This window comes from Falco punctatus, assembly GCF_963210335.1.
Source record: "Falco punctatus genome assembly, chromosome: 8".
NCBI lineage: Eukaryota > Metazoa > Chordata > Aves > Falconiformes > Falconidae > Falco > Falco punctatus.
Genome location: NC_137588.1, coordinates 54,965,499 through 55,209,291, shown reverse-complemented (window position 1 = coordinate 55,209,291; position 243,793 = coordinate 54,965,499). Strand labels below are relative to the sequence as shown.

The following is a 243,793-nucleotide window of genomic DNA, read 5'->3' as shown; positions in this document are numbered from 1 at the left end:
TTCGGGATCCCCGGGGCGGGAGGTGGTTTGGGGTGCGGGGCCGGAGCCCAGCCCGGGGTGCGGGTCCCCAGGCTGCAGGATCCCGGGGGCGAGCAGTGTGCGGGGGCAGCCCGGGGCGGGGCGATGCTGCCCGCACCCCAGGGGGCCCGGCCGGGTGCTGCCGGCGGGGTGCCCCGGGGGCGCCCCGGGGGCGCGGCGGGGGCGGGGGCCGGGCTGGGGGGGCGGAGGGGGGGGGGGGGGGGGGCCGCCGTTCGCGGCGCTAGGACCGGGCGCGGCGGCGGGCGGAGCCTCCCCGCCGCTCGCCCCTCCGCCCGGCCGCTGCGGCAGTGTCTCGGAGGCGGGCAGGCGGCCGGTCCCTCCGGTCCCCCCGGCAGCATCCCGGCCCCGCCATGGCTGGCGTCGGCTTCGCGGCGCACCGCCTGGAGCTGCTCGCCTCCTACCAGGACGTGATCGGCGAGGACAGCCCCACGGACTGGTGAGCGCGCCCGCCGCCGCCCCTTTGTCCCCGCCGCCGCCGCCGCCGCCCTTTGTGCACGGAGCCGCCCGGTAACACCGGCCGCGCCCCGCGCTGCGCCTCCCGCCGCCCCGGGCCCGCGGTGCCGGGAGCCCCGGCACACAAAGGCGGGCGGGGCGGCAGGGGTGTGTGTGTGTGTGTGCCCGGGCCGCCGTCCCCGGTGCCCGCACCTGCCCGCCGCCGCCGCACCGGGCCGGGGCGCGGTCCCCGCTTTGTCTGCGCCGGGCCGGCACGTGCGAGCGCCGGGACCCGCCGCCCCCGGGAGCCCCCGGCACGGCCCGACCCCCCTGCTGGGCAGCGAGCGCGGGGAGCGGGGGGTTCGCGCACGGCGGGGAGGGCCTGGGGGGGCCCCCCAGTGCTGGGCCCGGCCCCGGGTCCCTCGCCATTGTCTGGAGCCGGAGCCGCGGGCAGGGGCGCCCCGGTGTGTGTGTGTGTGGTGGGGGGAGGCGAATGGGGGCACCCCCAGCCCGCCCCGCTCCCGGCCGGCCCCTCTGCCCGACGGAGCGAGGCCTGCGGCCGCGGGGGCACCGGGCATCCCCCCTTCACCCCGGCCCTGCTGTCCGCAGCCCCCCGGGCTTATGGGGTGCCCCATCCCCGGGGGGCCGCGGTGTGTTGGTCTGGGCCCGCCCCGCCGGGCTGGGGGTGCCGCGGGCTCGGGGCGGGGGGTGGCCTCCCCCGGCGGGACCCCCCGGGCTGCCCGTCCCTGCCTGCGCCCCCCGTGCGGGGCAGCCGGGGCTGTGGCCGCCAGGGCCCGGCCCGGTCCAGGCCCCGCTGCAGCCGGCGCAGCATCCCGCAGGGAGCATCTCCCCAGTGCCCACCCGCATCTCCCAGCCCCGCCTGGATGCTGGGGGGCTGGCTGGGGCCGTCTGCACCGGGACCCCCTCCTTGCCCCCCTGGGTGCCTGCGCCACGCGTGGGGGGGGTGCTGCTGGCACCCTGGGGTGCAGGTCGCTGGGCCAGAGCTGGGGTGCTGGGCAGCGTTTGGTGCTGGGTACGTGCTGTGCATGCTGCTCTCTGGCAGGGGTGCCTGCTGTGCACCCAGCGCCCAGCCGGGGAGCACCCAGCGCCCAGCCGGGGAGCACCCAGCGCCCAGCCGGGGGCTACCCCACTCTAGCTGGGTCCCTGCTCGTGGGACAGGGCTGGGAGCCCCCTGGGCTGTGTGGGCCTGGGCAGATCCCCGTCCCTGCCAGCCCTGGCTCTCCCAGGAGCCCCGCGGTCCCGCTGCCAGCCCGAGGGTGCCGTGGGCGAGCGCGGTGCATGTTGCCGGCCAGGAGGCAGCTGTCAGCCCTGGGTACATCTCACTTCCCGGCATCCGCTGCAAAGGAGCCTTCCCTGCCAAAGCTGCTGAGAGCAGCAGAAACGGTTCCCGGGAAGGTGAGTGCTGGGGCTGCCTCCCCCCCCCCCCGCTACCTCCAGCACTGAGCCCCCAGCCAGGCAGCAAGCCCCCACCATACCCATCCTCGGGGCTGAGGTCACCCCATCATCCCCAGCCCCTCCATCTCATAGTCATCGGGGATGCCCACCACTTGGTGCCAGTGGAAACAGCATCATCGCTGCAGGGCCCAGGGCCTGGGTGCAGGATGAGGGGTGATGCTGGGGAGGGGCTCCATTGTGCAGGGTGATGGGGACCAACCCCCAGTGGTGGCCTGGCCCGGCGGAGCCAGGGGCTGTAAGGACACTGCGCCAGAGCCCAGCCCTGGGCTGGTGCCAGGGGATGCCGTGCTCTTGCCTAGCCGGGATCCCTGTGTTTAGTCTGGGATTCCCACCGCCCCGGGCCCCCCCCACTTCAACCCGGTCCTGGAGGGTCGGAGCATCCCCTCCCCCTGCCCGGCCCCGCAGAGGCTGCTGGGGCCCATTACTCGATCAGAAAGGAATTTGGTGCTGCTTTCTGAGCACGCCGACTCCCTGGAGCTCCCAGCCACATTGGAAACACATGTGCCCAGGCTGGGGCGGGTGGGCTGCAATGCTCCCCCTCCCTGGCCATGATGTGGGGGCCAGGCAGCTGTGGGTGACCCGGATGCTGGCACCCACAGGCACTGCTCCGCCTGCTCTGGTGAGCAGTGGGGCCATGTGAGGGCAGCTGGGCCAGTGTCCCCTCGGTGGGGTGATGGGGGATCCTCGCTGGAGTCCTCCGGCTGTGGGCAGCCCTCCTCCCTGGGCTGCACAGGGCACCTCCACCCACGGGTGACACACATGCCCAGAGCCCAGGGAGTGGGAAGGGGCTGTATTTGTTGGGTAGAAGGATTAAAGCCCATGGAAGCAGGTAAAGCGATGCATGACGCTGCCTGCACCCACTGTGGCACTGCTGGTCCCTGCTGTCAGGGCTCGTGGTAATGCTGTTGGGGTCCCTGGGGGCACCCCTGGGAATGCTGCTGGCCTCTGGACTGGAAACCTCTGGATCCTCCATCCTGTCTTGGGGTCAGGTCATGTTGGGCCGAGCTTGGGGCAGGGCTCTGTTTCTGTGGCAACCCCCAGCTGCCCTGCATCCTGCATCCTGCATCCAGATACAGCCTGCATGGTGGGGTCCTGGAGGGGAGGGCAGGCAGTGGGTGCCCCCAGCACCCACAGGGCTCCTGAGGCAGCGACGCTGTGTCTCTGCCCTATGCAGCCAGCTGTGTCCCACGCTATGATCCCCCAACCCCTGCTCGTGGTCCTGGGCTCCCCCAAACTGCTGCTGTCCTCCCCCCATTCCTGGGGGATCACAGCAGGTTTCCTGGGCCGGGGCTGCGGTTGCAGGCGGGGGCTGCGTTTGCTGCCCTTCCTGGCGCAGGCATCGCAGACAGCGCTTTGCAGCTGCTTTGCCGGCTTCAGGCCGGGAGCTGGTGACGGCTGGGGCAGCCGATTAGCGGGATCGGGATGTGCGGATTAAAGTCAATCTTGTTGGTGCAATTATCTGCGGCTCGCTGCCAGGGGCTCAGGGGGTGGGGGGTGCCAGGGGTTGGAGGGAGGCCCCCTCTGTGTTAGGCACCCGCCTGCCTCCCCCTTGTTTTTCGGCTCTGGGGGTCCAGCTGTGGCCTTGGTTTGGGGGTGGCTCTGCTTGTAGGGACCTCCCCCGATTCCTGTCCCCCAGGCTCTGGCTGGAAGCTGTGGGCTCGGGCGAGAATGGATCTGCCTGGCACCGCGGGGATTTTGGCTCTCCAGCGAGCACCGCACGGGCGCCGCCAACCGAATGCCGATCGGCAGAGCTGCGTGCCCGCCCCAGTGCAGGGACTGGGGGGGGGGGGGAGTCCAGCACGGGCGGCCCCGGCTTTCCGGGTGCAGCGCGTGACGGTGGCAGGCAGGTTTGGGTGCCTGCCAGGCCCCGGCAGGTCCCTGCAGCCTGCCTGCCTCCCCCGCTCCCCTCCACTAATCACCTCGTCATCGGGGCGAGCTGCATCCCAGCTGGGATGGGGGGGGGGTGTTGCCATGGCGATGGAGGATGCTGGTTGCCTAGCAACATCCATCCCCTCGCCCACCTGCCCTGGACTGATTTGGTATGCGTCCTTCCCCCCCTCAGCTGGCTGCACACCCCTGAGTAGGTGCGGGCTGGTGGGGGTCCCCGCGGAGCCCCGAGGGGGCTGGCTGGGGCGCGGTGGGAGCGAGAGGGGGTTTCCCATCCGCTGGGAACGGTTTCCAAGGAACAGTCTCCATGACGGCCCCATCACACCCAGGCGGCACATTGATTTGCTGCTGCTGGTGCTCTGGCATCCTCCCCCGGCCTGGTGCCTGCCGGGCCAGCGGCTCACGCAGCTTGGCACGTGAGCGGCCCCGAGTCCCCTGCCGGTGCCTGGGGCTGTCCCCAAAGCTGGTCAGTAACTGCCAGGGTTGGGGGAGATAGGGACAGTGTACAAGAAGCTGTGGTAGCGTGGCTTGTGGCATGGCACAGCAGCCAGCTGGTCCCTGTGCCCAGGTGACCTTTCTGTCCCAGACCTTGGGACCCTGCCCCACGGCTGCCAGCCAGCAGGGTGGGCTAATAGGTCCTGTCCAGTCCCACATGCCCTGACTGGCAGTCCGGCCCTTCGTGATGGTGATGGACAAGGGTCTGAGAGTGGCTGTGTGGCAGCTTGGGGACACCTGGCCAGTCCCCCAGGAGCTGCCCTGACAATGTTAGCAGGATGGGGGGGCCTGTCCCATGCTCCCCCCGGCTATTGCTCACCCACGCTGTCTCCCCAGGGCCCTCTACACATATGAGGATGGCTCCGATGACCTGAAGCTGGCAGCATCAGGAGGTAAGTCCTCTGTCCCCACAGCTGGCTCAGCTCTGCCAGCGTTATCCTTGGCACCCATCCTGGTGCTGGGTGGACGTCGGCTGACGGTGCCGTGCCAGGTGGAGGTTTGCTGGAGCTCTCTGGCCACTTTGAGATCCAGAAGGTGATGTATGGCTTCTGCAGCGTCAAGGACCCCCAGGCAGTGCTCCCCAAATATGTCCTCGTCAACTGGGTGAGTGGGGGGGGCTGTGCCTGGGGGGACTGTACTGTTCCCCCTGTGTTCTCAGGGGCACGGCTGGGTGCGAGGGAGGAGCCTGTGGTGGCTGAGGGCATGTGGGTCCTGCTGCCCCGTGGTGGTCAGCTGGGTGGGGGTCACCCTGCCACCCCTCTCCAGCTCAACCCCTTCCCGGCTGCCATAGGTAGGTGAGGATGTGCCGGATGCCCGCAAATGCGCCTGTGCCAGCCATGTGGCCAAGATCGCTGAGTTCTTCCAGGTGGGTGATGTCGGGGCAGGTGAGGATGCTGCCAGGGCACTGACCCCAGTCCCTGACGGCTGCTTGCCCCCTCACAGGGTGTGGACGTCATTGTCAACGCCAGCAGTGTGGAGGACATTGACCCGGGGGCCATCGGGCAGCGGCTCTCCAACGGGCTGGCCCGTGTCTCCAGCCCTGTGCTGCACCGCCTGCGGCTGCGGGAGGACGAGAACGCTGAGCCCGTGGTAATGTCCCCGTGGTGGTGATGGCGATGATGATGGCGATGGCAGCGGGTGCGGGGCATCCCTCCCGCTCGGGGCTCCTGTCTGCCACAGCCCGTCACCCCGTGTGCCACTTACTGTTATTCCCCCTCGCTGATCCCAGCCCCTCCGCCCCCCCTGCCTCTCCTCCGTCCCAGGGCACCACTTACCAGAAAACCGATGCCACCGTGGAGATGAAGCGGCTCAACCGGGAGCAGTTCTGGGAACAGGCCAAGGTGGGGTACAGGGGGGGCAGGTGATAGCCCCTGGGCAGCGGGATGAGCCACTGGAGGGCTGATGGGCAGCCCTGTCCTTCATCCCCCTGACACCAGAAAGAGGAGGAATTGCGTAAGGAGGAGGAGCGGAAAAAGGCCCTGGATGCCCGGCTGCGGTTTGAGCAGGAGCGGATGGAGCAGGAGCGGATGGAGCAGGAGGAGCGGGAGCGGCGTTACCGGGAGCGTGAGGAGCAGATCGAGGAGCACAGGCACGGCAGGGGCCAGGGAGGATGTGCATGGAGGGGATGGCTGTGCGCGTGCTGTGAGCGTCTGGGTGGGCACATGGGTGTTCATTCATGGGGTGGGGTTGGGGCAGGGACTGGCAGGAGCCGGTGCCCAGCTTCTCTCCCGTACCCCATTGCAGGCGGAAGCAACAGAGCATGGAGGCGGAGGAGGCCCGGCAGCGCCTGAAGGAGCAGTCCATCTTTGTAAGTGCCGTGGCAGGCGTGAGTGGCAGGCATGGGGCCGGCATCAGAGCCTGGTATTGCCCCCGGGGAAGGGCTTTTCCCAGCCAGGTCCCCAGGGCATCCCAGAGCTGCGGGGTCACACTGTGTCTCTTCCCAGGTGGACCAACAAGACGAGGACGACAGGCAGCAGCTCAGGAAATCTGAGTCAGAGGTGGAGGTTAGTGTGGCGGCAGCCATGCCCAGTGCCAGTCCTCGCTGTCCAGCCAGCGGTGCCCATGGCTGGAAGGGGACCCAGCCGGAAGATGCATGGGGGGTGGTCCTGCAGCCCCATGCCACTGGGGCGGTGCGTCTTAACCTCCTCTGTCCCCACAGGAGGCTGCTGCCATCATTGCTCAGCGGCCTGACAACCCCCGGGACTTCTTCAAGCAGCAGGAGCGGGTGGCATCGGGCAGCAGTGACGCCATCTCACCGGGCAGCCACAGGACAGGTGAGGGGCTGGGGTGGCTGCGGGCACCAGGATGGGGGGGCACAGAGATGCCAGGGGAGGCTGTGGGCTGCGGAGCAGGTGAGTGTGGTACCACTGGGGCTCCCTGCAGCTCAGTGGGTCACGGCAGGATCTGGGGGGACCAGGGATGTAAAGTCAGGAGGAGGTGTCCTCTCTGCCATCCCCATCGTCACGGCTGTGGGTGCTGGGGGCACGAGGACAGCAGGGAGTTGTCCTGCTCTGCTGCGCCACCATCACTCTCGCTGACATCGTACCTCATGTGGCCCCTGCGGCTGGGGCAGCTTGGCGGGGCTGGATGCCAGGGTGACTTGAGCAGGATTGCTCCTTGCTGGGTGTTGTCCCCTCACCTGTCATGGCACCACACTGGCAGACAGGTTGGCAGTGTGGTTGGTGCGGCACGGTTGTGTAGCTGGAGGTCCGGGGGGGCTTGGCAAGGAAACTCATCCCACGGGGGCAGCTAAAAGGGGGCAGGAGTGTGTGGGGCAGGCGTGGGGTACCTGGCGTGCTCCTGGCTGGCAGGGGATGCCCCGTGGGCAGCCCCACAGTCTGGGGTCCAGCCCTGGGACTCTTTTTGGCTCTAGGGCAGGGGCTGGCTGTCCTGGTGGGTGCCTCTGGCCGTGGGGCTGTGTGTGGGTCGTCCTGGGGTGCTGTGCTGTAGGGGCTGTGCAGGGGGGAGCCTGTGATGTCTGTTCTTGCTGTGGGACCGTGCCATGGGCTGTGCCGTGGGGCTGTGCTGTGGGGCTGTGCCATGGGTCGTGCTGTGGGCTGTGTGTTGTGGCCGTGCCGCGGGGTTGTGCCGTGGGTTCGTGCTGTGGGGGCCGTGCTGTGCCTGAGCAGATAATTGGTCCCATGGCTATGTCCTGGCCTCTCTCTCCACCTGGCCATGCAGCACTGCCTCCCATCCTTCTGTCCTGCTGTCTTTCCATCCTCTTTTCCTGCCATCCACCCACCCCAATGTCAGTGCTGCTTCCCTCCCTGCCATCCTCCCATCCTGGTGCCCTGGTGCCCCGGCCCCACCGTGGCTGCGCTGAGCAGGGACTGACCCATCTCTTTGCTCTCTCTCTCTCTCTCTGTCTCTCTCTTCCGTCTGTCTGTCTGTCTTTCTCTTGGCAGGTCGTCTGCACTGTCCTTTCATAAAGACAGCTGACAGTGGGCCACCTTCTTCCTCCTCCTCCTCCTCCTCCCCCCCACGGACCCCCTTCCCCTATATCACCTGCCACCGCACCCCAAATCTCTCCTCTTTCTTCCCATGTAGGTAGCTGGGAGCCCCTGGGTGCACAGCTCCGGGGGGCTGAGACACGGGCAGCTGCCCCACAGCCCACCTCAGCCCCACGGCACAGCGGACCGACAACAGAGGCAGCGCCCCTCCACGGGCACCCCGAGGGGGACGGGTACCCCAGCAGGGGCTGCACCCGCACCCATGGGCACCCTGCATGCCTGAGCTGGGGCTGGCCCCACAGTGGGTGCTGTGCCCCTGGGGCGGGGGGATGCGACAGCCTGTGCCCATGGGGCCGGTTGTGCCTGCGGTACAAGGATGGAGTGCTGGGCAGGCTGCGCCTATGGGACAGTTGGGGATGGCGCAGAGCTGTGCCCGGGGAGGTGATGCTCTGCCATGGGATGGAGCAGGCTGTGCCCATGGGATAGAGGGGGCACCGGGCAGGCTCTGCTCGCAGGGCAGAGGCAGATGGGGCAGGCTGTGCCCATGGGGCAGGAGGAACTGGGGCAGGCTGTGCCCTTGACCATGAAGGACTGTGCCCAGGGGGCAGCGTGAGATGGAAAAGGTTGTGCCCAGGATTGTGTGGGGCTGTGCCCATGGGGCAGAAGGGGCCAGATGGTGCCTGGGGCCATGTGGGGCTGTGCCTCTCCCTGGTTAGGGGTAGCAGAGCACAGCTGTGCCTGCAGAGGCAAGGCTGTGCCAGGGCCCAGCTGGGCAACGTGTGGCCAGGGCCAGCATGCACCATGGCAGGTATGGGGCTGCCTGTCCCCAGACTTGGCAGATGCTGCAGCTGCAGTGGGGGTGCCTGGAGCGGGGCATGGTGGTTGCTGCACCCATGGGTGCCTCTACCCTGCCATTGCAGGAGGGGGCGACGCAGTAGCAGGTACATGGTGACTTGCATTTGACAGCTCATGGCCAGGTTGGCGTGGGGCAGGAGCAGGGGCAGCGCTGGGGTACTGGTCTCCCCCATTGTGGGCAGCCCCCCCACATCACCCCGTCTCCCTTGTCCACAGGCAGCCAGTCGGACGCCTACCGCAAGTCCTCGGCAGTGGGCTGCAGCCCCTGCGAGTCCAGCCCGGCTGCCACGCCGCTGGGCGAGCCAGGCACCCGTGCGTCGGGTGACGAGACGCCAGCAACGCCCAAAGGTGGGCGCAGGGCTGGTGCTGCCTGCCCCTGCATGCAGCTGCCTGGGCATACCCCCGTGGTTCCCCACAGCATGCCCCCTGCTGCAGCCCCCTTGACTCCTCTGCATCCCCCACTGCAGCCCCGATGCTGCAACCCTGCCATCCTCCCTTGCATCGCTCAGTGCATCCATGCTGTCCCGTCTGCATCTCTCGGTATATCCCCCGCCGTCTCTGCTGTGTCCCCTAGCACATCCCCGCCGTACCCACTGCTCCGTGCCGGTGCATCCCCGCCGTCTGCTGCATTCCCCCAGTGCAGCTCCACTGTCATTGCTGCATCCCTGCCGTTGCCAGTGCATTTTCTAACAGTGCATCCCTGCTGTCTCTGCTGCACCCTCCACCATGTATCCCCCAGCCATCTCCAGCACATTGCCCCAGCCGGTGCACCTCCACCATCACCAGTGCATTCCCCTGGCTCTGTATGTGCCTGCCATCTCTGCAGCATCACCCCAATGCAGCCCTGCTGCCTCTGCTGCATCCCCTGATGCAACTCTGCCTTATTTGCGCCATCCCCCCGTATGTCCTTGCCAGTGTTGCTGCTTCCCCCCACGCAGCCCCACTGTCCTGCTGCATCCCCAGTGCAGCGCAGCCAGCTCTGTTGCCATCCCCATGTGTCCTCACTGCGTCCCTACTGGGCCCTTTGCATCCTCTGGTGCATCCCAGCTTGCGCTTCTGCATCTTCCCAGTGCACCTCTCCCCATCCCCTCCACATCCCTGTGCCTGCCAGCTACTCTTCCCCCACCCCAGCAGGGCCCAGACACCCACGAGGGGATCACCTTGCCTCACATCCTCTCCCACCACGTCCCCGTGGTGCCCAGTCCCCTGGTGCGTGCCAGGACCGTGCCATCGGTCCCCTTCCTGCCCAGCTGCAGCCCTCACCTTGGGTGTCCCCCAGCCCTGGACGATGGGGGGGCCTGTCCCCACTGACTGCTGTCATCCCCCCCCTTGCAGATTCCCCCAGCCCCAGCACCCAGGAGGCCAGGCCAGCCACCCCCGAGCAGCACTGGCCCTTCCTGGGGCCTGAGGACAAGGCCACCGAGCCCCCTGGGGACGAGCCCAGCCCCCGGCCAGTGTGGACAGCGGGGGATGAAGCCCTGGGGGACCTGGTGACCCTGGAGCCCACCGAGCCCTCCCTGCCACCCGTGGCTGCTGAGCCCCAGCCCGGGGGGACCCCCAACCCCGAGAGCCTCATCGACCTGTGGCAGAGCGACGAGGCGAGTCCCCCGGCTGCCTGGCCCCTGCCTGCTGCCCCTGTCCCCGAGGGTCCCCCAGCCACGCTGCCTGACGAGGGGGCCCTGCTGAGCCTGGACGAGCTGCCCGAGCCCCCCGCCACCTTCTGCGATGCAGAGCAGGAAGAGGAACCGGTCGGCGAGGGGGACTCCCAGCCCCAGGGGCTCGACTGCCAGCGAGCCCCCCAGGAGGACACCCCCGGCCGAGAGACACCCCCCATCACCAATGGGGAGATGGCCCCCAAGGACGGGACGCCGGGTCGTGGGGAGCAGGTGAGCATTGCTGGGGTGGGTGGGGGGGAGGGTGATGGGGTGGCTGGGGAGGGGTCCTGACTGCCTGTTTTGCCCCCCCCTGCTGCTTGCCCCAGGCCAGTGAGGGCTACTTCAGCCAGTCCCAGGAGGAGGAGGTGCCCCCCCCGGAGGAGCTGTCAGCCAAAGCCCCCCAGCCCATCTTCTACAACAAGCCCCCAGGTGAGTGGGGACAGTGGCGGGGGGGTTGGGGGGCCTTACGGTGTTACTCTCTGTGGGGCACCTGCACCACCCTGACATGAATGCCCCCACCCCACAGAGATCGACATCACGTGCTGGGATGCTGACCCCCTGCCCGATGAGGAGGAGAGCTTTGGGGGGGCCCTGTAAGCCCGGGCCCTGCTGCCGGCACAGGCAGCCCGCCCCGGCCGGCGCGGGGCATGAGGGGGCTGCAGCTGGGGGCCGGGCCCCCCCCTCACCCCGCCGGGGCCCCGCAGGATGAGGCCTCTGGGTGGGGGCCACCTCGCTGTGCCCCTGCCCCGGGGCACCTTTTACAGCCCCGCCCCCCCCCATCTCCTCTCTTTTTTAAGTTGTCAGTAGGAGCTGTGTCAGTCCCCCAGCCCCCCTTAGCAGTCCCTCCCTGCTGCCCCAGCGCCCCTTTGGGGGGGGGACGACACATGCTCGCATCCCCTGCCTGGCTGTGGGACAGGGTCCTCATTCTTTTCGTGCCCGCCCCCCCCCCTCCAGGAGCCCCCCAGTACTTTGCACGATTTCAAAAAAAAAAGAAAAAGGATAATAATAATAATAATAAATGAATATGGCAATAAAGTGACCCAACCGAGGCGAGGCTGCGGCCGGCGGCGCCCCCCCCCCCCCCCCCAATCCCGGCAGGGAGCTGGTGTGGGGCTTTTACTCTCCCCCAACTCCTTCCTTGCTGGGAGTCCCGTCCCGTCCCCCCCGCTTGGCCCCCGCTTGGCCCCTCTTCCCCCCCTCTACGGTAACTGTTTTTGGAAAGCACAAGTTCTGTACCGGAGGTGTGCTCATGTCTGTTAATAAATAAAGCGACTCCCACAGGGGCTGTAGCCTGCTGGGGGGGGGGGCAGGGAGGTCTGGGGCAGGGGGCTGCTGGGCGGAGGGTTTCATGATGCCAGCCTGCCGGGAGGCAAACCCGAGCCACAAACTTTTATTCTTAAACTGTAACAAACAAAAAATTTAAGAAACAGAGCAAAGTCCAGGTCCCCAGCGCCCCCAGCCATGGGGGGGCCAGCGGGGGCCAGATGGGGAACCAGCCCCTTCCACGCCGGCGGTGATGGCCCGCGCCGGGGCGGGTGTCCCCAGGGTGACATGGGCAACCGAACCCACCCCCCCATCCCCACCGGAGGGGCACCCATGGCAAGGCCCGGGGGTCCCCCGGGGCCGCTGTTAGACAGCGGTAGTCCTGCCAAAGAGGGGCATGGAGACCGGGAGGTGCCAGGGTCCCGGCTCGTAGGTGTCCCTGCTGCTGAGCTCCGAGTCCGTCCAGCTGGGAAACATGCGGGGGGAGCACTCTGCCTGCAGGTAGAGGTCCGGGCAGGCAGGGCCGGGGCTGGCTGAGCGGGGCAGGTGCAGTGCCGAACCGTAGCCGGCATCCAGGAAAAGGGGTTTGTAGCTGGGGGGCTGCTCCTGCTTCTCCAGCCGCTCGTGGCTCAGGAAGGGGGCGTTGATTTTGCGGTAGAGCCCCCGCGTGTCCATCAGCACCTCGCTGTACGGCGGGGGGGGCTCTGCCATCAGCAGCGCCTCCTCGTAACACGGCGGCTTCGACAAGTCTGACTCTGCAAGGCAAAGCCCCCCCCCCGGACCCCCGCTGCCGTCAGCGCTGCGCCCTGGCTCTCGTGCTGTGTCCCCCCAAAAAAAGGGGGAGGTGCGTGCTCCGAGGATGCCGGGAGCCCCTCCCTGCTCCTTACCGTGCCGGCAGCTCCAGGGCCGTGGGGGTGGGACATGGTGGGGGTGATGATGGTGGGGATCGAGGCGGAGGCGGTGGGGAATGGCGATGCCAGGGGGGCTGCCCCCGTAACCCTCGTAGTGCAGCGGCTCCAGCTCCAGCGCACGCAGGCTCTGCTCCCGCAGCCGCTCCTCCTGCTGCCGCTTCACCCGCCGCCGCAGGTAGCTGCAGAAGCAGCACAGCAGCACGATGAGCCCCCAGATGAGCCAGAAGCCCGCGAAGCAGGTGAGGAAAGTGTAGGTGCCCTGGGACATCACCATCTTGGCTGCCGGCCCTGGGGGGAGGCCCCTGCCTCTCCCTGCCCTCGCGGTGGGGGACGGGATGCTCAGGGCGGCAGCAGGGCCAGGGCAGGACCCGATGCTGTCGGGACCGCTGAGGGCATCTCCCCGGGCTGTGCCCGGTGGTGTCTCCTCTGGCCCGTGGGCGCCCGCCGTCAGGGGTCCGTCCTCGCCATGGAGCCGGGGGGGGCTGGAGCGGGTGGGTCAGGCCTGGGTGCACTGGGCGGGCGGCGGGGCTGGGGGCCGGCAGGGCGGGCGGCGGGGGGCTGGTGGGGTCCCGCTGCCCATCGCTGGGAGGGGGCCGCCGGGGAGGGGGCCCTGCAACGAGACAGACGTGAGCATGAGCGTGGCAGGACGCGGCCGCCCGTTCCCATGGTGACTCGCTCCACATGCGCAGCGGCACCGCAGCTGGGGGGGGGTAGCCATACTGGCCCCACACGACACCACCACCACCCCACCCCCCCCCCCCCCCCGCTGCAAACCTGCACCCCACCCCAGCACCCCGCCGTGGCACTGCTGTGCACCCCAGGCCAGGAGGCAGATGCTGCAGCCCCACGGCATTGACGCCTTTGAGATCATGGGGCATCCGTGGGCATCTCTGCCTGCCGCCCACCCGGCACACCCCAAATCGGCCACAGAGCCCTGGCAGCTTGCCCCCCCTCACTGTCCCACAGCAGGGAGCCCCGGGAGGGGGGGCCCGGGGAGGAGGAGGAGGGACGTGTGGAGCCGCCAGCTGCCTGCGGCATGTTGCGCTCATGGGAGCACGTGCGCAGTGGCTGCTGCTGGCCTCGCAGCCACTGAGGGGGCTCAAGGGACGGTGGCACCCCGACCCGGCGACACAGGGCAAGGGGATGGCCGTGATCGGAACGTCACCCCTGCCAGGTGCCTGCCTTTAGGCAGGGTGACAGCTCGGTCACATCCAGCCGAGCACCGGGTGGGGATGGTGTGTGCTGGGGGGGCAGCTGTGCGCATCAGCGAGCGAGGAGCAGCACCCATGGGTGCTGGCAGGCAGGCGCGTAAGGACCTGTCAGGATCATTATTATCGCACTGTGGGAGAGCAGGGGCCGGCCGGCGGGGCAGAGGGCAAGCACCAGAGTGGCCGAGGTCTGGGCGACCATCGCTCCCATGTTGCCTCTGCCAGGCAAAGGGGTACGGGGTCCCTGGCCACCCCACGGGACAGGGCCACGCTGCTGGCGAGGGGACCACGGCCGGGCCACCGGGTGCCCGGGGAGCTGGGGGGGGCAGCGGGGCCGAGCCCAGTCGGAAGGAAAGCGGGATGGGGGAAGGAAGGGGCCGGGGAGCCCCGGTCACGCTCCGGCGGGCGGACAGCGGGGGCCGCTCCATCACGCAGACAAAAGCGGAGGCAGGGGCAGCGCCGGGCCGTGGGTCCTTGTGGCGGGGGTGTCCCTCCCCAGGGCGCCCCACGCCGCCGCCGCCGCTGTCCGGCCGAGGCCAGCTCGGTGCGGGTGCAGCTCGCCGGCCGCGACTGCAACAGGGTCCCCGCCAGCAGCCTGGGTATCCCCGGGGGGGGCCCGTGCGGAGAGGGCCGCGGATCGAGCACCGGGGTAACGGCCGGGGGGACAACGGGAACCTGGGCAGGGCGGGCTGGCGGCGCCTGGGGACCGGGGGCGTTTGCAGCTGGGGCGGGCGGGGGACGCGGGGCTGCCGGGACCGGGGACGTGCGGGCTGGGGGAGGCGCGGGGCCGGGCTGGGAGACACCCACGCCGGGCGGGGTACGGACCGGCCGCCGGGCCGGGAGCGAGCCGCCGAGCCGGGCCCCGCCGGTGCCCCTGGGCTGCCCCCGGCCGCGGCCTGGGCCCCGCTGTCCGCGTCGCATCCCCGCCCGATGCCTCCGGCGGGGACGTCCCGGCTCCCGGTGCCGAGCGCGGCCAGCCCTCTCCTCCTCCTCCCTCCTCCTCTCCAGGGGCGCGCGCCCGCCGGCGACGGACCGGACACGCGCGCGCCCCGGTCCGTGCCGCGCGCCTCCGCTCCGGCCCCCGGCTGTCGGTGGCGGCGGCTCCGCGCGCCCCCTCCCCGGCCCCGCTGCCCCCGCGCCGCGCAACAGGCGGAGGCGCCGCGCCCTCTCCCTCCGCGGCTCCCGTTACCGGCGGCGGCAGCGCACGTGGCTCAGGCGGCGGGCGGCGGCTCCATAGGGCGGCGGCGGCGGCGGGGGGGAGGGGGGCCCGGTGCGCGCCCGGTGCGCGGCGCCGCCGCCGCCTCCCGGCGCTGCCTTTGTCTCCGGTGAGCGCTCCCGCGCCGCCGCCGCGCGCCGCCCCGCCCGGGCTCCCGCCCCGCCGCTCCGCCCCGCCCTCGGCTCGGGGAGGGACCCGGGAGCCGCGGGCCCCCCGCACCCCCACCCCGGGAGCCGCCGCGGAGCGGGGGCTACCGGCGCGGCTCCGCACGGGGCGGGGGGAACCGGCGCTGCCCCGGGAATCCCCCCCTCCCCCCGCCCCTTCCGGGGAACGGCCGCGGGATGCCGGTGGCGTGAGGGCCGTGGCATCCCCGGGGGTGGCCGCGGGAGCCCCACGGGGCGGGGATCCGGGATCCTCGGGTGATGGCCCCGCGGCCCTGGTGGGGTGATGCCACGGGCTCCCCCGTTCGGTAGCCTTGCACTCGCCCGGGGGGGGTCGAGGGGGGGGCCAGTCGCAGCCTCCTTGGCGGAGGGGGGGGCAGCCACGGGCTCCCCCCGCCAGCGCAGCGCTAAGACGGCGGCAGGGCGGCAGCTCAGCCCGAGCGAGACCCTAACGGCCCCGGCCCGACGGGCACGGCCGCGGGACGCGTGGCTAAGGGCAGGGATGGCAGCCTGGCGCCGAGGGACAGAGGTGGCCCCACGGACACCTCGCTGGCCTGGCCAGGCACTTGCCCCCTGTGCTAGCGCTCCCCAGCTGTTTGCCGTCGGGGGGGGGGCATCACCAGCTCTGCTCTGCTGTGCCCGAGGCCGGTGGTCATGGCCATCGTGGGAGACCCCTCCAGGGTCCTTGTACCCAGCATGGGGGCACCCGCTGTCCCTTCGCCACACCCTGGGGCTGTGCCAGGAGCCTGGTTACAAGGCACGGGCCGGCCCTGTGCCAGGGCCAGAGGCTGGGGGGCTGCCCAGGGGCGGGTGCCCCTCGCGGGCCGTGACCCCGCCGCCACTTCCTCCCCGTGGGCAGGGTGGTGGGCACCCACCGCAGCCGCACACACAGCACATTGTTCTGCCGGGCCTGGCCGGAAGGATTTCCTCCCTCTTGGCCAGGGAATGACCCCGTGAAGCTGCCCACTCCTGCCACGGCCCCGCAGAGCATCCCCGGCAGCCAGCCAAGCCCTGCCACCTTGCCCCGGAGCAGGGCCATGGTGGCCGTGCCTCCCCCAGCCTCCTCGGCTCTGGCCCCGACTCACCTTGCTGGAACTGGTCTCCTGCGCTCGGACCTCACAGCGTGGCCGCGGCCGCCCAGCAGTGCCGGCTTGAGGGGTGTGGGGGTGCCTGAGCAGCACCCGCGGTGGGCAGGGGGCTGCGGCCATGCAGGGGGGTTGGGGTGCTCCCTCGGGGCAGGGGTAAGGCAGAGGCTGGGGGTATGGCAGGGCCCACAGGCATCATCAGGCCAGGGTGAGGGCGGACGGGGGGAGCCAGGCCTCCGGCCCCGCCAGTGCCGGGGGCCGGGAGCTGCCTTCCCCTTCCCCACGGCGGCGGGGGGGGGAGGCAGGCGGGGGAGCGCTCCCCGAGCCACATGGTGGGCTGGAGGAGGAGCCGTTGCCCAGGCAACAGCTGAGAGCATCTTTCACCCCTGAAAATCGTGTGCTGGCGCTGCCACCACAGCCCCACAGCTCAGGGCAGGACCCCCAGCACCCCAGGGCCCAACCAGAACTCTCCCAGGGCCTGCCATGTCCGTGGGTCCCAGACCCGTCGGTTGGTTCCCACTCTGGCCATACAGCAGCACCCCGTCACACTGCTCCCCCCCAAGGGCATGGATGGGGACGAGGCACCCCCCCAAATGCCAGGGCTGGGGCACTGCTGGGCGGGGGGCAGCTGGGGACTGGCAGAGCCCCCTCCATGCCCTGCTGAGGGCTCAGCCATGGGCTGCCCGCACCCCCGCCCTGCCTGCAGAGCCATGGTCAGCCTGGCTGATGGTGTACCAGACACCACCAACACGCTGGTGACCCCAGGACCTCGATGCCAGGGTGGCACAGCCCAGGTAGCGCCGACAGGGCGGCACAAGCATTCCCGGCCCGTGTGATGGGAGCAGCAATCCCCAGGCAGTCCCCATCCCCCCACCCTGCCTTCTTTGCATGGCTGCAGAAAATTCCTGGATTTTACCCCAAGATGCCCCCTCTGAGTGTGAGAACTCCTCCTCGGCCTGCTCCCATAGCAACTGTTCCCTAGCTACCCAGCCGCACTTGCTATTCTCATCCCTGTGCAGCTGTGTGCGGCCCCCCTGCGCTGCGCACAAGGCTGCTGGTGCTGCCGCCGGCCCCGGAGCCCTGGACCCCAAACCCACCCAGCACCCACCCTGGCCAGGCTGCCCCCTTGCACGCTCCCCCCAGGCGACTGTCATGATCCTAACCCTGCTCACACCGTGCCCTTGCTTCCAGGGGCTGTCCCTTGGGCTAAGGAGACAGCGCTCTGTGCTGGCACATGGTCCCCCTCTGCACGGTTGTCCGCCCCCCTGAAGCAGCAATGCACAGCACCCAAAGGGAAGCAGGACTCTGCCCCTGGCCCCACAGCACGCCCCTGACAGCCCGAGGGGCTGTGCCAAGGGCAGGCAGGGGAGTGAGGGGACATGCCCTGAAGGGGACCACAGGAGACATGAACACCCCAACAGCCCAAGGCCTTGTACTTGTCATGCCCCTACACTGACCCAAACGACCCAGCAGAAGCCACCAAGGGCCTCCCATGGTCCCTGGGCTTCAGCCCCAGCCCCTCCCTGCAGGACAGGAGTGCCAGCAGAGCCCATGGCAGCCCAGGAACTGGGGTCCTGGCTCCTCTCCTTACAGTCACCAACCCTGTATGGCCCAGAGCAGGCCCCCCTTATGACAGTGATACAAGGCACAGCAAATCTTATGCTTAACAAAAGGTTAAAAATTTAAATACTGTCCAACTTTAGTGCAAGGCAAGCAAATGATACCACAGGACCAAGTTGGTGGTCAGCCCCCCCGGGGGGCCTGGCTCAGAATGAGCACGAGGCAGCAGCACGCACCCGTGCACGCACGCACACATATGTGTGCACACACAGACAAAGACACAGACGACAAATTATTGCTCAGGACACAGCTGGGACAAGTGTGCACAAGACGGGACAGGACAAGCAGGATGAAGAGGTGGGCTGAGCCCCATGCTGCTCTCCAGGGACACGCTGGGCTCCAGCCCCCCACCATGCCCTTGGGCACAGGAGCTGTGCTGGCTCCCCAGGACCCCCAGGGACGCACGCTAGGCTGGTAAGGTGGGCAGGCTGGTCCCGGCCCCGCTCACTCTTTGGGGCACAGCTCACAGGATGACCCCAGGAAGGAACATTCCCTTTACCATGGCTTTGTTCCCTGAGAGCAGAGTCCCTTACGTGCCTGCTCCTCCAACAAGCTGGGCCTGGGGACTGAGCACCCCCAGCGTGCACAGATGGCTGGTCCAGAGCTGGTGGAACTGCGCTAGGGCCACCCTGCACCATGCCAGGGATCACACCGACCTTTGGGACCCAACAGCAGGTACCACCTGAGCAGGTGCCATGGGAGCGGCTGTGTCCCGCTGTGCTGCAGGCAGCCTGCCAGCGGTCTGGAGAGGGGGCCGGGATCAGCTCGTGGGAGCTGGCAGCATGTGCAAGACGAGGCAGGAGGAAGCAGGCTCCGGCAGACAGGGAAGCGAGGATGAGGCAGTGACGCTCTGCTGCCAGGATGCAATGGCAGACGCTTTGGCACAGTGCTTTCCTGCGCCTCGGGGCTGAGCAATGGACTCCGCTGGAGCCAGGGATGCCTCAGCACTGCCAGAAAGGTCCAGGAAAGATGCTTTAGACACCTCAAGGCACAGAAAGCCTCTGCCCAGGACTCCCTGGTACAAAGCTGGGGCTGTCACTCCCCCCATAGGAGGACATTTGTGCCTATGACAGGGTGAGGGCAGTGCAGGCCCCCCACCTATAGATTAAAAACCGACATGTGATATGTACAGACTAACATATATAAATATACACCAAACCTGCAGTGCTGCTTCAGCACCGTGGAATGTGTCAGCAGAGCTGCTCCAGTCTGGCCTTGGCCCACGCCGGCGCAATCCCTCCCTCCCACCCTGGGCCAGGGAGGGGAGCGGCAGCTGGTGGGCGGCAGCAGCACAATCCCAAGCAGCAGATTCAGAAGCGTCCAGGTCTATCTCAGGGATGAGGGCTTGCCCACAGTCAGAGGCACCTCAGCCTGAGCTGCGTGCTGCTGCCAGCCCTGGAGCCATCCTCAGAGTCTTCAGATAGATGTGTAAAGCTGTAAACAAATCCACTTTGCAGGACTGCTGCTACCTTGTCCTTCAGGCTGGGCTGTTGTTCTGCTGGGCACCTGGAGAGGCAAGGGGGTCCCAGGGCCTGGAGAACAAGCTGTGCTCTACAGCCGGGTGGGCTCTTCCTCACTGTCGCTGCAGTTTCCACAACAGTCCTGAAGTCAAGGGCAAGGAGAGGGAGGAGGGAGAGAGAGGAGCACAGCAAGCAGAGGGTGAGCACGGTCACACAACCCAGCTTACAGCTGCCCTCTGGCAAGGAAGGGCCAGGCCCCCTCCGGCCTGTGCATGGGAGAGCTACATGGAGGCAAGGGGCTGGAGGGCACCCCCAGTCGGCAGAGAAACAGTCAGGCTGCATCTGGGGTTCAGCTCCTGGCAGACAGACTGGTGAGCACGCGGCTGACTAGCTCAGAAGCTGGGAGGAAGACGGGCTCCATGGGCTACAGCCACCCAGGGAGACAGCTCGGTGCCAGCACAGACGATCTGCCCCGCTTGGGGCTCTGGCCGCAGAAGCAGCTGAAGCCCTTTTTGCTGGAACGAAAGTCTGAGCATGGGGCAATGCCAAACCCTTCATGGTTTCTCAACCCTTCTATGTGTCCCGGACATCCGAAGAGAGGAGTGAAGGGAGCTTCCCACAGCCCCCTGGGAGCAGAGCTCCCAGCAGCGGCTGTGCAGGGGCAGCTCCGGCTCAAGCTGAGGGCAAGGCCTCCCCCAGGAAGGCAGCGAGAGCAGGGAAGCGAGATTAGTGGCTCAGGGGACAGTTAGAACAACAAGCAGCTTGTGCTCTGCTGGGGGAAGGGAATAGTCACTGAAGGACAACACTCTTTCCCAGATCTTGCCATGTCCGCGGGCCACCAGGTATTTCCCTGAGCAGAGCAGCCAGGAGAGACTGCTCACCTCTGGAAAGAGAAAACACGTGGCAAGTCACAGCTCAGCCCCTGCTACAGGCAGATGCCCATCCTCTGGCAGGTCCTGCCTGCCTCGGGAAGGGCTGGGTATTCCAGCCCAGAGCTGGCTCTGGCTAGGGCAGCCCCCTGAACAGTGAAGCACAACTTGGAGCTCAGTGGGGAAAAAGGAATCAGCACTGGGTGGCTGAGAGTGGGTCCGGAGCCAACCACGCTTGAGTGCCACAGCTGCAAGCAGCTGTTGAGAGCCCTGACTTTGCCAGTCCTGGAAAGAAGGCAAAGACTGTTCAGGGCAGAGGAGACAGGCAGGCAAGCAAGTCCACAGCAGCTGCAAGACATTTCTGTTCTCCTTATCCCTCAAAAGAGCTGCTCTCGCTGCCTGGCTCAAGGTCTGGCAGAAATGGTCTGGGGAGCCCAGACAACCCATTCCAAGAGCAAGGTCTTCTTCAGGGAATGTATTATTTGTGTAGGAAGGGAGAAGACTTGCTATTTTAGTGCCTTTGATACCTCTCTGCCTGTGTGACTCCAGCATGTTTAGCCAGGATGATCCATCCCAGCCCCCTCGACTACCTCGGCACGGAGAGTGCCAGCCAGGTGAGGGCTGGCTCCCTGCAGCCTTGCACGGGTGTCCCCGAGAGCCCTGGGGTCCCACCACCCAGCAGTAGGGGAGGCTCTGCCTGCTTCCCTCTTGCGCCCACCTCCCTGCCAGACCTGCCTGGCACAGGCAGGAGCAGGCTCATTGCTGCCAGAGGACTCACTGGGGAGGAAACGCTGCGCACTCTTACCTGTCTGCTGAATAAGCGTTGGAGTAACCCTTTTTTGGGCTGTGGAGAAGGCTGCCCTTTCCAGTCCAGGTCTGGGGGCACCGTGCCGTCTGTGTTAAAGACATTCAGCTCCTTAAAACACTCCGTCTCAATCATCTGGAAGAGGGCAAAGATGGCTGCAGCAAGTGCCGCACAAAGCCTGCCACCGAGAGCCCAGCAGAGAGCAAAAGCAGCAGGGACAGCGCAAACCCTGTGGGACACTGCACTTGGCCATGGCAGGCACAAGCAGGAGCAAAAATCTGTCCTCCAAACCTACCTCATTCTGCCAAGGAATGGGCACGCTTCCCGTGGCAAACTTCTGGTAGAAGTCATTGTCTGTGGGCTCCAGCTCCACCCCTTTCACTGTGGAGAACTGTTCAATGTCCAGAACATCCTTGCAGTAGATGGCCTGGGGCTAAAAAGGACAAAGATTGCTCTAATGCCAGCTCCACAATGACAACATCACCTCCAACAACCCTGGCTCCTGGCCAAGCCCAGGCCCCCTCCTCCTGCAGCCCAGAGCTTGCTTGACCCCTGTTCTACCAGGCTTCAGAAACAAGAGGGAAGGGGATGGGCCCCATCTCTTCAGGTGAGCCCCCCCAGGGCTCTTGTTTCCCTCGATGGCACCAGTGACTGAAAAGGTCAGCCTACAGATGGGTACTTACATCTGGCTTGAAGGGGGGGTCCAGCATGCCTGCTTCCAGCCTCCTAAAGTTGAGGTGCTTGAAGAGAGGGTGCTCCTTCACTTCCTTGGCCCCAGCTCCTCGGCACCCCAGGCGCTCCAGAGGGTCTTTGCACAGGAGCTGCAACACAAAGGAAATCAGTGCCGCAGGCGGAGGGCGCTTCGGGCAGGAGCAGCCCTGAGGTCAGCTGGGCTCCTGCAGTAGGTCTCTAGGGACAGCACAGGCAGCTTGGAGAGTGAGGGATTACGGCACCCGCTCTGGACCCCCCTGCACTGCCTTATTGCAGACAAGGGAACCTGGCTGCCACCAGCACCTCTGCAGGTGAGCAGCCTCCATGTTCTGCTGCTGCATGCAGAGGCAGTGGGGGGCGAAGGGACAGGGATGCACACTCGTACCATGGTACAGAGAGAGCGGGCGCAGGGTGAGAACTTCTCCGAGTACTCCTCCTGCACTTCCTTCACCAACCGCTCCACCTCCTCCCGCTTGATCTTCTTCTTGCGCTGCTGGAAGGGGGACTGTCCCTCGATCATCTCGTATAGGAGGCAGCCCAGAGCCCACCAGTCTGGGCTGAATGTGTAGCGCTCGTTCTTCACCACCTCTGGAGCTACATAGGAGCAGGAGTGAGGGACATGTAATGGGTAGGGAGAGCACACGTGCAGTCAAGAGACCACTTTTTGATTATACCAGGGCCACTTACCCATGTAGCCAACTGTCCCCACCCGGCCCTTGATTGTTTGGCCCTCTGGCACATGCACAGCTAGCCCCAGGTCTGAGATACGGATGTGACCTGCACAGAGGAGGGGTCAAGTTAACAGGACAACATCAAGGGGCAATGTTTGAAGCTACCAAGAACACAGAGTAACCCTGATTCAAGCAGAGGAAGAGAGGACTCAGGCTCAGGGCTCCTCTTGACTCTGCACTCACCGTGGTCATCCAGCAATATGTTTTCTGGCTTCAGGTCCCTAGGAAGGAAGGGACTTGATTAGCAAGAACCCTGCTGTCAAGGCAAAGGACAAAAGCAACAGTGACATCTCAAGAAGAAACAGATAAGCAGCTGAGGGATGCAATGCTCCTGCCTTGGTCACACAGATAACCTTCCCCTCACCCTCTAGCCCAGAGTTAGCTCTGCAAGCTCTCCCCTCCTGGGCAGAGAGGCAGGATATGAGAACCTTCAACCCTCCAGAAGGAAGCAGTGTGCCTGTGGCTGATTCCTTCTTTGCAGATGCAGAACTCATTATGGGGCAGGTCATGCAAGAGAAAAGGACTAGAGGCTCCTTCTGCTTGTCCTGTCCCAGGGGCAAGGCACAGGGTAGGACCAGAAGGGACTTTCCAGCCCTGTGTTTAGCCACGCTATCCCTAACACTGCATCACACAACCCGATGAGTACAGTCATACAATCAGCTTGCTCTGCCTCCTGCCCAGCTCTCAGTCTTGAGCGCACTGGGGCAGCCTAGCCTCGTTTGTTCTAGTGTCAATACTGCCACGAGTTAAGCGCCCAAGTGACTGCCCCGAGGTATTCGGAGCATGATCACATCCTGCTCTTGGCGATCATTTACCAGCATGAGGAAGCCAAGCTAAACTCTTCCATTTCTCCTACGATATCAGCTTTCTGTTCCTAATCCCCTCTCACTCAGCTCTGTGCTGCTTTCAAGCCTGTGCTTATTTTCCTGAGCAAACAGACCCACTGGGCTAGTAAGAGCAGCAGGAACCCACTTGCTTCTGCAGCCCATACAAGGTCTCCCAGCAGGGACCAGGCAGCACGCACCTGTACACTATCCTCTCCTGGTGCAAGTCCTCAAGGCCACAGCAGATCTCGGCAGCGTAGAAAGCTGCCCGGGGCTCCTCAAAGCCAGCCTCTCCCATGTGGTAGATATGGAACTTGAGGTCCCCTCCATTCATGAGGGTCAGCACTAGGCAGAGAGCATCTTTAGTTTCATATGCATAGGCTAAGCTCACCTGCAATTCAGGGCAGAAAGGCTGTTAGAAGACACAGCTGAAAGAGGGAGATGCCTACACTGACGGGCACTTTGTCACCCAAGCAGCCACTCACAGGCAGCAGGACTGCGCCTTTGCCAGCAGAGGAGGCAGAGGGGGAACTGTGCAAACCCAGGGAGGACACGGAAGTGCCCAGCAGTCCCAGCACACCCCAGCTTTCCTTAGACAGGGAGGACACTATTTCCCTGAGCCAGAACTGCTTCCATCTGGGGGGCAAGCAGCACCCGACAGCAACCCTGGGGCAGCATCTGACGAATCCTCCATAAAGGGAGGTTTCAAGCTGTCCACACCTCAGTGCAGCCAGAGAAAGAACTCCCCATCACACAGCTCAGGGCTAGGCTTCTGCCCACTTGGCTGTCTGGAGAGGCAGTGTGCCTGGAGAGACAGTTATCGCTGCTTTCATGTGCCCCAGAGGTTAAGAAGGTGCCAGTGGGATCAGATTGGTGTTCAGGCCTGACTTTGGGGGCATTTACAGCATCTTGTGGAGACAGTAGGAGCTCCTGCCAGACCCCAGCCTCGTGAGAGATCTACAGCCACCAGGACCCTACCCAATGGGCAGGGCCTGCTCCTGCCTCTCCACACCGGGTGAGGAGCACCAGAGGTGCTGGGCTGGCTGATTGGAGGAAGAATCAAGCACCGCAGCAAAGTGAGAGCAACTCCTATGTACTTACTACAAACCTACTGTTCACTTTTTCCAGGATCTGTTTCTCATTCAAGGCCATGGCCTCTCCCTTCCGCTTTTTGATCCGTTTCTTCTCCAGCTTCTTGCAGGCGTACATCTTCCCTGTGGCACGCACTTGGCAGGCACAAACCTGGAGGGGGGACGTGGCTCAGCACCCTTCTGCTGCCGTTTCCAGGGTGGGGTTCTAGGTTCTGCTCTCAGAAAGAGGCACGGGAAGGCAAAGGTGTCCCTGTCCCCATCTCAGTCCGAGGTCAGCGAAAAGCCCATTGTCAAAGCAAGGACACAGGGAGCAGTGACATCTCCAGATGTCACAGATAAGCAACAGAGAGCTGCGACGCCCCTGCTGCCTGTAGCAGCACCATGGCTGGTGCCTGGGAAGATAGAAGGCCAATCCAGAAACAGAAAGAAGCTTGACAGTGACAGTTTTCAGGAGTCAGTGTCTCCTGCCAAGATACTGGGAACAAACCTGACTCTGCCCAGGTGGCAGTACACAGCACAGGGCATGTGCTACCTACCCTGTGCAACACCCACACCTCCAGTGCCTGGCGAGAGGTGAGCTCCTGCCCCTCAGAGGGGAACGGACAGATCACGCAGTGCCCAGAGCGCAGCAGCGCCCACCACAGTGCTCCCAGTGCCCACCACAGTGCTCCCAGTGCCCACCCAGCCACCAGCACCTAGAGCAGCTTGTGGTGCCCCGATGGCCAACCCAGACCTGCACCTGGCAACTGGCAATGGTAGCTGCCCGTTACCCTGAGTACAGAGGAAATCGTGGTCACTCACCTCCCCAAAACCGCCCTTGCCCAGCACGCGGTACTGGCGGAAAGTGTTTTTGGTCACCGGCTGCCTGTGAGGGAAAGGAAACTGGAGTGAGATGGGAGCTGGGAGAGAGCAGGGACTGAAGCCCAAACCACCCCCATGCTCTGGCCTGAGACTGTGGCTCACCCCAAAACCCCTGCTCAAGCAGACCTTGCTTCCCTGCGAGGCAAGCAAGGCTGGGGCTGCTGATGGTGCCAATAAAGGGCCCTGAAGGAGAACAAGAGCAGACACGGGCCAGGCCCTTGGCTCCTGCCAGTGGCCAGCATGGGAAGGAGCCTGAGGGACCCCTCAGGCCGTCTGTGTGAGGAGGGTGCAGGTCTCCCACAGATGCCGGGAAGCGTTACCGTTCCAGCCATTTCCACTGCAGGAAGCGGTTGAAGTACAAGCTGTCGAGGTAGTCGGCAAAGGGAGCCACACTCAGGTAGTCATGGATAAGCCTAGGAGAGAGCAGAGCCAGCAAGGTTCCTGAGAACTGATGAGAGCTGTGGAAAAAGCCAGGGGTTCAAGCAAAGAGGAGCTGAGCAGCCCTGAGAGCCCGTTTACATTGCCATCCCCTCACCCAGCCTGGTGCAGAATCACCCACGTAGCCCCGGCTCAGAAAGCCCCCCTCCATGCTAGGCCTGATGCAAAAGGAAGGTGCGCTGGACGCGCCACTGTGATGAACACAGCACCCTAGGACCAGGCTAGCACTGCTAATTGTGGCCTCTCAGCACCAGCCCGGGCTGTGGGACAAACGGGGACAATGGGGCTCTTTGCAATTACCCCCTCTGCTCACAGGGCAAATGTGCACACAAGGCTGTAATCAGCTGCCGAAAGCTGCTAGCAACGTTCAGCACCAGGCATTGAGTTGTTCGCTTTCAGATGAATACCCAGTACAAAAGGCCACAGGAGATCCTGCTCAAGAGAGCTAACTGCCTCGGAGACCAGTGCCAGGGCTCCCCAGCAGAGTAAAGAGCCTTAGACATCGTGTCTAGACTGGAGACATGCATCAAGGAGAAACGGATGGGCTCTTCCCCTTTCAGAGCTTGCCAAGAGCAGGCAGGGCCCAGCCCGGAGGCTCTGCATTCAGACAGCGACACTCGTTACCACACACAGAGCTAACGCTCCCCAGAAGACTGCAGCAAATCCATTGCCACAGCCCTGCACCCAATTAAGCAATGTGCTCCAGCTACTGTTCAGGGAGGGGGGGGGGGCGGCGCGTAAGCCCGGTTTGCCTAACGGCTTCCGCTTTGCACCCAGAGCCAGGACCTCAGCCACTGCTTCTGCGATGGGAACAGCGGTGACCTTAGATCCCTGCAGCAACAGCCAGCATAATCTAACCACAGCGGCCACACCTGCAGCCAGCGGGAGAGGACAGGTGGCACTGGGACTGGCAGCTGGCAGCACGCTTTACAGGTGTCTACAAGTGCCTGGCACAAGACTAGGAACAGCATGGCCAGATGCTGAGGCTCACTGAAACAGGGTCTTTCCAAACAGCAACTCAGACCCAGAGGAGACTGAGACAAGCAACAGAGGTTTCTGCAGCAGCTTGTGGCTCCCACAGCGCACAGGAGCTCCTTGCACTTGCTTTCCTGTAGCTGTGCTGCAAACTGCTAGCCCGAAATTCCCCAGGCCCCAGCCTTAGCACCAGCCCTCGCTCTCCTGGAGGATGGGAACACGACGGATGAGATGAGTTAGCTGCAGCGTCAACCCTGTGCCATGATGCGACCTGCCCTCCAACTTACTTAGTGGATTCCTTGAAAAGCTCCTTGGAAGGTTCCTGCTCCAGCCTCTCACAACAGGCATCCACCAGCTGCGACGGAACTTCAGGCACATGGTCCTCACTCTGGGGACAAAAGGATGGAGTCAGACAATAGGGAGCAGAGCCCAAGGGTCCTGCCAGGAAGGAGAAGCCCAGGAACAGCCCACAGGTGCCCGTCTACTTTAGGGCCAGTGGGAAAAGCAGCACGGTTGCTTGTGAGGTGGCGGGGTGGCTCTGTACTCTGCCCTCGCTGTCCTGCCCAGCACATTTGCTGTGGCAGGACATGGGTAATGACAGCTGCCAGCCTTCCGACTGCTCTACTGTTGCAGGCAGCAAACACAACCCTCTTACTCACGTTTGGCTTCAAGTACTTTTCAATCAGGTGCTGCCCGCATTCCTTCCGCTTCTCATCTGGAGCCACTTCATACCCTGCCTGCACAGAGCAAACAGTGTGAGGAGCAGGTCCAGCCAGGAACCAAGCCTTGCTACCAGCCAACAGCTGCAGAGCAGCAACACCCTCTGCCCAAGGTTTCCCATGCTTTCCTGGAAAACCAGATCTCCAGCAAACAGCTCCCTAAGCAAAGGCCCAGCCCTGTCTTGGGGAAACGGCAACACACAGGTTTTTCCTTCAGGAAACCTCCGTACCCAGAAGTACCTGGGCAACTGCCAGAGCACCCAGGGCCAATTGGTCCATGCCCAGGGGTGCCAAGAACATCCCTGCCTCCCCCAGTGAAGCCTGATGGGCTTTGCTCTTTGCTCTTACCACGGCATCCAGGAACTTGACGCAGCGTGACAGCTCAGGTCGTGTCTCGCAGAACTGCCGAAAGAGCATGTGCCCAATGGGCTGCTTCTCGCACAGGCTGTGGTAGTCCCGCTCTGCAAATGCGGAGAAGATCATTCACTGCCAAGCCCCAAAGGAGCAGCCACAGCCCACTGCCCTGGCCACAGGCAGCGGTGGAGGGGCCTGCGACTCATCAGCTGGCTGCGCACAGGTCCCACCAGCCTGAGACTCCCAGGAGAGTGCAATGTACCCAACAGGGAGGAGAGGCATGACTGAGCTTTTATGTTCCCCTATGGAAGATCTTCTTCCTGAAAGAGGTTTGACCTGCTGTTCTGTACAGCCTGCCTTCTAGTAAGGGACTCCAGCAAATCTCCTGTTTGCCTAGAGGTTCTTTTCCCAATCCTCTTCTCAAGGAGATCGACTGACTACTCCAGACACACAACTTCCCTTGGAACATGAGGAACACACTGGGCTTATTTCGAGGCAGATCTTCCATGCCAAGAGTTGCTCTGATGACTCCTACAAACCACTCATATTCCCAAAGGCCCGGCTGGAAGCAGAATCATCAAAAACGAAGGCATCATTTCCACAGATGCCCTGTTAACGCGGCACACACTCCACGGGACAGCCACTGACTTGTACATCAACTCCTACTGCCAACAAAGTACAACTGCACAACAAAGATGAAGTTCAGTGCTGGAAAATGTGTCGTGACACCCACAGGAAGGGTGGCTGCAGGCAGAGGACTAACATGAGCTGAGGGGAAGCTCTGTCGAGGGCACACAAGTCAAGGAAGCAGACAGGGGTTTGGATGGCCAAGATGGGAGCTGCAAGACGGGAGCTTGGCTTCCCTGCCAATTCCTCCTATGCCTCTCTGAAGTCTGGCAGTCCAGGCACAAACCCCTTTGACTATCCAGAGCAGTTCCAGTTCTCTGCTTTTCTTCCTCCCCTTCCACTCAGAAGACACTGTCTGATCATGGGCCAGCACAGATTCGTGTCACAGCCATTGCCACTGAGGGCTGCGGGCTGCCTGGGGTGCAGACGTGCAGCTTCCCACTGGTGCACAGGGGATCTTCCAGCACTCCCCAGCGCTGGGTACTGCCAGCCTTCCCCTCCCCGCACAGCAGTTTCTCCCGAGGAAGCTGCAGCTTCCTGAGGGTGCACGAGAGCGCAGGGATGGCCGGGCTGTGGTGGGGGAGGAGGCCACCTCACCACTCCGCTGCACGGGCGGTTTCCTTGTGGCTGCAGGGGAAGGAGTTCCCTTCAGCTGGGGTGGACGAGTTCGCTGCCTGCGAGATCAGAAGCTTTTGGCTGCCCTCACCGCTGCCCAGGCTCACACAAGGTTACCCCCTGTGGTCAGGGCATACAAAGCTTAAATCTGCAGTGGGCAACCAGCCCACCGTGCCCATGGTCCTGCCAAGCTTCTGGAATAGGAAATAAAATGCTTTCTGAGCAGCCTGCGAGGGGAAAACGAAGCCACTCCAGCCAAAAAGTGACCCAAGCACGAGGAACAGGGTCATCACTCCCACGGGGAAACTAAGCCAGGCAGCTGTCACCTGGGCCAGAAGCACTTCTCGCATGCCTCCCCAGGGAGAAGTGGGGACACAGGCGGTGACAGCCAGTGGCTGGGAGGGACTTGCCTCCCAAAGCTTCACAAGGTCACTGTCCCGGACAGTGGGACAGCAGAGACAGACAGAGCACCAGCACTCACCACTGGCAAATGGACAGCACAACAAAAATGAAGTTCAGTGCTGGAAAACGTGTCGTGACACCCACAGGAAGGGTGGCTGCAGGCAGAGGACTAACATGAGCTGAGGGGAAGCTCTGTCGAGGGCACACAAGTCAAGGAAGCAGACAGGGGTTTGGATGGCCAAGATGGGAGCTGCAAGAGCAGCCCAGGCCAGAGCTCTGTTCAGTGCTCAAAACTTGCTCCAGAGAAGTGGTCTGCAGCAAAACCAAGGTAAGAGTCTCCATTTGACTACACTCAGCTGCAAAGCTGGCCCCAGGAGGTTGCACATGGTGTGCACAGCAGCAGGGAGGTGGTGCACGGTGTGCACTGGGCTGTTGTGAGCTTGGAGGTTACAGTGTGGATGACGGAGGTTGAGTTAGTCCGAGTGCTATAGTCCCATGTGCCCTCAAAGGGAGCCACCCTTCTCCTTCGTGCTGCCAGGACCTGGAAAACCTGGGCAGGGCAGAACTGGGGACTGGAATTGCTCCCAAACCCACTCAGCCCAGTGACACCTACTCTGAAACAAGGCCAGTGCTGTGCCACTCTCCAGCTGGCAGTTGAATCTGGAGTGACAACTTAAACAAGCTCTCCCCTTCCCAGGAAGCAGAGCGCTCCCACTCTCTGTGCCCCAAAACAATTTCACATGATCTCAGGACCAAGCCTACTGGACAAACAACATTAGAACCATGAGGAGTACAAAGTGCAGTATTAAAATTACAGGCCGAGCCCTACCCAACTCTACAATTCTCATCCATACCACACAGCAAGAACCCAGTTTTGCCTGAGGAAAGGTGCTGCATTAGCGTTAGAAGCTGAGGTCTGCAGAGAGGGCTAAATTCCAGAGGATGTTAGCAGGACCTTTTTTATTTATGCAAAGGGACCCCAGAGCAACACTCCAAAACTGCAACACTGAGCATGTCTATTTGCACATAGAAGGTGGTGTACCTCTAGTGAAGGTGTGTGGATACATCAACAGGTACTATCCAGCAAGCGCCGTGCAGTTGTGACTTACCTACCCATCGTTTCTTCCTTACATCCTGAGCTCCAAGTGATCCTGGCTGGGATTTGGCCAATACATGCCCTGTTACATGTCCCTGACCCTCACGGGATTCAGCTTTGGGTGCACAACACACACGCACACACTCACCCACCAGCACCACCCTGGAGCGGAGCCTGGGTGCTGCTCAGTCCCGCCAGCCGCTGCATCTCACCAAGGGTTTGTCGAAGGTCCTCGCAGAGGCTGATGTGGGGGAACTGCAGCATCTGCCGCCATTTCTTACTCTTGCCTTTCCGGTTTCCACCACCACCTGCAGGGCACACAAAATTGATACCATGAGTTATGAAGCAAGGACATCCAATTGCAGCCTAGCCTCGCCAGGAGCCGAGAGAGGAGACACCCTCTGTCCATTTACACAAGCAAGCCCAGGCAAGGAAAACAAGACCGAAGTGGTACCACCGTCTCCTGGCTGGTAGAACAAAAGTGTTAGAGCATCTGACTGCCAGAGGAAGCAGACGGACCAACCACTCTGGCTGCTGAACAAAGGTCCCGACCAAGAACACAAAGACCTTTCACCTGGACATCTCAGTGACTCGTATTTATATGGTAGGAGGATCACAGCAGGAACAGGAGTGCCCAAAGCCACAGGCTACTCTATGCCTGCACAAGAGTTCTTGGCTCCCAGGCCTGTCCTCAGGACCTCTGCATAACTAATGCACCTCTGGAGGCCAAGCCTTGCCCGGTGTGTAGCTCTTCCTGCCGTAGTAATGATGTTCCTGCCACCTACTCATTCCAGACTGATTGCTTTACTCCAGGGAGGGGCTCTCAGAGGGAGGACATGAAGCTGGGAGACAGGAATTCCTGCTCTAATCCCAGCTCCACAGACAACTCACTGCATTGCCTGGGGCTCATCACTTCAGTTTCCCACCTGTGAAGTGGGGACACTCCCCTTTCTCCAGAGATAAGCCGGCCTCAGAAAAGTGAGATTCAAGAATCAGATATTATTCCAACTTCGGTTGCTCGAGTAAATGCCCAGTGCTGTAGGACGGGGTGGGAAGCTTCTAGATAGACCAAAAAATTTACATCATAGCAAGTATTAAGTACTGAAATACTGATGGCTGGGATCAGCCAGCCTTTAGGGACTGCCTTTCCCCTGCCTGGTGCCAACACACACAATCTCCCACCTCCCTTGGAAAATACATTAACCACCCTGCCGAGCTGGGCCAAAGGCACGACCTTCTGAAATCAGGGGAGGCTGAAAACGCATTTATCAGCTCTTGAGAAACACTTTCATAACACTTTCCTCCATTGCGGACACAATTCAGCCCCAAATTCTAGACACAGTCGCTGAGCACCCAGCTCCCCACACTGCAGGAGGGGCTGGTTGGACAGGCGGGTGGGACAGGGCCATCACAGCCACCTTCCACAGGGGCAGCCCCGGGTCTGAGCCCCTGGCGTGCTGCAGGTCGCTGTGCTACATCTGCCCTGCACCAGCAGCTGGGCTGCACGATTGTACAAACTCAGGAAGGAAGTGACTCAAGGGTAAGCAGGGGTGGAAGAAACCAGCAGCACACACACCACCTTGTCAGCCACAGCTTGCGGCAATGAAATGGATGGGGACAACTAAGTGAGGGCACGGGAGGACAAGCCATCCTCACCCAAAGAGTGCTCAAGGAAAGGCAGAGCAATGCCCCACAGCACCTGCAGGATGAGGACTGGCAGCTTGCGTTTCCTCGAGTTGATTGCTTTGAAAGGAAGCTCCAGCACCCTTCATGCACGGTTCTCCCCCGCACTCCCAGTGCCGCATCAAACAGCCCAGCAGGGAACTGGCCTCCTGCACATGAACCTCTCAGCACCCCCATTTTGGGGATGGGGCATAGGGTGGGCCACCTTCACCCAGAGCTCACCAGAGGGGAGCTTCCAGGCTTGCTGATAGCCCAGAGCCGATCTGTTGTACCTCTGCCAGAGGCCAGCAGGCAAGTGGGACAATGGGGGAAGGATCTTGTCCTTCCCAGGGCCAAACCCTCCCAGAAGAGTTTGAAGGAAACTGAGAGCATGGCCACCGTATGCAGTGACTAAAGATAACGGTCAGCAAACCCCCCACACATCCAGGGCGATCTCAGCCCTGCACTCTCACACCAGACCAGAAGGCTCCCAAAAAGGCTGGCCTGGGGCAAAGCACCCCGTGCTGCCAGACCTGGCCGGCAAAGCGGCTCCGTCCTGTCACACAGGCTGCCCAAGCAGCTACCACAGCCACCCAGCCATGGGTGGGACAGCCACGGACAGGCAGCACTGCCACCCACAGCTCTCGCAGGCCAGGAACCGTTTGACACAAGCGTGCCAGTGGATCGTGTCCGCCTGCAGCCAAACTGCCCAACGCCTGCGGAGGGAGAGGCACCGGAGGAGCACGGCAACTACTGCAGCAGCCATCCGATGCCTTGCTCTGCATTGCGACCAAGCTCTGCTCTGCCGAAGGCCCAACAGGAGCCAATCTCCTTGGTCAACTCACTCCGGATGAAGCAGGGTCTCGTGTCTAGAGGTCACAAATGCCACTGTTCGGTTTTGTCTGGATTTGGCAAATCCAGACCTTGCCACTATGAACCATCATGTCATGGTCCACCATGGTCACCGTGCCTGAAGTACCTACAGTAAGCCTGGTTTCCAAGCTAAAATGTTTCCGCCCATGTAAATTTAATATCGCTGCTCTTCCCTCCCACAAATCTAATCTCCAAAGCCCTCTAACTGGATTTCAGTGAGCCCCTCAGGCTCCAGAATGACTTGGCCTGGCCAGCAGCACACCATGGGCCAGGAGGGACTGTACTTCTCCGCCACTTTACATGATCTAATGAATTCCCTGATTCCTGGCTGGAACTTCCTTCTCTACAAAGGACCAGGCTCCTGTGTGGCAGACTTCCCAGCTCTCTCCTTAAGCCATCCTGAGGCTTCTCTGCACAGCCAGAGGATGGATGAGGCTCGGAGCACCCTGCCCTGGTGGAAGGTGTCCCTGCCCGTGGCAAGGGGTTGGAGCTGGATGATCTTTAAGGTCCCTCCCAACCCAAACTGCTCTGTGCTTCCATGGCAGCCCCGCTGCCGGCCGGCTGCATCCCACCCAGAGACCCTGGAATCCAGCTGCGACCCCTGAAGCAGCGGGAGGGTTGTGGCCCACAGCACGGCTGGTGGCAGCGGCACAGGGTCGGTGTGGGGGTGACAGAGGGTCGGTGTGGGGGTGACAGAGGGCCGGTGTGGGGGTGACAGAGGGCCGGTGTGGGGGTGACAGAGGGCCAGGGGCTCACCACCACAGTTTTGGGATCAGGCCTGGGTGGGAAGCAGCGTTTTACGAGCCTGAAAGCAGCTTTTTTCTCCCAGGGCACCGGACGGGCCTCTCCCCTTGGCCGAGGGGCGAGAGCCACCCCCCGAAGGGTGAAGGGCGGCAGCGCCGGGAGAGCAGGCAGGGGCTACCGGGCGTTGGCAGCCGGTGGGGCGGCGGGCGGGCTCTCCCCCGCCGGGGGCGGCACACGGTGGGTGCGGAGCTGCCCCGGCCGCCCGCAGCAGCGCCCAGCGCCGGGGCTGCATGCAGAGCCCAGCGCTTCGGGAGGCATGTGCCCACCCCGCGCCGTTACCCCGCTCCCAGGGCGCCGCGGGCGGCCGACGCCGAGACCCGCCAGGAGAGAGAGCCCGAGGCCGAGTCCCGGGGCCAGGCACGGCCGGAGCCTGCAGCCTGCAGCCCGGGGAGGCGGGCACCGCTCCCAGAGGCGGCTCGGCGGGCTCCCGGCTCAGGCCACCGGCCGGCCGGCACGTCCCGGGCCCTGGGCTCGCTCCGCGGCCGGCCCGCCCCGGGCCCGCCTGCCCCACCGCCGCCCCGGGCCTGCCGCCTCCCCGCGGCCCCCCGCCCAGCTCCGGACACCGGCGGCCGCCCAGCGCTGCCGCTCACCTTCGCGGGCCTTGAGGAGGACGGTGTTGGCGACAATGTTCTCCAGCTCCATGGGCCCCGGCGGCGCGGCCGCCTCCCGCCCGGCTCCGCGCCGCTCCCCGCCGCTCAGCTCGCGCCCCGCCGCCGCCGCCGCCGCCACCGCCCCCCGCCGCCGCCGCGCCTCGCCCACCCGCGCCCAGCCCGCCAATGCCTGCCCACGCTCCTCCCGCGCCGCCCTCCTATTGGCTCAGCCCCCTAGGAAGCCTCGCCCCCTCCGCCGCGCCGCTGCCCTCCCGTTGGCCCCGAGGCGGGCGGGGGTGTGGGAGGGCGGGGCGGGCAGCGAGAAGCGCGCGTCATTCGGCGGTCATTGGCGAAGCCCTGCCGGGAAGAGGGAGCAGGTGCTGATTGGAGGACGAGATGTCACTCTCAGAGAGAGCACACACCTCACCGGGAACAGATTGGGCGAGCGTCTACGGTGCCTAAGGCAGGAAGAGTCCCGCCTCCTTTAGCATGTGATTGGGTAAAAAGCTGCCACTCCGCTGCACAGTGGGTCGTGATAGGGACGTTCCACAGGGGGCGGGCCGAGCCTCTCTTTATAACGGAGCGCTTGCGCCGGGATGCTTTAGAGTGCGGGGGCGGGTAGCGGTGGAGCGGGGTGTGTAGTGGTTGGGCGAGGGTGGGCGGCGTCTCGGCGCTGTCGTGCTCTTGTTAGCAGCGTTTATATGTTTCGGGGGGGTATTTCCCCCTCGTTGTAGCCTGGCCCTGTGTTCGTGATGGCCTCAGTAAAATCTTCCAAGCGCTGGCGTGTCCGGTGTTGGTCAATCCCTGTGTTGCAGGGTGGGTGATGCAAGCTCTGGTGCTGTGCCCAGGCTCCCTGGTCACTGCTGCCATGGAGGTTTGAGGCTTCCTCACCCCCTGGTGCCCTTGGCAGGGGGGTGCAGTGTCACCAGCCTTGTCCTTCTGGGGCTGAGCCTGGTGGCTGCTCATGTGCTGTTTGGGTATTTGAGCTCTTGAGTGAGTGCTGACAGTCCCGCAGCCTTCTTCCCTCTGATGCTTTGCTCCTTTTTTTACTGATACTCTTAATTAGCCATGCCCTTACCCTGTCTGAAGACAGGCTGTGGTGTGGGAACCTCTCCCTGCCTGCTCTGCAGCAAGTCAGTCCTTGATTTCTCTGCAGAGCTCTCAAGCATCCCTTGATTTATCAGCCCTGCCAATGACCTGCCTGGCTTAATGCTTCTGTGTGTGAAATCAGTCATTAACCCTCTTACCTGTCAGCAAGTTGTGCCTGCCCTGCTTTCTGCTCCTTGTGGCTTTTGGACGTGGGTGTCGCCTCTGCCTACTGATGGCTTCCATCTCTCACCCCAACCCATGGGTGATGCCTCCCTCGTGTGTGGTGGCTACTGGCAGTGAGCTGCCCTGGGTGTGAGGTTGGTGGTGGCCAGGGCATGGAGGAGTATGTGGTGATGGGCAGGTCCCTCCACCAGCCTCTGTCAGTGGGGACCATCCTGAGCCCCCAAGCACTCCTTGGCTGAGCTGTACTAGTGAGCAGGAGGGGAGGGCTTCATGTCCTTAGGCTGTAGCGATGCTGGTAATAACACAAATTATTTCAGGCACTCATTGTTCATGCATTTGGTACTGGCTGTTGTCTGCTGTGCCCTTCAGCATCTGCTGGAGATCAGGTGTTGTGTCTTCTGGTTACAAATCCACAGTGATAATACGGAGGAGGATGCTTTGCCCTGCCATACCTCAGAGGTGATCTCCCGTGTCACTTTGCCATGAGGCATGAGCTCACACTGTCAGCTTTCTTCTTTTAGACCTGCTTTCCTTTTAAAGGTGGCACATGTTTATTTTAAGCTTCAAATGCAATGAATTTGTTTCTGTGCATTTGCACACTTAACCCTTAGGTTGCTACTTTCTGTTTTCTCCCAGCTGATGTTTTGTAGCACCATTCCCCCCACCAGCAAGCCATTGGCCACAAGGGGCTACCAGAGCAGCACAAGTGTCCAGGAGGGGTACTGGCATCCCCAACAGAGCTGGTGGCACCCCAGGAGGTGGAACTTGCACTTTGATTTTTAGGTCTGCAAGGGGGAACATGGCTGGAGAGGGCTCCAAACCCAAGCCTATCAGGGGAATAAATCAAAATAATGTTGAGAAATTGAAGAAACGGCCTGAAAATGCAGGATGCGATTCCAGGCAGACAGGCGCAGGTGCTGCAATTGGGCAGGAGTAATCACTTCAAGGGGAGCTGCTTTCCCGGTGGTACTGCAGTCACAGCTGCTCGCAAGCAGGGCAGGAATAAGGATAAAGCTGTGGCAGATAAAACAGACTTTGTACAAACTTGGAATGGAAATGGCTGCTGTGGAGATATGGAGTGACCTGCTCGACCCATCTACTGTGGAAAGGGCGATGTGCTGGATAGCGATGCAGCAGGAGGTGCTCGGTGGGGGAGCTCTCACTGGAGCACCACAGCCCCCCAGTAGTGCCTGTGGCAAAGAGTGCTCTCAGACTCTGTCCAGCCCTTGGGATTTGATGTTTTGGACATCAGCCTGAAGCTCCCTTTGGTGGTTCAGATGTTGCCCTAATGCCAGCACAGACTGGATGCATCGACAGCTACTTGCCCAAGCAGGGGGGTCCCTGCATGCCCTGACTCCAGCTGGTTCCTGGCCCCTCCTGTCCTGCAGCATCCTGGAGCTGCACACTCATGCTCAGGAGGAGGGATGGTGCCTGATCCCCAGGTCGGCTCCAGCCGTGCTGGGCAAGGGTGAGGGCAGGGTGTGTAAGCCAGGGCACTGCAGGTCCCCAAGGGGCTGGTGCCCCTCGGGGAGAGCTCCTCTCCCTGGCTGAGTCCCCGTCGGGTGCCCTCATCTCCCTGGGTATTTTTAGGAGCAAAGTGCTGTTTAATGGTGAAAAGGAGAAAAGCAGCCGTGGGAGAGGAAGCCAGGCAGCAGCGATAGGGCAGCTCCTTCCGCAGATGGTGCCAGGGTGGCTCCAGCTGCCAGGTCAGCTGCCTCCGGGGGGGTGAGCACCAGGTCCCTGTCCTGGCAGAATTCCACTGGGAGCCTCTGCTGGCCCCGAAGCTCATGCCATGAGCGTCCATGCACAGGGCCAGCAGGCGTGGGGTCGGCCTGGGGACCCTCACCACAGTGAGTACCCGAATCCCTTACAGCCCCCTGCCCCTATGGCCAAGCTGCACCCACCCTGGAAGGGGCTGCTGAGGGACAGCGGAGCACAGCATTCCTTGGGCTCCAGCTCCTAGGCGCCAGCGGCTGTTTTTAGCCAAGTGAAAGTCCGATGTTTTGAGATTTTCTATTTTGAGAAGCAAAGCTGGAGAAGTGGAGCAGCCCCTGACCCTTGGGTGTCTGTGCAGAGCCGGGCAGGGAGGCGGGCAGGGCGGGTACAGGGCAGCTGCTGCCCTCGGAGGGATGTGGTTGCCCCTGGGTCTTCACCCCATGGTTGCCCCTGTGGCCCCTCGCACCTCAGGCTGTGCTGGAGCCTGGTCCCATGAGGTCCCATCCCCCACACTCTCACAGGGGAGAACAGCCTTTCCAGCACCGGGATGCCATTCCTCCTTTCCCTCCTGCAACAAGATCCTGGTGGAGCCTCAGAGCAGGACATGGGGTATCCCACCCTAGCCCAGCACCCTTGTACCCCTCCGTGGGGTGTGCACATGCCCCCTCAGAGCCCCCGTGGCGTGGCACAGCTATGTGCTGGTGGGCAGCCATAGGGGCCAGCCCCAGCAGAGGGGCACAGGGCTCAGACTGACTGGGCTGTTACAGGGGCATGGTCAGCTCAGCCCGGTGCCGGTAATGCTGCCACATGGGGGGCTTTGTCACCCCCACAGCAGCTGTGGGCTCTGTCCCCCACACAAGGAGATGCTGAGGTCTGCCTGGCAGCAGGGAGGATCGGTGCTTGCTGGAGCTGCCACGGTGAGTTGTCACCACCAGCAGATCACCCGTATTTTGAGGGTGCTGGGCGATGGGTGCTGCTTGCTGGGCTCCCCAGAGGCAGACGCCAGCCTGGGGCACAGGCTTTGGCCTCATTTTATTCAACCCCACGTTTCCAAAGGTACCTCGAGATGCACACTGGCACTGCAGTCCAGGGTCCATGCCAGGCTGGGGGCCATGTCCCCAGTGTCACAGTGGGGCCCTAGGTGCGGTGCCAGCGGGGGACAGCCAGAAGCCGGCGGAAAGCAGCGCGGAAGTCCCGGTTGAAGAGGGTGTAGATGAGGGGGTTGAGGCTGCTGTTGCAGTAACCGATCCAGAAGAAGAAGCTGAAGAGAGGCTTGGAGACACGGCAGCCCTCCCCACAGACAGCGCCCAGGCTGTAGGTGAAGAAGAAGGGGAACCAGCAGAGCACAAAGGCCCCCATCACCACGGCCAGCACGACGGTGAAGCGCCGCTCCTGTGCCTGCACCAGCCGCCGGCGGCACAGCAACACGCTCTGGTGCTGGCTCTGGCGCCGCCAGCCCGGCATCCTGAGCCCTGTCCCCTTCTTGCCGGTGCCAGCGGGGCGTGGGGAATGGATGGCAAGGAGGGCTGCCGTCCGCTGGGCGGTCAGGTGGTAGATGCGGCAGTAGACGGTGACCATAACAAGGCAGGGGGCGAAGAAGGAGGCGGCGCAGGAGGCCAGCACGTACCATGTCTCCTGGCTCAGCTGGCACTTCTGGCCCCCCGGCCGGGCCTGCAGGAGCGGTGGCAATGCCACCAGGGCTGCTGCTGCCCAGACTGCCCCGATCATCCCCTTCACCCGCCCGGGGCTGCGGCGCAGGTTAAGCCGGGCTGCCCGGGTGACAGCCCAGTAGCGGTCGAGGCTGATGGCGCAGAGGTGCCCGATGGAAGCGGTGCAGAGCAGCACGTCCAGCGCCAGGTACAGGCTGCACCACAGGCCACCAAAGTACCAGTAGCCCATCACCTCGTTGGCCAGCGAGAAGGGCAGGACAAGGACAGCCACCAGGATGTCCGCCGAGGCCAGGGACACCAGGAAAAGGTTCTGCGGAGCCCGCAGAGCCCGGCTGGTGGAGATGGCCACCACCACCAGCGCGTTGCCCACCAGCATGGCCAGCAGGATGGCCAGGGCAGCCAGCAGGATGAGCCCTGTGGCTGCAGGCGAGTGCGGGGCACTGCTGGTGTCGCTGCTGTTACCAGAGGCATTGGGGAAGGCGCTGGCTGGCTCCATGCTGGCCTGGCACCTCAGGCGGACAAAGCCCCATGGGGCTGCCCCCCGCCGCACGCGCCCCGCTCACCGGCCTCGTTGCATCTCCTGGCACAGCCCCAGCTCTGCTGAGTCCCAGGGGGGTGTCCTGGCCACCACCGCTCCCATACTGACCCAGTCCGGTGGCAAGGCAGAGCTCGTCCTGGCCCAGCAGCCGCCCGGCCAGGCACACAGGGCGGTGGCGGCGCTGGGAACCCCGCCGCGGCTCCCACAGCCTGCTGGCTCTGCTGGTCCCAGCCCAGGAGGAGGGTGGGCAGGAAGGAGGGAGGGAGGGACAGGCTGATATCGCTGGCAGGAGCCCAAGCATCTGTGGGCAGTGGGAGAAGCAGTTCTTCCCAACACTTAAAGGGCTCCTGCCAGGGTCACCATGGTGGGTGGGCTCCTGCCATGGGTGTCAGGGTGCCCAGTGGGCCAGGGGCACTGGCTAGCTGTGCTGAGTTGACATCCGTGAGCCACAGCCTGGCAGCACAGCAGCACCCCGCCGGCTGCCCCATGCTGTTCCCTGCTCACTGGCACGCTGCTGTGGCACACGGTCGTGCAGCGCAGACCCTGCCAGCTCAGCCCTGTGGGGAAAAGGCAGGTGGAAGAAGCTGTTGCCCGCAACACCTTGGTACGAGCTGGCTGCAAACTGCAGGTGCAGGGTTTAGCTGTAGCATCATCAGTGCGTGCTCCCGTGGCACCAGCAGTGCGTTTGCTGCATCCCCAGCACAGGGTACCCGTACAGGGCTGGGCTGGGCTGTGCAGTGGTAGTGTACGGACACGGGGAGGGCAGTGGGTGTCTGGCAGCTCTGGCAGGGTTTGCAGAGGCAGGAGACCAAGAAACACACACCCAGTGCGCAGGTGCTCGGTGTTTATTAGACACCAGCTGAGCAGGAACAGCAGAAACTGGGCAGCCATGGGAGCAGCGGCCAGGGTGTCTGGTGCTGGCTAGAGCCGGGTAGCACCGTGCGGGAGTGGTCGGGGTGAGCCCACCCGAACGGCAGGGTTGGGAACCTCCTCGGGGTAGGAGAGCACGGGGTTGTCCAGCCCCAGCCGGACCTTGTCACGGGGAGGGCCCTCACGCTCATCCCAGCCCTCGGGGCTGCGGCAGCGATCGGTGCAGCAGAGGGTGGCCCGGGTGATGAGTCGGTCCAGGGGCTGCAGCGAGTGCATCCAGGCGGGAAGGAAGTCCCAGGTCTGCAGCCATTTGGGCAGGCGGCCAGGGCTGTGTGCCTGCAGAGCATTCACCAGCCCCACAAAGAAGAAGAGGCCGAGGAAAGGTGTGCCCACCCCCACCAGCGCCCGCCAGCCCGCCATGGAGATGCCAAAGATGAGGGAGGGCAGCAGGAGGAAGCAGATGATGAGGTACAGCACAGCAAACCAGCGGTACTTGGCCGTGCGCTCGCCCAGCGCCTTGGCCATGCGGATGGGCAGGCGGGTGAAGGGCAGCGGGTACCACAGCAGGATGCCGGAGATGTTGAAGAAGAAGTGGCAAAGGGCAATCTGTAGGGACAGCATCCCTGTCGGGCCGGGCACGCAGGCTTCCCCCAGCCTCTGCCTTGCCTGGTGGCCCCTGCCCACCCAACCATGGGCCCAGGCTGCCCATACCTGGAAGGAACTGGCCAGCTTGTCCCCCGGGCTAGCCAGGGCGGCCAGGATGGCAGTGGTGGTGGTGCCGATGTTGGAGCCCAGGGTCAGCGGGTAGGCACGCTCAATGCTGATCACCCCTAGGCCTGCAGAAGAGGCACCCTATCCCATCCCATCGCTCCTCGCCAGTGACATTCCCATGCTCTCCCAAGGAGGCATGGCTCCTCCTGTCCCTCTGAGCACTCTAGCACCCATGGGCCATCGTGGGGGAGACCACCACGTGGCAGGGGACCAGGCATGGCTGGGACTCACCGATCAGGGGTGTGATGGCCGAGGTGAAGACAGAGCTGCTCTGCACCACGAAGGTCATCCCAGCACCCACCACCATGGCGAAGTACCCCGTGAGCCAGCTAAGCGGGTGCGGGAGGTCTGCCACAGCATGGCCATGAGCACAGGCATGGACACAAGCATGGACATGGGCATGGACACATCAGCCAGGAGTGGCCTGGAACTCCTATATGGTGCTGGGGAGCGGGGGGGGGGGGGGGGGGGAGCTGTGGGGCCAGGCTCTGGGTATGGGCTCAGGCTGTGGGTATGGGGCCAGCCTGGTGGCCAGGATGGCTGGGCAAAGAGGACGTGGACACTAGGAGGCCACGAGAGCCATAAGCAAAGTGGGGATCAGGGGCAGGCAGGGGCTGTGGGGGTCAGGCAGGGATGGGGGTTAGGGGCAGCTAGGGATGGCTCTGAGGATGGCAGGTGGGTATGGGTATGGGTGACTAGGGCAGACAGGGTCCCATCCCACTCACCCCATAGCTGTCTCCGTCCCACTCACCAGTGTTGATGACCTTCTGGATGGCTTTGGCCACCTGCCCCTTGAGCAGGGAGTTGAGGAGTTTGACCAGGAGGATGAGGCAGGTGCAGAGCACAACAAGGGACCCGGCAAGCAGCACCAGCCCCACGGCCAGGTCGGGCAGCGGCGTGTCGGTGAAGAGGTGCTCGCCTGCCCCACAGCACGGCTGGGCAAGGGGCTGGGGCCAGCCCAGCCCCACTCACAAACCTGCTCCCCCAAGACAGCCCCACACCTGGACCAGCCCCAATATCTTCCAGCCCTGCCCCACATCATGACTCCAGCCCCATGCCCAGAATCTCTCCATCCCACATACAGCTCCCCCAGCCCCACCTGCACCTCTCCAGCCCTACGCCCCATACCCCCCAGCCCTGACCAAGCCCCCTGTACCCACTCACACTTCTGCCTGGTGACATTGTGGAGGCTTTCAATGCCCTTAGTGCTGCAGTGGCTGGGGGCTGTGCAGTTCAGAGGGGGGCCAAGCCCCACAGCAGCCATCTGCAGGGAGAAGGTGGGCTGCAGCTGGTTCCACAGCATCCTCGGCCAGCCTCTGCCCACCACCCACCCTTGGTGGGATTGTTTGATGTCCCCAGAAAGGCCACGGGCCCCTCACCTGTGGGGGTGCAGGGCCACACCAGACTCGGATGAGGCTCCGATTGCGCAGGCTCTCGTCCCCCATTGCGATGCCTGTGATCACCGACTTGTCCAGCTGCAAAAACACACATATTGGAGAGGGCCCTTGGGGACTGACAGCACCCACAGCTTGGAGACATCTTCACTGGGATGGGGACACCACTGCCAGCCTGGGGACACTTGCATATAACCACCATTGAAGGGAAAACAGTGCTGGGGACCAGCACTGGGACAGCAATGCTGGGGGACAACCACCAGTCTGGTGACACCACTGCCAGCCTAGAGACACGTGGGTATGACCACCACCAAAGGAACACCAGCACTGGGGACATCACCACCAGCATGCTGGACACCAGTGCTGGGAGACCACCACCAGCCTGGGGACACCACGGCTGATAAGACCTGGATGATGAGCTTGGTAAAGGGCTCTGTGATGATCTTCAGCAGGTCAGGAGCATCCTTCCCACTGCGGATGTTGAAGGTGGCCACGACCAGGCGGGTGATGTGGTGCAGGTACCCGCTCACCACCTCCAGTGGCAGCAGGACCAGCACTGAAAGCCAGTTGAAGCAGTCGTGCACTGTGGCACCAGCGAAGGCCCTGTGTGGAGGAGCCCGTTGGCATGGTGTGGCCCCCAACACCCAAGTCCTCTCTGTCCTGACAAGCTCTCACCGTTTGAACTCACTGCGGTCTCCAGCCTGCATGAGGGCCACAATGGTGTTGGTGACAGAGGTGCCGATGTTGGAGCCCATGATGATAGGGATGGCAGAGCGCACCTCCAGCACTGAGGACAGAGAGACCTGTCAGCCCCGCATGGCCCAGCTCAGGGTGACCACATCCAGCCACCCTGTCCCCAGGAGCCCCACGGGCACACTCACACCCCGAGGAGACCATGCTGACAATGATGGAGGTGGAGGTGGAGGAGCTCTGTACCAGCACGGTCACCAGGATGCCCACCACCAGCCCAGCCACTGGGTTGGAGAGGATAGCATTGTCCTTGAAGATGTCCCCGGCCACCTTGCCTGCAAGAGAGTGAGTGGCAGGGTGCCGGCATGGTGGGTGCCACCAGCCGCCCAGGTGTCCCCACCACCCTACCTCCAGCCAACTGGAAGGCAGAGCTGAGCACGTCTAGGGAGCACACGAAGAGGTACAGGAACCCGAACATCAAGGGCACCTTGAGAAGGGAGACACAGATGGACTGGACCCTGGCCCAGCACCCCAGCTCTGCGCAAGACAAGAGAGAGTGTTAAATGCCAGTCATGGCACCGCCCCGGCTCCCTGGACTTCCACAGCCCTACACCGTCCTCCCATGCCGCCAGTGGGATGGGGCTCACGTCCCCCTCTGTGCCACCACTCCTGGGGTTCCCTCCATCTCCTCCCACTCTGGAGTGCCCTGTGCCAGCCGCCCCTGTTGCCCCTCAGCTCTGCCCCCAGCACCCCGGGGAGCTGAGGGTCTCCCTGGCAGCCTGCCACACTGAGGGTCTGGCTGGGGTGCCAGCACGAGGACTGGCACCGCGGGGCAGCAGGGAGGAATTGCTGCTAGTCCCAGGGACAAAGCTGAGCCTCTGCCAGCACCCCACAATCCTGGCACCCTGAGGCCCCCCTGGGTGCCTCTAGCAGGTCTCTGGGGTGCTTCCCAACCCGGGTACTGTGTGCCCACCGCCCAGGGGTCTCACCTGGCTTCTGTAGCTCATCCAAGCCCAGCCGGGTCCCCTGCCAGGGCAGCGCATCCAGCTCGTACCGCTCCCTGCCCTCGCCCAGGCGCCCCGGGGAGCCGGGGCAGGGGAAGCCATGGTCAGGGCAAGCACCGACAGCAAAGGGGCAGGTGTGGGCGCCCGGCAGCCGGTGCAGAGCTGGGGAGAGGGGGCACCCACGTTATGGCCCCAGCATCGTGGGGACCCCTCTGCAGAGGGGAGCTGGGCACCGCCTGGGCTGGTGAGCTGGCCCTGCTGAGCCCAGCAGGGTGAGGAAGAGGAGGAGCTGGAGGGCTGGGGGCACCTACCTTGGGGGCTGGGGCAGTAGGCGAACTGGGGCCCGTGCATCACCCTTCCTCCCCGCACCGGGCAGCGGGGCAGGGCCGGGCTCTCCCTCCGGTAGGGCAGCATCACTTCTGCTGAGGCTGAGCAGAGGTGGCCATGCGTCACTACAGCTGTCCCACACCAGCTGCCACCAGCCCCCAAATCCCTGCGGTGCTGGCACCGCTGAGGAGCACCATCCCATTACCCGGTGGTCCCCTGGCCACTGGCTACTGCTGTGCCACCCCAGCGAGCTCCTGCAAGGGCAGGCAGGGGACACAGGGAGGGGACCCCTCCTGCCCAGGGCCCTGCTCACCTGGGGCTGGCCAGGCACTCACGGCAGCACCATGTCCACATGCCACATCCACGCGTTCCTCCAGTCAAGTGGCCCGTGGGGCACCACAACCCTTTATATCCACGCCAAGAGCAAAGTCTAAGTAGCCCCATGTTGCCCCTCGCCTCTGCTTGCTGCTCACCTCCTCCCCAGAAATTCCTCCAGTTAATGGGTAACCCTGCAGCATCCCGCGTCAGCTGCAGCGCCAGGGTGGGATGGGGCACTCGCCCCCGGGGTACCGTGTGACCGGCACACCCCGCCTCACCTGGCCCAGGCTCGGCATCACCCCGGGGTGAGTGGCAGCCAGTGCTGTGGGAAGTGAAGCTGGGGCAGTGCTGGAGCCCAGTGCCTGAGGAGCGATGCTGGAACAGCCTCAGCTCTCCATCACTTGGTGCCAGGTGCTTCATCCCCTGCATGAGTGGAGGAGGAGGAGGAGGAAGGGCTCGGTGTTCATGCTGTTGGTGTGTCCCAAACCAGAGGTGGGGCCACATACATATCCACCATCCTTGGACCCATCTGAGCATCAGTCACAATGGATCCCGCTCTGCCCCGGGCACACACTGTCCTTGCCGCCAGGGCATTGGCGGTGGGTTACATCAGCACCAGTGTGGTCCCCGTGTCCTGTCACTGGTGGTGACAGTGGCACATAGCCTTGCTCAACCCGTGCTGGTGGCTCAGTATGGAGCAGCTGGCAGCACTGTGAGGGCTGTGTGGGGCAGAGCCTGCATCTTCCCAGCAGACACGATGCTAGGGTGGGCAGGAGCAGAGCTATGTCAGCATTGCTGTCACCACCTCCTTGGTGCCATTTATCATTACCTGCTGTTTACGCACCTCCTGCCAAGTTTCCATCCACCCACCAGGCACCCACACCGCTCGTGTCCACGTCTGCCTGGGGGAGAGCCAGGGGGCAAAGGCCTTTCCAGCCTTGGCGCCTGTGGGGAGCGGGCACAGAGGGGCTGCACAGCTGCTACATCCCTGTTCCTCCAGGATCGGGCATTCCCAGGACCCATCACCATGGACACACCAGCTGCGATTGTATGGGGGGAGCAAGGGGAGATCCCTCGGATACCCCAGGGTACTTAGGGGCAGCCTGGGGACATCCCTGCCGCTGCTGGAGCATCACCAAGCCTCCACCAAATCACAAAGTGATGGAGCTGAATGTGCAAGAGGTGCCACAGCAGGGGACATGTCCTGCCTCTGCAGGGCCTGGAGATGCTTCTGGCTGGGGGGGAGCAGACAGTGGCACCTGCAGAGCCCTGTGCCAGGCTGTGGCAGGCAGGAGACCAGTATCTCTGCTTGTCCCATGCCCGGGGGCTCTTGGCCAGCTGCCCCCACAATCATTAACCCAGTGAGGCCCTGGCAGCTCCAGCTGTCACTCATTGACAGGGTTGGGGCTGAAGTCCTTGGTCATGATGGCCCCACAGCTTCCCCTACACCATCAGCAGTGCTGGGAAAACAAGCTCCTCTCACTGCCCCTTGCTGCCGGGCAGGGTGGCACCAGAGCTGAGGGCTGGCTCCAGCCCTGCCCTGGCCGGGGGGGGCTGCATGAGGTATAGGGGAGCTGGGGGACACTACTGCCAGCAAAAGCACGGTCTGGCCTCAGTGGCGGAGGAAGGAGAGGGATGCATGTCCAGGCAATGCTCTTTATTTTCCCCAGTTTCACACCACAGACGGTACTGAGCAGCACCACGGAGACACGGGGGGACTCTGAGGCTGTGGGGCTGCAGCTGGCTGCAGCAGCGTGGGGCTGGGTAGCCATGCCCCCGTCCCTGGGTGAGCCCTGGGGCTGCCCTGGGCCACCCCTCTGCCTCTGGCAGGCAGTGGTGACAGAGTGGTGACCGAGGACACAGCCAGGAAGGACCCCAGCACGCACGGGCAAAGCAGAGGTCTCCTGGCTGCTGGCAGGGGGCTGTGTCCATTTCAGACTACTGTGTCTGGGACCTCTGGGGACATGGAGCTGCTGAGGATGGGGACCCACCGGGCACAGCCGCGTCCGGCAGAGCCAGGCTCAAGGTTACCACCCAGTACAGCTGCCTGCAGAGGTGACAGGCTGGGCACATGCTGGGTACCCACACACCAGGCTGAGATGCTCAGCACCCAGGGGTGCTGCATTCCTCTGGCACCAGGCAGGTCTGCCCCAAGGGCCACGCACCAGCAGCCCAAGCCAGGCCAGGGCAGGGGACCTACAGTGATTTGCTCCTGCGGGTCGCTTCAGCAGCTGCCCACGCAGGGTCTCCCTGCAGGGAGGAGGAAAGCTTCTTTGGCACAACCTGCTGACTGCCTCTGCTTGGGGCATGAACCAGGTGCCCTGCTCCACAACAGCAGTGCTATCATGGCAGGATCAGACCCAGCCACGCTCACGCAAGGCAGACAGTAACAACCTGCCCCGGCCACCGGCCGGCAGGGCCATGCTCACCCTCCCGGGGAAGGGTAGACCTGCACATCAACAACGAGGGAAGCCCTGTTCCAGCAGGGTCAGCGACCAGATCCAGCCCTCAGCTCCAGACACGTGTTCTCCTGACCCTGCCAGCCCACAGCACTGGGGTTCAGGGCTGGAGCCTGCCTTGCCACCCCACCCACCCCTCTATCCTGCACACCTTTCAGTTGGAAGGGTGCTTTCCCCACCTGAACATGGCACAGGCAGGATTTGCTGGATGGGCAGCTCTGCCACAGGCAGAGCAGGCAGAGGCACTGGGCAGGACAGTGCCAGGAATGTGTGGCCTGTTGCAAATTGCTTTGCAACAGGGGTTCAACCTATGTACAGGACCCCCTTGACGTGCACCAGGATGCGACCCCACCAAGGGGCATGGCAGCTGCTCAATCACTCACAGCGACACGACACAACAGTTCAGGACAGGAGGTGGATGAATCTGCGGTCCAGGCAGTGTCAGTGGTGCAAGGCAGGGGCTGGTCAGCCCCACGTTGAACCCCGGCGTGGCCCAGGGGTACCACGCACCGGGTGCAGACGTGCAGCAGGACTCATCGGCGCTCATGGTCAACCGGAGGCTGAGCCGGCGTGGGCTCTGCAGGCTGAGGATGGCCGCTTCCTTCAGAGCCTGGGTAAGAGGTTTGGGGCTGATCCGACTGCTTGCAGGCACTGTCATCCTGTCCAGACAGCTGGAGAAAGTCAGGCAGGACCAGGTCCTCCTTGGAGAGCAGCCCACGCTGGTCATTGGCCCGACAACTCTGGGCACGGTTCAGCAGCTCCACCAGCCCTGGGGGAAATGCAGGTCATGCACCTGAGCCCAGCACTCGCGCTCCTGTCCTTATACCTCGGCTGCCCTCTCCAGCTGACGTCACCCTGAATGTGTCCCAGGCACAGCACTTGCAGCTCCCTCGTGCTCCACGCCAGCACCTATGGGACACTGCACCTATCCCCAGCAGACTAGGGGCCCTGCATCCCTCACCCGTTTTGCCCCAGCCCCTCAGGTTTCAGACATGCCAAGTCTCACCTTCCAGGTCATACGTGCGACGGTTCAGGTTTGTGGCAGCTGAAGACCGGGGCCGTGAGAAGGAGGAGGACATCTCCCAGAGCGTGCCGGGCTCTGCTCCTGTTGGGCTTCCCTCCTGTCATGAGCAGCCCAGGCATCAGTGATGGGGCAAGGAGGCAGCGCTCCCTCAGACCGTGTCCCCATCACCCTCCCACAGCCTGGCTCCTGCCTTGGCACCCACTGCCCAGCCTCGTGGCATGTGCTGGGGTCGCAGCAGGTCACACCTTCCCCAGGGACCATGGCAGCAGCCGTGGGGACATCTCTGACTGGGACGGTGGGATCTTGAGCTCACCTCGCTCCGGAGTGGGGAGGGGGCAGCTGCAGCCTCAGCACCGTCTGTCACTCGCATGTCTGCAAGGTAAGGGATGCTCAGCGCCCTGGCCCTGGCCCAGCTGGTGACAGGATGGAGCCCACCCCAGGGAGCAGCTGCCAAGGCCAGCAGAAAGCAGCCTGGCCCTGTGAGCGCTCTGTGTGGCCACATGGCTTCGGGTAGGGGGGGAGCACAGCTTGGGGAGGAGGACACTCTACCTGCTGGTGTTTCCAGGACAAGCTTCTGAGCAGCCACGGTACTGACCAGCTTCTCCAGGTCCAGGGCAGCTGGCTCGCCTGGCTGTAACGGGAAGAGCCATCTGGTGTCACGCTTGCTGCAGCACAGCAAAGGCAGGCAGGCTGAGCTCCCTGGCCCAATCCTGCCAGGTCATGGGCTGCACAGCATGGAGCACACCCACCAGCCCCTCACAGCCCACAGTGGGGTGCCACAGCCCACCTCAAATACCGGTGACCCACAGGCTGCCCCCAGCATGGACTGCTGCTCCCCACCACCTGGTCACTGCCAGCAGCCCTGGGCCCGAGCCCCAAACCCAGGGACACCCACCCACCGAGCCCCAAACCCAGGGACACCCACCCACCGAGCCCCAAACCCAGGCCCCACCCCACCACAGCATCCCAGCCGCAGGAGAATTGGGGTCGTGCCCGCCGAGGCTGAGCCCTCACCCGCCGCAGCAGCGCCAGCTCCATGCTCACGCCGTACTTCCCCAGCACAGGCTGCAGCGCTTCCCGGATGCGCTTGGTTGACTTCGCTGTGATGCGGATGGTCTTATTGAGGGAGGAGATTTCCAGGCTGTGGAGGGGGAGAAGAGGCTGTCAGCAGGCAAACACGGACAGGCAGGACAAGCAGGGGCAGAGCCGGGGTGTTCAGGACTGCCTGGGGTCTTGGGTGGGTGGCCAAGTGCGATGTGGGCTAGACATTGTGGGCAACAGCATCAGTCCCAAAGCTCCCACTCACTCAAAGCTTATCCTGTTCTCCAGCTTCACCTCCTGGTCCGCCAACACGGAGCACTCCTGGTCCAGCACCAGTGCTTTCTGCAAGAGACGAACCATCAGGAGAGAGCAGGCGGAGCGGCATGTTGTCCCAGACCAGAGACAGTCCGGCTGGCAGGAGCCCCCTCTCCCCCCTGCTGCCCTACCTGCTCGTTCCCCACCAGGTAGACCTTGATGTCGGGGAGGCTGAAGCCGCGCTTCTCGCATATCCCCGCCAGCATGTCACGGATGGAGTGGCCGGGCCGGACAGAGGCCAGCGAGGCTGTGCCATCAGGCAGGTACACGCAGCAGTACTTCATGGGCTTGGCCGGCAGCTCCGCCTCGCTGCCTCCCAGGCTCTTCCGATGGCTCTGCGGGAGAGATGCAGCAGGATGAGCCTGGCCGGTGGCAGCGTGATGCTGTGGGGCCAGTGCAGAGATGACTCACCTCCGTCCAGGGGCTGGCAGCTGTGCTGGCCGAGGACAGAAAGCCCAGGTCCAGGCTGGCCGAAGAGTTGAGTGAGCCCTGGGACTCCCGCCATAGCGTGGCACTTCCACCGCCTTCTCCCCCCTCTGGGACAGACAGGGGGATGGTGGTGGGGATGACGGGCAAACTTCAGGGGTGGGATGGTCCCTCTGCCCGACTCAGCACAGCACCTACCTGCCCAGGAGGGCTCCCGCCGCTCTCCCTTCCTGAAGGACCGGCGGGGGCTGCGGTTGGCACCACTGCCTGCCATCTCCACACCCACGGGCAGGGACTTGCCCAGCTTCAGCTTCGACTTCTGGGGCAAATGGAGAAGCATCTCAGCATGGGGACATCTGAGGCTGCCCCTTCCCTTTCCCTGGTCCCCTGGCTGCTTGTCCATCCTCAGCCTGGGGCTGGGTTTGCTCCAAGCAGCGGGGAAGGGACACAGCACCATTTTCTCAGGCAAATGGACAGGTCCCCAGCCCCTCCTTCCCACCTTGCTCACCTTGCTGAGGTCAGGTGGGGGGCTGCTGCTGCGGGAGTGGGGCCGCAGGTCGGGCAGGGGCTGCCCCTGGCTCTCTGCCCGCAGGCAGGCCTGGTAGAGCGGGGATTTCACGAAGCGCGTGTAGCTGTCAAATTTCATCAGGTTAAAGATCTGCAAAGGGAGAGAGCGAGCGCTTAGGACCCCTGCCCACCTACAGATTGCTCCGGCCACTGTCCCATGGCATGGCCCCATGGCAACAGCAGCGACGCTGGGTGATGTGTGGGGTGGTCCTGTGGACCCCATTTGCAGGTGGGGTGGAGCACAGGTGCTGCTCATACCTGGAGCTGCTGGATGCGAAACATGTCTGGGGATGGGGTGGCCAGCACATCCTCCCCAATCCAGGCCTGCTTGTCGATGTTCACGGGACTGACCGAGTGGCTGGAGAGGAACTCATCATAGATCCGCCGTGCTTCCTGGGCCAGCTGGGGGAGCAAGGGGTCAGGCTGAGACCAGGAGCCCCCTCCTCACTACCACCCTGCAGGGAGCCCCTGGCTCACCCCGTGGAGCCACTTGAGCCCTGAGGGGCCAAGTCGCCCCTGGGATCAGCTCAGTACTGGGGCTTCGGGATGGGCACTGGAGCTGGCCACCCCCACTCAGCGCCAGACTCAGGGTGCAATATGCTGGTTTCTCCACAGAGGTACAGCCTGAGGTAGGAACCGACCCCCCCAGCTGTATGGCTCTGTCCCCACGATTCCCAGTCTAGTTCTCTGCCCTTGGTCTCTTTTGTCTTCCCAGCAGCATTCTCCACCCAATGGATGCCTTGGGCTGGAAAAGCGTGCTTGCTCTGTGGGGTGGGCGGTCCTGGCTGTGGCTTTTCAGATGCATATCACATCCATCTCCTTATTCCCCCCAGCAAGAGCCTCCATCCAGCCTGCTCAGACTCCCAGAGCAGGGGTCTGCTGGGACCCTGGGACATGCATGCACGACAGCTGTCTCTGCCTGTGCCCATCTCCCTCCCAGCAGCTCTGTGGCCCAGGATCAGCTGCGCTGTGGCTGTGCAGTGGACAGTACCTGCTGCGTGTCGCTGGCCGGGATCTGCTGGAAGCGCTCGCATGCCTGCCAGAAGTAGACGTTTTCGGCACTGAACTCCTTCTTGAGGAACTCCTGTGGGGCAGAGAGAGCTGTTGGCCTGGCTGGCGCTGCACTGTGGGACAGCCGGTTGCCAGTGGCGGATGGGAGCAGGGACCAAGGTCTGGGTGGCAGCGCTCACAGTGAAGTAGGTGACGGCCACGCGGTCCTGCAGCAGCGTCTCAAAGGATTCGGCCCAGCTGACCACAGACCCCTGTGTGGAGCCGCAGGTGGCCGGTGGTCCTGGCAGGCTGTTCACACTGTGGTTGCTGCCACGGGCCCTGGAGGCGTTTAACTCTGAGAGAGAAAAACAGTCAGAGGGACGCTGCCTGGGTGTCCCCCAGTGTCACTCCCTGTCACCAGCAGTGCTCTGTATCTGCAGCAAGTTCATCCACCCCATTCTGACCGGAGCTGGTGAGCCCTCAGGTAGGGAACATGAGGGGCATCACAGTGGCATCCTCGGTGGATTGAGTGTCATGATGCCACAGCCGGCACTTTCTGGCATGACAGCCCTCCCTGCCAGCACTGGCTGTCCTCCCCTCCCCAGGGTGTCACTGTGACTCCACCTGTGACTCATCTCCCAGAGGAACAGAGCTGATGAGTGGGGAAGGCACGCAGACAGGGAGGGAAAGCGGGGTGGAAGGGGACACAGGGCTCACACAGCATGGAAGGAAGCTTGGAGGATGGGTAGGCGTGCCTGAACTTACCTCCTCCATTCCTCTGGCCATGGCAAAGAACAAACTCAGTGAGAACAGGGCACAGAAAGTCTCATCCCCTCCTCCGGGGAAACCCAAGGTGACCGTGCATTCAAATGGATTCCCTCCTCTAAAAGGTGGAAGTTCCCAGGGGCAACCCCAGCTTTTGAACTGGTTTGGCTGGTGAGCAGCTGGGAGCAGAGGGTCATTTGCAAGAGGAGGTAAGGGTATGGAGGTAGGGCTCTCCCATCAAAGCTGGCAGGCACAGCGGAGGCAGCAGGCTGCTGCTTTGCCAGGCTCCCCACCCTCCTCCTCCTGCCCAAAACACGGGGTAACTGCACCCACCATGTGTGCAGGTGGGAACACCAGCCACTGGCACCCTGCGCTGGAAGGATCCTGCAGCAGGGCTGAGAGAGGTGAGTGGGCACCCGAGATATTCAGTGCACAGTAAGAGACATAGAGGCAGGCAGACTCCCTCAGGGAACCCAGGGCTGGCTGGTACCCAGGTTCTACCTGCCCTGGGAACCCCCTCAGGCCCCAGCACCCAAGGCTGCCAGCTGAGCAGCAGAGGGGAGGGGCAGGCACAATGGGGCCGTGTGGGAGGGATGGGGGGGTACGGCAAGTCCCTGGCAGAGGGCTCAGCCTGGCATTGCGGGGGCCCAGCCATGCACCCGCCGATGTCACAGACTGTGCTCACACAGGATCTGGCTCTCTGCTGGCTCCTTGCCCCTGGCACCAGGCTGGCTGTGGGCTTCCCCCTCCCCTGGAAATGATGCCAGCCTCCCATCCCAGAGCAAAGAGCAGCCTTACCTCCATCTGACACAGCTGGGCCCTGTGGGGGTGGAGAGAAAAGAGGTGAGAGGGGCCACACGGCATCTGCCAGCCCGGTAGAGCAGTACCCGGGGAGCTGGCAGCATCAAGGCAAGCCCAGTCTGAACCCAGGAGCAAGGGACGTGGGCTGCCAGCAAACACCGCTCTGGTGTTAGCTGCAACCAGGACCGCTGCCCCATGGCAGAAGCGGAACACAGGGCTCCCAACTGTGGGCAGTGAGTAGGGGTGGGGTGTTACAAGGGGTGTGCAGCTTTCCTCTCACCTCCCATGCATCTACTACCCTGTGGCCAGGCCAGCTATTGGGAAAGGGCAGATGCTATCAGATGTAACCCCGCCACTGCTTGCTGCCTGCTGCCCGGGGAGGAGAGAAGCAGCCTCCACAGCACAGGAAGAGGAGGGGAGAAGGGGAGGGAAGGAAGGACAACCACAGCCCTAGGCAGGCAAGCTGCCTGCTCCCTTCTTCCTCGGGGCCTGGGGCTACTGGAGGACAGATGCCCAAAACCAGGGACTGGGTGCTGCCAGCCCAGGGTGCAGCAGGACAAGGTGCCCTGCAGCACCTGCCGGGCTGCCCCAGATGCCAGCTGCAGGGATGTGGTACTCCAGGACCCACAGAAAGCAGTGAGATGGGCAGAGCCTTCACAGTCAAAGCCCAGCCAAGCACACCCTGCGTGGCACTGCTTCTCATTGCCTGCCTGGGGCCACACAGAAGTGGTGTCCTTGACCTGGCCAGCCAATGCCCCCACCATGCCAGCCCCACACACCCCAGAGTACTCTGCACAGCCCCAGCCTGTCCCCATCCCAGCCCCACATACCCCAGTCCCACTATCCCACCCCTGCCTGTCTCTGCTACCCCACCCCACAGGCCACTGCCATGCCCCTTACCCCAGCCCCACACATCCCAGCCCTGCCCGCCCATTACCCCAGCCCCACATACCTCTATCCTGCCAGCTCGTTGCTCTTCCCCATCCATCCCTGCTGCCCACACCCACATATCTCTGCCCTGCCTGTGCCACTCAGCCTCACACATACCAGCACTGCTGACCCCTGTTATCCCATCCCCATATGTCACTGCTTGGCCATTACCCCAGTGCCATACATCCCCACTTATATCACTGTCTCAGCCTCATAACCCCCTGCCTGCTTGTTACCCCAGCCCCATACGTCCTTGCCTGCCTGCTACCGAGCCCCATATACTGCTGCCATCCCTAACACCCCTCTACATCTCTGCCTGCTTTGGATACCCAAGCCCCACTCTTCCCTGCCTGCCCAATACTCAGCCCCACAGCCCCTGCCTGCCTGTTATATACCCCACACCCCTCTGCCTGCCCAGGACCCAGCTGCACAGCACCCTGCCTGCCTGTAATCCAGCCCCACACCTCCTGCCTGCCTGTTATCCTCTCCACATCCTTCTGCCTGCTTGGTACCTGGCCCCATACATCCCATACATCCCTCTGCCTGCCCATTGCCCCCTCCACAGTCCCCTGCCTGCCTGCTACCCAGCCCCACAGCCCCTGCCTGCCCAGTACCCGGCCCCACACAGCCCCTACCTGCCTGGTACCTAGCCCCATACATCCCTCTGCCTGCCTGTTATCCCTTCCACAACCCCCTGCCTGCCCAGTACCTGGCCCCACAAAGCTCCTGACTGCCTGCTACCCAATCCCACAGCCCCTGCCTGCCTGGTACCCAGCCCCATATATCCCTCTGCCTGCCCGTTATCCCCTCCACACCCCCTGCCTGCCCGGTACCCGGCCCCATACATCCCTCTGCCTGCCCGTTATCCCCTCCACATCCCCTGCCTGCCCGGTACCCAGCCCAAAGCCCCTGCCTGCCCGGTACCCGGCCTCGCGCCGTGCCGCCGGGCGGGGCAGCCCCGAAGGATGGAGACCGGCGCGCCGGGCCGGGACTCACCATGCGGCCGTTGTGGACCAGCAGCAGCTTGGCCTTGCCCTGCATGCCTGGCACCGCCCGGCCGAGCGCGCTACCGGCGCGGCCCGCGGCCCCGCAGCATCCCCGGCCGGCGGCGCGGCGCGGCTCTCCCGGCCCGGCCCGGCCCGGCCCGGCGCTCCCCGGCACTACCGCTTTCGGCAGCCACAGGAAGTGTCGCCATGGCAACCGAGACCGCAGCGGGGGGAGCGGAGCCGCCCTCCCGCCCCGCTGCCGCTGCCGCCACCGCCACCGGCCCCGGCACCGCCCCGCTGGGCACTGGCTCCAGCTCCGGGCCAGGAGGCGCCGCGGCCCCGCCGCACCCCGGTCCCCATCCCGGTCTTTGTCTCCATCTGCATCCGCATCCGTGACCCCATTCCCACCAGCATCCCCGTTCCCATCCGCAGCTACATCCCCCTCCGAATCCCCATCCCCATCCCCCTCCGAATCCCCAACCCCATCCCCCTCAGCGCCCATCCAGCACGGCCTGTGCCACCTCGGGGTCACCGCACCATCACCACGGCTCCCGGGAGCCCGGGCAGCCCAGGGGGGCTCCTCCTGGGTGTCACATCACCCCGGGGAGGTGGGATGCAGGGGCAGGTGGGCATCAACACCCCCAACACACCCTGCCACCAGCCTGGTGCTGCTTGCCCTAGTCACACCCGGCCGGGCGCACAGCTGCCCCCCAGCCCTGCGCCACGCAGTGGGTCTGGGGGTGCCCCAGGCGTTTGGGGGGAGCTGCCTGTGCCACAGATGCCGGCGGAGCCTGGCAGGGAGGAGCGGTGGACGTGCAGCTTGGAGTCACCAAACTGATGCCTAAGCAGTTTTGCCCATTTCCTAAGGTTGGGGTTCCATCTTGATCAGCAACCACAAACCAGTTGAGGATATTTTAGGATATTTGTTAGGAAATGTAAGTAACTAACAGTTACAGGATAAACCGCACAGCACCATGGCAACCCACTCATGGAAATGCTAATAACTGGGACGTAAGGTGGGTGATTAACCTATCAAAAGCAGAACCCTAACATTAAGTTGGGTGCAGATCTATGCAGAGAAAAATGAAGTGTTCCCACCGTGAACATGCACAAAAGTGGTGTGGCATTAGCAGCCCTGGCAGGGTCTCAGGGCAGGGGGTAGTGGAGGGTGGCCCCCGCTGCTGCCCCTCTGCCCCCCACTGCAGCACGGAGCAGCAGTGGGGCGGGGGGCAATCGTGCTTCTCCCCTTCCCTTTGTCGGAGCATAGCTGTGTTGTTTGGCTTGGCTTTGCAACAGGAGTTATAAATAAAAATGTCTCACCAAGAGTGCGTGACTCATGGTCCTCACCACAAGGATAACCTCTCTGCTAGGAAACCTGATCCAAGGACTGAACTGCTGCATGCAAGAATCAAAGATTGCTTAATTAATATATTTAATCCAAATGGCGAACAGATGAATCCCTCACCCCACCTGGGCTGGAGTGGGCTGCTGGGCAAGGTGCCTGTGCCCCTCTGGACCCCTGTCCTATGCCATCCCCGATCCCTGGCTGCTGATGGCCCAGTCCTTGACCTGCTCCAGGGCTGGGTGGTTTCCCTCCGATGGCAGCAGGGAGCTGTGGCAGTGGCTGACGTGGCCTCGAGCTGCTCCAGCCTCAGCGTTACCTCCTGCCACCCCCCGAGGGGGCAGCTGGTGGGTGCTGGCGTTGCCTCACCCTGCTTGGGTGGGATGTGGGGATGTGCAGAGGCATGACCTCTTGCTCCGGAGGCTGTGTCAGCCCTGTACACCAGGACACAGCCATGCCTTGGCCTGCCTCCACTGCCTGGGCAGCGTGCAGCGTCCCCCTTTGGAGGCTGCAGTGCCTCTCCCGGGATCACATGCTGGCTGCACGGCTCCAGCCCACTGCCACGCTGTGCCTGCCATGATGCCAGTGGTGCCCGGGTACCGCAACCTCCTGCAGTGCTGCCATCCCCGGGCCGGATCCTGGCCCCATGGGGAGAGGGATGCCCTGTGCCCCAGTGCCCCAGCCAGGTGGAACCCGGTTTATCCTGGGGGTAGGTGATGGCGGGGTGACAGTGGGGTGACAGCTGGCTGGGGGATTTGCCGAGGGCATTATTTAATGCTGTGGGTAAATGGAGAAACAGCAGCTAATTCTGGAGCCCGTAATCCTCTTCCTCCCCCGGGGATGGGGAGTGTGCCAGTCACGCAGCCGCCGGCAGGCCCCGGGGACAAGCCCCTGGCAGCTCCCCAGGCGTGCCGCAGGCTGGAGTGACTCCCTAGACCATGGGTGATGTGCAGAAGGTAAGTGGGGTCTGGTGACATTTTGCCTGTGCCAGGATGGGTGGTGTGCCAGCACCAGCTCCCAAGCTGTGGTGCTGGGTGGGCTGGCAGAGCAGGACCAGGGCTTTACCCTGGGCATGTCCCCACAGAGCGCCCAGGAGCTGGCAGGGCTCCCAGGGCAGGGACAGCACACCTGGGGCGGAGATTGGGGTTGGGCGGATCGGCTATGGGTCACCCCGACCCTGGACACCTTGGGAACCAAGCCCTGGCGCTCGCTCAGGCCATAGGCACAGGGTACCCATGGCCGACAGTGCACCCAGCTCTCCTCCCCAAAACGATGGTGCTCGGCAGCACCCCAGCACCCTGCAGGGCTCCTCCAGCACCCCGCACCCCCAGGGGCTGCTCTCCGTCATCCAGAAGTTGAAGGGTTCCCCGGAGCAGGAGCTCCGCATCGTCCTGCTGGGGCTGGACAATGCGGGGAAGACCACGCTGCTGAAACGCCTGGCGTCTGAGGAGGTCAGCACCATCACGCCCACCCAGGTAGGTGCTGCTGGGGGCCACGGGCAGTGGGAGGGCGGCAGGTCCTACCCTTCCCTTGGGTGATGCTGGTGTTTGTGTCCCCGCACAGGGCTTCAACATAAAGAGCGTTCATTCACATGGCTTCAAGCTAAACGTCTGGGACATTGGGGGGCAGCGCTCCATCCGCCCATACTGGAGGAAGTATCTGGGCAGCACAGATCTGCTGGTGAGTGGGGCAGCTGCCCCCAGCCCCCCCCAGCCCCATGTGTGGAAAGCTGTGCCCTTTGTGCGGGGCCCTGTACCCCAGCGCATGCATGCGGCCCCTGCAGAAGGCAGGGGGCTGTGCAGCCAGGCGAGGAGGAGCCGCTGACTGTCCCTTTTGTCCCCATGGCAGATTTATGTCATTGACAGCGCAGACCAGAAGCGTTTTGAGGAGACAGGGCAGGTATGAGGGGCCCAGTGGAGGGTGGCTGTGGGGTCCTGGGGCTTGGGTCCATCTGGCACCAGTTCTTTGAGGATAGGGAGCAATGCTGCTGTGGAGGCCAAGCTGTCCCCGGAGCTATGTGGGAAGGGCTCATGATCAGAGTCTTGGCACGCGGAGTCACCCCCCTCTATAGCAATCAGTGCCCAGCAGCTCTCCCCAAGCCGGGTGCCAAGCACCAGGGGTACCCAGCACAGGGGCGACTGTCCTGGTGAGAGCGACCCCTCAGCAGCCAGCCCTCCTGCCACCTTGTCAGCACCAGGTTTGCAATATGACCAAGCTAAGGTTTGCAAGTAGTGAAATCAGAGTTATAAACCCTAGGAATGAAGCTGAAGAGGGGAAAGTGAGACTCTGAGTGCCAGTCTCGGCAGCTGTATCGGCACCAGACGGCGGTGTGGGTGCGCCAGACAGCACAGGGCTAGCAGCAGCCTCCCGTAGCTGCCCTTTGCCCAAGGCTTTCAGTGCTGGGAGCACTTCAGCCCTCAGGTAGTCCTGCGTGTGGCTCCCAGGCTCTCTTCAGGGCACATGTAGCTTCAGGGGTGCATGTCTGTGTCTCAGGATGCTGAGACCTCACAGCCGCTTTGGCTACAGTAAGAACACCAGAGAGAGGAAAGTGAGGTGCTTTGGGGGACAGAGGTGCACCAGCCTGCCCCGGTCAGCTCAGGCAAGTGGCCCAGCAGCTTGATGGAGGAGCGCAGCAGTGAGCAGCAGCACTGGGAGATGGCTTTCTCTTGGCAGGAGCTGGCAGAGCTCACCGAGGATGAGTCCCTCATGGGGGTCCCGCTGCTGGTGTTTGCCAACAAGCAGGACCTAGTGACTGCAGCACCTGCAGCTGAAATCGCAGAAGGGCTGAGCCTCCACACCTACCGGGACCGGGAATGGCAGATCCAGGCCTGCTCAGCCTTGTCTGGGGAAGGAGTGCAGGTAGAGATGGGGGCCTGCAGGCTCTGCAGAGGTGGGAGAGGAGCTAGGGATCTGTCATGTTCTTGGGGCTATGCTCACGTATCTCCTTTCCCTCCAGGATGGGATGAACTGGATTTCCAGCCAGATCATGAACAGGAAGAAGTGAGAGCTGCAAAGTGCCAGACAGGACTGAGCTGCAGGTCCCTGAGCCATGGCCAACCCCCTGGTCCCTAGACTCCCCCAAAAGGCTCGGCCAGGCCTTGAGACTCAGACTGCCATGCTCAGGTGGGCTTCCCATCCAGTCTTTCGCTAATCAGTCAGCTTCCCCTCTCCCTGCCTCCTGGGCTTCCATGGGCTCCTCACACCCCCTGACCCTCCTGCAGTCCCGGTATTGTTGGAGGGAAGCACATGTCCCACTGTGTCTAGGGCTTGCACATCTCCAAAATGAGAACCTGCTTGGGACTCATCCATCCACACTGCTGATACACCCTGCAGAGGCTGCTGCAACAAACACACTGCCCAGGGCACGCTGAGCTCCCCACCACAAGCACCAGCTACACCCTCAGACACGGCACATACAGCCCACTGAATGGTGTGTGTTCCCCTTCGCTCATGTACGATGTGACTGGTGCTGCCCCAGTCATGGCAGATGGCTCAGGAAAGCCTCAGCTCAGCATCTTCCGCTGGCCAGAGGAGCTCCCACGTGTGCACAGGACCCGGGACAAGCACAAAGACTCAGAGAGGACCCAGCTGGGCAGTTGCCAATCAAGGGGTTTCACTGCCTGGTGCCAGCCCTGGCTGCAGCCACATGCACATGCCTCTGAGAGGGGCTGATCTGCAAGAGCTGCTGGGAAGTGTGTGGCCCATATGCACCGGGGCTGGCGCTCCTATTGCCCTGCTGAAGACGCCCCTTCCGAGGGCTGGAAGATGCAGCTCCCTGGCCACCACAACTGCAGTGGCCAGGTGCCCGCGCCGCTGGGGATGGGTGGGAGACAAGCCAGAGCGGGGCGGGGGACCTTCTGCTGGGCCAGGCCCCAAGCCGCAGCCCTGCCTGCCCGTAGGCCGCACTGCCCGCAGACAGGCAGCCCTGCGGCCCTCAATAAAGCCGCCCATGACCTCCACGCTGCCTCGGCCAGTCCTTCCCGCGGCACTGGGACGGCGCTGCCCTCTGTCTCGCCGCGCTGCGGCCCGGCGAGGCCTGCGGGGACCGCGGCCGTGCCCCGACCCCAGCGCCTGGCGCCATCTTGCGTAGCGTTGCCATGGCGACGGGCTGCCGACGCGCGTCACGTGTCCCGTGGACGACGCCGCGTCGCGCACGTGACCGGCACTGGGCGGGAAAGCGGACTACAGCTCCCGGCGTGCACTGCGCAGGCGCGCGGCACGCAGCATGCCGGGAGGCGCTCTGCCGCGCCTCCTCCCTCCCACCCGCCCGCTCAAAGCACGGCGGGAGATGCGCACCGCCCCGGCCCCGCCCCCTCCCCTGCCATAGGCGGGCAGGAGTGACGAGCGCTCGCGGAGGCGGGAACGCGGAGGTGTGGAGGTTTCTGATTGGCGCTGCGGGCGACCGTTCCTGGGCGGGGCCAGGGGCGGGGTCGGTGCGCCGGAAGGCGGAAGCGGAGGATGGCGGCGGGTGCGGGCGGGCTGCTGGTGGCCGCGGCGCTGCTGCTGTTGGCGGTGGCCGGGCCGCGCCCGGCCCCCGCCGAGCTCACAGATGGCAACAGCGAACATCTGAAACGGGAGCACTCGCTGATGAAGCCGTATCAGGGTAAGCGCGGGGCCGGGCGGGCGGGCCGGCCGTCCCGCAGCGGCCCGGGTTGAACCGCGCTCTCCCTGCCCCTTCTCAGGCGCGGGCTCCGCCGCGATGCCGCTGTGGGACTTCCAGGGCAGCACCATGGTCACCAGCCAGTACGTCCGCCTGACGCCCGACGAGCGCAGCCGCGAGGGCTCCATCTGGAACCGCGTGGTGAGAGCCTGGGCAGAGGCCAGCGGGGCGGCGGGGGCACGGGGCGAGACCGCCGGGGGCCCGGGGCGGCCCCAGTGCCTCTCTCGGCTCTTGCCCTGACGCTGCTGGGCCGTCTCTCCACATAGCCCTGCTTCCTCAAGGACTGGGAGCTCCACGTCCACTTCAAGATCCACGGAGCCGGCAAGAAGAACCTGCACGGGGACGGCCTGGCGCTATGGTACACGCAGGAGCGCCTGGTGCCAGGTACGGTGTGCAGCCAGGGGCCGCCTGGCCGGGCTGAGGCCTTGTCAGCGCTCACAGGTGCCCTGGGGCAGCCCAGGGAGTTGCCCCTGTCCTGGTTTCTCACCAGGGAGGGCGTTTGAGCTTGCCTCTGCTGGTTTCACTGGATTGGGGTGGTGTGTCCTGCTTGTTCATCCCAGGGAACAGGTGTCCCTCAGTCATCTGCCTGGCAATAAACGTCTCTTACAGCTCTTTTCAATAGAAGTCTCTGAGCACAAATTCTGTCTGAGAACCTTCTGTTTCCAATGTTCTGCCCTGTTCCAGGTCCTGTCTTTGGCAGCAAGGACAATTTTCATGGACTGGCTATTTTCCTGGATACGTATCCCAACGATGAAGCAGCAGAGGTGAGTAGTTCAGGGAGCTCATTCGGTGCTGAGAAGGGTGTTTCTTCACGGCTTCACACTCCAAGTGCTTCACGCTCAAACCAAGGAAAAGTCTCTCTTTACATGGGAGTGCACTGCTCTTCCTGTCGTTGGAGGTGGTAAAGGGAAGAGTTTGTATGTGCATTAACGGAGATAGAATGTCCCTGCTCCATCTTCTGCTGTTGCTGACTACGCAGATGTTTCCCGGGCCTCTTCCCTGCTGCTTAAGAGGGTGGCACAGGCCTGGTGTAAATTGTGCACAATCTATGAAGTAAAGTTAGAGGAATCGGCCTAAGAGTATATGCATCCTGAGTGTCATTTCCTGAGCTTCTCTGTGTTTTGGTTGCTCTTCCCATGTTGTTTCTGGCCTTATTATCTTTGCAATCTGGGGGTCTCTAAAAGAGAAACTCCTGGGCTGGCTTTTTGTTCCAGAATTCCCTGTGGCCAAAATACAGATCAGTCCCATGGGGGCTGGTGGTCATTTTCTTCTGTCCTCCTCTGTGTTTGTGGATCTCGTTATGGCGCAGTCAGCAAACTTCTAGTGAGATCTACTGCATGAGAAACTTGATGCTTAAGTCATAAAGCACCTGGACATGACCCGTCTCCCTGTTGTCTTGATGCTGACTGGGAGGTGAATTCTTGCCTCCCAGTTGGCCTCTCCTGGTGTACATAATCTACTGACTACAAAGCCCTGAGTGTGGTTATGCTGCTGTCGTGGTTTTGTCTGGGATAGGGTTAATTTTCTTCTGGCTTAATTGAGATTTCTTCCTGTTCTGGGTCTTGTGCTCTGTTCTTGCACTTCTTGCCTGGGCTTATGAAGGGGGATTGATACAGAAGGTCAGAAGTGGTTGCTCTGCTTTAGCCAGAGCAAGGTCTTGCTCAGTTTAGAAGCAGCTTTATGTAGAAAAGGAGCTTCGATTTCACTGTTCTGCCCTCCATCCCTGAGCGTGCAGCAAAGCATGTGGCTCTGTTTTCATGCCTTGCTGAGATACTGTTCTTGCTGAGATTTCTGACCAGGCAGGGGAAGGTGGCTCTTGGTCTGCAGCTCAAAGGTGCCTGCAGCCTGAAAGCAACAGCGCTTTCCTCACTGCAGCATGTGTTCCCGTATATCTCTGCAATGGTTAATAATGGCTCCCTGACGTACGACCACAGTAAGGATGGGCGCTGGACGGAGCTGGCGGGGTGCACCGCTGACCTTCGGAACCAGAACCATGACACTTTCCTGGCAATTCGGTACTCCCGAGGTCGCCTGACGGTGAGATATGGTGGACACCTTCTGCAGGATCTCTCATGCACGTTAGATGGGGCAGTGCTGAGGGGTGGGTGTTGCTGTATCAGTCAGTAGGTGACCTGGAGATGGTTTTCCAGGCTTGACCACCTGCCCCTCCTGCATGTCTGGCTCCAAAAGAGCTGCAGGTGAGCAAGTAGTGGCATGGGTTCCTGGCGTGACGCTCCCCTGGTCTTGCAGGTGATGACTGATGTGGAAGACAAGAACGAATGGAAGAACTGCATTGACATTGCAGGGGTGCAGCTGCCGACCGGCTACTTCTTTGGTGCTTCTGCTGGCACTGGAGATTTGTCTGGTGAGAGGGGGCTTTGCTTACAGGAACACATGCTGCTTGAGCCTGGACTGTAACACTGTGGATGCACTGGATGGCTTTGATGGCTTCCTTTTGCCAAATTGTACACCAGGCTCTTGAAACCCTCTTGGGCAGGGACCTGTGGCCTGGGAAAGGAGGCACCTGAAAAGCTAAGGAACATCTCAAATTGCAGGGTGGTACCTGGGGTGTGAGGGTGGCTTGAGAGGGAGGGAGACCTACACCTGGCAGAGCACAGTCCTAGACGTGCTCTGAGTGCCTGGACAACTCTCTGAGCTTCTGATGGTGCTTGGTGCTGATGGTTGTTTCCTAGACAATCACGACATTATCTCGATGAAGCTATTCCAGCTCATGGTAGAGCACCCTCTAGAAGATGAGACCGTTGACTGGACCAAGATTGAGCCCAGTGTCAGCCTCCTTAAATCGCCCAAAGGTGAGTCTCTGGGCCTTGGAAACCTTTTGGTGTGGAGAACTGGGATGTCAGGGCTGCCCTCTTAAAGGCCCGCTGAAAGGCGTCAGAGCTGTGACATCCTGTGAGACTGCAGGAACTGAGGCTGGGTTGGTCTCTGTAGCTGTTCTTTTCCTTGCAGACAACGTGGATGACCCAACGGGGAATTTCCGAAGTGGGCCTCTGACAGGCTGGAAGGTGTTCCTGCTCCTGCTCTGCGCGCTGCTGGGCATCATTGTCTGCGCCGTGGTGGGAGCTGTGGTCTTCCAGAAACGCCAGGAGCGGAACAAACGTTTCTACTAGTGGAAGACCTGGGCTGTGCCCTGTGCCCAAACCCATCTTTTCTATGGGGAGCTGTAAAAACTGTGGTTTCTAAAAGCTGTTTCTGAGAAATATCAGAAGTATTTTCTTATCTGTCTGTTTGGCTGTAACCCCTGCCCGGTCCTTGGTGTCCGGTAGGTTGGACTGAGGTGGGTGATGCCCCCTGGGCCCCCCCCGCCCCCAGGGCTGTGGCAAAGGTGTCTGGAGGTTGCTCCCCTCTTTTTCCAGCGCTCCCCCTGCCAGACAGGACCTGCGGGGGGTGAGCAGCGGCGGCTGTGACCGGGAGGGGGCTGCGAGTGGGGCATTAAAGGACTGACACCACCTGCGGCTCTGGTTGTTTGTGGGAGGGGGGTTAGGACGGCCCGGGAGGGGGGCTGAGAGAGAGCTGGGGGGGGGGTGGTGGGGGGGGCTGAGAGAGAGCTGGAGGGGGGGGATGGAGGTAGGACGCCCTAGGAGGCGGGGGCTGAGGGAGAGCTGGGGGGAAGTGAGAGAGGGCTGGGGGGTTGCGGAGGATGCCCCGGGAGCGGGGCGTGGGGGGGGCTGAGGATGCCCCGGGAGGGGGGCGTGGGGGGGGGTTGGGACTGAGGATGCCCCGGGAGGGGGGCGTGGGGGGGGGTTGGGACTGAGGATGCCCCGGGAGGGGGGCGTGGGGGGGGGTTGGGACTGAGGATGCCCCGGGAGGGGGGCTGAGAGAGCTGGGGGGTGGTGATGGAGGTAGGACGCCCCGGGAGGGGAGCGCTGAGAGACCGGGAGGGGGTGGGGGTGTAGGGCGCCCCGGGAGGGGGGGCGGGTCTGAGAGACCTGGGGGTTGCCCCCCGGGCAGGTCGCAGCTTGGCGGGGGCTGTCGGGCGGTGGGGGTGTGTGGGGGTGTTGCCCCCCCCCGGCGGGGGGGGTGTCCGGGGGTCGCCGGCGGAGCTGGGGCGGGGGGCTGCGGCCGTGCATTGTGTGCCGGGCCCGCCCCCGGCCCGCCCCCCCGCGGCGGAAGGCAGCGGGGCGGACCGGCCGTTTCCGGGGCGGGGGGCAGCGGCGGGGCGCAGCCAGCGTGTCCCCGGCGGCGGCGGGGCCGGCGGAGCGCGGCCATGGGCCCGGCCCGCCGCAGGGCCGCGCTCCGCCTGCGCGGCGGCGGGTGAGCGGGGCGGGGGGGTCCCGGCGGGGGTGGGGGTGCCGGTGCCGGTGTCGCCCCGCTGACCCCCGCGCTGTGCCGCAGGTCCCCGCCGCTGCTGGGCCTGCTGCCCGGCCGGGGCTCCGTCTTCCCGCTCTTCTTCCTGGCGCTGCTCCTGGGCTTCGCCTCGCTGCTCTGGCTCCAGCTCAGCTGCTCGGGCGAGGGGCCGCTGCCGGGCGAGGGGCAGAGCCGGGGGTCCCCCCGCCAGCCCTGCCCGCCCCAGCCCCCCCCCGCCCCGCCGCCGGAGGACGAGCCGTCGTGGGGTCCCCACCGCCTGGCGCTGCTCGTCCCCTTCCGCGAGCGCTTCGAGGAGCTGCTGGCCTTCGTGCCCTACATGCACCGCTTCCTGAGCAAGAAGAGGATCCGCCATCACATCTTCATCCTCAACCAGGTGGACCACTTCAGGTAGCGTCTCCCCTCGCCACGGCAAGCGAGGGGACCCGGGGGCCCGTGCCCAAGACCCGGTTCCTGGTGTCAGCACTGGGCAGCTGAGGGTCAGGGCTGGGGCGCAATGCTCCCCCCGGATTTGCTCAATTCTAGCACTTACAGAAGGACAAAGTGGTATTTCGCTTCTCTTCCTGAGCGAGAAAACTCACGTATTTCAGCTTTGTCCCCAGTGTTGCAGGTCTGTGGCAGCAAACATCTGGTGATGCTGAAATCCAAAGAAATTCCATGGGGGGTTTGGAAATGCTGTCGCTTCCCCCCTTGCTCGCTGTCCGGCACCTGCCTGCAGCCCCGCAGGCACTGTGGGGACCCAGCTGGCCTCGGGGAGCTGGGAGCCCCTGGGGGTCTGCAGCGGCCGAGCCCCTGCGTGGCGCCCTCCAGCTCAGCGTGTGCTGCCTGTGTAGGGAGAAGCCGGGGTGCGGGTTCAGGATGGACAGCTGTGGCACCCCGCGCTGTGGTGGCAGGGGATGCCATGTCTGTGTGTCCCTATCTGGGGACCGGTCAAACATTTAGCCCTGAGGACCATGGGGGAGGGACGTGAAGGGATGGTGGCAGCTGCGTGGGGTGCTGAGTCCTCGGTCCCGCGGCAGGTTTAACAGGGCATCCCTGATCAATGTGGGCTTTCTGGAAAGCGGCAACGACACCGACTACATTGCAATGCACGACGTCGATCTCCTGCCCCTCAATGAGCAGCTGGACTATGGCTTCCCAGAGGCAGGGCCCTTCCACGTGGCATCTCCGGAGCTGCACCCGCTCTACCACTATAAGACCTATGTGGGTGGCATCCTGCTGCTCACCAAGCAGCACTATGAGATGGTGAGCGTGTGGATGGGATGGCCTGGCCAGTTTGGGACAGGGGCTATGACGTCTTGGTGACTTGTTGGACATTTTGTGCTCCATGCTTGGGAAGAGGGGAAAGGAACCAAAATGGTTTGGGGACAGAGCCCGTGGTGGGAGCTGGTGGGAGGTGGGAGAGGGAAGGCTGTGCTGGTGCTCAGGGCTTGTGATGCTGGTCTGCTCCTCTGAGGCGTGTGGAGTTGTGTTGGACCGGACCTCAGCCGGTACGGTGCCCCTCTCATTCCAGTGCAACGGCATGTCCAACCGCTTCTGGGGCTGGGGACGGGAGGACGATGAGTTTTATCGACGTATCAAAGGAGCCGGTCTCCAGGTAAGGAAGGGATGCTCCATGGCCTCCTAGGTTGGAATTGCCCTTCTCCTTGTCTCCCCGCCTGGTCCTGGGCTGTAGCTGCCCAGGCTGGGACCTGGGGAAGGCAGCCCTTCTGCACTCCCCACTCCAGCACCAGGTGCAACAAGTTTTCCAGTAGCTTTAACAGAAGCTTTGCTCTCCTTCCAGGTTCGCCGTCCCTCTGGAATCACGACTGGATATGAGACTTTCCAGCACCTGCACGACCCAGCCTGGAGAAAGAGAGACCAGAAGCGCATCGCTGCACAGAAGCAGGTGAGACCTCTGTCTGGTCAAGGGAACCACAGGAGATTCAGGTTGTGATCACCACATGCTCTGAGCCGTCCTTGCCTCTGTCCTCCCCTGCCACCTCTGCGTTCCCTCCCCGCGCACTGGGTGGGTGCTTCCCCCTCCGCTGAAAGCCAGCGTGGGCTGCATGGTCTTTCTCTTCCTCAGGAACAGTTTAAGGTGGATCGGGAGGGAGGTCTGAACAACGTGAGGTACCGAATCGAGTCACAGACAACTCTGAGTGTGGCAGGAGCCCCTTGCACCGTCCTTAATATCTTGCTGGACTGTGACACAAGTGAGACCCCGTGGTGCACGTTTGGCTGAGCCCATCTCCCATGTGCCAGTCGTGTGCGCTGTGCTTGTGCTGAGACACTGGGGCTGCCACCGGGCTGCTTGGAGCAGGCAGGATTTTTGCAGCGGACGAGCATGGCAGTTCTGGTGAGATGCAGAGGAATAGAAAAGGCCAAGAACCAGGTTTTTCTGGGACCAACAGAAAAGGCTGAGAGTGGGACTTGGTGGCGTCGCTGCAGATGCTGGTGCTGCCTCCCAGGGCAGGTGCAGGAGGCAGTTTTCCTGCGCTGGACATGACTGAGCTGCCACTCAGCTCAGAGGACAATAAAGAACTATCAGGGCACCTGTGAGTTGTGAATTCTGTGGGCTGCACTGTGCCACTCCTTTATCCTGCTCCCTTCACCTTACTGACTTCAGTGCACCCGTTTCTGGCTTGGTCCTGGCTACGCTCTGTCTGGACTGGCGAGCTGCTCTGGTTCGGAGGCCAAGCCAGTCTGAAACGGGCTCTGAGTGAGATGGTGCCTGTGTTTCAGCTGCCAGGTACCCCCAGGGCTGTGCTGTGGTTGCCTCATTGCGGGAAGTGGTTGTGGTTGAGCTGTGCCCCGAGCCCCAGCATCTGCAGCTCTGCTGGATGTCAGCAGCTGAGGTAGCCCAGGACTTCTCTCTGTGGAGTAAGGTGTAGAGTTCTGGCTGAGCTGCTCCCTCTCTTGGCTGCCTTCCATGGCACGTGCTGCCTTGGCCTTTTTTGGGGGGGCTGGAGAACCTGATGTTCCCCTAGAGGTGCTGAGGGGAACTGGGATCTGCTCTGGCCTTGTATGAGGTGATCTGGGAAGGACTGGCTGTACCACGGTGTTGTTGGAGCCAGGGTGATGGTGTGGAGAAGTGCAGGAATTAGGATGGTTGCCCCTAACCCACCTGAGCCGAGAGGAACATGAGCTTCCCTGGGTGAGACAGGGGCTGGGATGCTGCCCTCGGAGGTGGGAACGGGGAGGGGGGGCTGGGTTGGTGAGGGAGAGGCAAGGCTGTGTGGGACCGAGGCTGCAGACCTCACCTGCTCGCTCTAGCTGCCTGGCCCTGCCTCGTCACCAGGCTGGTTTCTCCCATATTGTGATGGGACAAGTGTCCAGGCTGCCCCTTCCAGCAGGGCAGGGGGGTGTTCACTTGCTGAGGGTATCACAGTGCCGGTCCCCCACCGCCGGCCGGGCCTGCGAGGGCTCTGCTGTGGGCTCAACCCCCCCACTGCGGATGTGGCTTGTCTGGGTCAGTGAACGGCTCGGGAAAGGTGCCCAGGCAAGCGGCGCTGTCAGCCTTGGGGTGCTGGTGACCAGGAGGTACCGGGGCAGGCACACCCTGCAAACGCTGGGTCCCCAGCAGCCCAGCCCGTGTGCGGTGACTGAGGGACCTGCTGCTGTCAGAGCAAGAGCAGCCGATGGGTGGTGGCAGGAGCACTGATGCTGTGTGGTCAGGAGACAGCAAGGAGGAGGAGGTGAATGATGTCTGGCTACTGGGAATGTGCCTGGGTGCTCTGCAGTGCTGGAGCAAGGAGGTGGGGGAAGCTGGGAAGGTCCCGGCGGATGAGGAAGGACACTGGGCACTGCCAGTTGTTTGGATTTGGTAGGCATCGGCCACATCAGCACCTTTTGCTGGGAAGTGGGATGTGTAGAGCTGGGCCGGAGGGGCAGGGGTGTTGCATGCCCTGCTCTGGACCCAGCTCCGGACCCAGGCAGGAGCAGTGCCCGCGGAGCAGTGCCTGGTCCGTGTCTGCTTGTGTGTGGGGCGAACAGGCGCTGTGACCTCCGGGATGCTGTCACTCACCCTCATCTGCCAAGGGGTGGCAGAAATGCCCACCGGCTTTCAAGGGACACCTGTGCCAGTGCCAGGCTCCTTTGCCCACTTGGCCTGCTGGGTGAACTGGTGCAGTGCTGCTCTGGAGCAGGGGGTGCTTGGGCTGGCTCACAGGTTGTGCCATGCGTGGGGCTGCACTGCGCTGGCTCTGGAGTCTTGGCACGCGTTTTGGGTGCTGCTGCCTCCTCAAGCTGGGCAGACCCAGCCGAGCAGCCGGTACCCCTCTGTTCAGCCCTGTCACCAGTGCTGACAGCAGGCCCTTTGCGTTTCCTGGCCCCTTTCTGTCCCTGTCCCCTGCCTGCTGTTTCCCAGAGTGGTCATTTTGCTGGGTGCCTGCAGACGTTCCCAGACAGAAGCTGTCCCCATCTCGGGAAGACGAGCAGCCCTGACGATGTGGCACCTCCGGGGAGGAGCGTGAGGGAGGCAAAAGCATCAGAGCCAAGCGTGGAGGTTGTGTAATGTGTAGGGGCAGCAGGACAAGATGTCTGGAGAGAACTGATGCCATCTTCTCTCTGCTGCTCTGGAGCTGGGTGAGGAGTCCAGAGCCCTGCAGATTGGTATGTGAGGGGGGCTGCCTCCTGAGGAAGGGGTTGAGGTGGTGGTGCCGGGCAGTGAGGATCAGGCCATGCCGCTTTGCATCATTTTGGCACAGGAAGGCCAGCTGCGGGGGGGCTGTCCTCACCCCAGGGCAACATGGGGATGCAATGCCCCAGAGCTCCCAGTGGCCTCCCCAGCCCAGTGGCCCCGAAGCAGCACTGCTGTCTGGCATGAAGATTGCAGGGGGGCTTGGATACATGGTGCACTACTCCAGAGGTGTTCCCAGGACCCATCGCATCCCTTGCTGTGGTCGGCTGGAGGGACGTTTTAGCCCAGCAGCCCCGCTCCCATCTCCATTGCACAGGTTTTGGGATCGGCCACCTGTACGCCAGCTGCTTACCGGTGCCCGAACCGCAGCCAGGGCTGGCGGAGGGAGATCAAAGTATTGCTCTGCGCTGTTCAAAATAGATGACACAGTTTTGGGCAGGTTTCATGAAGACGTAGATGTGCAGAAACAGAGAGCATATGTGCACCTCGCACTTCGCTCAGCGCTAAAGGCTCCTCTCCCGCTGCCTGGCAGCTATTTCTCAGCTCTGCTCGCAGCCCCCTCATCCTCTGGTTGCTTTTGTGGAAGAGGCGCCGTGCTGGAGACCCAGCTTCCTTTTATAGCCCTGAATGTAACTCGGAGGTCGCTCAGCTCCGTTCTGCCCCCACGCACTTCGTTATTAGCAATGGCCCAGCGGGAGGGGATGAGGTTTTTCCCCCATCGCCTTTCTGCAGATGGATAACACCGTGCCTGCTGTCCCAGGAGCCCTGTGGAGCCAAGCTGGAGGCCTCCCAGCGTTCCCGTGCTCGCAGCAACCCTGAGGAGGGGATCGGGATGCTTGAGGGCAGAGAGAGCCCATGGGGTCCCAGCCCTGCCCCTCTGTGTACCCCCCTTCTGGGGCCCAAATTGCTGTCAGCAAGGCTGTGCGGGGGCTGCTGCGGGAGCAGCGATCGGCTGGCTTTCAGTGCTGGGTTGTTTTAAACCAGGTGGCTCCCAGCACGGTGTGCTGGTGACCACATGAAATTGCTGTAGCATCGTGATGTGGGGGGGACTGGGGGGATGAGGTGAGCAGAGAGAGGGGGCTGGGGAAAACCGAGGGGAGGCAGGGGCAGGTCTGAGCTCTGGGGCACTGCAGAGGCTGGCACCCCAGGGAGATGTGCTCGGGAGGGCGCAGCCCACGGTGGAGATGTGGCAGCAGGAAACAGGGCAGACGGGGCGGAGGGGTGCAGCTGTGACCAGCATCCATTGAAGTCAGCGTGGCATCACCACAACCCGCCTGGTCCAGGGCCCCGGCAGGATGCTGTTACTGCCTGCCTCTGCGGGCATGTGCCTGCCCCCATGGGGTGCTGGGGGTGCCCCACTTGCGCTGAGCCGACGGGGGGCTGGGGCATCACGGACGCATCCCTGGTGCCAGCCGGATGGGAAATGGCACCGTTACGATGGGCCCCCTGTTCAGAGGCCACACGTCCTGCTGCTGGACGGTGAAAAGGAGCTGCAAGGGAACAGGGAGGCCGGGGATGAAGGGAGCGGTTGTGTGCCTTGGCAGCACGCTGAGGATGTTGCGAACAGGCGAGCCTGGCAAGCAGGGACCGGGGACAGTGTGTGTGTGTGGGTGAGCACTGGCAGCACAGTTTGAGGACTCTGGTGCGCGGCGGGGGGAGCTGGCAGCGAGCAGGGCCCCGCTGTGCGAGCACGCCGGATGCCTGTGTCCCCGAGCCCAGGCTGGGGATGGCGCGGGCACGATCCAGGGACAGGCACCGTGTGCTGGCTGCAGGGATGGAGCCGGGCCACTGCAGGCATCCTGCTCCCCGAGGAGGCCGGGATGCCCGGTGACCGACCGGGTCTGCCCTGTGCCGGGATCCCCACTCCCCATGTCTGGCACACTGCAGGGGTGGCGAGGGACAAAACCGGCTCTCGGCCAGGACACGACTGGGCTGGTTCAGAGGGACGAAGTGTGTCGTGTCTCACCGGTGCCAGGCCAGGCGGCAGCCCCACGGGGGGTACGCCATGCCCCCGCGGTGTGCCACGGCCCCTGGGGTGAGCTGTGACAGCACGGGCGGCTCCTGCCCACCCGTGGGTGCTGGGGCGGGGGACACGCGGGGCTGAACCGCCGGAGGAGGGCGCAGAGTGTCCCACGGAGCCGAAACCCCGCGCCCCCCCCTGCAGGGGGCTGGTGCAGCCGACGAGGCTGAGCAAAACGCATCTCCTGCCCCGGGCCGGGGGTGGGCGGTGTGGCCCGCTGCCACCAGACCCCCGCCACCATGACGGCCACCGGGGGCTGGCTGGAGCCGCCGGCGGCGGTCCCGGGGCCGTAACCCAGGGGATTGCGGGCGCAGGCGGGTATCTCCTCCGCGCTGGGGATTTGCGCAAGGGGCGCTCGGCGCTGCGCGCACCCGGCCCGCCCCGGGCCCCGCCCCTCCCCGCCGGGGGGCACGGCCGGGCCGCCCCCTTCCGGCTCCTCCCCCCGCCCCGCCCTCCCCGCGCCGCCGCCGCCGCCCGCCTCCGCGCCGCGATTTGCCGGTGCCGGCTCCGCCCGCTGCCCGCGCCGCCGCGGCCGAGGGGCGCGTTCAAACACGGCGAGGGAAGGAGCGGGGAGAGGAGCCGGGCGGGAGCGCAGCGCCGCCGGCATGGTGAGTGCGGGCCCGGTGCGCCTCCCGGGGAGCCCCGGTGCGTTTCCCGGTGCGCTTCCCGGGGAACTCCGATGCGCCTCCCGGTGCGCCCCGGTGCAGCACTTCCCTCCCCTCCCTCCCTCCCTCCCTCCCCTCCCCGCCCCCGGTGCTCTCCGCCGCGCGGTGCTTTGTCCCGGGCTGCAGCGCGCTCGGCCGGGCCCGGCCCCGGCGACCGACCTCCCCCTCCGCCCGCTCCGCGCCGGAAATTCCGGCCGGGCTCGGTGGGGTGCGCAGGGGGTGCAGGCGGGTCCCCCGCGACCGCCGCCCCCCGGTTCGCGCCCGGGGGGACGGGGCTGGGTCTGTGGCCGTGTCCTGGCCGGGCAGGGCTCGGAGGGGGCACGGCCGGGGCTGGGACCAGATCGCGGCCGCCACCCCGGGAAGGAGCCGGGCTGGCCAGACCGGTGTTTTGCCGCCGCGGGGGTGACACCTCCCCGCCGCAGGCAGGACACCTCCGGGCTCCCGCGGCGTTTCCCAGACCTCCCCCAGCCTGACCTACTTCCTCGGCCGCCAGCGCCGGGAGGAGCCGCTGCGGGGCTCGGCCGAGCTGCTCCCGGCGGACGCCCCGGTGCCGGGGGCTGGATGCCGTGAGCTTCCCCCTATGGGGAGCATCCGTGTCCCACATCCCCGCGCGCGCCCGGTGGCACCTCAGGCAGCCCGCACCCTCCCAGAGGGTCCATCCCTGCTGCCCTTCGCGGGGTGCCGATGCCTGGAGCAGGTGCTGGGCTTGCGGAGGGAGGTGACAGCGCAGGCCGGGAGCTGTCAGACAGGTTTGTGCGTGGCAGCAATTAAAAGCGGGTGTTTGTTTACCCGGTGCGCGGTGCTGAGAACCAGGGCAGCTTCCTGGGTGTAACCCGGGCCGGGAGCCGCAGCGGGGGCTCTACCTCCCCCCTGCCACGCTCGCCCTGTCCCCTCCACCGGAGCGGCCTCTGAAGGTCATCGTCCCCTTCCCCAGCTCTGGGCAGCCGGAGCTGAGGCCGAAGGCATCCATCCTCACACGTCCTTCCTCCCGCGGCCACCTGCGCAGGAAGCTGCATTGTCCTGTCCGCATCCTGCCCCTTCCAGCCGTGTCCGGCGACGGCATCCCCCACACGCACACAGTGGCGGGGCTGCGGCCGCCTCGTCCCTGCCTGGTGCCGGGCTGGGAGCGCCCGCGGAGGGAGCGGGACCGTGAGGGGGGCTGGGGAGCTCACCCTGCGTGGGGTGGGAGCCTGTGCCATGTGGGAAGCGTCCCCGTGGGGCTGGAGGGGTGCCTGGCCCCTGCGCACCCTGGGGAGGCCGAACCGATGAGCCTGGCGCTGGGCACCCCCAGGGTCGCTTTGGGGAGGTTTCCAGAGGGTGCCCAGAGCCCGAGGTCCCGGTGGGCTGGCTCCGTGCTGCTGGGCCGGGGCTGGCGCCAGGCCCGGGCAGGTGCTGCCGGCTCCCGAACTCGCCCAGCCGGGCGGCAGGTGCCTGTTTCGGTGGTGGCAGCCCCGGCCGCGGGCGGGAGGTGGGGCTGGGTGTGGGAGGGAGCTCTGCCATGGGGGGGGTGGCAGGGGGGAGCCCCGGCTCGCTTTGCTCCCAAATCCCCTGGGCGGCTGCCTGGGACCTGCCAGGTGTCTCCCGGCGCCACGAGCCCAGGTCAGCCTTCGGGGCTGGCTGGGAAAGGGGGTGCTGGGGTGCTCGAAGTCCCGGCTGCCTGGCGTCGCTGACTTTGTCTCTCCTTCAGCAGTGCTGGTACTGGGCTTTTCTCTAATCCTCCATGGCAGCAGCACAGGGTCCTGTGACCTGTGAGCCTGACACCCGCATCCTCAGCACCTACCTCTCCTCAGAGCCCATCGGCGTTGTTGGCAGCATGGGCAGCGTGGGCAGCCTGGTGGAGAAGCAGGATCTGTCCCCCCTGGAGCTGCGGGCCCCGCTGGGGGGCTCGCGGGGGCTTCGGCAGCCTGACGGTTTGCTGCGGAAGGGGCCGAGCCAGCGGGAGCTCTTTGGTTACCTGCATGGGGCCAAGAAGGAGACGCGGTCGGAGCGGAAGCACCAGGCGTCGGGTGCCTGCTACAAGCGGGACTATGAGAGTGACCGTGAGAACCGGTCCCCTGAGCGCTGCTCCCGGGAGCATCACCGCGGGGCCGACTTCTCCAAGAGCTCTCTGCCCGAGAGGGGCCGCTTCGACAAGGTGAGGCTGTGGGCTCCATGCCGGCCCCGATATACATCCCGCTCTGTGAGAGGGTGGAGCTAGAGCGTAACAGTCTGTGGCCTGGGATGGGATGTGGGGATTTGAGGATGCCCAGGGGTATGGGGCTGGGAGCAAGTGGGTTCTCCCTGGCTCTAGGTGCTGGTGTGTGCTGGTGGGGCTGTTGAGCTCATCCTGACCCTGCTCTTTTCAGTGCCGCATCAGGCCTTCAGCCTTCAAGGCAGTGGCTGGGAAGGGGCTGGTCTCCATGCAGGGCCTGTCCTCCTCCAAGGGGCAGAAGCTGTCCAAGAGCAATGGGAGCCTGCACACGCTGCTGTCACAGAGCAGCACAGCAGCTTCGCAGCATGGCCCACTGCGCACCCACCTGCTCCATGCCATCAGCCTGGATGAGGCCTCCGACTCCAGCCACAACTCCATCCAGAGCTTCCCTTCCTATGGCTCCCGCCTCAAGCCTGCCCAGAGTCAGTTCAGCGCCTCTATGGGCCACATCAACCACATTGGGGGCTCCTTGGATAGGGTTTCCCGGAGCCCCAGGGACACCCTGGCCCCAGAGAAGGTGCCCCTGTCCTGCAAAAGCATGGCCACGCTGAGCCGGCTGCAGAGCCCCGGTGAGCCACCGCCACCCTACGAGTTCACCTACTCACTGGAGGATGCGGTGAAGCAGCTGGAGGACCGGCTGCAGGAGACGGGAGGAGAGCTGCGGCAGCTCAAGAGGAGCCTTAGCGAGACCGAAGACCCCTTTACACAGGTGAGCGGTGGGGCTGGAGCTCTGCTGGGTGCCTCAGGCAAGGGGTGTAGGGCAGCGGTGCCTGGGTGGAAGGAGCAACGAAGGAGGTGGTGTCCTGCTATGGTGGGTGGTGGGCTGGGAATGTCCAAGTGTAGAAGGACTCAACATCACGAGACCTTTTGGGATCCCTCCCTGGGGCTGCCCCGTACAGAGGCAGGCTACAGACCCTCACCAGCGTTCACCTGTGCTGGCAGGTGTTTGAGGACAAGCAGCGGCTATGGCTGGATGAGCTGGAGGATCTGAAGCAGATGTACATGGCCCGGCTGCAGCAGGTGACGCAGCAGGCACAGCGCGGGCAGCGGGCACTGCAGCTGCAGCTCTACAAGGCGCAGCAGGAGAAGAAGCGGCTGCAGGAGGAGCTGAGCATGCAGCAGTGCCAGTGTGAGGATCCCAAGCTCCGGCAGCCCCAGGGTGAGCGTGTCAGCCCCAAGTTGGAGGACACCAAGTGGGAGGTGAGTCTCCTTCCTGCCCTCCCTGTTGCCACCCTCCTGGCCATGAAGCCAGGACGGGGGCAGCGGTTCCCTGCTCTGGTGTCACTTGTGGCCAGAGGACAGGCAGGGGTGAGCCGGGTGTGATGCTCATGGTTTCCCCAGGGTGCTGTGGTGACCTTCTGGGGTGCTGCCACCCCTGGGGTCCTGTTCCCCCAGCCCTTCCTCAGTGCTTGCCTGTGCCCTGCAGGTGTGCCAGAAGGCAGCGGAGATCTCCCTGCTGAAGCAGCAGCTCCGGGACACCCAGGAGGAGATGGCTCAGAAGCTGAGTGAGATCTTCAGCCTGAAGACGCAGCTGCGGGAGGCCAAGGCGGAGGTCCAGGCCAGGGACTCCCAGCTGGCACAACTGGCAGACTCCTTCCAGAGTCCCCCGGAGCCTGGTGCCTCGCTGCCGCTGGGCGATGACCCCATGCCGGCATGCCAGGATTTCCCCGGCTGCGAAACTGATGACTCCAAGTGCCGGGGCCTTCACAGCGACACGGCAGAGCCCCTGGAACGGCAGGTGGAGTGGCTGTGGGCAGAGCTGCTGCGGGAGCGGCGCCAGGGCCAGCTGCAGGCTGTGAACTTTGAGCTGGAGAGGAAAACCTGGCAGGAGGAGAAGGAGAAGGTGCTGCGGTATCAGCGGGAGCTCCAGGCCAGCTACATGGAGATGTACCACAGGAGCCAGGCGCTGGAGCGGGAGCTGCGGCAGCTGCGATCGGAGCCCAGGGATGTCGGGGCCGACTCGCCATGGATCGAGCGGGTGGAATCCTCAAAGATCTGACCGGTGGGACTGTGAAGGGGGAAGGTCTCTTGCTGCTGCAACAGGACGATCTCAGGGTCTGCACAAGGACCGGCCGCTGGGCGCTGCCCTGGGGTGAGGGACTGGTTGCGACAAGGGAGCTTTTCCTTCTTGCAGTGTTTCAGGCCCTTCTGGGGGGGGAGAGTGTCCGAGGGGGAGGGTCATCCGTGCCAGGGTCGGGGTCTTGCATGTGCCCTGTACTCTGACTCCAGGAGCGTTTGCCCTGTGATTCCTTCTGCCTCGGGGGCAGAAACCAAGCGCCCTGTCAGACATTCCCTGTCCCTCCTGCTCTGCCTCCCTGTTCCCTACAACCAGTAACTTAATGTCTTGCTAAGGAGAGGCCCAAGCCCTGTCCCCAGCCCCACTGCCTTGCTGGGGAGCTTCCAGCTGCTGCAGTGCCAGCAGGGTCCCCGACCTGCAGTGCCCTGTGCCTGCACTGGTTCGTGTTGGTGCCACTGGGAAGGCAGAGGAGGAAAGCCTGGCAAGTGCTGGGACTGCTGAGGGGAGCAGCTGTCCCAGCACCTCTGGTGGCTTTCTGTGTCACCCACCAGCGCTGGGGCTGTGCTGCAGCAGAGGGCGGTTAACGCAGCTTCCCTGGGGGGAGCGAGTGGGGGGCGAGTGCCTTGTGTGAGGGACGGGAACCCGGTGCCCTGCCATGCTGGGAGGCCTGCGGGGGAGGGGTGAGGTGGGGGCATGCAGGCAGGGATGCTCCCCAGTCTGGGCAGGGGCTGGGGTATCCCCACATGCCCTCTCCTAGGATGCAATAAACCCGCATTTCGTTCTTCCGGCCTCAGCCTTCGCTTTCCTCCAGCGGGCGGGGGGTGCCGGCGGCCCCCAGCCAGGCCAGGCGGGTGTGCGGGCCCGGCCCGGCGGAACAACCGGCTGGGGCGTTGCAGCGGGCTGAGTCACGGCAGGGCCGGGCCCCGCGGGGGCGGACGGACCGGCTCCTGGGGCGCTGCCGTGGGGATGGGCCGTGGCCCCCCCGCCATGATTTCACCAAGGGAGACACACCCCCCACCACCACCCCCTCCGCCGCGCGTGGTCCGCCCAGGCCCGTCTGTGCACCCCCCCCGCGGCAGGAGTGGTCTCTCCCGGCCCCCCCCACGTGGCGCTGCGCCCCCTGGCGGCGCGACGTCCCCCCCACCACACAGCACCGGGACCGCGTTTTCAACCCCCACAAACGCCTTTATTCGCCCCACAGCGCCCCCCGCCATCGTCCCGCGGGCCACGGCCCGTTCCCGGCTCTTCACAGCGGCAGGGGAAGGGCCTCCACCTCCTCCAGGCACTCATCGTAGGTCTCCTGGTACTCCTCGTGGGGCTTGATCATGATAACGCAGGTTGGGCGCTTCGAGCCAGCTGCGGCTCCCAGGTCCTGTGGGAACAGTCCAAGGCCATGGGGGAGGCTGGGGGATGCCATATCCCCCCCGAGGTGAGAAGCTGGACACTCAGCCAACACACCTCATGCCCTGGCCTCGTGCAGGGAAGATGACTCTGCCAGCCCTTCAAACCCAAGCCCTCCAGATTTATGTTGGATTTAAGAACCCTTCTCCCAGCTCAGCTCCTACATCCCAGAAGCAAAGTGCTGCGGTGGCACATGCCAGGAGGGGCTGGCGCTAGTCTCACACACCATTCTCCTTCCTCACAGTGGGCAGCCAGGCTCTGCAGAGCCACCTGTGTCTGGGATTTAGTCCCAAAGACACACCCCTACCCCCAACTTCCAGTCTACGAAGGGGAGTATGCCCCACCAACCCCACACTTTGGCTAGTGTCTCATTGCTGCAAGCAGCCAGGTCCCAATGCAGAGCCAAGGGGGGGAAACCACACTTTGGTTCTGTCCCAGAGAGCTCCCATCCCCAGGTGTGGCTGGGACTCGATTACAGCAAACAGTTCTGTGGTCCCATAGTGCAACACTCCTACATCTGTGCCATGACCGTTTATCCCTCTCGGGCCCTGGCCACAGACAAGCACCGGGTGCTTTGCTCAGGCACTGGATTTGCACCTCCCCAGGAAGGCTCCAGGCACTGCCTGGACCGGGCGCTGCCACCGGGCTCCCACTCACTGGGGCTGGCTCCTCCCGGCTGTGCAGCCGCAGCCCCTTACCGATTTGGAAGGGACGTACGCGTAGGGCATGCTCCTGTCCTCGCACATGATGGGGATGTGGCAGTACACATCGATAGGCAGCGTGTCGCCGGCCAGCACTGTGATCCTGAAGGGGAAAGCCCGTGTCAGCAGCAGGGCCAGGCCGGGCTGAGCTGGGGCAGTGGGGCCAGGGCAGCGCTTACCCCTTCTCGCCCTTGTTGATGAACTTCTGGACCTCCTTCACACCGCGGCGGATCTTCTTGTGCTTGGCCGCTGCAAGAGAACCACACTGTGAGGGGGCTGCTCCGCCGCGGCCCAGCCCCCGCCATGCCCCGGTCCCGCTACCGACCACACCTTTCCTGATACACTTGTAGAGCTTGCGCGTCAGCTTGCGGGAGGCGAGCGGCCGGGCGATGGGGTTCAGGAAATCCAGCTGCTCCTGATACGAACGCTCAGGCGTTCTCTCCGCCTCCGCTGCCGCCTCTGGGTGCTTCTCCCGCGCCATGGCCGCGCCGCCACTTCCGTTTCCGGGGCATGTGCAGCCCGCCAGGCGGGACCGACAGCTCCCGGCTCTTCGCCAGCCAATCGGCAACGCCCCGGGCACTGCCGGCCCCCGGCGCCGGCCAATAGCGAGCAGCACACCCCAGCCCTCGGACCGCCCCCGCCCCCTCCGGCCACCGTCACACACGTGGGACAAGGAGCCAGCAGGGGCCGTCGCCGCGGGGCGGGCAGCGGGGTCAGCCGCAGCCTGGGTGCGCACAGCCGGGCTCCGGCTCGCCCCAGCTGGTCACAGACGGTGGCGTTAACCCCTTTCCTTCATCCCATGGGCCTTCCCGCACGTCAGGGCTGCGCCGCGGCCTTCCCAGGGAAGCGAGGAGGTTTCTCTCCTGGTGGCCCTCCCAGGAACCGCCGTGTTCCTCATCCCATCCGCCTAGCAGGCACCACCGAGGGACAACCAGCTCTGCCAAGGGCCATGGCTGCAGTGCCCGCACACCCCCTGCGCCCCAGCAGGCGCCTGAGCCAGGGAGACAACACTGCTCCGAAAGAGCCAGGCCTCAGGTGTGGTGTATTATCTCCTCCCCAGCCCCAGCCTGCCCCTGGAGCACAGGAGGGCTTCACACAACATCTGCAGTTGCTCCAAGACCTCTTGCTGCATCTCCACGGCCATGTGGTGCACGTGGTGGTTGAAGCTGTTGTACATCATCGCGTTCTGGAACATGAGCATGAGGTCACGCTGGAACTGTATCACAGACTTAATGTGTCCCTTTGACAGTCTTCTCTTTATGCTGGTTAAATCCATGGGTCTAAAAAAGACGGAAAGGAGGAGAATCAAATTGCAGCCCTGGGCCAGGCATTCTTCAGGCTCTGCAGGAATGTGCTTGCACTTGTTCCAGCATGGCCCTGAAAGCATAGCTATTTTCAATCAATGTTATTGTTCAGGACAAAGAAGGGGAGTGAGAAATGTTTTTATTCTAAGTCAGACAAAAGTAAGTTTAGCCAATGCAGCACTTGCTATCCAATCAACTTGGCAGGTCATTAGCAGTCACCTCTAAAAGAAATTTGATGTTGAGCTCCAGAGAAGGCAAGCAGAGCAGTTCTAGTTATTCATGAAGTCAGTCCAGGTCTTAGTGGAGAAAGAAAAGTTACTAAAATAGGTATCTATTAAAACCCCTTAAAATCAAATGGTGCCACTAGCAAAAATAGCAGTGCTGATAAGGGGAACATGACGGACAATAAATATTACTTCCCTTATTTTGACAGAATGAGAAAATGAATGACTGCAGAGAGCACAACTGTGACCAGAATAGAGTATGATTCAGCTCTCAAAAATGCCCTTAATCTCTCTGGGAAATATGACCCACTTCGCCACTGAGAGTAAAACATTTGGGCAGCAAGCGGTGGATGAGGAGAGGGTATCGACTTAGGCACACGCTTCCAAGATGGGGAGAAGAGGCTGTTCAGCTGCAGAAGCTGAATCCGCTGCTCAGACAGGCCTTACAGCTGTGCCTGGAGAAAGTCAGCCATACAATGCTGGCTAAGGGCAGGCATAATTCCCGTCAGCTCCAGAGTCAGTGCAAGCTTCCAGGTTCTAATCACCTGGAAGGGAGTTTTAACACATCAATGGGAGATGCTGGTGACAGCCAGACTTGGGAAAGGGAACAAGGAAACCATCCCACTGGTCCTTTGGAAACCAGGGAAGACAGAAAAAATGGAGAGAAATCAACTAGCGAGCGCTTCCTCCACAAACTCACCTCTTTACCACATCCCTGTATCCAGGGGCCTGTTTCTCTGATACCGCCTTCAGGAATGGGCCACTGTACCTACAGGAACAAGCACAAGGAATGACATCTGTCCACCTCTCCACCAAAGCCAGCACTGCAACATGGAGCAGTGCCTACCTCTCCCCGCTCGCTGAGAGGGCCACGGCTGATTAGCAACAGCCGGTATTTGGTGGCTGGCGTGACTCAGCATGGGAGGGGGCTGAGCCCCTCACTGAAGCTGGCTGTACCGGCTGTGTAGGAAGCAACACTTGGGCTCTGCCATGTTAAGCAGAGGAAATAAATATGCAGTATTCTCTCCAGCTCTGCAGCGTGCAGCTGTTCTTGCTGCAAGGACAGCCAGAAGCAAAGCCATGGAGAGACAAGCCAGCTTGTGGCAGCTGTTGTGGAGGGGAGGACAAGGCCTGGTGACACAGGAGCTGGAACTCAGGGCAATGTGTTCAGGAGCCATGTCAATCCAACACTTTGCCCCCATATACCTGTGACTGGCTATCATCTTCCAAATGGACAGGAAAGTTCTTTTGAAGAGCAAATGCTGCACAGGGTTATCCCAATTCAGCTGCACCCTGTGGAGGGAATATATTGCCAGATCATCACACATGAGACAAAGTAGGAGGTGGCAGTGCTGCTGGGATGCAGCAATGCTGGGATGGTGGAAGCTTTCTGCATCTGAATGCACAACTAAACATCCAGAATGCAGGAAGATGCAGGGCAACAGGTAGAAACAAGAGCTGAGCAGCTCTAAAGGGCTGGATCAAATTGGATAGAAAAACTCACGCTACTCTGAAGTTTAGAACTTTACTAAGGTGGTTTTTATTCAGTTTCTCATTCCAACCCCCCCCCAGTTTTTCTTTGGAAGGCAGCCCAGGTGATCACACATATGGCAGAGGCTGCATGTGATTGACATGTTTGCATCTGCCTAAAGGGGGCTGGTAATGCCTCTCCTAGGAGCTGGACTGGACATAGCTTGACAAAGCACGATGCCCAGCTCACACAAGGCCTAGCTGCCTTGAGGAAACATGTATTTTCTATTTAATCTCTACTCTTCTCACTTACTAGGATCAATGCCCAAAAATGCTGGCAGATTCACAGAAATAGCACAAATTACCTCCCCCTCTCCTGATCTCCTTGCCTATCTCACCTTCCTGGAAGTGACTTGTGCCATACACTTGTTCTCATGTGAGACAAGGGCAACAACTTTGTTCTGCTGTGCCTGCAAGAGAGTAGAAGGAACTACTTACAGCTGCATGTTGGCAGGGCTTGGAGAGGCCTGCACGGGGGCTGCAGAGGTGCTATCACTGTCATCTTGATCATGGGCCTGATTACTCATCTCCTGTGGATGCAGCTCACCTAAAGCTTGTTCTCTGGGAGTCTCTTGAGTCTTGTCCTGAAGAACACAGAGGAAAAGGAAGATTTGTCTAAAATGGCAGCCCATTGCCTGAATCCTTTACGTAGAAGCCAGCTTGCTGCACATCCCTTCGCTGCATCCAGTCTCAGCTGGGAGCTAGCTCGCTCTCTTGTTATTCTGAAGGATGTTGTCTGACCATATTCAGACCTTCGCTGTGCTGCCCACCACTTCGGTAGCAGCTGGCTCTGATCTTTTGGATCATAACCACCTCTGGCTAATACAGACACTGTGGAGCTGGCTGGTGCCCAGTGTTGTGTCTGCTTTTCTGGGAAAAGCCATGGATGTAGAGAGGGCTCTGAGGAGCTGAGATAAGACTGCCTCAGGCTTGTTAAAGCTCAAGACACAGATAGTGGTATTCCCTAGAGTGCAACAAGGTTGTTTCCTTACAAACTCCCACATGATTATGACAGAGAACATACTCAGCCAGGAAGGAGAGTGTTGCTATTGTTGTAGTGATTTGCTAATAAAATGCAGAGTGACAGGTGCAGGGAGAGAGGCTTTCTGGAGTCCAGAAGTGGGATTATGTGCAGAGGCACCTGAGAATCCTCAACAGATCTGAAGCATGGAGCAGACTCCGGAAGAAAGTGGACACTGTGCTGTGTCTTGGCTTTGACCACTCGGAGAACCACAAGGGAACTGCTGCGAATAACACCATCCTGGCTGAACTGGGGAAATGCAAGAACCCTTAAAGTTATTTCTGTCTCCAGCGTCTAAGTTTGCAAGGGAACAAATGTGAGTGTGGAAAAATGGCACTGTTCTTCCACTGCTGTGTTACCTGCTCCAGCAACACCTTGCAGGCTGGTGGGAACCCACAGCCCCCTAGACACAGAACTGATGCAAACCAGGCTAGACAGTGCCTGCTTCCAAGACGTGATGGTCTCTAGGGGCAGATGGTTATTGCTATCACAGCCACGTGGGCCTGAAACCAGCCAAGCTGCGTGCTGTATAACACAGCAATTAGAACAAGGCAAGTATTCCAGTCTTGCCTTAAACCTGAGAGCAGACTGCCAGCTCTCATGAGTCACCTTTACACTGCCAAGGAGCAATTCCTCCAACTCGCAACCGAGGGTTTGATCTGTAACCAGCTTCCTGTTCATAAAGATACATATCCATACATTAAAAAAAAATCCTTTGCCTCATACATTTCTTTTGCATTCCCCTCCCAGCTGTCTCCTCCATGTCCTTGTCTCCCCACTCAGAACCTGGGATTTCCCCATCTCTCCTAGATCAGATTTTCTGCATTCTCTTGTCTCTCATCCCAGACCAGAGGCTCTCTTATGACCACCTCTCCCCTACCTCTCTTTCCAGGAAGTGTTCTTTCTCATCTTTTGCCAGGATGTGTAGTTGACTTGCTTTTGCTCCTGTGGCTGATATTCCTGTGGTCTTTTCCTGGCACCTCACATCTTCCCCATCACCCCGCTTCCCAGAGCCACAATAATCTCGCGGAGTTTGTGGTGACTCTGTGCTGCTGATGCGGAGAGGCTCCATCATTTGGGTTACCTGCAACACAGAGATTTATTGCTTCAGACTGTGAAGGGAGCAGAAATAAACAGCACAGATGCTATTTTTGCATTCACTCACGAATGCCTTTCCATTTTTAGGAATCCCTGCAAAATCTTCTGATGAAGCCCTGTGTTATTATTACGGTGTCAGTACACTGACATCTCTGTGCTTTAGGGTGAGCTGTGTTTTGGCAAAGCAGCTGCCAGATTGCAATGCCAGCTTTAAATGGGAGGAAGGACTAGGCTTGGGACAGGGAGCAAATGAACTCAAGGCATCTGCTCCTCCCCCAGACTGTTTGTGTGTGTAGGGATGGTGGAGGCCCTGAAAACCTAATGTTTCAGGAGGGCCTGACCTATGCCACCCACCTTCCTGTCATCCAAACAGCCCTACCTCTGAGAAGAACTGGAGCAGACTGTTGTCTTCACATGGCCTCTCCTCCTTTTGGTAGTCTTCACCATCATCCTCCCAAAGAGGCTCACTGAACTCCAGCTCACAGTCTGCTTCTTGGCCGCTCTCCTCTAGGTTCCCCATGGCCACCTCTTCAGTATTCCTCCAGCTGCCCAGATCCAGATCCAAGCTTGAATTCCAGCTGAGAAGAGACTGGAAGTCACTGTTCTCTGACTCGCTGGGAGACTCCGTCTCAGGCTCCCACCACACAGAGGCACGGTCCACCTGCAAATAAACATAAAGAGAGAGACAGAAATTTCTTTGTACCCTGATCCAGGACTGCAAAGCTCAGCTTGCTTCCTGACATGCTCGGAGAGCAAAAACACGGGAAGACTCTGTGAGGTGAGCAGCCTACACCTGAGCCCACACTGTGTGGCAGGGCTGCAGCTTTGCAACACAAACTGCCATTTCAGAGCAACTGAATTTCAGGTTTTCTGGTGCTTTTGCTGTGCTCTCCCCTTGCACAGGGGTTGGTTGGTTACTGTGCTTAGGGGATGCAGAGCTGGTAGGAGCATGTGGCTTTGCCAGCTGCTACATGTTTAAGGAGCCAAAGGCATCCAGCAGCGAGCTCAAACCAAGTCATGCTGGGACTCCTGAGCTGCTGACAGTTATGCATGAGTGACTCCAAGGACAAGTCACTGCAATTCCCTTTGCTGCCCCCTGAGAACTTTTTATACTGTAACTTACTACAAACCTTACAGACACTTTGTTTTGAAAGTGACAGATGTGATTTAGCTGGCTGTATAACCACACACAGTCACACGCTGACAGGGGACAGCTCTCCACACTTCAGAAAATATAAGTTAGCATTCTTGTAAGAAGGAAGAAACCATTCAATTAATCTCTGTTCATTAGTCCATGCCTAAGTGTCTTCTACTGCACAAGTCCACTATGATTTCTCCAAGCCTGGGGAATTGCTTGCAGAGCCACAGTAACAACAGTAAAGGCTGTTAGAAAAATCTGTATCTTGCCATTGAACTCAGCTACCTGGATGCTGTACCTATGGAGAATTCTATGCATTAGTTAGCAGTGTCTTTAGAGTTCTCAGTTAATTATGTACAACCTAATTTTTCCAAAGGTTTGAACAAGGACCTTTCTCACTGATTTTGCATTCTCAGGACTGCTAGCACAGCTACAAATACAGCTTATGGTGCATAACTGGGAGAAATAATGAATCCATTGGGTTTGGGGTGAGAAAGCTTGTTTGCTTATTTTATGAACTTACAAGCAGAGCTAGGATTCGAAAGGCTGTCCTTCTGAAACCTCTTTCAAAACAGATAAAATTTGATGAGGTAAAGGGTAACATTACCTGCTCTCAGCTTCCAGCTGAAGGAGCTGGGCAAACTGTGATTTCATCTGCAGAGTAACCCCATGCCATACGCGCTTTCCTGCACCATCAGCAGAGCTGGCTGCAGATGCAGAACCAGCCACCACAGCTCAGCTGAAGACCAGAGAAGCCGTAGCCTAGAGTAATCCAATTACTTGTGATCATCTTTCTGTACTCCAGTTGAGAGGGATAAGCATTTTAAAATCAGGAAGCCCAGGGAACTTGGGCATAAGCATCGATTAAAAAGATCTTCGGCCTTATGTTCGGTTTTATTAAATCTTGGAAGACTCAAGATGCCGGAGAGCTGAACAGCTGCATTAGCACAAGACAAGTGGGATGAGTGAAATTAGACTGCTTAGTTCCACACCAAATCTGTACAAAAAATAAAGGACAAAATTATACAGACTTCAACTTTTAATTAAGAACTGCCTGACAGTTCTTAATTATGTTGGCTCCATAAGTCACCAGCAAGGAATCATTATCAAATTAGAAAGTTTTAGTTCACTTTGCAGAGATCAGACACTGCGCAAACCTTGCAGGTACCAGAAAAAGCTGTTAGAAATAAAAAGACAGCCTTTAAAAGGAACTTACATGTCAAAACAAGAAAAATGATAAAAGCCTGAACTCTAGTAAATGAAATGTAGAATCTGCAATAAAGTAGGCAGAAAAAAAAAAGAAGGAAAAATAGAGAACAATTTGCTAAAGACATAAAAGCAAATAACAACAACAAACCTCATCAAAAACATCAGAGAGCTGCCAGATGATCAGTGGGGATGACGCATGATCAGTGCCAAACATTTCAGTGGAAAATAGGGCCAGTTGGAAAACCAAATTAATCATCATTATCAGCAGTTGCCACAGAAATCACACGAGACTTTCTCTTGGGATGGGTCTGAGACTGTTTCTAATTAAAATGTCAACAGGGAAGGTTTTACACCAGTTTGAGAGAGGGAGCAAACCTTAGAACCCGTTGGGATTCACTACTGAATCCTAAATAATCTTACATATAATGTGACCAAACCTAGGCTGTGTAACCTGTCATTTGAGTTAGCCACAGCACAAGAACAGCAAGAGGCGATTGTTATAAAAGAAGGGATGTCAGGAGATGCAGCACACTAAGCCTTAGCTCTGTACTAGACAGATTAAAACAAAGTACTAGGAAGAACAGAATTAGTAGTCAGAGCATAAGCTGATGACCTGGGAAAGAGGCAACGGAGCTCTGTAGAGAAAACTGTAGCTTAGATTTTTAAAGATCTTAAACATCATTAAAGGCTATTAAAGTGTCATGGGACAAGAGGAAAGGCTCATTTAGAGAAAAAAACAAGGGTAGCAACAAACAGCGATGCTTTCCATAATGAAAGGAAGTTACTGGTGGGCATAATAAAGGTCCTCCCACGTGCTGCAATGTTGGTTATTCAACATGAACAAAGACAGGGCAGAGGAGACAGAGCCAGACTCTTCTCAGCGGCCAACAGTGAAAGGAGAAGGGGCAGCGATGACAAGTTACACCAAAGGAAATTCAGATGGATATATGTTCACTCCATGAGGGTAGGTAAGCACTGAAACAAGTTGTCCAGAGGTGTTAGGGAATCTCCATCCTTGGAGATTTTTCAAAACTTGACTAGATAAGGCTCCCAGCAACCCAGTCTACTTTGGAAGCTGGCTCTGCTTTGAGCAGCAGGTTGGACTAGACGAACGGACAAATGAGTCATAGAATCACAGAATTATTTGGGTTGGTAGGGACCTTTGAAGGTCATCTAGTCCAACCCCCCTGCAATAAGCAGGGACATCTTTAAGTAGACCAGTTGCTCAGAGCCCTGTCGCACCTAATCTTGGATGTTTCCAGGGATGGGGCATCTACCACCTCTCTGGGCAACCTGTTCCATTGTTTCACCACCCTCATAGTAAAAATGTCTTCCCTATATCTAGTCTGAATCTACCCTACCCTCTTTTAGCTTAGAACAATCATCCCTTGTCCTATCACAACAGGCCCTACTAAAAAGTTTATCCTCGACTTAAATTATTCCATAAAATACATGAAAGCCAAAGAACTTTTTGAACGATGAAATTAACAACCTGTCATCTCTGGAACCTTGAGGACATCAAAATTCAAATCAGGAATCTGTTCCTGGTTTTAGTAGTGAAGGACAGTTAACCAGTAAGCAAACCAAAGGATTCTACATTTCTAGCATCAGTAGAGTGACTCTTGGTGGAAATACACCCCAGCCGTACATGGGACTCAACAGCAGGCACAACCAGCTTCAACACAAAGCTTGTGAAAATCAGGAGTTCTGGTCTTAATCCCTCTGGTCTTAATCCCAGTGACTCAGTCTCCTGCAATTTGTGTGTCAGAAAGCTGCACCCTGTACCTGCTGCACAGAAGTGCAAACCACTCCCAGCTACTACAAGCATCAGGAAGGACAGTGGGTTTGGTTGTGGGTTTTTTTTTTTTTTTTTCCCCTGGAAGGTCATAGGGGCAGAAGATAATGCAAGTTTCATCTCACAGGTCATCCGAGCAGAAAATAAGGTGCCTTGAAAATTGTCACAGACAACTTACACCTCAGTTAAGCATCCACGTTGCTCAGGAAAAGACCTGTAATTTCCAGCAGAGAAACAGTTCACAAGCTCAGATGTGACACCAGGTACTGGCATGCCTTACAGCTGCTGGAATCACAGATTTTCACTCAGACTACTGTACCCTTGACAAATCTCTGGGGAAAGAATGTAAAGTACATTTCAATACATCGGTGTCTTAGGAAAAGCTCCAACAAGACGGTAACATTTAACTTCTCACAGTTAGATCTCCTGTTTCATCACAACAGTGCCGCAATCTCACACGCTCAAGCAGGGCATCTTCCTCTCCATCCAAGCACCATGCAACATTCCCATGATTAATCGATTATCTCTAATGTCAAAGTTCTGCGACGCTTGCCTGCTCTATGGATGACTGGAAGAGAGTTGTATTTGCAGATATTCAAGGCAGGTGTGCACACCTGTGCAAAACCAGGGTTCCTCACTGCCGAGAGCTGTGATGCTCAGGACACTGCACACCGTACGCTGGATTTCTTCCCAGACTTTAATATACATACACATTTACACATCACTAGTAAAAATCTGTACACTTCACATTACAGTACATACAAGCCACCAGTTGCTAGCTAACACCAGAACACTGATGAAGCCCAAGACGACTGCCCTAAAACAGGCAGGGGGGCTAGTCTTCCCCTCCGAGGAAGTTTCTTTGGGTTACACATTCCAACAAGACACTGCTTTCTGGAAGGGCAAGCGGAGAAGGTGGGCCAGTCCCAGAAATGGATCCGCACCTTTTCTTCCTCCTCCAACAGCGGTTAACAGCATCTTGCTCACACTCCAGCTCTGGATGCCAGGTGCTGGGATTTTCTTTCTGCCTGCAGCATCATTTCTTCATCTTCATGTCCGCCTCGATGGCACAGCGACGCCCTCTGGTGCCTCCATCCTAGTCGCAAGGCAAACAGAAAGGGAGTTACGCAACCCTGAACACAAAATGCTTCCTCCAGCACTCGGAGGTGAGGAGTTGTGCATCTGGTAACAACTTTTCCTGCCTTCCAAACAGGAGAAAGGGAAGGTGCCCTACAAAGGCTTGGGAAGGCCTGCAGACCTACCTAAAATTCACTCTGGGCACAGCACAGGTGCTGGGATTTGCAGCATCTTTGCGCACTGCTGGCAGCCAGGGCAGAGAGAGGCAACAAGGCTCTCACCCAGGCAGATGCTTTTGGAGCCTGACAGGGCAGGCTTTTCCTAAGCGGCAGATTCTAGCTCGGCTCTTAAGATGGGAAGAGGAAACTGCTGACTAACCTACCTTATCAGCTGCTGATCCCTACGGGAAGTGCTCCTCCAGTTGAGTGACCCTGGCACTAGCTCCCTAGTTTCTCCGCACAGCTCCTTTCCATGAGCAGAAGGCGAGCTGAGAGCTTCCTTTGATCCGCTGCCCTCTCCCTCTGGCTGACATGCTGACTCTCCCGGAGTACTCCTCTGTCTTTAGATATACGTGAGAGAAAAAAACAACTCTCCATCTTCCTCCCCTCTCTCCTCCCCACAACTCAGAGACTTGCGGTTTCCCAGAGGGAATATTTTTCCAAACACTTCCAGATCAACACAGGCACAGAGCAAGGTATTTCTGCGGAGTATCTTATTTGCTTTCTGGACCATGAGTGATAAAGGAGTACACAGCTGACTCCTCACTTTCCCAAGACCTTTTTGAACTGTCTTGAACGTGTGCAAGGGGCAGCTGTATAAGCATGTAGGATAAGATGTAGGAACTACAGCACTGCACCGCTTGGTCTGTCTTCCCACTTACATGGAAAGAAAGCAGGAGAGAAGTTGTGGAAAAAAGCAAAGGCAGATGACAAAATGAGAACACTTGGAACCAGAAGAAAAGACTGAAGCCCCTCCCACTCACCCACACTGAGAATAAGGGACTGAGATGTTTCTTCTCTAATGATCACGGTTGCATAGCCCCTAAGTTAAACACACACCACTGCAATGCTGAGGATGCTGTGACAGTGCAGTGATCACCCAGACAAGAGGCAGAGCACACTGCCAGCAGTACTGCAGTACCGGCTGGAGCCTTTCAATACTTACAAAGAGAGAGAGAAGGAAGGCAGGAGAGCCCATTGGGACACTGTCCTGTTAAAAGGCCAAACAGAAGGACTTATCAGGTATCAGATACGGAAATGCACACACCACACAGAAGCACTGAGTCCACACATGAGCATAGAGAAACATGTGCCCCACTCCCCTTCCCGCGTGGCATCAGTCTTACGCAGCAGGAACATAAAAACGGACAAAAGAGGGATACTGCGAGAGTCAGAATGCTAGGAAAGCGATACTCTCTCCTCAGCCATGGCAAGGTCTGTTCTACCAAACAATTTCTGCACTGTGCAGTTGCCACCAGAACTAAGCAGGCAGTCCTTGCTGTCACAATGTTGTGTGCATCAGCTGAGAACACTTGAGACCACAATCAAGTCTGGATGTGTTTTTACAGAACAAAAACCCCAAGCAAACCTACACCACTGCTATTAGTGTAATGAGTGCAGAAGTCAAAGGTTCTCTGGTGTGTTTTACACAGCAGACCAGACTGGAGTGATGCCCTGGTTCTAAAAATGTGACTAGGAAGTGAAGGACACAGCAGAGGCTAGTCTTCCAATTCTCTACACCTTCACCTTCCTGCCACATCATGCCTCTTCTAATACTCTCTTCATTTTCCTACATTTTTCATCACCTGTTTTTAAAAACAGGGAATAGAACAATTGGGATTACAGCAAACACTCAGGAGACCTGCCTCTGGGATGATGTACAGCTCCAGAGCTGACATCTAATCAATAGATACATTTAAAGAAAAAATTGTTCACATGAAGATGCTGGAGTCCTTGCAATGTCAAAAAAAATATCTTTTTGGTCTGAGAACTTCATGCAATATCTTGGGATTCTTCAAAAGGTATGAAGTGCCCTTCCACAGGGTGCAGCATTCTCACCTTCTCCGAAGCATCTTGCTTGCGAGTGGAGTCTCGCCCACGCAGGCTCTTTGCACTGATCCCTGACTCTGATGTTTGCATGATCAGTTGTGTGGCCAGAAATTGCTGCAAGAAAACCACTCTGTTAAGATTCTCATGCAAAACAAGCCCAATTAGTATGTGTCAGTTAACAATCACAAACCACAGGTTGGGAATGATTGGGTCAGAGGCAGTTTCAGTTCCTTGTCTGCTGCTCAGAGTAAGTTCCCGCATTTTACCTCAGAAGCCACAAGTCCTGAGGAACTGTAAAACCCCAGTTCAAACTCTGTTAGACCTGCCAGTTGGGATATTCACATGACATTTTAAATGTTCACAGGACACAGTTTCATGTACAATTTATACCAGCATAAACCAGCAGAGCCAACAAAATAAGCAACTGCATCCCATGTCATTCAACATGCTTGTTGCTTGTTTCTGCTCCTGAACCACACCCTGGTTCTTGCTGGCCTAAGCATTTCCCTGAAGGAAATTAAATTCAAAATTGGTCTGAGCTGAACCTAAGAAATTTTTTCCTGTATTGGTTTTAACTTATCCACAATCTAATTCACCACAAACACCTGAGCTAGTACAAGAGAGACGCAGGGAAAGATGGAACTGCTTCATTCAAAGACACTGTGAATGAAACTGTTGTCTTTCCCATAGCCGTGGACCAAGGCAGATGCTCTGTCCTGCACTGGCCTCAGCTCAGTACTTTACCTGGATCTGCTCCAGGACATCTCGCTGCATCTCCACAGCCATGTGGTACACATCATGGTCAGAGCTGTTGTACATAACTGCATTTTGAAACATCAGCATAATATCACGCTGGAACTCAGCTGTGGTTCGTATCAGCCCATTCTCAATGTTCTTTTTGATGGTAGATAAATCCATTGGCCTATGAAAGAAGTGTGGTCAAAATAGCAACAGAAATATTCAATTCTTTCCCCACTCTTTTGCATACAGCCCTGGGTCTGTAACATATCTAGTTAGACCACCTATTTCATTTAGCCCAATAGGCCCTCCGCCACACAGGCTGTGCCCCTAGTACCAAGGCCACAGGCTGGAAGACACAAGCTTTTTACCACGTTATGGTAAAGCATGTTACCATGCAGTTACCATGAATGGTACCAGTGGCATGACAGATGCCTCAGAAGAAGCATTTGTCTTTTCCAGGCATCACTGAAGGAGACAATAAAGAGCTAGAGCTGCAGCTACTGCACTGTTTAGGAGAGATTTTGGGGGCTAGCAGGGGATTCTGGTAGTTTTTCCAGAAGAGTCCACCATCTGGGACAGTAAAAGATGCTGACTGAAGATGACAGGTCTTTGGAATGTCAAAGATTACATCCTACGCTTGGACAGAAACTGGGAGAAGCAGATCAGTCACATACCACCTTATTGATAAAAAAAAAAAAGTGTTCTGTATAAGTCAGCATACTTCATTCAAAGACAGGGCTGTGTAAGGACATATATCTATTACCGAAGACAATCCTTTTCTTGGAGAAACCTGTTTCTGACTGAATCATGGCAGAAAAAAAATAATTTTCCAAGTTTTGCAGCCTGCATGGTAGCCAAAAACTACACTGTTCCTGCCAGAAATCCCTACACCAATGTGCAAATATACAGAGTTCTAATGACAGAAGACTGCCGAGACTCACCTCTGCACAATACTGTGGTAGCCTGGTGCTATATCATCAGTTACAGGCTGGAGGAAGACATTAGCGTACCTGCAGAGAGAAAGAGTCCACTTAGTGTCCCGTCCTTGCTGGTAAATATTTTGTATCATGCTCTCACGTTTATTTGTCTGCTACCAGTAACAGTATGATTCATCACCTCCCAGTACCAAGGCAGACGAGCCTCTGAGACGGGACAGCGGAGACTTCTCTAGGATTAGTCACATCTCAAGAAACCCAACTCACCGGTGATTAGCTGCTGCTCTCCAAACTAGCATGATGGCTTTCTTCCAGATCTTCTGAGCCTGTATTGCTTCCTGATCCTCACTGCACACTGAGCTGGGAAGAAAAGAGTGGGACTTCCTTCAGGAGCCTGCATACTGCCTCAGAGCAGAAACTTTATAGTTTATTTTGCCTTTGACATGCCTATGCTAATCCATGCCAAAGACAGTAAGAAAAAAATGGGACCTGGTACTATGGCACTATCTGCGCATGTGCACTTGTAAGCAAGGGGAACCAGACAAATCATCAACAAATTCCCACTTTGGACCCACTCAGTCAGCAAAACAGAAATGAGAATCCTACACTCCCTCCACAAAATAACATGGATTTGCACCCCCATGCCCAAGAGTTTCACTGATACTCACAACTGTGAGGAGGCTGGGCTGCTGGGAATGGAGTCAGCTAGTGTGTGAGACTGTAAAGGTGCATTATGGACACTGAAGCCATCATCGCTCTCGCTAACGGGGGGTTCGTTATCCATCTCTGATAGATATCCCTCACCCTGATCTTCTTCTTTGGGTTCCTCCAAACTGGCAGCCTCACTGGCACCATCCTCATCATCCTCTTCCCCCTGCCCATCCTGAAACACAGAGTTTGTGAGTCCGCACAGCCAGCTAGAGCAGCACATCAGAGCCTCCAAAGCAACTACGGTTCAGCAAGCAAGGCAATTTTCTTGCCACACTGCTGACAACTGTACAGGCACTTTCACAAAATTCCAGTCACTCTATCCTGCCCTGCCTCCCCCTGCAGACACAGAAACATACAGACATACACAGCTTTATAGTGCCTGAAGCAATCTCCCCTTTAGCTCCGACTGTGGGCTGCCCACTTCTCAGTGCAGAAAGCTGAGTGCAAGCTTTGCTCCTCAGCAGGTGGGAGCCAGGAAGCAGCAGCAGCGAGATGTTACTAATAAACTCAAAATGACTAAAACTAACTGAGAATTACCTTCATCTGACTCCTAAACAGGGCTTGGGCCTCCTCCTTCATTGACTCTGCGAAAAAGAAAAGCAGAAAGGTTGATTCTCCAAAGCAGTCTTTCCTACAAAAGCTCCTGCACCAATGCCTACTGCCCTGCAGTAATTACAACTGTTCCTACACATATCTTCTCTCCCTCCTCCCCAAAAAAACTGAACCAGATCACTGACAACTATCCAGCTAATAATGTTGCACGTAAAAGATTTCCTAGCTCAATTAAGTTACCTGACAGCTCAAATTTGTGCTGAACATCAGCCTGTGAGGAGTCTTCACTCACATTTGGGACTTGTGGAGGGGATGAATCATCATCAGGTGGGGTCTGGAGGGAAGAGAAATGCACAAATCTAGATGTTTGTGTCAGCTTACTTCAGTGAAGGTGTGGGCACATCTCACTCACCCTAACCTAACTCGAGGCAATGAAGTTCACTGAGCACCTTCCCAACAGCAATTCTGCACATGGGCTGGGGGAGATAACACAAAGGTACTGCCTAAAGCAGAGAGCTTCTCTGCAGATCTAACAGATCAGCAGTGTGACTACCAAGAAAACAGTCAATCACATTCATTGAAGGGTCACCTTCAACCCAGCAGTCATCCTTCCTCTAAACTTCTCTCCTACCTGCCACAACTGCTCCTTTCCTTCCCCACACCAGTTCCAGATAGTCTCTCTGCTCACATACCTCTGTCTTCACTGTATTGTGCACTGCGTCTTCTCCCTTGGCCGATTCTATCTCGATTTCAGAAGTCTCTCCTGCTGTTACAGTTGCTCTTTGATCCTCTTCTATCTCTTGACTTCTGAGCTCTGGTGTTTCCGTCACTCTTGCAGTTACTGGTATGGTTTCCTCAGGGCCCAGCGGATTCTGCTCCTGCTCTGCAGGTTCTGTCTTTATTTCTGATCCCAGCTCACCAATGCCCATTAGGTCTCGAATTCCCTTTGCCTCTGGTTCTTCACACTCCAGTCTCTCCTGCTTTACAGTCACAGACACTTGGGGTATCTGGGCCTGTTTCTCATGCTCCTGACGAATTGAGTGTTCCCATGGGCCAGGCAGGGTCTGAGGGTCATCAGTATCTTCGCAGAAAGAAGACAGAGCAGCTTCAACAACTGCTGCATCCAGGACTTCAGGGTGGTCATCTACCTTTATTGCCAAAACAAACACACAGCAGTGCAGGCCAAGGTCAGAACGAGGGATTAAAGAGAAGTTCATGTTATTTGGTAATGAGACAATTGTGGAAAACCTGGTGTACTGGGTTTACAAAGTTGCCTTTCACAGCCAGACCTGTATCACTCCCTGCAGTCTCCCATAGAGCTTCAACTTCAGAAATACAGCACTCCTTGAAAGCATGCTCCAAGCAGCACTCATTTGCTGGCTAGAGGTGTGACCAAACCCTACCCAACACAAGGAAGAAAGAAATTTCTTTCTGCACTCTGAAGAGGAGCACCAGGCTAAACGTGGCAGACCAGCTGCAGTGGTGTCATGAGGCCATTTCCTATTGGTCTGGACAATGATGGTAAGAATGTGCATTTTGGAATAGTCAGCTATCATTTGAGATTAACCTGACTGGATGTGGAGCAAAAGGCATTGGCACTCTGTTCTGCCCATTTACCTTGTCCTCAATGATGGCTATAATATTTCCAACAGTATCGAAGTCCAGCTCTTCCCCCGTATAGGACACTGCGATATCCATTTTCTCAGCCAAATCCAGGTCTTCTTTCCCATCCATGCAGTGATCTTTGGAAGACCCTGCAGCACTGCCAGCCCCAGAACCCAGGCACTCTTTCTTGATGGAATCAATGATCATGGATATTTCACTGCTGTCCATGGACACTGTCACGGTATGGGAATCAGACACTGCCTCCATGGAAACACAGGCTTCTGGCTGGCTCACTGCGCAAGGATGAGAACGATAATCAGAGACCAATCCGGAGAAGTCAAGCCCACGTAAATAACTACCGCAGTGGGTAAGACCAAGCACCAACCACAAGTATCCCCAGGTCCACCCACAAGAGCACAACTTTGAAAAATAAAGGACAAATGTAGGTTTGGTTTCCCACAGTAAAGACAAAGTGAGATTCCAGCCCTCGAACCACAATCCAGCAACAGACCATTAGCACCCCCACCCAGTAAACCATGTTTAAAACCACGTTTTATTCCAGAACTCAGCCATCACCATCCTTTCAGCAAGGATGGCAAGTCTGAGGTGATAGAAAGCCAGCGGAGAGCTTGCTGGGTGCTGATCCCAAAGGAAGTTCTGCTTTCCAGCAGTGCATGACCTACAACTGCGTAGTTCAGGAACGCACCTGTGGCTACGCTTTCTGGAGCTGCAGCTGGTGGCACAACGGATGGTGCTGACAGCGTGGGCATCATGACAATGGTTGCCTGGGACACAGGCTCTACGGGGGTTGGCAGGAGCTTAGCTGGAGGTTCACTGGCAACAGCGGAGAAGGAAGCAAGAGGTGAGGTGAACTGTGCAGGACCAGCTTCTAGAAGCCGGGAAAGCGTAGGAGCACCTAACAGAGAGTAGAAGGGAAAAGCACATGAGCAAGAAGCAGCCACCACTGAAGTCCACAAAGCCACCACTGGGGTCTTCACTGTCTGGTGGCTTCTTCTGGGAAAAAGACACTGAGAGGTACCTACAAACAGTCCCAAAAGCTGTATGGAGAACCTGCACCAAAAATGCACGACTATTCTGTGTGTGTGCAGTCTGAAACAAGATCATGCAGACTATGGGATACTGTGATCAATGTAAGGGCTGACAGGCTAAGCCACACAAGCAGAGAGATGCCCTTCCACATACCAATACAATTACAGGAAATCTGAAAAACAGTGCTGAGCGCCACACAAGGTAAGCAAAGACAGTCATCACAGGAGCTGGAAGGGAGCAGAGGGGATCTCTTTGCAGGCCTTTCCTGAAGAATTCCTCTTCTATCAAAGGTTGTTACTCATACTATCTGTAACTTCCAGTTTGAATTTACTGAATTATCTGGACCAAATTAACAGGTCTTAAAGAACAGATGTAGATAAGGAAAGTGAGATTACTCATATGGAACTATATATGAAAGAATGGCGTAAATCCTCAGTTGCAGACAGTGTGATTAAGCCACTGGTTATCATGAGCTAAGAAGAAAATTCACTTTAAGCAGGTTGTTCTGAAAAGGGCCAATGCAAAGAATTGCACCGTCCCTCTCACCCCCCACTCTGTCAAAATTGCTCTGGAGCTCACAGACCGCTGTGGCCTAATCCTCAACAGACCTCTAAGCTTCCAGATTCACAGTGAGCTGCAGTTTGACACATCGGCAATCAGATACTAGACCATTTTTTCCCCCCAACTCCCTGTCAACTAACCCTTTCTTTCTACACTGAAATGCCTGGTATTAGCCAGTGTCAAAACTAGAGACCTAGACTGCATGGACCAGGATTGAATCAAGTCTAATTGTTTCAGTCACTTTAGACCAAGGCACTCCTTTTTTCTGTAAGGATCAGTCTTAAAAAAGGTAAGGATGAGAGGGACAGGGGTAAAGAAATAGGAAAACAACTCATAAAGAAGCCCCCAAACCAGCCAGGCTAAAGGCCCTTCATTTCCAAAAAGAATTCACAGAACAGTCTGAAGGTGCATCTGAAAGGAGAACTGTATAGGGAGAATCCCAAGTTACCTGAGGCAGCAGGAGATGCAGGGACAGCACCAGGTGCCGACTGCATTTCCCCACTGTGCAGCACTGGAAGGACGCTTCCTACCTCCAGCAGGACTCCTGAGCTGTTCATGTGACCAGAAGCCACTGCCATTTCGTTTTCACCAACCTGCCGAAGGGGGACACAACTGAAATTCCTGGAGATACCATGACATCAGTGGTTTTTTGCCAGATATGCACCTCCATGAATATGTCAATTGTTTTCTGTCTCAGCATTTCTTCTGCACTTTTTGTCCAGTCTAGTCCCTGCCTGAGGCCCCTTACACAAGTGCACAACGTGACAGTTAGAAAGTACTTGTTCTTCAGCTACAATACAGCTACAGTGCCACCTTCCTTTGAAGTCAGGCCAAATAAATCATTTGCTCCACTTTACTTCCTCTGTTCAAGGACCTCACAATCATTTACAGATACCAGTCTCTCTACCCCAAGATGGCATGGAATTATCCCCAATTTTGAGTTGAGGCAAATTGAAGCACCAAGATGGAAAGTAACTCTTATCAAGGTCACACAGTAAACCTAAGATGGACCTTGACGCTGATGTAGAACAGCCCTATTGATACTAAGAAAACCCAGTCTTCCACTGCCATTACCCTTCCTTTCTCCACCCTATGTTACGCTGCATCCTGCAAACAGACCCTGTGGGACATTTACACAAGCTAACAAATAGAAAAGACCCCAAATCTGACAACTAAAAAAAAGAAAGTCAACAGCAATACACCTGCTCCATCACACAAGCCCTAACACAGGGAATCTGTGCCATATGCAGGCTTACAGCTACTATGTTCAGACTGGGCTCTGAACAGTGTCAGCAACGGTCGCCCTCCTCAGACTTCCAGAGTCACCAACACCAGAAGTGGGTTGTCATCACAGTGATCTTACTGTCTGTCTATAATTAATGGAAAACTGAAGCACTTCAATACTGCTCATAAAGGACTAGCTACCCCTGTGCTAAGATCCATTACAAATTGAAACTCAACTTCCTGCCAAGATGTAAAAAACTGTGAGCCCAAAGTAGAAGTCATCAGGAACAGCTCCACAGAGGCTGACTGGGATGGTGCTGACTAGCATACTCCCTTCCCCTGGGGAAAACTATTTTCTCTAGTAAGGCTGCAACTCCAACTCCTTAACGACTGAGAGGAGATAGCCAGTCCTATGGGCCTGAATGATTCCTGCAGTCCTGCACCCACAGTACTGCCAGGAAAAGGTCCCACCTCTGTGCCTCATAGGGGTAATTACATCTCTCAGAATTACTTCTGTTGGGACTCGCACAAAACCTACATTTTTAAAAAGCTTTTGCAGCTCCCCCTTTTTCAGTGGGGAGTCTGGAGCAAATTGTTTGTGTGCTTGCATATATGAGCAGAGAGCTCCATACCAGCCTGGGGCTTGTGGGCAGGAGACTGCCCTTCTTCAGCAGCTCTGAGAGCAGAGGGGAAGGAGGCGGAGTTGCTTTTTGTCCTAGCATCTTTTTCTGGGGTGAATCATCAGTGACTGGGGTCATGGGGGCATCCAGGGGAGCAGAGCCTGGAGGGGTGTCAGGGATTCCAATGAAGGAGGCAACTGGGGTGCTGGGCAATGTCCCTGGAGTGACCTGAGAAAGAGAAAAACCACACTGTTCAAAGCCACACTCCACCACACGGACTAGCCCCACTTGCTCCTTCCCCCAAGAGCACTGATCCAGCACACCACAGACACCTACTCCATTCACTCGCTACACCTACTCCAGGCATATGCTTTCATCCTTTCCCTGTCCTGTAGTGCCACTTCCCAGGCACACACAGCAGACTGCCTGGCCAACCCACTGATGCCCCTACGTAGCCTTTGATCCAGGCACCTGATCACCACAGACATTGAAGAGGACATGTATCTTGAGCAGCACTGTACATCAACCACACTACAACACTACCACAGCAAAAAGTCTGCAAAACAAGGCAAGGGCTTCTCCCCAGGCTCCTTTTCCATGATGGACGCAGAGCCCCATGTCCCAGGCTGGTCCTTTCCTCTTACCATGAGAAGGATCCTTACCCCTGGACTGGCCTCATCCACAGCAGGCTGAGACAGATCTCCCAGAGCATAGTCTCCCCCTGGGGAGGTTGAGCCTGCAGGGGAGCGAACCATCACACCCGTTAAGCGTCGTGGTGGATTCTTAATGGCCTGACGAGCTGGAAGAAAACAGGAAAAAAAAAGGGGAGATTCTATGACTCCATCTTCAACAGTCCCTGAGAGTCACCTCTGACTTTACCCTAAAGAACCAGAAGAAAACAATTTAAATTGTAGGAATTTCCTGGACCACGCTAGGCTAAGTTCACAAATGCTACTAGCATTGGGTAACGCACTTTAATTGCAGATTTCCCAAGCAGTTGGCTATTCATAACCTATGACCACTGACAGGTTAGTTCACTGAATTGCCCCAAGAATTATAAATTAATGAAACATTCAGAACAAGTCTCTCTCCCTTGTATCTTCAGACAATAGTAAAACTATAGGGAAAACTAAAGTGGTGACATTCTAATAGAGCTCCTTGCTAATCCTGCTTCCTCTTAGATATATCTTTTCTACAGAATTTGCTCCTTTCTCAGAAGTCTTTGCATTTTGCCCAGTTACAAATATAGTGCTGCAAAGAGAATACAACCATTCTCTCCAACTCTAGGGTCAAGGAATTCCTCCTGAACAGGTAGGTGTTAAGAAGACTTACATATTTTCCAAATGTTCTTATAAATATATGCCCCTCTCTACAGGGACAAGTAAGGAAGCTCATTTCAGCTTACCCTGATAAGCAGCATCTGTAGCCTTCCTCTTGACTTCTGCCTCCTCCTCCTCCATTTTTTTCTTTCTGTATACAGAACCAAAACCTACTGTCACAGAATGTCCCATTTCCTCTTAGTTCCTCCTCCACAATCAGTTTACTGACCCCAAAGCCCATTATCTCCAGACAACAATTAACTGCCTCTGCAGACTCAGGCTCAATACCTCGGAGGAGGGAAGCAAAGCCAGAAGCCAGTCAGAGAACAACACACTTGGCAGGAAATTTCACTTCCAGATGATTATCAAAGCACATGACACAAGCATGATATTGCAAGCCATCACGAAGCTCTTTACTGAGAAACTCTAAACAATGCTGCACACAAACTGGTGTCCACCAACCTAAACTTAGTCCACCCTCAGAGGCCAAAGCAGCATCTGTCTAGCTGCCTCATTTTTCTTATCCCTGTACATGGAGCAAGAGATGTCTGACAAACACTGAGTGTCAGGGAACTACAATCGCAGAAGCAAGCATGACATGGATATAATGAAGTGAAATAACCCACATCATAATCTCATTGCACAGCTCCTCCAGTCTGTTATCCATGTGTCCAGCCTGGATCAGCTCCACATCCTTCTTGAGTTGCCTGTAATCAGAAAATCTTCTTATCACTGAACAATATACACCCTAAGTAGCATTTTCACCCCAAGCACTATCCCACTTAGCTGACTCTTCCAAAACAGAGCTCTCAGGTGCACTACAGCTTAATAGCTCTGCTATATACCTGTATTTTTCCTGTGTTTCTTTAATAATTTTCTTCAACTCCTCAACTCGTTCTGCAGTCAGTTTCCGCACAATAACATCTTCCACAGTTTCCACAACTTCTCCCTTCTCACCACGTTTTCTCCTATAGAATAAGAGAGAACCAAAACCAGTTCAGACATAAAATGCAGAAAACCCCTGTTCTTGTCTCACATATGGCTGCCGTCTGTCATTCCTGACACACACATGCCCCCCCCCAAATCAACCTCTTCCAATTTCCCTTAAATGATATTGGACAGAACAACGTTCAAACAATCTCTTCTGAAAAATTTATTTAATTCTTAAATGCATCCAATGTTAAAGACTTCAGGAGTAGATCAAAGATGCAAGCCCACTGCAAATTCTCACCCTGAGAAAAATCAGTCATTCCACTTCAGAGAAGATTCTTACCATCCAAGAATAAACATCTATTTTTTTTCCCCCTCAATAACTTTACTAAGTCTTCTGTCTTTGCAACTCTAGAGCTGAAGATCATTTAGCACTATCACAAACAAATACTTTTCAACATCCTGCCTTTAATTTTTTTAACCCCCAATTTAATGTTTAATTAAAAAAAAAAAAATTTAATTTAACCCCCAATTTAATGGGATGTGAAGTCCCAAAACAAACTGCTTGGAGTTAGGAGTGAGAAATATCCGAGACCACAAAGCTGTAGCAATAACATTGATAAGAAAACGGTAAGAAACCAGTGCAAAATAGAGAAAAATATAAAACGTTCCCCGTTCTCACTTCTGCTGTCTTTTCTACCCCTATTCTGAATGATAATTTTATGTGTAAAGCTTCTGATTAGTAATACTAACGTGGTGTTTTATTCCAGCCAAATATGTTTCTTTTTGCTGCATTAAGTCTCCAAATGCACGCTGCAACTCTTACAAATGGAGCTGTGGCAAGGAGGCACCACCTACCCTGCCATGTATTGTAACAACAGTAGGGGCATATGGAAAACACTAACAAGTACACAATGACCAGTTTTCGAACCATGTAATACCAAAATACTTCAGTCTTCTGAAAAAAAAAAAAAAAAAAAAAAAAAAGAGACAAGAACAAGAAATATGGGAAGCATGTTCTAAGTTATACCTTGGGCTTGCCAGTCTCCCCCATCTGCCATACCCTGATGTCTCTGTCCACTCACGCCAGCTATCACAACTGAATTTCCTCATTCCAGTATGCTCCTTCTGGGAGGAGCACTATCAAATGCTTCACTGTAAGAACTGACAAATCCACCCCAAACTGCTGCAGACTGCACTCGCGTCTGACTTTGTACTCACTTAGGAGTCTCTGTAGTCTCCAGGAGCTCCGAATACTGAGAAGCACAGTGCTAAGAAGAAACAAAGAAAGTCAGAGCACACCAAAGAGTCAGCTTTGGCAAACACCTATCAACAAAGCTTACAGGGCACTTACTCCTACTTTTTCAGAGGTCTTAACACTTCGTGAACATATCTGACAGTCTTCTCCAGTTCTCCCCATGGCTGTAATTTAGTGTAACTCAAAGCAAGGAACCATATTCACTTTTTTACTACAGCACAGCCTAGGCTGATCTTCAAAACAAAGCTAAATAACAGACACTCTCAACTAACCATTAGGAAAACCGTAGCTGTAACATCTCTGCCTGTGAACATGAACCAAAAATATTTCAATGCAGAAGGCAAAATAGCATTATATGAAGGACAGTTTTGTAGCTGAACAGAAAGAGCAAAGCAACATAAACCCCTCAACTTCTCCTCCTTTAATTATCTTAATCTCTTTCTGTCCCTTATACAACAAAAATCTCAGGTGCCTGCCCAAACAGTAGGACATACAAAATACAGGGGCAACCACAAATTCCTGGGGTAAGGAATTCCACAGCTCAATTACATGCCTGGTGAGGAACAATCTCTTTAGTTTGCTTTGAACTTGTCTCCTGTTAGTCTTACTTAATAGCCTCTAAACATTGTACTGGACAAAGCAATGAACAATTAATCCTTATTCATCCTCAACCGTGCTGACATCTGTTGTATTCCTGTTATCTCTTCTTTATGTTATGGGTTTTACCTGACTTAGCTGTCCCTTACAAGTAAGCTGTTACATGTCTTTTATCGTTCTTGTCTTTTCCATAACTTTATCCAACTGCACTGTAAGCTCACATTTAATTTCAGAAACAGGAAGAATTATATCTGACTTCAATAAAATTGATTTTTAAAAAATAAATGTTGCTATCATTTTTTAAATCAAGAAATAAATTCCTTTAGGCAGCTGTCTTACATATACCACACAGAACTCATTTTTTCCAAGATTCAAGTATCAGTATCTCACCTTTTGGGAAAACCAGTCAGGTGGGCGTCCCGGCTCTGCAAAAGGTTTGATAGCTCTGCTGACTGAGACCCTACAGGAGAGAAATGGGAAGTCACCGCCAACTTACTCCCTTCCCCAATCCACATGCAGAGAAAAGGTGCTGATCTGTCTCCAAGTTCAGCAGTGAATAGCCCCCATGAACACAACGAACTTGCCAAGGAGTTCTTATGTTTGGGAATTACTCAAATACAGCCTTTGACCTCAAAAATATTTGTCTGCTTCTCACATACAACAGCTTCACTCCGTTGATCTGAAAACCAAATTTCTAGCTTCTGATGACACCGTTACGTTTCCACAAAAGCTTTACTTTGGTGAGAGGAAAAAGGGAGCAAAACAGACTCAAGTTCAGAAGCAGCACACAGCAATCTGTTATCAAACACCTTTCCTGACCACAACTCACCCCTTCCCATTCACCAACGTGTCATTCTTTGATCTGATTAACACACTTCTGTTTTTACACAGCAGTTCCAAAACAAAAAAGACCTTTAACACCTCCATCTTCGTTTTGAACAAAAAGCTGAAGGGTTGATGCCTAGCTGCTGCACAAGTGGCACGGCAGAAGGTCGTACCCCAGGCCACGCACAGCCGCAGGGCAGCCGGTGCCTGAAGGACAGAGAGGCCCGGCCCAGCTCGGCCCCGCCAGGGCCCGGCCCGCTCCCTTACCAGTTCTGGTCTCCGCTCCGCATGACGGACGAGGCCAGGCAGAGTTTCTCGCGGATGGACCACGGCTCCGTAGGGCCGGCGCTCAGCAGCTTGTGCTCTGCGGGCAGAGAGGAAGGAGTGCGCGGCGCCGCCCGGGCCCAGCCCCGGCCCCACCCCGGCCCGCTGGGCCCGCCCCCCTCACACCACGCCCGCCCTTCGGAACCGCTCGATTCTCCCCGGGCCTTTCCCCCACCGCCATCCCGCGCCAGCCCCGCCACCCGTGGGCCACCACCGCCTCCCCCATCCGCCGCCGCTCCCAACAGGCCCCGCACTCACTGCCCGGTCCCGCCGCCATCTTCCCCGCCAGGCCCGAGGGAGAGGGGGGGCGGAGCCACGCGCAAAGCCCGCCGGGAGAGAGGCACGCGCACTGCACCACCCCAACCGCCGTCCACCGCGGGCACGTGCAGCCCAGCCTTCTATTCCCGCCCCCGCTGCCCCACGGCGGGCGCTGATTGGTGGCTGCGAGGACGCGGGTCCCCATTGGCTGAGCGGGCGGGGGCGACGTTTGAAACCCAACAGTAGGTGCGCGTGGCCATCGAGTAGCAACGCCAAAACTGGAGCTGGAGTTGGGCAGTGCGGTGCGCTCGGGAGCGGCGGCCTCGGGAGAGGCGGCGTCGGTGTGAGAGGTGGGCCGCCGTTGCGGGGCGGTCGGCGGGGGTGAGAGGTGGGCCGCCGTTGCGGGGCGGTCGGCGGGGGTGAGAGGTGGGCCGCCGTTGCGGGGCGGTCGGCGGGGGCGAGAGGTGGGCCGCCGTTGCGGGGCGGTCGGCGGGGGCGAGAGGTGGGCCGCCGTTGCGGGGCGGTGTGTGCAGGGGCGAGAGGTGGGCCGCCGTTGCGGGGCGGTGTGTGCAGGGGCGAGAGGTGGGCCGCCGTTGCGGGGCGGTGTGTGCAGGGGCGAGAGGTGGGCCGCCGTTGCGGGGCGGTGTGTGCAGGGGCGAGAGGTGGGCCGCCGTTGCGGGGCGGTGTGTGCAGGGGCGAGAGGTGGGCCGCCGTTGCGGGGCGGTGTGTGCAGGGGCGAGAGGTGGGCCGCCGTTGCGGGGCGGTGTGTGCAGGGGCGAGAGGTGGGCCGCCGTTGCGGGGCGGTGTGTGCAGGGGCGAGAGGTGGGCCGCCGTTGCGGGGCGGTGTGTGCAGGGGCGAGAGGTGGGCCGCCGTTGCCGGGCGGTGTGTGCAGGGGCGAGAGGTGGGCCGCCGTTGCCGGGCGGTGTGTGCAGGGGCGAGAGGTGGGCCGCCGTTGCCGGGCGGTGTGTGCAGGGGCGAGAGGTGGGCCGCCGTTGCCGGGCGGTGTGTGCAGGGGCGAGAGGTGGGCCGCCGTTGCCGGGCGGTGTGTGCAGGGGCGAGAGGTGGGCCGCCGTTGCCGGGCGGTGTGTGCAGGGGCGAGAGGTGGGCCGCCGTTGCCGGGCGGTGTGTGCAGGGGCGAGAGGTGGGCCGCCGTTGCCGGGCGGTGTGTGCAGGGGCGAGAGGTGGGCCGCCGTTGCCGGGCGGTGTGTGCAGGGGCGAGAGGTGGGCCGCCGTTGCCGGGCGGTGTGTGCAGGGGCGAGAGGTGGGCCGCCGTTGCCGGGCGGTGTGTGCAGGGGCCCGGTGTGCCCTGTCCCGGGCCCTGCCTGGTGACCGGGCGCAGCACCGTGTGTCCGTGCCGAGGGAGGGCTCTGTGCGGCAGCTGTGGTTGTGGGGAGTGGGTGGATGCGGCAGTGGTGGGAGATTGCGTTGTAGCGGGGTGTACGTGCAGGGAGTGAACGCTGGGCTCCCAGAAGCCTGCTGCAACATCACCTTATACCCTCCCTGTGCCCCTCTTTCTCCAGGAGCTATGGAGCAATCAGCTGCCTCCCCTCGCCTGTTCTCTGATGATGACGGTGTTGTAGCCTCCCCTGTTCTTGAATCTACAGCGACAGGGTTTGCGACTGATGTGCACAGGAACCTGCTGTCGGAGTTCTCTGCCATCTCACCAAATCTGGAGGGTTCCCAGCAGGTGAGGCTGGAGCTCTTGTTACAAACAGAGCAGTGTTTTGAGTTGTAGCTGCTGCATCTCTGTACAAAGGCGTTGGTGGTGCAGGGCCAACAGAGACCCTTCAGAAAGGGCTAGACCAAAATGTTGTATTGCAGGGAGCAGTTCCTCTTACGAACGGTACAGCCAGCAAGTGTTCTTTAAACAGGATGGCTCTTAGTGTGGTGCTTGGTCTGAATTACTAGATAAACGAAAGAAAAAAAAAAAAAAAAGAAAAAAAAAGGACGCTGTGCCTGGAAATGCATAAGAAAGGTTCTGGCCTTGTTGGGGGTTTTGGGACCAAAGAAGTCTCCATTAGCTACTGAGTACTAGTTGGGGTAGCCACACGTGTTCCATGCTGTGGCTTCTGTTACTGTTCTGATGGATGGTTGTGTATTGCCTCTCTGGCTACCATATTTAATCTGCTGACTTTTGCAGGCTGTAAAAGAAGACAGTAATGAAAAATTAAAGGTCTATCTGAGAGTTCGACCTCTGAAACCTATAGAGGTGGAAAAAAGAGAAGACCAGGTGAGACACTGGGTGAAGCAATCTGAGCTGGTTGCCTGTGTGCCAGCTGGGAGATATTATCCTTTGCTGTCTATGCTATGGCCTCTTGTAAGCTGTTGTGATGACGGAGGTTTATGTGTTCTTTAGGGCTGTGTCTGCATTGAGAATTCGGAGACGCTTTTTCTAAAAGCCCCTAAAGACTCCTTCAACATGCGGAGCACAGAACGTGGAATAGGACAAGCGATGCACAGATTCTCTTTCACCAAGGTAGGTAATTGGGACACACAATTCATCTGGAAGTTTTTTTTGAGCCTAAACCCACCTTACCACTTGAAAAGCTGGCTTACTAATGCTACTGCATCCAATGCACTGTGTGAACTATGCAGTCTTATACAAATGTCTTGTCCTGGCTTCAGCTGGGATGAGTTCACTTTCTTCTTAGTAGCTAGTACGGTGGTGTGTTTTGGCTATGATGTGAGAACAATGTTGATAACAGCACTGATGTTGTTGCTGGGTACCGTTTATACGAAGTCAATGACTTTTTGGTTTCTTGGGCACAAAAGACTGGGAAGGGACACAGCCGGGTCAGCTGACTTGAACCAGCCAAAGAGGTATTCCATACTATGGGATGTCATGTTGGTATATAAACTTGGAGGGTTAGCTGAGGGGGTTCGTTGCTCAGGGACTGGCTGGGCATCAGTCAGCGGGTGGTGAGCAGTTTTACTGTGCATCACTTGTTTATCCTTTTCCCCCACCTTTCCATCATAATTATTATTATTGATGTTCTTACCTCTTTATTCTGTTTAAATTATTAAATTATTCGTATCTCAACTCTCAAGTTTTACATTTCTTTCTGATTCTGCCCCCCATCCCTCCAGGTAGGGGGGAGTGAGCAATTGGCTGTGTGGTGCTTGGTTGCTGGCTGGGGTTAAACCACAACACGCCTCTACTTAAGTTTGTTTCTGTTGCTGCTGCTTTAGTTTTTCTCTTTTTAAGCTGATCCTGACAACTTTTTTGGCAGCAAATGCTGAACTCTTGTTTATGAGGCTCTAAACACACTAGAGGCTGTAGTGGTATTAGATGTTCCTGGATTAAGCAAGTGATCAGTTTATTTATGTAGGGGGCTTGGACTGGAATTACTGGTGGGTCTGTTGCTCATGATGTGGGGTTAGTGGAGGGAAAAAGGGACTACGTAAAATCACTTGAACAACCATCAGCAGTCAAAAGATTGGACAGATCTACATGAAGCCATTTTTCATATGTTTTGTTTGCAGATCTTTGGACCAGATGTGGGGCAGAAATTGTTCTTTGATGCGACAATGAAGCAGATCATAAAGGATGTCCTGAATGGGCAGAACTGGCTGGTTTACACCTATGGCATCACCAATTCAGGGAAGACTCACACTATTCAGGGTAAGGAAAACACCAGGTGTTAGTAGCCTGTTGAGGGAGCTGTCTGCTGCTACATGTGAATCCTCAGCTTGCTGCTATTCTTGCTTCAGGCACCAACAAAGATGGGGGGATTCTGCCTCGCTCCTTAGCGGTCATCTTCAACAGTGTGGGGGACCAGCTGTACCAAGCCATGGATGTGAAGCCTTCCCTCTCCAATGAGGTGATCTTGCTGAACAGCACACAGGTGCGGCAGGAGGAGAACAAGAAGCAGACCGTGCTGCGGGGGGGTCTGCGTGAGGTAAGCGTGTGGCTTCTAGGAGGTTTAACAGGGAAAGGATGGTGTCACACTACATACGTGCTCATGTTCTCTGTTTCCTTCCAGGAGGAGCTGTTAATGTCACAGAAGAGGCGTCCCACTACTGAATCTCGGCTCCAGACCACCACTGGTTGCAGTTTTGACAGTGGAGTTGCTGGCCTCTCTTCATCTAGCCAACTTGCCAACCATTCAGACACCAGCCAGCAAGAAGGTATGTCTGGAAGCATGTTGCATACTACCTGCTACTTGTTGTTGGAGAACGGAGGAAGAAAAGGTGATGGTTATTTGGATGCTCTGTTGTGGCTAATGGAGCAAAGGTGCTGTAGTTTCACAAATTCTCCCTTTGAAAAATAAGGACGTCAGGGCTGAAGAACTTTGTATGTGCATCTTGCCAACATGTGAATTCACCACTGCGTAATAACCAAGCCTTGTGATTTGAAGTTACTGGAGAGACACTTCATTCAGGGAATATTGTTGGTTATTAAGCAGCTGAATGCAAGGTTATTGGGATAGCCAGAAAGTAGGGTGCTAAAGTGACATGTTGCACTGAGCACTTGTGCTCAGACTTTTGAGGAGGAACTACTAGCTGGTATGGTGCCCAGAAGCATGGAGTGATTGAGGTAACAAAGAATAAAACTTGACTTATACTGGGAATTGTTATGTTTGAAATGTCCTATCCTTCTGGCGTCAAGATCAAGGATATAAAAAGTCCTTACACAGAATGGAGGACGCTTTAGGCTGTCTCACTGGGGACAGGCATTAAAGTAGATCCAAATAGGAGGAGGTATATAGAATAATTTGTGGGGTAGTTTCTGCTGAAGAAAGATATCTCACTCTAGCTAAACAGTTTAGGTCGGACCTGTGAAAAAACCGTGGTCGTGATTTTTTTTTTTTTATTTTCCTCCCCTCCCCAGAACCAGGCCCTCGCTGGGCTGACTTGGATTGTGTTTCACTCGCCAACGCAGGAGATGTGCAGTTCTCCATCTGGGTCTCCTTTTTTGAGATTTACAATGAGTTAATCTATGACTTGTTAGAACCAGCTTTACCTAGCCGGACCCGCAAGAGGCAGACACTGCGGCTCTGTGAAGACCAGACTGGCAGCCCCTATGTGAAAGGTAGATTTACCTGAAAGATATTTTTATTGGCCTGCTAGGGAGACTTGACTGATTGGGTGGCTTAGCAGTGATGTGTTGGGAGCACAATGTCATCTGCGGCCCCTCAGAGCTCTCTGCTTTTGGATTATGGAACTGTTAAGTTTGTTAATGTCGAGGAGATGCAATGGTGAAGTTGGGGCTGAGATAATTAAGTTTTCTGTAAGTCTCCTAACTGGCTTGCCCAATGCATGCCTTCTTTTCCAGATCTGAACTGGATCAATGTCCAGGATGCTGATGAGGCCTGGAAGCTCCTGAAACTGGGTCGGAAAAACCAGAGTTTTGCTAGCACCCACATGAACCACAACTCCAGTCGCAGGTCTGAAGGGAGAGGGAGGTCATTTAGGTAGAAATACAATTTTGTATTTCTATAAGGGCTTCTAAAGGTTGCATTTCCTTTCTAAAAATCTGCATGTTTCTTTGCAGTCACAGTGTCTTCTCCATTCGGATTCTACACTTGCAAAGAGGTGGCACTAGAATTGTTAAAATCAGCGAGTAAGTTTCATACTCTCTAGGATCTGGGGGTGTTCTCTGCAGACTCAACTTCCCTGTGTCTCTTGTGGATCTGGGGTACGGGAAGTATCTTGAGGAAGGTCTTGGTGAAAGTACTTAGAAGGAGTAAATGTTCCCACTCTTAAGACTTGGAACTGACTGAAGAGTTTGTGAGGAGTACTGCAAAGTGCAACTTGAGATAATTCTCAGGCTTTCTGAATGTAGGCAAATGTGAGTAACCTTGGTCTTGCAGCAGGGGCCGACCTGAGTGCTGCTTGATGCCTGTTCTGGGATGTAGTTATCTGGAAATGGGTTGTCGCAGTACCTGGGAAGTGGCTGTCCTGAGAACTGGCAAAGGGTCTTTGAACTTGACGCTGTAAGGCTCATGTTGCTGTTACCTTGTGCAGCCCCTACACTTGGGGGTTTCTGTCCAGCAATAGCCCGTACATCCCAAAAGAGCTTTCTGTGCCCTTATGGCGAAGGTGAGCAGGGTAGGTGATCACAGGAGGTCTCAATTCTAAACCAGCATAGAATAGGACAAACCTAGTAAGTCGCGTGAATATCGCCTGTGTTTTTTTCAGGTTATCCTTGTGTGACCTTGCGGGGTCAGAACGCTGCAAAGACCTGAAAAGCGGGGACCGAATGAAAGAGGCAAACAACATCAATACCTCCCTCCACACGCTGGGTCGCTGCATTGCTGCCCTCCGCCAGAACCAGCAGGCCAAGTGAGTATCCCGAACTCCAGAGGGAGACTATGGGGAGGCTGTTCTGCTTTCCCATGGGCTCACTCTTTTCTCTCCCCACAGAATGAAGCACACCGTGGTTCCCTTCCGGGACAGCAAGCTAACCCGTGTGTTCCAAGGTTTCTTCACTGGACGTGGGCACTCTTGTATGATTGTTAACATTAATCAGTGTGCATCTACATATGATGAAACGCTCCATGTAGCCAAGTTCTCAGCCATTGCCAGCCAGGTAAGTAGCATGCACCAGCATCACGGCATGGTCAGGATACAGCCTGCTTCTATGGGAATGGGCTCCTTTCTACCACAAGGCAGGGGCAACGCTTGCAAGTCTTTCCTGTGCTTCTCCAGTGGATTACTACCTTTATAGTATTTCCAGACTTTGCTAAATGCAAAGGGTTGCAGAGAAATGCCATGTTTAAAGACTACAAAGCTTCCAGGCTTTATGGACTAGTAATAACGGCCTCTTCCCCTTCAGCTTGTTCAGACACCTCCCACGAAGCTGGGCATTCCATCCATCCAGTCAATCATGAAAGAGCACAAGAGGCGAACCAGCCAGGGTTCAGAGGCAACAGCAGCAGCAGCAGCTGAAGTGGTATCAGAAGGAGGCAGTGATGATGAAGCAGATGCCTCCACGTATGACAAAGAGGTGAGTTGTGATTTGTTTTACAGCCTTTATGGATAGAGGAGCAAGAACATGACTCTTACCTTTGGCCTGGGAGGTGGGGCTGAAGCTTGGCCCTACACCAAAACATGTCAGAGAACCTCAGAAGGATACAGGATGCAGGAAACTGGGAATCAATGAGGAAAACATTCCACAGTTGGTCTAAATCTGAAGCCCATGGTTAATCTGGAAATGCTTTGTCATCTATGGAATAGGGACAGTAAGAGCTCAGTTGCTGACCTACAATCCCTGCTCTGCAAGGGAAATCTAGAGATCAAAAAACATGCAAAGCAGATGGCTAAACTGAGGGAAAATAATCAAACTTCCTCGATAATCAAAGCAGGCAGCTGGAATAGCTGAAAGATCGAGATGGAAGTCGTGTACCTACAGAGACTTGGGTTGTAGCGTGTCAAGGTAGCAAATGCAGGTGCAGCCCTGGGCGGTGCTGTAGGGGAAGCTGCTGTGGAGATTGCTCCACCTGCAGTGCGGTGTTTAAGCCATCTCGTGGGAGAGGAATGAAGAGCAAACCTGGTAACCTCTCTTCTAAAGTGACTAAAAGAATCTTAAACCTAGATCGCTCCAGCCTACAGATAGGGGATCACTTAATCTATATAAGGTCTTAATTGTGTTGTGCAGTGTGGGCAATGGAGTTTGTGTCATTCTTGCAGCACTTGTTGCATGTAGCAGAAGCTGTACGATTACTGCTGGTGCAAGAGCGGTACGAGAAGCTGCAACTAGAAGCACGCCTCCGTGAGGAGATCTGCAATGAGATGCTGGAGCGCATGCAAAAGAAGGAGCAATGGTGGAGGTACAGCTTATGCTGTCTCCCTCCCTTTGTTCAAGGTGTGCTACAGTACTAAGAATTGCCAGACCCTGACATGTTGTTTGTTCTCTTTGTAGCGAACATATGGATACTCAGCTCGAGCTGCTGGAGGAACTGTATGAGGATAAACTGAGTACCCTGAAGGAGTCACTGAGTGACTATTACCAGGAGAAGATCCAGGTTTGTTCAGGGCAATGAAATGACATCAGGAAAGTGGCAGTGGGTTGAGAGGGGACTAGAGGTATTTGAGTCCAGAATGGTGACTTATGCAAACCTGAAAGGAAAGATTTTGGGTTTTGAGGCATTTTTTGTGATATTATTTGATAGCTTTATACACAATTTTTGCTTTTTATATACTACTTTATGTAGCTTGCTAGGTTTTCTAATTTTCAGCCTTTAATCTGGAAGCTAATGTGCAACTATTGACTCCTCTATTTGTTCATGAGCAGAGCTCTCCTCCCTTATTCTTTTTGCTAGTGGTTTACTTGCACTTTTCAGGTTAACACAAGTTAGTTAGTTTTTTCTTCTTATTCCTAGCTGTGATGATGAGTATGGGCCTGTCTGTATTTTTCATGCCATGGCATTTGAGTGGCCTCTGGGTCTTGCTGCAGACATCTTTGGAGATGCCAACTCTCAAAAAGTACCTTCAGAGGCTGTAAAAAAAGGGGCTTAAACTCCCAGGAAATGGGTTCACTGTTTTCCCTTAGAGGACATTAAAGGCTGGGTCCAACATGTGAAGTGTGTGTGATTGAGAGAGTCCCTTGGAAGAAAGACATTGAAAGCTTCATAGAAGCTGTGTCAAGAAAATCTTGCTAAATGTTTGAACAAACTTGCTTCCTAAGGAGCGTGATGAGACGATTGAGGAGCTCCAAGCTGCTCTGCAGGAGGCAAAACAAAAATTGGAAAGCTTGAATACTAAGCAAAAGAACTCGGGGCAAGACTTGCGTCGATCAAAGCGAGTGGCTACCTCATGCGCTCTGCAACAGGAGCTGGAAGATACTAAAGCCAGACATGAGCAATGCCAAATGGAGTTAAATGCTGTAAGAGCAGGTAAGGCAGTGATGCTGCACTGGTTCTGAACTATGCCTGAGCAATCCTTGTAGAAGGTTACAGATACTTTTTTGAGTAGGGTACATTAGTGGTTTCAGGATGTCTGAATCCAATCTGAGTTGTACATGATGGGAATAATGCACTGGATGGACAAGGTTTCACTTTTTGACATGATCCTCCCTTAAAGTCCATTTTCAGCTCCCTGTTCAAATTCTGAAGTCCCTTGTGTAATTGAAAGGGAGAAGTCTGGAATGTCTGCATGTCTGCACAAATACAAAGCTTTTCTCAGCTTGCCTGTGGTAGCTTATCTCAAGGGAAGTCTTGACTTCAGAAAAACTGAAAGCTTATGAATGTACTGTTGCTCACTACTTTTTGTCTGTTTATAGAGTTGTGCAAGTACCAGAAATTAATGCAGCCACCTCCCTCTGCCAGACCCCTTACTGTGGATGTAGACAGGAAGCTGGAGGATGGACAGAAGGTAACTCTCTGTGTTACAGAAAGGAATGCTTGGAGGCAAGGTGGTTGCCAGTTTAAACTGTGTTTGGAGTTGCCATTTTCAGGTTTTTGAACAAATAGTTGAAGGCGAACTGGGTCTGTTGAAAACAAACCCTTGAAATGTGGAAGGCTGTGGTATCTGTGATCCCAGTGTACCTCACTCAGATAGGATCTTCCCTCAGTGTTCTGTGTCTGAATTATGCTGGAGCAGCTTTGCTTGCAGAGCAATGTCAAAGCTAGCTATTGTATTAAATCTTTCTTCTGCAGAACATCAGACTGCTGCGTTCAGAATTACAAAAACTTGGAGTGTGTCTTCAGTCTGCAGGGAGAGCATGCTGCCACACTACAAGTGCAGGGAAACTTCGAGAAGCCCTTTGTATGTGTGATGACATTCTGGCTAAACAGGTAATGTGTCTGTTTTATTATGGCTTGCATGGGGTGGGATTTAGTCTATGCACTTTGCTGTCATCAACAGAATAAAGTTCTTGCAGCAGATAATGTAATAGTGTCTAGAGAATAAGTTATTTTTAAGTACAAGCTCTATTACTAATTTGTTCAGTGGCCAAGTCAGACTGTATAGTTGACTCTCCAAAGGAGACCCAAATTGTTCCTGTTCAGTTAACGGGCAGCCTGCACTTAAGAGAATTCAGAGTTCTCACTTCTGTATCCACTTCACTCTGTCACAGTTGCTACGGCAGCATGCTTGCAGCAGGATGGATTTGGCTTTTTCCTAGCCTTACTGCCCCTATTTTGTTACTGAACTGCTACACTGTTGACAGCGGAAGCTTTATGCATGGCCTTATTTAGCACTCCAGTTAATGAATTTTGGCAAAAAAAACTATAAAATTATCCTCTTCAGTTCATAGTAACCAGAAAGCTAGGCAATTTGTCATATCTTTACATATCCTGCCTTCCATTTCTCAGGACCAGACACTGGCAGAACTGCACAACAACATGATGCTGGTAAAACTAGACCTGCGGAAGAAAACAGCTTGCATTGCTGAACAGTACCACACTGTGCAGAAGCTCCAGTCTCCTACACCATCTAGCATAAAGAAACGTTTCTGTACCAACAGGGAAAACCTACAACCTCCTAGCAAAAAGCCCTTCCTCTACAACCTTATTTCACGTTCAGCTACTAGTCCTGTTGCTGGCAGAGGGTGGCAACTTCGTTCAGTTGCTCAATGACTTTTCACAAAGGGCTCCCTGCCCTGCTATTACTGGCCCAGGTGGCAAATCCAATATAATAGCATCTTTTATTTTTGTCTGTACTTGTTTATTGTTATTGTAGCTTCTTGAGTTTATGTAAACATTTTTAGATATATATGTTTATAAACTTTTAATTGATACCAAAGTGGACAAAATGGCCTTCTGCAATTTAAACACTACAACAAGGAAAGTCTTTTAAATATAAAAGAATGTGGATGACCAAAGTTGTTTAACAAAAAGACAAGTTAAAAGTGAGTTCTCATCTTCAACTTTGTTGGTACATAATTAAAAAATAAGTTCACAAGATCCTCCTTGAAATATATTTTCCCTTCCTTGAATTATAATCCTTTATTAAAGTACACACGTTCTAGTTCAGGGTTGTTCTCTTGGATCTTGGCTTGCAATTCTGGCTCCAAGCGTGTTACAGACATAGAACTAAGCAAAAGAAACAGTAAAGTGGTTATATATGATAAACACCTGAATGTAAAATACTGTAAGGATAGTAATCTACCTAGTTGCTTGAGGTTTGTTGCTAGCTTTAGGAAAATAAGTTTCTATTGTTGTTATTAAATACAATGTATTTGCATATTTAACGGTCTGTTTTTATTCACCTGAATAAAAGGTTTATTTTTATAAAAATAAATCTCATAGTAAAGTGAATAAACTTGCTGGGTCATCTATAACAGCTGTGACTTCTTAAATACAGTTTAAGGTCTGATCTTCCTCTGAAATGGAATGCTCTGGTTAAAATTAAGAAGTGTACCACACTTGCTATGCTTGTTTTTAAAGGCATCTCCAGGAAGCCAAGTGATGCTTAACTACCACAACTCTATGCTATGCCAGGCAGGGAAATGTCCTATCGGACAGCTTTATTGTACTCAATTACATCAGAGGAGAAGTTTCTGGAAGTCAAAAGCTACTTTAGTTGCTCAATATTTTAACAGATTTGACTGCAGCTTGCATTGTTTAAGCTACATTTGGCAGCTTGTCAAGTTTAGGCAGCCACTAATGGTATGAGAGGGATGGCTTGGCTGAATTCAAGCCCCTATTCATATTACATATTGCAAATTACATTATTTGTGGGTAACCCATTCAGGTTTCATTATGATTTCAGCTATGATGACTATTGTTTCTAAGACAGTATTTCAGTACTGAGCTATTTGTGTATTCATGAAAAAGTCTTTCTGGGAAAATATTAATTCAATTACAAATAAGCATGTATTATCAAGTGCTGCTCTGTATAACCAGAGGAGTTCCCAGCTGAAAACAAAATGGGCTCTGACTGTATTTAAGGAAGCCATAACCTTACAGAACATGAATGCATTGTTTGGCCCACATTAGCCTTTTTTATGAATCATTTCAGTGATTCTTAACTTTGTATTATTAAGCTCAAACTTCTCAGCTTGAAATAGTATGGTTAAATTACTCACCCAAACCTCTCATTCACTATTACTAGGTAGCTGCATCTCAAGCTTAATTCAGCCTTTATATATTACTGATGAGTAACACAGTTATTTTTCTGAATATTCTCATGTTTATCACACTTGTTATATGGGAATTAAGACTGTATGCTCTAGGAGGCAATGACAATTTGTTTCTGTCTCTGCAGTACATTGCATCTGGAAGTGTAACAGTAAAGTAAAAATAATGTATCAGGAATACATACCTTTTTTGAGGAAATAGCGCACAACAAAGGGGTGTTGCAAACACAAGACTGCAGGAGACAAAAAAATGGGTTTACAATATTTAGGGTGCTAAAAGAGAATTCAAAACCCTTAAGACTGGTCTTCTAGGCAGAAAGCTGTAGAGGAATGAAGCTGGGTTAATTAACAACATCCAGCTGTCGGCTGGCTTCCAGGGGCCGTGGGTTGGCTGATGTGCATAAGTGATGTGCATAAGGTGCAGCTGGGGCTGGTTCCTACTAAGTAGTTAAATAGCTCTAAGGGGCATGGAAGAGGAGCAGCCAATGAAAGACCTGGAAGAAGCAGAGGGAGGAGGAGGAGGAGCAGCAGCTGCCCTGGATGTAGGAGAGATAAGGAGAAGGATGCAGCAGAGGCAAGAAGCAGGGTGGACTGGCCTGAAGAGGATGAAGAAACAGCATGAACAGTAGATGAACCTTTGAAACCTTGTGGGGGATTGGTGGCTGTGCCGGGGCAAGGTGTGACAACTACTTACTGACTACAGTAGTAAGACTACTGGCAACTTACTACAGTAACAAAAAACCCAATAATTTGATGTCCTTCCAATGTTTTGCATTGTTGTGTATGCCAACTTTATGCTAGACAACAGCAAATGAAAACTTTCCATTAACAAAATGTTTCAAGAATTCAGCCTCTACAGGAGGTAACAGCCAAAGCACCTTTTCAAATCGAGCTGCTACATGCCTTTTTACCATTCCCTTTCTTTCTCCCTCCCTCTGCGTTTTCTTGGCTGCTTCTTCATTACTAATTACTTTTTTTACATGTATCATCAGTTACTTCCATATCAGTATCCTCATCCAGTCTCTCAACTTTTTATTCTTTGAACAAATCAGAAATATTGTTACTTTCTCCAAAAAAACCCTACAAGTCTCTCTTAATAGCATGCACAAGCCAAAGAAGTCACTTACCAGAATCCAACTAATCCAACTTGAATGGGAGCACTCATCCAAGGAAACCTCTGTTAAAAACAAACCACACATAGTGAGCATGGTGTCTTTTCTTTCCTGCTTGTATTGTAAGAGAGATTGCACCTAAAGATTCCTGGACATGATGAAGGCAAAACAATTACCAGCACACCTTAATGCTGAGCTCCAATCTGAGAGCTCAAGCTCTTTGAAAAGTAATAATTCCCAGTGATCTCAATGTTATCCTGAGTAAATGTCCCTTAAACACTACACTAGGTTGTTGATTGATTTACTTACAACCTGATCCTGAGTACATGGGCCATTTCTTTGAGTCACACAAGCCCACGGTAGCTACCAACACAGGCAAAGGTTGGAGCGGTGCTGCAAGTGCAAGATGCTGCCACACTTCTAAGGACACAGTGACTTTTGCAAGAGCAAGATCTGGTTACAGCTCCAACTGTCTATTTGGCTACATGAAATGGTTTTAACTTCCAGCTGGAGATTTACTTTGTGAGCAACAGCATGTGCAGCCACTAACCATAAATGAGAGGTGTAAAGGAAACACGTAAGTCTGCCTCGCTTAGCCCATTTTCCTGTCTTATGAGTTGCTCTGACATGCAGGAACTTGCCCCTGTAGCACAGTCTGACACGCTCCAGCTCTGCAAGAGTTCACCTTTCGCTAAAGGAAAAAAGGGGAGAAGAATTGGGGAAACACCTGAGGAAGCAACACATAACCTACAAATGCATTTTTAACATATTCCTCATTACTGCAACTTTTGCAGAACTTGAACATATGGCAAGAAATACGGTAAATTTTCTTGTAGGCCTTTAAATGATTTAGGAATCCACTTCCCTCCCATGTTAGAATTTTAGTTGTAATTAATTACTAAAAATAAACTCAGACCTGTTTAAATAACACTGCTGCAACGGCCTTCTGTTGCTGCAATAAAATCAGTGTCTGCAGTAAGTAGGACATACACAACTGCTGTGATAACAGGAAGCTGATTTGAAAACAAAACACCTAATGAGTTAAAAATCACATGCTAAAGTAGATTATGCTTTCAACAAAGATGGTGTTTTTTTTCTGCAAGAAGCATTTCTCAAGATATAGGAGTTAGAGGGGAAACTGGTGAACAAAAGGTGGTTCTATTTGAGACTAGAAACAGAAAAAAGAAATTCAGGAAGCTCAGCAGGACAAATCTTTGTTCTAAGGAAGGTCACAGCAGTGTAAGAGGCATGGAAAACAAGCCTGTGTGGATTGAATTTTCTACAGAACCTGAGGGAGAAGAAATTATGTAGAAGATTGTTTATCTTTTTTTTTCTCCCCCCCCCCCGCCCTGAGTCAACCTGTAATCCAGAAATGAGTGCAGGAAGAACCGTGCAATTCAGCAATAACCTGCAACAACAGATAAATGGAAAAAGACAGCAACAGCAAGAAGGATAAAGGGTGAATGCAGCAGTGCTCTGCTGTTCTGGCATTCCACTAAACACACTTTCATTTGACTCTCAGATAAGATAAATTCATTCAAAATACTTTATAGTTTATATGCTGGGAGAGTTCATGACAAGAGACGGTGTGACTGACAGTGAAAGGGATGTAGGACTGTGGCACTGGTTGAATATTACATGTATCTGGGAACATGTCAAACTCCGTACTGCAAATGATTTCAGTCTCCGAGGAGATTTAAGGGAGAGGGTTGTTGCATGTTGCAGTATGAGTGTGGGACCCAAGATACTTCCAAACATGATTTTGTAACTGAAAAGACTGTTAGAGGTTATCATAAGAGTAATAGATGTTTTCATGCCTTTATCAGAGAGTGTCATTAATCTGAGAGAGAGTGAGAGGTGTTTACTAGTAAAGACAATACAAACAACATCTATTTCATGTGCTGGAACATTTTTTGCCAAGGAGGTACTTGATCTGAGTTACAGCCTTTATTTTTCAAGAATGTTACCACGCTGAATTAATCAAGAAAGATGATGAGGTAAACTTCTAACAGTGGGAGGTCAATATTAAGAATTGGAGTTGTCCAGGAAACAATGTAAAACAATAAAGCAAAACTCAGATGCAGGCTGTACATCCCTACAAAGACAGAAAATGGAGAAAGTACAGGACAGCAGAAGAATTTACTGTGTTAGAGAACTATCATTTCACTCTGGAAGAAGGCAGTTCCCAATGAATTAGGATTTAATTTCCAGATGTCTTTATGGCATCTTTAGTGGTTACCGCAAAGAGAGAAAATGGAGAAACGATAAGCAAACAAAATCCGTATTTTTTCTGACTGCTTCCTTTCATTGTTGGAACTCAAAATCTGTCAGTTTTCCTAGGCTAGCTATGCCTGCTTTAAAAAAAAAACAAAACCACAGAATAACTGAAATGACAGTTAAATTAGGAATGCAAGGAGGACTCTAAGGCATCAGACATTCAAGAATGATGCTTACAAAAAAAAAAAAAGGCTCTCTGTTCTAGTTTTGAATACAGATTTTAGTTGCAGACTAAGAGACCCCAAGGTCACAGTCTTTGAGGCTGAGGGGGAGGAACAGGTGAGCATAAACGGTCATGATGGTACCAAAGACCACTGAGTAGTCACTGAAGAAATCGCTCATTTTTGCTGATCTGAAAAATTCACAACACCCTTATGTTGATTACACTGCACAAAACCAATAGATACTTGTCTCCAAGGAGGTTGTTTTAAGGATATATAAGGAAATCTCTGTAATCAACCTGAATGTTAATACAGTGTGTAGAACAGGAGAGAAACAGTAGCTGAACCTGTAAGAGTAGTAATATAAATTAAAACTTCAGTGTTGATGAGAATTTTCAGAAGTTTCTATGAAAAAATAATTTCTTTCCTTAGGAGAAAGGTTACCTGTAATTAAAATAAATTATAAAATGCTGTGCCTCAGAGCAAGGTTGTTTATGGATCCTGCTGCAGCAGATGAAGTAACTTGGTTGTGTGAAGAGCTAGTCAAGTGTATGTTGGAAGGGATAAAGAACACAGACATTATACAGCCTAATGAGGAACTACTACACTGCATAATCACATAAATGGCAGCCAAAGCCACGGCTAAAGCCTATAGCAAGAGCACATATATATAAAAAATATTTTTTCAAGTCAAGAAATATTCTTTTTCAGGCATGTGCTTGTGTTTTAAAAAAAACCTCTTGAGTCATTTTCTAGCAGTAACTTTTGGGAATATTGTTAATTCATACTAAATGTTACCATCAAAACGTCCTTGTGGAAAACAATATTGGAATATGGAGGATGAATACATTACTAATACATAACCTACATCTTATTTCAAATATCAGAACATGATAACCTGCTATCACTGAGACCAGCATTCCAGAAGCATTTCTTTCTCTCTTACTGCAGAGCACCATTTTATTTTCTTCATTATTTCATAACCATTTGCCTGTTTTCTGGCCTTGTGTGTTAATAGGCTTTAACAAGCATACAAGAATTATTTTCAAGAGTGATGGTATGCGAAGCAAAGGCTAAGAATAATGAGTTAGTAAAGATGTGGATGGTGTTGGAGTAGTTCAAATGGGATGGTGCTTCTGAAACCTCAAGAAGACATGCAGAAGCTGCTTGTTAAAAATGCAGCTTATTGGTTTTAATACTATTCTCTACCAAGTGTTACCACTGACTACCTGCAGAGCAGTGTTTCACCTGAACTCACAGTCTTTGAGGCTGAGGGGGAGGAACAGGTGAGCATAAATGGTCATGATGGTACCAAAGACCACTGAGTAGTCACTGAAGAAATCGCTCATTTTTGCTGATCTGAAAAATTCACAACACCCTTATGTTGATTACACCACACAAAAACAATAGATATTTATCTCCAGACCCTGAGGATTGCTGCAATTTCTTCACCAATGTCATGAATCTGCCAGTTGATCTGATAGTGTTTGTGATATTTCTCTCATGTCAAATACATTTAATTTTTGCTTGAAATTTATGATTTTTTTTTTTTTTGGTAAACAACGGATAATGTTCTGGGTAACACATTCTCATGAACATAACAGTATCACAAGCTGCTTAAAGCTACTCTGCAAACAGGGTATGGGTCAAAAGAAATAAGCAATTAAGAATTAGCCAAATCAGCATAGGACTCGTTATGCTGCAGACAAATCGTGTGTTTGGATGTGCTGCAGTCTCACTTCTTTCAGGAGATAAAAGCAGCACACGCTGACTTTCCCTCCAAAAGTCCAGCATTTCCTGTTTTTATATTCTGAGCACTACTGTTTTTTGTTAACAAGGGAGAAGCGAAGCATTTCACGGAAAAACAGTTTTTAAAATTGGAAGACACTTGGGACCTCTTCCGAATGCCTCATTTATATATACAGAAGCACTTTCAAATGGTGTATGTAACTGGGTAATTAACTCTGCACAAGAAAAAAATGAAAGGCAGAAATAATAAGAAATAGAATCTTAATATTTTAGAAAACTTTATCTTAGGCAAACAAATTCAGGCAACCTCCCTTGCTTGCCCTCCCAGTCCCTACCCAAACCACTTCTCCAAGGGAGGGTCTGGAGACTCAGACAACGTTTTCTTTTGGCTAGGTTTTTCTATCAGGAAGGAGACAGACTGCCTCCGGGTACCCGTGGGAACCCCAGGCTGAGACTGCCCGGAGCTACTTGGTAAGTAAATCAGTGATACCAGCTGGTGAAGATGAAACTCCTTTTACTGGTAAAGAATTATAGACTTCCTCATCTCAATATTATTTCTCTTGTGTTAGACAACCCTATAATTAATTTCATTATTGTTCTTTACCCTCTCATGTGCACACAGTGCATAATGTCGATTTAGTTTATATATTTACTAACACCAGGTGTTTGACTTCACACTACATTAGCATCAACAGAATACAGGACATAAGTAATCTTTGACAAAGTATGCTCATTCTATGCCTACTCTGCACTTGCTCATCCAGTAAATTTTAAAGGACCATTTTCAAAAGAGATTTTTACTATCATTGTTTCCAAAGTCAAATTGCTACTACAGCAGCTAAGCAAAGCCTCCTTATTGCTATCTTGAAAAAAAAATAATAAAATTTTCAATATTTTTTTCTTATCAACTGTATTCCAAGTCTCAGTACAAGGAAGGTTTATTTACTAGGAGGACTTCTGCATTTTAAGAACAATTATAAAAATAACAAAAAAGTTTATATTTTCTTATTTTACACTGTGATAAAAAGAACCAAGCTATCCCTCTCTAAGAAAGGCATAAAGAAAGCAACAGCTGTAAATCACGCTCTGCAGTGACGTCTTCCTAAGAGTGTTTGGGAGCCAAATATGAAGACTCAAAGTATTTCAAATTCATGAAAATACTAACTGAGTATATTAAATACATATACAAAGATTATCGAAGACTAACCTTTAAAAAGGCTCTCTTTTCCAATGTATTCATTATGAAGGGAGGAATTGCTGCAAATGAGAAAAAAAAAATTAACCTTGGAGGAAAAGACACTTTGTTTTAATTTTCTGTTAAGATTAACCAATACAATTTTCACATCCTCTTCTCATTCACTGAGCTTTCCTTTCACATTGCCAGTTCAAGATACTGGATTGGTATTTACAGACCTAAACTCTCCCAATTTCACATGTAACTAAACCTGAGCTCAGTACCCTGGCACTGGTTAAGGCACCTACTCTTCACTAAAACAATGCCACTCAAGCAGAATTTGCTACCATTCCTTTGCTACCTGTATCTTTTCTGCAAAAGCATCCCAGGTGCTTTTCTGCTGCACCTCAGTGTAACACTGTGGATGTTTTCACAGTAAGAAATGTACGTTTCTCTGTGGAACTTCTTAACAGAAATGTAAAAGCTGCCTGCATAAGTGTAAGACAATTTGGCCTCTGAGAAAAATCACTTATACAGAATTTAATCTCTCCCTCACATTACGAACTGATAATCAGGAGCTGCACATGACAGCAGTTATTCTTACCCATGCCAGGAGCAGCCATAAGAATCCTTGATATAACCACCTGGGTAATTGCCTGCTGAGCTGCTTTTGTTGATTCACCCAGTCTGTTTCCATTCTCATCCGTGACGGGGATTCCAAACTTGAGTTCCCTGTTGAACAGGGGGCAAAAATAAATCAGTGACTGACATGCATTTATTCACCTTTCCTGTCACCTCATCTTTGTCTCCTTAAAATTCTCAATTATAAGAATTATGGGTTTTCTTTTATTTCCCAAGGTAGCTTGTTTGTAACACTCCTTGGCACAAAAAATTCAAAGGGCAGAGAAAAGATCTGGGGTAAAATACTCTGAAAAGCAAACAGCTGAGTATCTGTAACAGCAATTGCTGCTTAAGCCTGGTCATGTGCATTCCAAGCAGGAAGAAAGGAGATGCGTTATTTCTGTAGTTCACAGAAGAGAGAGGTTCCTTCAAAAAGCAATTCAGAAAAGAGGAATTTTCTGGACTTCTTGGGAAGTAGTTTGTCCTTTCTGACAGACAACACCACAGGGAATACAGGAAGACTGGTTTCACTGAACTGAACCAGAAACCTTTGTGGAAATTCCCCTCTGGCATTCCAGTTTGAGTTTTCATTTCAACCACTAAGAACATATTTGAAAGTATAAATGGACACAGAAAACAAACTAAATTTCTGTAACTATTACTTTCTATTAGATCCTTTGCTGAAGTGCAGGGTTAGGTGTTACACTCACATACTAGGGAGAACTTCTAGGGGAAAGAGAAGCAGACAGAAGGGCAGATATACTGAGGACTGCCTTTATTCTTCTCATCATCTTTTATAAGAGGTAAAATACTACTATGGCTTGAATTTCATTGTTAATACAAACTTTAAATATTCCCTTTTCTGCCCATAACCTTGTGTTTATAAGGGGATGCTTTCCATTTGTTTTTCTCCACTTCTATTCTTAGTCCTAGTCAAAGCAGAATACACATGGAATTTTGTTTCTCAGAAAGTGCGTATTTTTGTCATCTCAGATGATTTCACAGAACTGCGCAGCCTGACTTCTATGACTACCTTCTGCATGTGGGATCTGAAGCTGCATTTTTGAAATGGCTGAATTTTTCCAAAGCGGAGTTTGTACTAAAGGGTCCATGTGATCAAGTTTCTGAGATCTGAGACTGAAGAATTCTATGCATATTTATCTGAAGAGAATGAGGATGTTCTATTTTATACCTGTCATAATCAATCAATCAACCAATCAAAACAAGATCATGCATGAGGTTTTTCCAATGTCTTGACACAAGCTAAAGATATATAATGGGCTTTATTTAGTAACATGCTGATCTAAAAACTCGGTAACATCCTTTCTTCTAGAATGAGTGATCTCTGTTCTTTTACCTACCTTTGTCTCATTAGTGGAATATTAATGCAGTTAGCAGCAGCAACAGCAGCAAAAGGAACAAACCGCCCTATAAGAGGTGAGACATGCTGTAAAACACAAAGAGAGGGAAAAAAAAAAGAAAAAAGAAAAAAGAAAAAAGAAGAAAAAAATTTACACAATCATTTTCTTTCCTAATGGTTGTATTAAAATGCTTCTTGTGCTAACGATAGACATGACTTATTTCCTTTAAATTTAAATTCAGTGCAAACTCACTGGTGGGGCAGAGGTAAACCAACAAACAAACAAGACAAAAGTCATAAATACTTCTCTCAGAGTGAGCAGTGGCAGGAGACCGGCAAAAACAATCTTAATTTAGTAGCATCACTGCAGAGAAGTGTCACCTCCTGATCATGCCTGTCAGCCCAACAGCAACATTAAACAAGCCTCAAATTTACTGTCTCTGCTGGCAAGGTCACAGCCAGCGACACCCATACCAGCTGCTTTGCATCTACAGGCACTGACTATGGAGGCTATGCATCTAGTGAATGGCTTGTATAGTCTGAATTACTCTGCTTAGAATAGTCTCTCAAATAACTTCTCAATGCTATACCATTCCCAGTAGGCTAAAGCAGAAGCAGTGGGGTACAAAACACATTCTTGTTGGTCTTTTTTTTCTTGACTGCGTTGTGCACTTGTTTAAATAATTTGAGTTTTCTGCATGTAGAGAGAGACACCTCTTTACAAGTTCTTCAGCCAGTGTAGAGTAGATGTCCACGTTTGCAGAAGTGATACTGCACCTTAAAGACACAGCTACACAGTTCATGGGATAATGAGTCTATGTTGCTCTAATTACATACCCACCCCAATTAGCTTTCAAATACTATTAGATACTTTGACATATAAAAAAGAAACTGCAAAAAAGGTACCTTATTAGTTACAGTTTGTACTAACAAAACACAAGGCTGTTTGTATTTCAAGCAGCCTGTCCTCCTCATATATGTATCATTTAAAACCATCTACACGGGGCAAAAATAAGGTTGAGATCTAAAGAAGGGAGCTGCACAGGGCCATTACAACTCCATACTAGGAGCTGTGCACAACACGACACAAGATACACAGAAGAAGTGAGCTGTTAGCATCTGACAGAACACCAAAGTCTAGTTAAGAATGGGAAAAAAAAAAAAATCAGCAATACCTTTGTCAGTGCATTAAGTCCTAAAGCTGTGGCGACAGCACCTGTGGTAGCAGAAGCATAGGCTGTTCCCAGCTGGCTGAAACAAAAATAAAAACGTTTTTGCATGCACAACTACATTTATCTCACTTTCAAAAAAACTTATGTTTTACACATGTAGTTATGCCCCCCCAAGAAATTAAGAAGTAGACCTTTCTGTGATACTGCAATAACATGTGGATGGAAGATTCAAATGGGACACTAAATTAAACACTTTTCTTTCACAGCAGTAAAAATCACATGCAAGCAACATCTTAACATTGAATCAGGTTGTGCTGGTTCTGCATTGCTATCTGTTCAGCGTTTTCTCATGTGTCTGACTGAGCACCTTGAGGATTTAGTTCTGTATTTAATTTCTTAATTGCTTAAACTAATAAAATCAGTTTGGATTTCTAAGGCCATGTCTACAATCAACTGTACCAAAACGCATACAGGCAGACCAGCTATGCTGCAAACACCCAAATCCAACCCAATCTGCCCTGAAACATACTTCACATACTTCCCAGCTAGGATGTGTCTGTATATCCTTGAATCCACTATTTTCTCCCAGACATCTATAAGCAAGTCAGCTTCAAAACCAGAAAGTCAAGCACTGCAATCACATTTTCCTAGTCATGATTTCCAGCTTTCTGCACCTATTTAGACTCTCTCTTTGCCTTCAAGTAGAACTGAATACTGTGCAGATCAGTTCCTTGAAGGGTCAGTCCTCTTTTTTGTAAATAAGCACAGAGTGTGGTGAGCTGTACTGCAGGGCACGGATAGGATGGCACAGAGACACCTGAAGGTCCACATGAAATATCAACTTAGAAATATCCAGATATAACACCAAACCTCTGAGGTACTTTCAAATGGTTGACTGAGCCATGCAACACAGACTCCTATTAAATCCTACGCTTATGATCAAGGTGCTTAGGCCTATCTTTAATGACAGAAATGGAGTTCTCGCCTCTATCATTCCCAGGCTTCTCATCTGTGCATATCAAATAATTAGCATAGATGAAAAAACTTATCCCTCTACCATCTCCAACTTTAAAGCCCAACCATGTTCCAGTACATCAGAGAACAACTTATAAAGTCATCAGAAGTGGTTCAGTGTCTGACCTGACAGTAATCGGGGCATCACCGCTCCTGTTTGTGTAATTGACTATGGCATTGAAGGACTGGTTAATCCACTGCCAGAAAACCACCGCTGGTGTCGTTCTTGAAAAGAGAAACTATTATTATTATTTTTAGAAACACAGTTGAAAATGATGGCAAATGAAGAAAAGCCAGCGCAAGCAGTAATCATGTCTTGATAATGAAAGTACTCTTAAGAATAGAACTCAAAAGCATGTAATTCAATAGCAAAGTTCACTTGGGGTGAAGGGTTGTTGCAATAACAAAAGCATTAGGGCAAGCCTCTCTAAAAAACACACAGAGAAATATGAAACACTAATTTCTAGAATATATTTCCAGGGTTATTATAGCTTTACAGTCTGCTAGTTCTCTTTGGAAGCTCCATAAGTGACTGAGAGGCGGATTTTAGGAGACAGGGTTTATCCTCTCAGTCTTCAGAAAGCTAATATGATGCCATTGCTTTAATAAATCCCTGTGACGTTAAAACATTCAGTCATATGTAGAACTCTATTAAAAGACAATTAATTACAAAATGAAAAATTATTTTCATGAAAACATCTGTATGTTTAACAAGCACATGTACAGCACAGAAGTTAATCTGGTTCAGTACAGCATGAACCATATGATCAGCCATCAATTTAAAAAAAAAAAAAAAAAAAAAAAAAAAAAAGAGCTCTAAGGAATCCTCATAAATTATGCCACGGCCAGTATGCAGACATTTTGTCTTTAGGACAAAGAGGTACTAACTTGTAAGCATGGGTGGTGGGCAGCGAAAAAATATATTCTGCTCAAGTTGCAGAGTTCCCATTTAACAAGCTAATGTGGTCCCTGTCAATATATAATCATAGTAATTTTACAAATGGCTATGCTGGTAAGTAACAAATGCCAGTCAATTTGTTTCACAGTGTACAGGGCTGTCCTGTGGAGAGATGAATGCTTTTTCTCTCAAACTAGTAGTGTATCTAAATAAGGGGATGAACTTATGAAAAAGAAATCCACAAAGGACTATTAAATAAACCCCTACCTCTGGATCAGAAAGCTCCTGATCCACAAATACTTGGAGGCTAGGAGAATGTACCAGGGAAAAAGTGTTTGTGTACTTGGACCACAAACTGCCCCCAGTGCAAACACCGCTGAAGATTCTGCTCCTCTAGAATTTCAGTCAGGGGAACCATGCCACCAAAAATAACAGCTGCTACTGAAAACTATTTCCCGCTAAGTAAAATAACTTTCCATAGGACTTTAATGCTTATACTTAAGTCAATTATTTAATAACACAGGCAGCAACGAATTATTTAGTAACACAAGCAGTAACTGTAACAGGAATGTGGTTCTCACTGGAGGGCTGAGATGGAAACTAAGAGTGCTAAAGAAGAAACGGTAGTTGTACCAATGAAGGCAAAGAGGAGATGCTAGAGCAGAAGGTGGGTGTCTATCATGAGGCTTTGGTACTGATATGGGAAGATACATTATTTCTTTGCAAAACTGCAAAAAATTGATCTGAAAGCGTGTCCTTACTCCCTCTGGTTTCCAGTATCTGAATGAGATGCCAAAGTAACAGTGATAAACTAGCGGGATTTTTTCTGTCACTATTGCTGTTCTTCCTCCTCCTTTCTTCCTGTGCACGTACAACTCTTCTCCTGACTCATCTCCTGTTCCTTTGCTACCAGTGTGCAGAGGATGTTAGGCCTGCTATAAAGCTTAGGCATGACTCACACTGCCTTACTGCACACCCCAGAGCCCTCACAGGTATGACAAGGAATTTGCTTCTTCCAGTGTCCAGCAATAACCAGAACACAGTGATGTGCAGTAAGATGGAAGCTACAGTGCATCATCTAAGGACATCTACACAATCCTGTCTGCACTGCTGAGGGTTTGGTCCAAAGAAACCAACATCTTCAAGGCTAATAAATAACCTAGGTTTGAATCTGTGTGACTACCAATAATGCAAAGGTGCCCTAAGTATTACAGATAATAACAGGACATGCATAAAAGAGTAAGAAGTGCTTGTGAACGGGCAGCTGTACCGATGGTTTTATTCATATTCTTGACTGTTTTTTAAAACACACATGTATATATGCACCATTCAAAATAGCTGTGCCCTTCTGGAGCGTGAGTCAAGAATTTGTAACATCTCAGCATCAAAACCACTATTGTTGTTTCTTCTGAACCTCCCACCACTTCTTGCTAACAAAACATTGTGTCAGGAAAATATTTCTAATGTGGAGTCTACTAACAGATGATACTGGATTCTGCTGTGGACTTCCCTGGACTGGTGATTCAAGAACTATACAAGAAATGGAAAGATCAAACAGGAGCTGGAGAAACTTGATGACTGATGGACTGAGGCATATTGAGTACTCACTTGGCAGACAGAACATCCTACATGCCAGATCTTTAAGGTTAGAAATTCCCAGGTATCTCCTCCTCTTTGTCCTCCACACAGCACTCCTACACAGATGGGATTTTGGAACGTTCAACCTTCCCAGTTTGAGGAAAAGTGGGATGGTGATGGAGAGGGGCTAAGGGCTTATCTCACAACTACTTCTAGAGGAAACCATTAATAGTGTGAGAGAATGCAGAGAGAAAAGAGAAAAGGAAGCAAAATTTTACATTTAAAAATAATTATTATAAATCTTCTAAAATGCTCTTTGGACAGTAACATTGATTTTCACTTATCTAATTTGTAGACAAATGTTTTATGTGTTATACTGCCATCACTTACCTATAAAAGGTCATCATACAACCTGTGATAGTCATGTTCATGGGTACCTGAGCTGACATTCGGCCAATCAAGACCATTTTTTCACCAGTGTCTGGGTGAAAGGCTGAATCATAGATATATTTTGCTCTCCACAAGTCATCTTCTGTCAAGCCAGGTGCCACAATACCTTGTCTTGGGACAAGTTAAAAAACAAAACAAGACAACAGCAAAAAACACAACTGTTATAAAACACTGCAACCTCCAGTGACACATATGGCATCAGAGGATTTTGGGATGTTCATACTAAGTTAATCTAGCTTCATAATAAGCTTGTGGATTTTCAGCTTTTAAACGGACAGGTGAAATAAAAGGAATCAAAACTCCTGGCAGTGGTTATAGTGGCTGAGTCAATATATCCAGCACCACACTTACTCAAACCTGTACCAGGATTTTAGACCTAAAATGTAGAGCTAAAATCTCTGGAGTCATTAGCATGAAACTTTGAAAATTTACTTTGCAAGTATTTAAGAAACTTTTTTTCTCCCAAAAACATAACACCTAAGAGGCAGTTTTAAACTCTATTGTCATTATTACCTATTTTCAGAATTAGACAATTCTGTATTTCAGAATACTTAATAGGTGTTCTCAGATGACATAATTTCCCCATTCATTAGCAAATTTGTTTTTTAAAAAAAAAGTGTTTCAAGCTCCATAATAAGAAGAAAGAGTGGTGCAATGAATAGAGAGTTTTAAATATTTCCTTTTAAATATATAAGTATGGACTCATCATTGAATGGACTTTTTGGGGCCAGCAGTAGAAGTGATCAATGCCATACCTGTAATCGTGCACTATTTTTCTTGCATTTTCCAGCTGGGCATCAGATAACAAAATATTCCGGGGGTCTGTTACAGTAAAGAAGTGACTGGCTCGTCCAACAAAAGTGCTTTGATCCCATCGGGGATCCTTGATATTAATGTTTAATGGTATATCTGCTGACATCTTCAAAACCTCTGCAAAGAAAACATGAAGATTTGCAATTCAGAACTCCATTTATTTCACGATGTATCTATAACCTGCAAGATGAAAAGCAGTTATACTTAAGAGTAAAAAACCAGAGAACAAACACCAAACAACTTGCAGAATGGAGGTTTAAAGGGGCAAGTATACATCCAGGAAGCAGACAAAGTCAGATACCATCGTGGGTTTTAATGAGGTTGTTATCGATAGAAGTAATAAAGCAAGAACCTATCAGTTAAATGTTTATTGAAATGTTTCTGTGCCTGTTTCTCCAAGACATTTATATATTTCATTTTTGTAAGAGTATGAGCATCTGATTCTGAGGCAGTGGTACATCACATACATGTACAAATATATGAGGATGAAGCAGATGCGAAGGAAGTATAGAAATTTATTAATAAATAGCTGTAGTAAAAACCAATATACTAATCAGAAGTGTGCTTTATTTCAGTGATGAATTAGTATTTGCTGAAAATATTGCCTTGAAGGGAAGGAGAAATTAAATATTTCAAGAGATGCCTGAAGAGCTGCTATAAAGTGCAGTGACAGAAGACGTATTTAATAAAAAACAGTTAAATTCTCTGGCATAGCAAAACAAAACAAAAATTAGGAAAACAAACCCGACAATTTATTTTTATAAATGTTGTTTCTCTAAATCCATGTTTTAACAAAACAGATTATATAATACAGCAATTTCCTACATTATGAACATACAACCAGATCTCCTAATGATACTTCAAAGATGGTTCAAGAACTACAATGAAGGGCACTGAACTAACATTTATGGGGCTTAAAGCCCAGAAAATTAGTAATTACTTCAGGATAACTAAGTTTACTTCAACATCTAATGACAGAAGGACAGTCTCCGCATAGCACAAGCTATATGAACTTTAACTTTCTTAAGAGAAATTTCTGCAACATATTCAATAGCCAGTTAATTAAAAAAAAAAAAGCCGCCCTCCAAATAATGCTTATAATTCAAATGGCTGAAATAAATTTGATCTATAAAAATACAGATTATATTTTTATATGCTTAGGTAATAGCATTTCTATGCTTATGTAATAGCATTTAATCCGTTTTAATAGGAAAAACATCATCATTATGAGGACAACTGATACATGATGGCGTAAGTTGCCGCTGAAGTGTATTTTCATCCTAACTCAAGAACACCATAAAGTGTTTTTTGACATTTTGGTCAGTTTAATGAAACTTACATGATGTAGAACAGGAAAACAAAAATGACAAAAAGAAAATAACTAATTGTGTAAAGTGTCCCATCATAAAAAAAAAAGTGACCTTCATGGGGAAAAAAAGGAGAGATCATTCATGAAATCTGAAGAAGCTATTGCCCCTCTCTCAAATGTAATTATGATCCTTCTCTACCTCAAGTCCAAAAACTTAGAAGTCTTTGGAAAAGTAAACTTCTACAGAAATAAATGCGTAAGTTTTCCCATCTATCATAACCAATCCTAAGCTACAGGAAGGAGAAGGAAACTAATAAATATTTAAAAGACACTAATAAATATTTAAAAGGCATTTCTAGTAAAAAAAAACCTATGTCCCAAACCCCACCAAAGTCTGTTCTTGAAAATAAGCTAAATCAGCTCATAGTTGTACAAGATTATATATCTTTGTAACATCTCTCACATGAAGTCAATTTCTTAACCAGTTGAGGACTGCATAAAAATTATTCTGCCTCAAACCACTTATTAGTCAGAAATGCTCTTAGAATGGGAATTATTCAGTGAAAAGACTGTCTTCCCTGCATTTACCCAGACTTAGTATTTTTATGCTTAGGTAATAGCACAAGCATGAGTCTTATTTAGGATGCCTGTGGTTTTTGTTACCTTAAGACAGTGAAAACCTAGTGGCCACGTACTATATTATGGTGTACTGTACAAACCTTACAGGAAATATTTGATTTTCTGATATATCATCTGCCAGGAAGAACCGCTGATAACATTCAGCTCAAATTCTTCCCAATGTTACATGTGCTCGTGAAGTCAACAGAAATTGTGCAGGCCTAAGCATGATGGCACTGAGCACCAGACACAGCTGTAAAGCTGCAAAAATACAGTTGCAAAACCGCAGAGTAACTGCACTATACATGAAGATAAGCAATGTTTAAAGAGGATTTGGCAAGTACATTCTACTCAGCACTGCTGAATGTTCGTGGCAAAGTCCCACATGTGGTAATGAAAAAAGAACAGTAACCTACTGCAAGGACACCAAATTTTGAGAACCCAGAATGGATTAAATAATAATGAAAGCTTGTCCTTCACAAACACAGCACGATTAACAGCTGAATTATCAAAATGTCATATTTCAGCTAGTATTATTAAATAAGTTTGTTAAAACTTATTAGAAAACCCTAATTTGGTACCACTCAATAAAAATGTCCTTTTGTACATTCACTGGTAACTAAAGTTTCTTTAAGTTAAATCAGCTTCTATTAAAACCCCAAGGAGTTTGTTTTCATCAAATGAAAAACCAAAAGCAAAGCATTTAGGAAGTTTATGTATTATTTTTATGCTTAGCTTGTATTATTTATGATAGAATAGTGAAAGAACAAAAGCATTAAATAAGAAAGATCTTTGCTTTCCACCAGACTCAAGCTTGAACAAATAATCTTCAATTCTACAGAACAGATCTTATTATTGAATTTTACACAAGCTAAGTCAATTTGGTAAAAAAATCGCACAAGAATTATAACTACACAGTTATTTCTTTGTCCTGCTCTCTAAAACTTCCTAACATCAGGAGAAACTCAGAGGTGCACTGGCAAAGATAAGCTGTTTGCGGTGTAGAGGGCAATAGCGTAAAACCAAGCTGTGTTTCTACAGATACTGCTGAATTCTGGATAATTATGAACTGACAGCACAGGCTGCAGGCAGGATACTAGTAGGATTGCTTTTGCTTTTTCCTGATAAACTGTATTAAGAGCTTAAATGCTCCATTAATCCTTTCCAGACAAATTTTAAATTCCCAGTTTCTACTCCAAGTCATCATGTGCAAGGTCGTTTCAAAGACTCCCAAATCAGTATAAACTCTCACAGCTTTTATTGCAGTTAATACCCACCAGCTATTTGAAAAAAGCATAAATCATTTGAATGCTTGGATAAAGGAAACTACACTGAAGCACCCCCAGAAAACGGCACTGTTAAAAACATGTGATCATCTGAAATAACAAGGCCAGGGTTTTCTGTACCTCTCTCCATGCAATGCAGCGTTCTTTCTGTATTAATATGTGAATTCAGAACAAATGACAGCACAAAGCCAGCTTCCACTAACAAAAATGAAGGAGTTTGATGACCAGCACCGATCTTACCGAGAACTATGCACACCGAGCTGGATCTACCCTTTTCTCACAAGTTAAAAAACTCTGTTCACTTGGCACTGACCCCAACCAGCAGCTCTGAACCCCCGGGTGCAAGGAAGGCTCCCATAGTGCGGCATCTTCTCTCCCATCAGGTGTGTACCACATGGGATATGAGCTATGTGCTGCAGTCAAGTTATTGCCTAATTTTGGCTTAATACATTAAAATGGTACCACGAGGTGCCAGAGAAGAATATGCTGATTGTATTTGGTGAATGTTATGAATATTTAAAAGCTATTAGCTCTGTAGTGGTTTACCTGTTAAGGAGGTGACCCACTACTGCATAGAAATAGCTGCCAAATGTGTGCTTCAATGATTACAATGAACATTGATAGATTTGTTTAATATTATTAGATTCGACCCACTGAATACACTTTCTTGCTCTTTCACTACATCATTTTTCCCTAGTGGCCCTCAGTTTTTCTTTGGTACAAGAGACGTCAAGAAAAACATACTGTTCCAAAGGCCTGTTCATGTATTAAAATTTGCAGTCATTGTCTCAAGTAAGTAAGCATAAAGCAAGTACATAAGGAGCATCAGCACTGCTGCTCCAACTTACCGTAAATCTAGTCATGATTCAACCATCCTCAGATCTTAAAGTTTCACCATCAAGTTAGGGAAGGTCCTAAAGCTTACCCAGAATACTAGAAGGGTAATAAATGTAGTACAGTAGGGGAAAATAATATTTTCCTGCTCCTACCACTCCCATTTCCCTCACTGTTAAGTTTGTTATTGTACAGCACTTTCTATTAAGGTCTTTATTATATGCTGAGACAGGATTTCCCTACAGTGAAACAATAAATCTTAAAAACTTCCAAGAAAATAAGGTGCCATAGCAATACTTCATTTACTAAGATAACCTTGAAGCATGAAGGGTTTTGTATCAGAATTATAAATAACTGACATTTGACCAGTAAAATCTAACTCTACTTCTTTTTGCAGCTTATTTCAAAGACAATTAGAGGTGTTACCAGCTTTTCAGAACTGCTAAGAGCATCCTTCTCCCCACATACAGATAAAAGAAACAGACAACTAAATAAATAGTTTTACTTGGCTTGAGACCACAGGTCAAATCACAAATGACAGCAGAACTTAGACCTCCTGCCCTGTGCTCTAGGTACTGCTGATACGGCAAGATGCAAGTTATTATTTCACAAAAGTAATGTTGAGAGATGGAAAGGTGCTGGGTAAAAAGCAGAGTATTCATCCCTTGGTTCCAGCTAAACATTCCTGTCTTTCTATTCCATGTTCCATACTTCCACAGTTATGAAAGTTTTAAACACCACAATGTGGAGACTCCTGTGGATTAGTAGGATTATTTCCAAGTGACACATTTCTCAACCAGCCATGTTGCAGAATGAACACAATCATGGAAATAAAGACGGACTCTGGACAGATTTGGAGAACAGAGTTCTCATGCAGAGTGTCTGAACAGAAGATGCTCCTTAGGTTTCTTTTCCCTTTCTTAGTACTATACCATTAAAGAAACCCTCCCATGAACAGGGATATAGTGTGAAAAAAACATCTTCTGGTCTAAAATGGTAACTGCTGGTTTTGCATAGCAGTACCCTATGAAAGCAGGGTGAACTCACTTACTAAAAAAATATTTTCCACTAAAAAAAAAAATAGATCTGTACGTTAGAGCTGTTAAGTTGTTCTATGAATGCTTCCCCATTGGTATATTATTTGTAGGAAAGTCTAAGTTTAAATATTTTTACAATTAAATTTTCGGTTTCATTAAGGAAGATTAAAAAACTGGTTAGGATAGTTTATGTTAATCTGTTTAAAGCTAATGAATGCTTAACAAAGTAGACCATAAATAGAAGCTCATTTCTTTCTTTTCACTCTGATTAGCATATATACTACTGGGTTGGCTGTGAGTTGTTTTTACATACTTATGATACCTCTGTCCACAAAACCAAGTTCTTTAGCAATATGACATCTAAACATCAAGGATCTGCCTTCATTGCAGATGGTTCATGGTTCAATTCAGGATCGTTTTACTTCATTTCATTTAGCCTACCCTGGCAAAGGTGGATCTACAGGAAACCGAAGACTTACCACTTTCACATCCTACCTTTATCCCCTCTCCACTTGATCTACTGTATCTGTGTCTGCTCTGATGCTCCTTGAACCATGTGTGCTGATAAAACTTACTACCCTAGCAGAAAACTAATGCAGCAGAAAGAAAAGAGAGGCCAGCTCAGTCTCCTGGATTAGTATGTTGAACAGGCACAGCAGAAGGTCTGGGAGCATAAAAAGTCTGCACTGCTGTGCTCCTTCAACAGACTAACCAGCGACCACCTTGGGTTACCATTTCACTCAAGTTCAGGATCTGCAGGTGCAGGAGGAGCCAGGTCTAATGCAAATCTTGATGCCTAGCCTTATATGTGTAGGGAAGACAACAAACAAGAAACATAAAGCACAGATAATTTTAAATGTTTCACCTTGCCAGGGTCATGAGACTGAAGGTCTGCATTACAGACAAAGAAAACTGCAAGGTGGGTGCAAGAGAGACCTAACTTGTTGTAAACTGGAAAAACTCCCAGTCCTTGTGTGTCTACATAGCGAAAAAAAGGTATGATGCTAGGATGAGCCAGTATGATCTAAGTAGTAGGGGTAAGAGTAGCCTGGGTGGCTGTCACACATGCTAGCAGAGTAAAAGTACCCCCAAAGCAACACAGAACCACTCTGGTTGCCAGCACAAGGTAACACTCCTGTTTCCATGCCTTTCTCGCTGCTGTTACCCATGCTAGCCAGGCCAAGCCAGCAGAACCATGTCAGCACATGCTTTGGTCTCTTCCTCCTTGTAAATCTACCAAAAAAGGGTTAGTGCTTTAGCAGCAAAAAGCAACCTAGCAGGAAAATGGAAAACATACATTAACGGAGGATCCTTGGCACGTGCTTCGATTAAATTATTTCATGCTTGAAATAACTGTGTTTAGAAATACAGCAACAGAAAACATTGACTTCAATATTACTAATCTTTAAATAAAGGACAGTATACAGCCTCCAATCCTGCATAGGGTGGGTGGGTGGGCCAGGTGTCCACCCTGCAAAAGATTAGATCTCATGCAAAAAAGGATTAAAACTTTAAGTGACAGCTATTTAAGTACACAAAAACATTTTCTTCTGAACAATGCAACTGACATAATTGACTTGCACTTTAAGAATATACATAGGAACAATGCTGTTCTAAATAAGTTTAAAATCAAAACCAAAAAGACTGTGGGCAGGGATAGACCACTAATGCCCCTAGAGAAGGAACAGATGTCATACAAACAAGGGAGTTCAGATGCTGGAATAAATAAAAAAAACATCAAACTTGCAGTGAAGTAAAAAAGGATGCTGAGTTTGCCAGTCTTGGGACTCTGAGCCATCGATGTCTTCCTGTAGTGCCTGCCTAAGGGAACCAGTGAATTTCTATCTTGAAAACTTACAAGTTTAAATAAAAGCCCCACCTCTTGTATTAAAGAGACTGTATGATGCTACTCATGACTTACCAGCCCTATTAGTAAGTGCTGAAAAGGGAAATAAATCCCATAAAGCAAAAACATAAGCCAATAAAATGCCTATGTACTTCAAAGGGATCCTCTTATAAAACAAAATGCCCAACTATAAAGTAAAAATGGTGACTGTGCACAAAATCAGTTTCATCAATATTTTATCCAACAGCCATGCAGTCATCATCATAAACGGTACAGCTTTTTTAAAATATTATTTTGATTTAAGCAGTGAGACTGTAAACTGCAAGAAACAGGTACAACACCCTCACAATTTAACTTGCTGCAACAGTATTTTACCTAGCTGTCACCTGAATTTTCAGATACAATTTCAGAGGGGTGTTGCTGTTCACATAATCCATTCAATTATTCATTAACACAAGCACTGTAATAAAGCTATTTAAGATTTCATTATTATTTTTAACTACAATGCTTTCTCACATTCAAGATCAGGTTGGACGGGGCTCTGAGCAACATCATCTAGTTGAGCATGTCTCTGTTGATTGCAGGGGGCTGGACCAGATGACCTTTAAAAGTCCTTTCCAACCCAAACTACTCTGATTCTGCACCTTCAGTGATACAAATCTCGATATACATTAAGCATGCCCAACATTTAAGTTGTCATTATCCACAACAGAATTGTGTAAACAAAAAATAAAGTTAAATCAATCATAAAATTTGAGTTAAATCAAATAAAAAATAAATTCGCCTGAACCCTGAGATAAGTAGAAAGTTTGCAAAGGGACTGGAAAGTAAATGCACAAATCCTCTCGAACAAAGATAAGAATATTTGCTTTGTTACAGTCAACTAATGAAGGCAAACTTCAACAACTACCTAACACTTAATTGCCTATTTATCAAACATCCAAATTTATTGTTCCCACACCTGTTGCTATTCAGTAAGTACCAACAGAGGGGAGACCATCAGTGAAATAGGACAAACCTTTGAATCAACAGCACCTAAAATTTTTAGGTGGAAAGGTAAGCAGCAAAACTACCCTATCTGATCTTGAAATAGCTCCCTTCCCCAAACAACTCCATTAACAGAGCATTTGGGAAACAACATTAATTTTAGAGAGCCTTAAGTTACTGTAATAATCCACACTGAAATGTCACTTTGAGGTCATGTTCACATGGGAGGCTCAGCAGTAATGTGAAGGATAAGAGACAACATCATAACACAGTCAAACAGCTAACATCTATCACGGAAAATGTGCAGTAAGGAAGGAAATAGTATATATATTTGGTGTTTCAAACAACAGATCAGTTAGAAAGGTATTTAATAGAACCACTTGTACCTGCAAACCCTGAAGCTGGTAACAGTCCACACTAGTAAATTAAACCAGTAATACAGAAGGGACTATGCTCTCTGGCACATTCATATTATCAAACCCTTTCAGCTTCCAGACTAGCGCGGCTGTGTCCAAACCACCCATGGAGAACGGTAGCTAAATCCTCCCTTGTGCTGCCGGATTGTCTGGGTAAGCATCAGCTGTCCTGCGCAAAACCGCTCCATGCTGCGCTCCAGCAAGCTCACAATACGGGGGACTGCGTTCCTGTGACTGGGAACATTTTTTGCCATTTGTTTAGCTCCTCAGCACTGACACAGAGGTTTGACTATCCACGTGTTTCACACTGTGGCTCTTCCTATGTACCAAGCCATATTTTTAGAACCATAACTGTGATCATGTGTTCATAAAGTTTTTCATAAACATATGACCGTCAAGCTAAAAACGAATGGCCATGGCTTGCCATGTACTTGGCACCAAAAGTTGAGCTGCAGACGTGGTTGTGTAGACCGGAGGCAATTAGATGTGATGATACAGATGGCAGATCACAAGAGTGGACACCGCTGTGTCAAACTGCACTTCCCAAGTGCTTTAAAGCAAATCTCACCGCCAGCCCCTCCTCTACCGCTCTCTCGCCAAATCCCCCTGCTGCTGCCTCCACATCTCTCTCCCCAGTGCCCTCCCCGCCCTAGCCATCAGAAAATAACAAACTAAAAAGCAAGGCAGAACTCACTAAGGTCTTTGTTTATCTGAAGAAAAACTCTCAACTCCCCATTTTTAATAACCACCTACAAAAGTTTTTATTTTAAATCCGTAATTCTTTGACTAACTTTTTCATCTTGTGTACTTTCAGTCCAAAAGTGATATCGAACTCAGCTGGAAGCCCCAGTACCAAGCACACTGAAATTTCTTGCCCTCTCTGACAAGATGGAATCATCTGCCAGTTCATGACCTCTAGTCTTTAATACTAACATTAACTGGAAGGAAAAAAGAGGGCTTAAGAACAAGCAAGAGTGGCCTCTTAAAAAATAGCTACATAAAAACCAGCACAAAGTCTGATCAACAGTTTTAGTGCAAAGGCTACCTTTAGATTTGCCATAGAATCAGCAATAGCAGAAGACCTTAAACCTTGTTCAAAGGTCAACAACAGCAGTTGCAGCAATTCTACAAAATGCAGATTCAGGAGTTGTCAGGAGTTCAACTCTGCTGTTTCTTTTCAAAGTTCATGTTTTAAACATCACATTGAAGGTCATATAACCACTTTTCAAACCAAAGCAGTAGCCAAAAGAGCAGCAATGACTGTTTAATTTATTTCAGACAGTAATGTACCATGCAATTTTGAACAACCCAGATCACTTATTTTAAATGCTGTTGCATGACTGAATTATCCAGATAAGCACATGATCTGGGAAATCCTGGGCAACTTAAACCCATGCCACAGTGCACGAATGATGAAAAGCAGCTTTGCTACCTTCCCTGGAACCATTTATATTTTCTTATGTTACTGACAACTTATGTTTTAACCCAAGCCTTGAAAAAAATCCACCCCACCACTAAGAAACTTAATCAGGTATGTCATTAATTTTCCCAGTATCTTAAGCTAAAACTGGGAACAAAGCAACAGAAAAAGAAATTTCTTGATGGTGTTAATTGTGAACCCAATCCTCTATGTCTGATCTCAATACACATGTTTAAAGCTAGTCACCGTTCTGCATCAAGAAGCACCCCAAATGGCAAAGCGTCCATTTCCTCAAGAGATATTTAGGTTGCCAGGAGGGAGACATTATCAGAGAAAGTATTTGTGAAAGAAACTTGCCTGAGAACTCCCCGAGAAGCAGGCTTTCCTCAACATATACAAACACCTAAGTTCTCTGGAGTGAGGATCCTTCGGCAAACTTCCTTAGACTGAGTGCCAGATAGGGTATCGCCTAACCCTCTATACAGAATTTTCTGTTGCTTTTTGGTCTTATAGGGGCTGGAGTCCAGATTATAGCCTCTTGCACCTTCCCCTACCAAAGTGGACTCTATTAATGAGAAGCAACCTTTCACCTCTCTTGCATGCAATTTCAGAAGGTCAGCAAGAACTGAGCTGGGGGAGGGAGAAGTCTGAAGAGCAGTCCATGTTCAAAAGCAGTGCAGACATAATTGTGATAATGAACATTACAACATCTCACTTCTTGGCGCCCAATTCCCAAACCACAACCTCCAATCCTCCGTGACAAAGCATGGGCCACACTGGGTACTCAAGGTTAAGAGAGAATTCAAATCAGCCTGCATACAGGAGCTCTAAAATGCTCAAAGAAAGGTGTAACCTGTACAGTGTCTTTTACCAGAGCTTAGATCCCCAACTTCAGGTGATGTAAAGGTGCTCAGGTCAGATCATGATTCACAAAATCTCCTAGAGACAACTAAAAGTTACTTTTTTGAAAAATGAGAGCAAGCCTTTCCTCTGAAAGCCCAGCAAAAATAGAAAGTAACAGCAGTACCTCTTTCTTACCAGAATCCTAAGAATAGGAATAGTTCAAAAGTTAGAGCCAGGTGCTGCTGAGAACCTTTCATGTGCAGATCCACTGGGAGAGAGAAAAAGATTTGACACACCTGGGCCCCCAGATCTCCATTCTTCACAGCAGCCCCCTAACAGCCTGATGTCCAGCTGTCAGTGCCCTGTTCTGGGAAAAGAGAGATGCAGGCTGGAAAATCCTGAGGCTGGGAAAAGTACCTGCTGCTATAAGATGGGGGAGAAGAACAGTTTCTCTTCTTCCTCTGACATGTTTATAAACCAAGGCTACTTATTTGTTTTTACAGAGCTGAGTTCTTTTGAAGCACTTCCCAAGCTGCTTTGAAAGAGACATGCTTAGGGATCCTGGTAGGTCTCTTTATTCTCAAATAGCACACTGGCCCTTTTTGGGGCTCCTTTGCCTGAACGAACTCAGATTTTTCTTTTCCACAAGCAATGCCCACGACAACAGCTGCTCTGCTGGCTTAGGAGAAAAGACAGGAAATCAATTATGCTCTGATTAGTAAAAGGTTACCTATTGTACTTTATAATTACAACACGTTGGCAAAGCAAGAACAGAAAGACGAAGCCAGCAACTACCCGTATTTTAATTGCTCTGGCAAAGACAAGAACACAATACTTCAGGGATGTCAATCATGGCAGTATAATTAATTCAAATGAGAAGCACTGATAGTTTTTTACAGGAAGAAAGCATTTTTGTGTGATGGCAGAAGAGCACATATCGGACCCACCGGGGTCAGTAAGCAATGGTATTCCTCTATCTGCACTACATTTGCTATCACAGTTTGAAAGAAGCAGCCCAGCTGATGACTGGGAGAAGTATGATGCAATGTAGCAAATGTTAACGAAGCCACTTGCCAAGTTTTCTTTCCCAAAAGCAGCTTCTACCAGCAAATATCTATTTAAATCACAAAGAAAAAAATAATCTTTGTCTGCACTATGATTTTTCCTATATGCAATCATAAAAAGAAACTGAATGCTGGAAAAGGCAAATCATGGCAACACTACATGATATACATGATACTTTTTTTTTTTTTTTTTTTGCTTATAAATGTACGTCCCACTTGTAGCCTAGCAACAACAGCAGCAGTCTGTGTCCAAGGGATAGAGCCTGCTGCTGGGGCTCTCTCCTCAGCACCGCAGCCATCTTTGGCGTGTCACTTGGCCAGGGATTTCACCATTCCCCACCAACGCTACCTCCAGATGTTCACTACCTCCAGATGTTCAAGGTTGCTGCAGCCAGCTCAGCCATGTCACCTTCCCAACCACCACCTCTTGTCCCATCGCACGAGGTGTATATCACAGACACACGTCACCTGTTCACTTTGTCCCTTCATTAAGGAAAATAAAGCTGCTTTGCTAAAAAAGGGTTAGTGCGCGCCCATGTTTTATTTCAGTCCTGACTGCTGCAAGCTTGTCTCTGCTCCTTATTTTTTAACTCTCCCTTGGTAAACTGAAGTATCTGGCTCTTCCCAGGCATGTCCATGGCCCTCCTCTGTAGTTTCTCAGTATTCCCTATATCTTTTCCTGACAGGATGCATACCGGTGGTTTTTTAATTGCACATCGGTACAAACCCAGCCTTGCGCCCCCTCACCCGCTCTCCTAACACCCATTGCAATCACAATAAATCATTCGCAATGCGATGAATTAAAATCAATAATCAACACTCCCAACAATTCCAACCCCTGCCTCTGGCTACCAGGTAGGTGCCTGCCCCCGCGGTACCCGGGGTGCTCCCCCCGGGGCTGGGCGGCGGGGCCTGGCACTGCCGGTGTCCGGGCGAGGGGACACCCGCTGGGAGCTGGGGGGACACAGGGGCTGGGGCGCTGCGGAGGGCCCGGGGGACACGCGGGTCAGGGCCTCTGCGGGGGGACAGGTGGCAGAGGGCTGCGGGGCCCTGCCGAGGGGCCGGGGTGACCCGCGGGGCGGGCCTGCGGGGGTCGGAGGGAGGTGACCCGCGGGGCTAGGCCGCTACGGCGCCGGCGGTGACACGGGAGCTGGCTCCCCGCCCGCTCCCCAGCCCCGCGGGGACCCCGGCCGCGACCCCGGTACTCACCGCGCCGCCGGCTCCGCCGCCCCTGGCCCCGCTGCCCGGAAGAGGCTCGCTCGGCGCCGCGGGCGAGGGGCCGGGGCAGGCGCTCGGGCCGCCCCGCTCCGCTTCGCTCCGCCCCGGCGGGGCAGGGCCGGGCCGCCCAGCGGGGGGCCGCGGTGCCGCTGGAGCCGGCCGGGGGCCGCCTGCCGCCCCCCCGCCCCCGAGGCCCTGAAGGGCGCCCGGTGTGACCCGGCAGCCCCACAGCCCGGGCCCTCTCCCCGCCCCGGCGCGGCGGTGCCTCCGCCGAGCGCCCCGGGCAGCGCGGGCGCCGTTCAAGCCTTGGAATTACTTTTGTAGTTAATGGAAGAAAATCTGTCGGGAAGATCCCCGGGGGGGGGTGTGTGGGGAGCGGCTGGGGCTGGGAGCAGCGGGCGGGGGAGCGGCCCCGGCAGCCCGGGCGGGTCGCTGCTGGCTCCCCCGTTACCGCCCGCGCCGCCATCCCCAGGGCAGGGACAGCCGGCGGCCGGGAGGCGTCCCTGGGAAACCACAGGGAAAGGGCCCTTAGAAAAATAACCGACTCTTAGGACCTAATCCTGAAAAGGGAATAAAAGTAATAAAGCGATGCATTCCTCTGAAGTCCATTCCAGCTAAGGAGAACTTGCTTGCGCACGGTGCCTTTAAAAATGTCAAATAAACGGGTCCTTGATGTTGGAAGGCTGTGAACGGCTTTTGGAGCGTTTCTTTCCTTCTAGTAATTATGGCCAACCCACGTGTTAGAGCATCCAATAGCTTCTGCGTTTGGGATTACTTGTGCAGTCATTTGAGATTTAATAAAAATAGTATGGGTCCTCAGTGGCACTGTTTCTATTCTTTCTGCAGCCCAGCAGATCCCTAACGCAGGTTCCAGAGTCAGCACCTTAATGTCTAAGCCTGGTAGTGTTACAAGGCAGCTGCACACGAGCTGCTCTTATCCCATAACTGATGCTGAACCATCTGGGAATGGGGGAAAACATGTCCAGGTATGGCAGTACTGCATCCCATTTACAGCCTGCGGACAGTCCCAGTTTATCTCTTTTGTGGACCAGAATAACAAGCCAACACACAGAGACCAATTGCAATTACCATTGTGTATATAAATATATATCCAGCCCAGCTCCTCGAAGGTCTTCTGTTAAAATTCCCTTTGTAACAACACTGCTCTGCCCACAGGTCTCCCCCCCGAAGGGGCGGCATGCTCTTATTAATAAAACACTTTCAATATGGGGCTGGTGAGCTTTGACCTCCCTATCACTGCTTGTTGCAGGATGCTAAATGGCAATTTTATATTAAAAGGCCAGAACTCTCCCCAGGTATTAAATTTGTGAGGAAACACACACTGGTGAAATCTTCACTGTTAAGACTCAACTTCTATTAAAAATTGGATCCCTCCCCCAAAAAACATAATTGAGTAGGCTGGCGTTTGTTTTCAGCTTTTACCTAGCCTACTCAGTTTATGATTTTCAAGGAAAAGTTACGATTCAACTTTCATTCTGACACAGACACATCAAATCTCAGATGTTCACCTATCTGTTTCCCCTGTGGCTCCACAACTTAGGTCTTACATATATATATATATATATATATATATATATATACACATATATTTGTGTGTGACAGTTGCAAGTGTAAATATACCAGGTGAGATTCCATCATGAAAGAGTAAAAACTGGAACTGATACTCCTGCGTTGCATTTTTCTTGTGCAACAAAATTTGTTCACAATTTATGTACTTTATGACTAGTGTCTTTAGTTCTTTTGAATCTTGTCAGGCAGATCCCAGTCTCCATAACCACTGACAAATTCAACACTGAATATATCTTTCATGGCACCTGGCCCTATCACTTGTTGCTAAACCCATTGCAATGACTAAGCAGGAAAGACATCTCATTCAGAAAATGGAGACAGCTGGATGTCGTGCAGAGAAAGAAATTAGTTATACTGGGGTATATGGTTTGCATTCTGAGGACTAATGCCTGCTTCCAATAATTTTCTTACAAGCAAAAGATGCTAACTAGTTAGTCTGCTTGAAAACCACACACGGTCTTTTCTGCATAATAGAAACTCTGCTTGCAGACTCTTTAATGTAAATACCTAAATTCTTTCTGTGAGTCACTACATGGAAAGCTACATTCGTTCCTCAAGTTAATCATTTGCTCTATACTCGGTGCAGATGGTTCTGAACAGCTACTTAACTTCTCTTTCATTAGACTAGTCATTTCTCCCATTGCTGAGAAACAAATCTGATTTTTTGCTGTGAATCCTGAAGAGTCTTGAGATGGCTCTGCCTAACCAACAGCAATTGCTCATGAGCCACAAAACTGGAAGGCCAATGGGCAAATATGGGTAGTCACAAAGAACATCTAGCCCCTGGCTACATGTTTCTTTGTCTGCACTAACTTTCTTATTGAAATGTTTTTGGCCGTATTACAAAAATGCAGGATCCAGGAGGATGTGCCAGCTCCCAGATCCCGATGTGTGTTTTGGCCTGATCCTGCTTCCATTCTGAGGGACCTGGTGTACCGATCCCGTCGGTGCCATCTGTGAGCAGGAAGGTCGGGGGGTGGGCTGGAGGGGCTGCCATGGTTTCCAGCCAGCTTTCTGCCTTGGAGGATCGGGAGAGACTGACCCCAGAACGTGGCTTTGAGCATATTGATCTGCAGCTGAATATTGCAGATTTGTGCTTCAAAAGTCCTGGTCCCTCGAAAAGACTCCTCCACAGACAGTCAGTCCCATGCGATCAGTCCATGTAGCTTGGTCAGTGCCCCATTTGTAAGCTCAAGCGTGTGTTTTCTTACAGGTTCATGCAGAGTGTAGTATCTTGCTGGTTAAATTACAGTGGAAATACTAAGGGTACATACAGAAAGCATATGCCTAGAGACAACAACCTGATTAATTAAGTAAGCCCTACCTCAGCTCCTGTTGAAACATTCCTTTCAGTTGAAATTCCTTTCTCACGGAATATATTAATAAGACTCCTACAAACCTCCAGAGGTACATTCAGTCCTTTGCATTTGTTGAACTAGGGATGAATTTAACCCTGTGTGTTTCCATCTGGAAGAATTCCTGGACTATTACAGGACAAATTCTTTCCTATGCTGAGCAGAAAAGGACGATTTCTGTTCCTCTACACTTACTGCCTCATCTAAAAAATGAGCTTCATTGTATTTGCTTTCCTCAAGCTTTCCTGTATTTATAATATTTACATTGGGCATTAGATTTTGGTGCTTTTTCCCATTTCAAATCAGCTGAGAAAAACAGGGAGCTGCCGCACATCGCTTTTGTTAACGTGGATACCCAGTAAGTGGCACTGCAGGACAAGGTTTTCTGCAGCCCTGGCTCACCACAGTGCTGTCAACGAGTGTAAAGGCAAGCGTGGGATATGGCAAGACTTTTCTGCTCCATGAGAAAAGCGGCTGTGGAGCAGGTGGGGAATGATGTGCGGTGACAGTGCAAGGAGCTGGATGGAGTGTGTTCAGCTGCTGGTGCTGGAAGATGGTGTTAGGAACTGGCCTTGGCACCAAGCTGGCTGTTATCAGGCCTTTGCCAGAAGAAACTAGCAACGTTTCTGGGAACTATTAATTAGCACTCGATGGCAGGTGCCTGTGAAGGCTTTGCACTGGGGTTTGCTACCAGGAGTGGAACACTGGGCCAGATGAACCACAGATATACAGCTTTTCCTATGGTCTACTGACTTACCGTACTTTAATTTTATGTAAAAAATCCAAACCCCAGAGTGGAAGGTACGTCAGTGCAGTCTGAGTGCCGATAAATTCAAATACTGTTTCTGTAAATGAGCTAGGGGTTTCTGTGAGTCTGTGCTAGTGTATCAAAACCCACCATCCTGTTTTCCCAGTCTGAGCTGATAATGAATAAACTATTATCTAGGGAAATCTGGTCAAACAGACAAGTAATGCTACACTTTTTGGCAGTACAAATTGTAATGAAACCCTTACATAAGCTGATAAAGGATTACTTACAAAATCAGTTAAAGGTTTTGGCTCGTATCTGCAATATTAGAACCCAATTTTAGGTTACTCACGCTATACTGTGCCAAGCTAAATTGATGCATACCCAAGTTTCCTATTTATCTAGATGCATCGTTATGTCAGATAAGATGGGAAGGGAATGAGGAGGAAAAGCCAATCTGTGTTTAGAGGGGACACAGAGCTACGTTTAAAGGGATAAATCATTCTTTCAAGGGAATTAGGAAGCTATATCCTCCATGACGTGGCTATTTTAAAAACATCTCTTCTGGAATTGTTCAGACTGTGAAGCATCTATGCCAGCTGTTGTCAGCAAAAGACACTTGGCCAGGCAGGCTGATCTGGGATGTCAATATGCAGCTGTGGATGCAGTATGGGGACAAGAGGAGGTGCAGCACCATCCTGCAGGGCACAGGGAACATCCACAGGATCTCACAACTGCTTCAGCCAGGCCTGACAAATTTTTTTCAACATCCTCTAGGGACCAGATATTGCTGATTCCTAATACTTTCACTTCCTGAGTCTTTCCAATGGCTTTCGAAAACAGCAATTAAAAATATGCACTCTCAAATGTTTATTCTTGTAGCGACATAGGATGGCACTCGATAACCTCTGACAGCACACAGAAGCAGAAGATGACACACAAGAGCATGCCACGGCAACATGGGAAGGCAGGCAGCAACATGAGCAAACTGGTGAGAACAAGATGTGGCAGCAGAACATATGACAAAATAAGACACCACAGGTCAACTCAGAATAGCATACAACATGTCACAGCATGAAATAGCACGCAACAGCACAAACAGTGTGGAACAACACTTGACACCGTGCAACAGTATGATAGATATACCTGGAAAGCTGATAGAAATGCCTAGAGAGCAGTGAGAGATTCATAGCAGCAGGAAATTCCTAGGAAGTTATGGAAAAGGTATAGAAAACTATGGGAAATTCCTAAAAAGCTACAGGGAATGCCTGGAAAATTATGGAGAATTCTTAGAAAGCAGATCTGAATTCCTAGAAAGCTGGGGGGTGGGACTCCAGGAAAGCAAAATGTGAATTCTGAGAAAGTTGGCTACAAATTCCTAGAAAGCTAGAAGGAATTTCTTATGAAGTACAGAAGAATTGCTATAAAGCAATGGAGGAACCCTAGAAAGCAAGGCACAGTTCCTGGAAAGCTGTGGGAAATTTCTAAAGAGCAGAAGGGAACTCCTGGAAAGCAGAAAGGAATACCTAAAAATAGTCCACAACTACTAGAAAGCATCAGGGAAATTTCTAGAAAAGCATTAGGGATTTCTTGAAAACAGCTGGAAAGCTCTGCTGGAGGTTCCCCCAGTTTGGGAAGCCCCCTGTGCACTGCGCTGGAGTGCTCCGCTGCTGATCCTGCCAGTGCTGGATGCAGAAAAATGCAGGAAAGCAATGGAAAAATCATGGCCAGCCTGTACATCCCGTAGTTCCTAAAGACCTGGGGGAAACTCTCAGAAAGTGATGCTGAGAAAAGCCCAGAAGAAAATCAAACCCTGTAAAGAGTGGGGAAAAAAGTGAAACCAGAAAGTAGATAGGATTAGATGATTAGATCCCATCGCCTTTCCTGAAATGTAACCTAGAAGACATCCCTATTTTAACCTCTTTTGAGTGGAGAGGACTGGTTTGATGGGCTGAAGAAGGGACACGGAATGGTGGTGCTGGTGGAGCTGAGCCCTAACATGTGCTAAGCCCAGCCCTGGGCGGCTGACCTCTGCGGGGGGAGGGGAGCAGGGGCATCTTGCTGACTTGGAAGGCCCCTGACCTTGAGACAGATTTTGACAAATGAATGATGAAACTCAGGGAACATGTCCAGCCTGGGAAAGTACTGTCTGTTAAAGACTGTCATAGCAACAACTTTTTGCAACACAGGCCAGGGAAAAGCCAAGGGCATCGAGGCATGCTGCAAAGAGGGAGACATCGCCTGTATTGCTGGGATGAAACGGTCCTGCCTGATGTGGTGGGACAGGCACAAAGGCTGGAACAGAAAAACAGATCCAGATGAGCTAGGGTAAAAGTGGATTTGGGGTTATTTTATAGCTGAGGCAATCCAGTCAGGTCACTGGTTTTTCAAGAGTTTGAATGAAGATTATGGTAGGAGGAGTGAAGGAGCCCAAAGTTTAGACCTTTGTGTGGATTCTTGTTTGGAATATTGTTCTAATTTTTTATTGAACTTGGTGGAACTTTTCTGACTGCCATCAAGCCCAGACTGTGTGATTTGGTAAGGACTTTGACAACCAACATCTTGCCTCCAAGAACAATTTAATCCCAGAATCTGAAGGTGGGACCCTGGGTTGGTGCAGCTGCAACATCGCAACAACAGCAGCATTGTCTGGGGGGCTGCAGAAGGGAAAATGCTGTCTGAGACATCAGAGCTCCAGGACTGGGACATTTGGGGTGGTCTGGTCATTGCTGGGCTGCTGATTGACCCTGTCTGCTGCAGCTGGACCTGCCGCTCTCCTGTGTGGGCACGGTGGGGCTGCCCTCCTAGCAAAAAGCCCTGGCTGGGTGTCCCTGGCAGGAGCTGCCTCCTCCTGCCACTCCCTGTGGTGCAGGTGCAAAATGCTTCTCTTGGTCTTCACTGCGAGCAAGAAGTGGTGCTCTGTGCAGTATTGGCTCCTATTTTTTTTCGGTAAGTATTAGTTTAATTATCTTTAATTCATAGATTTGTAGCCTGCCAATGGAAAGGGCTGTGGAGCCTGACCATACTGGATGTGCAATAATGTGGACTTAATTATCAACTGCAGTGAAAACTATTGCACTACACTCCTATTATTGCTCCACTAACCTTTAGAGGCAATGGGCTCCTGTAGGTCCCAAGCACATTCTTCGTCATCACACGTCCTGCACCAGAAAACCACAACAGTGTGCTGGTAGAACTTAAACAGTTCTTCTCCAACCAGTCAGGGACTGGGCTGGAACGTGGGGAAGGATCCATTTTAAGCTAGTGCAAAGCTCAAGAATAAATCTGTATCACCAGTTTAGGAGGGGAGAGTGCCACCTACCAAGCCATCTGCTAAGAAAATTGTATTATCTGCAGTCTCATCCACTGCTGCTAGAAATCACTGTCACACTCATTTGTGAAGAGTTTTGCTGCTAATATATCTATTTATATTCTTTTTATCGATCCAGTCAGAATTAATTATTTCTCAGATTAATTTCATTCTAATGAATCATTCTGTATCACTGGCTTTATTCAATTTCTGAAATACTAATTAATATGTCAAAGCCATCTTTAACATTAAAAGTGCTGTCATTTTTTCTGTGACATTTCTTTTGATTCATATACTCAACTTCAATTTTTCTGAGAGCCTAAAATGTCCGTCCAGTGTGGAGTGAAAGAAAAAATGCAAGCTATACAGTATTGGAAGAAATATGAATATGCAAATAAAGAATAAATTGGGAGTCAATGGCCCCGTCTGTATTTTTGTACTTCTTACTAGTTTACATGGTACTTCCTATAGCAGGTCCTCAGCAATCAGCTGTGTAGGGGTTTTATATGCATGGATGAGAATATAAAATTCAGCAGTACATCAAGTGTCTATATTCACTGGTGAAATGGTCAGGAATTTTGAGATATTTTGTGTTTGTTGGTTTAGATTAGGTTTTGAAGAAGGGGTCTTAGTGGTTTGCTGTGGATTTCCTGGCACTGTCCTGCCTTGCTGCAGGGCCCAGGCAGCCAGAGGAAGCATTTTTCTTCCCTTAGAGCTCTCCTCTCCTCTTCTCTCAGCTATAATTTATTCTCAGCATCCTCTGCAGTTTGGCTCTCTACCCACTCCGGAGAGAAGTGTTGGCAGGGCAGTAATCCCTCTCCTACCCGTATCTGTGGCAGATGGAAATCCCAGAATGAGAAGGGGGGAAATATCAGGCTTCCCTGTTTGAGCCATTTCCAGGGTGATTGAAGATCCAGTAATGGCCTTTGGTTTGATGGAGCCGGTCAAATTGTGAGAGGAATGGTCACTCCAAGTGTTCATTGTAGAAAACATTTCTGTCTCTGGTCCTGTGGGAGTGAGTGGGTGGAACTGGAAAAAACCCATAAAAACTCACCGCATAAGCTCTGCTGATTAAATAACACCGTTATTGGCAGCATCGCACTGAGCTTAAATTACCCGTGGCTCCTGCGTGGCAGGAGGCTGGGGACTGTTTAGATGACAGCTTCTGCTTAGATCCCTGGTCGCGGGTTTATATTTCTCTTTCTTTCTTGTCTTCCACCTCTTTCCAAAAAGAGAGGTTTTGTTATAAAATCTGGGGTGTTACAGCTGAAACCAACCAGCTTTGCTCTGGGCTTGCACTGCAAATGTAGGGAGGGATTACCGGGGAGGGAGAGAAAGGGGAGCAGAGCTGGAACGGGCTCGGAGTAGGAGCAGGGACGGGAGGGGAACACCACTCCTTTCCCTTTACAAACGACCAGATTATAGTTTTCCACCACTCCTAAAGCTCACGTGTGCAGAGCCCTGCAGACTCGAGGCTGCTTTTTGAGAGTCTGGTGCATGAGCTCCAGATCCCTGGAACCAGTAGCACTGCCCAACAAATCCTTCCCATTTATACCCTCCTTGCATTACCCCTTGCGTCCAGCTCTGCCACTGCCTGGATTAGCTGTCTCAACAGGTCATTTAAACCCAGATTTCCACACAGTGTTTCTGCTTGGGCTTTTTTCATTTTCCTTTTCCCTGTCAGTGTCCAGACTTTTGCACATACTTCACCAGTGACCTGGTACCCAGGGATGGTTTGTGCACTGGTTGCCACTGGAAATAGTTCGAAAGCCAACATTCACAAGGGCACTGATGTGCTTTTTGAGATCAGTCCTACTGAATCCCCCGGACTCCAAGGTGCAGTCTTGCCTATAATCTACAGTAAAAAAAAAAAAAAAAAAAAAAGTCTATACTCAATACTGAATATTTAAGCCTCGTCGTCGGTGTTTGGGGGCTAGAAATCATTTCTCTTGCTGATCCTTTCTCCCTGCTGGTGGATCTTTATCATTCAAGAATGAGCTCGAGATCCTTGGAGACAGTTATTTTTTTTTATAGCAGCAAAGTAATAGGTTTTTTCTGCTGCTACTCTTCGCTCTGTGCTTTTGTACTCACTACTATGGTTTTCCCTGTGGAATGCCCAACACGATAATATCAATTTAACCAGTGTGCTTCACTGATCTTTAAGAGAATTCATAGCTGCTGTTTGATTTCTAGGAACCCTTGATTTTTCTGAGAAGGTTACACTGAGGCTAAAGTTATCTTGGCTTATTAGTATAACCCATTCATTTAGAGACCTGACAGTTCCTTTGGACGTTATTTCTGCTAACATGCCTCAGCTGATTTCATGTTTCATAAATCCCATGCATGCAGACTCAAAAAGTCATCCTCAGAGTGATGTGAGTACAATGTGTTTCCACATACTGTAGTATTATTTTGTAAATTAAGCTGCCTTTCTCCAGCTCTAGCATGTGCGCTGTTTTGCAGATGAAAGCATGTTTATCTCTGAATGCAAAAGCTGGACTTTGTTCAAGTCTGACTTGGTCTTCCAGTAGCTAATTACTGTTTGGATGAAGATTATTTGGATCAAGGTGCTACTCAGTATTTATATTTTTTATATCTTCATATGGACCAAATAGGACTTTCTCCAACCACAGTCTTCTGGGAGAAGCAGGTGCCTCACAGGGTGGTAACAGATACAAAAGCTTTCCTTTGCTGGGCATTGCTTTGATTCTAGCATCAGTCAGTAGTGATTGAAAAGCATTAAATAAAATTAAGTGGCTGTTTTATGTGGGTACCCAGGGAAAATTAAACAGGCTGTGTGCTTGTTTCTGAATTTCCGAGAAACACCTGCACTGTTGTTCTGTTGCTGGCAGTTTTAGGCAACTCCTGACCTGGATAAGAGCTGATCCTTCTTGCGCTGGCTGGAAGCAGGTTAGGCAGGGAGCAGCAAAAGGAAAATTCACCCCATACTTTAAACTGGCTCCCAGAGTCCTGTCTATTGGCTGCCTAATCCCACCACTAAATTTACCTAAATAATAATAGCGGTTTAATGGATTTCACTTCTGCTCCTCACCTGGGTATGACTACTAAATCACGAAAGTTTTAAAAAGCTTACAAATTAGCTGAAGAGACAAATGAGTACAGCAGGGTGCCCTGCGTGAAATGCTGTTGTTTGAAACCTGTGTAGGCACCGAAGGGGCTTCACTGCGTTTGTACGGGCTTGGCTGAGCCAGACCCCGTATCTGTCCCTGAGCTGGTCACACCGACACCCGGCAGGAGGGAGGCTCGGACTTCTGCAACAGATGTTGAATTGCCAAACAAGTAAGGACCGTGAGGTTCTTATAGGCTGCTGAGTAGGAAGCAAAAAGGCAGGTTAAAATGAAAGTTGTAAACCCTCACTCATATGAACAGCGTTAGGGTCTTCCAACGCTGAATTCAGCCTCTTCCCCAGAAAAGGCTGCTCCCTAGCAAAAATGAACTGAAAAGAAGAGTTTGCTTGATGAGCTGGTAAGGAAATGATCAAGAGCAGACTGCTCCCTCCTCTGCAGCATGTACCTCAGCATTTTTCTCCAGTGTGCCTCGAAAATTGTGCTGTTTGTATACTTTGGAGTTGTGATTTCTCCTGGAATAATCCAGGACAGCTGTGGTAGAAAGCCATCGTGGGGGAGCCTCTGGAAGTTGTTACAAATAAAACCAAATGTGCTCAGTGACTTCTTATGCACGCAAAGTTTCCCTCAGCCTAGGGTTTCTACTGAAAAACGTTTTCAGAAAATAGGTATCACGCAGTAAACCTCACCTGTGTTGTGCTCTAAGAACAGGAGAAAAAAAGGAAAACAATCTTGAAAAAAGAAAACTCAGTGAGTTTCATTAGAGATCTCTATTACCAAACAGCACAGGATTAATTTTCTTGTCTTTTTTCATCCTCCTCTGAGGATGAATGATGATTAAAGGGCAAGATAGTAAGAAGGGGGAATGAGAACTTGCTGAGAAGCAGTTATAAGAGAAAAAAAGAGAGGGGGAAAGGAAAACAAGTGTTTAGTTCACTCGTCAAGGTTAGCTTAGCACTGTATCTGCTTTAACTGACATGATGAAAAATTACAGCTGGCACAAAAGCAACTTCGCTAATGCTGTACCCCACAAAATTTATCTTGACAACTTAGTGCGCTTACTTGTTCTTCTAGGGGGGGTTTAACCTCCCTGGGATGCCTTTTATCTTCGTTCTCCGGTTTTTTTTGGAGTTAGATTCCTGTGCAAAGGTAGCAACTTGCAAATCAGCATGTTCATCTTCCGCTGGCTGTTGCGGCTAAGGTAAGAAAGGAAAAATCCTTTTGGAAGCAAGAAGGGGTTTGAGACATAACTGCCGTGTTTTGGTGCTCTCTACCGAGCCGGAAGGATGTTTTGCAAAGGAGAAAACACGGTGTGAAGAGCGCGGCAGGACGGCAGCTCACGGCACCGGCTCTCTTTGCGGACACGAGCTCCGCATCTGCCGTCGGGGGGGGCCGCTCTGCGGCGCGGGGGGGCCGAGAGCCGCAGCCCCGTGTGGCGCCGCCGTCCCCTGCCTCACCTCGGAGGGGGTGGTCGGGAGCGGGTCCTCGGGCAGCCGCACGCCCCTGGAACCCGGGCTGGGGGTGTTCCGCCCCCGCGCAGGGACAGCGATGCCCTTCGCCCGCCTTACTTGCCCAGGGCTGGCGCTCGCCCGCCGGCGGCTGGGGCTGGCCGGGGCGGGGGGGCGCGGAGCAGCCCGGCCCCTCGGGGCTGCCCTGAGGCCCGGCTGGGCTGGCGGCCGCCTCCGCGGGGCGGCGCGGCTGGGCGCGGGGCCGCGGCCGCCCAGGAGAGGGAGCCCGGCGGCCGCGGCTGCGCCGGGAGCGGCGGGGGCGCGGGGCTGCGCCAGGCGGCGGAGGCGGCGCGGAGCCGAGCGGTGCCCCGGTGCCGCCCGCCGCCGGCCCGGCCGCTGGGTACCGCCGCGCTTGCCGCCCCGGCCCCGCTGTGTCGGGAGGGCGTCCCGGCCGCCCGCCCCCCTCCGCCGGCGGTCGGGGGAGCCGCGGGTGCCTCCGGAGCGTCGCCAGCCCCGAGCCGGGCGCCGGTACTTACTTTCCGCACCAGTTCATCGCGCTCAGCCGGCACCCCGGGCGGCCGCAGCTCGGGACGGGGCAAAGTAATTTTGCCGCTCCAGGAGCCCGGCTTTGCCTCTCGCCCCGGCAGCCTGCCGGGCCGTCATTCCCCAGGAAGGCGTTAAAACCGGGGAGAGGCTGCCCAGAAGAAGCTGCGCCCGACCGAAGATGTTAGAGGAGGCGAAGAGGGGTTGCTTTTTGCCTGCTGCGTGCCTCCATGCCTGTCTTTCCCTTGTCTTAATCCTTTAGGAAGGAGACGCCGAGCAGGCAGAGCTTTCCTGGAGGGGCGATGCTGCCGAGCCCTGCCCCGGGCAGGAGGAAGCCCTCGCCGCCGGGACCCCCCAGCACCGGAGATGCGCGGCCCGGGGCGGGCTGCGGGAGAGCGTGAGGAGCTGCCTCCGCCGGCGCTTTCCTGAGAGGGAAAAAGCATGGTGAAAGCTGGGCCCGATCCCTGGAGCGCAGCCCCGCTGAGCGGGAGGTGGGATTATTCCGGGGCAGTTATGAGGAGCTATAACCTGGCAGCGCAGCGTTAAAGCGACTTGGCCCCGCTGGACGAGGAACCCGCCGCGGGCACCGCAGCCGCGCCCTGGCCGAGGTGGGGTGGCTCAGCATCCCCCCCCCCCCCTCCTCCTCTCGCCCCTCTTTCTCCTAAGAGTGAACGACAGAAGAAAGAACCGGTGCTCGGCTCTTGCCAGTGTTGGGAATACCGTGCCTTTTGACTGGGATGACCTACCCTGACGTGCCGCTTCGACGGGATGTACAAAGTGCGGCTGGGACTGCTCCGGCCAACAAAGTTTGTGGAATGACGGGCAGGGGCTGTGGGATGGAGGCAGCTGGGCACACGCCGGTGGGGTCCGTCACATGCAGGCCGACAGCACCGATCTGCTGCTCCCCTGAAAACTAATTCCTGATGGTCAAACTCTCCTGGTTTTTACTTCTCCCCTGCCAATTTGCACTTTCAGGGAAAACACACACACACCTGATGCAATGCAGTGTTTCAGTGTTGGTATTGTATGTAAGATTTGCTATGCAATTCCAAAACTAAAAGAGGAGGAGAGACGGCCCTGCATCCCAGAGCAAACAGAGAATCAGAGGTGAAAGGTAGGAGCCAGCATTTCTCATTTAAATAAAGCTAAATAACCTGAGCTACTTCTTACTGAAAACCTTTAAAACACACTTACTGTATGTGTATTTTTTTTTGTCTTGGAAGTGTAAATCAGTTTGAAACGAAGTGAAGATTTGCTTTCTGACGCTGCCCGGAAACAGAGAACTGATGCATTTTGTAACAGGAGTGTACCAAGGAGGAAGGATGGAGTGTTTCATCAGTGAGACATTTAGGAAACTAGAGGAAAAGCCCCTCGTATAGCATGCTTCAGTAAATATGAAGGGCTAGTGCAGTGGACGCTGGAAACACTCGATCAATAGCCTATTTAAGTGGGAATATATGCAAGCATGGAAAAGTGATTGCTTCCCTGTCTGTGGGGTATATTTGCAGAGGACAGCAGCAGAACATTTGCAGGTGAGCTGTCTGAATTAGGCTACTTCATGCTGGGGTGGTGCAGTGTGTTTCTGAAGGGATTGCTTAAAAAACAGTCTGTAGGGTAGACTGGATTAGTGCATTTTCAGTTCTTGCTCGTAGAGCTTTCAGTGTTGTTCAGGATGATTCAAAGTTGGTGAAGTCCTTCTGGGGGCGAAGGGACTGTAAGAAAGGACCTTTTGGTCTATTTGGTGATGAGTAATTAATGGACGTCTGATGTCTGTGATCTCTGCAAGGAAAGGAGCTGATGTCATCATGAAAATCATGATATGATTTTCCCTCAGGAGAAACTATGACTTGGAACGACACCACTATGGATGGGGAAGGGTTGCTGGTGGAAAGGGACTCTTCCTTTCGGATCCTCACAGGCTGCTTCCTCTCGCTCCTCATCCTCTCCACACTGCTGGGAAACACGCTGGTCTGTGCAGCTGTCATTAGGTTTCGCCACCTCAGGTCCAAGGTGACCAACTTCTTTGTCATCTCCTTGGCCGTGTCAGATCTCTTAGTGGCAGTTTTGGTCATGCCTTGGAAAGCTGTGGCTGAGATCGCTGGTTTCTGGCCTTTTGGTTCATTTTGCAACATCTGGGTGGCCTTTGATATTATGTGCTCAACAGCTTCCATCCTAAACCTCTGCGTCATTAGTGTGGACAGATACTGGGCCATCTCCAGCCCGTTTAGGTATGAGAGGAAGATGACCCCCAAGGCAGCCTTCATCATGATCAGCGTGGCGTGGACTTTGTCTGTGTTGATTTCCTTCATCCCTGTGCAGCTGAACTGGCACAAGGCTACAACCACAAGCTTTTTGGACCTAAATGCCAGTTTACAAGGTATAAGCATGGACAACTGTGATTCTAGCCTAAACAGGATGTATGCCATCTCCTCTTCTCTAATTAGCTTCTATATACCTGTGGCCATCATGATAGTAACTTACACGAGGATATACCGGATTGCTCAGAAGCAAATACGACGCATCTCAGCTTTGGAGAGAGCAGCAGTGCATGCCAAGAACTGCCAGAACACGAGTGGCAACAGAAGCAGTATGGACTGCCAGCAACCAGAGAGCAACTTCAAAATGTCCTTCAAGAGGGAAACGAAGGTTTTAAAGACTTTGTCGGTGATCATGGGGGTGTTTGTGTGCTGCTGGTTGCCATTTTTTGTATTGAACTGCATGATTCCCTTTTGCGAGCCTACCCAGCCATCCAAGGGAGCAGAAGCTTTCTGCATTAATTCCACCACCTTTGATGTTTTCGTTTGGTTTGGATGGGCTAATTCTTCCCTCAACCCCATCATTTATGCCTTCAATGCTGATTTCCGCAAGGCATTTTCAACCCTGCTGGGATGCTACAGGCTCTGCCCTATGTCCGGCAATGCTATAGAGACTGTTAGTATTAACAATAACGGAGCAGTTGTTTTTTCGAGCCAACATGAGCCCAAAGGGTCCAGCCCCAAAGAGTCTAATCTGGTTTATCTGATTCCACATGCAATTATCTGTCCAGAAGAAGAACCTCTCAAAAAGGAAGAAGAGGGGGAACTATCTAAGACCTTGGAGAAAATGTCTCCAGCACTGTCGGGTATCTTGGATTATGAAGCTGATGTTTCTTTGGAAAAGATCAACCCCATTACACAAAATGGGCAGCATAAAACCTGAACAGTAAGGTTTACTCAGCAAGACCCAATAGTGTGTATTGTAATAGTCTTTAAAAAAAAAAAAAAAGATACACAAGATTTTTTTTTTGGTAAGAAACTAAGCTCTAGGGAGAAATACACATTTACACTAAGCCCAGAATTAATTTTCCTGGCATTCAAAGCAAATTTAATATTTTAAACAATAAACAGAAAAGATACTGAAAATTGGTTAAAAAAAAGGATATTAAACTGTACTGTTCATACTGAGGAAAATATACAAATTTAGATACAGTGCAGTGACAAAATACTGCTTCTTTACACAGAGAAACCAATTTCTAGCTGAAAATGAGGCAAAAGGTAAATGTTAAGTATTTAAAGATTAATGTTTACTAGAAGTTAAAAGATTGCTGTGTCTTGTGGTAGTGGGTGTTAACAGGTCCTAATTAAAGACTGAGGGATTGTAAAGGTAGGTAGATGCCTTCTTAAAATTATTTCTGACAAATAATTGAGCCTTATAATGAGAATGGTTATTTTTAAAGCTTTGGGAGGTAATATGTTGATACTGGTTTTATTTCTTTATTGTTTTAAATTGATATTTTTCATATGTTATAACAGATCTAGCTTTATTTATGTTATTTAAGATGTTTAAATAATGGGATATTTTTGGAGTGTCATAACTGCATTTTGACCAGTCAACCAGTCAGCACTTTATTACAAGCTCTGATAGTCTGGAGAGCTGGTGAGGGGAGTGAAGGAATGTTAAGAAGCTCAGCAAGAAATGAAGGAATCTACAAACCTGATGCTGTGTGGAGTTCATTTGCTTGTGGGCTTTTTTTTTTTTAAAGTGGGATTTCTTTCAAAAGATAGGACCAGCGTTGACTGAGTTGTGAATTATCTTCCCTTATAGAAATAAAAGAAATTGCTGCTATTTATTTTTAAAAAGTTTCATGTTACAAAGACTTTGCTAGAATGTCAAGTTTGTGGGTCTGTAAATACCTTAAATATGACTACAACCTTAAGAAGACTCCAATTTGAGAAGAAAAGCTTCTTAGATAACAATTCTTAGTAGATAACATTTTGTATTTATGTAAGATAAACAGCTTTCTCAGACTTTTCTTATTTCAAGTCTTGGATATCTTTTCTGAACAAACACAATTGGTTATAATGGTAGTAAACATGCCAAACCTCGTTACCGTCTGTATTATTGCAGTACCACCAGGATCATGCTGTCTGTCTGCTGCTGTATCACAGTCAGAATTAAAAAGTGAGGTACCTAGTGCTTTACTTTGGAAACTGGGAGGACGTTACATTTTAGTAATTGCCATGTCGATAGTCCATTCAAATAAGGAATAGTGCCTCATTACCATTTTGGATTAAGACATTTCTAAATATGGATGGAACTGCAGCCCCCACATCAGAAACTTCCTGTGAGCTCCAAAAAAAGTTGCCAATGTTTAATTAAAAAAACCTGCTACTTTTCCGTTTTCCTTCCCTGCTGCTTTCCCTTTGTCATGCTAAAGCAATCAGTGAACATTAGCAACAGGAACATTGGGTGTTGATACTCAGCAGCGTTCAAAGAAAGCTTTTTGTTTTCTGAATGGCAGAAAATACCCTTTGGAGCAACTTTTTTCATAACGTATATCAACAAAATGTGTTGTCAGGAAAAGAGAACTGAGAGGAAAAAAATTTTAAAGTCTTATGAACTATATACATCCTGCATCAGGTCTGTGTATTTATGTATTGTGAATGTTTTCATAATTTTATTGCCTGTATGCTGCTTTCATACATATAATAAAATTATTTTGTGAACAGGAGGTCAAATGAAGCAATCTACATTGCATTTATTAAACACACGCTGGGTTTTGGCAGTTGTATCGATGTGTTAAAGGCGAGGACGGTTCCTCTTTTTCCATTTGCCCTCATTTGGGATCACACCTGTGAGGCAGATGGGAATTTTTATTACAAGCAGGAGAAAGCCCTCTCTGCTGAGAGACCTCTGAACCTTTGCTCTAAACTAGGATCTGAAAGCAGTAAACGCGGTTTGGAAACAACCACACTCTGTTTTAATGTAACTAGTTAAAATGTGTAAAGCTCAATCTGCTGGTAACTCTTACTTAAATGATTTTTTTTTTTTTTTTTTGCCTTGGTGTATGAGTAGTGAGTTTGGTTTATTACATGCTTTTATTGTTGCGGTTTTTTTTCTTCTTTTTTTTCCCCCCAAGTTGGGCACTGCTTTTCAGAGCCTGGTACAGCCCTGCTGCTAGCGTCTGTGTTTTGGAACAAGAAGAGTCATTTCAGAAGCGAGGCGATGGTGGGTACAGCTGAAGCACAGCACTGTCCCTCTGGTCGTGGCAGCCCTCGACTTTGTTTCTGCTTCTGTCAGCAGATTCGTTTTGAAATGAAGAAATGAACAACCATGGTCACTTCTGCCTCAAGGATTACTGGAGTGACCCATGCGTTCAGCAGCTGGGATCTGAGCTGGCGTAGGAGCTGTGGAGGTGTCCAGCTCCCCTTGGTGCCGGCTTCCCTGGGGCACTGATGGCAGCAGGGAGGCACGCCTGCCCCCAGGCTTCCTTAGCTCCTTGGGTAAAATTTCCTGGCATGGGTGCTGATGCCCAATTTTTTTTTTTTTTTTTTTTTTTTTTTTTACTTTTGAGGAATTCTTAAAAATTATACAGGCCAAAGGCCAAAGATGAAGTTTTGTGGTTGCTTAGTTAAATACATGTGCCTTCAAAAGCTTTTATTCTCAAAACTCCCAGCAGTCTGATATAATAGCAAAATACAAAATACCATTGAAGGAGATCATGTAAAGCAAGATGCTGTTTTTGTACTAATTTATATGGGGATGATTTGTGTTCTGAAACAAATGGTTGCTCTAGTGTGACCAGGAGCCATCCCAGGACCTCCCTCCTTGTGGATGGACCGGAGTTTCTGAGGGGCTCTGCGGAGGTCGGTGGAGAAGCGCGACCTGTTCCTGCTGCTGGGTGCTGCCCTGTGGGGGGACAGGCGCCCTGCTAAAGGCAGGGCAGGGGAGTCCATCTGCCGAGTTGATTTAATTGTTTTATCTCTTGTCCTATTTAAACTGTTTTTTGCTTCTACCCCTTTCCCTTACATTCATCTTAGAATACCATGAATTCGCCTTGATCCGCATTTACCAATGTACCCCATTTACCCCTTTATTTTCCAGCCTTCCCAATGTGGGTTTCTTTACCTCTCCTCCTTTTCTCCCACCGCTGCCAGAGCCGTTCTGTCACCCTGTTTGGCTTTATCAGCCCCAGTAACCCTTTGCTTGAGAGAAAGTCCAAATTAAAATCCTACCCTCCAGCATAGGCAAGAGTCCCAGCCTGCACCCAGAAATGCCTCTCTTACCTGTTGCAGAGCCTGGAGACCAGTGTCAGGGGCGACTAGAAGGGACAACAGCATGTACCTGCTAACTGCTACTCTATTTATGTGCTGAGTTAATTGCTCGGGAGCCGTATTACCTGTTCTGTGCCTGCTGCCCAGCTGCTTGAAACCAGTGGTCTGCGGAAACTGCTGGTCACACCAATGTCACAGTGCACCCCAAGGGCTGGAGACATGCCAGAGCTGATAGCAGGGAATTAACAGATACGGTTTGGCCATAGTAACCCTGCGAGCAGCCTGCGAGGAGGGCTTACTGTTCCCTGCTAGCAGGCAGCCGCAGCCTCTGCTGTTCTGGAGGACAGAGCAGCAGAAGTTCATTTGCAATAACGTCACCTTTGGAATAACAGCCACTTAAGTGAAATGCTTCCCCAGGAATATTTTTCCCACCATGTGTTGCAATATGTGGCTGGGCAGAAGCAGAGCCACCGAGAAGCAGGGAGGTGCCAGGACACCAGGATGTCACTGTCACTGCTCCCACCAGGATGGCCACCTTGTCTACCCCATGAGCATCAGGTGCTTTTCTCCCTGCCTTCCCCCCGCCACCCCCCACCCCTGGCCCCAGCAGTATTTTCCCCTGCAGAGTGAGTCCTGCTGTGTACCTTTCTGATGTGCCCGCAAATAACCTGGGAAACCTGGAAACCTTTTTTTCTGCATTGCTTCCTTGTGACTGAAGGTATTCTTCTGTTTGTGGATGGAAGAGTTTAATCATTCACCTGATGGCCTTGTTGAAGGAGCTGTTTGCAACAAATGAACCATAATCACTAGATTAAATCTGAGTGTATTTCTCCCTTCTCTTGGCAAGCATTTTATGCTGATTTGGGTTTCTAACTTAACAAAGCGGACAAAAGATAGAAGATGAAAGAGGAAATGCTTTTTGCTGATGTAGTTTTAATAACAGTTATTGGGAGCCAGTCCTGGATATTTTCAAATCAATAGTTTTCAGAAGCACCCAAATCTGACTGAAATGTCAAAAACCTGCCTTGATTAGTACCTTGAGAGACAGATTATTCCAGTAAATATTTTTGGGTTTTGATATAATGATAGTAGAATAAGTTGTAGTGATACCACTTATATAGCCACACAATGAATGTGACTGAAAGAATAAGGAAAACAGTGCTACCTATTTTGCAGCTTTTAAAAGACTGAAACACATAGCCAAAATGTTCTTGCAGTGTGCTGTTGCAGTAAGGGTGGGCTGTGCGCTGAGCTGAGCTTTGGGCTCCAGCCACGAGCCTCGGATCAGGTGGGTGGTGATGCCCCTTTGCGAGTGGGTCCGGGCTCTCCGACTGCCTCCTGGAGCCCGTGGCCGGCTGTGGGGTTTGCACGGTGCTGACCTTTCCAGCCCCAGATCCCAAAGCTGGGGATGCGCTTGTGAGCTCCCACCTCCCCAGCCAGGCACAGGTTTTTCCAGAGCACCGTTGGAAGCATGTTTCTACACATGCAGTTTTGAGGCTGAACATGTAAATTGAGTATACGATGGCTATTTTCATGTGAGCTGTCTTTACAGTTATGGTCGGAATGAAATGACAATTTTCTGTCATGCCTGTTTTTATTCTATTTCTATAAAAAAACTCTGGACAATGATACAGGAGAAGGCTGTTGGCCTTGCTGTGCTGGTGGCCATTGCTTTTCTAATTTGACTGCGTTTCCCTTTCGGTCCCACCAGGCTGTTCCTTCCCCTTTCCAGGAGGGACGTTCTTGGCTGTTCTTTGGTGAAGGAGTTTCCTCAGGCCTGTGTGGGCAGTGGTGATGGATGGTGCTGGCAGCGTGGTGCAAATCCTGTTACCGGTCACGAGGAGCAGCAACAACAGACCCGGGCTCCAGGTTCTGCACTGAAATAACAGGATTTGTGTCAACAGAATTGCTTTAGTTTCTGTCCCTCTGGATGGGCTGGTTTCACCCAGGAAGGCAACATGGGGATTAGAGGGATATCCTGGCCCTTGTTCATCATCGCCCTGTGGATATGGTGGGATGGATGATTTGGAGTACAAGAGGCACAAAAGAGCAAGTGGCAAAGGGCTCCAGGGCTGGCTGCAGGGGAGCAGTTCTGGGGATGGTGGCACTGGGGGAACCCTGTGCTCCAGTTCCTGCGCCGTGATCCCAGGCAGCCGGAGGGCATGGGTGAAGGAAAGGCTCAGGTCCAGCTCTGTCCCAGCCAGCCCCAAGGAGCAAACCACCTGTCAGTCCCTGCATCACCACGGGGCTGGCTCCGCGGGGAATGTGGCTTTGCTTTGGGGCCAGGTGGGTACAGCCTGCACTGCCCCGATGCCAGCTGGGCTCAGTCCAGCCTGAGAGTGCTCAGCGCTGCGGTGGGATGCTCGGCACTGCTGTGGGATGCTCAGCACTGTGGGGGGATGCACAGCACTCTGGTGGGATGCTCAGCATTGTGGTGGGATGCTCGGTACTGCCATGGGATGCTCAGTACCGCTGTGGGATGCTCAGCAGAGGATCTAGTCTGGGATCAGGTCTGGCTTCAGGCTGTGATTTGACTCAAAAAGAAATTAAATTTGTAATTATGTCTGCAGTAGGGGATTTGTACAGCTAACTTACACTTTGCTTTGCTCCAGATAACTCATATGTTTGTTTTTCTTGGATGTCCTGTATTTGTTATGTCAGTAGTTTCCCTTTAAATCAGTTGGATTTTTTCCTGTTTGAATAGTTTCCACCCAACAGAACAAAAACTGATTGTGGGATATTTCAAATAACAAAACAAAATAAAACAGTGTTGTTTGAATATATCATTGGAGGATGTTCTGGTATTTTCAGAATTAATTTCTGTATTTTTAATTTACTTAAGTTGTCAGTTTGCAGTGTTAGATTTTTAAAACTCAGATCAGATCTCTGGTTTGAAAATACTGACAAAGAAGTTAAATATTAAAAATAAAACGAAATAGTTTAATGTGGCTTCCATTAAACAATTTGATTGTTCTAAACTTTTACCTGCTCCCATCCCTTGATTTTCAGATGATTAAATTATTATTTTCACATTTTTCTAAGACAAGGAGATGTTTTGAAGTCTTGAAAGTAGACACAGAATGAGAGAAATATTTGCTTCCTAGATTTTTGTTCCACTGATGTGAGAAGCCAAAGGTTTCACTGAACTAAACTACCATTGCAAAGTTTCTTAATTTCAGAGAAAGAATTACAGATTGTTTTTATTTTGTTTCTCTGTTAATAAAGGAGATTCTGATGGTGCTACTTTCCCTAATCATTTGGATGCCATTCTGTGCCAGTAACAATAATTTTTCTTTCATGTGCATGCACGTACACATATACAGCTCTCAATTAGCAGATTCACAGAGTGTGTGGAAGTGATGAGAAGTGAATTTAAATTAATATATTTCTTTGCTACAGAAGCAGACCACAGGAGATGAAGCAGGCCTGTATCGCCTGTGTTAAAAGGACAGACCTGTCAGGACTCATCGATCGTTACTGCCAGCAGTCCTTTGTGCGTGACCTTGTGCTTGGAAGCACGTTTCAGCCACACGGCGCTGGGACCAGGCTGAGGCTGGGAGCCGGCACTTCGCGATGTGCAGGTGGAGCTGGTCGTGCTCTGCCTGTTCAGGAGCATGTGTGTGCCCAGGAGATGAAATGTTTGGGAAACTGTTAAAACATACACTTTGAAATTACTCCGTAAAAGGTGTGTTAAATTAGGAAAAAAAAAAAAAAAAGACTTAATGATGCTGTTATGTTCCGTTTCACTTTCTAGTTTTCTAAGGCTTTTGTAACTATTTCCATAATTGTGAAGTTGTAAATGGCACCATCTAATTTAATCCTCTTTGCTCTTCTGTAGTTGTATTAGACTTTGATATTGATTTGTGTTTTCAGCTGAACAAACTCTGCTCCAGCAGCTCCTCTGTCCTGCTGATGCCTGTTGAAACCCTGGATCCCACCAGGTCCATTGGGATGTGGGACAACAGCAAAAGGAGCCCCTGGAAATGGCTACTTTTGAACAGTGGGAAATTATTTTTGAGCAAAAAATTCACTTTTCAACTTGGTGTCTATTTTGTAGGTCCTAAACCTAATCCAATTTCATATTTTTCATGGTTTATTTGCAAACAGTTTGAGCTAATTTTCTCAAAAGCAAGACTTGCATCTTAGAGAGCACCAGTACTTTCTGAGTGAGAAAGATATTAACATTTCAGAAATATTTTGATTAAGTAACATTACAATCCTTATAAGGTAGAGCATTTTCAATGCATTTTGTTCACCTGTAACATTCTTCAAAATAAAAATATCAGGTTCTGATGAGAATAGTTTAATGCAGAAACTTCCAGTCATATTTCTCTCTTGCTTGAAAGGATGGAATATTGGGATAGGGGTAGCTTGGTGATAGCATGTAGCACTAGCGAAAACATTTCCTAGCCAAGTGTAAACAGGAACATTTCGACATTTAGTAATTCCACTTGTGCTATTTAATCCCCCTCATTGTACAATATTGATTATATTTAAACAAACAAAAAAGTATGTGAAGGTAACTTCCATCACAATAAGCATCATTATTTGGCCTTTTGCTGGGACTTTCAGTAGACCATGCAAGGATGGAGTCCTGGCCTGGACTTAAAGGGATTTTTACCTCTCTACGTGGCATTTTCATGCTTGGGCTGTAGCATATGAATTCCTGCTCTCTGTGTTCATCTTGCTGCCTTTCGGCAGAAGCAAACCTCTTCTTCTCTCTTCCCCGTCTTTTATGCATGTTCTCTCCATTCTGACTCTTTTTCATTTACTTGTTAGGATAAAGTAAATTGTGGGAATGTGATTTGAACGGATACCGTAAACATTTTTTTACTATAACAGCACAAGATCCTGTCTGTGACTCAGCCAGTCCTGGTGTAAGGCAGCCGTGGTCTAAGCTTTATTTATCCTGATCCTTTTGACATCCCCTGCACACACGCAGATGCACGGATGCAGTGTTCCAGGGAGCCTGGTTGTCAGGATCTCCACGCTCACAGCCCTGAGGTGAGTGATGCACATCACAAAGTGGGAAGGGGAGAGTCCCAGTCAGTGTATTGACTGAGGCATTCTCAAAGAAAGGATAAAAAATCAATGAGCTCATACCCTTTTGTCGGGACAGTACACTGAACCCCCGAAACAGTGCTCTTCCAGTGTTGCCAAGCATCTGCCCTTCTCATCTCAAAAAACATTTTCAGCGACTGATCTTATTTTGCAGTTTTTACTCAGCTATAATGTGCAAACACACCTATCTCCTACATGTAATTTAAGTAAAGACCCAGCTGCACGATAAAAGCAAATAGAATATAAAGTATAGCTATCAATCCTGACACCCAGGAAAAAACACCCATCAGCGAAGGGTGGTTTTTTCCCCACCCTTGACATGGGTGTAAATCAGGGCAACCGCATCAAAACTGTGCCGACCTGACACGGTGCCTGCAAGGAGCCTGAGTGGGGTCCCACCCTGCGAGGGTGCTGCGGTCTGGTCCACGGTCCTCGTGCATTTCCCCTCCCAAACCAACACAATAAAGGAAACGCTTTACATGTCACCGGCTGCAATCAATGGGGTGTTCAATATTTCAGTCACTTTCTTTTTGCAAAAGGACTGGTGATTCCTCTCCACCCCTATTTGCTGGCCATGCTCAAAATTCAACGTAGGGAATATTCATCGGTAAAAGCCTCTGGGGTTTATAGAACAGCCGCACTGCTGCAGAGGGGGATGCGTGGGGTGGGATGGCTGAGGAGAAAACACACTCTTCCTTAAAATGGAAGGGCTTCTGTGCTATTTTATTCTATTTATTTTATTTTACCTCTTTCCCTTGCTCATGGCTGGCAGAAAATCGTTCCTGAGTGCTACTTTCCCATGCGCTTTATGTAATATTTTAAACCTGTAACAAAGGCATCAGCTTGCTTGTTATGCTCTGCTCCAGGTGGTCCAGAAATGGTGTCCTAGAAATGCCATGAACAAACCTGGAGACACTGAGCTGAAGAGGAGGGTGCTGGCAGGAAGGAGGACCTTCCTTGCCGACAAGCGCTTTCTGGCGTCTGAAGTGAGAAAATCCCTTCCTTGGGCTGAAGGACTCATTTATTGTGAAGGACTCCCTTATCTGCAGTGTATAGCTGGGTTTTCCCCCTCCATACTCAACCAGCTGGAACTGGGAAATTTAGCATTGTCTCGTAATGTTGCTTCTTTTGATAGCAGCAAGCTGATGTTTAGTTGTGTCCATAACCCAGGCGCACTAAACAGACTGCAATTGTTTCAACAAAGTCAATCAAAACGCCCCTTATATTTGCATTCCTTAGGGAAAATAAAGGATTGACATGTAACGCTGCCAAGTAGTTTCTCAGTCTTAAAGTTCTCTCTCAGGCATGTGAGCTACAGTCTGCAATGATGCACCGTCACAGCATGGGCTGTCACTTGTTTGCACAGTGCATGGAAAAACTGTACAGGAAAAATGGTCAAATTATTAGGCCACGTGGTGCACAGGCCTGTTCACCACATATCTGGGGATATTTGCAGTACTAAGACATTTAAATATTATGATTTCTGTGGCTGTTACTCAAGCCAGCATCCTGTGATGAATGTATCATCTTTCACTTTGGATGTCAGGGATGACACAGTTACTGTTTGTTACCACAGGTGCAGGGTGTAACGCCATTCCATACTTTAATTCCAGCTTGTTCCAATCCATCACTTCTGTCTCAGTGGGAAGCTGAGATGGGAGAAACATGCAGGAGGAGGTTTTAGTGCTGCTTTTGTGTCATTATCCTTTGTCAGTCTTGGAGGAACCATTGCTCCTGTTACCAATGCGGTCTTGAGCGTGGGGGTTCGGGGGACGCTGCTGTTAGATTTGCTACAAGGGCATTGTTGTAATGCTCCGTGACATTACAGCTGTCACATTGTGCCCCATGCTGGCATCCCAAAGGACTTGCGCTTCCTCTGTTCCTTTTTGACATCAGCCTCTCCCATGAAAAAAAAAAAAAAGAATCACCTGTACAGTCCCTTAACAAGCAGTTTTTGGGGGCAGGGTCAGCTAACTCCGAACGCTCCATTTCAAGGAGATGGAGACATCCCCACCCATGCAGCTGGCACGTGATGACTGACAGTGTGGGTGCTACCAAAGCAACTGCTCTGTGGTCCTGTGGTGCCTGCCATCAGCGGAGCTCAAGGGGCATCTTTCCATCATTGGCAAGAAATCACTGCTGTGACCGCTGCTGCTGCTGCGTTATTGGGGCTACCCAGGAAAGCAAGTGCTTCTCTGGCAGGCGGAGACAGCCTGGGCTGGCTGGGGTGGTTTTGCTTTAGAAAAACATGGCAATTTCAGGAGACAAATGTTTACTGTTCCAATCCCTCAGACTCACTGCAACAGGACATGGAGCCCTTGGGATGCTCAGCAAGTGCTGGTGAAGCACGGTGTGTTCCGTGTGGATGATGGAGGGGACACCTGCAGCCTGGGCTCCCCAAAGGCTGCTTAGGTTGCCTCCCTGTGTTATCTCCCTGTCTGCAGCACGGGAGCTACAGCAGGAGCTGATGCTGGAATTCCAGCGGAAGCCTTGATTTTATTCATTCTGCAGCCAAAATTAGGCCACCAGTGCTGCCAAGAGGCACACTTTTTTGGTTTGATACGTGGAGAATGCATTTTTAATGCTGTAAGTGCTGTTCTCTACCATGGACTCCCATGTGATGCACAAATTCCGTTAGTGCCTTGCAGTAAAACAACATTTGCTTCCAAGGAGGACAGAGAAAAATACAACAAATAATATTTTTTCATTAAAACTTAAAAATATTACTTTTAACTGGCCAGCCTCTGACCTTTCTCCGATCTCAGCTCCCAAGTAGTAATTCTATCTCGTGAAGCTAGAACCGGAGCAAAAAATCAAACCCGATGTTTACTACTGCAGGAAAATGTATGTGTCTCGACATGGGCACCAACCTTCAGCTAAAGTTGAGAAACATTTAGAATAATTTTTCTTTTTTCTTTCATCCTGGTCATGCTGTGAACTTCTCCCTAATTGCAGAAAAGATTTTTGATTAAATGAGTAGGCTTCATGAATCTGAATTCTCATCTGGGCAGAACAGATTTAATACTGAAAACTACCCCCCAAAAAATCCCAAACATCCTCCCCATAAATGCAAAACTTGCTGTGTGGTGGAAAGAATCACATTTCATTCTTGGGCATCTGTGATTCCTTTCAGTCGTCCCTACGAAGATAAAAGAATAATTGAAAAAAAGTTGCAAAAGAGGGTTAAAGATGATTTTCCTGCAGGAATATCCACTGTGCTCTAGATGGGAGAGAAATTCTTGCCTTGGGTTACCCCACAAACTAAACCTTTCTGGGTCATGGGCAGTTGCCAACCCTTATGCAGAGTCATTAGGAAGCATGTGGAGTGTTTTACTTACCTTTGCTTTCTCTGCATGAACTGGGAGCAGGGATCAAAGGTGGTGGGGTGTTTGCATGAGAAGGGAGAGCAAAAACGTGGTGGTGATGTTAGGTCCTGGTCAGCAGCTCCTGGTGCAGCCTGCTGCTTTGCACTCAGTCTGGGTGGCAGTTTCTCACCAAGTCACCCTGGTGAGAAAGGTTTCCGACCCACAGATTTTCCAATTGCAAAAGCTACCTGGCCAACACGCAGAAAGTTGAGCCGTTGCAAGGAATTCGCGAGTCACCTGAACTGCAGTCACATATGATGATGTTTACTGGAAAACAATGAGTTAAGCAAAATCTGAGCGATCAAGTGTTCACTGTATTGCTCCTGCTGTTCTCTTCAGCCAAGTGCAGCAGGAGGGAGCCAGACCCCTCGTGTCAGTGTCACCATGTGCGCTGAAGCTGTTATCTCGCTCCTGTTTCACTGCGAGGGCTGGGAGCAGCTCTGCCGTGTGGGATCCGTGCGGAGTGCATCTGGTTAACTTGACTATCTGTGTCATTTGGAACAAGATTAGAAACAAGGCTCAGGCAATCCCCGCTCTGCCTGGGAGCACTTTCTAATCAGCACGTTTAGGGAAAGAGACGGTGCCAGATGAGCAGCTACTTAATTTCTGATGCATCCTAAAGCACGCAGAAAGCAGGGTACGTGCTTACAAGGAACTGGACAACTGGTCTCTTTCTGGATTAATGTGAAAGGTGTTTTCAGGAGAGATATGCAGAGGTATAAATCCTCTTGAGCTTTGAGGAATTTCTGTTTCAGATCTTCAGAATCTTGAGTTTATCGCTTTTTTCCATGTGGGGGCATGGTTACATATCTGCAGTCATTTGGCACAGGAGGCCCTGTCTTAGAGCAGCTGTGTACTTTAAATTCTCCCATCGAGCAAAATGCGATTGGTTTCTTGCTCTGTTTCCTGCTTAGCGGAAGAAACGTTCCCTCCTGTGGGGATGCATTAGCAGGGAAGAGACTTCAACACACAGGGAAGAAATGCTGGAGTCGCTCATGGGCAAATGTTTATCTATTACGGCTGAATGAAATCACAGTGATATAATTTATTCCCTGGGATTTGCATTAGATTTATCCTGGCATATATGAGATCACAAAGTTCTGCATGCACAGGTCCCCTGTTGATTAGCACAATGCGATTCCGATGGAATTCCAGACCACCTTAAGACTGCCTGAGGTTTTCCTCAGAAGACCCTTTCTCAGTTGTTGCTTATCCCTTTGCTGAGCCTCAGCCGTTTGGATAGAGATTTTTCTATGCTGGATACGTGCCTCAGGCAAATCTACAAACTTTAAAGTGTCAGTCACAACAGTGAAGTCAATACAGCATAAGAGAATAGGGGAAACAGAAAGCTGCATTTCCCACATGAAAATTTATGGCTGTTGTGAGGAGAAGCTCAAAGGCTGCTGTGCTTTGGAGCGAGGGCAGACAGTTCTGCGGGTGGCTGGTGCTGGCAGCACCTTCTGCTGGATTCTGCTATTCCACCCAGGAAAAATACACCTGAACTTCAGCAGTTTAGGTGTTTCTGGAACCACCTAACTTTTCTGCGCTTGGGAGTGTGTTGAGCACCTCCGATGATACATCCCCACCAAGCACGCTCCTCCTCCTTGCCCCTGGAACTGGGCTCACCTCCACCGAGGTTTTGAACATGACCTAAGACAAGGTCTGCAGAGGCAGAGGATTTTCCCTGCCTTGACTGTGGTGGTATCACAGGTGAGAGGAGCAGCGGTGTCCATCCTGTGCCTTCAAAAAACCATTTTGATGCTCCCAGGGAGGTCTGCACCTGCCGATCTGAGACATTTCAGTTTAAACATGAGAGATGAAAAGTGCTGCTCCTGCAGCAGCATCACCTTGCTGCATGAGTAGTTTAACAGAAATGAGTTAAGGTGTTTTTCAGTTGTTACCAGAAAAAGGTGAAAGAACAGGGCTAAGAAGGTTCCCTGCCCAGGGGAGGCTGTTCAACTAGACAAGGGACCTCCTGGTGAATGGTACAGAAAAGCTACAGGCAGGTGGGGACCAGTGGTGAGGGTGGAAGCTGGGAATCCAGCACCCTCCACTTCCAGCCCCACTGTGCTGGCTGCAAAGCTGGGTTTTCCCCTCCAATATTAAGGATCTGTTATTAAACAAGAACAAAGAGGGAGAGGTTTTATTTGCATTTTTTTTTGGTCTTTAATAAAAGGATACACCAGAGTGTCAGAATGGGAAGATACTGCTGATCTTTCGCTTCCATGCGTGTGTTGTGTGCCCAGGGTGGTTCCAGCATCGCCATCCAGGAAATGAAACCAGCAAAAGTCTTTCCTATTAAAGCTGACACAGCTTGAGAGGACTTAAAAAACAAAACTAAAAAGGAAAATGAACGTCTGGAGCTTCCATTCACATTGAGGCAAAAGATGGTAGAGAAACTTGAAAGATTTGGTGAATCTGAGAAAGAGGAGTAGTGTCCCACTCACATGCTGCTGGCAGCAAAGATCAGTGCTTGCGAGTCGCTGCTCCCAGCCGTGATGCCCAAACCTAACTCCAGAAGGCTTCTTTGGGCAGAAGCTTTGGGGGAAACAGCCTGACAAGGCTGTCAGCCTGCATTGCAGGAATTCACACCAATTTTGCCTTATACTAACAACATATCCAATTGGTGTTTGCAGCCCACCATGCAGAGAGTTTCTGTGGTCTGGCTTCAGGCATCACATCTTTGAAGCAGGAATTGCTTGCAGCAGCTTTGCAGGGTTGCATTTGCTTGCAAAATGTTGTACATTTAAAATTATCTATGATATTAAAAAGCCCCCATCCTCTGTATGTTACTAGTCTCTCTGAACAGAAGTTTTGATGCTAAGGAGTGTATGAAGTGGTCTGAAATAAAAGCAAGCTGCATTCTGGCTTTGTGTTCCAAATGTGGCCTTTTTGAGGTATTAAAATGAGTCCAGAGAGGGGGAATAATTGTTTAAATTTTAATTTTTATGCCTATAGGCATCATAGTTACTTTTTTTCTTAGCTGACTGAAAAAAATACTTAATGACCCTGTTTTCTTGGTGCTCCCACCAACTTGCCGAACACAAGCTTAAGAAAAGCAACTAAATGGCTGATATTTATCTGAGCCTAAAGAAGCAGAATCCCTCACAATTCTTGCGTCATGGGAATTGAGAGGCAGCAAGAACATGGCAGGTCCGTAATTTGGTTTTACTGACATGCTCAGGCAACGAGTGTGACATCTTACGGGATACTTACAGGATCAAAGGAAGATTTTTATTACCAGAACTGAAGGATAAATCCAGAGTTCCTTTGCATGATTTATTTCCATTTCAAGTATCCAGGTCTTCTGATTGGAAGGGAGCAGGACAAGAATTGCTTAGATAGAGGATCTGAGTTTGTCTGAAAGAATTCAGCAAAGAATCAAGCTACAGTTTTCATTTTCTGGAGCATCTCAGATGGGCCGGACATCTCAATGCTTTTGTCTCTAGCTCCTAAAAGTATTTATTTTATTTCATTGATGTCCTCACTGTTTTCCAGACCAGTTTCTCCAGTGTTTGAAGATTTCTAGAGGGGAGAAAGCCTGAAAAATCTCCACTGCCACATGTCACAGGGTGACCTCGCATAATGGTCCCACCACCCCATACATTATTTCTTCTTTAGGCACTCAGAAAGCATTCCTTGGTGCTGGGCTCCAAGACTACTCCCCCAGCCCACTACTAACAACTGCAACAACCAGCTCCTCCTTGCCTGGGCTAATGGCTAGTGTTGGTTTGCTTGTTTTCCCCTAAAGCTCATGGAAAGCTTGGGCAAAGAGAAAGAAACCATCTAGGCTGATGGAAAAGCTGCAATCTCAAAGGGAGAGAGGAAAAGGAGGGAGAGGACAAAACCAGCCTTCATTTTCCTCCAGGTCTCATCCCCTCACTCATTTTCAGCACCTACATTATTTCTTTCTGCTCTGAACCACCCGCTCACCTGGTTCCCTAATACGGACCGGGAATATTCCCTGTCAGCCAGAGCAAGCAGAGCCCTGGCCGTTTCCTGCAGGGAGCAACGGGATGCATTCATTTACGTATGGGTGGCCTCATACTTAATCAAAAACAGCATTTCCCATCAGCTTGAGTGAATGGCCAAGTCCCAGCCTGACCTGCGGGCAGCTGAGCAAGGCTGCGACAGCTACAGAAGATTCTGCTTCTGGGTGACATGGGTAAAACACAAAACCTTCAGCCTCTCCCTGGTCCCTGCCTCAGTGGGCACAGCGTTGGGGTTGTTTGTGCCTTTCTGTCCTGCCTGTGTCGGTGCATGTGACTTTACATACCTCGGGCAGAGCTGACAGGCTCCAGATGGTTGGCATGGTACCTTACAGAAGAGTCAAATTATAATTAAAAAAAGCCACATGAGTGATTTTGAAAGTAATAAGATAATGCTGCTGTAACATGAGGGACCTGGGATCAGAAAAGCAATCACTTTTGGGTAAGTCATTCAGCCATTTAGCCTTCTTAGCATCTGAGAAATCCCCTATAACGGACTCGTGGTTATATAGCACCACCCCGTCTGTCAAGCAGACACTAATGTCATTGTTTTATCCCTCTTCATTCTGCTGTCAGTTAACCACTGTTTTCTCTGTGAGATAATAATAAAGCTGATGTGCATTTTACTGTGTCCAGATACATTGCTCTCTAAATGAGAGGAAATAATTTCAGTTTAATGTCAGGCTCCAGTGAAGGAAGAAATGAACATGAAAAGCAAGTACCCCCTTGAAATAATAGTTGCAAAAGCAGAATTTATTAGTGCATACTGCATGCCCATTTTTCACCAGTGTTTTGTACAGTCACAGTGAATTAAGTATAAATTGTCACAGCTCCATCAGCTTTAATAGCACTGCACTTACAACTAGCACCTCATACTGGAACTCTTCGGAATGAATGATGGGTATGACTATTGAGAACTTGCAAAATTGAACCTTTTTGCTGAGGCCCATGAATATTGGCCTGCTACCACATCTCCTGTCACTCTTCACTTATTTTCCTAAAAAAGGGAAGATCTGCCGAGGGCTTGCTCCATTGCCCAGACAGCGTTATCTTCTCTTCCATATTGTATTATCCATCATCTGATTTTATTGTCTTTTATCCTTTTAACAGCATTGCTACAGCGTGTGGTGCAAATGAGGAGAAGGTGCCAGCTTAGATCTCAGAAACTGGCTCTGCTACCTCTGTGCAGGAGCTGCCATAGCTCTGCTGCTCTCCTGTTTCTGCCCTGGCCCAGGGGATGCTCAGGAGGAATATCAGACCATCAGGGAGAGAACAGGTTTCATCCTGCAGGGTCATGAGCGGTTGTCTAATGCCTGTCTGTGCTCAGTATCTTGCTTCCAGCACGAAGCACCACCTCTCTCTGCACTTGCTTTCAGGGAGAAGGTAATGTGAAGAGTTGTTCTCGCTTACTCCAGCAAGGTTGCATGGGCAGCACTGTATTCAGAATTTCAGTCTCTCTTTTTCACTTTCCTTGTTATACTTTTGCTTGCCCAAGTTCCCTAAGCTTGCCTAACAAGATGTTGTGTGCACCTCTGAATTTAGTTTGAACTATATTTCACCTTACCATATTTATCCAGACAGCAATAGATAACCCTTCAGAAGCTTTAAAAAAAATGAAGAAAAACAAATTGTCTGATTGGAATCTGTTGCTTGTTGTTTGTTTTCTTCAAGAAAATTCAGATTTGAAATATAAATGTGATTGTAGCATAAGTAGACTATGGTAAACATCTAAAGAAAAAGGTGAGCAGTTTGTGGTTAAGCACAAGCAATAAAACAAATTTCAAGTTTAGCATCCTGTTTCCTCTGATGCACTTCTGCCCTTCACACACACTGTAATTCAACCTGGGGGTTGAGTAAGGCATTGGCTGAATGCTCAAATAACCACAGAAAGGAATATTCCAACATGGGATAGTCCAGGATCTCTACTCTAAGATGTATTTAACACAGCCTGCCAGGAGATGAGGAGCTCAGGCAGGGCCATGGGCTTATTTTTTTTCCAGGACACTCTCTTCTGAAGCCTTTTCCTCAGCTGGTGAGGCAGGCACGTCTGACGGATGGCTGTCTTCAGACTGGACCAACAGCTTGAAAAGCTAAATAGGATGTCTGCTGGAAAATATGCCCAAAAAAAGCAGCAATTTGTCCCTGGAATGATTTACTATTTGCAGTGAAGTCCACTTTATCCTGGAAAGCAGGCTAAAAGAGAGGAAAGCTTAAATAATACCTGAGAGATGCCTTTCACGTATGTAGACGTATGATGGGGTTCAGACTGTGTGATTAAGGTGCAGGAAAGAGCAACATACAGTGAAGGCATTCAGCAGAAAGAGAGAAGTGGATTAAGACAAAAAAATAAATGCATTTTCAAAAAAGGGTCATGGACAGTGTATCTTTACAGTATTGTGGAGAGAAATTAGGAAATGGCCCGAACGCAAAGGAGACCGAGACTGTAACGCGTGAGTCACAGGAACTCAGTCGCAAGCCCGAGAGGTAGAAAGTGAGCTCAGATTTTCAGTCATCCTCTCCAGGCAGGAATGAGTCAGGCAAACAGACATTTGATGATGCTCGTTCCAGAGAGGAACTGGAAAATTTGCAGCGGGAGAAGAGAGCCAGCAGGCGAGCTGGGCGGCTGTGCGGAGCACCGGAGACCTCAGCCCAGGGCTGCTAGCCAGGGGGAGTGTGGAGGGGTGCCTGAGGGTAGATTTCTAACTGCTCCAGCCCCCACCATGTTCTCATTAGGAGGGCTGAGATAAAATTCTCATCCAGATGTAAGGCTGGTTGCTCTGGCCTTACTACAGTGTAATTTAGTCTAGCTTGTAAATAAAAAAACCCAGAGCATTCTTGTATTCTTTTATTACTTGACCCATGCTGGCTTTGCTCCGGATCTTTTACATTGACTTCAGAGCTGATTTACTTTGTGGCTTGTTCAGATTTGGCACTGGGGATGTCACAATCCTGCGCTCCAGGCAGGAGGGACTGGCTGTGCGGTGACACAACGGGAGAAATTTCCCGAGCAGCATCCCGGGGCAGCGGCAGCAAGGCTCTCGCAGCCTTCACCTCCCAGCAGGCCGAACACCCCTCTGCGCGCACGGGGACGGGGTTACAAGGAGGGCTCCAGCGGAAAGGAGCCAGGCCTGTGGCTCCCCAGGAAGGTTTAGAAATGTCCCCTGCTATTTCGGGGGGACAAAGTCTTTAACGCAGTGCACCGGGGTGCAGCAGGGAACGTGCCTCTCTCCCTGGCTGTATTAGACCTCCCATACTGGGAGGCTGAGCAGAGAGAACTCTGCAAGGGCTTTAAATGAAATGAAGGTCTCTGTCCCAGCCCACCCTTTGCTCCGGGAGCTCAGTGCTGGTGGTCCAGGGAAGCCCTGGCAGGTTCTGTGCTTGCTGGCCCACAAGAGGTCCAGCCGCGCTGCTGAGGGCAGCAACTTGCTCTTCCCCTTCTCCAGAAGCATTAGGTCCAAGCAAAATCACCGCTGTCTTAACCCCGACCCACAGAGAAGACTTGTTAATGTGAAGCAAATGCTTCAACCCTAACCCCTTTCAAAATTCCCCCCAGTATCAAAGGCCTTTTAAAGTAAAAGGTTACCCCGCTTTTTCTCTTTTTTGTTTTTGTTTTGTTCTTTTCTCTGAGTGTTTCAAAGAGAATATGCTATGTTACATAACTCCTGCTATTTTTTCAAATATTAAAAGCCACCAGGCAAAGCTATGCTGGTGAGCTGGGGCTGGGTAGAGGTGGCTCTGAATCAGGCGATCCCTGGGCTGGGAAGTAGATGTGGCCCTGAAATCTAGGCTACTAATAGCGATAGGTGCTCTCTCTTGGGCTCTGAACCCCAAACCCCTGGTGCTGTAGGAGTTGAAGCATTTTCTGCTCCTTCCACATCTGCTCCTTCCTTCTGTCAAAGTCCCCTCTAATAACGATGCATTAAACACAGCTGGATGGGCTAGGGGTGGTCTCAGCCATTGACGTTTTTCCTCCTATACATGCAAAACCACCATAAAAAGCATCATTTCCTATGTATGCTGCCCTTACTTCTTTGGAAATTTTTATGAGATTCCAGGCTCTGAGTCTGGATGAAGACGTTCTCCTCCCACAGAAAATACAAAGATAAATCATTTGGTTATAAAAGCACGAGTTCTTATTTAGTGTGACTATTGTCCTGAAATAGAAAAGAGAATTTTAAAACCTTTTGTCTTACAAAATGAAGGTCTCTCACAAAAAGAAGAAAGAGCATTAACTCATTCAAAAGGTTCAGGAGTATCTTTTAAGTGTGTCATGGAAAACATGTGGAATGCATGCAGCAAAATGCAAAATACCTGAAATCTGAGTATTTTTGAATGTCCCTGAAAATATAGAGTGGGGCTGGTTTTCTGAGATGTTCAGCTGGAAGGTGATGTTCTCCAAACAACGTTTTCACAGGACATTTTCTGACCTGTTTAAGTGTCAGCATCGTTATTTGCCCCAAGTGCAAATTCAAAGCTGTATCAAGCAAAAGTAAAACCTCCGTAAATTTAATATATATTTAAAAATAAAGGGAAAGAGCCAAAATTGAAAAGTAAAAGAAAGAAAATTTTGCAGTTTCAGAGTAACATAAGATTAAAGTGAGCTATCACTTTAGATAATATCTACGTTATGAATACATCAGATATGAAAAGTGGGCTATTTTAGAGGTAACCTGAAGGCTTGTTAGTGAGGGTTTTGTTCAGTCCCGTCCTGACTAACAGCATTTCCCCAGTTCAGCTCCTTTGCTTATGTTGCCCGACTGCATCAAGGTTTATCAGCCAGATGAAGGAGGGTCCACAGAGCTTGCAAAGATCACCTTTGCTTTTCTCTCCCCAAAGCTCTGTTCCTCATCAGCTGCTCTTCCTCTGCTGTGCATGCACGGAGCTCCCCCCCTCCTCCCCCCTCCCCTGCAACGGAGACTTAAAACATCTGTATGTTCCGTTACCACAAGGCAGCTCTGCTGTTGTGCTCAGCGTGCTAACAGGGGCAGTTTGCCCTGACATTTGCCCTGGAAATTCCCGTTGTCAGCTGTAGCTATCACAGAGGATCACTCCCTCTCTGGGACTGAGCAGCTGCTGTTGAACTCGGGGTCCTCTGCAGCAGCTGGGCTCAGCGTGCATGCATCTCTGACCTCTCCCCACACACCGATATCACCCACTAAATTAATGCCCAGGTTTTGCTTTAATCATGTTAGCAAGCCCATAGAGTGGCCAGAACAGTGTGATGGGCTGCTCGGTTCAGTGAGGATACAGAACAGCATCCAGTCACATCCCCATCACTTCTTGGTTTATATTCCAAGGTTGATTAAAGTATTTGTTGAGGACGATTCAGCTCAGACAAAGAACAGGGCTTTTAGCAGCATAGATCACTAAAATCTGGGCAAGATACAGCCCTGTCAGGGCTAATTCATTTCTAACAAAAATCAGTTGCAGTGATTCCTGAATATATCGAGTGCGATTTTGTCCATTTTAACTGAACAACGACATACGCAAAACCTGTTTTTTATCAGAACTCAGAACATCTTGAGGACAAATTTCTTTGTAACGTACCTTTTTTATTGTCCTTTTCAGCACAGTTTTCTTAGGAAATGTCTAAAAATTTATCCTTTCATCCACCAGCTCCCCTCAGCCCCTCCTGGGCTGAAATAACAGTCTTTTTGCAATGTACATCATTCAGTGCAAACCAGCTTAAGGCAAGAAAAAGGAGAAAATATTCTCTATCTGTTACCTTTGAAGGAGAATTTGAGGTAGAAGGCAGTTAACTGCTCATACAGAAATTCAGCAGAACGGGAGAAATCCTCCATACTAATTGGATCTTTGCTAAGCAATGAGAGCCGGATCTTTGCTTTTCTATTTTGCTTATATAAAGAAACCTAACAAAATTTGCCACTAAGATAAAGTACATGATTGCCACTGATTTAAGCAGTGAGCTGACAGCAGACAATTTACCCTTTTCAAACTGCAACTACATGAGTTTTCTTTAAAGGTCTAGGATCCGTGACAGGTCGAGAAGGATCTTGCTTAAGCTGTGACGATACCAAGACATCAGAGCCTGCTGGTAGGCCTACATGTATGTGTGAGGTTGTAATCAAATATTCAAAGCTGCCAATAATGAGTGATGACAATGATGGAATGATGTGACTGAAGTGACAGTGTAGAAATGCGTCCTGCGATCTTACACATACAAATTAAAGCTAAGCTGCATCCTAACAACTTTCATGAAGTTGCTTTGATGCATATTTTATTTTTTCCACTAAATAAAATAACATGTACTCTCTTGCCTGCGGTCCCCTAGCTCTTCCCATGAAGTCTTTCAGGACGTCATTTCTCAGAAAGTTCTCCTAAGTCAACACACAAATGAAACCATGAATTAATATGTCAACAGGCATGTTGGGACAGGTGCTTTGCAGGGAAATAACAGTTCAGTAACAGAGTCGTCATGAAGAATGACGCCATCCCATAAGCATTTCGTGTCTGATGATTGCCAACAGCACACTTGTGACAGAGCCATGAGATGGATGACTGGTGTGCCTCCTCCCCAGGCACTGGTCCACACGCGGAAGGCATCTTGGCTACACAGAACTGCCCAGATAGTCATGAATTGCCACTTTCCTGTTACTAGCCTAACATGCTTGGTCATTCTCTGAATTTGTATTGCAAGGTTGATTCACCTCTGCTTTACACCACTGTGTCGCTGGAAGTCTGCTAATGATTTCCTTGCCCTGAAACAGAAATCTTTTGCTTTGCATACCTCTTCTAACATTAGCTGACAGAGGGGGCCTCATACTCACTACCTGCAGCTCCACAGAAGATGTATTTGCAAAGGCATTGAGTGCACCCATTTCTTTGCAGAAACTTGCTTACCATGTGTCCCACATGAATTAAGGAGAAAACTTGCTCGTGTTCCTTTATCTCACCTTGTATCGATGGCTATGGCACTGCTTCTAGAGATAGGTGGTATAATTGCTGTAAGTGGTTGTGTTAATAACCAGGCTGCCCTGTGCGGAGGGATGCTGTCAGATTTCAATATTGCAACACAGATTGATTTTGTACATTTTATTTTTAAGGCAAAGTGTAGCCAAAAATGTTTCAAGAATGAAATGTTTCTGCTACAAAGGATCCAGCTGGCTGGGGCAAAGCAGCTCCTGGGAGCTGCTCTGGGGTAAGCGCTCGTGGTGATGCTCAACAGTGCAGTCAGGGTGCTGTGGGCTGCAGGACAAGGGAATCATCATGTTGCTCTACAGTCCCTTCCAGCCAGGGTCATGAGGATGCCAGCAGGCTCTGGTGCCCTGGGCAGCCCCAGCTGGGCCCCCATCCACATGCCCTGTGCTGGCCACAGAGCTCGTTTTGGCTCAGCCCCTCGGTCCTTGCCTGTGCTGTGCTGCAGGGGTCTTATGCCCAAACCTGTCCCTTGACTTTATGGCTTGATTTGCAGTTGCCCCATCACTATGCACTTGCCCGGGGCTCTGGACTGTGGCTGACCCTGGCTGTGGCCGCTTGGACCCGCTCAGCTCTTGCCCAGGTACTGGGGGGCTGCATCCCTAGCTGGGGGTGTTGCCCTGCTGTCATTGTCACAGGCTGCTCGGTCCCCTCCTTGACCCTGCAGCCAGTGCAGTGATGAGCCAAGCCCTTGGATCCTGAGCCAAGAAGCAGGGAATAATGCAAGTTGTTTTCCAAATGCATAGTTTCTCTTAAGTGCAGCTTTTCCTTCTGCACATACGGCTGGAAGAGATGGCTACAGAAATCTGTGAGAAAGCACAGGTTAGAAATGTGTTGGTCCTGAAACATGTTAGTCAGTTTATAGCCAGGAAGAAGGAAATCTCCAGCCCTTGTCTCAGTGACAATGTTCTTGGCAAGAAAAAAAATGCAAATCAAACCACTATTTTTAAAATCTGGCCCTGTGAAGGAGAAAGGAAAGAGAGATGCAGAGAAAGCACACAGCTACAAGACTGGGAAAATGTGATTTCTTGGGCTTTGAGAAACTTAGCACCTTGTCCAAAGCATTTGGATGTCCCTGTCTCATCCAAAGCATGTTACATGGCTGGGTGATCCAGCAGCACAGAAATGTGCTGTCAGTGATATGGAAGCATTGCCTGAGACAGCAGAAGGTGCTTACAGTGTGTCCATGAGCAATAAATCCAGAGGATACACTCAGGTGACAACACAGGTCAGACTGCGGGGTCTGGAGGCTGTTCCCCTAGAGCTGCTTGAACTGTGGTTAGAGAAGCCAACAAGGCAGGAGAAAGGATGCTTTGGACTGTGATTTTCTATGATGTGCACCTTTGGGAGAAATAAAAATAACCTGCTTTACCAGCAGGCAAGAGAGAAGAGAGGTGTTTTAGTACAAGATGAGAACATGAAGATGAGATGAGGAAATGGAGAGTGGTGACATGTGAGGAGAGGGAAGAGGGCATTGATGCAACGAGTTTTGGTTGGAGATGGAGGAAAAAAGTCTCATGGAAGATTGCTCCAGATAAAAAAGCTGTCATCTTCTGCATCAGCAGTACTGAGTGAGTCTCTGACTGCTTTGGAGACACCAAAATAGGTTTCTTTTCCTATTTCTTCTCCTTTGACATGCCAGCCAAGTGGTTAGAAGGTTTTCATAAAGGCCTTTGCTCCTGGTGAGGCTGGCAGGCGTCTACGAGGCTGGCTGCTGGGGGCTGATGGCAGACCCTCCTCCTCCTCCCTCGCACCCCGCTGCAGCATTCCTCCACCCACCCTGCTCCCGCTGCCAGCTCCTCTGCCTCCCCAGGGCTTGTCAGCTCCCCTCCTTCCCCACCGGCAGAGTGTGAGATTGAGAAGAGCCTTCCAGGCAAGCAGCCCAGGAAACATCATAGAAGAACACCAACAGTTTTTCCAACAGAACTGAACATTTCAGGCAACGTTGCCAAAAAATCTCCCAAACCCAACACGCCGGGAAGCTTACCAGAGTGACTTGCTCCAAAGGGAGAATTCTTGACCCAGTGAAAACTGTCAGGTGAGATGGTTTGAGGGAGTGGGAGGCCAGCTGGGAGAGGTGCAGAGAAGGTCCACCAGGTTGGTCAAGAGAGAAGAGCAAGCCTGCTGAAAGCCAGTGTGCTTCCACTCCCCCATGAGTGCTGAGGGGAGGTGGGATAGATGTCTACACATGCATTAAGAGATGCATTAACCTGGAGAGAGGGTAGGGGGGGAAGCAGTTTATTTGAAAAGAGCAGCTCATGAAGAAGCTGGTACACAGAGGTCATGGATGTGAGAAGTTCAGCAGGACATTACAGGTCTCACCCTCAGGATGGTGTGGCTCTGGGAGAGCTCATCTGCTCCTGAGGTGTGATGTGGGTGAGATGCACATGAAAGCTCTGAGTGCATCTCAGCAGCTCTATCAGGTCCTGGAAGTGGCTGCATGATGCTTCTGCCTGCAGCAGCAGCTGGGCTCCACCACTCTGGAGGTCCCTTTTAATGCCATGTCCCCATATCTGTGCATCTTTCACGTTTTTTCACTAGTGCCTATCTGTCAGTTTCTTCAGGCAGAGAAAATCATTACCTTGGGTGAAACTTGCTAATGGCAAGAAGAAAAAGAGAAAACAATGCAAGAAAAATACTGACACCATCACTGTCAGAAATGTTTCACTTTTTTCCCCAAAGCCACCACAAATTCACTCCAAGATTATTTTACATTCGCTTTTGAAACATCTGCATTCAGAAACTGCTTCAGCTCAGCTCTGTCATCTCGTCTATTATGTGCAAATCATTTACTTGCTTAAAATGTTAACATAAAATAACTTTGTTTCATCAGAGTTAGAACTCTTTTCCCGGAATTTATATATGGATTCTTTATTTTGGGAAGAAATTAACATGATGGAAAGGAACCAAGCAACACCTGATCAGTGAGCAGTGGATTGGAAACTTCTCAGTGTGTCGTGCTACATGAACAGAGGGATGCTGTAGGTGGGAAGCTGCTGGCAGTAGGGAATAATTTCCCAAAAGATTCCCTTAAGCAACTGTCATCGAGAACAAGAATTTTGGCAAGAATTCCAAAGGAATTTGGGGTTTATAGGAATACCAAGAATATTCCATTTTCATTAATGATTATAATTAGAATTTTGGTAAAGTTGTTCAGCTGTATGCATTTAATTGCTTATGACCTAGCTAACGGTTCTCAAATACTAAGCCACTGCCTTAGTCATAAATTGACACTAAACCCAGGTAAGTGCTGTCTGAAAGCCCTTTTTGTTTAAATTGCTGATTAACAGTCACTTCAGTAGATCAGCGCTTTCATTTCTGTCCTCAGTGGTCACATCTGGATGTGGAAGGAAACCGGCTCCATAGCTGCCCACCCAGCTGGTAGCTCGGGTGAGAAGGGGATCTGCTGGGCAGGTCGTGGAGATGGAACTTTTTTATCCCCAAAACAGAAACACAGAGGTAGAGTTGCTAGGGAGGTGCGTGAGACCTTGCCCTCCTGTGTCTGTGATGTTGCAGCCTTGAAGAAGAAGGATGGATCTTCTGTCTCATTATGAAAAGGGAAAAAATTATTAGCATTATCCCTAAAGCTCGTTCATCGGTTTAAATTCTCACACTCAATTTTCTGCTGTCAATCTACTTCTATCTCTTTCTGAGGAAGAATTAAGGACCCGAGCACTCCTCAAATAACACTGGGATGTGCCTCAAATAATAAAGGGACAGAGGAAGAGCAAGGGCAAACTGTACCATGGAGACAGGGCTGGCTAAAATGCAAAATGTCCTGAAGAAAAGAAGTGCTGAAATTTTGTGGTGTGTTATTGTGCACTTTGGAATGAAAACAATTTTTTTTTGGTGGGGGGATAAACAGAAAATATGAAAAGTGTGTTCTGTAAACATTTTGTGTTCAAGAATTGTGCTTCAGGTCTGGTTAGAGTTGTCTGTAGTTCTCTATTTTTGTATTGGTCTCATTATATTGTTCCCACTGTTTCAGTGACGAAGTATGACATGAAGAAGTGTTAACATTGTTAACGTGACCTTACAAATCCAGCATGAAACACAATACTAATCCAAACTGTCCATAATGATGACGTTTTAGTGTTTATACCATCTCCTTCTTGAATACCTAGTGGAAGCATTTTTAATTCCTTCAATTCTCAAATAATTTTGAAATAATTTTTTCAAACACTAAATAAACACAATTAAGATATGCTGAACACTTTCTCCACTTACACTCACAGGTGATGGTCCTCACTTCCAGTCGCTACACCTCCTAAGTGTTCTAACTGACCCTGGTGAATAACCAGGAGAAAAAAAAAAATTTACGGTAAGCTTCTGGAAATACTTGAAATATTGGATCAGGAGGTACTCTGAGCATCCCAGCCTGCTTTTACTGTCACCAGAGCTAAACCACGAGGAACTGGAGCCCTGGCCTTGGCTTGGAGGGTTGGATCCTCCTGTGTCCCTACCAGCACGGGTCCTTGCATATTTGAAACCTTATATCTCATTAAAGTAGCAGCAAACTTGTAATGAAAACTTGGGTGGCATAAATACACTTTTTTTTTTTTAATAGCTGAAACTTGATTATTGCTTGTTACAAACAAGCCCACAGCTTGATGATATACCTAATGTAAGTGAAAATGAAACCATCTGTTGAATGGCTTCCCACTATGGAATAACAGATGCATAAAATGTGCCATAAACAGTGCTGGTGGCTTTGAACCTACTGTGGGAGGCCAGATTGTTTTCAATCTTCTCCTACAGTGATTGATTACCCTGTGGGTATTGCTCAAGTGGCGTGTTCCACTTTTTTCCTACCATGAGGCAAAACTGAGTAAACCGATCGTTATTATGCAGACTTAAGACAGAGTTCAGCACCCACTTGGTCTTCCTCGCTAACACAGCACGCTGAGCTGCACACAGTGGTTTCTAAATCTATGTTTTTTCAGATTGAAGAGTTTGAGAACTCCTGACAGTTTTGCAGTAGAACTATTAACTCTTGTGTTTCTGATTTGAAATGTACACACCACATACTGTCAAAGTTACTTCTTGCATGCATTTCACAACAGTTGTGCAAGTGATAGGTTGAAAAGCCAGAGTGAAACTACATTTTGGACTGAAATACATGCTAGGATTCCTATGCTTCAGGAGAGAAATGTTTGTCTTTGCACACACAAAGGATATGGAAAAGATACCAGAAAATATTTGAGCTGTTCCTTGAGGGGTCTGGAAAAGCTGTTGCTGCTGGTGACCCTGTAATGGGGAAGGTCTTTGTGTCGGGACCTTTGTGTTGGCTTTTGCTGGTGATGGGCAGTATGTGGATCAGGATAACCCAGGTTCTGTGTGGCGACAGTTCTGATGATAAGCACACACAAAGATACAGGAAGGATAATCTTATAATGTGTGGGTTTGTTTTTTGTTTTTTTTTTTTTTTTTTGTTATAGCTAAACCCATACTTTGATTTTGTCTCCTACACTTCTGACTTTGTCCTGGAATCGTTCCATTTGACACCTGCCATTTTTTAAAGAGCTTTTTTGCCTCCTGCTTTCAGCAGGCTGGAAATGCACTAAGCAAAATGCCCATCAGATAATTCACCTTCGGAGGTGTGAGTACAACCACAGTGTTTCAGGGTTGTTGTAACAGTTCTGCTTGGCCTTTCCCTTTATTGATGACATATGATAGATAGGATTGAGAACACCCAGCCTCTGATTTGTCTCAGTGGAGTCTTAGTTCTCTCATTATCTTGCACAATCAACCCTTGAACAAATTTAGTTTAATAACATTTTGTGTTGGGATAGACAAGTATTTCTTAAGAGTTCCATAATAAGATTTCTTTGAACATATATCACTACTTCAGTCTCCCCATCCTTTCTTCTGCTCCTTTGTTCTTCAGTGGAAGTACTATTTGCTGTAAAACATTATTTTCACTAGCTACAGACATTCAGAAATACATATAATATTTCTTTTAAAGAAAGTCCTAGGGTTTTTTAAATATATGAATACAGCTAAGCTAGTTCTTTGAAGATCATTTTTGGTCTGCTGAGACTCATAACAATCACTGAATATTTATAACAACCACCTCAAAAAAAGGAAAGAAGAAAGATACAGAGTATAGACTAGATAAAGTGCTTTAAAAAGATCTTCATCTCTTTGGGAAATGACTTGGAATGCAGTTGTCAAAGAAGCCTCAGGGAATTGGGTGCCCAGATTCCATTAAACTTCATAATCATCTCATCACCTTGGTCTCCTAAGTAGATCCAAGCTATGTTCTGAATATTGTTACAGAAAGAAGTGTTTAGAAATTAATGTTTTGCATCTCTTAAGAATACAGGATCATTTGATTTCCTCCTCATTGGGAAGATAATTGTACTTCTAGTTTCCAATGAAGGGCTTCATGAAACATGGCAGGGCAACACCGCCTGTGTTCCTGACTGCAAATTCTGTTTAGGAAGAATTTATGGATTTTTACATTTGTCCAGGATTTCTCAATGGACCTGAAGCTCAGCTGAAATGCAGAGGGGCTGCAGTGGGTCCAGGGTCCAACATAGATCTGAGCTGCTTGGCTTGCGAAATAGGTGAGGGAATGACATGTGGGCAACCAGCTGGTAAAAAAGCAAGTTCTGCAAGAAGGGTGATGACAAGCAATGGATCTGGTGAAAGCCAACCACAGGTCAGGTCATCACACCAATACAAAAATCTATTCTTGTATAGGCATAAAATTGGCAGAATCATGCCTACAGTTTGCTCCTGAGCCTGAACTTGCCAAAAGAAATGAACTGGCTTTCCAAAGGGAGCTTGCCACTGTGCTGGCTCATCAGCCTGGTTAAATTCATTCATTAATTATGTTACAAATACGATTTGGATGGAAGAAAAGCCAAATAAAAATTATGTTTGGATTGAAAAATTGCATTCCTTTTGACCCTTTAACAATGCACTCATGCATTTGCTTCATTTCGGGATGATTCCTTCCTTTAAAAATGTGTTTAAATTAATCTCTAAATGCAATGTTTTTCACGGAAAAAAACCTCTGGGATTTTCTTAGGAAAATGTCAGAAACATTTTTTTCCCTAGTTTTAAAATTTCTGTTTCTGGCTTTCTTAGCCAAACCAAGTAAATGAGTTTGCCTGTCATACTTTTGAATGGTTTTGGTTGATGTAAATGGTGGATTTTTTCTTTGACTTGCTGTAATGCTGAGTGCAAATCTTGCACAACATGGTCTTCATCTGCTGGGTTAGGCCATTAGTTACTAGTTCATTAGTACATACTTTCACCTTCCAAGTTCCCACATGTAATTTCCTCTAAAGAACACTAGTAAGTTTTGAGGTAATTTGGAAAGTCTTTGCAAGTCAAGTTTTGTTGTAACCCCACCTAAGAAGCATAAAGGACTTTGAATTTGTGCTAGCAGAATTTTAAACTTAATTTGGACAGCAAATAAGTGAAGGAATAAAGGAAAAATGAGAGGAAACCCAAGACCTACTTCAATATTTTTAATGAAAAAGATACTTCACTGAGAAACCAAACTCTAAAGGTTTATTTGTCTGTGCCAGAATGACTTGACAGAAGCCACATATTAAATCCTGCAAAGTGGAAAGCCAAGGATCTTGTATGGCAGTGAAACATTTACGGTGTCCCCGAGCTTGACCACCTCCCATTAACTGCTGATATATGAACTAAATATAGTTCATACATGGCCTTGGCTTTTCCTGGTACCTGCAAGGGGCGTAAGTCCAAGCAGGCTGTAGTGAATGCCAGTCACGCTACAGAACATGCCTGAAATTTTTCACTTCATGCTGTAGCAAGCTCAAGGTCCAACATCATCACGCTATCTCCAAAATGATACTGAGGTCCACAACATCTACTGCACTTTCCCAAATATTATTATCTTTTTCTTAAACACAGTAGCAAAAGTGCTGCGTGATTTTAGTTTTCAATTTTATCACCTTTTTTTTTTTTTTTTTTTGGTGACAAATTACATGATGCCAGGCATTTCTTTCACAGCTCAGTACTTTCAATCATGTGAATGGATCAGTTTTGGCTTCCTAATAATACTCTGACCTTCATGGCTGCATAGAATAAACAAACAAGACGTCCAAAAGATCAGGATCATATAAATATAAAATATATATGTATAGACGATAACAGTACAATTCTATTGATCTGTTTTGGACTTGCAGAAGGCTGGTATTAGACCTCTCAACAATGGTGTCCATTTGTAAAGTTTCAAACCATGATTTAAGTGCTTTTGGTGATCAGCTTTGTACCATATATTCAAAGAGTATATATCCTTTCCCATTAAAGTTAAGGGAAGCTTTGGAAACTAATTTAGTGGAAGTTTTTAACTTTTGATTAAGACATTTAACATTCAAAAAATGTATTCTCTAAAAGATTGTTCCTTGAGTTAGAAAGGGAGCAGGAGCAATCTCCTTTTTACCCTTCTGAGTAGGTCTGTCCCCATGTAACAGGAATTATTCTTTTCACAGTTTCAAATTATTTCTTTTTCATTCTTTCCTCTTCATCCCTGTCACTGAATTCATTATTCATTTTACTGGCACATCTACTAAGTGATCTAAGCCCTATTATGATTAGCTTCAAAATATGCTAATCAAAAAGCCTACAGTATAAATATTTAAATTTCAGATTTTAGTAAATCTACCTTATCAAAAGTAAAAGGAAAGAAAATGAAGCAACAGAGCACATGTATTATGTATACTATTATTATAGGAATGTATGAGAATGCCTCCACAGAAAAGCCTCAATTTTTTAATTGTTTTTTTTTTTTAAATAAGGGTCCTGTTGAGAAATGTTATTGCAGTGAGTAGGTAGGCAGCCTGTACCTACGCAGCGATGGTAATTAGAGTGGTGCCTCGTCGTTCTGACAGGCAGCATTGCTATCGATTGATACATCTGATCAGCTGGATTCAACCCAGCAATGCTTTCACACTGAACAGTCAATTTTTAAAAAAGTATTTAATCATATCTGCGTTTAGGTGACTCTTACCATACTTTTGGTCAATTCAACAAGAACCAGTTCCCACGAGCCACATCAGAGTGTGCTGCCCTCTCCTGATGGGTGGTTATGGACAGAGGGGGGTACTGCCAGCAGCACGTGCAGACCTACAGAGGTACCACCATGCATCATGTGGGTCAGAGGGTGGAAGGGCTGAAACCAGCCAGAGAGCCAGAGAGAAGAGTTGTCAGAAGGGGAAGAGAAACAGCAGTTTCCTGAAACAGTCACAGAATCACAGACTGGTCGGGGTTGGAAGGGACCTCTGGAGATCATCCAGTCCGACCCCCTGCTCAAGCAGGGTCACCTAGGGCAGGCTGCACAGGGTTGTGTCCAGGTGGGTTTTGAATGTCTCCGGAGAAGACGACCCCACAGCCTCCCTGGGCAGCCTGTTCCTGTGCTCTGTCACCCTCAAGGTAAAGAAGTTCTTTCCCACATTCAGATGGAACTTCTTGTGTTTCAGTTTGTGCCCATTGCCCCTGGTCCTGTCACGGGGCACCGCGGAAAGGAGTCTGTCCCCATCCTCTTGACACTTGCCCTTAAGGTATTTGCATGCATTGATAAGGTCCCCTCTTGTTCTTCTCTTCTCCAGGCTACACAGGCCCAGCTCTCCCAGCCTTTCCCCACAAGGGAGATGCTCCAGTCCCCTGATCATCCTTGTAGCCTCCGCTGGCCCCTCTCCAGCAGTTCCCTGTCTCTGGAACTGGGGAGCCCAGCACTGGACACAGCACTCCAGACGTGGCCTCGCCAGGGCAGAGCAGAGGGGGAGGATCACCTCCCTGCCCCTGCCGGCCTCGCTGCTCCTAACGACCCCGGGACACCACTGGCCTTGGCCACCCGGGCACACGGCTGGCTCACGGGCAACTGGCTGCCCACCAGACCTCCCAGGTCCTTCTCCGCAGAGCTGCCCCCCAGCAGGTCACCAGTCTGTGCTGGTGCCTGGGGCTGTTCCTCCCTGGGTGCAGGACCCTGCACTTGCCCTTATTGAATTTCATTAGGTCCTTCTCCACCCAGCTCCCCACCCTGCCCAGGTCTCGCTGCATGGCAGCACAGCCTCCTGGGGTATCAGCCGCTCCTTCCAGTTTGTATCATTTGCAAATGTGCTGAGGGGATGCGCAGTGCCTTCATCCAGGACATTGATGAATGAGTTGAATAGGTCTGGACCCAGCACTGACCCTTGGGGAGCATCGTGAGCTACGGACCCCCAGCCAGGCTCCGTGCTGCTGATCACAGCCTCCAAGCCCTGCCATTCTGCCAGTTCTCCATCCACCTCACTGTCCATTTGTCCAACCCGTGCTTCCTGAGCTTGCCTACGAGGATGTCAGGGGAGACAGTTCTAAAGGTGCTTATCTTGGCCTTCATGAATTGATGTGCCCGGCATTGTGCTGGAAGGAAACGCTGCTCTCCCAGCTGTGTGTGCGTACTTTATGAAATACTGAACAGAGAAAAATCTCTGTTAAAAAGATGCAGTCTTTGGTGGATTTTTTATTTTTATGTTTGTGACCCACAGCTTTTGTTTATAAGATATTTCCTGAGTTGCCCAGTTCCTTATCTTTTGTGCATCAGCAATAAACACAAATTCCCTTGATCTATGAGTGAGAAGAAACTAACTTCTGAACCTGTGTTTAATCTCACCTTTTGCTGCTCTGAAGGGTTTGGGACCCTGATGTGTTGCCAGTGAATGGACGGAAAGGAAGAATAAGAGGCTGTCATGTCACTGGAGTATTTACCCTAAGTCTAAAAGAGAAAATTTCGATAGGAAAAGGAGTCCTGTCCCTTGCTGGATGAACAGATGGAAAATGTAGCTAGTAGAGAAAATTCATTTGTATCAGGTTACTTCCTTGATAGCCCTTGGGAATGACCGTTACTGTGCACACATTCGTAACTGATTAATGGGACAGTTTTTAATACTCTTTTGGTCTCATGTATCTGCAAAAGCCCAAGATATATGAATTCATGCGAGGCAAATTCTCAGCCTTTTCCAGGATGGTTTCACTTAAGTGTAGAAACATCAGCTTCCTGCAGCTGTCCCAGGGTATCCAAACACAGAGGTTTATCCCATTTTAAAAACCCAAAGGTTGGCATGAATCTTTTCCAGGATATATTCTGTACCTTATACTGTACCTGTATCTTCCACTGAACAATTATTTTATAACACCGCAAGATTATGCAAGAATAAAGAACTATGTGTCTCATGCTGTGTATTTTTTATATGTGACATTAAAGATTTTTACATAACTATCTGAAATCATCAAAAGCATTAAAAGGAAACAAAAATAAACTCCAAATTTATTTATCATAAGTACCTCTATAATCAAGAACTACATTTGAAAAGCCAGTAAGTACCTAGATCAAAGCAGAAACATGATACAGAGGGCTGTTCCTGTTAACTTTGCTTTTTCCAATAATAGTAATTCTTATCAGTAGAAATCTTTTCAGACCACACGAGAGAACACAGAATCCCACATCCCTCCCAACCTGAAATAAAAGTATGCACAGTGTGAAAATATCAGCAATCAATAATTCCCAAACTGGCTTCCATCAGCAGCTATCCAAACTTACCATTCTGCCTGAGGACAATTTCCTGCTGAAAACCCAGTCTGAAGCAAGCGATTAAGTGAACGAGTGATGATAATGTGCTTTGAAAGTTAAGCCAGGGGTGATTAAATGTCTGTGGGTAATAAACAGAATTATAAGTATTTAGGAAACAAAGCACAACTCTGAACACAACCAGAGCATAGTATATCATGAGCTGTTGTAAGCAAAAGACGTTCATTTGCGGGACAAGATAATTGTTGGATGTGAGAAACTGACTGTTCCATTAAGTGCTGTTTTCTCCACTCTTTAAAGTGCCTCCCTGTAAGCTAAGTGCTGCGTTATAAGCATTTAACGTTCTTGAGGATACATTTATACATTTCATAATTCAAAGTTGCTTCCATGCCCTCAAAAATTTCTTTAACAAATGCTATTTTGGAAGGGATAGCTTAACAAGAAGAAAATTTGGCTCTTTTAAAAACAAGCTTACTCCTATGCCACATGGATCATGGGGAAATTTGACTGGGAGAAGCCCTTGGGAGTTGAACTAGAACATATCAGCTCACATTTTGAGTCATTCTCTTGCATCGTATTTTCAGACCATAAAGGGTAACAATTCAAGTTTTAAACTTTGATGGCTTCAATTGCTTAGCAACAGATTCAGCGAACTCCGATTCTTTCAACTATGAAATTGAAAGAGCTATTGGGATCTGGAAAACAAATGTTTTATTAATCTAGCTAATTTCATTATTTCTTTTGCCTTAATTGCAGGATAGCAGATTAGGTAAAATCCAAGCAAGTCATTGTAGGCTGAAAAAGCAAAGTGATTTGGCTTTTAAGGAAGCTGTTAGCAAACATTTCTGTTTTGGCATATACAGGCAATAGCACAGAGTTATCAGGGAATAAACTTCAGAGCCTGGTGCAGCTCTGCAGAGCACAAGGTTTGAATCAACAGGCTCTCATTGTTGTCAAACAGATTTCCTGATTAGTGCTAAAAAAAAATAAAATAAAAACCTATTTTGTGCCATTAGATAAGAGTCAGTTGAAGCCTGGGGATACACCCCCGCAATCACTGTTCTGACTCATTCACGTTCTCTTTCCTGTTCCCCTCTGCGGCTTCAGTTTTCACGCTGATGTTACACATCTTACTCACCAAGTGGTGGAGTTGCTTCCTTCAGCACGACTTTAAAAGGCTTCCTTTCAAATCTTTGGGGAGAAAGCACAGTCTGACAGATCACCTTTTATTTATCTTGTCTCCTTAGGAAGCCATCTGCCTAGGGAGCAAGGCTAGTGTTGAGACAGCACCTCTGCTTCAAGCCTAGGGAGGAGCTCCCCCATCCTAACGTGGGGACTGGTTGCCACTGGGCAAGTTGTAAGCGTTTTCCTTCCTCCTGTTCCTCCGTTTCCTCTGCAGCCTTGTGCAAGCGCTGTGGAACAGCCGAATGGAGAGGTTTCCGTGTGGCAGTTTGCCTCTTTTCCCCTCTCTTGAACAGGTTGCTTTAAAAAGACCCAAAAGCAAATCCCAAAGCCATGAGAGATTTCCTACCGGTGTTGGATCAGGATAAAACACTGTCAAAACCACATCTTTAAAGGTGGGTACAGTGACCCTGCTTGGGAATAAAGCATGAACCAGTTGAAGTGTGCAAAGCACGGGAAAGTATGACCAACTCTTTGGGTAAAGGGTTGCGTGGCTTTCCCAGGATTTTGTGGCTGATCTCCAGCTACGTTTGGAGGTTTGTGAAACCAATGTCCATTCACTTTTCCAACTTTAAATTTAAGCCTGCAGGTTTTCAAGGTGCTTCAGCTAAAATCATGGTTACGCAGGAGAGATGAATTACTGATCTTGGCTTTCTGCCTTCTTTCAAGTCTGATTCCAGGTTTGCTGAGGTGAATTCTTTCACTTCAGTGGTTTTAGAACTGGGTTCTTCAACTGTTTTCAACCATGATAATACTATCACTTGCATCTAGAAATACTTCATTAATAGTGTTTTTTGGTGGACCTTCTTCAAGGAAACCCCAGATGCACTCTATCATCTATTTTTTCCTTTTATTCATTAACCAGGTAACACCACTGAATTGAACAGGCAACGTTCTCCTGTAAATAGCTATTCAGTTTTGTTCGTAACTCATTGCGTTTTTCTCCTAGTTCTATTATTTTATCTTTTTGTATTTTCAATCAATTTCCATTTAAACTAAGTCAAAATCATTACTTAAAAATTTCTGTAATCAAAGCCTTGCCCTTCAGAAGAAGGCTCCAGATCTCAAGTACAAGTTTTCAGTTTCAGCATTTTTATTGACATTGTTATTAACTCCTTTTCAAGATCCTTCAGATGTCCTGCATGAATAATCTCTGATCTAACGACCACTGTTGGTTTTTAACCAACTTATGTTAGCCACTGCCCCAGGCCTTTTCCATTTGTTACCTCGCTTCAATTTGTAAATTAAAGGACAGCCTTGTCTCAATTTGTCTGCTCTTGAAATGTAAAAAGATTTTAAAAACAAAGCAAAAGCCTCTCCAAAATGAGATGTAAGATATTCAGAGCTGACAATTGAATCAACTGTTCACGGTCTTGCAAGCATGCAAAGTTTTTCTCCCATAAATGTTGCTGTAGAGATGAAATCGCAGGTCTATGTAGGCTGTGCTGGTCCAGGCTTGAGAAACTTTTCAGTCTTACCTGAATATTTCCCCTTGATCCCTGGCTTCAAGTGAATTGACGACAAACCTGTTGCTCTGTTACATAGTACTCCTGCCCCACGCTAATTGCTTTATCATTAATTGTACTACTGTTGCACCCTCACTCTCCAGTCCTGTGCATTAAATGGCAGTAACCTGATTTCTACACCTTTCTACTTCTAGCCTGGAGACAGCCCAACCCAGACTGTTTTGATGGGTGTTATGCTGGAAAAATAGTCCTGAGCCTCTCCGTTACATTCCCCACCCTCTTCATATTGTTGGCTGCTCGTTGGTTGATCACCCTTGGGTTGCAAGCACCCAAACGTGCAGGGTGATGGCATCTGCCCCAGTCTGGCTGGTGGCTGGCAGCCGTCATCACCTCTTCTGGGCATCTCTTCAGGGAGAGCAGGAGACCCAACGTCCACGGGTCCCTGAGGGATGCCAGGCAGGCAAGACAGAGAGGGGGCAGTGCATGAAGGAAACAAGAGGGCACCTGGGCAGGAGCCTGCCCTGCTCCTGCCCTTGCTTTCCTTGCTCCTTGGCTATAAATAGAGACGTCAGTCTCCAGAGCTGTCAATCCAGCATCCTCCACCCTCATGAAAGTAACTTTTAAAAAGTGACATGGATCGAACATGTAAAATGCTTTTTAATTTTCATGTAAATTCCGTCTTCGCTCTCCTGAGTCTGGAGGTGTCCAAAATTTGAGAAGCAGAAAATAGAAGACTTTAAAAGAAACATTAAGCTATTTGCTAGCTGCTCTGTATAAAAAGCATTTAAATGTGCAGTGTTCTGAGTCTTTAAATACCATGAATTGGGTTTTATATTCTCATTTTTTTAAACTTTGCCCATGATTCGTATGTCAATAAGTTGAGCTGTGTTTGTTGTTTGCACACTCTTACTTTCAGTTCTCCAGAGTGAATGTCACCTTTGTAACAGGCAGCTCTACCATTTCCCAGTGTTTCCCAACTGATCAGTTAATTACTGGTCCTGGCCCTTAGCACACTAGGTTATGCCACCCAGCTGAGCTGGAGCTCGAAGATTTGCTAAAATATCGTTTTAACGTGTTTATTTCACTGTGTTTTAAGAGAACAGGAACTGGGCACTGTAGGACATGAAGATGAAAATTATTGATGTCCCTTTTTCTTCTGTCCATGTAGCAGTTCAGCTGCTGTAAAGTCCTCTCCCTGTCTGACCCCTACCATTGCTGCAGCAAAACCGCTGTTCCCACAGGGATGACAGAGATGTAGGAGTCCTCAGCGATTCTTAGCATTGCTTCACATATTTCTGGTTAGAAAACAATTAATTGCACTGGAGAGCTAAAAGCCTCTATAGAGCAAGGCAGAGCCAGGCAGTAGAAGCGTGTGTGCCTGCAGGCACAGCAGCAAAGTCTTGCCACGCTTATTAGAGGTCCCTCTCCGATCCCTATTTTCCAGGTTTCCAAAAATGTAGATGAAAATCCAGCCTTTTATCATGTCTAGAAAATTTTCCTTTATCCTTAAGGATACCCTGCTGTGCAAACACATCCGCTTTGCTTTCCATTGGGAAACTGAGTTACGAATGCAGTGCCCCTAACCATACTTAGTTCTTAGTCCTGGCTTAGAGATATATAGAAATACAATCAATGTTGCTTCCAGTCAGCTGAGCATCTCTTTCATACAATGCAATTGTTGAATAATATTGAGCGGGTGAAACTGCTTACATGTGCTCAGAAGACTGAAACAAAGACGTGGAGTTGACTAGCCCTTGTGTTTTATTACGGGATAAACTAGGGAACAGTGAGCTAAACAAAAGGAGTGTGCAGGCTGACAGGTGAATTGCTTTATCATGGGGAATGTCCCATGGATGTTTCTGTTGACAGGTGTCAACCAATATGTTGTGATGTTTTGGAACTTTTCCTCCTGTTTTCCAACCACTGACTACAGAAGGAATTTTCTCTTAGAAATTTATTCCCATTTTTTCAGTGAGTCTGGGTCCACAGGCAAGATGTGGGAATTTTGATGTGATAGTTCAGCTTTGGGGCTATTACAGTGTTAGAATGAGGCAGGTGAATTGATTCAGAGAGATTACTCCACCCTTTTCCACCATGACAGCTGATGTACAGCTTGTTTTCTACCTTATTCTGAATACTGGGGGTCTCCTCTGAGGTTTTCAAGTTATCTAAGGAGTCTTTGAAAAGAAAAGGTATTTCAGTGATTTTTGTCTTTTAGTGGCTGCAAACTGCCAACCAGATCACCCCAGATCTGTGGGTGTTTGCTCTTTGCCTACACTAATCGAATGATTTCTGTGTATAGTGCTTGCTTTGTGACATGCTATAAGTAGTTAATAATCCTTAAGTGATGTATGGTATCAGGTGGCAAAACATTACTCCTTTTATTGCACATTATAGTAATATAGTATATTTTTCTTATTTGAATGGATTTATAAACATGCAGAAAAGCTTTCCCAAGGAATATCATACCATCCTAATTTTACTTTTGTTGAATGATGTCCAATCTCTGCTTAAAATTCCCTGTTCTGATGGGTATTCCAGCTGGCAAACTAGAACAGTCACAGTAAATTCATTTCAAAAAGCAAATTAATATTTGCCAAGATGCACTCACTCTCCTTGCAGCATTCAATCAGCCAGGGCATAATGGCCGAAAAGGGTGAAATGGATGAGATACCTATTGCAGTTCACATTAATGTTACTAATGGGAGTTCTAAATGAGAATTGGATCAGGCACTAGGTGAATTAATATATCTCTCTAGTACTTAATTAATCAGTCAGTTTATCAGTAATTATGAATACAGCACTTCTGATCTTCAGGAAAAGCTCATCTTCCTCCTAGAAACCATGCACATATCTGATTTTCATGACTGAGAAGGGACATTTATGAATTACTCACTACAATTCTGGTTTGTTTGTTTTCTGGGTTTCTTTTCTTTCTTTTTTTTTTTTCCTTTTCTTATTTTTTTTTAAATTGAAAAGTTTCTTGCTTTTCCTGTTTTAATTAAATGGTCATTTTTACAGAAAGCACATGCTCCCACTGGAGAATTTATGTGAAAACAACCTTTTAATCACCTTTTATCAGAACTGTTTTAAACATTTTCCAACCAGTTGCAGTTTTCACATGCTGAGTGTCCCCAGAAACTTGGGTTGTTCTAATAGAGTAGGTAGGACCATTTTTATGTAGTATAGATGTTTTCATTGCATCTTACAGAACCACTAGAAGTGTTTGTGCCCAGATGTTTTGAGATTGTATTCATTTATGATATTTAGGACTGATTTTTATACTGGTATTTTACCAAATAGATACAGCTTTAGTGGGAGATTTAAAAATTAATGATAGATCCACTACAAAGAAGTTACTTGTTTTGTGGTTTGAAGGCAACAACCATAAAGACAGAACAAACTTCATCTGGTTTGCTGGATGAAGAAGAGAGAGAATTTCACAGTCGAACATCTTCAGATCCTGACACCTTTCCCGTTTCAGATGCTTAGTTGAGCTGGGGCTCACCTGGAGAAAGAATGGTCCAAACCACTGGTGTTCTGAATTAACCTTGATGAGGCAAAGACACCGCAGGAAGCTATTAGATGTCAGTACTGTAGGGGTGAGACCTGCAAAAAGGTGATGTTGGTAACCAGGGCAGAAGGCAAACATCTGGGTTTAAGGCTTGGGGGAACTGCTGGCACACTTTGGTCCCATCGATGGCCATCCCAGTTGGATGGGTGAACTGCAGGTCTGGGGGATTTGTAATGAGCTGAGGGACCTTGGGCTTGAAGCGTTGGCAGCAAAGTTTGTATCCCAGTGCTCAGGCTTTCCAGGCTGTGGGAATTGTACTGGGATTCCTGAAGGAAGTGGGAATGAGGAGGGTGGGCAACTCGGAATTGCTTCTTTTTATTGATCAGAGGTTTGGAATGGAGCAAATGAGTTTGAACACAAGATTTTTAAAAAAAAGTATCTGTGGAACCAATGGTCTTCTCAGCTAGTGGCTTCTCTGGCTGTGTCTTCTCATGTGTGTTTTCACCAATACAGCGTGGCAGTTATGAGGCCAAGATAATTCATTTTAAGGTTTCTGCTTCTTCTGGAGGTTGAGATCAGTGGGGTATTTTTTAACGATTGTCTGATCTTGGTTGATTTATTCTGCAGATCTCCTGTGTCAGTCTTTGTTGCAGTGGGGTGTAAGTCAGGACTAAGACATCTAGGAAGGATTGGATTACAGTGTAATAGATTAAACTCAGGGGTTATCATCAGTAAATCTCTCTTTTGCGGATAATTAATGGGAGAATCAAATCAGACATTTTAGTCCCTCCATGTGGATAATCTGCATATCCATACTAGGAGCTGGCAAACTGACTTTTTTGATTTAGCAATATTTTTACCTTTCATTTTGTTCTCTCTTTTCTAAGCTTAGTATGTATTTTTCAGTTACAAAGATGGCTATATTTTCAATAGAAAAGACTTGTTTTCTAAAAAAAGGGAAATTAACTAAAATATTGTTTCATTTGAAAACTGGCATATTAGCTGTTTTTTCCTGAACTTTCCATAAAGTTTCCAGCTTTCCAATTTGGGTAGCTGTGGAACATTTTATAGGACTAGAATTTAAGGAAGCTAGCAGGATTTTTTTTTTTTTAAGTCAATCTCTCCCTCTATTTCCATCTGTATTGAATGTAAAGTGGGCTTGCATTAGGTAGCAAATTTTCACACACCAGTAACCTGCCTTATGGGCCATTCTCTTTCTATAAATATTGAAGTTTATATTGGGTTTATACTGAAGAGCAGAAAGCTTTCCAAAGGTGATAACACTGGGCCCTTGATTTGCTCTGTGCATTGATTGTGTGAAGATGTGAGGGCACTAAAGTATTCTGCTAAAGCTATCTTATTCAAGCTGAAAACATGCTAGTCATAGTTTTCTTTCCTTTTTCTCCTCTTTCTTCACAGCCTTGGTGGCCTTCCGTGGTTGTAGTGACATGAAGTAAATCAGCCCCCTCAGCCTGATGAGCAGCAGAGATTCCTGTGGTTGATACACCCCCAACCAGGTATCACTGAGGCAGAGTGCTGGGTTTCAGGACATGAATCATCTCTCTATATATTTCTGTTCTTCTTCATGTTGTTGTGACATAGAACGTGCATCACAATGAAGTAAGGTCTCCAGCAGCTGAGGCTGAGGGTGCAGTCATAGCCATATCAGAGGTGACTTGTCACTGCCTTGCTACCAGCTGACCCTGAACTGGACCGAAGGCTTAACATGGCTCAGAGGGAGCACCCAGCACCCTGGTGGTGGAGGGTCTGGTTCACCAGGTGGGACCTGGTATGGAGAAGATGTGTTCATAGTCACACCAGTTGGTCCGGAGAGCTTGAGCACTGGCTGGTGTTGAACAGTCCCAAGCTGGATGTGTGTGAACCATCTCTGTGCTCAGCTAATATTGGAAAGGTTTAATTGGTATTTTTCCAATGACATTTTGAATTTCAGTGGGTTGGTGAATCAAAGTGTGGGGGATGTATCTTGTACCGCTTCTGATCTTGGTGGATCTTTCACTTGTGAGCTGCGAACAGCTATTTGATGACCGAGCAGCTTTGATGTCCTGCTAACATGCCTGCCTTTGCTCCCTTTAGTAGGTTTTTTCCAGCTCCCTAAGCTTGTTCACTCTCTGGTCAACCCAATAGCTTTGCTGTTTTAATGAGAAAGGAATGGCTTGAGCATAAAAATATTTATTTGCATTGTACATGCAGGCTGGAAGGAAATCCTTTAATTAAAGACCTGAGAGGTCAGAGAAAATATATGGGATGAATGACCTCAATTCATTTATCGGTTTATGTACAATATGCACAGATTCAATGAACAGTAAGCGTGTTGAATGTAATGTTGAGCAGTAAGAATGAAAGCACAGTAAGTTTAATTCATGCAGTGAAAATTTATAACATGGAAAGGAAAATCCAGCAAGGCTTCTCTGCCTAAATAATCAAAGTGGGAACAGAGCATAGATCAATTTAAAAAGCACACATATGGCCAGACTTCTCTGGCCTCCAGAATCACTGTTTACCTGACAAATAGAATTGTACTATTTGTTTCTCTTTGAATAAGTGTTTAAATATTTTTAGAATATTTTTACTATGTATGTTAAATACAATAAATAAAAGGAAGAGGAGGAAGACATGTAGTTATAGAAATAATTGCTAGGTCTGTCCTCTGGTAATACAAGGTCGTATTCATGAACAAATGATTTTGGTATTCATGATTTCAGAACCATCAAACCTGTACAGGATTTCAGTGGTGAGGTATTCAGCATGTCATAGAGAGTGGTGGTGTCTGTGATGGAATGACACAATGAAATGAACAATTTTTGTTTGAAAAAAGCAATCCAATATAAGAAAGAATAGGCAATTTTAGTAAAGTTAAATAAAAATGTGTCTAATATATAGTTTAATAATTTTTTAGGGTTTTAATAAATCTTGTCTCTATAATGGAAACATCAGGTTGCTCCAGTTCACCAGTTACAGACATCAAGGGCCACACAGTTCATCAAGGTAACGAACATCTAATTCTAGTAGAAAAGCTGTAATGTGGATGGAGAAACTCCAGTGCAGCAGTGGAAGAGCAGAGCTGCCCTGGAGCCTCCCTGCAGTGAGGATTTGAGCTTAGGGACAACTGAGCATCTGTCTCCAAACATCCATGGGATTCACTCAGAGATAAAGCAATGGGAAATTCTGGCTGCAGGGAATCACCAGTCTCCTGTTAAGCAAATAACAGTGTGATGAGAAGCAGAAGACTGCTTTTTGGAGTGTAATCTGGATATTGCCATCTTTTGAATAGTTCTGCTTTTGGTTGTCTCTGCTTAAGGAAGACTGTGCTTGGTGATAGAACTTCCAGAATTCCCCCTGTTATTCAGATAATCTGTGTTATTCCCTTGATACTATGACTTCTCATTCCCACACATTTATTTTCCTGCCATTTTGGGTCCAGATCTATTCTTGTGCTGCTGATGTTGTTCGATACAATCACCACTGTACTGATGTCTGGATCAACAGAAATTTGACCCATCAGGTACCACTGCCTGATGAAAGTACCTTCAGCTTCTTTACATCCCTTCAAAAATACAAAGTGGGTTCTTTATGTCCAGCCCCATTTCTTGCCTTTGGTGGATATGTGCCATGACTCGGGCAGCCTTTCCCTGGGGGCTCTGGAAGCCCCCTTTCCCAGGCGCTTGGAGCATCCCCCTCTGCAGAGGCTGAGCCCGCTGGTCTCACGCTCACTTGGGGACACGCTGTGCCTCCTGCTTCCTTTTGTTCATTTATTCACATGGAATTAAAAGTACTTTGCATCAAAAATAATGAGTAAGTAGGGCAGGGTAGTGAGTTAAAAATAAGCTGTGGCACGCTTCAAGCGTTCCTTCATGTCCGGTTACATCTGATTGCCGTACTACTCGCAAGGACCACTGTCACAACCATTTCCCTGGCGCAGTGACAATAGCTAATGCAGCAGCTTCCCTACCGCTGGGCTTCAGGACTAGAACTCCAGAGGAAAATGCAAAGCTGCACTATCCTAACCATAGCACACGATGAGAAACGATCTCTGTTGGCAAATCCGGCTTTAAAGCACTGTACTGAAAACATTACTCCATTATTTAGGAGGAGTGGGTGGAGCAGGCCTGTTACCAGCCACTGCTATTACTCTATTACTGATGCTCTAAAAGTTTTGGAAGAAGACAAGCTGAAGTTGTTCAGTTATTAATAGAGATGTTATATTTTATTCATTTCAGATGAAAAAAACATAAGGTATGATATAAAATTCCCTGAAGTTGAAGGAAGACATGTTTTCAGTACATTGAATCGTTGAAAAGAGGAAGCCAAGTGAAGTGACGTGAACCTCGCATCCTACGGATGTTTTTTCTACACATTTCTTTAAGTGGTCTCCTTGCTCCATCCATCCAGCTGCGATAGCTACCTCTCTTCTCCACGGGGGACTCTTGCGAGCGTTCCCATAGCACATTTACTGTGCAAACTAAACTGTGCTATGGCAGGTGGCTGCGCACTACAGAAAGAGCTACACGGCTGTGTTTACTTTCCTGCGTGTTGCCAAGCTGTACCAGAGGCTGGCTGGAAAACCGGGGGCTGTGGTTTGGGGCATGCCTTTTGCCTTTGGCTTAGAGCAAGGTCCTGAACACTGCTGGTGCTGGGTGGTAGAGGAGAGCACCTGAGGGGTAGCACAGACATTGAATTCTTGTGTGAGCTGTAGCATAGGGTACGTTGGATGGTGCTGATGTGGGGGCAGAATCCTTTTGGCGTGGTCATAAATTTGCCCTTGCTCACCAGTGTGGATAACTCAGCTGCTGGGTAACAGCATTAGTTTTACTGGGTAAAGTTTGCTCACGACTGACAGCTTTGATGGACCAGATTCTTGCAGCAATAGGCCGAATGCTCAGTTTGTATTAATGCTCAGAGGCTGTGACAACTGTAGTGCACTTTGGGGTTGACACCTGTTCAGTGCTGGTTAATCCTGAATTTGCCCCATTAAAATACAATCATGCTGTCATTTCAAATGTGGCTGTTTTCTGTACAGACATGCACAGAACTGAAAAAGCTTTTTTATTCCACTCCAGCTGCCTGGAGGAGATAAGTCCTATCTATATCTCAGTTCTGTGCTTTATATCTACCAGAGGCAGGAATCCAATACACAGATATTATTGAGGCATCACTGTGTTAAAGAGTGGATGGATATAAATATGGGACTATGGACAGAAGCATATTTTGTAATTCCTCTTTATTGATTTTGTTAAGGTGAGTTTGCAGGATTCCTCCTCTGCCATTTTTTTAACAATCAGTGTTTTCACTGTGCATCTGCATTTGCAGCCTAGCAGAATTTGGTCCAGTTTCTTATTTACTGGTACCTGAGGATTAATCCAGTACAAACATTTTTCCTAAGTGCAAAAGGCAACTTGTATCTTGCAGGAAGAGTAAAAAGCATCACCAGGTAAGATGTTGATACCAAAAATAGCATGACAAATAAACTGAGAGCTAAGAAATACTGTCAGTTAACCAGATGGAAAGGTTCTGCTGGTGACATCAATAACCACCTAGAAAAAGCCCAGTGTAACATGAATGTAGGGGTTACAACTGTATTGAATGCATAAGCAAAAATGGTTCCCATTTTATTTAAGTGGGATAAACTTTTGAGGAAACAACGACTATTCCTTTATCATTCTTTTCCATTTCACTATTTTGTTTGTCAGCCTTTTGATTGCAAAATACTTAGTATGTCAGCAAATGACATAGACTGTAGGATAGTGATAGTAGTCCACTGAAGAACCGAAAAAGGAGTTACTTCTGACCCAGAAGGTTTCTGTTCGCTGAAGCTATTATTTAAGATCTCAGTTTTTGGTCCCATTTCATATCCCGTGGCTCTTTTGGGCGGCAGACACGATTAGAAATGCTGAAGTAGGAACACAATGTTGGTGTTAATATAGCTTAGTTCACTCAAAAATCACAGTGTGCTTTGGAGGCTGCTTAAATGGATCCTCTCTGTCCTGCCTGTGGAAGCTGTGAGCCTCTCATTTTACTCCCGGGGAAAAGGCTGTGCAGAAAGAGTAAGTGCTTCTGCTGGGGAAGGTGTGCCATTTACTTTTTGTGCCACAGTCATGCTCCAAACCAGACTGCCTTCACTTATTAAATTAGTACCTGTATGTCAACTCAAAACCATACATACCAGCGAGGTGAGATGCTAGGATGGAGGTGAACAGTAGAAACTCCCACTGAGACAAGCCTTGAGGACTACATTAAATGATACTTCATCATTTGTGACAGCAAAAATAAAGAGCACAGAGAAACTTTTCAAAGTATAAGCAGAAGATAAACAGCTCCCCACAACTGAACATCAGTGGGGGTCACCTGCTATCAGTAGGTCAAAATCAAAGTGGAATAGTCTGGCTAAATTTAACTTCCTACCTGTGTGTTAATGTAGAAGATTTGCTATGGGATTATTTAGAAGTGATAAACAGGAAAGGAAATGCCAGAACCCAAAAAGTTACAGATGATCCATCTTTTAAATTCATGGGGAGTTCAGAAAATTAGAATGAAACTCAACCTTTTCTAAAGACCTGGTTTAGGTCCTGGCTAATTGTTAATGAAAGTTTACTGGTGGTGTTTGGCTCCTGTTCTCCCAGCCATATGCAGACTCATGCAAAGAGACATTAAAACCGGTACCATCTGTGGCTGATAGTTTACAAGCCTTAATTAGTCAAAGTTTATCCTTACACTGAACACAACGAGTGTGTTTAGCAGACAGTAGTCCCACACATGTCAGCAAGAAGATTTCCTCTAGATATGCCATCATCCATGTCAGAAGAGTGGGAGGGGAGCTTTAAGGAGGTGGCTACAAATGACTGCAAGGAGAGACTTTTCCCTGTGGTATTCTAAGGACAAGGTTAACACAATTATTTTCATGTATCCCATGGAAGATATCGTCTTTGTAACTTTTAACTCTGTAACAGATAGCTGAACACTTGCATTTGAAACTCTTGTAATACCTCAACTAAAATGGGTAGTTGGTGTGAACACACCTTGATGACATCTGTCATCTCCAGCACTGTCATAGAAGGACTCTAAGGTCTAGAAAATCAGTCTTTTAATTCCTTCAGCCTGCTTTGAATTGTGATCAAGATCTATCTTGGTCTGGGATTCATATAATCTGATTTTAGCCAGGCTTGACAGCCAGTTTAGCATGATTGTCAGTGGTTCACCCCATCCTAAGGTAAGATAAGCCATAAGAATTGTCTCTCTCTCTTCTCTGACTAGATGACTAGTTTTGATTAAACCTTCCCCTTTCAAGCTTAGCTGAGAGGAATCCTTCGGTGTAGAAGCACGTTGCAATATTGTCTATCACTTCCACCCTAACTCTGTCAGGTTTTAGTTCCAGGTGTCTGGAATCAAAAGTCCAGTCCTTAATGTCACACATCCAGTTAATACCTTTTTCTTGCATTGGTTCCATCGAGCTCTGGTTCATGAATATCAGCAAAGCTAGGCCAGTGGTTTGCTCCGAGCAGCTCTGTTAAGAAAAGGAGATAGCAGAGCTTTTAGCTTGAAGGCTAATCCTTTTGAAAGCTGGGAGGTCATTGCAATGATTCTCATCTAAGAGGGCATGAACTATCTCACTGCTTCATGTTACTGACTGAAAACTGGAGCAGAGCTGGCTGTAGTTTTGGAGGCAGGTGCAAAACAATTCTTCCAGATGGAAGCCAGAGTGAAGCAGGCAAGATGCCATCTGGAAAGAGAGGGACCTTGCTGTGCAAATGCACATTACAAAAATGATAGAAATATAAAATTGGAAAAAAGCATATATGGTGAATGGGATAGTTCACTAAGCATCTTGCTGCTGACTTCTGCCTTTTCAAAGAATGCATTGTGCATGGCAGCGTATAGCCTTGTAATAAAGCCCTGAGTAAGAATCTATTTCCATCTTTCTGGATTTAGCTGTTGGGTGTTGTTGTTTTTTTATTATTATTTTTTGTTTTTTTGAGTCACTGTTTATTTTGCAGCATGGGGTTTAGCCAGATTTTGCACCCCATCTGAGTGTTGTATTTCCAAGAGATATTACAAATGGTGAGAGGTTTGGGCTCTTGCAATATACAGCTCCATGCACGCCACTGTATTTTGTCCAGGAACTGAAATGACAGGCAGGAGTCTTTGTGCAGTGAAGAGGGGAAATTTCACCATGGATTTAAAGAATGTGTTTCTTAGAAAGTACCTTTCAGTTTGATATGGGACATGTTGCTTCACAGGAATCTTAAGGAGTCAGAAACAAACAATGGGCAAGAAGGAGAAAGTGAGAGAAAAAGGATGCTCTGCCTGGTGAACATGGGAATCCCAAAAAACAGATCTCTTCCTCTGCCCATCAAAGTTACCTTCCAGGCTATTCCTATACTGATAATTACAATTGATCTTAGGTTCAGGCAAAGCTCATGCCACTGGCTCTGTGTAGTAGACCTCTCAGCTCAGCCTCTGGCAGTAGTCTGTCCCAATCTTGGCGGCTGTTGAATTACCAGTTGCCTGACCGTTCCTCTCTGGAGTGTGATGGGAACTTATCTGTACATCATAGCCCTCTAGTTTGCCTTGCCAGGCAGATGGCTTGTGATTTATCTTCTAACAGCATCATTTATAGAGTATTAATTCATAACAATCTGAGGATTACTGGATGTGAATTCATTACAGACTGAGAAGGACAGTTTTCTGAGGCAGCTCTTCAGTGCAATCCTGTCTGGAGATTCGTGAATACGTTTGTGTTCAAGAGCTATCAAATCTCAGACAGACTACATCTGCCACATCATTTTTTAAAAATTTTTTGTCATGGGAACAAACACGACAGAAGTCTGTGAGAAGGAGAAATAACAATGATCCATTTCAACTACTCTACAAATGAGACCACACATGGATGGAGTCAGAACTGTTTGGTTCTGTGTCAGTCCATGCTGTCCTCACCTCTGCTAAGGACTTAATTTTAAGACCTTTGTTCCTTTACATGGTAGACCCCTGCTGTCTGGGAGCCAGCAAGTGTAGAGGAATTGCTCAACAGTGCCTGTGACTGTACAGCAACAAATGCTTGACAAATGTGTGTGTCTTGTAACACAAATTCAGTGACTTACTATCAAACTCCAACAGTCCACAAAAAAATGCTCTTCCACATAGCTCTCCAGCTGCTAGGACAGCACAAGGTAGGTGAAGCTGGGATAATGGCCTGAGTGGTTATGAGAAAGCTCTCAAATTGGATTTTGTGTTACAGGGGAACTGGCACACACGTATTTCTGATGGGTGTACTGGGGCTTTGGGGTTGCCTTCATTTTTCAAAGACAACTGTGGCAATGCAGAGCTGACAGCACTTCTCATCTGCTTTCTGGGCTCTCAGGCATGAAGCCTCAGGAGCTTCAGGCTCTTATCTCCTCTGGGATAGAAAATCCAATGGTTCTCCCATTCTTATCCCAGAAAATTATACTGCAGACACTGTGCTTCAGGCAATTTTGCTGCAGCTGGGCTTACTGGACTTAAGAGATATAACTCTGTTATAACAGCTCATTGCCAGTAGTAAATAACCAGATGCAGAAATTTTAACAGAAGTTAATTGAGATTCATACTCCTGGAGGATGGCTTTTGACTGTTTAGAAAACCCATTAAAACCTATACAAATCCCTGGAAAAACACACAGGTTTCTCTTGCTTAAAGAAAGCCAAGCTGAAGCATCGATGGAATGAAAACAACTCAAAGAAATTGTGAGAAGGATGTGATGCATCAGAAATCAGAATAAGAGTGCTAGAGGAAGAGATCTTTGGCTCAAGCCTTGATGAATCTTAATGTGAAGCTATGATACAAATGCTGTTTATTCATGCCAATCAAAATAGCTGCCCCTGTTTTTCATGTATAGCCCTAGAAACCTGCTGTTGTTTGAGACTAAATGTTTGCACTTCTAGGTAAGCCACTGCAGACAACACATACACTAATAAAAAGCAAAATTGGAATGAGAAAATATCACAATCAGAGAGTACTTAAAGCAGGCAGATAATTGCAGTAGGGCTCTGAACCCAGGGGAGCTGGGAGCTTGGAGATCTCACTGTGCAGCTGAGCGACGTGTTCCTGCTCCCACAGCACTGCAGGTTCGCAGCAGTCCCTGTACCTTACTGTCTGCAGGAAAGCTGGATTCTTTCTTCTGGGTGAGATGGTGCCAAAGGGCTCCTGCTGGGCTCCTGCAAGGACTGAACAGAGGGCTAAAAGCAGGTGGCCACATGGCCAGGCCATCAGCTGGCCAGCCACACATGTGGGGCTGTGGTTTGCCAGCCAGCCACATCCCCAAAGCCCAGGGTGAGTCACGGACAGTGGGGACAGTCACGGGGCAGCTGTCCCTTGGCAGTGCCCTACCCCGTGGAAGGCACTGTCTCCTGATGCAGCTTTGCGGGTGATTAGAAGGCAGCTGCTCACCTAAAAGCTGCTTATGGTCCCTGACTTTGCACTCTGAGCACCGGACTCCAGGTATAGCCAGAGGCACCACTTTGCTGATAAGACTGTGAGGTTTTGTTCAGACTAACCAACGAAAAAATCATACTGGAAAAGATGAGAGCAAGGAGTTTGGAAGCAAAGCAGCTTTTCAAAGTGTTGCTCCTAACAGTGTTTGTAGGCTGGAACAGAGAAGCTGAGAGCAGCAATTCACATTTTCAGCTTCTCTACTAGAGCAGTATTAATTAGCTTCTAATGTCAATTGACTGCACTGTGCTTTGAATCAGACTGTTAGTGCTGGACTGACACCTGACAAACTGGAAAAAATGAGCAGCTTTGCAAATCTATTCTTTATATACTGGCAAAGATGAATAAATCAGTCAGGAATAAGATGGAAACTGCAATATAGAACTGAAAGCTGTCACAATACTGGCCAGATGTACATAAGAATAAACAAATCATTAAGCGAAACAGTTTCCTTCTGGTACCATTACTTATCTGAAGAATTGAAAAAGTGCAGCCAGTCATTTAATGATTTGAAATTTTTTGTGGCCATATTGTTCTGAATGTCCCATTTCCAAATACAAGCAATAGTGTAAGAAGTGGAGGAAATGTCCTGCTGGACGAGACCAATAGCCCAGGACTTTCTACCCGTCAGAGGCAGCAGGAGCTGCTGTTTTGGAGGAACACAGAAAAATGGCCACATCCTCCGGTCCATTCCCCCTGTATCCCCAGCACTCCTAGTTGCTGTATTTAGGGTAGGGCATGTCCCTACCTAGTCCTCCAGGTATCCATTCAGACACTTGCTGTGCAGGAATTTGTCTTACCCCTTTATCATCCTGCTAGTGCAGGTCGTGTTTAGTGCCTGTGGCAGCCAGTTCCAGTTGTTTGTTGCCGTGTAACTACTTTGATTTAGTGCTGCAGCTCTGTATTCGCTTTACTCACCCTCTTCATGAATTTTGTCTGCCTCAGTTGCCTTCTTTCAAAACTGAAGACATTTTATTGTAATCTTCTATAAACAACTTCTTCCCTTTGATCATTTTAACTGTCCTTTTTCTCTTCTCTGCCTCCACTACTTCTTTCTTGAGCTGTGGAAACTGGGACATCCACAGTACTCAGACATGAGCATGATGAACTTTTATATAGCTGCAAAATGATACTGTCTTGGCTCCTGCTGCACAATGTCCTGATGATTTCTGAGAACTGTCACTGATGACTCCAAGTTCTCTTTATAATTATTTATCTTTCTGTATGTGTCTGTGCCTGTTTTGTGTTCGGCCTCATGCTAGATGTATCACCTAAAATGTATCTGTCTTGATGTCCACCCTCTGCTTTTGTGCCCACCTTTTGGTTTTGTGTAATCTTCTGAATCTGCATAATTTTGCTTCGTTTGCTAGCTGTCAGAAAGCCTGGCTCAGTTGGAGGAGGCTTCTGATGCACGGGCTTCCATCAACTTGGCCTTAATATAGCAGGGAGCCAGTGGCAAAATTCTGTACTGGAAACGCCCGACTCTCTCTGTCTTCTGGAAAAGCAGTCAGATATGTTCTAGCTCCAGTTCCTAAGGTGATGTAGCACTGTGCCTAATTTTACACATATCAGAAATCACAGGGAATGGTTGCATACACCTGAAGTCAATACCTCAACACCTTCCTAAACCAAAAGCCTTATCTAAAAAATTGCATTGGTTACTCAAGCCCTTGATTCTTTCATACACACAGATTTTACTGAGTTGGAAGAAGACTTCTCCAAGAGCTGCAAGGGGTCTTCATCTCTGCAACATGCTGTATAAACTGTCATCTTCAAAGATGATGACAAGCTGACAGCTTCCTAGTGAGACCCTAACACATTAGCACTGCTGCCCCAAGGCAGGCAGAGAGCTCTTTTGCAAGTGCTGCGAATTAAAACTAGTGTGTCTTTATAACGTGAGATAGTGATATGCTGGGAAGGAGGTACCTGGCATTGACAACAGACGAAGATGTTCAGTTCAGTGGGAAAAGTGGATGCTGATTAGAAATGTACATTGAGCTCTTTCTGTGTGCTATGAAGCATATGTATCAAATCTCCACCTTGCTTTTTTCTGTGACATAAATGAGATCTTGGCCCCTGGGAAGCTGATTTTTAGTGGTAAAAAACCAGATTCCTTTGTTTAGTTAGTAAGGCAGCAGGTGGTGTTTAGCAGAGTCTGTGTTTTGAGAGGCATCAGAAGTCATCTGACTGGGAGTTTGTACACAGCTTCAGCTTCCATGTTTGTGTCCGTCTACTTACACCAGCATTTTGAGATACCCAGCTGTGCCTCCACAGCTCCTTTGTGGCGCCTTCCTGTAGTACAGAGAGAAGAAGTACCAGAGTGTTGATTTGCTTTGCTTTCCCAAAACAACCTTGAATCAATTACTGTCTGTGGGGATGAGATGCAAAACACAGCATAAAGATAAAACTACTTGCAAATATGCCTGCTGGCTGCCGAATAACAGTAGTCGTTCCCTCATCTTGTGATCAATAACAGCTTATTGACAGTTCATTAAAAAATGCTTTCCTGTGGTTTTATCTAATTTTTCATTAGTAGACTAACATCTTTTACTGTCTAGTGCCTAAGCACACATGTTGGTTCTGCCACAGCTTGCATGTTCACATGAGGACAAGCAGTTCAGAGCAGAAAAATCCATATTCTGTCAACAGTCCTTATAATTTTACCAGCTCCCCTTCACAAATCCCTCTACAGACACTGTGAAAATTACTTTCTGAAAGTCCTTTATTGGGCTGTTGGGTTTGTATGCTCTTCCTTAGCAAAGGATGTGCGGAGCTTTCTACTGATAGATCTTAAAAATGTTTGTCATATCATGTCAACCGCTTCAAGACGGGAGCTGGTGCAGAGCCTAAAAATAGCGACTGGGATATGATTGGACTGGCCTAAAGCCAGGCTGGGATCGAGGAGGAATAAATGCGACTGAAATTCACTTTTGCTCACCCGGGCCCTACATTCTGACTGAAGACTGGATGAAATGAATTCAAATTGTATGTCTGTGTATAAAAAAGAGTGAGAATGAGAGTGAAATTTTTACTCCCGTCCCGCTGTTGATTTCATCGCTGACTACAGTAGCACGTTGGCCACATTTTAGGCACTGCAGGGTGTATAAAACAAAGCAGTTGGCAGTCATTGAAGAAATCAGTGGAAGGTTGTTTCCCCAAATGGTGAGTAAGAGAAGGAGGTGGAGAGGGAGCTGCCTACCTCCTTCCCAAACTGCAGCTTAGTACAATATCTTTTCTGCAGTTGAACCCTTCTTCAAAGATAGCATGGCATGTTCCTGAGCTAATTGGATATCTGAGTCACACGAACCATTGGAATCACCATAACGATAACAAACACATCATTCGAAAAAAAATGATTGACCCGTTTAAGGATGGACCACCAGTTCCACCTCCAAATAGATGCTTGCTTAATATTTGGGATTTGGAAATCTCCATGCATAGCAACTCTAATGAATGAAATGCCAAGTAATACCATCTCCTTGTGTGGCTGGCTTTGACATTTCCAAGCAGAGCCTCTCTCCTGGGCCATCATTTTGCACCCACACTTGTCTGACAACTTACCGCAGAAATGCATCCAAACAGACAATGAAATGCCTGGATGATTTATGCAGGAGGGAAGTAAACAAAATATCACTGAGAATAAAACCTTTTCAAATGCAACTATAAAAAGCAGTATCAGACAGTTCCAAGTGCTGGAAAATCGCTTTTCTCACTGCTGCTTGGCTCATTTCAATTCACTCTTTTGGCATAAGATTTTTTTTAACGAGGTTTGACCGGACTTTGATTTAAACATCTGAAGGCTCCACAATAATTGTTGCTAGGCATTTGGTGCTGTTCATGTTTGGACAGCAAGCTCATAGCCATGGCACAGAGAGAGTGATTTTCTTAAAAATCTGCTGAGAATAAAGACATTCAGTAAAGCAATAGGGCAGGAACTATGAAAGTGTCAGGTTCTCTGTCCTGTTCTATTGTTCAGTTTCCATAAAGGATGGTTACATTAGCGCATCTTACAGCTAGAAATTTTTTTTGCCTAAGAAATTCTCCATACTTCAATTTTCACTTGGACTCATTGCCTTATCTTCTTTCAAATAAATAATTGGTTCCCAGTGTTAATCTTTGTATTTATCTCCTTTTGCCTTTTCCTGTCATCCCCATGTTATCTCTCTCTCCATGACAAAATGCAAGAAAGAAATGCAAATGGTGATTTTCTCCATTTTACCCAGACAGTATTCCATGCTGTGCTGTTCAAACAAATGACACATTCATTAGGTTCAGTTGAGCATTGGAGGAATATTGAAGATGATGGGCAAACTGTAAACAGGTCACCTTCTTTGAGATAAAGTGGGTTATTTCAATGCAAGACATAATTAAATGCAATTTCTTTGAACTCTTTTTTTTTGTGGTCTAATGTATACTTATTTGGGAAAACAAGATTATTTTTTAGCAATTCTGACTTTCCTACTTGTAGATGCATTTGTTCTAAATTCCTTTTTGGCTTCCAGGGAGCTTATAATTTAAAGATCAGGATTTTTCTATGTGACATAGAATGACATCCTTGTTTGAACAGATCTCCTGTTTCAAATGAAAAGATTAAAATACAGAGGGGTGCATCTCCCACTTGTGAAATGCAGATGAATGTACTGATTTCTCCACTGTGCGAGAAACTGGTAATACACTACGTAAAACTGTTTAAGTATGTTTCAAAGCTGTTTTTTTCCAGAAAATTCTATCTCTATAGAATAGTTTCATTCTGCCTAGCATTGGGCCAAAGCAGGGGAAATAACTTTAAATGTGGACATCTCCAAAATGCTTTTCTGGTAAAAATGTAATTGTTTTGTTTTGAAAGTGTCTAGCCTAATGATCCAAAAATTGGGTTGATAATTTTCAAAGTTTTCAGATCTGTAGATGCTGACAGAGGAAATTTAAAAGAGTACAGAAACTTTGTTTTTATTATTTCCTTTGTCAGACTCTAAAACAGACTGCTGCCTGAAAACCATTAGTCATTAGACAAGCACAGGGTGAGGGATAATGCCCTAGAGAGCTTTCCATCTAGACAGGCAAGACATGGCACAGAAAAGCAGAGGACAAGAGACATTTGAGTTAGACGCATCTTAGGCAACCAAAACTTCTCAGGGAATGATGCAGGATCAGCCCTCCCTTTGCCCAAAGGAATTGAATCCAGCCCCCAATTTCCAGGCTCTGGGTTACTCAGGACAAGGTGCATTTGAGAGCAGGCAGTGGAGGAGGAAGGTGTTTTCCACCTGTGCTGGAAAGCTGCACTGCATGTGTAAAGAGTTAAAGATTCATAGCAGTGCTCTGCCTGGTGGCCAGGGCACTTCACTGAGAAAATAAGTCCTGAATTTTGTATCAGTCTGCATCAAGGAGGAATTCCTGCTGATGGAGGAGGGATGGAGTGTACCACCCCACTCCTTTGGTGCTGCTTCTAGCCACTGGGTATTGTGTAAGGCAGGATTACTGTCAACTTCTCATTCTGCAGTGACTGCATTTCAGTCAGTCCCTGTGAAAGGACAGATTAATCCCTGTTCCTTGAATTTCCCTGTTGACAGCACTAGGCTGATGCTGACTGCTTGTTGTTGAACCATACATTCCCTATACACCATGTACCTATTACCCCTAGGGTACCTAACATTTAAGCAGTAAACCATCTACATTTATTTACTGGATCTGGCCAGTATCATTCTGCATATCATTTCAGATCATTCTGCATATCAGCAGAAGAAACAGGACAAAACTTTACTGAATACCGACTGCAACTAATAACCAGATAAAAGTAGCTAAAAGCTTGCAGGAGTGCTGTGAACCTAGGAAAGCACCTCTTTGTCCTTACTGCCCTCCATCCTCTCCCCTTGAGAAAGCCCTGCTTTGTCTGTAAAGGGGGAGAACAGGCAAGAGCAGCACAGTGTTGGTCCTCCTAGTCTTTGCCGTGAAGAAGTCAGCAGGTTTTCTGACACGGGAGTAATGCATCCTCATGATGTCTTCTGACTCCAGGCTGGAAAGGAACCATCTGTTTGTTATACCACACACTGAGCTTGTGCTGTTGGCAATCTTCTGGTCTCTGATGAAGCCAGCTAAGCTTTGCTCTGGGGACTGCATACAGTGGGGCATAAGGCTAATTCTCATATTGAAAGCTGATGGAAACAGGTCCAGAGAAGCTATGCAAAACAAATATGTATTGAAAACAATCCTATTGCTGCATAGAAACTAAGACAGTAGCTTGAGGAGCAGCACAGGGGAAAAAGTGATATTATGTGATATTCACAGTGCATGGAGGCTCTAGGGAAGAAGTACGTCGGGAGGATGCTAAGTGAGAGCACGCACTGTGCAAGAGAGTTGGGAGAAGGAATCCCTTCTTTTTGAATACTGGTAGTTTTCAAGTAACAGCACTGAAGATGGTGCTCACACAGTTGTAATGATTTAATTTCAAAATGTCAATGATATTGTAACTGAGCTAACATTTTAATAAATAGCAAGACAGGTCTGGAGAGCAGGTTTATCTGCGATCTGGTATTAAATACCTGCATGTGTGCTGGATTCAAGGAACATCTCTGGCTTTAATACAGACATATAAAAAGAAGATTGTGTTTCTAAAGATCTGAAGAAATGCTGAAGGTCAGATGAAAAGTTGAGAAAACAGGCACTCTTAAAATTATCCTCTGATCTTGTTCAAATATTGGGCTTTTTTCTTCAGAATCTCTACTTAATCTTTTAAATTAACCTCACAATAATGAAGATGTGAGAGTACAGAAATGCTAAAATGTAAGGGGAAAGATATTAGCTTTTTAATTAACCACCTGCATGCTTATTTTGCTAAAGATTACAGTCTGTCTCATGAACACAGGTACACCTAGAAATCAAGAGATTGAGTACTTGTGCTGTAAATGAACAGAAAATGTGAGCTCTGTTTTGAGCTCTGCTATTGATCTGCTGCTTGATCTTGGGCAAGTCATTCCACCTTTCTTTGCCACTACCGGCTGCTGGCTTTTTTCCTATTCTTCTGCCTCATCCAGCTATGCTGAATATTCTTTTGAAAAATTTTTCCTGGTGTGAATGGCGGGTGCTAAGCAGCATGAAGCTCTGGTCATGGCTACTGTGCTAAAAAATGTGCTTGACTCTTTAAACTCGGAGCCACTTCTGAGGGCAGCTTGAGGCCAGTATTGGCATCAGCTGGGAGGGATGCTCCCTGGAAAGGTGCTGCCCGGCGGCTCAGGGGTCCTGGCTCTCCTTGGCTCAAGTCTCCATCGCAGGGACAAGGGCGATGCAGACGAGTGCGTGATTGTCAAACAGAGAATTTCATCCTTGCCAGTGGCAAGGGAATGCAGAGCAACACAAAGTGCTCATTTTATTTCAGAGCAAATGTCTTGATTAAAATACTTCTGCAAAATAAAAGGCTTGTGGTCTCTAACTATTACAGATTTAATTGCAAAAGCGCACCCCAACATGAGAGCAATCGCCTTGCATTGCCAAAGGGGATCAATGCATTGAGAGCAGCCTGCACTGAGAAGCCATCCTGGCATACCTGTGTGCGAGCCGTGTTCCTCACCCCAGCTGCAGCAGAGACACGGGAAGACATCTACTGGCTTGCACACCTAACGCATTACCACCCGCCTGCTGACCCCAGAGTCATCTGTGCTCAAAGCCTGCGGTGAATGGGAGGCAGTTTGACTTGGTTTAGCAATGAAAGATGGATAAGCTCAGATCAGATTGCTGTAGCTGAGGGCTAATAGCTTGCACATAAATGACTCCCGTGACTAAGCCCATGTGCAGTGATTTGCTAAAGCCACTGAAACTTGAGTGTGCCTCTATGCCAAATACTGCTTTGTATGTGCAAAGATTTACGAAATCAAGTGCCACAACTGTGTGTTTGCAGCAGTTAAATCTACCCATTTTCTCAGGAATGCTAAGGCTCTAGCAATGACCCCCCGTTTTACCACCACAGCCAAATGACTAGGTGAAGCTGCAGTGGAAGCAGCTAAGATTTCGGTGTTTTTCAAATCAGGCCAATATTATTTATAAATCCACTGGATTTAACTGTGTCTGTATAATTGCACATTTTCGTAAAACTGAGGTGCACAGAGATAGCACTAGTTTTAACTTAGCTTTCCTTTCCAAATATATCACTAGCACAAGTATATACTGGAGGTAATTGAATCTTGGAAGTTGTAAGGTCGTGTGGGGCTTAAAAGTCAATAAGTGCACTGAAGATCCTGCTTAAAAGAACAACTGTTTTTCAGTCTGGATGCTTGTCTTCCACTGCACTTCAGAAATTTTTAACACAGTTCACACAGGTCAAGTCTATTGAGCGTTAAAGTTATTTCATAAGTGAAAAAACCCCGGTGTGAATGGATGACAAGGACTGCAGTCTCTGCACTTGTATTAGCAGGGAATTTTTATTTTGGGGAGATGCTTGAAATCTTTCCTTCTAATTTGGTGACCCAGACTTGCAGAGCTGAGCCATGCTTTTCCTTATTGCCACTGGTAATAAAGGTTGGATTATTCTCCTGGCTTCTGAGGGAAATGTTATTACTGGGCAGCTGTCACGGAGGGACAGTTTACATTCAATTTGATAGATTATGCAATTGTCCTGGTTCTGACATAACTGCAGCATCATCTGAGCAACTGTAAGGAAACACAGCTGCAGGAAACATGCGCTGGGGAGACAAAGGAAGAGAAACCACTTTTTCAAGGGAAAAGATGAAATCTAGTTCAAACCTCATGAAATCAGACTGTATTCAGTTTTAAAGCATTGTTGGCTTGGTCTTGTAACTTCTTTTCCTGTTCATTGCTGGCATTTATTGATTCTCAAAGCCAGAATCTCTTGTTGACATGCTGAACAGACACATAGAAGGAAAGCTTTATAGATGAAATGGAGCTGCGTTTGTGTTAGTAACCCCACAGCAAAATCTAAGATTCTCAGCTGAAAATGCATGCACTCATTAATGACAAGGTTCACCCCCCTATTATTTTGTTTTCTTTATTACAGATCCTTAACATTATTACCATACAAAAGGCTAATCAGGTATGGCCAAACAGCAAGCAGCTGGGAAGTGAGTTCTGCTTTCCCAACATTTATCCTCCTCAGGCCAGCAAGAATATAGGGAAGAGGTGGAGTTCCTTGCCCCAGAGAATACAAGTGAAAGAAGCGAGTGATCTGCAGGGGGAAGGTGAAAGATGAAAAACTGCTTAAAATACTAATTTACCTAAACAGTGGCTACAAGACTGTGGTCTTCGTCTCTTGTCACTTCTGGCTAAAGAAGACAGGATGGTCACGCACAGGTGTTATCATAATGTCTCTCTCCAGGTGATGAAGAATCATTAAGGCCTTCACCTCCTGAAATATACCAGAGAGATTGTGAGAAATAGTGAATATAAAAGGAATCACAGATCTGTAAACAGCAAAAGAATAACATGCTGTCAAATCAAAGTCTCTGACCCCTGATGCTAACAAAGGAGATTGGGCCTCAAATTGAGTTTACAGCACTGTAAGGCACTGATTTGTCATACTCTGTATAATATCTTGTCCCACAGAGATCTGCCCATGAACCTTCTACCTGATTTATAGCAACCCCAGATCGCTCTATTTCCTGAACTGAAGCACTCACACGTATACCATAAAGCTATAATGCTGCTGAGGTGTACTTACAACAAAGGTGAAGACCCAGCTGAGAACTGAAGAGGAATATGAGAAACACTCCATGAGTAAATATTAAATAAATAGCCTTTTAATGTCCGGGCTGGGGCTCCTTGCTGCTCAGACTGCTGTACATCAAAGAGCAGCTCCACTGACAACAGTGCAACTACTGCAAGAAGAGCTTAACTGGGAGAAAAAGGAGGTGTTTATGGATTTCTATTCCTGGTAGTTTTTACTCTGAAATGGGATTGAAACAAGGAAGAATTGCTTCTTTCTACCTTCTGTTCTTCCCGAAAGCGGTGTAGCGTAACATATAATAGGAGTAAGATAAAATCACTCAGTCAAAACAACTAATGTCCATTTGAAAAGGGAATAGCACTTGTTGTTTTTTATAATATCCCAGATGAGATGAAGAAAAAGATACACTACATAAATATACTCTGTATTATGTTAAAGAACCAAGAGATTAAAGGTTGACTGGGATCTCGTTTGCCCAAGATTTAAACTGATGACTCTCACAGATATCAATGGCCTTAACCTGTATTTACAATGGCTGAGAGGACTATTTGGTCATAAAATCTCCTATCTGACATGTCAAAGAGAAAAACTGAAAGCCTTCAATATTCTGCAACATGACAGTCTTTCCATTTGATCTTGACAAGTTATGCGATTACTTGGTGCCTCAATTTTCCCAGGAGTAAACTGGAGATAAGACTTTTGTGAGTGCCACATTGCCACCAAGAAACTCAATACCCTTGAAATGATTTATGTCCAGATGATAGGCACTAAAAATAGATTTTTTTTGTTGACATTCTCTGCATGCAACATCATGATACCAAAGTTTTCCCTCCCTGTGCTAGTTAAACAGAAATATTTGAAAATCTTTTCCCACTTAAGAGAAGTGCATTTATTGCTCCCTGAAGGGTCCCACTATCTCCAGCGACCAACTGAAATTACATGGAGTTGCTCACTGGCATTTCCAGTTTAACTAGTGAAAATCAATTGTTGAATTTAGCTACAACATGGTCAGTAAATAGACATTCTGATCCAATTTCAAGGTCAATGCACATCAAGTTTAATTAAAATGGCATGGTGTGTTACCCATTGTTATTGAACTGCCTAAAATATTCAAGAGGACTCTGGGGACTCCAGCATGCACTGGAGCTATAGAAAAACACAGGAAGAAACTTCTTTACTACTACTTTGACATCTATGAGGAAAGACTAAGAGAACCGAGAGAACTCTTATTACTGCTTCCATTTCTACTATTCATAAGTTATCAGAAATAATTTCCCCAGGGATTTTCTTGATTAGGTTAAACTGGCCAAAAGCAGCACTGTCGCTGAAGGAAGGGTCCGCTTTTCTCCAGCACCTGGCCCGCTGTGCCCTCTAACCTGCCTCCTGCAAGTGTGAGACCCGTGTGCTGAACCTTACGGGAGCCTGGCCTAAGCTAAAACAAAATGAGAAACAACATAATTCCTACGCTTCGACTTTGTTTTGAGTGTATAACTGCTTGAACTTTCTTCAAAATACCTTGCATACTTTTAAGCCATGCAAAATCATTAAATTTTGTAAAAACTGCTTTCTTTTCATTGCTAGAAGAGAGACCAGCATCTGCAGCCACTGTGTAATTTAATTATAGGAGAACTAAGCTTTTTTTTTTTCAGATGTTCTATAAAATGACCTCCTGAAGCACATAATAAAGGAAGTACCAGGAAGGTATAAATTAAGGTGAAAGACACAGTGGGAGTCGATTCTCTTCTCCTGCCTCCCCAGTTACACCCACTGAATGCAATACTAATATGAGTCTCACTACTCTCCCCTTGCTCCCACTGCCTTCGGTGAGATCTGAGTTTGGTTTATTATCTGACTCATTTGTATTGGATGTGATATGACATCATTTAAGTAATTGTTTGGCCCAATGGGACTCACTTTTTCCACCCACAGCTTTGTACGCAAGGGCAGAATTAAACCCACTGCACTGACTTTCAAAAAGCATTCAGAGAGCAACATTATTCTTTTTCTTAATTAATGAGACTATGAGCAACTCTCCCTTTGTGAAATAGTCATAGAAAATTTTCTTATAAATATTCATAAGTGTTAACAAATAAATTTTATCCTTACGTACAACAGTGACACTTAAGGAAATGAGAATACAGGCATGCACACACAGAGCGCTACGTTGTATTACAAACCGCTGCTATTATGACATGCTCCAAATAAGATTTATTTCAGAAGTCTTGAGCGCAGATCACGCCAGTAAGATGTCTCCTTTAGACACATCAATGGTTGTTTGTGGCATAATAGCTCTACCATGTTTTAATAATTTAACTGTTCCCAGTGTAAGCCCTTGAACTATGTTTATTTCCTCGGCGTTTACGCAGTGATGTATCACACATCCTTAACAGCAGATGAAGTGCTTGCGACGACATTCCTAATGCTGGAAATCAGAGCATTTAAGCCAGTGGTAGATTCTAAATTGTCTCCATTTCCCACAGCATCTTAGTATTATAACAGACTTTCACTGGAGGGAAAAAAAAAAAAAGTTTTTATTTTAAGTGGTAGCTGCATGAGATGCTAACTGAAACTATGAAGAGTTCAGATTATTTTTCTTGCTGTCCTACCTAATACAGAGCTATGAGAGGGTGACAGTTTGCTCTGAGGCTCTCACACAGCGGATTTCTGGGCTGGCCGGTCACCAAACGCAGCCCTGCTTTGCTGCCCCAAATTTGGGGGATTCACCCCAGTCCTCGGTTCAGCCAGCGGCTGGCTCCTCTGCCTCTCCTGGGTCAGACACAGACATTCTCCTCTTTCTACCTCTTCAAACAGTTCCTACCATGACCCTGGGGTGGGCTGTTCTTTTGGCAACACGGCTGAGTGCTCCACAAAGCTGGATGGTCCTCAGCCATGGGGGTGGTGCGGGGGGCAGTCTGAAGCTGAAGGCAAGGATGAGTCCCTCAGGCCCTGGTTTCTCTGACTTGAAAATGAATGTATAACCTTTTGTATCTCCTTGGATGACTCATCTGAGATTTCAAAGCATACACAAAGGTGTCGGACACCCATGTGCTGCCGATGCTTACAGGGTGCTGAATGCCATGGATCGGTCCTGGTCCTGGCAGATGGAGGCTGTTACAAAGCAAGGGGCCCTTGCTTTCCCCCTTCCCATCGCCAGCACTTTCCCAAAAGTGCTTCAGAGCTGCAGAAGTCAGAGAAATTGTTTTTCATATTCATCAACCAGCTTTACCAGGGAGAGAGAAGAAATACCTGGATTTTAACTTGGTACCCTATGAGCACACCAAAGGCTGTCAGGCACCTACATGAGTGGTCCTGATGGGCACCTGCATGTAAGCAAGCAATCACCAATGTAAAAGCTTTTGCTGTGGGGTTTTATTATCTCAGCAGATCAATTTTTAGTGTCTGACAAATGAATCATCAGATAAAACCTTAGCAGGCAGCTATCTCCCACACCTTTGGCTTGCTGACATCCTCTGTAGGGTCATTTCTGAGCTATGGAGGTATGCTCCCCTCGCTGCTGCCACCACTGCAGACACTGCCCACCCCATCCACAGCTGAAAATCAGCATGGCAAAGGATTTGCCACCACAGGAGGTCTGAAATCACCACCTGCAGAGTCTTTCTCAGAAAATCAGCCACAAAAGGCAAGGAATCACTGTCAAGTGAATTGCTGCAGAGGGGAGCCATGTATGTAGCTATAATTGAGATCTTCATTGTGATCTATAAGCCCTAATTTAGGCTCAGTGTGTAACAGTGATGAAGATGCTCATACTGATTGATCTGCAGGCTAAGCTTTGCCAAAATATATCACAGAAACAAAACAACACCAAATTCACAGAGTGGTATTATGAAGACTGGAATTCATCACAGTGTATTGGGGATGGGGCCATGCTCTCTGCTGGTTTTTCCTTCTGCTTATGTAGCATTTCTTCCCCCTCCTCGTGTCCCCATGCACACCCTGTGAGACGACAGACATAAAGCAGCATGTTTGCTGCAATAGTGTATAATTTCTTTGAGTTCAGCTGAGAATTTCCTTGCCAAAGGATGTGAATGGAGGGGTAGGAACATGTCCTTATAGATGTTTTCTGTGCAATTGTGCATGCCCCGACTCCTCTTGGGCACTGGTGGTTGCAGTTGTGAACCTTGAGAGCGACATGTATGAGCTGCAGGGAAGGAAAGACCCAAGGATAAAGTCTAGCTTCTGTTGATAGCAGAAAATAATCACATTACAGGGGAAAGAAGAAAAGAAGGAGAAGCAGTTAAAAATTGCAGCCTGACTTCTCTCTTGTTCAGTGTCCTTACCTTTGCTGAGGTGATGGTTTTGAGCTCTTAGATGGGACAGTATCTCTCTCAGTTAAACTCCCACACTAAACTGCACCAGGCAGGTAGCATAAAATAAAATACAAAACCCCACTGAAAGATTTTTGAAGTCATCAGCAGTTTACCACAGTCCTTGAATAAACTGCTGTGAAAACTTCAGGCTCTGCCCCTCTGTGCTTCTTTCAAGTTCATGGATGGAGGTTGCAGAGAACATTGTGTGTCTGTGTGGAGTCTTCCCTGTCCAGATTTGGAGGCAGAAGATGCTGAAGCTGGTCCTAATCACAAAATCTAGACATGCCATCACTTCTTCAGCCACCACCAAAAAAGCAGGGCGTCTGTTTTTTAACCAGCTGCACAGACACAGCCTGAAAGAGGGTTACTTGCTAGGGAAGAACCATTAGGCAGCGATAGACTTGTGGTTCAAAGCTGGGGAGGGCTCTGTACAAGGATTTGTGCCAAAGGGCCGCATAGTTGGACTGGAAACCCCAATCCCAGTGGTGGGAAGACGTGGCTTTTCCCAGACTGCCATGGAGATATATATATAATGAGTCCCACGCTGTAATTCCTGTTCTGAAGGCCAGCAGCCCTGTGTAAACATTCATGAGCTAAAAGAAATAAGGCAGGTATCATCAAACAGTGAAACCTCACTTTAAAGACAGCTGTTGAGTCAATAAACCTATTCCCCTCACCCCCCTGCTTTCCATGTACTTAGCCAACACCAGCTGCGGCCCAATTAAATTCAACTGCTTACAGAAATGGATCTGTTACAAACAAGTACACAATGGATTATGATTGTAATCACTTAAGAGGTCACAGCAGCTCAGTGCTTGTGCTTCCTGATTTCTGATGAGATGTAGGACCAAAGTTCTGACCCACTTTGAGGAGCTACAGACCCTCCAGCCCCTTGTTGTTGGTTAGGATGTGAGAATACAGCTCACTTGTGGTGTCAGCGAGCAACATGGCACTCTTCCTCCATGTTTTGAATCTCTTAAAGTAGTGCAAAAGGTAGATACTGCCATCAGATTAAGGAGGTGTGCACAAAAGCAGTAGACAATGAGATTCCTATTTGCAATATCAATATGGTCATAAATCCAGGCTACTAACACAAGTGAACTAAGCCATGAAACAGTGGAAAAAACCTTGGTCCTGGTGCAGTTGGGAAAAGAACCTGCAGACCCAAAGATCCTACAAGATAAAATGCTCGTGGTGGTTTTCCTTGTGCAGCTTAAATCCGTGTCTCCCACGGCGAGGTCAGAAGTGTGCCTCAGCTGCCCTGCTGTGACCAGCACCCCATGGTGAGCATGCTGCCTCCTCCATGGGGATACTGCTTGCTTTCAGAAATGGCTCAGGAACTTCAGGCTTTACATCCTGGGGGAATACATTCTCCTGGTGTGCAAGGTGTTTTACAATGGCATTTAATATTTTGCTGTTCGAGACATGTAATCGTTTTCTGTTGTGACTTTATCAATCCTGCCAGCTACGGCAGGTATTACAGACAGTGGGTGCAGCCTTTTTTCTTTTTTGAATTCTTTTTTGAAGATCTTTCTTTATTGGGTCTCCTTCAAAGCATTAGCCTATAATCTATAATGCCATCTGCTTTCTGGGCTATAAGCCAGGTCACTTTATTAAATCAGCGTGGAGTAATTTACAGCATTGTTTTTGCCGAGTGATAGAACTGTATCGGGGAAAGCAGAGACAAAGATGCTTTTGTGCTAGAGCAGAATAGCACATGCATTTCAGTTCTCATCTATTTCAGCAACAAAATGGGAAAAAAATGGGGTTCCCCTGCTCTTGGAGTATTTTTCATTTCTGTTTGGTTTCTGAATGAAATTGTGATCTGCAGAGCTGAATGAGAAGCACTGTGGCAGGGCTAGATTTTGTAAGTGAAAAGACTAGTGGCATTTTTAGGATGTAGGACTGAGGTGAGGATGAGGGTGTGAGAAGCTACAGCACAAAAGAGGAGGAGACATTCAGTAAGTGTAAGAACCAGATAAAATCTCTCCTTTATATAGAAACTTATTCAAAGCAGAAATTTGCTTCTCCTGTGTGCCTGGTCCTTTTAGCTGAACTTACTTGTGGCTGATGATACTTTGTCTGAAAAAGAAAATCTGAAGTGACTGCTAGAGAGCCACAGTTTATATTAGACAGATGTACTCGAAGCTGTCTTGCTCAGCTGTCTGAAAGGCTGTGAGAAAATAACTGCGTGATGTAGCAGTCCCAGTTCTTGCTTTATACACATATAATAGTAAAAAACAAATATTATCTCCCAGTTGGAAGCACAGCTAACGCCTTCATGATAAAAAAAAAAAACACACCTGAAAGGGTTGAAAATTGCTGCCAAAATCTTGTAAAGGTTTAATTAAATATTTTGTTGTTTTCCACCCTCTGGTCTAGATTTTGCTCATTTGCACAATGGACAGAGACTATTTTAAAATTATTTTTATTAAATTAATCTCAATCAATATTTACTAGGGCTCTGGGCATACAGAGGCTGGGATATATAATTGTACTTGTTAGTGGCGTGAATAATGAGCATTAAAAAGAAAGTGAGTGATGTTAAAACAAGTGATACAAGATAAAATACAATCCATCAAATGAAAACAACAAGACTAAGTAATACTAATACTAATTAGTAATAGTAATATTAATAATAATAATAATAATAATAATAGCCGATAGGATGCCTGCAGGCTGTCAGTTATTGTATCTCAGAACAGAGTTGGAAAAGTACATGTTAATTTAGCCAAATATTATTTCATGTCAATCTATATTATTGAGTACAATATACACTAAACTACCTGCAGTCCATTTAAGGAAAGTCCAGGTAACACCTCTCTGAATCTCTAAGATTCATGATGAGTGATCAGATGAAAAAAATCCAACCAGCAAGAACCAGGCCAGCGTTTACAACCAATGAATATGTTGTAAGCAGCCTACTGATTGCAAAGTATCTTTAACAACACATTGTAAGAAGCCCCAGGGTTACAGGCAGCTTTACAACATAAAGATAGCAATAAACCACTTTTCATACTCTTATGATGGACACAGGTCATGAATGCATGTTAACCAGGTCACGAATGTACTAAAAGTAGTCTGGCACTCACCAAAATACACAGATTATTCCAGGGAATTTTAATCCTGCAAGAGTAGATTTCATTGTCTGATGAGATTAAAAAAATGAAAACCAGTACTAACAAAACCAAAGGAAGTGCTGGAGAACCTCCCTTGGCACGACCTAATGTAATTCTACTGGAATTATAGTCTAATGGAAGCTGGTTTTGCAGTTTTCCCTAATTTACCTTGGAATGGTTAGGTTCATTGGCTTGGAAAACTCAGGAAAACTGTCATCTTTTGGGAAAACTCCAATCTTACCTCTTCAAATGGACCAGAAGTTACCGGAGAGGATCATTTGCCATTGCTTTTATGTGTAGCTGATTCTGAATAGGAAGTTGCAAGGCTTCTGAGTCATAGCAATTTTCTATTTCTCTCTTTTGTTCTTTTAATTTTTAAAGGAGCTGGTTGGAACATTTTTAGTTTGTAGGCTAGTGTTGTAACACATTCAGAGCCTCAGGACATCAGGACCTTGAGAATTAAGGGTGAGGAGAGGCGTATCCAAAAGCCGGTTTTGTTTTCCACGCATCTGAGACCTTGTGAAAACAACACTTCTTAATGTAGCTTTGCTCAAAATAATGTCAATATTGTTAGATTAAGTATCATGTTCAAATATCCACCATATTTTTGTTAAAAGCTAACAGAACCAGCTTGGATACATGTGTCAATAGCATTATGTGGCAATCTGATCACCTACTGTCATTAATTATGAAAGCAATTCGTCGACTCCAACGGAACCTGCAGCCAGTCTGAACAGTCTCTTACTGCATTTTTTAATATTCCATCACTCTGGATGGGTAAATAAAAGGCAAATTGCTGTATTAAGGGCAGCAATTAAAAATGAAAATGAACACTGTTAAGTGATATTAAAGTAATTTTTTAAATTTTCGGATCTGTTGACATCAGGAGTTTTCCACCATCTTCCAAGTAAGTGATATTCAAAGAATTAAGTCTCTAAAGGTTAAATGAACAAAGGGAAACAGATGAGATCGCCCTGGAATTTTGGAAGCAGAATCTAAGAGATTTCATTAAAGAAGTTAGAAAAGGAAAAAGGATGGGAAGAACTCTTCTTCTAGGATAATGGAATACAATATAATATAATAATTATTATATATATATCATAATTATTTTTCTAAGTATTTGCTTGTAATGGAATCTGAGGTTTCAGGGCTACAATAAGAATTGTGTTTTGCCCAGAGCAGAGTTCATTCTCTTTTGAAGGCTAAAATCATACAGATGCATCCATCAGTTATTTTACTGAGAGAATGTGATAACAGGATACATCTTAAGTAAAGGAAAAGCCAAAGGATGGCAAAGAGAGGTAGGATTAGTATAAATTATGATACTTATTTGTCTGCATGAGGGACATTCACTGAGTTTTACGATTTTTAAAATAAACTGATCTCCGTGTCTGAGGTCTCTGTATAATCCTTATCTTCAGGTGCTCTTACAGAAGGTGGAGAAGCGGTTCCCTAGGGTTGCTTATCTTGTGGAAGCTCCCCTATACAATAAGCAATGCCTCTATTACTGATGGCACTTGGCAGTGTTTTCCCAAGGCTATCTTAATTCCAGTTATTGAGTATCTTATTATTTTCCCATTTCTTTTTTCCTCTATAAGAATTCAATACCTCATCGCTCAGGATTAAAATAGTGATAGATCAGAGTCTTTTCAGAAAAGGAGATTTCCATCTGCTTCCTTGAACTAGAAATCCATATTTCTAAAGTTATAATTGTGTCAGTGAAGGTTTTGGATTGAAAGAGTCAAGAGTATCAAAGCTGCAAATGAAAAGTGGTCTCAATGGCAAAAAGGCTGATGAAAAATTGTCTGATAGGTTGGAGTAATTATCTGGATAAAACACAGAGTAAAATCATTACCCTCAAAAGGATTGCTTGCAGCGGATTAAGGCCACCGAGTCACTGCATTGAGAGGCTTCTCACAGCCTTCTCATGAAAGGCTTCTGACTTGCAAAAGGGTCGCAGTCTTTAATGGAAATGTGAAGAAATCAAAAGGGAAAGTCCTGTCCAAGAATAGTGATAGGTTAGGTGTTTGGCCAAACCTGGTCAGGGATGATTTTGATTGTTGGTTGGACAGTAGAGTGCAACTGGTAAAAGACATTTACCTATACATTTTACTAACAACATTTTTTAAAAAAATGTACTTCTAATGTGATTTTACTTACTGTAAGCTTGAATTTCAGTAAGAATGCTTTCTTTTAATTTGCATAGCACTAAGAACACTGGGGAAACACCCCGTAGCACCTTGGAAGTAGATTTGCAGAAATTATGTTTAAAGAGAGGGAAGATAAAAAGCACATTATTTGTCCATGAAAAAAAATCTTGCATCTGTAATATCAGAAAAGCTCATTTAATTCAAAGAAAAACACTCATATATGAAACAAATCTGTTCCGACTGGAGGAGAGATGCCCCTGAGCGATCAAATAGCTTCTTAGGCTTCCATAGCTCAAAGAGTTCTGTTCTTTCCAAGGAAGAGGAACCCCAGGAAGACGGCAGCTGCAATGGCTATTTCACAATGTGCCTAAAACACCCAGATACCCTCCTGAACAGATTCCCTGGGGGTTGAGAGCTCAGTGTTTCACAGCACCCTTAACCTCCCTGCTGGGATCATCTCAGGTGGCCTCTTGCACTGGTTCCTCGCTGTGGTGTTGAGCGGTGCTGATCCAGAGGACAGACCTTATGACACCCCTCTTTGCCTGTGTACCCATGAATTCCTGATGCCTTCACATCCAGGCAGATGCAACACTGTCTCCTGTCTGCTTTTGGCTGGTGGGAAAACAATACAAATCGAAAATTGAAATATAACAGGGTGGGGGTAATATTAGCTGATGATGCAGGCTGGGTGGGAAGAGTCAGTCTCCCTTTGTAGGGTGGGAAAGGGGAAGAGATGCCTTCATTGGAAGCTGTTCAAACACAGCAACAAAATGTAACAGTACATAGCCTCTTCCAGGGGCACAACGATGAACTGCAGGATATTTGATATGAACAAGCCTCTGAACAAGCTGTGATGTTCTACCTGGGCAAAGCCTGGTAGAAATGTTCTTCAGCATTCCTGGCTTTCAGCTCTTGTAACCTGTTGAGTCTCACTCATGTTTTTTTGCCTGGATGGGGGTGAGTGTGATAGTGCAGAAGGTGAGAGAGCACAGGTTTATAGAGCTCTTTGGAGTGCTTTGTAGTCTGGGTTTGTGGCTGAAAACATGAAAAAGTACAGAAGAGGGCTTAGAAGGAATATATGGAGCTCTGGGAAATGCACCGTGTAGTAAGATACTGAGGGCATAATCTACTTGGTTACGCAGATGGTGACAAAAAAGGGAGTAGATGACTGTACAGCCTGTTTGGGAAAGATAATTCTTACAGTAAATAACACTTTAATTTAGCAGGAGAAAAATCGATAGTTGAATGCTTTAAAGTAATAAAGCATTGGAACAATGTAGCCAGGGATACAGAGAGATCCTCTTCATGTAAAACACCTCATAAAACTATGCCTTAGATGAATCAGAATTCATTGTGCAAAGCTGAAATTACCAGGAAAGATGTTTTACCTGTGCTATGCAAAAACTTGAAATAGATGGTCATAATAGTGACTTCTACTCTTAAAACCTGTATTTCTATCTTTTTTTTTTTTGTTGTTTTGTTTTGTTAAGTGAAGAAGACTATCTGGCAAGGAGAACCTGGGAATTATAAAAGTGCATTCAGTCATCTAAAAATGATTGCAAGATCTGCAGCTGCAAAGACAAGGCTAAATGCTGAATGTTAGAGTAGCAAAGGAAAGCGTAACTTTTTTTAAAATTTCTATACAGAGCTCAGGCACAGCTAATTGTTGATACAGTCATTCTCTTTCTCATTTTTCTTCATGACTGTTGGGGAAGGTGCCCAAAGATAAAAGCACTTTTAAAATGGTTTGTTTGAGCACAAACTGATCTTGTGACTTGTGTTAGATCATACAGGAATTTATCCTGCCTTCTCCCAGTCTGGATTTAGTGCCTGAACCAGAAGTCCAAAACTTTCTCCCTGCTTAATGGCATCATGCAGTCCTTTCTCTTTGCCATTAAAGGAAATAGGAATATGAACAATTTATTTACTCAGCTTGAGCCCATCTGAGTTTAAATATCAAACACTGAGTACCTGGATGGTACTTGGAACAAAAGGGAAATAAAATCCACCTTATGCAAGGCGCATGAGGAAAAAAGAGCATTTACCTCGCAGTGTGTTCAACAAATGACTAACAGTGGTGCTGTGGTTTCGCAGTTTTATGGTGAAACGTGCATTAACAGTGACATTTCAAGGAGTGGAACACAAACTACATGATATTTACATCCTAGGTTTTTCTGGCAGTATAACCCCTAATGGCATGACAATTCTTTGCAGCCAAGAGAGAGGATTCAGTAATGGCAGGAGAATGTGCTCCTGCTGCGAACGAGGAAGCAAACAGATAGCCAGCCATTTGTCAGTCACGTATTGAAGGATTTCTATGAAAGCTATGAAGCTCGATAGCTTTATGTTGCCTGGGCTGCATCAGTGCAAGCAGTACTTTGCTCCCATCCTGAACATCTCCTGGGCTTGAGTTTTTACATTTTTGTAATCTGTGAAATGTCCTGCTACCATTCATGTGGAAAGGCTACGTCATACTGAGCAGTCTGGAGTGCTAAACATGCCCAATGCCCTCTTCATTCCACAGACACAGACAGAAACAGAGGGGGAGGGAAGAGGCAGATGCTTGCAGCTCTTTGACAGCCAGTCCCTTGGAAGATGCCTTGTTCTATATATAGTACCTGCATGCAGTTTTCAGCTGCTCACACCTTGCAGCAGCAAAGGGAAGGAGAAGCGTTGGATTCAATTCAGCTGCAGCTCTTTGAGAATAAAAAAGGGGAGGGAGTTTTGTTTCTGAAGAACACAGTTTCCTCAAGCACCACTGACTGGGGGCATCGTCTGGAGCAGGGACAGTTGCAGGGCACCACAAGACATAGGTGATTTCTTCACCCAGTAGTGCCTTCTGTGGAACTGGGCCAGCCGACACCAGCTTCTCTGAATTATTATTTTTAGACAAACACTGAAAAGATGCCAAAACATCACTGCTTTGGCTCAGGGGCTATGCAAATCACAAAGGACATAGCTTATTTTAAGCTTTCCCATAATGTAAATCATCCTGTGATGGGTTCTCTTTCTGGAGAGCCATATCCCAATATATTTTCCTTCCCATCCGTGGACACTTCTGCCTAGCCCCAGCCCTGTGCACTCCAAACAACTCACCCAGAGATTTGTTTGTCAGGCCTTATCATAAAGCAAGCTTCACTGACCTCCCTAGCTCTTCCCTTAGCAAGGCTCTTGTAGGAATGGGAAAACAAAAAACATTGTGCAAAAGCAGGGTCTGCTTCTGTGCTAGAGACCCTCACAGACTGACACACGCAAGGAACGCAGGAACTTTTACCTTCTGAACTTTTAAAATATGAAAACCTTCAGAGGCTGATCCATAAATAGCCCCTTGTCAGTCTGTCAGCTGTACATACTTCTGCTGTTATTTTACAGAACTTGCAAGCTCAAGTCAGTGGCTAAAAAAATACTAAGCACAATGACTTTTATTCCATTGTTATTCGATACACATCTCAGGAGAGGTGACTAAGAGGTGAATGAGAGATTTCAAAGTATCTTAACTCTAATTTTGCACACAAAAAATAGCTTTGGTGCAGAACATAATTTAAGATCTGCCTGAAACTCTTACAGGGAATAATTCTCTAATAAGCTTGGCCTTTTTTCCTCCTAGGTTGAATTTATGAAAAAAACCCAGCAAACCAATAAATATGTTTGTTAGCTGCGACTACGCTAACCCTAAGCAAACACATTTCAGTTTGTGCATTCCTGAGTTATTTATTATGCGGAATAACACTGCTCAGTCAATACACAACCTGTAGAGCAGTGGGAAGCTGATGGATTTTTTGTTGCCCCTCACTGAGTGACTAGTTTTGATTGTTAACACAGATTAAAAAATTCATATACAAGTAAACACATCAGTACAGGTAAGCAAGCGTTTCTTCCAAACGTTTACAAATTAAGTTTAATTCATTAGTATTATCTGAAGGACATACTGACATAATATATTTCTGTTCTAGGTAAAAATATGTAAAGTAGTTTGGGATCTAAAGGATTTAGAAGGTTATTTTGCCATGTTGATTTTCATAATAGCCTGTCTTTATGTCAAAACCAGTGCACTCAGCTCAGACACTTCTATATACTATACAATGTGGTCATGAAGGCTGATTCTCCATGTGTTTGTCAATGTTTAAGTATTTTTGACTAGGATGCATTGTTACCATAAGTAGACGATAATTTAATTTAGTCTGCAGTGCTGTCAGAGATTTCATCCCTCTGTGACAAAAGAAGGACATAAATCACTGTACCAGTGTCCATAGAAGAATAATACCCTACCAAATGCACAAATATTAATTCTTTTAACCCCTCCTGTAGGCCACCTTCTTCTTCCAGGTTATTTTCTGCATGTAAAAGCATACTTCATTTTGCAAGCTTTCAGCTGAAATCAACACAGCATTTTCTTGTGAATATTTACGCTTGGGTATCTTATTGAATACCTTTGATGGCTAGACTCAATTTTGAGACATTAGGTTTAAAGAACACAAAAATTATGCACTTACTGCATTAATAAATCCCTATTCATTTTCTCAGATCTCTGTTTTTAAGCCATCAACACCAACATTTTTATATTCATCATGGAACTCACAAGTGTCTCCTTCTCCTGTCCCCTCCCCTCTCCTCTCCAGGAGTGATATTAGGATGTATATGTCCTGTCATTAATATATTTAGTAATACTCAATTTTTATCCTCAATGAGCCAAAGACAGATTTAACTGGCAGGATTTGGTGGTGTTAGTGCTGTAAGCAGCATGTGTGTGACCAGAGCAAATGTGTTTCTGGGTCAGTGACACTTCAGCACTTTCACAGTGCAAAATTAGGAGCTCAACCTGAGAAAGGGCTTCAGGGTCTCCGCAAGCACTCCCACATGTCAATGTGAGCTGAAAAATGTTTATTTCGTAGCAGAAGGCATGGAAGAAGCTCAAATATCTCAGCATGGGTGCTTAGGACCATTACTCCACAAGAGGTGACCCTCTGCCTTGCACTTACACTGCTCACCCTCAGGCTCTCTCCCCCTGAAAATTCTGGATATACTGGTGTTCATCCCAGTTACTCACACTGCAGAATCCCACCAGGATCCTAGCCTAAAAATCTTCTCTCACTTTTGGGAGTATAACAGTGGGATAGCCCTTGCTATGGACATTCTAGGTCCTGCAGCGTTCACCTAAATCAAAGGCAAAATTTCACCCACCACCCTCCCTGGGAACATGTAACCCAGGGTGGCAGTTTGCCAGGTCTGACCATGTGAGAGGAAACCGGGATGGGTGATGGGTTTCCAACAGTGCAAGGAAAAGTCTATCGGATACAATCAGTCAAAGCATCGTAAGCAGCAGGATAATTTTAACGGGTACTAAAATGAAGTTGCTGATGTGAATTGTTGGCAGCTCCTCTTGTGCTGGCCTGGCCACATGCCTTGCACAGAGCAGGTGCTGCAGACCTGGTCGTGTGGACACAAAGGACACGTGGACGCTGAGCCATAATGTGCTCCGAGCGATGTGCAGTGTGGATACTACAGACACATCACCCCAGGGGTGCCAAGCCTGGGCAGCATTGAGGAGACCCACTGGTGCACGCTAGCGGAGCCAGGAGCCGCGACTTGCTCCCCACACTGCTGGGCAGGCTGCGACCAGGGAAAATCTGTCTCTCGCCGACTTTAGTGCAAGCCCAGTGTCAATGACAGTCCTTCATGGCTACTGCTTAGGTGCCAAAAGATGAATTGTCAGCAATTTCACTCAGGAATATTATACAGCTGTGGCATTTTATTTCCCGGTAATACATATGGACACACAGTTTATTGCTCCTTCCTTTCATATTTTTTCCCTTTTTTTTTCATCCCTAAAGTTTTTAATGAATAGTTTCTCTTTCAGAATTATTTTTCCCTGAAGGCTTAATACTGTGCTGTTCATAGGATTAGGAAGAAGGTGATCTTAATTTGGGACTCCCATTTCATTACTACAATTCTACTGTATTTATTAATGGTGGGGGATGGAGGGAAGCAGCTTGAACATTATAAATAGCATCTTAAAGGATTATTTTGCTCACCTTGGTGTACAATACAACTTTAATGGCAGTGATTTTTTTTCTCCCTAGCTTCCAGCTTTTCACATAATTTAGGGAATGAGTTTTTCTTCCTTTTCTGACACATGCTGTGTTCTCAGAAAGCTATAGGAAAGATTATTATGGATAATAGGTGTCCTCAAGAGCCCATCACAGGAAAATGCTTCAGGAACTGAAAAGGCAACTATGATGATAACCTTCATTTTGATAGTGTTTGGTGGTAACACTTAGGTTTTTGGTACAATTCGGATATATTTTTCATTGCAATATAGATCTCTCTTTGCTTGCATGTTGTTAATCTAAGTCTTTTACTTTTCATCAAGGCAGTTCATCCTTACAACGTGGTGTTTATATCCACTCAAGCTGAGCTCCTGTGGTTACAAATCTTTTTAGGATGACAGAAAGTAGCCAGACTGGGAAAAGTGGCTTCTAAATATGAAGTTACATGAGAGAGAATGAAGCATGGTTTAACAAGCAACAAATTATTTTCTTTTCAAAATTCCATCCCCCCCCCCCAAAAAAAAAAAAAAAGGCTTTGTATTGCTAAATATATATTTTTATTTTCCATTGATTTAGTTGGTTTTGGAAAGTGAACCTAACAAACAGAGGCACTGTTGGAAATAAAAGGTAGTGATTTGTCACTGACAGCTCATCATTAATTAACATCTTATTTGGTCTGAAAGATTGAGGGGAGAGTAATCAGAGAAGACTGAAATGAAAAACCCAAAGTGAACGTAGCAAAATATATCACAACACCCACGCGCAGCCGAGATAGCGGTAGGCAAGCAGCATCCTGTGATTACGCAGGCGAGGAGCATGCAGCCAGTGACCGCACAGACAGATGCAGACAGACAAGTCTATTTTAGACCTGAGCTCTGGAAATTCGGGGTAACAGGTCTGCCTTTGCCTGCCGCCTCCTGCACCACATCGCTGTTGTGAATGGGACAGCCCCAGGGAATACAGCCATGCAGAGGTTCATGAGCCAGAATAAAGCCGTGCTTTGTCAACTGCTTCTTACGCATCTTCACGAGGAGATGGAGAAAAGGAAAACAAAGGCAATCTCCACCACCAAACCTGATTATTTGATGACTTGTTAGCTGAAAGTGATTTGTTTTGTAAGAAAGGGTGCATTTTGTAAGCAGGGTTTGGCCAAGGTTATGAGGGTTACCAGTCTATGGTTATTTTACATTGAGAATAATATCATTATACATAGTGCTTGCAGTTGAGTGAATGTAGCTTTAAATGGAGGAGACAGGCAACTGAGGTTTGCAAAACTGAGATAAGGTGTGTGTTGTACTGTCTGCTGCACCTGGGCAGCAGGGTAACCTCCTCACCAAACCCAAACATGCCCGAGAGACTGGTGAGCAAAGTATTACCTACATTAGTGGTAAGACAGCTCCACTCCTCAACAATATACAGCAACAGGAGTTCAGGGAAAACGCGAGAGAATTGGCCCTATTTCACAAATGGATAACTGGGAGCAAAGTCAAGCATCTTGACCAGATTCACTTGAACACGGCCCATATGTTCACCAGGAATCAGACTTGCCTTTGCCTTCATATGTCTACAGCCCTGGGAAGGTGGTTTTAGGTGCTTGTATGAGTGGGAGCTAATGCAGTGTTAAGGAGCAGACATACTGTTCTGTCTCCCAGGGAGATTCGTTTTTCTCATGCTAGTTTTTCTATTAAGATGGAAGAAAAGTCACTTGTTAATGAAGTCATATGGCTCTTGTTTGTATGCAGAAAGACAATAAAAGAGGCCACAGCAAATGCTATGAACCAAAGTGGAAGCCTACAGGTAATCTAATTATTCAAGGTTTGGCCAAATACTAGATCAGTGAAGATGGAATTTAGTAGATTCTGAATTATTGGTTGAACAGCAGCTAGAAAAATAGTATGACACCCTGTCCTGTTGTCTATGATTAGCTATTACACTGAAATATCAGAAATAAGGTCATCATGGAAAGTTAAACTCAGAGCCTCTCAAAGCTAAACAAGTTTGATCAGAGTATCTGTTTGAGAATAATAAACCCCAAGGTATGCAAAGTCACTTGTTGCCCAGTTTTTGAATTACAAGTGCATTTTGAGCTAAATGCATGTGTTTCCCCTTGTGTATGTCTCTAGAACAGAGTAGTAAAAATTTAGCCCTCACTAAAGGAGTCGGAGGTCATGAAGCTGGGACAAGGTAGGGGCCCCCAGTCTAATGCAATAAATGCTTCTCATACACACTGACACGATCAGGCTCTTCACAGAAGTAGTTAGAGTGGAAAAGAAGGCTGAAAGGGATGTAATAACAGGTCCTCTTGGTCATCTCTTTGGAAAATAAAAATTATGGCAGGACAAAGCTTACATACACCATCTCAAAAAGGCGATGGTGTAATCTGTCCTTTAAAGTCCCATAGTCTCTCAGAAAAAACTACCCTGGTGTTTTATGACCCTGCTTTCTTTTAAGAACGTGTGCACTCCAGAGCCGCTGTTCTAGGTACTACAGTGGAGTACTTACATGGGAGATGGGGCTCCCCAGAAGGTCGGTGCACTCCTCAGCTTGGGGAAATTCAAATGCTTGTCGTGTATCACGACAGGAGTGGGCGTGTTGCTAGGGCAGAAAAAGACAGGCAGAGAGAGAAGGGGAAGGTCATGGGGAAAGGTGAAGGCATCATGGGGCAGAGGGAGTCCTTCATGTAACTCTGCTTTTGAATTACTTAGCTGCTTTTTTCTTTTTTCCTTTTTTTTTTAATTTCTTTTTTTTTTTGTTTGTTTTGATTTTTAATCTTAACATTAAAATTGCATAAACTGTTCCAGAATAGGGCAATTTCTGGGTAGGGGCACCTGAACCAACAATAATCCACTCAACCCAAACACTGTTGGAGCAGAGCCTGTTACAGGAGCTTCATAACCAGACAGTATCTAGCTATCTAGTTTCTTCCTGACCACAGCAAGCTGAAAAGTTCATTAAATTTACATCTTCTGAATATCCTGCAAAGAGTGCTCAAATCAGTCTCTAACCCAACGTCCCACACAGTGACTGCATCAAAATTGGGAGCCAGCTCTCCAAGGCCTTAATCAAGCATCTTAACCACAAAAAAATTCTTCCTTCTGGTGCGAGAATAAACATTTGTCTTTATACAGAGGTATATTTAAGAATCACCAGGGTGACTCTATAGTACTAACAAAGTTGCTATGGTAATTTCATAACTAAAATCAATGTAAATTGCCAGCCATGATCCTCACACAAATGAATACTTTTTGGAAGAGCGTTTTCATTTTGGCAGGCTTTAATTTATGCTTTAGCCTTATTGCTCCTGCTGTAAGAAGGATTTACATGCCACACAGAGTGAACTATTGCTGCAGGTACCTGCCTCACTCCTGATGAATGAATGACACCAGGGTCCCTGGATCTGTCACAGCAGGAAAGTGCATGGTACAGTGCTCTGGGTGTGAGGATTGTGGTGTGACTGGGAAATCTGCATTCTTGTTCAAAAGCAGAGTTAGCCACCTACCTCCCTTTCAATGCTGCTGCTGAGCACCCTGACTAGGTAACTAGAAAATCACATGCATCCACAGTCTGGGAGGCTCCAGCATGTTGCACCTGCACCTCATGGACCTGGATGACTCCGCTTCAACATTCAGTATTTTTCAAATGCGACCATTTGCTCGGGCACCTAAGCTCTGACAGGCAGATCTCTGACTAGTTGCACTAAACAGACAAAACAATGAAACCCCCTGAACTCCTTTCAATGGTTTTGATGATTGCTGCTTTGCTTCTTTTACATCCCACCACCCTTAACTGGTATCAGTCTTGAGTAAGTTGCCTTCATTTTCACATTTCTTATCCCCTCTTTGTCTTTCATTTGTCATTTCAACCAGAAATCAGCTCCTGCTGTCCCTCAGGCTGCAGTGTCTGTCTCACTAGATCACATCAGATTTTCAGTCAAGTACTTCCCTGTTCCCTCCCATGTGGCTCTTCATGCTTCGGAAGAGTTCACCAACTTCTACACAACTTCATCACTGTTTCAAAGTCCTTCAGTTGCTGGGATATTCTAAAAGAATTTACTAAATTAGCTGCCAAAATGACTGTATGCCCCACAGATGGCTATTGGCTTCACCGTCTCCTTGCACCACCTTAACTGGGCCCGTTATCTATTCAGAGAAGGGAGCAGCGTTTTGTCCTGTTTCTACTACAGCCGGGGTAAAGGGTCTGACCCTTGCTGCAGTTGCACACCTCTGGCTCATAGTTCAGACACTGGGTAGATCCACATGCAGCAGATCCCTTAGACCCAGTCCAACTCTGATTTCTGGTCCGTGGTGATGCTGCTTACTGTAGCCACTTCTGGCTCTCAGGACCCATTACCTCTCTGAAAACTCTGGATATAAAGCCTGCTGTTTTCCGTGTTTTGTTGTTGCAGACGCAAATGCTCTCATAAATAAGAGCAGTCTTTCCGAGCCAGAAACTCAAGAATCTGCACAAAGGGAAGAGAGATTTTTCCACTAGAGAAGTTACAAAAGGTGTAAGAAGAAAGCAGTTTTGCATGAACTGACTTCTAAAGGAATGTCTCACAAATTATGAATAAATGAGTTTCTGAATGGATGAGCTTATGGAAAACCTAAAACTACCATCCATCTGCGCGCATAGCACAAAAAAACCTACTTAAAATGCAAACAATTTGGCTTTGCATTGTAAGCCAAAAAAAAAAAAGGGAATGTTTTCTTCTGTTTTAATAAACTATTTTATATTACCACTGTTTATTGGTACTGTTGTTTACTGTCCTGTATGTGTTGCAGCACTTAAAACTCTTCTGAAAACCTCATGTGCTTTTTAATAAGAGATTAGCTGGGGCCATGAGACCTTCAATAACCTCCCTGCGTGGTGGTAGGATTTCAGCTTAGGCTTTTTGTTCACTCCACAAGGAAATGTAGTCAGAAATGCTATCTTGTTGAGTTTCAAATTGAGGTTTGCCTTTCTTCTTCCATCACACTCTCAGTCAGGAGTATTTAAAACCAGTATGAGCAGAACTGCCTCCAAATACAAGCAGGCTGAGTAGGGAGATGGTTTGTGCACACAGTAATATTCAGTGTTATCCAATGCAACCTGTTACATACAATTCTGCTTATAAAGGCAATGTGAAAGTGAAATCAGAGCAGATGAAACTGCATGTTGATCACTCATGCTGAGATCCCAAGTCATACAAGAACTGTGAAATTCAGCTGCTTTACCTTTGACTCCCTAATACCAAACCAAGAAAACTTCTTCAAGTATATTAAGAAAGCATCATTAGTTTCAAAACTGACAAATGTAGCTTCAACATTATACTGTATAGCTACGCAATGTAAATGTGTACTATATACAGACTTTGCAGTATTTGAATGCTCGAGTCCCACATCCTATCCTCTTCATTAGTGATAATAGGTAAGTAAATCAGAACTGCTTGGGGGAGACTTTGGAGAACTGTAGCAATCAACTAACCTTTCCTTAAGAAAAAAGGATGCAAAAGCTCTGTCTCTTTTCTGTATGTGTAATATGACATACGAAACATAGATATGTATGTCTAGAAGTACACTTCCTTAATACTTATAGCATAACATATACATATATGGTACTTCTGCCATGGCTTATACCTATCAGCTCCAGGGTACCCACTGAGATGGCACATGCAGCAGCATGTTTCCGTTGAAACTCTGATATAATTGTAAAAATAATATGAAAAACCCCTGCTCTAGTGCAGGTCGAACTTTTTCCCTTTGGGAGTATCAAACTTACTTCTACATGATCTGAGGAAAAGGGGCAAAAGATCTCATCTCTCCCTTTAGCTACATGACATAATTGTGCTGGTAGTCACTGACTTATGCAAAAGTCCTTGAGTTTATCTCCCAAAGTACCGCTTAGTAACCTAGGCTCATTTCACTGTTCACTTGTATAAAAGGCTGGGAGAGGAGGATCAAGCTGAATAGGTTCTTCAGGTAGAAGAGCATAAATATCCCTGAACAGCAATATTTGGCACTGGACCTGCTGACTAGACACAATCCAGCTCATACAGCTGTGCTGGGGCTCCCCTTTCCCATCATCTGGGTTTCTCTCTTGCCGGCACCCTGGGGAACCCGTAGTTGACCCGAGGAATGCATTTTGCATCCAGCCCTGGGTTGGTTGCACATCATCGGAATCGGCATCGGCAGGACAGGACTTCAGACACTGTGAATAAAGGATGGAGAACACCTTGGGTGGCTGCTTTAGAGCAGCAGCCTGCACTGCTGTTGACAGCCACAGGCAGTTTAAAATATACAACTCCCAAACAGACAAATGGATAACATTTACAGCATTTCTGATTAAGTCAGTGATGGAATTAAAAGTTGCCCTAAAGTTTGTTTCATAATAACTCTCCAGCTGTCAGCACTGCACCTTCCTAAATTTTCTATCACCTGAAAAAAGGAATAGTTGGTAGAGGAATAGCATGACCTTCAAATATTTTCAGTAACATACAATCACGTAATAGAAGTATGCAAGGGTTAAGCAAATTTGATCCTGCCTGTCTCCTGCTGTGATGCGGTTTCTGTAATCAAGTATAATTAAAAAAGAAAAAAAGAAACAGCAATACAATACTGTACACATAGAAACAGTAATCACAGTGGCAGCAAAGTCACTTTTTATGCAGTAGCGTATATCACATGCAGCACTAAATGCTCACAAGCTGTTGCTCACATGAGTAACGCTGCTCATGGAAGCAATCCAGTTTTTTCTGGGGCTACCTGCCTGCGAAGGGGTTTGCAGAATCAAGCCTGAACATCGAGAGACATCTGGATCTGTCACAAATGTAATTTTCACATTGTGATTATTATGTTAGACCAAGTGACATTAAGATTTTAATTTATTTGCTTCTTTTTAATTAGGTGACATTTGCCAGATGAGCTGCAGAAAAACCTGTGATTGTTGGTAATAGTTGGTTCTGGTTCCAGATGAATTCACATACAGGCAAAAAAAAGAAGAACTCTGATGAACACAAATGCAACTGAGTATTTCTGGTATAATTTATTTTTCTTCAGATTTGCTAATAATACCTAATTATAATAATAAATATTTTAATTTAGTCGTGGCATTAATCATCACCTTCATTCTCATCTCACGTCAGCTGTGACATTCAAATAATGCTCATGACTTCAGTGGAACAATTCCAGAACTACACTGACACTCCCAAGTAACACAGCTCTGCTTTAATAAGACTGTAAAATACAATTCTCTTTCCCAGTTAAGCCCCACTGGATGGGGTCCTTAAGAAGGGAAAATTAAATTGGTTTCAGGGCATATAATTTCTGAAACTTTCTCTTGTTTCCCAGCTATGTGTGCCACCCAAAAATCTCAGTGCTCAGTAAAGTTGCTTTACTAATAATGAATTCTTTGTTTCACAGGTTAGATTGTAAGGCTGCTTTTTCTTTTTATTATGGTTGACCACAGAAATTGTCATGCAGAAAGTGAACTGTTAAAAATAAAGGATAACAAAGCAAAAAATGAAGATTTCTAGAACTATATTTCAAATTAAGGTTTCTAGAACTATATTTCTGTTTAATAGAATGGGAAAACTGCCTGCTATGTATTTAATTTTTTCAATCAGGGTAGCTGTTTTGCTCCTTAAAAGAAATGAGAGAAATTAACCAGTTTTAATTAAGCTCATCTCGTTTTCATATTCCTGCTTCTCACCCACACTATGATGGAAGGTCTGAAAAGTAATTGCAGAGGACCACTGCACTGAAAGAACAAATTCTAATTATTGCAAAGGAAAGTTAAAATATTTTATTTTCAAATATACTTATTTTTTTTTCCTTTCTGTTGAATATTGAGAGTAATTTCTTGCTGTTGTTCATCTCTGTTTTTCCCCTGAGGCAGCTTATGCTAGAGAAATGTTGATAGATGGCACATAGGGGATGATAATAGCAAAACAAAAACAAATGCTGGGGAGCTGACAAATACAGCATTATCAATATTGATAGAGAGATTGCTCCTAGTACTAACAGTCTCATTCTTCACAGGTT

General features: G+C 50.1%; 16 protein-coding genes across 39 annotated transcripts; 7 read left to right on the top strand and 9 right to left on the bottom strand.

Moving 5' to 3' along the window:
• The first annotated feature begins 263 nt into the window (after positions 1–263).
• Positions 264–11,571, top strand: DBN1 (drebrin 1). 4 transcript variants are annotated; one of them, XM_080398588.1, is made up of 15 exons: positions 264–475; positions 4,666–4,721; positions 4,820–4,932; positions 5,120–5,194; positions 5,272–5,418; positions 5,592–5,669; positions 5,766–5,917; positions 6,073–6,136; positions 6,273–6,332; positions 6,488–6,602; positions 7,734–7,875; positions 8,854–8,981; positions 9,969–10,519; positions 10,615–10,717; positions 10,815–11,571. In XM_080398588.1, the coding sequence occupies exons 1-15, from the start codon at positions 390–392 to the stop codon at positions 10,883–10,885; spliced, it is 1,941 nt and encodes a 646-aa protein (XP_080254714.1). In that variant the 5' UTR covers positions 264–389; the 3' UTR covers positions 10,886–11,571. The 4 variants fall into 4 exon arrangements, with proteins under 4 accessions (XP_080254714.1, XP_080254712.1, XP_080254713.1 ...); XM_080398586.1 differs by lacking the exon at positions 7,734–7,875 and having other exon boundaries at positions 265–475; positions 5,607–5,669; positions 8,850–8,981; XM_080398585.1 differs by lacking the exon at positions 7,734–7,875 and having other exon boundaries at positions 272–475; positions 8,850–8,981.
• A 92-nt stretch (positions 11,572–11,663) lies between these two features.
• On the bottom strand, positions 11,664–17,722 carry PRR7 (proline rich 7, synaptic). Of its 2 annotated transcripts, XM_080398605.1 has the most exons (3): positions 16,133–17,722; positions 12,439–12,641; positions 11,664–12,306 (listed from the first exon to the last, which is right to left on the bottom strand). In XM_080398605.1, exons 1-3 carry the CDS (start codon positions 16,507–16,509, stop codon positions 11,918–11,920), a joined length of 969 nt encoding a protein of 322 aa, XP_080254731.1. In that variant the 5' UTR covers positions 16,510–17,722; the 3' UTR covers positions 11,664–11,917. The 2 variants fall into 2 exon arrangements, with proteins under 2 accessions (XP_080254731.1, XP_080254732.1); XM_080398606.1 differs by lacking the exon at positions 16,133–17,722 and having other exon boundaries at positions 12,439–13,071.
• Positions 17,723–17,806: 84 nt separating this feature from the next.
• On the bottom strand, positions 17,807–34,893 carry GRK6 (G protein-coupled receptor kinase 6). Of its 5 annotated transcripts, none has more exons than XM_080398581.1 (16): positions 34,260–34,883; positions 30,543–30,638; positions 27,585–27,697; positions 27,177–27,254; positions 26,805–26,905; positions 25,425–25,517; positions 25,045–25,108; positions 24,254–24,394; positions 23,353–23,543; positions 22,512–22,549; positions 22,285–22,374; positions 21,983–22,191; positions 21,570–21,707; positions 21,182–21,319; positions 20,887–21,021; positions 17,807–19,354 (listed from the first exon to the last, which is right to left on the bottom strand). In XM_080398581.1, exons 1-16 carry the CDS (start codon positions 34,309–34,311, stop codon positions 19,304–19,306), a joined length of 1,728 nt encoding a protein of 575 aa, XP_080254707.1. In that variant the 5' UTR covers positions 34,312–34,883; the 3' UTR covers positions 17,807–19,303. The 5 variants fall into 5 exon arrangements, with proteins under 5 accessions (XP_080254707.1, XP_080254709.1, XP_080254706.1 ...); XM_080398583.1 differs by having other exon boundaries at positions 17,807–20,095; positions 34,260–34,881; XM_080398580.1 differs by lacking the exon at positions 17,807–19,354 and having other exon boundaries at positions 20,102–21,021; positions 23,353–23,497; positions 24,265–24,394; positions 34,260–34,893.
• Positions 34,894–38,262: 3,369 nt separating this feature from the next.
• LOC308068282 (alpha-2Da adrenergic receptor-like) lies at positions 38,263–40,186 on the bottom strand. The gene has a single exon (XM_080398603.1). The coding sequence runs from the start codon at positions 39,411–39,413 to the stop codon at positions 38,385–38,387; it is 1,029 nt and encodes a 342-aa protein (XP_080254729.1). The 5' UTR covers positions 39,414–40,186; the 3' UTR covers positions 38,263–38,384.
• Positions 40,187–40,282: 96 nt separating this feature from the next.
• SLC34A1 (solute carrier family 34 member 1) lies at positions 40,283–46,378 on the bottom strand. The gene is given in 14 exon segments (XM_080398613.1): positions 40,283–40,931; positions 41,037–41,161; positions 41,328–41,444; positions 41,848–42,015; positions 42,261–42,360; positions 42,476–42,571; positions 42,898–43,093; positions 43,166–43,277; positions 43,372–43,515; positions 43,589–43,717; positions 44,170–44,346; positions 44,496–44,612; positions 44,825–44,888; positions 44,892–46,378. Coding segments are annotated over 14 exon segments (2,238 nt in total). The 5' UTR covers positions 45,030–46,378; the 3' UTR covers positions 40,283–40,376.
• Positions 46,379–46,471: 93 nt separating this feature from the next.
• Positions 46,472–55,653, bottom strand: RGS14 (regulator of G protein signaling 14). Its single transcript, XM_080398578.1, has 15 exons — positions 55,144–55,653; positions 53,215–53,236; positions 51,852–52,006; positions 51,653–51,745; positions 50,920–51,063; positions 50,603–50,752; positions 50,293–50,413; positions 50,080–50,204; positions 49,800–50,003; positions 49,619–49,695; positions 49,327–49,453; positions 48,862–48,943; positions 48,626–48,684; positions 48,295–48,409; positions 46,472–48,057 (listed from the first exon to the last, which is right to left on the bottom strand). Exons 1-15 carry the CDS (start codon positions 55,633–55,635, stop codon positions 47,822–47,824), a joined length of 2,202 nt encoding a protein of 733 aa, XP_080254704.1. The 5' UTR covers positions 55,636–55,653; the 3' UTR covers positions 46,472–47,821.
• A 635-nt stretch (positions 55,654–56,288) lies between these two features.
• LOC308068285 (ADP-ribosylation factor-like protein 3) lies at positions 56,289–60,813 on the top strand. Of its 6 annotated transcripts, none has more exons than XM_080398609.1 (6): positions 56,289–56,630; positions 57,807–57,950; positions 58,039–58,155; positions 58,324–58,374; positions 59,149–59,334; positions 59,432–60,813. In XM_080398609.1, the coding sequence occupies exons 1-6, from the start codon at positions 56,445–56,447 to the stop codon at positions 59,477–59,479; spliced, it is 732 nt and encodes a 243-aa protein (XP_080254735.1). In that variant the 5' UTR covers positions 56,289–56,444; the 3' UTR covers positions 59,480–60,813. The 6 variants fall into 6 exon arrangements, with proteins under 6 accessions (XP_080254735.1, XP_080254736.1, XP_080254733.1 ...); XM_080398610.1 differs by having other exon boundaries at positions 56,561–56,630; positions 57,560–57,950; XM_080398612.1 differs by lacking the exon at positions 56,289–56,630 and adding an exon at positions 57,121–57,431.
• A 92-nt stretch (positions 60,814–60,905) lies between these two features.
• On the top strand, positions 60,906–64,605 carry LMAN2 (lectin, mannose binding 2). The gene is made up of 8 exons (XM_080398604.1): positions 60,906–61,078; positions 61,158–61,276; positions 61,402–61,519; positions 61,820–61,899; positions 63,011–63,172; positions 63,386–63,500; positions 63,829–63,948; positions 64,106–64,605. The coding sequence occupies exons 1-8, from the start codon at positions 60,934–60,936 to the stop codon at positions 64,264–64,266; spliced, it is 1,020 nt and encodes a 339-aa protein (XP_080254730.1). The 5' UTR covers positions 60,906–60,933; the 3' UTR covers positions 64,267–64,605.
• Positions 64,606–65,271: 666 nt separating this feature from the next.
• B4GALT7 (beta-1,4-galactosyltransferase 7) lies at positions 65,272–67,995 on the top strand. Its single transcript, XM_080399319.1, has 6 exons — positions 65,272–65,410; positions 65,492–65,851; positions 66,481–66,706; positions 66,975–67,058; positions 67,245–67,349; positions 67,530–67,995. Exons 1-6 carry the CDS (start codon positions 65,364–65,366, stop codon positions 67,683–67,685), a joined length of 978 nt encoding a protein of 325 aa, XP_080255445.1. The 5' UTR covers positions 65,272–65,363; the 3' UTR covers positions 67,686–67,995.
• Positions 67,996–68,079: 84 nt separating this feature from the next.
• Positions 68,080–77,728, top strand: N4BP3 (NEDD4 binding protein 3). 2 transcript variants are annotated; one of them, XM_080399317.1, is made up of 5 exons: positions 68,080–72,710; positions 74,458–74,901; positions 75,113–75,667; positions 75,901–76,158; positions 76,385–77,728. In XM_080399317.1, the coding sequence occupies exons 2-5, from the start codon at positions 74,488–74,490 to the stop codon at positions 76,955–76,957; spliced, it is 1,800 nt and encodes a 599-aa protein (XP_080255443.1). In that variant the 5' UTR covers positions 68,080–72,710; positions 74,458–74,487; the 3' UTR covers positions 76,958–77,728. The 2 variants fall into 2 exon arrangements, with proteins under 2 accessions (XP_080255443.1, XP_080255444.1); XM_080399318.1 differs by having other exon boundaries at positions 74,455–74,901.
• A 411-nt stretch (positions 77,729–78,139) lies between these two features.
• Positions 78,140–79,589, bottom strand: NHP2 (NHP2 ribonucleoprotein). 2 transcript variants are annotated; one of them, XM_080400771.1, is made up of 4 exons: positions 79,408–79,589; positions 79,257–79,326; positions 79,075–79,180; positions 78,140–78,378 (listed from the first exon to the last, which is right to left on the bottom strand). In XM_080400771.1, exons 1-4 carry the CDS (start codon positions 79,556–79,558, stop codon positions 78,262–78,264), a joined length of 444 nt encoding a protein of 147 aa, XP_080256897.1. In that variant the 5' UTR covers positions 79,559–79,589; the 3' UTR covers positions 78,140–78,261. The 2 variants fall into 2 exon arrangements, with proteins under 2 accessions (XP_080256897.1, XP_080256896.1); XM_080400770.1 differs by having other exon boundaries at positions 78,140–78,347; positions 79,408–79,585.
• A 505-nt stretch (positions 79,590–80,094) lies between these two features.
• LOC308069052 (bromodomain-containing protein 8-like) lies at positions 80,095–88,942 on the bottom strand. The gene is made up of 6 exons (XM_080400768.1): positions 84,634–88,942; positions 84,037–84,240; positions 82,574–82,719; positions 81,812–81,898; positions 81,306–81,374; positions 80,095–80,357 (listed from the first exon to the last, which is right to left on the bottom strand). Exons 1-6 carry the CDS (start codon positions 84,772–84,774, stop codon positions 80,123–80,125), a joined length of 882 nt encoding a protein of 293 aa, XP_080256894.1. The 5' UTR covers positions 84,775–88,942; the 3' UTR covers positions 80,095–80,122.
• A 133-nt stretch (positions 88,943–89,075) lies between these two features.
• On the bottom strand, positions 89,076–106,517 carry BRD8 (bromodomain containing 8; the record flags this gene model as incomplete). The annotated part of the gene is made up of 21 exons (XM_080399321.1): positions 89,076–90,682; positions 91,531–91,635; positions 92,266–92,443; positions 93,204–93,272; positions 93,465–93,557; positions 93,866–94,080; positions 94,446–94,492; positions 94,701–94,794; positions 95,153–95,608; positions 96,078–96,358; positions 96,772–96,981; positions 98,125–98,269; positions 99,533–99,748; positions 100,183–100,319; positions 100,926–100,990; positions 101,466–101,546; positions 101,685–101,807; positions 102,991–103,040; positions 104,015–104,084; positions 104,717–104,813; positions 105,032–106,517. 21 exons carry the CDS (start codon positions 106,515–106,517, stop codon positions 90,515–90,517), a joined length of 4,386 nt encoding a protein of 1,461 aa, XP_080255447.1. The 3' UTR covers positions 89,076–90,514.
• Positions 105,256–116,514, top strand: KIF20A (kinesin family member 20A). The gene is made up of 19 exons (XM_080400759.1): positions 105,256–105,381; positions 106,553–106,719; positions 107,173–107,262; positions 107,389–107,508; positions 108,516–108,654; positions 108,744–108,931; positions 109,016–109,160; positions 109,864–110,064; positions 110,308–110,419; positions 110,527–110,595; positions 111,174–111,317; positions 111,399–111,564; positions 111,811–111,981; positions 112,665–112,804; positions 112,897–112,999; positions 113,662–113,869; positions 114,256–114,347; positions 114,632–114,769; positions 115,289–116,514. Exons 2-19 carry the CDS (start codon positions 106,558–106,560, stop codon positions 115,550–115,552), a joined length of 2,652 nt encoding a protein of 883 aa, XP_080256885.1. The 5' UTR covers positions 105,256–105,381; positions 106,553–106,557; the 3' UTR covers positions 115,553–116,514.
• On the bottom strand, positions 109,170–144,450 carry SFXN1 (sideroflexin 1). 6 transcript variants are annotated; one of them, XR_013930262.1, is made up of 12 exons: positions 144,303–144,450; positions 131,376–131,550; positions 130,561–130,731; positions 127,821–127,919; positions 126,684–126,759; positions 125,510–125,595; positions 124,132–124,259; positions 123,561–123,610; positions 120,695–120,795; positions 118,182–118,231; positions 117,240–117,287; positions 115,892–116,008 (listed from the first exon to the last, which is right to left on the bottom strand). XR_013930262.1 is itself a non-coding variant. In XM_080400766.1 (11 exons), the coding sequence occupies exons 2-11, from the start codon at positions 131,537–131,539 to the stop codon at positions 109,185–109,187; spliced, it is 879 nt and encodes a 292-aa protein (XP_080256892.1). In that variant the 5' UTR covers positions 131,540–131,550; positions 144,303–144,450; the 3' UTR covers positions 109,170–109,184. The 6 variants fall into 6 exon arrangements, 5 of the variants coding, with proteins under 5 accessions (XP_080256892.1, XP_080256891.1, XP_080256890.1 ...); XM_080400766.1 differs by lacking the exons at positions 115,892–116,008; positions 120,695–120,795 and adding an exon at positions 109,170–109,191; XM_080400765.1 differs by lacking the exons at positions 115,892–116,008; positions 120,695–120,795 and adding an exon at positions 111,863–112,005.
• Positions 144,451–156,385: 11,935 nt separating this feature from the next.
• Positions 156,386–214,371, top strand: DRD1 (dopamine receptor D1). 4 transcript variants are annotated; one of them, XM_080400762.1, is made up of 2 exons: positions 156,386–157,505; positions 158,226–214,371. In XM_080400762.1, the coding sequence occupies exon 2, from the start codon at positions 158,234–158,236 to the stop codon at positions 159,587–159,589; it is 1,356 nt and encodes a 451-aa protein (XP_080256888.1). In that variant the 5' UTR covers positions 156,386–157,505; positions 158,226–158,233; the 3' UTR covers positions 159,590–214,371. The 4 variants fall into 4 exon arrangements, 3 of the variants coding, with proteins under 3 accessions (XP_080256888.1, XP_080256886.1, XP_080256887.1); XM_080400760.1 differs by having other exon boundaries at positions 157,615–214,371; XM_080400761.1 differs by having other exon boundaries at positions 156,386–157,923.
• The last annotated feature ends 29,422 nt before the right edge of the window (positions 214,372–243,793 follow it).

Excerpts from the sequence above, each read along its gene's own strand:
- DBN1 (XM_080398588.1), top strand. The coding sequence starts at position 390 with ATGGCTGGCGTCGGCTTCGCGGCGCACCGCCTGGAGCTGCTCGCCTCC. Across the intron at positions 5,918-6,072 it reads GAGCAGATCGAGGAGCACAG|GCGGAAGCAACAGAGCATGG; the intron begins GCACGGCAGGGG and ends ACCCCATTGCAG. Across the intron at positions 6,603-7,733 it reads ACCGGGCAGCCACAGGACAG|GTCGTCTGCACTGTCCTTTC; the intron begins GTGAGGGGCTGG and ends TTCTCTTGGCAG.
- PRR7 (XM_080398605.1), bottom strand. The coding sequence starts at position 16,509 with ATGCTCTCAGCTGTTGCCTGGGCAACGGCTCCTCCTCCAGCCCACCAT. Across the intron at positions 12,642-16,132 it reads AGGAGACCAGTTCCAGCAAG|CTACCTGCGGCGGCGGGTGA; the intron begins GTGAGTCGGGGC and ends CTGCTTCTGCAG. Across the intron at positions 12,307-12,438 it reads GCCCTGGAGCTGCCGGCACG|AGTCAGACTTGTCGAAGCCG; the intron begins GTAAGGAGCAGG and ends TTTGCCTTGCAG.
- GRK6 (XM_080398579.1), bottom strand. The coding sequence starts at position 34,311 with ATGGAGCTGGAGAACATTGTCGCCAACACCGTCCTCCTCAAGGCCCGC. Across the intron at positions 30,639-34,259 it reads CCTCCTCAAGGCCCGCGAAG|GTGGTGGTGGAAACCGGAAA; the intron begins GTGAGCGGCAGC and ends TGTGCCCTGCAG. Across the intron at positions 22,192-22,284 it reads GGGGACAGTTGGCTACATGG|CTCCAGAGGTGGTGAAGAAC; the intron begins GTAAGTGGCCCT and ends GCTCCTATGTAG.
- LOC308068282 (XM_080398603.1), bottom strand. The coding sequence starts at position 39,413 with ATGGAGCCAGCCAGCGCCTTCCCCAATGCCTCTGGTAACAGCAGCGAC.
- RGS14 (XM_080398578.1), bottom strand. The coding sequence starts at position 55,635 with ATGGGCGCTGAGGGGGATGGGGTTGGGGATTCGGAGGGGGATGGGGAT. Across the intron at positions 52,007-53,214 it reads CCCAGCTGTGTCAGATGGAG|AGTTAAACGCCTCCAGGGCC; the intron begins GTAAGGCTGCTC and ends TTTCTCTCTCAG. Across the intron at positions 49,454-49,618 it reads GAGAACAGGATAAGCTTTGA|CCTGGAAATCTCCTCCCTCA; the intron begins GTGAGTGGGAGC and ends CCCCCTCCACAG.
- LOC308068285 (XM_080398607.1), top strand. The coding sequence starts at position 57,468 with ATGGGTGGTGTGCCAGCACCAGCTCCCAAGCTGTGGTGCTGGGTGGGC. Across the intron at positions 57,951-58,038 it reads GCACCATCACGCCCACCCAG|GGCTTCAACATAAAGAGCGT; the intron begins GTAGGTGCTGCT and ends GTCCCCGCACAG. Across the intron at positions 58,156-58,323 it reads TGGGCAGCACAGATCTGCTG|ATTTATGTCATTGACAGCGC; the intron begins GTGAGTGGGGCA and ends TCCCCATGGCAG.
- LMAN2 (XM_080398604.1), top strand. The coding sequence starts at position 60,934 with ATGGCGGCGGGTGCGGGCGGGCTGCTGGTGGCCGCGGCGCTGCTGCTG. Across the intron at positions 63,173-63,385 it reads ACTCCCGAGGTCGCCTGACG|GTGATGACTGATGTGGAAGA; the intron begins GTGAGATATGGT and ends CTGGTCTTGCAG. Across the intron at positions 63,501-63,828 it reads TGGCACTGGAGATTTGTCTG|ACAATCACGACATTATCTCG; the intron begins GTGAGAGGGGGC and ends GTTGTTTCCTAG.
- B4GALT7 (XM_080399319.1), top strand. The coding sequence starts at position 65,364 with ATGGGCCCGGCCCGCCGCAGGGCCGCGCTCCGCCTGCGCGGCGGCGG. Across the intron at positions 67,059-67,244 it reads TCAAAGGAGCCGGTCTCCAG|GTTCGCCGTCCCTCTGGAAT; the intron begins GTAAGGAAGGGA and ends CTCTCCTTCCAG. Across the intron at positions 67,350-67,529 it reads GCATCGCTGCACAGAAGCAG|GAACAGTTTAAGGTGGATCG; the intron begins GTGAGACCTCTG and ends TCTCTTCCTCAG.
- N4BP3 (XM_080399317.1), top strand. The coding sequence starts at position 74,488 with ATGGCAGCAGCACAGGGTCCTGTGACCTGTGAGCCTGACACCCGCATC. Across the intron at positions 74,902-75,112 it reads AGAGGGGCCGCTTCGACAAG|TGCCGCATCAGGCCTTCAGC; the intron begins GTGAGGCTGTGG and ends TGCTCTTTTCAG. Across the intron at positions 76,159-76,384 it reads TGGAGGACACCAAGTGGGAG|GTGTGCCAGAAGGCAGCGGA; the intron begins GTGAGTCTCCTT and ends TGTGCCCTGCAG.
- NHP2 (XM_080400770.1), bottom strand. The coding sequence starts at position 79,558 with ATGGCGCGGGAGAAGCACCCAGAGGCGGCAGCGGAGGCGGAGAGAACG. Across the intron at positions 79,327-79,407 it reads CTACAAGTGTATCAGGAAAG|CGGCCAAGCACAAGAAGATC; the intron begins GTGTGGTCGGTA and ends GTTCTCTTGCAG. Across the intron at positions 79,181-79,256 it reads ATCAACAAGGGCGAGAAGGG|GATCACAGTGCTGGCCGGCG; the intron begins GTAAGCGCTGCC and ends TTTCCCCTTCAG.
- LOC308069052 (XM_080400768.1), bottom strand. The coding sequence starts at position 84,774 with ATGGGGAACCTAGAGGAGAGCGGCCAAGAAGCAGACTGTGAGCTGGAG. Across the intron at positions 84,241-84,633 it reads TGCTCCAGTTCTTCTCAGAG|GTAACCCAAATGATGGAGCC; the intron begins GTAGGGCTGTTT and ends TCTGTGTTGCAG. Across the intron at positions 81,899-82,573 it reads AGCCCTGCCAACATGCAGCT|GGTGCAGCTGAATTGGGATA; the intron begins GTAAGTAGTTCC and ends TTCCCTCCACAG.
- KIF20A (XM_080400759.1), top strand. The coding sequence starts at position 106,558 with ATGGAGCAATCAGCTGCCTCCCCTCGCCTGTTCTCTGATGATGACGGT. Across the intron at positions 109,161-109,863 it reads AGACACCAGCCAGCAAGAAG|AACCAGGCCCTCGCTGGGCT; the intron begins GTATGTCTGGAA and ends TCCCCTCCCCAG. Across the intron at positions 111,318-111,398 it reads CGCCAGAACCAGCAGGCCAA|AATGAAGCACACCGTGGTTC; the intron begins GTGAGTATCCCG and ends CTCTCCCCACAG.
- SFXN1 (XM_080400763.1), bottom strand. The coding sequence starts at position 131,539 with ATGTCAGCAGATATACCATTAAACATTAATATCAAGGATCCCCGATGG. Across the intron at positions 126,760-127,820 it reads GATGCCCCGATTACTGTCAG|CCAGCTGGGAACAGCCTATG; the intron begins GTCAGACACTGA and ends TTTTTGTTTCAG. Across the intron at positions 117,288-118,181 it reads GTTGGATTAGTTGGATTCTG|TCTTGTGTTTGCAACACCCC; the intron begins GTAAGTGACTTC and ends TGTCTCCTGCAG.
- DRD1 (XM_080400762.1), top strand. The coding sequence starts at position 158,234 with ATGACTTGGAACGACACCACTATGGATGGGGAAGGGTTGCTGGTGGAA.